This window comes from Dipodomys merriami, unplaced genomic scaffold (assembly GCF_024711535.1).
Source record: "Dipodomys merriami isolate MVZ:Mamm:240054 unplaced genomic scaffold, mDipMer1.0.p SCAF_2, whole genome shotgun sequence".
Lineage (NCBI taxonomy): Eukaryota > Metazoa > Chordata > Mammalia > Rodentia > Heteromyidae > Dipodomys > Dipodomys merriami.
The window spans coordinates 69728145-69965550 of NW_027203381.1; the positions used below are offsets into that span (position 1 = coordinate 69728145).

Consider the following 237406-nt stretch of genomic DNA (forward strand, 5'->3'; position numbering starts at 1 on the left):
GTTATTAGCTGGGCTGGGAAGGTGGCTGAGTGGTAGAGTGCTTGCCTTGCATGCATGAGGCCCTGGGTTTGATTCCTCAGCACCACATAAGTAAAAAGAAAAAAGCAGGAAGTGGCGCTGTGGCTCAAGTGGTAGAGTGCTAGCCTTGAGCTGAAGAGCTGAGGGACAGCGCCCAGGCCCAGAGTTCAGGCACCAAGACTGGACCCCCCCCAAAGGAAAAAAAAAAAGTTACTAGCTTTGGCTAATATGGTAAGACACATTTGTAATCCCAGCAGTTTAGAAGGTGGATATGGGAAGATTATGAGTTCACAGACAGCCCAGACAATAATAAGGTCATGTCTCAAAAAACTAAATAAAGAACCCAAATACAAACAAAAAAAAGCTAGAAATATAGCTCAAGTGATAGAGAACTTGCCTAGCTAGTAGTATAAGATCCTGGGTTCAATCCCTAGTATGGTGAGGGGAAGAGAACTTCATAGGATTTGTTGCTTGTTTGATTATTTGTTAGAATAGATGTATATATCTTACTTTGCTGCCAATAGCTTTGTAATTCCAGCTTAATTTTTTTTTTTTTTTTTTTTTTTTTTTTTTTTGTCATGGGGCCTGAACTCTGAGTCTGGGCACTGTCCCTCAGCTCTTCAGCTCAAGGCTAGAGCTCTACCACTTGAGCCAAAGCACCACTTCTGGCTTTTTCTGCTTATGTGGTGCTGAAGAATTGAACCCACGTCCTCATGCATGCAAGGCAAGGACTCTACTTCCCAGCCTCTCCAGCACAATCTTTTAACCTAATTTATTTTTATTATGAGGAAGTGAGAGCTGGGCATCAGTGGCCAATGACTATAATCCTAGATACTCAGGAGGCTGAGATGTGAGGATTGAAATGTGTGCAGACAAAACTGTGAAACTTATCTCCAATTAGTGAGGAATGATTCAAAGTAATTTAGCACAAGCCGAGAGTGGAAAAAGCAAAGAGAATTTGAGGTCCTAAGTTCAAAACCCCAGTACTGACACACATATACTTGGCATAAGAAGCTGATGTGTGTACACATCAGTTACTAGTGCTTATTAAAGGAGGAAGAAAGAAGGACCGAACATTGGCTCTTCAAGTCAGCTTCTTCAACTCAAAGAAAGGAATCTGCTGAGATTTTTTTATCTTATGAGTGACCACAATCTCTAGTGAATGAAAAGTAAGGAAGGGACTATTTTTGCATAATGAGGTGATCTACAGACTTAGATATTGACATTTGATGAATGAGTTAGCTTTCAGCCTGTAAATAAGCAGGAAGAAGCAGGAACATTCACTGTATCTATTCCTAAGACTAACCTCACCTGCCTGCTTTCTTTTTTTCCCTTTTGCCCTACCACAGAGCTGTGGTAGAATGAGTTAGCTCACTGTGTGTGTGTGTGTGTGTGTGTGTGTGTGTGTGTGTGTGTGTGTGTGTGTGTGTGTGTGTGTGTGTGTGTGTGTGTGTGTGTGTGTGTGTGTGTGTGTGTGTGTGTGTTGTGGTGTGTGTGTTACTGAGGCTTGAATTAAGGGCCTGGGTGCTGTCTCAGCTTTTTGGCTCACAGTTGGTACCCTACCACTTGAGCCAGCGCTCCACACTTTTTGTAGTTAATTGGAGATGAGTATCTCAGACTTCCTGCCCAGGCTGGCTATAAACCACAAACCTCAGCTCTCAGTGTACTGGGAAGCTATGAATACAGCTATGAGCCACTGGTGCCTGGCTACTTGCAGTCTCTTTTCAAAGGTCTCTCATCACTTCTTAGTCACACTGGCAACCTCCCCATAGGCTCCATTTCTGATATCTCATTCTTATAAAATGATGTCACCTACTTTATGAAGATTATGAAGCCAGTCTAGGCAGATACCTATCTCTGCATTTAGGTTGGAGGCAGTAATGTAGTGTTTTCTGGGACAGCCTTGGCTAAAAAGTGAAATTTTGTGTTAAAGACCAAACAAAACATTCATAGAACTCTGGGCAACAGTTACTAATTAACATTGGTACTGAAACATTGTTACAATCTTGCATTTAGGAAATCATGAAAAGGAAGAGCTAGGACTTGTATAATATCTAGACTATCTTCAACCTTGTATTTTCTTTTGCTTTCTGACATGAGCTTTCCTATGTGTGCACTAATGACATATGTGTCCATGACCTTCATGTGTGAACCCAATGGGTTCATGCTGATCTTCCAATTTGAAAAGTTGCTTTTGACTTCCAGACTTTCCCATTTTATAATTCTTAAGGTTTGATTCAAAATTTCATCTTATAGGGCTATGGACATGGCTCAAATGGGGCCCCAAGTTCAATACCATAGTACTACCAACAAAACAAAGCATCCCTACTTCCAATTCCTATTTTATCTGTGATACAGATTCCTTTGCCCTCAAGTTTGATAATCTTCCCTTTATACCTACTGAGCCGTTCTTTTGGGAGTAGTGGTGGTTTTTATTCTCCAATTTTATTCTACTATTTAGGTTCCACAATAAGATTAGATTATAATCTTTTAGAAAAGACTCCGAGAGCTCTTCTGTATTTCCCATGGAAGCATGAGTTGATTGTAGGTGAAATTTGTTATATAAAAAATTAAAATTGAAAAGTATACTAGAGTTATGTATAATTATTAGTGAGGTCTAGTTTTTAAAGGGGGTTGATTTCTGCGTTTTCATTACTTGAATTTTTAATTTTTTGTGGCACTAATATTTGAACCCAGGACCTTGTACTAGCTCAGTAGCCACTTGAGCCACATCCCCAGCACTTGACTTAATTCTGGTTGATTCTGTCTTTAATCCCCACATTTAGATTAAAATGAAAGTATTTTCTTCCATTCTGGTTCAGTTCCAGACCTATACTTTCAACTTCAATACTATTTGTACAGCTTTACTCAATAAAATCTTATTTTTTGTTGGTTGTGGGATTTGAACTTTGGGCCTAGGTGCTGCCCCTCAGCTCTTTGGCTCAAGGCCAGTGCTCTACCACTTGAGCCATAGTGCCACTTCCAGATTTTTGAGTGGTTTATTGGAAATAAGAGTCTCATGTACTTTTCTGTCCAGTCTGACTTTGAACCTCTATCCTCAGATCTCAGCCTCCTGAGTTAGCCAAGATTACAGGCGTGAGCCACCAGTGCCCGGTTTTAAATTCTTTATAAAAGGAAGGAATAGTATTAAATATTTACTCTTTTCAATTGAATTAACCAATATTCTACTGGAGCCCAACCAGTAGAATGTTTCCCCCCATCCCAAGCACAAATAATAAATACATTTGCCAACTGGGCATTGAACCCAGTGCCTTCTGTGTGGTAGGCAAGCATTTTGCTGAGCTGTGCCTCCAGCCCTTCATTTTCTGAAACTCTTCTTGCTATGTAGCTCAGGCTGGCCTAAGCACTCCTATCCTCCTACCTCTGGACCCCTGAGATTACAGGTATACACCACCACAATAGATCACAGATGAGCTGGTGATGCAGTGTCAAACTGAGAAACATTTTAGGTTGCATCCTAGAGGCTCCTTTCTAGCAGCAACCATAATAAGATTTTTTGAGGGGCGGCGGTACTGGGTTTGAATTTAGGGCCTTGCCCTTGCTGGGGACAGGAGCCACGCCCCCAGCCTTGCTTTCAGTTGGTGGTAGCGGTGGCGGTTTGGAGATGAAGTCTGCAAACTTGCCTAGCTAGGCTGGTCTCAAACCTCAGTGCTTCCAATCTGAGTCTCCCGTGTAGCTAGGTTACAAGGAAGAGAGAATCCTTGAGAGAGGAAGGCAGGGAAGTTTTGATGAACATTGTTAAAAATAGTTTTATGGAAGCATTTAGAAATGCTGTTGGAAGCCAGGCGAAGGGGACAGCCACTGACTAGAGAAATCCTTTTCGATTTCCTTGGAAACTCTGAGTGTGGGCGGGGCGGGCGCTTGCTCCGCCGGGGCCCCTGCGGCGCTGCCCATCACCGGAGCCCTCCGGGTCCCACAGCCCCTTTCCCCGCCCACCCCGCGGTACTGGCCGCGCATGCGCCGAGCGCGGCGGCCAGAGAGTTGTCGGCTGGGAAATGGCGGCCGCGGGCTTGGTGGCCGTGGCTGCCGCCGCTGAGTACGCTGGCCCCGCAGCTTCGGGAGGCAACCTTTCCGGTGCTCACTTCGGTTCGAGCTCCGGGACAGGTCCTGGCCCTGGCCCGGCCTCGTGGAGCCGCTCCCTCGAGCGGGCCCTGGAGGAGGCAGTGGTGACCGGGGTGCTGAGCCTGAGCGGCCGGAAACTGAGGGAGTTTCCACGGGGAGCGGCCAACCACGACCTGACGGACACCACCCGGGCGGGTGAGCGGGGACGCGGGCCGGGCCCGCGGGGCCGGGGCCGGGGTAACGGGGACCCGGGGAGGGCTGCCCGCCCTCCGGGCCCTCCGCGCGCGGGGCGGCTCCCGGGAAAGCAGACCCGAGGGCGGAGGACCTCGGACCTCGGATCTCGGATCTTGGTTCTTGGTCTTTCCTGGAAAATCTGCCTCGGCTGAGGTGGAGTCCGCCCGGGACGGGGGAGGCCCGTGGGACCCTGCTGAGACTTGGGGGGGGGGAGCGTGTTGCGCGCTCGTGGATCCTGGTGACGGGGTGTCTGCGTTCGCTGCATTGTCAGGAGGGCTCGACCTCGGCCTTGGCGTTGCTGCGTGCGTGCGTGCGTGTGTGTGTGTGTGTGTGTGTGTGCGTGTGCATGTGCATTGTCAGAAGGGACAGACCTCCATATCAGTGTGTGTGCACGCGCACGCACATTGTCAGGAGAGGGAGACCCCCTGCATCGGCGTTGTTGTGAGTTTGTGTGGGAGTGTGTTTAACGTGAATTCGCACACAGTAACCTTTCTCCGCCTCCATCGAGTTGACTTGCCAAAAAGTACTTGTGAAAGTGAGGGAAGGGATAGTGGGAGAACAACAAGGGAGGGGGTAACAATGCTCGACAGGAAATGTACTCACTGCCTTACTCATGTAACTGTAACCCCTCTGTACGGCATCTTTACAATTAAATAAAAATTAAAAAAAATAATTACCCTGCCTTTAGGTTTCCATCACTTTACTGTCCCACTCATGTCCTCAAAAAAAAAAGTTGAAAGGAAGAAAACCACTTAGGAAAGAAACATTGTCTGCCATATCTGTTGCTTTTCCCTTTAAAAGCATTACTTCGCTTTATGCATATTGTTGAACACAGGAAAAAGAATAAGGAATTAGGTATTATTTGGTTTTCTTTTTTGTAGAGAACAATGTATGCTGACTGAGGTATTCAACATACTGTAATGTGTTTGTCTTGTGTTTAAAATATGGCTTCCTCAGGGAGATTAAAAGTTGATTCTATTCATGTTTTACACAAATTCAAAGGGAAAAAAATCCCTTATGCATGAAGTAGTTAAATATTTTGCTTTTATGTAATATTTTTGCAACCAAAGAATATATAGTACTTGGTGTCTTGTATTCTTTTCATTTTATTTTAAAATCTTATGGTTAATACTTTTACTATGCTTATACATCCACTAAAGATGGATAAATATTACATATGATTCACTCATGATGGAAACCAAAAAAACTTTTGTTATAGTGTAAAATGGAAGAAATGAAATGTCTGCTTATTTATTTATTTAAGTAAATATTTCTAATTGTTATGATAAAGGTGATATGCAGAAGGGTTACAGTTACGTAAGTCAGATGAAGAGAATATTTCTTTTTGGACAATGTTACTCCTTCCCTTGCTCTCTCTTCAAGTTTTTGCCTGCTTATTTCATGAATATGTTCTGAATATAGCTTGTATTTTTTAAAGTAAACAATACTAAAACTTCTGTCCTAAGGTAAATATGAGCAGCCACTTGGCTTTTCTCTGTGTTTTGATAGACAACATCTACAATCACTATTAAATAGTCAAAGCTTCCTGATTCTGTTTCGGAGATAGTAATATGGCAAAGTGATTTCATATTGTGACTCATTTCAAGATTACCACATTAAGCCTGAAGCTAAAGAAAAAGTTGATTACAGGACTCTGTCTACCTCATTATTTTACCTGCTTTTAAGTAGTTCTAGGAGCACTCTTGAGTCTTTAGAAATATTTTATGACAAAGAAAACTGAAGCAGTGGACTGGGATGGTGGCTTAGTGATAGACTGCTTGCCAAGCATTCATGAAGCCCTGGGTTTGATTCCTTAGTACCACTTACACAGAAAAAGCTGGAAGTTGCACTGTGGTTCAAGTGGTAGAGTGCTAGCTTTGAACAAAAGCAGCTCAGGGACAGTATTCAGGCCCTGCGTACAAGCACCAGGAATGGCCAAAAAAAAAAAGCATTGTTTGGGCTGGGAATGTGGCTCAGTGGTAGAATGCTTGCCTAGCATGTATGAAGCCCTGGGTTTGATTCCTCAGTACCACATAAACAGAAAAAGCTGGAAGTGGTGCTGTGGCTCAAGTGGTAGAGTGCTAGCCTTGAGCACAGAAAAGCTCAGGGACAGTGCCCAGACCAAGTTCAAGCTCCAGGACTGGCGGAAAAAAAAAAAAAAAAGAAAACTGAAGAGCACTTATGAAAAATATTCATAATGTCAAGGAAATTTTTACTTCCTGTGCTCTTAATTTTTATTTATTTTTATTCATCCTTCAATGCTGTAGTTTCTGTATAAACCAAATTTTTTGTTGGATCTGGTCAAAAAGTGAAAAAGAAAAGAGATTATAAGGCATTTTATAACTTGCTACACTAAGATTAATTTCTAACATGTAGAAGTATCAGTTATTGAGTATAAGAATATTGTTAGACCATGGTAATTAGAAAACAAAGACTAAGCTGGGAATGTGGGTTAGTGGTAGAGTGCTTGCCTAATATGCATGAAGCCCTGGGTTCAATTCTTCAGTGCCACATAAACAGAAAAAGCCAGAAGTGGCGTTGTGGCTCAAGAGGCAGAGTGCTAGCTTTGAGCAAAAGAAGCTCAGGGAGAGTGCCCAGGCCCTGAGTTCAAGCCCCAAGACTGGCAAAAAAAAAAAGAAAGAAAGAGAAAGAGAGAGAGAAAGAAAGAAAGGAAGGAAGGAAAAAGGAAGGAAGAAAAAGAACAAAGACAATCTTTAAATTGTTTGAATCTGATAATACTGAAAATATAACTTATCCAGTGTTAACTATTTGCTATTCATTGTTAAATATTTCTAAATGCATTGTATTGTTAGATGCACTCTACAGCCCATGGATTAAATACTATTATATACATATTACATGTGAAAAGATAACTCAGAGAAAGTCATTGCTAGCATTAGTGGTAGAATTCCAGCCCAGATCCATCTATCTCTTCTCTCCATTAGACCAACTAGTCTCTGCATGTACCAACAGATATTTCTTTTCTTTTCTTTTTTCTTTTCTTTTTCTCTCTTCCTCCTTCCTTCCCTCCCTCCCTCCCTGTCTCTCTTTCTTCTCTCGTTCTCTTTCTTTCTTTCTTTCTTTGTCTTTCTTTCCTTCTTTCCTTCCTGTTTTTTTTGGTCGGTCGTGGGGCTTGAACTCTGGGCCTGGGCGCTGTCCCTCAGCTCTTCAGCTCAAGGCTAGCGCTCTACCACTTGAGCTACAGCGCTACTTCCGGTTTTCTGGTGGTTTATTGGAGATAGGAGTCTCACGGTCTTTCTTGCCTGGGCTGGCTTTGAACCGAGATCCTCAGATCTCAGCCTCCTGAGTAGCTAGGATTACAGGCGTGAGCCACCAGCGCCCGGCTCCTTCTTTCCTTCTTTCCTTCTTGGTTCTGGGGCTTGAACTCAGGACCTGGGCTTGTTCCTGAGCTTCTTTGTGCTCAAGGCTAGTGCTCTACCACTTGAACCACAACACCATTTCTGCCTTTTTCTGAGTAGTTTATTGGAGATAAGAGTCTCATGGACTTTCCTGTCCTGGCTGGCTTCGAACCACGATCACCAGATCTCAGACTCCTGAGTAGACTGTTCTGGATCTCATATACAGTGAAACCAAAGGTTAGATATGTTAAGTAATTTACTCAAAGAATTGTAGCTAAAGGGCCAAAGGGGAGGAGGGAGTATGAGGATTATAATCTTACTTGCAACACTAAAACTCATAGTCCTTTTATTGCAAGTACTTCAAGTATTTAAATATATATATAATTTTTTTGGGGGGTCCGGTCGTGGGGTCTGAACTCTGGGCCTGGGCACTGCCCCTCAGCTCTTCAGCTCAAGGCTAGAGCTCTACCACTTGAGCCACAGTGCCACTTCCGGCTTTTTTCTTTTTTGCTTATGTGGTGCTGAGGAATTGAACCCAGGGCCTCAGGCATGCAAGGCAAGTGCTCTACCACTGAGCCACCTTCCCAGCCCCGAAGTATTTAAATATTAATAGCAGAAATGTATTTGTGTTGTGTTTAAAATATAGCTTTCTCAGGGATATTTAAAGCCATGTAAAATTGTATCACTGTTACCTCATGGACTTATTTCATAATGTAGAAAATGTATATGGTTGGCAACTGTCCTTTGAGTTTATATCCTAGGGAAGACCACGTATTACCATACCATTTATATTGGGCACAATTAGAATCTAACAACAGTATTTTTTTGATGTTTTCTTTTCCTTTTGTTTAAAAGGTAGCTCTTTATAGTGCAGCAGATTGAACTCAGGATCTAATGAATAGTAGGCCAGCACTCTACCACTGAACCCAACCCAGGCTCTAAAAAGGTAAATCTTAAAGAAAAGAGAAAGGTTTATTTGGGAATCATGATTTGATCCAGTGAACAAGTAAAATCTTAGACAAAATTGTAGAAGACTTCTTGGAGCAGAAAAGACCATAGTATGATTTGAGTAGGGAGAAGTGAGAAAAAAAAAACTTGTGGTGGACAATGTGCAAAAAGTTTTAGTATATCAGTTAATTTTGCCAATCCATTATCCAGTCCTCACTTATCTAATAACAATACTTCAATTTTCTAAGCAATGGTACTTCTCACTTACTTGAATCCAACTTGTTATTCTATACGCACATGACACAAGTCCTAACAACTGGCCAACCAGTATAATTACTCCTGTAGTCACTGTGCTTGTTCAAAGGTGAGCACATTTTTCTGTCAACACACATGAGTGTGCTTTGACTCTATGCTGAAATACTAGAATGTCAGCCTGAAGCTTGCTAATAAATGAAAAGCAGAGCCAAGAGATAAAGAGATCCATTTCTGAGAATAGTGTTTGAACTTTGGGATCAATAGCCTGTCTAAAGTTAGTGCTATTATTGGACTTTCAAATTATGTGAGTGACTTAATCCATTTTTTCTATTAAATTTCAGTACATCTTTTCATACAAAGTAAAGGTCTTGACTAACACAGTAAAACTACTCATAATATTGTGCTGAGGACAATTTGGTCATAATAAGAGCTACCTTACACATATGAGGAAACTAGAATGAGCAAAGATTCATTCACAAGTTGTACATATATATACAAGGGTTGGGAACATTAGGCCCATTGGCTGTACATTTGGTTTGGCCCTGCCAGTGCAACTGCAGGCAGGACTTGAATTCAGTAGATCTAGGAGCTTTTTCCAAAACAGATAAATCTAGGACTACAAATGATGTTATAAGCATCCAAATAGAGCTTGGCTAAAAAATACTCCCCACTGCTATACAAAGAGGATGAAGACACTTCCTGTCCTGAAAAAACTCAAAGGATCTAGTTGGGAAATAGGCAAAGGTAAAGATGATTTGAATTGTCTGATAGTAAAACTTTTATTAGTCATTGTGCAAGGCAAAATATAAGGAGGATAAAAATAAGAAGCCTAGAGTATTTATCAGTCTAGTAGTCTGGTTGGGTAGTTGAACTAATCAAAATCTATGAGTGAATGAAAATCTGAAAGAATCATACTGGAAGATGAAAATCAGATATAGAAATGCTGATTGAATGGTTTTGTGTGTGTGTGTGTGTGTGTGTGTGTGTGTGTGTGTGTGTGTGTGTGTGTGTATGTATGTTTGTCTGGTGTTTTTGTGCAAGTTTTGAAGCTTGAACTTAGGGCCTAGGCACTGTCCCTAAGCTTTTTTGTTGTTGTTGTTGCCTTATTTACTTTATTTTTTTTTATTTTATTGAGATTAGGTGATTACATAAATTTCACATTTCACAGTATTGTGGAGTAGTGATACTTAAAGTCACAAACACATTTTAACCTTCACAAGGCAAATTGTCATTATCATGGTCTATAAAGTTTGTGAATTCTATGAGCTTTGACAGTCCCTAGCTTTTGTGCTAAGGCTAGCACTCTACCACTTGAGCCATGGCTTCATTTCCAGCTTTTTGTTTGTTTGAGTGTTTGGGTTTTTTTTTTTTTTTGTCTTTTCTTTTTTGGTACTGGGGATTGAACCCAGGATGCTGCAATTGCTAGGTAAGTGCTTTGCTACTGAGCTACATCCCACCCCATTTCCAGCGTTTTAGTTAATTGGTTAATTGGAGATGATCTTTCCTGTCTGGTGTGGTTTCAAACTGTGATCCTCAGATCTCAGCTTCCTGCATAGCTAGGATAATAGGCATGAGCTACCAGTGCCGGTCACTCTTAACGTTTTGATACATTATTCTTGGCTTTTATAGATGGACACACACACACACACACACACACACACTCTGTAGTATATTGAAAGTATTGTATGACGCCTGTAGACAAATTTTTGTAATAGAATTTCAATGACTGTAGAATAATCTTTTAACTTACTTAGATCACTTAGGTGTTTTGTTTTTTCCTCTTTCTCTTTTTGGCCTCTTTTCTCTTTCCTTTTGCTAGTCCTGGGGTTTGAACTCAGGGCCTAGGTGCTCTCCCTGAGCTTTTTTGCTCAAGGCTAGCACTGTACCACTTGAGCTGCATCTCTCCTCTGGGTTTTTTTTTTTTTTTTTTTTGCCAGTCATGGGGCCTGAACTCTGGGTCTGGGCGCTGTCCCTCAGCTCTTCAGCTCAAGGCGAGCGCTCTACCACTGGAGCCACAGCGCCACTTCCAGCTTTTTCTGTTTATGTGGTGCTGAGGAATCGAACCCAGGGCCTCATGCTTGCAAGGCATGCACTCTACTGCTGAGCTACCTTCCCAGCTCATCTCCTTCTGGGTTTTTGCTGGTTAATTGGAGATAAGAGTAAGTCAAGTAAGTCTTAGAGACTTTCCTGCTTCGCCTGGTTTCAAACTTCAATCCTTACATCTCAGCCTTCTGAGTAGCTAGGATTACAGATGTGAGCCACTAGCTCCCAGCCTCTTTTTGACTTTTTGAGACTTGTTATTTTACCCAGGCTGGCCTCAAAACTCAATCCTCTTACTTCAGTCTCATAAGTGCTTGGATTATATATGTGTCAGCCACCATACATAGCCATTTAGACTGTTTCTGATTTTGCATTGTCATAAAATAACACTCTAAATATCCATTTGTATAACTCTTTTTTCTTTCTTTTTTTTTTGTCGGTCGTGGGGCTTGAACTCTGGGCTTGGTGCTGTCGCTGTGCTGTTCAGCTCAAGGCGAGCACTCTACCACTTGAGCCACAGTGCCACATCTGGTTTTCTGGTGGTTTATTGTCCATAAGAGTCTCCCGGACTTTTCTGCCCAGACTTGCTTTGAACTGTGATCCTTAGACCTCAGCCTCCTGAGTAGCTAGGATTACCGGCGCCCAGCTTGTATAACTCTTTGCTTATATCTTACATTATTTCCATTGGATAAATTCCTAGAAGTGGAAGTATTCCAACAAATAATAAAGAATTTTAAAAGAAGTAACAAAATTTAAATTACAAGCAGAAGTCAAAGAATTTTCAAGGAAAATGATACATTATAGCCTCTCTGTTATAGAAAAACTTAGGTTTTTTTTATAAGATGAAATTCAGTTTAATACCTCTTTTTTTGAGGTGGAGGGAGCGTGTTTCCCTGAGTCTTGAACTCAAGACCTGGACACTGTTCCTGAGCCTCTTTGTGCTGAAGGCTAGCATTCTACCACTTGAGCCACAGTACCACTTCCAGCTTTTTCTAAGCAGTTTATTGGAGATAAGAGTCTCATGGACATTCCTGCCCTGGCTGGCTTTGAACCACAATCCTCAGAGCTCAGCCTCTTGAGTAGTTAGGATTACAGGTATGAGTTACTGGCAACTGGCTTGTTTGTTTAATCTTTCTTTATAACTAATAACCATTATCTCCTGTAGAACTTTCTCTATATAGAGGAATGTATATGTGAGGGAAAAGGGGAAATAATGATGTAAATTTTAATTGAAGAATCCTGAATATCAGAGAAGATATGAGGTTCAGAGATCAAAGTTGCCATATAAGAAATTTGAAATTGAAAGGCATGGAGAAAAAATTATAGAATTTCATTCTATTCCTCTTTGTTTAATACAAAGCTACTGCTTTAAATAATGCCAATTATTAGGGATGACCAAAACAAGTAGTTTTTCTGTACTCTTATTACCCATTACATATCCTAGTTTGAGGTATGGTTATAATATTATCCTTTGTAACTAAGCTTCAGTATAACTTTGAATTCAAAATTAATAGTAACATGAAAACTTCTCGGTCTAGGAAGTTGGCTCAGTGGTAGAGTGCTTGCTTCACATGCATGAGGCCATGGGTTCGATTCCTCAGCACCATATAAGCAGAAAAAAGCCGGAAGTAGCACTATGGCTCAAGTGGTAGAGCCCTAGTCTTGAGCTGAAGAGCTGAGTTCAGGCCCCACAACCGATTAAAAGAAAAAAAAAAGGAAAGGAAGAAAACTTCTTTTGGCTGAATTTATGCCTTTGAAATAAAGAGTCTGTAGCTCTAATATGTTCTCATCCACATGTCTTCTTTTTTCTTGCCTCTGAAATAAGCACAAGTCTTACATTGTATTTACACAAAGGAAAAGACATGTGCACATGTCCTTTATAAAGACAGAAGCATTATTGGGGGAGGTAAGAGGTGGGGAAAATATGACTTGGGTAAATTTCAGAGGGAAAATCCAGCCTGCAACTGTTCTGGAGTTTTTAAATAGGAAGGGTAAGTGATAGGTATGTGATAGTGCCTTTAGAAGGGTGAAAAGATGAGTCATACTTGACCTTGAGATCAATGCTGGGACTAGAAGACAGTGGTGGTGGGGCAAAGGAGTTCCTAAAGTTCCAGTTTCTTTTATAGTGGCTCTCTTTGGAGTTGGGTGGTTAATGATATCTCATGTTGTAAAATACAGTGTTTAGTATGGTAGATGCTTTTTATTCTTTTCAGTTCACTTATGAATCAGTTTTCCAGTCATGCTTTGAAAAAAATGTATTAAATGTGGTAATTTAGCCAAAGGAATATTATTTTGAATTTCTGAAGAAGCCAGCAGTATCAAATGTAATGCTACTAATTTTAGAATCATGAACTAGTCCTAAAAATTTTAGGTATTTCCTTACTTATTTTTAACTTTTTTGCTTTTCTAAATTTTGAGATTTTATTGTTTGCGATGAGTCTTAAACCAAGGATTTAAACTGGTTTATCTAAACTTATTTATTGCAAACATGAGATTTTTCTGATTAAAACAGGTTTTAGAGAATGATTCAAACATTGTAGACAGTGAAAAGATTAGCTATAATGTAAGAGCAAATTTATTTCCAATGAACACAGCATTGTAGTCAGAACATATAAAGACATCCATAGAATTTGGACACATAATGCTGGGCGCTGGTGGCTCACACCTGTAATCCTAGCTACTAAGGAGGCTGAGATCTGAGGATCATGGTTCAAACCCAGCCCAGGCAGGAAAGACAGTGAGATTCTTATCTCCAATTAACCATCAGAAAACCAGAAGTGGTGCTGTGGCTCAAGTGGTAGGGCGCTTGCCTCGAGTTGAAGAACTCAGGGACAGCGACCAGGGTCCAGAGTTCAAGCCCCATGACGTACTCCCCCCCCCCCCCAAAAAAAAAGAATTTGGACAATAAGGGAACTTATGGAAGGGAGCTATGGCTCAAGTAATAAAGCACCAGTTCTGAGCAAACAAGCTGAGCTAGTGCTTGAGTTCAATCTCTGGTAATGACAAAAATAGACAGCAGACAGAGACAGACAGACAGACAGACCCAGTAGAAAAAGAGACAACTCTTGAACTGGTTGGTACTTTGCTAAAGAAGAATTACAAATGGCTGGTGAATGTGTGCACATGTACTTGACGTTTTTAGAAGTCAACGGAATGGAAAACAACACCTTACTGAAATACTACTTAAAAAGCTGATAACACCAAGTACTGGAAAGAATGTGGAGCTGTGGGGATACTTGTGCAATTGTGCAAATTGTTACATTCACTTTTTTTTTTCCCTTGCTGGTCCTGGGGTTTAGACAAAGGGCCTGGGCCCAGTCCCTGAGTTTTTTTGCTCAAGGCTAGTGCTCTTACCACTTGACCCACAACTCTACTTCCGGCTTTTTTGGTAGTTAATTGGAGATTAGAGTCTCTTAGACTTGGGCTGGATTTGAGCCAGGATCCTCAGCTATCAGCTTCCTGATTATTAAAATTGTGAGCCGCTGGTGCCTAGTTTTTTGTTGTTGCTGTTGTTTTAGGTATGAATCTCACCATGTAGCCCAGGCCTCCCTTAGAACTTGTGATCCTCCTGCCTTTTAAATGCTGGGATTACAGTCATGCATTGTGTTGACTGTTTCAGCACATTGTTTTTGAAAGATAGTTTGGCACTATGCAGTAAAGTTAAAAATGGATATATTCTGTGGCCCACAATTGTACTGAGATATATAGTGTGAAGAAGCTTTTGTTTATGTATATCATGAAATATGTATAAGAATGTTTCTAGGAAGTGGTGTGTGGCTCAAGTGGTAGAGTGCTCGCCTTGAGGTGAAGAGCACAGGGACAGACCCAAGCCCAGAGTTCAAGCCCACGACCAACCAAAACAAACAAACAAACAAAAAAGAATGTTTCTAGTATCATTCACATTTGATAAAAAAAACTCAAGTGATCATTCGTAATGGATAATCAGATATGGTACATCTATAATTTCTTTGAAGTGAATGAGCCATAGAGACAGTGAAGTAAATGAAGTTGAATAATAGTCTCTGTGCATGTGCATACCTCACACTTTTCTTTCTTTCTTTGCTTGGTCATGGGCTTCAACTCAGGGCAGCTCTTTTTGCTCAGCATTCTACTACTTTGAGCTACAGCACCACTTCCAGTTTCCTGGTTGTTAATTTGGAGATACGAGTCATGGACTTTACTGCCCCAGCTGGCTTCAGACCTGGATCCTCAGATCTTAGCTTCCTGAGGAACTAGGATTACATGCATGAGCCACAGGTGCCCAGCTCCCTCACATTTTTCTTTAGAGATTGTTGAGTTATACTTAGGTTGATTTTTTTGTTGTTGGTTTTTGTTTGTTTTGTTTTGTTTTTGGCCGGTCATGGGGCCTAAACTCTGGGACTGGGCACTGTCCCTCACCTCTTCAGCTCAAGGTTAGTGCTCTAATACTTGAGCCATAGCGCCACTTCTGGCTTTTTCTGCTTATGTGGTGTTGAGGAATCGAACCCAGGGCCTCATGCATACAAGGCAAGCACTCTACCACTAAGCCACCTTCCCAGCCCACTTAGGTTGATTTTATGTCTTGATTCTTCTAATACTAAGAGAATATGGAAGTGCTGATGATATCTCTTAGACACATAGATATTGTATCTTTTGGGTATACACCCAGTGGTGTGGATGGCTCGATCATATAGAGTAGTCCTATGAGGTATTACCTCATTACATTTAGTGCGTGTATATATGTGTGTGTGTTTGAAATAAGACGGTACTATGTACCTCGGTCTAGTGTGGAATGTTGCTTTTCTGCCATAGCTTCCCTGGGAATGGATGCTTGGAGTATAGTTGTGAACTTCTATTCCTAGCTCATTGTTTTCTTTTTTTTTGGGTGGGGGGGCATTGTGGGGCTTGAACTCTGGGTGCTGTCCCTGAGCTCTTCAGCTCAAGGCAAGTGCTCTACCACTTCCGGTTTTCTGGTGATAAGAGTATCACTGACTTTTCTGGGTGGGCTGGCTTTGAACGGCAATCCTCAGATTTCAGCCTCCTTAGTAGCTAGGATTACAGGCATGAGCCACTGGCACCTGGCTTCACTGTGGTTTTAATTTGCTTTCCCTAATGATTACTAATGTTGAGTATTTCCCTCACATAACTGTTATCTATTTGTGTATGTTCTTTTAAGAAAAGTCTTTTCACATTTTTTCTGTCTTTTTCCTTCTCACTTATACTGGGATTTGAACTCCCTTCCTAAGTATGCCCTCTACCACTAGTATACGCCTAGTCCTCCACCCCCCCCCCCCAAAAAAAAAGGGTCTGTGAATTTACCTGGGCCCAACCTAAACCCTGATTCTCTTAATTATAGTACATCTCCTGAGTATAGGTAGTATACCACTGTATCCAGTTTATTGGTTGAGATATGGTCTTACTATTTTGCCAAGGCATTATCCTCCTTATCTCCATCTTCCAACTAGATGGGGATTACAAGTAAGTGTGAGCCATCTCATCTGTCTTATGGAAGACATGTTACTGATTCCGTCTCTTTACTCTTTTTAATATTAGTGTGTTTAAAAGTTCTGTTTTCTTTATGATTTAGTCTTGGTATGTTACATGTTTCTAGGAATTTATCCACTTAACAATATGTTAGGCATGTAACTCTAGAGTTTTTTTTTTTTTGAATGAACAGATAGATGGATGAGTGAATGAGAAGGCAAGCAGGAAATGATTAAGAGCTTTTAACTTTGGAAATAGTGCTTACTGATTTCTGTGTAATTGGGCTTAGTGGGGATGCTAGGGACTTTGGTAATATAGTAGAATTCATCAGAATATCCTTAAAGATAATATTAGTGACCATGTATCATATTTTGACCCTCAAACCCTCTTTAGTTGGTGTTGTATAGAATAAGATTCACTTCCCTAGAATACAACCAGTGATAATTGGCAATTTCTAGTTGTTGCAAAGTATTAAATCCCTTATAATGAAGTAATTGTTTTGTTTTTATTCAAGATTTACAACTTTGTTTTTTTTGGGGGGGTCTGGTTGTGGGGCCTGAACTCTGGACTTGGGAGCTGTCCCTCAGCTCTTCAGCTCAAGGCTAGCACTCTACCACTTGAGCTACAGTGCCACTTCCAGCTTTTTTCTTCTTGCTTATGTGGTGCTGAGGAATTGAGCCCAGGGCCTCATGCATGCAAGGCAAGCACTCTACCACTGAGCCACCTTCCCAGCCCCAAGATTTACAACTTTGATAATTGGGCAAGTTGTAGTTATTAGGAAGAATTCTGCTAACATAATGTGTGACACTTTCTTTTGCCTAGTAAATTGGTTGTTTCTGACCATCTTAGTCACTGGCATACTGTAGCCTTTGGCTCTCAGACTTTAATGAACATAATAAAGCAGTTTATGAATACAGTGCATCTTGATCAATATTGCCCCTTTAGATGAAATCTTGCATACTTTTTGTTTTTGCTGTTGTTTTTTTGTCTGAGCTGGCCTTACACCTCCATCCTTCCAAGAAGTTAGGATTACATTCATGTGCCACTGTGCCTAATGATAGTATTATTTTATAAAATCTATTCCAGTGAATTATTGTGATCTTTATAGAATTTAGTAATTTCTTTGCTGTCTTACATTATGCTGTCTTACCCAAAGGCAGTCTCTGAATTCCAAGGGTTCTTGGCATGACCTATAACTTTGCATTTTTCTTAACTTGTGTTAGTATCATTAGAATGTATATATAACATATGAATTATTTATTTTTTTTTTGGTCGGTTGTGGGGATTGAACTCTGGGCTCTGTCCCTCAGCTCTTTAGCTCAAGGCAAATGCTCTACCACTTGAGCCACAGCTTCACTTCTGGATTCCTGGTGGTTAGTTGGAGATAAAAGTCTCACAGGTGGCTGGGTGGCTCAGTGGTAGAGTGCTTGCTTTGCATGAATGAGGTCCTGGGTTCGATTCCTCAGCACACATAAGCAGAAAAGGCCAGGAGTGGGGCTATGGCTCAAGTGGTAGCGCATTAGCCATGAGCTGAGGGACACTGCCCAGGCCCAGAATTCAGGCCCCACTACTGACCAAAAAAAAAAAGTCTCACAGGAAGCCAGGCGCTGGTGGCTCAGGAGGCTGAGATCTGAGGATCACAGTTCAAAGCCAGCCTGGGCAGGAAAATACATGAGACTCTTATCTCCAATAAACCACTAGAAATCCGGAAGTGGTGCTGTGGCTCAAGTGGTAGAGCACTAGCCTTGAGCTGAAGAGCTGAGGGACAGCACCCAGGCCCAGAGTTCAAGCCCCATGACTTTAAAAAAAAAAAAAAAAAGGTCTCACAGGGAATTCCTGCCCAGGCTGGCTTTGAACCACAATTCTCAGATCTCAGTCTCCTGTGTGGCTAGGATTACATACATGAGCCACTGGCACCCAGCAGTGAGTTATTTTCAGGAATAAAAAAATCTTTTTAAACAAAAACTAACAGGTAAAACATTTATTAAAATCATATCTTATTTTACTCAGTACATCAAAATACAGTGATCCTTCACCTATCGTGGGAGTTACATTCCAGAGACCCCATGATAGGTGAAAATCTGTGAAGTAGCAATAACTTTGTGTGGATTTTCACCTATCACGGGAGTCTCTGGAATATAACTCCCATGATAGGTGAGGGAATCACTAATTTACATTAAAAAAAAATCCTGCGATACAGTGAAGCCTCAATAAGTGAACCACAATATAGTGAGGGATAATTATATCATTTTATACCATCAATATAAAAATCATCAGTGAGATGTTTTTTTTTTTTTTTTTTTTTTTTTAATTAATGTATTTTTATTGTGAAAATACCTTACAGAAGGGTACAATTATATGAGCAAGGTAATGAGTACATTTCTTTTTTTTTTTTTTTTTTTTTTTTTTTTATCAGTGAGATGTTTTACATTTTGTTTTTAACACTATGCAAAATCAGTTGCACATTTTCCACTTAGAATACATGTCTATTTAGATTTAGATGTGATGTCTGTTTAGATGCTAGATTTTCAGCAACTGTAGTGAAATGAAGTCCTTCTAAAACCATAAATTTGTACTTAAAGGAATTTTATGCTGCTGTACTTTTGAAATGTGAAGTTAAGGTTAAATAACTGTCCTCTGGGGGTACATATTCGAAGGAATAAAAGAGTATGTTGAAAAGATAATCTGCATTCATATGTTTATTGAAATACTAGTCTCAATAACTGAAATGCAGAATCAACCTGTGTGTCCACCAGCAGACAGGTGAATAAAGAAATATGGTATATATGCACAAGAGAATACTATTTAGCCATAAAAAGAATGAAATCCTGCAACAACTTGAAAGAACCTGGAAGATACTATGTTAAGACAAGCGAGGTATCAGAAGCTAGGTTCCTCAGTCATGTAGAATGTAGAAAGGTTCACCCCTTAGAAGTATTGAGATTAAAGACCAAATAAAATCTGAAGGTCAATCTCAATGGCACATTTTAAGCATTCAGGAAGATGTGGCTGCCAATTAGGAAGGCACCATATAAATTACGTACAATAAGTAAGAGTCTCTGGCTCCTGTGAGAACAAGCATAGGAGGAGATGAGAAAGAGAGTCAACATTTATTGTGACAAAACTATAATGCTGGGCTGGGAATGTGGCTTAGTGGTAGAGTGCTTGTCTAGCATGAATGAAGCCCTGGGTTCCATTCCTCAGTACCACACAAACAGAAAAAGTCAAAAGTGGCAATGTGGCTCAAGTGGTAGAGTGCTAGCCTTGAGCAAAAGAAGCTCAGGAATAATACTCAGACCCTGAGTTCAAGCCCCAGGTCTAGCAAAAAAACAAAAACAGAAACAAAACAAAAAAACCTATAATGCATTTCAATCCATAACTTATTGAACCTACAACAATCCTATGGGATAGGGTGTGGTTTAATGTTGCAGATGAAGAGGCTGAGCGTTTTAAGTTCACAGCAATCACAGCAATCGCATGTGATCAGTGCAAGACCATAGTGCTCCCTGAGCCTCAGGTAAGGATGGAAGAATTTATCAATGGAAGTTAGAAATCTGGCAATGAATTATACCATAGTTACTTCATAAGGATATTATGTTCAGGTTTGTTATATTTTCCAAGTTGGAGCAAATACAGACACACAGAAACAATTACTTAGTTTCTTCCAGAAAGTAAAAAGGCAGCTATTCCTGGTTGGTTACAAACATTCAAATTATTGTGGTACATTAGAAACCCTACATCTGTTATACAAAATACTCTGTTTTGCGCACCAGGGCTTAGTGTAGAACACTGTTCTCAAAGTGTGGTTCCTAGACCAGTACCAACAAATCAAGTGGCTCTTACCTCAGACATGCGGTATAAGAAATTCCAGAGTTGGGCATACAATTTGTTGTTCTTTTGTTTGAAATGTTTGTTTGAAAGGCTGGCCTTGACTATCTGGGCTAAAGTGTTCCTCCTTGCCTTATCTTTGAAACAGCTAGTACTGATTACAGGTTTGTGCCACTATGCCTGGCTACAATCTGTTTTAATAAGCCTTTCCTCAATGTGATGTATACTAAAGTCTAATAAGCACTACCATGGAATATACAACTACTAATAAAAGTTTCCACTTGGGCACTGGTGGCTCAGGCAAGGATTGTAGAATTTATAATCTGTTGCCTGTAATCCTAGCTATTCAGGAGGCTGAGATCTGAGGATCATGGTTCAAATCCAGTCCTGGTAGGAAGCCCATGAGAATCTTATCTTCGATTAAAAGTACCAAGAAGCCAGAAATTGAGCTATGGCTCTACTGGTAGAGCACTAGTCTTGAGAACAAAGCTCAGGGACAACACCCCAGGACCTGAGTTCAAGCCCCAGGATTGCCACCAAAAACAGAAAATCCAAACAGACTGAAAGTGTTAGTTAATGTTCACAATTCACAACTAGGGGACTTACTTAACTTTTAACATAAGAATTTTGGAGAGCCAATATTTTTAAATCTCCATGGCTACCACTTTCCATTTAGTAGTCTTATTTGCTTTGCTTGTTGCTGTATGGAAACAGTGTTGGTTAATCCCCCAGTCCCTGCCAAACCTTTTTTTTTTTTTCTCTTTTTTCTTGTTTCAATATTGAGGATTGAGTTCAGAGCACTATACATACTAGGCAAGCACTTTTGCTGTGTCCCCAGCATTTCATTGTGGTAAACTGAAAAGTTGGGGCTGGGAAGGTGGCTCAGTGGTAGAGTGCTTGCCTTGCATGCACGAGGCCCTGGGTTCGATTCCTCAGCACTACATAAGCAGAAAAGGCTGGCAGTGGTGCTGTGGCTCCCGTGGTAGAGTGCTAGCCTTGAGCTGAAGAGCTGAGGGACAGCACCCAGGTCCAGAGTTCAGGCCCCATGACTGGCAAAAATAAATAAATAAATAAAATAAACTGAAAAGCTGTTACTTTTTAAGGAATCATTTGAGGGTAAGGCTAGGGAAAAAAGTGCTAATCATAATATAAAAACATTTTATGAAATGTTTCATAATAGTTTAAAAAATTATCACTCTTCAGGGGGCTAGGAAGGTGGCTCAGTGGTAGAGTGCTTTCCTTGCATGCATGAGGCCCTGGGTTCGATTCCTCAGCACCACATAAGCAAAAAAAGAAAAAAGCCGGAAGTGGCGCTGTGGCTCAAGTGGTAGAGCGCTAGCCTTGAGCTGAAGAGCTGAGGGACAGCATCCAGGCCCAGAGTTCCGGCCCCACGACTGGACCCCCCCCCAAAAAAAAATTATCACTCTTAAAAAAAAAAAAGGTAATAAAAATTTTAGGACATAGTTCTGGAAGCATGAGTAGGACTCATAAAAATAGGTCCTATTGCCCGGCGCCGGTGGCTCATGCCTATAATCCTAGCTACTCAGGAGGCTGAGATCTGAGGATCGAGGTTCAAAGCCAACCTGGGCAGGAAAGTCCTTGAACTCTTATCTCCAGTAAACCACCTAGTAAACCGGAAGTGGTGCTGTAGCTCAAGTGGTAAGAGTGCTCGCCTTGAGCTGAAGAGCTGAGGGACAGCGCCCAGGCCCAGAGTTCAAGCCTCACAACTGACCCAAAAAAAAAGGTCCTATTGTGTCCTATTACACTCTATCTATCTATCTATCTATCTGTCTGTCTGTCTGTCTGTCTGTCTGTCTGTCTGTCTGTCTATCTATCTATCCATCCATCCATCCAGTCCAGGGGCTTGAGCTCAGTCCTGGGCTCTGTAGCTAAGCTTCTTTTGCTCAAAGCTAGCACTCTACCACTTGGCACAGTACTATGTGGTAGTGAGGAATGGAACCAAGGGCTTCATGCATGCTAGGCAAGCACTCTACCACTAAGTCACATTCCCGGCTCTATTACACTTTTTTTTTTTTTTTTTTTTTTTGGGTCCAGTAGTGGGGCCTGAACTCTGGGCCTGGGCACTGTCCCTCAGCTCTTCAGCTCAAGGCTAGCACTCTACCACTTGAGCCACAGCGCCACTTCTGGCTTTTTTTCTTTTTGCTTATGTGGTGCTGGGAAATCGAACCCAGGGCCTCAGGCATGCAAGGCAAGCGCTTTACCACTGAGCCACCTTCCCAGCCCCTATTACACTTTTTTTAAACCTTGCTGTCTGTATTAGTACAGTTTTCATTACAATAACAAAATATTGAGGTTGGTAATATAAAAAGAAGAGATCAGTTTATTTAGCTCACAGTACCAGATATCTAAAAGTATGAATGTAACTTCTGCTTGGTCCTCATTAGGCCTTATAGTGATGGCATCACAGGGGAACCTGAAGAAGAGATCACAGGACAGGACAGGAAGAAGACAGGACAGAGGGGTACTCGCTCACTGCCAAAGGAACTAGAGTCCCATAAGAACTTCTCCACTCCCTTCTGAATTTAATGCTTCCGTTTGTCTAATGACCTTACAGTAAGCCCCACATCTGAAAGATTCCACCATGTCCCAACACTTTCACATGGGGAACCAAGTGTGGGAACACATATGGGGAACACATTCAAATCATAGTATTGTTTTAAGTCTAAAGGAAAAGCCAGTCCAGTAGCATTGCAGCATACAACATGTATACTATAGTTAACTAACCTGTAATCCTTACCCATCTTAAAGGTAATATTTAGTAGAGTCTGTGTGGGAAAAAGTAGTCTTACAATAGTATCTGTGTCAGGAATAGAACCAATAGGAGGCATATATAATTATCAAAGAGAATTCATTAGATTGGCCTATACCATTAGAGGCTAGGTAGTCCCACAATGGCCCATCTGCAACGTGGGGAGCTGGGAAAACCAGAAACTGCTTCTGAACAAGAGGGCCCATGATGCAGCTCTAGAAGGCCTGAGGAACCCTGGAGACTCACTTGTGTGAGTCCTTTGTCAAGGACTGAAGAAACTGAAATCTGATACTGAAGAGCAATGGCAGCAGCAAAAAATTTTTCCTCCAAAAAAACCACGTTTATAGCCAGGCACTGATGGCTCATGCCTGTAAACCTGTAAACCTGTAAAACTGAGGATCTCAGTTCAAAGTCACCCGCCAGACAAGTCTGTGAGACTTTTGTCTTTAAAAAAAAAAAAAAAAAGTGGGCTGGGAAGGTGGCTCAGTGGTAGAGCGCTTGCTTTGCATACATGAGGCGCTGGATTTGATTCCTCAGCACCACATAAGCAGAAAAAAAAAAGGCCAGAAGTGGCACTGTGGCTCAAGTGGTAGAGCACTCGCGTTGAGCTGAAGAGCTAAGGGACAGTGCCCAGGCCCAGAGTTCAGGCCCCACGATGGACCCAAAAAACAAACAAACAAAAACAAAAAACAAAACAAAAAAAAAAGTAGAGGTGTGGCTCATGGTATAGAGCCCCAGCTTTGCCTTAAAAAGCCAGGTGAGAGTACAAGGACCTGAATCCAGGCTTTGGCTACAAGGATAGTTTTCTTAGCTAAATTCAGTTTAGTTTTGAATTTGGTTTAATTTTCATTTCCCTCAAATATTTCTTCTGACTCAGCTTTGGAAATATACACCAATTGTCAGCCTACATACTTTTTTTTTTTTTTTTTTTGTCAGTCATGGGGCTTGAACTCTGGGCCTGGGCGCTGTCCCTGTGCTCCTCAGCTCAAGGCTAGCACTCTACCACTTGAACCGCCCGGGCTACTTCCAGTTTTCTGGTGGTTTTTTGGAGATAAGAGTCTCAAGGACTTTCCTGCCTGGGCTGGCGTTGAACTGTGATCCTCAGATCTCAGCTTCCTGAGTATCTAGGATTACAGGCGTGAGCCACCAGTGCCTAGCCATCCTCCTGCTAGGATATATGAAAAGTAAAACTGAAAAAATAAAGCTGTTTTGAAGTCATCATTCAGTATATATGCTTGCTTCTCTGATAACCTATAAACAGGCTGTCTTTTTTTTTTTTTTTTTAATACATGAGCTGGGCACTAACATTGCTTGTAGCACAAGTTATTTGAGAGGCTTCACAGAAGAAATCCTGGAGGCATGCTGAGAAGCATGGCAAAAATCCATCTCAAAAAAAAATGTGGATTGTCTTTATAACTTCTAGTAAGGTATTTTTAAGGTTTTTATTATTGCCCTATTTTTAAAAGAATGTGTAAAAAAATCAGCTAAGCTTAGTTGAGAGAGATTTGGGCAAGAACTGGTTCTGGATTTGAGTAAAGGCACAATTAAAGATGTGTCCCCAGAGCTGGGCCCTGGTGGCTCATGCCTGTAATCCTAGCTACTCAGGAGACTGAGATCTGAGGATCATGACTGAAAGCCAGCCTGGGAAGGAAAGTCCATGAGACTCTTATCTCCAAATAAACTACTCAGAAAAAGCCGAAAGTGGTACAGCAGCTCAAGTGGTAGAATGCTAGCCTTGAGCACAGAGAGGCTCAGGGACAGAGCCCAAGCCCTGAGTTCAAGCCCCAGAACTGTACTCCCCCCCCCAGAAAAAGTAATGCACCTCCCAAAAGTCTACAGTTGATACCTTTCAAGTCAGAGAAGAAGATACTGCAAGCATGAAATATATTAAAAGAAACATAAGCCACAGAAATGGAGGGATAAAGGGTGAACAAATGGAGCAATGATACTCATTAGACACTATGTTGAAAGTGAACTATACAACTTGTGGGTAGGGATGGGAGGGTTAAGTGGGAGAGAGGGAAGGAAGGGGTGACATTGTCCAAAAAGAACTGTACTCTTTACCTGACTTATGTAACTGTAATCCCTCTGCATATCACTTCTTATAATAGCAATGAAGATTAACTTAAAAAAAAAAGAAATATAACATTCAGAGAATAAGAAAGAACCCTTGGAAATTGAAAGTATTTTATCAAAATAAAGTTGAAGAAATCCATGAAAGCAGGAAACCATTTTTAAAAGATACCATAGTCTTTTTTTTTTTTAGCTAAAAATTTGGCTCTTTATTGATCTCAATTGATATATTTAGCTTTTAAAAAACACAACGAATAGTTCTAATTAAGTTTAGTTATGCAAACTAAATTGTTCTTCAAGTTCTCGTAATTGCGCGTAAGGGTCAGCTTCCTTGGCACATAGCATATACACACAGCCTTGAGCGTCAGTCCCACGGAAAACATGTATGTAAGCGAAATAAGAAAGATATTTGTTTTTGATTATGTAAAAAAAAATCAACAGAACTTAAGTAATCAATCCACCTACAAAAGAAAAAGCACCATCTTATTTGTTGGTGCCATTCTCATTACCATTATATCCAAAACACTGAGAAGTAATTCAAAACTAAAAAATGGCTCAAATACTATGGCTGCCCATGGTTCTTGCTACGAAATAGTTGCCAGTCTGAATTGAGGGACTAAAAAGAATGAAAAGAATTAAAGGGATCTTCTGCATGAGGTCAAGAGAACTTCCCAGAAGGCGGTGGTGGGCCAAGAAATCCACCTGCTTGCTTGGTGGCAGCTCGTGAAGGGGCAAGGCCGAGAATCTTCTGAATGTTTTGCCGAATTGACATAGTGCACAGAATATACAGGAATATGAAGGAGCAGTCTGTGGTGTCATCTCCCAGAAGGTTTCGGTGAGACAGTCCTTGGATGTAGGACAGCGGGGTAAAAGGGAGCTTTGCCACCACTCTACCATCAAATATGGAATTGAACATTCCCATTAGGGCAGTAAAACAAAAACCAATTGCAAACATAGATTTCATTCGAACCATTGATAGATCTCTATTGTTATTCTTCAGTTTTTCTTCTTGTCTCTCTATTTTCTTTTTTTGTTGTCGACCAGCTGACTCTGTTATTGTTTCCTTCTTCTTCTCCAATTTTTTACTCTGTTTTTCCACTTCCGCCTTCAGTCTCTTGTACTTGTCTGTCCGGTAAACCAGGACCCAGGTTATGCCCTCCGCGAGCAGCGCGGTGCACACGGAAATAAAGACGATGAGCAGGGTGTCCGTGAACATGGTGCTCATCTTGCACCTCCGTCCCCCGCGCCAGCTCCGCAGGAACGGGTGCAGAGCGCTGCAGAGCCGGCGCCAAGATACCATAGTCTTATAAGAGGTTTAACATCTAGCTGTTTGGGTTCTAGAAAGAGAAAAAGGACTACAAAGAAGGACAAGGAAAATATCCAGGAAATATTTTGTTTCAGTTTTTCAAAACTGAAGAATACAATCTCTAGATTGGAAGTACTCATCAAGAGTTCTACATAATGAAAAGAAGAAAAAAGATCCTCCTCTAGAGCACTGTGGATGGAACTTAGTGGTAGAGTGGTTTGCCTAGCCTGCAGGAGGCCCTGGGTTTAATCCCCAGTACCTAAAACAAGCACACATAGGGTACTTTGTTATGAAACTTTGGAACACCAGTATCATAGCAAGTACAAACTTGCTGTAGGGTTAGTGGTATAGTAGCTGTAGATCATGAAATTAAGTGGCTGTTGTACAACAATTAATTCTTTTAAGGATAGGTGCTGGAGGCTTATGCCTATAATACTAGCTACTCAGGAGGCTGAGATCTGTAAGTTGGAGGTTTGAAGCCAGCCCAGATAAAGAAGTCCTGTAGACTCTTATCTTCAAATAATCAGCAAAGAATAGAGCTGGAGGTATGCCAGCCTAGCAAGCAGCAAGGCCCCTGAGTTCAACCCCAGCACTCCCCCCCAAAAAAAATTAAAAAAATAAAAAATTATCCTTTAAAGTGGGAGATGACTTGGCTCTCAGCTTAATGGTATAAAAGACATCAATCCACATTGATTTCTTCTTGGGTAGACCTTTGAAATATTTATCTTCTGGGAGGCACCCAGAAGACAAATCTTCTCCCTTGCATTTTTAATTAATACATCCTTAATTTGCTTATAACAAATAAATGCAATCATTAGTCTACATGGATTTTCCCATTTATTTATTTATTTATTTATTTATTTATTTATTTATTTATTTATTTATTTATTGTATGTGTGTGCCTGCTGGCTTTGAATCTTGATCTTCGAATTTTAGCCACCAATAATAGCTAGGATCACAGTATAAGCCCCTAACATTTAGCTTTCTTGTTACTCTTAAGATCTAGGTCTTGACATGGTGGCTCATCCCTGTAATCCTTGCTACTCAGGAGGCTGTGATAGATATGAGGATCATGGTTAGAAGCCAGTCTAGTAAAGAAAGTCCCTGAGACTCTTAACCTCCAATTAATTACCAGAAATGCCAGAAGTGGAATTGTGGTTCAAGTAGTAGAGCACTTACCTTGAGCATCAAAGCTCAGGGATAGTGCTCAGGCCTTGTGTTCAAGCCCAGGACTGGCACAAATTAAAAAAAAAAAACCCAAAACAAAAAAAACCTACACCAGACTTTGTGATCTGGTTTGTTGAAATCAAGAATAAAGAAAGAATTAAAACTTCCAGGAAAAAAAAGAAATAAGTAAAAGGGCCTTATGGTATCAAATTCCTTAGTCTGAAGATAATAAAGCAAACCTTCAAAAATTCTTTTTTTTTTTTTTTTTTTTTGTCGGTCGTGGGGCTTGAACTCTGGGCCTGGGCGTTGTCCCTCAGCTCTTCAGCTCAAGGCGAGCGCTCTACCACTTGAGCTACAGCACCACTTCCGGTTTTCTGGTGGTTTATTGGAGATAGGAGTCTCACGGTCTTTCTTGCCCGGGCTGGCTTTGAACCGCGATCCTCAGATATTAGCCTCCTGAGTAGCTAGGATTACAGGCGTGAGCCACCAGCGCCCGGCCCTCCTTCAAAAATTCTTAAGGAAAACATTTCAATAAATAATTTTATGTTGAAGCCAGGTGCCAGTGTCTCATGTCTATAATCTGAGAGTAGCTACTCAGGAGGCTGAGATCTAAGAATTGAGGTTCAAAGCAAGATTTTTATCTCCAATTAGCTAGCAAAAAGGTAAAAGTAGGCCAGGTGCTGGTGGCTCAAGCTTTAATCCTTAGATACTTAAGATGATGAGATCTGAGGATCCAAGTTAGAAGCCAGCCTGGGCAGGAAAGCCTGTGAGACTCTTTAACTGCCCAAAAGCTGGAAGTAGAGCTGTGGCCCAAGTAGTAGACTACCCATCTTGATTAAAAGAGCTCAGGGGGCCGGGAGCTGAGGGACAGCGCCCAGGCCCAGAGTTCAAGCCTCACAACTGAAAAAAAAAAAAAAAAAAAAAAGAGCTCAGGGAGAGCACCTAGACCAAATTCAAGTCCACTACTGGCACGCACACATACACGTGTGTATGTATATGTGTACACACAAACACATGCTGAAAGTGGTAAGTGCTAGTTATGAGTGGAAAGAGCCAAGTGAGAATATGAAGTTAGGAATTCAACTCTCACCAAATAAAAACAGAAAAGTTTTGAGTTGAGCCAAACTAACCAAAATTTTTGGTGGATAATGTCATTTTCAAACATGTAAGACTTTCTCTATTTTTTTTTTTAAGGAAGCAACTCAAAGATAAGATCGACTACCAGAATAAAGGATCTAGGTAGAGGTAAAAGGACTCCCTCATGATGATGAACATATTTTTTACAGAACAATGCCTGTGCAATGACCTAGGGAACAAATGGACTGGTTTGTAGCAGGCTCCAATAAACATTTTCTAAAGAAAAACAAATGGAATTAGCTCTAGTTTGGAAATTAAGGCCTATATATTAAGTAATTGCTTCCCAGGATGGTACTCTTAGGAACTGATTGAGCCTTTAAGAGATGAGGCCTAGTTGGAGTTCTTCAAACCACTGAGAGCATGCTCCTGAAAGGAATATGGGACCCTAGCCTTGAAGGGTGTTACTGATATGGAAATAGTGGACAGAGTCTGTTCATGTACAGCCCTTCTGGCTTCCCAGTCAGCAGCAACCATTAGAATGTGTTTGCTCTCCCAGTCTACTGTGTGATCTCTTTCTGGCCGCTCCTCATCTCTGTCTCAGTGCTCTGTCTCAGTGTCTAGGGGGTTTTATATCCTGGCCTGTGCTGTGATTGGTCACCTCTATGCAACTAAAGTGTGGAAAGGGTAGAACAGGACATTCTAGTCTCATAGCTAGGATTTTTCTTTGAACGATCTTACATTTTCCATATTCTAGTCTCATCTTGGTAAGTCAGCAATTTCTTAGAGGCAAGATGTACTTTTTTTTTTTTTTTTTTTTTTGTCGGTCGTGGGGCTTGAACTCTGGGCCTGGGCACTGTCCCTCAGCTCTTCAGCTCAAGGCGAGCACTCTACCACTTGAGCTACAGCGCCACTTCCGGTTTTCTGGTGGTTTATTGGAGATAGGAGTCTCATGGTCTCTCCTGCCCGGGCTGGCTTTGAACCACGATCCTCAGATCTCAGCCTCCTGAGTAGCTAGGATTACAGGCATGAGCCACCAGTGCCCGGCGAGACAAGATGTTCTTTGAGGGCTCTGGACTCATAACAGAACCTTTTAGCTTTTTAACTAATTTTACTCTGTCAATATAGGATCTAGCCTTTTTATCTCCCTTTCTGACCCTGAAGTAAATGGCTTTACCCCTACTGTACACTACTGGCCATGATGTGCTACCACAGGCAATGGGCTTAACCAAGGTAAACCTCTCTTGTTATAGAAATATAAAACTGACTAACACAGAGTACCTGATTCATTTTTACCAAGTTTAGAGAAGATATCGAGTTGTTGAAAGAGTATGATAATTGATTCATTATCCATACATAGAAAACTCAGAAAATTTGGGGGAAACAAAATTGTATAAGATAGGTTGAGAATGTGGCTCAGTGGAACTTAGCCTAGTAAGGTTAGGTTCTGAGTTCAAAACCCAGTACTGCCAAAATATTGCATAAGAAAAGAACATGATTATAGTCTATCGTTTTCTTTTGTGTATTTACTTAATTACATAGCCATTATAATGTAGCGTGAATGATGATACTCAGAAAAGATGACACATGAATGTAGGGAGGGGATGAGGAAAATTCAAAAAGTGGGAGTTATGCAAGATATAAAAAGACTGTGCCCATTGTCCATGGTAAGAATATTAAAATTGAGAAGTTCATGAAAAAAATCTTTAGAAATATGTAACATAACAGTAATTAAAATTAGAGCTAAAAGGATTGGAAGTGATTGCCTTTGGGGAATGGTTATTGGGAATTAGGAGGGATTAAACATCTGCTGTTGTGGTGCTAATTGGTATTTTTACTTTTAGACTATGTCTCTATACTTGGGTTTCTTATAGACATCACATAGTTGCATTGCATTTTTATATCTACTTTACTAAGCTGTCTTTTGGTGCATTTAGATCACAAGTTTAGTGTACCTTAGAGCTTATATTACTGTGTTACTTTTTGTTGTTGCAGTCCTCTTTGTTTTTCCTTTCTGTGTTCTCTGTCTTGTCTTCTTATGAATTTCCAGAACATTTTTTTAGAATTCATTTGTAGTAGTTTTCATGTATCTCTTTTTAAAGTTCTTTTAGTTCTTGCCTTAGTAAATAAATTATATATACCTAATTGATCAGTCTATTAGTGTTTGTTATACTATTTTGAGAAAAAATAAACTTCAGCTTATTTTATATCTCTTTCTCTTCCCTGACAGTTGTCTTAAGAATTTCCTCTACATGCATTTGGAATTACATCAAATAATGTTAAAATTTTGTTTCAACCATCAAATATAATACAGAAAATTCGAGAAAAGCTTTTTATCTTCACTTGTTTCTACTTACTGTGTATTATGGAATAAGTTGTTCACTCTCTTCCAAATTTGTATGTTGAAGTCCTAATCCTAGTATCTTAGAATGTGACTATGTTTAGAAATAAGAAGGGGGTAAAAGAGTAATTAAATTAAAATGGTGGGGCTGGGAAGTTGGCTCCGTGGTAGAGTGCTTTCCTCCCATGCATGAGGCCCTGGATTCAATTTCTCAGCACCACATAAGCAGAAAAAGTCAGAAGTGGCTCTGTGGCTCAAGTGGTAGGATGCCAGCCTTGAGCTGAAGAGCTGAGGGACAGCACCCAGGCCCAGAGTTCAGCCCCCACGACTGACAAAATAAATAAATAAATTAAATTAAAATGGGATCATTTTAGTAGCTCCTAATTTAATACTGTTATTGTAGAAGTATCAGGAGGACATTAGGACAAAGACAAATAAGAGAGATCATATGGAAACAGAATACAACTCTCTGTAATACGTTAGGTAGACCAGATTAAACTAACCTTGCCAACATCTTGATCTTGGACTTCTAGCCTACAGACCCTCAGGGAAAAAAACCCCCAAAAACAAAACAAAACAAAAAATTAACTTGAGGGTTTTAAACCACCTAGTAAAGCTTAGGGATGTGGCTTAAATTGTAAAACTCCAACCTAGCCAGGTACAAAGCCTCAAGTACAAATTCCAGTGCTGGTAGGGATGGGAGAACCACCCAGACCATGGCAGTGTTTTCTCATGGCAGTCCCAGGAAACTAATAGGCTTCATTCTTGTTGTTCTAAGCTTCCTTTCTTCATTGTTTTCTTTCGGTTTAGAGAACTTCCTGTAGCCATTTTAGTTAGATCTGCTGTCATATGTTCTCTTAGTTTTTCTTCATCAGGAAATGTCTTTATTTTGCCTTTTATTCCTATAGGATATTTTGCTGGATAAATGATTCAAGTAGACAGTTATTTTTCTGTCAGCATTTAAAAATGCTGTGGCACTTCAGTGTGAGCTCCATGGTTTCCAACATGAAATATGCTGTTGTCTCTGTTGTTTCGCCAATTTTTAGGTTTTTTTCTTTATCTTTCAAAAATTTAGCTATAATGTGGCTTAATTAAATTGGGGGGGTGTTATATTATTTGGTGTTTGCTCAGCTCCTTGAATCTAGGTGGGTGAATATGATTAAATAATAGTAATAGATGGGTGAATGTGATCAAAGTTCATTATATATACATATGGAAATAGAACAATGAATCCTTTCCTCTGTGTAATTAATATATGGCTAATCAAATTTAGGAGACTTTCAGTCACCTTCAACTCCTTTCTTGGGCTACTCTCCTTGTCTTGTCTCTGCTCATTGGTATTTGAGGGTTGATAGTTTGGAGACATAAGCTCTATCTGGGACACCTGGGACAAAACAAAAATAACAGTACAACAAAACTTGATGATAAAACAGGAATGTTGTTGCTGTTGTTCCTTAAATCCTGAGTGCCTAGTCATCTTCTTTCAGTCTTTTAGAGTCTTATGTAAATATAATATGTATTATCTAGGGTTTTTAGTTTTACTTAGTAGAAAGAATAGGGAACAGTTTGTGTCCCAACTTCCTGGAAGCAAAAATCACTAACATTTAAAATTATATAAATTTATTGTTAATCCACAAATCGTGTAAAATAATGTGATTTTGGAATGAAAAGCATAAGAAAATATTTTCTGATATTCGTAGATTAATATTAATAGCCAAAAGAAAATTGTATTTTATTGTATGCTAGCTTAACAAAATTTACTTAGAAATGGCATAGTGGTTGAAAACAATAAAGAAATACATAAGTTTAGATAGTTTTCCAATGTGGCAAATCAAAAGAGAAAGCTTCAAAAGTATAGTGAACAGTCATCAGTCATCAAAAATACCTTCATTTAGAAATAATCTTTTAATATTCAGATCATAGCAAAACATGACCACATCTCCATTTTTGTTGTGGTTGTTGTGTTCATGGGATTTGAACTTGGGCTGGGTGCTGTCCCTGAGCTTTTTCACTCAAGGCTAGCACTCTACCACTTTGAGCCACAATGCCATTTCTGGTTTTCTGGGGGTTAATTGGAGGTAAGAGTCTCACAGAGTTTCCTGCCTAGACTGGCTTTGAACTGCAATGCTCAGATCTCAGCCTCCTGAATAGAATTACAGGTGTGAGCCACTGATACCCAGTTCACATCCCTATTTTTGAAGAAATGTGAAATTCATTAATTTATATGTGAATCCATCAAAATTTCTATGAATAAATTATATATAACCCTCTCCCAAATAACTTCATTTGATAGGAAACTTTGTTTCTGCTTGATATTCTTTAGCCTATGGCAACATGAAGTGTATTACTGCAGTTTAAGTAGTTATCAAATCTTATATTTTAAATTAATGCTTTTATTTGCATTATACTCTTAAGTGCATGATCTTCCTTTTGCTTTTTCAGATCTTCTAGAGTTTGCATTTACTATTTCTTTTTGTGTTAAAGGATTTGATTTCACCTTGCTTGGTGCTGAAAAAGTCTTTCAGAGTCATAATCTCTGGCCCCTTAACATTCACAATCTCTGGCTCCTTAACATTCACAGCAGCGATTGCTCTGGGAAGGTGATGTGTGGGTATGGAAATTGCATAATGGATCTTACTTGGTGAGGATGATGTCATGTGTCGGATGGCCTGAAGGAATTATTAGAAAAACACAAGATTTTTGAGTGCTAGCATTTCTTAATAAATACCGTACTGTTGGAAGCATTTAGTTGTGTTTGGACTGGAAGGAACCTAGGTTTTCATTGGTTACTTATTGAAATTTAAAGAAACAAATCCTACAGTTGTAATTACATAGTTAATAGAATATAATAGAACTATTAGTCTCTGTCACACAGTTCTAAGACTAATTTTTAAGATTTGAAGTTCAGGGATACTTGGGATTTTTGCTTCTGAAATTTGTGTGTTACTCCATTTATTGATGAAGCATAAGGTGATGGGTGTTAAAGATATTTTAAAGGTATTTATCTCTTTAAAAAAATGACATTAGATTTCAGTTCATGAGTCTTTTTGTTTTGTTGGGAGTTTGTCAGGGACCGGTATGGGTTTGAACTCAGGACCTTACACTTGCCAGGCAGGTACTCTTATTACTTGAGAGCCACACCCCAGCTCAGCAGACCATTTCTAACTTTTATTACTACACATTTGATTTTTTATTGTGGTAAAATTAATAACATAACTTATTTCAACTGTTTTAGATGTACAATTCAGTGCTACTCTGTACATTAAAAAAAAAATTGGGGGGGGGGTCTGGTTGTGGGGCCTGAACTCTGGGCCTGGGTGCTGTCCCTCAGCTCTTCAGCTCAAGGCTAGCACTCTACCACTTGAGCCACAGAGCCACTTGCGGCTTTTTTCTTTTTGCTTATGTGGTGCTGAGGAATCGAACCCAGGGCCTCATGCATGCAAGGCAAGCGCCCTACCACCTTCCCAGCACCTACTCTGTATATTTATATTGTACAACCATCACCACTGTCCATCTCTAGAACTTTTCATTCTCTTAAACTCTCTATTAAACAGCCACTCTCCATTCCCTGCCCTTACCCCCAGTTCCTGGTAACCATGTCTTTATGACTTTTAACTATTTTAGGTACCTCACATAGATGGAATTACATAATATTTGTCTTTTAGAGTCTGACCTATTACAAACAGTGCTTCTAGTGCAATGTAAAGTTTATGTGACTAAGTGGCAATGTAAATATTTTAGATTTATTAAAACGTGTTTTTCTGGAAATGGGCAGCCAGCTTGGGAAAACTAAATTGAGTATATAAAGTAAAGTACTGAATTCAGAGAATGCAGTTTTTCCTTAACAACATCTCTTTGGAACCATATACCCTGAGGTTGCTAAGTGCACATGCACACACATTCTGTGGTTTGAACTGAGGGCTTGGGCACTGTCCCTTAGCTTTTCACTCAAAGCTGGCATGCTACCACTTAAGTATCACCTTCACTTCTGGCTTTTTGGGGTGGTTAACTGGAGATAAGAATCTCACAGGCTGGGAATTTGGCTCAGTGGTAGAGTGCTTGCCTCACATGCATGAGGCCCTGGGTTCGATTCCTCAGCGCCGGAAGTGGTGCTGTGGCTCAAGTGGTAGAGCGCTAGCCTTGAGCTGAAGAGCTGAGGGACAGTGCCCAGACCCAGAGTTCAGATCTCACGACTGGATACCTCCCCCGCCCCCCCCCCCCAAAAAAAAGAATCTCACAGACTTTTCTGCCCAGGCTGGCTTCAAACCATGACCCTGAGATCTCAGCCTCCTGAGGAGCTAGGATTGTCGGTGTGAGCTACTGGCGCCTAGTTTACTGTATTTTTTTTTAAAATGATAGGATTAGGAAGCATGTCCTTTGGTTCATTTTCCCTCTAGTTGGTTCAAGCTTTCTTTACACAACTTGCTCCTACAGAATCTCTTCTTGGACTTTTGTCCTATTAAGTACAGGATAGCTGAACTCAGGAGGGAAAGTAGGAGAAAAATGAGGGAAGGGGTAACAATGTTCAACAAGTAATGTACTCATTACCTTACATATGTAACTGTAACCCCTCTGTACATCACCTTGACAGTAAAATTAAATTTAAAAAGTATAGCTGACATTAGAAATGACAAAATAATGGCATTTTCAGGGAAATGGATGGAGCTAGAAGAAATCATGTTGAGCGAGGTAAGCCAAGAGCAAAGAGACAATCGGTACATGGTCTCCCTGATAAGTGGATGTTAAATCCAAAATGTTAGGTGATACAACAAAATTAACAGGACTTAAGAAACAAAGAACTTCGACTCATCTGGTCGAACCACTACTGAATAACCCCATGCTGCTGATCACATGTATGGTATATATGTGTACACCGTTATATGTTATAGACCGTGATAGACAATTTGCTCCAGAAAAGTTAGAATGAGTTTGTGCCTTTAAATTAGCATTATTATTCTACAATACTGTGAAATTTGGGAAATTATGTAATCACTTAATCACAATTTAAAAAAAAAAAACACCAGAAAACTAGAAGTGGCGCTGTGGCTCAAGTGGTAGAGCATTAGCCTTAAGCTGAAATGCTGAGGGACAGCTCCCAGGCCTAGAGCTCAAGCCCCACGACTGACAAAAAAAAAAAAAAAAAAGAGAGATGTTTCATGTGATTGTTTCTAACATTTATAAGATTATGTCTTTGTTGCCCTGTAAGTCCCTCCCCCATGGTATAACCCCTGCTTTCACTATATATGATGTTGGTATATGTGGAGGGGAAGGGAAAAAACAAATTGTTAAAACAAGGATATAGGAGGACCCATTGCAACAATAAGATGTACAAGTCGTTATGTAGAAAAACGAACTTTACAACTTTGGTGGGGTGGAGAAACAAAGGAGGAGGCTACAATGCTTGATAAGAAATGTACTCACTTTCTTACCCATGTAATTGTAACCCCTCTCTGTACAGTATTTTCACAATAAAATTTTTTTTAAAAAAAGTATAGCTGAACTCCTTTTTGTTGTTGTTGTTGGTCGTGGGGCTTGAACTCTGGGCTTGGGCGCTGTCCCTGCACTCTTCAGCTCAAGGCCAGCGCTCTACTGCCTGAGCCACAGCACCACTTCTGGTTTTCTAGTGCTTTATTGGAGATAAGAGTCTCACGGACTTTCCTGCCTGGACTGGCTTTGAACCGTGATCCTCAGATCTCAGTCTCCTGAGTAGCTAGGATTACAGGTGTGAGCCACTGGTGCCCAGCTTAGCTGAACTCTTTTTTTTTTTTTGGTCTGGTTGTGGGGCCTGAATTCTGGGCCTGGGCGCTGTCCCTCAGCTCTTCTTCAAGGCTAGCACTCTACCACTTGGGCCACAGTGCCACTTCTTGGCATTTTCTGCTTATGTGGTGCTGAGGAATTGAACCCAGGGCCTCATGCATGCAAGGCAAGCACTCTACCACTGAGCCACCTTCCCAGCCCATATCTTGTCTTTTTTACTGCTTCCAATGGAAATTGAAAGTTGAAAAATTAGCTTCCATGTCAGCAATTTCCTCTAGCCTTTTTTTTCAGGTTTTAAAATGGAGGGACAAAGAGTAAACAAATGTAGCAGTGGTGCTCAGTAGATACTTGTCTGCAGGAACGGGAAGGAAAAACTGGTAGAGAGCGAAGGAAGGGGTCAAATTATCCAAAAAGAAATATACTCATTATCTGACTTATGAAATTGTAACTTCTCTGTATATCACTTTTTTTTTGTTTTTGTTTTGGTCATTCATGGGGCTTGAACTCTGGGCATGGGTGCTGTCCCTCAGCTCTTCAACTCAAGGTGAGTGCTCCTACCACCTGAGCCACAATGCCACTTCCAGTTTTCTGAGTGGTTTGTTGGAGATAAGAGTCTCACGGATCTTTATTGCCCAGGCTGGCTTTCAACCATATTCCTCAGATCTCAGCCTCCTGAGTAGCTAAGATTACAGGTGTGAGCCACCAGTGCCCGGCTTTGTACATCACCTTTATAATAACAATTTTAAAGGTTACTGTTAACATCTTTGGGCTTCATGTATATCCTCAGGAAGAACCTACAAAAAAGTACAGTAAGGGCTGGGAAGGTAGCTCAATGGTAGAGCGCTTGCCTTGCATGCATGAGGCCCTGGGTTCAATTCCTCAGTACCACATAAGCAAAAAGCAGAAAGCTGGAAGTGGCGTTGTGGCTCAACTGGTAGAGCGCTAGCCATGAGCTAAAGAGCTGAGGGACAGCGCCCAGGCCCAGAGTTCAGGCCCCACGACTGGACCCCCCCAAAAAAAACAGTACAGTAATTGAAAGCATCTCACTAAAAAGTATTAGGGAGAGATATTCTAAGATGCTCTAGAAATTAGGATGTGTGTGTGAGAGAGAGAAAGAGAGAGAGAGAGCGAGAGAGAGAGGAGAGAGCGCATGTGTACGGGTACACATGTACCAGGACTAAAATTTGATTTGTATCATCCCTCATCTCATTTAAAAAATCTTTTTTTGTAATCCTAGCTACTCAGGAGGCTGAGATCTTAGGATCATTGTTCAAGGCCAGCCCAAGCAGGAAAGTCTGAGACTCTTATCTCCAGTAAACTTCCAAAAACAAAAGCAGAAAGTGGAGCAGTCTTTAGAATGTTAGCTTTGAGCAAATGGGACAGCACCCAGGCCCTGAGTTTCAGCCCCAGGACCAGCCCAAAAAACAATATAAAAGCCTACGGGGAATGTTCAAGCCTCCATATCAACACAAAAAATAAAAGAAAAAATGAAATAGTTTTTCTTTTGTCAAAAGTATTTTTATTAGCTTCAATTAGTAATACAAAGGGTTTCATTTTGTCATGTCCATTTGTGCATGCTAGGGGTCTTGATCAGACTCATCTCTGTTGTCACTGTCCCTCCTTCACCTTCCCATTTCTGAAACCAGTCTCAACAAGTTTAATTGTTCCATTTTCACCCATATGTATCCAAGTATTTTGACCATATTCACCCTCCTTCCCTATTTGCCCTCCCACTGGTAACCCATACTCCATATAGGACATGTTTCACCTCACTAATATTCATTGTTGTTAAAGTGCTGTCAATTGTTCTAAAAATTGTGTGTGCCAGACTTCAATCATATTGATTATATATGTGTGTTTATATATATGCATACATACATATATGATACTGTTCGTGTGTACATACACTTTTATGTGTGTCATCTACATATGAGAGAAAAGCTTGTGATGTTTGTCCTTCTGAACATAACTTCTTTTAATATCGTTTTTCAATTAAATCCTCCAACAACAAATCTTCAAAGAAACAACTGCCCAATAAATAAGTGGGCTAAAGACTTAAAGAGAAACTTCTCTGAAGAGGAAATAAGAATGGCCAATGGACACATGAAGAAATGCTCAACCTCTCTAGCCATAAAAGAAATGCAAATCAAAACAACATTGAGATACCACCTCACCCCAGTTAGAATTGCTATAATCAAGAACTCTAATAACAACAGATGCTGGAAGGGATGTGGACAGATGGGAACCCAACTGCATTGTTGGTGGGAGTGTAAACTTGTTCAACCACTTTGGAAAGCAGTATGGCGGTTCCTCAAAAGACTCCACATAGAGCTCCCCTATGACCCAGCAATCCCACTTTTGAGCATTTACCCAAATGTTCACAAACAAGACCACACTAAAGCTACCACCACAACTATGTTTATTGCAGCCTTATTTACCATAGCTAAGATATGGAACCAACCCGGATGCCCCTCAGTAGATGAGTGGATCAAGAAAATGTGGTATATATATACACAATGGAATTCTATGCCTCCATCAGAAAGAATGACATTGTCCCATTTGTTAGGAAATGGAAAGACTTGGAAAAAATTATATTAAGTGAAGTAAGCCAGGCCCAAAGAAACATAGGTCCATGGTTTCCCTTATATGCAATAACTAGTATATGTCTGAGTCAAGCAGAAAAGGTCAGGTAAGTTGATGTTAGGGAAATGAACCCTAACATACGTATTCAAATGTTTTTTTCTTTCATGCAATTGTTTCTAACACATTTATAAGATTATTTCTTTGTTGTTTTGTATGTCCCTCCCCCACAGTATAGTCCCTGCTTTCACTGTATTTGATGTTATAATTTGTGGAGGGGAAGGGAAAAAACAAATCATTTAAATAGGGATACAGGTGGACCCATTGCAACAATGAGACGTACAAGTCGTTATGTTGAAAATCAACTTTACAACTTTGGTGGGGGGGGAGGATGGGATGGGAAGGGGAAATAAAGGAGGAGGCTACAATGCTTGATAAGAAATGTACTCATTGGGGCTGGGAAGGTGGCTCAGTAATAGAGCGTTTGCCTTGCATGCCTGAGGCCCTGGGTTCGATTCCTCAGCACCACATAAGCAAAAAGAAAAAAGCCGGAAGTGGTGCTGTGGCTCAAGTGGTGGAGCGCTAGCCTTGAGCTGAAGAGCTGAGGGACAGCATCCAGGCCCAGAGTTCAAACCCCACAACTGGGCCAAAAAAAAAAAAAGAAATGTACTCATTATCTTGCCCATGTAATTGTAACCCCTCTGTACAGTGTTTTCACAATTAAAAAAAAAAACAAAAAACCTCACCATTAAAAAAAAATATATATATCGTTTTTCATTTTCCTGCAAATGGCATTATTCTTTAAGCCAAATAATATTCCATTATATATAATGGAATATATAAACAATGAAATATAGCATATAATAAATTATGAGTTGTATATTATACATAATATATAGATATATATTATATATATTCTGTATCTTATATTTAATGTACACACACATATATACCACATTTTTTTTACCCATCCATTAGTTTGTAGAGCTTAGTTTGTAGGCTGATTCCATAGCATAGCTACTGTGAATAATGCTGCATTGAACATGAGTGTGCAAGTACCTCTATTATTTTCTGAACAGCATTCCTTCTGATAAATGCCCAAGAGTGGTTAATGCTGTATTGCATAGTAAGTATATTTTAGGTTTTGAGGATCCTCTATACTAATTTCCATAGTAATTATACTAGTTTATACTTCCACCAGCAGTTCCTTTTTCTCCACATCCATGCCAACATTTATTTGTGTTCTTAATGATAACCATGCTGAAATGAGATGTAATCTCAATGTTTGACCAAGAATGTTGGGCATTTTCAGAATTTCTAATCCATTTTTATTACTACTTTCAAAAAGAGTATATTCATATCTTTTGTCCACTTATTAATTGGGTTGTTGAAAAAACTGTTTTTCTCTGAATTTATTCCTTCAGGAAATGGCTTTGAAACATTTTTAAAACAAAGTGATCAGCCTAAACATTTTAAAGCTCAAAAGAAAATAGTTTGTGTACTCTAGGTTTTTTGTTTGTTTGTTTTTTGTTGCTCATGGGGCCTGAATTCTAGGCCTGGGTTCTGTCCCTCAGCTCTTCAGCTCAAGGCTAGCTCTCTACCAGTTGAACCACAGTGCCACTTCTGGCTTTTTATGTTTATGTGGTGCTGAGGAATCGAATCCAGCCAGGGCCTCATGCATGCAAGGCAAGCACTCTACCATTGAGTCACCTTCCCAGCCCCATTTTTCCAGTTTTAAACTCATGGCCCTTTTGTTGTTGTTGTTAGTGGGAGTGGTGGTCGTGGGGCTTAAACTCAGCCTGGGCATTGTCCCTCAGCTTTTCGGCTCAAGGCTAATGCTTTACCACTTGAGCCACAGAGCCACTTCTGGTTTTCTGGTGGTTTATTGAAGATAAGAATCTCACAGGGCTGGGAAGGTAGCTCTGGTTTTCTGGTGGTTTATTGAAGATAAGAATCTCACAGGGCTGGGAAGGTGGCTCAGCGGTAGAGTGCTTGCCTTGCATGCATGAGGCCCTGGGTTCCATTCCTCAGCACCACATAAGCAGAAAAAGCCAGAAATGGCGCTGTGGCTCCAGTGGTAGAGTGCTAGCCTTGAGCTGAAGAGCTCAGTGACAGTGCCCAGACCCAGAGTTCAGGCCCCATGACCGGCAAAAAAAAAAAAAGAATCTCACAGACTTTCCTGCCTGGGCTGGCTTTTGAACTGCAGTCCTCAGATGTCAGCTTTCTGAGTAGCTAGGATTTACAGGCATGAGCCACCAGCGACCAGATTCATAGCCCATTTGAGGCAGAAACCCATGTTCTTTCTTTCCTAAGTTAACTAAAAGTTTTTTTTTTTTTTTAGTTTGGTTGACATTTTTTGTTTTCTTTACATTATTTGGAAAGAGAAATATGTAATATATTTAAATGATATATGAAAATAACAGGAAAAAATGGATAGAAAATTCCTGATCTATGTATATAAATATGCTTTCTCATCATTAAGATTTAGGCTGGGAATTTAGGTTAGAGTGGATTACATCTTACCATGCTGGATACACTGAGTTAACTGCCCAGCACTAATACAGATAAATAATATAAAATACTTAAAAATAGCCAGGCACCGATGGCTTATGCCTGTAATCCTAGCTACTAAGGACGCTGAGATCTGAGGGTCATGGTTCAAAGCTAGCCTGAGCAGGAAAGTCTGTGAGACTCTTATCTCTAATAAACTGCCAGAAAACCGGAAGTGGTGCTGTGGTTCAAGTGGAAGAGAGCTCGCCTTGAGCTGAAAAGCTGAGGGACAGCGCCCAGGCCTGAGTTTAAGCCCCATGATCAACAACAACAACAACTATATATATATACATATATATATATATATGCACACATACACACATATATATACAAGGTACTAATGGTCTTTATTGTCACACATTTCTTCAGTAAACCTAATAAGCCTCATAACAGAAAGCCATGTGTCTGTAGTAATTTAAATCTATTCTAGAACATTTCTATCCACTGTGTCACTACAGGTTATAGTATTTCTAACTGGCTAGAGCAAATAGAGGTACTTTTTTTCCACCCTTTAATAGCATTTTCCTATATTCCTTCTGGCTCTGTGTGGTGCCCCTTAGGTCCACTGTATACTATGGTTCTAAAACCAATGTCAGATGTTTCAGGTTTTGTTACACTGGCCTTTCACTTCCAGGTATCAATGTCTGCTGTTTTTGTTTTTATTTGCTGCTTAATAAAACACTCCAAAACTTTGGGATTTAAAACAGTCATTTGATTCTTTTTTTTTTTTTTGGTCGGTCATGGGGCCTGAACTTTGGGCCTGGGCGCTGTCCCTCAGCTCTTCAGCTCAAGGCAAGCACTCTACCACATGAGCTACAGCGCCACTTCCGGTTTTCTGGTGGTTTATTGGAGATAGGAGTCTCACAGTCTCTCCTGCCTGGGCTGGCTTTGAACCGCGATCCTCAGATCTCAGCCTCCTGAGTAGCTAGAATTACAGGCGTGAGCCACCAGCGCCCGGCTAATATATTCTTTCTTTCTTTTTTTTTTTTTTTTTTGGGTCCGGTCGTGGGGCCTGAACTCTGGGCCTGGGCGCTGTCCCTCAGCTCTTCAGCTCAAGATGAGCACTCTACCACTTGAGCCACAGCGCCACTTCCGGCTTTTTTTCTTTTTGCTTATGTGGTGCTGAGGAGTCGAACCCAGGGCATCGAGCATGCAAGGCAAGCGCTCTACCACTGAGCCACCTTCCCAGCCCAGTCATTTGATTCTTAAGATTCCTTCAGGACCCGTGGGTTTTTCCCTCTCCCTACCCACTCAAATAAAAAAGAACTTTCTATTACACTAGAAAATGGCTGATTCTGAACTGGAACAAGAAAGTTGCAAGGTAAACCTGCAACATCTTCTAGTTCCAGAATAGTAGACAGTGAATAAATAAATAAATAAATAGTTGCATGTCTTATTATCTATAAAGGAATTAGCTGGGTACCAGTGGCTCATGCCCATAATCCTAGCTCCTCAGGAGGATTGTGGTTCATAGCCAGCCTGAGCAGGAAAGCCCATATGTCTATTATTTCCAATTAACCAGCAAAAAGCTGCAAGAGGAGCCCTGGTTCTAGTCACAGAGTACTAATCTTGAACCCAAAAGTGGGAGGCATATAATTTATTGTCTTCTTATAGAGATAGCCATTGATGCTTAATCTAGATCCATTAATTCATGGCACTTTCTTTTTTCTTTTTCTTTTTTTTGGGGGGGGAGTGGTCCGTTCATGGGGCCTGAACTCTGGGCCTGGGCGCTGTCCCTCAGCTCTTTAGCTCAAGGTTAGCGCTCTACCACTTGAGCCACAGTGCCACTTCCAGCTTTTTTCTTTTTGCTTATGTGGTGCTGAGGAATCGAACCCAGGGCCTCCTGCATGTTAGGCAAGTGCTCTATCACTAAGCTACATTCTCAGCCCTCAGTGATATCTTCATACAGGGAAGGAAAGCTAAATGTTAGGCTCTTCTTATTTATCCGTTAAGATAATATTGAATTCATTCTCTGTTATTTAGTGTCACTTTTTGGCCAGTTGGAGCTAAGTAAGGTCCTGAATTCTTTTTTTTTTTTTTTTGCCTGTCATAGGGCTTGAACTCAGGTCTTGGACACTGTCCCTGAATTCTTTTGCTCAAGGCTAGCTCTCTACTAGTTTGAGCCACAACACTGCTTCTGGTTTTCTGGTGGTTAATTAGAAATAGAGTCTTAGAGGCTTTCCTGCCCAGACTAGCTTTGAACCATGGTTGTCAAATCTCAGCCTCCTAACTAGTTAGGATTGCTAGCATGAGCAACCAGCTCCTGATTCTGAATTCGCTTACAAGGATTTATTATCCTTGTCATGTAAAGATTAAGACAGTGTTTTAGTTTTACTAGTCAAATCTTTTGGGAAGGTGAATTTTTAGATGAATCTATATTTCTTAGGATATTTGGAATGTAATATGATCTTTGATACCACTTATAGGTAGATGTCTTAGAACTTATTAAGTACTTGTCTTAATTACATAGAATAATGGTATTATTAGTGTATGTGCAAACTCAAAAGATATCAACACTTGTAGCAACAGATTTAGAACCATATATTTAAATAGTTTATTCTCTATATATATATGAAGTGTATGGAGAGAGGGAGGGAAGGAGAAAGAAAGAGGGAGGAGGAGGGAAGGAGATAGAGAGGGGGGGGGAGGAAGGGAGGGAGGGAAGGAATACTGGAATTTGAACTCATGTTCTCATATTTTCTAAACAGGCAGTCTTTCACTTAAGCCATGCTCCTAACCCCTAAATATTTGGATGCTTGTCTTGAACCAATCTCTCTATAACAAGAACTCTGAAGAATTCAAATTATCACAAAATCTGCTTATTAAAATAAGTACCAAGTATTGGATCTTTTTGGTGGTACTTGGGTTTGAACTCAGGACTTTTTTTTTTTTTTTTTGCCAGTCCTGAGGTTTGAACTCTGGTCCTAGCTGCCATCACTGAGCTCCTTTTGCTACAAGCTAGCACTCTACCACTTCAGCCAGTCACTACTTCCAGCTTTTTCTGTGATTTAACTGGAGATAAGAGTCTTATCATACTTTACTGCCTGGGCTGGCTTCAAACTGCAATCCTCAGTTCTCAGCTTCCTGAGTAGCTGGGATTACAGGCTGCTGGGCTGAACTTGGGACTCCTTGATCACTAGTATTCTCAAGTACTCTACCACTTGAACCACGCTTCAAACCCTACATTTTGCCGATTATTATTGACATAGAGTTTAGTGAACTTTTCTGCCCAAGCTGGCCTCTAAGATCCTCCAGATCTCAGCCTCCTTTGGAAGTAGGATTACAGACATGAGTTAGTAGTTCCACCCGATCCAAGGATTGATTTTAAGCTGAATTTATTTTCTCTTTTAGACCTATCGCGAAATCGTCTCTCAGAAATTCCTATAGAAGCATGTCATTTTGTTTCTCTTGAAAACCTTAACCTGTACCAAAATTGTATTCGATACATCCCAGAGGCAATTCTAAATCTACAAGCTCTAACATTCTTAAATATTAGGTAAGAATATTATTTTCTTTTTTAAAAAATGTCTTTATGTGATCTTTAATTTTTTCCTCTTTCAGTAAAATGTTTACCTTTATTTACCTTATCTGTTTTATCAGTGTCTCTATACATGTTTTTAAGTTACATTAACAGTATTTTAAAGTCCTCAAGCTTATCCATTATTAAACTGTTAGCCTAGTAGGCTTGCAGTTAGTTGTCCGTAACAAGGTTCTGCAGTTTTGTCTGCAAATTAGCTTTGTCAATTAAGAATATAGTAGATTTGAAATTACTTCATTTGCTTCTTGTGACCATCGATTTTTATGTATTAAGTTGTAAATACATATTCAACTCATCTTATAATGTGCTTTACTGCACTGTAAAAACCATAAAACTTTATTGGAAAAAATACACAAATGGAGAAAGTGTAAAAGTGCTGTATCTGAGTTTTATGATGTAGATGACTTTTTTCCTTCTATTTCTCCAGGCTTTCAGTCAGTTTTTTTTTTCCTTTTGAGACAAAGTATTGCTATGTAGTGCAGGTTGATCTTGAACTTGCAATCCTCCTGCCTCCACCTCCAGAGTACTAGGATTATAGATATTTGTCATTATGGCCACATAGTCAAATTTTTGAATATGCCTTTCCCCTTGTCATAAAATATTCTATGCAAATATTTTTCAAGGTAATCATTTTGTTTCACAGTTTAAATACTTTTAAAATTCATTTTTTTCTCAAGATAATTATTTAGTTTTTTACCATGATAAAAGTAGCATTAATAGAGAAATATTTATGTATATATCTTAGTATATATCCTTATATAAATGGCTTTCTCTCAAGTTAAATGTCTAAGAATAGAATTAATATTGGACTGAGAAAATATTAAAAGCCCAGAATCTATATTATTGCATCAGCAAAAGATCATGAAATAGGGAAGTAATTGGTCCCTAGGATTAGGAGGTTAAATCTACATAAGTAAAACTTGAATTTATTTATCTATTTATTTTTGTCTGTCATGGGGCCTGAACTCTGACCCTGGGCGCTGTCCCTCAGCTCTTCAGTTCAAGGCTTGTGCTCTACCACTTGAGCCACAGCACCACTTCTGGCTTTTTCTGCTTATGTGATGCTGAGGAATTGAACCCAGGCCTCATGCATGCAAGGCAAGCACTCTACCACTGAGCTAGCTACCTTCCCGGCCCAGTAAAATTTGAATTTTTATCCCAATAAATGTTATCATTTTGCTCTTACTTGTGGTTTTCATGTAAGTAAAAATATTTTTACCTGTAGCTTAATTTGTATGGTTTATGAAATCATTACCTGTCACTTGGTTTTTAAAGAGCTGATTCAAAATCCCCCCCCACACACACACTTTTTTTTTGTCAGTCATGGGGCTTGAACTCTGGGCCTGGGCACTATCCCTCTGCTCTTCAGCTCAAGGCGAGCGCTCTACCGCTTAAGCCACAGCGCCACTTCCGGTTTTTGAGTGGTTTATTGGAGATAAGAGTCTCACGGACTTTCCTGGACTTTCCTGCCTGGGCTGGCTTTGAACCAGGATCCTCAGATCTCAGCCTCCTGAGTAGCTAGGATTACAGGCTTGAGCCACTGGCACCCGGCTCCCACCCTCCTTTTTTTTTTTTTTTTTTTTGCCAATTGTGGGGCCTGAACTCTGGGCCTGAGCACTGTCCCTCAGCTCTTTAAGACTAGTGCTCTAGCACCACTTTTTCTGCTTACGTGGTGCTGAGGAATGGAACCCAGGGCCTCATGCATGCAAGGCAAGCACTCTACCACTGAACCACCTTCCCAGCCCTCAAAATCACTTACGTACATCTGGTGGTAATATAGTAATGAGTAATAAAAGTTATTCTATGTTTATAATTCTTCAGGAGGAAGAAGGAAGGATGATATGAAACTTAGCCATGCTTATTAAAATGATTGTTTCCTTTTATAAAATAATAATATGGTCTTTGCATTTATCCTGAACTAAATCTCCAACTGTGGCACTTCAATCTTTCAGGGCGGGGATTGGGGGGGGGGGGAGAAAAGTGTGGTGGCTTGAACTCAGGACCTTAAATGAGAGCTTGATTTGACTTCACTCAGAGCTAAGTATAGTGCTCTGTCACTTGAACCATGCCCCTCTACTGCTGTCTTTTTGCCAGTTGATTGGAGATAAGTATCTCTCAGATTCTTCTGTTAACTTTGAACCACAATCTTAAGATTTCAGCCTTGTAAGTATCTAGGATTATAGATATGAACCACTGCAGCTGGTCAGCTCTTCATTTTTTGTTTGTTGGTTTGTTTTGTTTTAAAGCCAGTCCTGGAGCTTGAACTCAGAATCTGGGTGCTGTCTCTGAGCTTCTTTTGCTCAAGACTAGCACTCTACCACTTAAGCCACAGTGCCACTTCCAGCTTTTTCTGTTTATGTGGTACTGAGTAATTGAACCCAGGGCTTCATGCATGCTAAGCACTCTACCGCTAAGCCACATTCCCTGCCCCAGTCTTCATTCTTTACAAAGAAGTTTCATTATGTAAGTGTTTTATAAGTCCTGTAGAGAAGGAAGTGGTGGTGTAGCTCAAGTAGTAGAGCACTTGCCTTGAGCTGAAGAGCTGAGGGACGGCATTCAGGCCCAGAGTTCAAGCCCCATGGCTGACAAAAAAAAAAAAAAAAATTCAATGGCTTTTCTGGGAAGGTGGCTCAGTGGTAGAGTGCTTGCCTTGCATGCATGAGGCCCTGGGTTCGATTCCTCAGCACCACATAAGCAAAAAGAAAAAAGCCGGAAGTGGCGCTGTGGCTCAAGTGGTAGAGCGCTAGCCTTGAGCTGAAGAGCTGAGGGACAGCACCCAGGCCCAGAGTTCAGGCCCCACGACCGAACCCCAAAAAAAAAGAAAAAAGAAAAAAAAAAGTCCTGTAGAGAGATACTAAAATTCTCAATTAATATATGAGGAGTCTTCATAAATTTAATATTGTCCCCTAAACCACAAAGATGACAACTGATTAAATGAAGGCTAGACCACAAATCTAACATGTATCTTATTTGTTCCTTGTAAGACTTACATTTGAAGGCTAAGGTTGTGGCTTAGTGGTAGAGTGCTTGCAGGGAGCCTTGGGTTTGATTCCTCAGTACCACATAAACAGAAAAACCTGGAAATAGCACTGTGGCTCAAGTGGTAGAGTGCTAGCCTTGAGCAAAAAAAGCTCAGGGACAGTGCCCAGACTCTTGAGTTCAAGCTCCAGCACTAACCAAAAAAAACAAAAAAAAGCCTTACATTTGAATCTAGAATAAGAAAAATGGAAAAATTTTCTTCCTTGTAGGTTCTGATTCCTCTTTTTTTACTTATTTTAGTCGGAACCAACTGTCAACATTGCCAGTACACTTGTGTAATTTACCATTGAAAGTCTTAATTGCTAGTAATAACAAATTGGTCTCACTTCCAGAAGACATTGGACATCTCAAACATTTGACGGAACTTGTAAGTTAATATGTATTTATGTGTTTGTGTATTTAGGTATTTATTTGTATATTTATTTATAATTGTATTATACAAGGATGGTTTCTTGTTCATTATTATATCTCCACATGTTTACACCATATAAAAATCAATTTTACCTTCTATCATACTGTTTACTCTCTACTCCTAAAACATAGCATGCCCAGGGGTTCTTATTGTGTTTTCCTAGTTGGAAGCCATTTATTTCAACCTCCTTTATCCTTACCACCAGTACAATGCTCCCCCCATTAACCTACAGTTAAAATATTAATTTTATTTTTGGCTATTGAGTGTATCTCTATTAGTCAAAACATAAATGTTCTGTGTGGTAAAGATAGTTATTAAAATATTTTTTGTGTGCTTTCATTAACTTCCAGTGTTGACTTGACATAGGATGAAGAAAGAACTGAACACTAGGCACTTGTGACTCATGACTATAATTCTAGCTACTCAGGAGGCTGAGATCTGAGGATCACAATTCAGTCAGTCCAGGCAGGAGAGTCCACAATTCTCTTATCTTCTATTAACCACAAAAATGCCAGAAGCAGAGTTCAAGTGATAGAGTAATAGCCTGAGCACAAAAACTCAGGGACAAGGCCCAAGGTCCAAGTTCAAGCCCTAGGTGTGGCACAAAAAAAAAAAAAAAAAAAGAAGAAGAAGAAGAAGAAGAAAGAACTGAAATACAAGTTAGATAGACCCACACAAAATGGGAAATATCATTTGAGTTTTTTAATAATAGTGAGTAAGCTCCAACGTAATTTTTAAGTTACACTTTAGAGAAGAATGGGCATTACAGAGGTCAATCTTATTTATTACTATTCTTAAGATTGTATTTTGTCTTACTACTTTTTTGTTATTGGTTTGTTTTATAGTACTACTTTCTTTGTTGTTGTTGTTTTTGGTCATGGGGCTTAAACTCTGGGCCTGAGCGCTGTGCCCCTCAGCTCTTCAGCTCAAGGCGAGCGCTCTATCACTTGAGCTACACTGCCACTTCTGGTTTCCTGGTGGTTTATTGGAGATAAGAGTTTCACAGACTTTCTTGCCTGGGCTGGCTTTGAACCGTGATCCTCAGATCTCAGCCTCCTGAGTAGCTAGGGTTATAGGCATGAGCTACCTGCTATGTTTATTTATATTCAGGGCCTCTAGCTTTCTAGGCAGGTAGAACACATCCAACCAGTCTGTGTTTGTTGTATATTTTCTAAGATGTTTAGTTGAACTTTTCCTACTCTTTGTTGTAAATTAGAGGAGACCATCTCCTGCGTATTTATGTTCTCTCTCTTTCTCTTTCTCTTTCTGTCTCCCTATTTCTTCTTCTCTCCCTCCTTTTTTTTTTTTTTTTTTTTTTTGCAATGGTCCTGAGACTTGAACCTAGGTCATGGGAGCTGTCTTTGAGCTTTTTTGCTCAAGGTTAGTGCTCTGCCACTTGAGTTACAGCTCTACTTCTGGCTTTTTGGTTGTTAATTGGATGTAAAAGTCTCATGAACTTCCCTGTCTGGGCTGGCTTGAAACTGTGATGTTCAGATCTCAGCGTCCTGAGTCACTAGGATTACAGGCATGAACCACTGGTGCCCAGCTTAAGACTTTTCTCTCTTAATCACCACAATAATATTATGAGCTGAGTACTAAAATTATTTTTATTTTAAAGTTGAGGAAACCAACACTTGCATTAAATAATTTGCCCAAGGCATATAACTATAGGATTTGAAATCAGCCTACTTTAAAGTCCATGTTTTTTATTTCTGAAATGGTCAAGTATAATTGGATCTGTTGAGGAAGTGGCGCTGTGGCTCAAGTGGTAGAGTGCTTGCCTTGAGCTCAAGAGCACAGGGACAGCACACAAGCCCAGAGTTCAAGCCCCATGACTGACCAAAAACAAACAAACAAACAAAAGAAATATCTTATAAATATGTTAGAAACAATGGCAAGAAAGAAAAAAACATTTGAGTCTAATTGGATGTGTTGAGATTTTGGAGTACAGTTTTTCATTGGCTTATCAACAAAGGTGGTTATTTACATAATGATTTTTAGATGGACATATTAAACTTTTCAGGAATATTTTTACTATATGATGATACATGTAAAAATCTGTAGACATTAAATCTAAAGTATAGAGTCTAAAGTATTATTTAGAGTCAATTAGACCTAGGAAATGAATTCCAAAATATATGATTGTTGGCATATCTTCAGAGTTTGGGTCATAAGGTCATAAATCATGCTCTAATTAAAATGCTTATCTCCAAATTATTTCAGGTATCTTTTTTCTATTTAGTCGAGCCTGAATATTTGAAGGATAGATACATTTCAGTAGCTGCTTTTAGTTTTCTACAAAAAGAGGTTGATACTCTCAGCCACAAAGGGGACTTAGGACAGAGTAAAATTTCTGATTCACTGATGGTCTTTCTGCAATGTTCATATTGTCTCTTTCTCCCCTCCATTTCTAACAAAAAGAAAACTGCTATCTTTGAGCATATATATTTTCCTGTCAGATAAATTATAAATTGTCATGATCCTTAAGCTCAGATATTATCCTTCTGCCTTTCCAAGCTTCTTTCAAGCCTAATTTCTAGTTCTACTTTAACTAGTAGGAAAAGTAATTGTATAATTTCCTCAGAATAGTTTGGCAAAATTAAAAAATAATGCCTGATATTTATTAAAGTTTTGGATAAGTCAGCAAATGTATTGTTTACTCATATTGAAGGAATAGTAAGTGTTTGTATATAACTTGGAGCTTTTATAGTCTAAGCAGCTTCCCTCTGTTGTATGTGATTAGGGGTTTACAAACTATCCTGGCTGGTCTCAGAATTATGGAACCAAGGATTTTATTCATGATACCTGTAGCTAGTCTTTTCAGATCCTTGCAAATTAAGCAGTTAATCAGTTACTAGAAATCTAACCTAAGCATGTAAGAATAAAATTGATAGAATGCTAATAGAGCAGGATTTGGAGGATTTTTGTTGTTGTTTGTTTTATGGTGCCAGTTCTAAAGCTTGAAATCAGGGCTTGGGCATTGTCCTTGAGCATCTTTTGCTCAATTCCACTTCTGGCTTTTTGGTAGTTTATTGAGATAAGAATCTCACAGACTTCCCTGCTGTGGCTGACGTCAAACTAAGATCCTCAGATCTCAGCCTCCTGAGTAGCTAGGAATATAGGCATGTACCACCAATACCCAGTGAGTTTGTTTTTAACAGCTTTTGAGTTGTATACTTTATTATTTCCCCATATTCAATGTGATTAGAATAATAAGTATAATTGTCACCTGTTCATTTTTATTTTATACTTTTTTAAGTGGTATGTAAAAATAAATAGGTATTTGTTGTGGTAGGTTGGTTGGTTGGTTGGATTTTTTTGCCAGGACTGTGGGCTTGAACTCAGAGACTAGACACTGTTGTTTAGTTTCTTCCCTCAAAGATAATGCTCTTCCACTTGAACCACATTCCACTTCTGGCTTTTTGCTGGTTAATTGGAAATCAGTATCTGACAAACTTTGCTGCCTGTGATGGCTTTGAACTATGATCTTCAGATCTCAGCCTCCTGAGTAGCTAAGCCACCAGCACCTGACTTGAAAATGAAATTTTTATTTTTCTTTTCTTTTTTTTTTTTTTTTTGTCAGTCGTGGGGCTTGAACTCTGGGCTTGAGCGCTATCCCTCAGCTCTTTACCTAAAGGCGAGTGCTCTATCGCTTGAGCCACATTACCACTTCTGGTTTTCTAGTGGTTTGTTGGAAATAAGAATCTCACGGAGTTCCCTGCTGGGGCTGGATTTGAACCGTGATCCTCAGATCTCAGCCTCCTGAGTAGCTAGGATTACAGGTGCGAGCCACTGGTGCCTGGCGAAAATGGAAATTTTAATTTCAAGTTACTCTATAATTTTGACCCTTGTTTCTTTGATTAGAATAATATAAACATATACTTTTTATATTTTGCCATTTATCAACATCTTCATTTGATCTGAGATTCTAGGCCTACTATTCACATTTTTTAATTCTGGCACTTGAGCCCAGGCTTTTGAAATGCAAGGAAGCACTTTACCATTGAGCTACATTCCCCCATTTTTTTTTTTTTTGTCAGTCCTGGCATTTGAACAATGTATACTTTTATCCTTTTGAAACAGGATGTGAGTTGCAATGAAATCCAAACTATACCTTCCCAAATCGGTAATCTGGAAGCCTTGAGAGATCTTAATGTAAGAAGAAATCATTTAGTACGTTTGCCTGAAGGTAAGAAACTAAACTAATTCTTTCATTATTATTTGTCTTTCAGGACAAACACACACACACACACACACACACACACACACACACACACACACACACACACATACACACACACACACACACACACACACACACCACACACACACACACACACACACACACACACACACTCATTAATTGTTCATTTCTCTTTTTCCTCCATGCAGAGCTGGCAGAATTGCCTTTGATCCGGTTAGACTTCTCATGCAATAAAATTGTAGCCATTCCTGTTTGTTATAGGAACCTCAGGCACCTACAGGTGATCACCCTAGATAACAACCCACTGCAGTCACCTCCTGCACAGGTAAACCATAGAGTGACATTTAGTTATGTTCATTTATCTTTCTGTTGAAATTAAGTTTTTTAAATATGTATTCTTTTAAAACCTTTGAGTAAATGTTGTAGAAGAAAGATGATAAGGTGATGTGTTCAAAAGTGCTTTCATTTTTCTAATTTACCTTTGTGTGTGCATGCGTGCGTGCGTGCGTGTGTGTGTGTGTGCCAGTCCTGAGGCTTGAACTCAGGACCTGGGTGCTGTCCCTGAGCTTCTTTGTGCTCAAGGCTAGCATTCTACCATTTGAGCCACAGCACCACTTCTGGCTTTTTCTGAGTAGTTTATTGGAGATAATAGTCTCACAGAAAGTATAATCTCACAGAAAGTGATAACATGCAAACCTTGAGCACTAAGAGGCTCAGAGACAGTGCTGAGGCCCTGAGTTCAAGCCCCAGTACCAGCCAAGAAAAAATGAGAATTTGACTGGGAATGAGACTTAGTGGTAGAGTGCTTGTCTAGCATGCATGATGCCCTGGATTCGATTCTTCATTTACCACATAAACAGAAAAATCCAGAAGTGGCACCATGGCCATGGTAGAGTGCTAGCCTTGAGCAAAAGAAGCTCAGGGGCCGTGCTCAGGACTGGCAAAAAAAAAAAAAAAAAAAAAAAAGAATGAAGAGCTGATCAGCTGCTGTGGCTTATGCCTTGTAATCCTAGATACTCAGAAGGCTGAGATCTGAAGATTGGATTCAAAGCCAACAGAAGAATCTGAAAGATACTTATCTCCAATTAACTAACAAAAAGCCAGCAAAAGTGACCAAGCACTAGCTCAGAGTGGAAATTAAATCAAGCATTCTCCTTTAAGGCCCTGATTTCAAGCCCCAGGACTAGAAGAAAAAATTCCAGTTTATTTTCTAATAAAATGAGTTAATTTCCTTCTTAAATTTCTTCTAGAAATTGAATATAGAGCACATAAATGCTAGATACAAATAAAATAAATAGCTTTCCAAACTAAAGATTATCAATGCATTTTTGTTAACACTGTTGATTTTTCGGGGGGAGGGGGTTGCCTTCCTGTTTTCTAATCACTTTGTTAGTTAGCCACTTTGTTCATTTGTTTGTCAGTGACTGAATGAAATCAGTAGCAAAGTAATTATGATGTAACTTCACAAATAGATAATAGCTATCCTATCATTTAAGTGTTTGCCAACCTATAATTTTCTCTATAGGTCATTTTAGCTCTGCAATTCAGTAAAAATGTTATATAAGCTGCTGATAAACTTTATGGCAGCTGTAAAATTTTGTATGTAAATTTCCTAACTGTAGAAGGATTTTGTATTAGTTGATATTTTGCCAGTGACAAATACCTGAAAGAAGTCAACCTAAAAGCTTGCTTCTGAAGGAAGCATGTCCCTTGACTTTTCCTCTCCGTCATTTTACATCCTGGCTACCAGGTGGTATGCATATACTTAATAGTATATGGTCTTTCTCATCATAAGACCACAAGCAAGCTCAAACTATGAGCTTTTTTCTTTTAGCTTTTAGTATTTTAAGTAAATATTTAAGAGTAGAATGAATGGTTTATATGATATTGTGTACATTTATCTAAAGACAAAACAAAACTAAAACAAGAACAACAAAACTGCTGGTCTGTTTTCTTTTTTTTTTTTAATTTTGTGTCCAGTCGTGGGGCCTGAACTCTGGGCCTGGGCGCTGTTCCTCAGCTCTTCACCTCAAGGCTAGCTCTCTACCACTTGAGCCACAGCGCCACTTCCGGCTTTTTTCTTTTTGCTTATGTGGTGCTGAGGAATCAAACCCAGGGCCTCATGCATGCAAGGCAAACACTCTACCACTGAGCCACCTTCCCAGCCCTCTTCTGCCCAGTTTTAAAATGCAAAATCAATGTATCTCTCAGGTGGACCCATTGCAACAATGAGATGTACAAGTCCTTATGTCGAAAATGAACTTTACAACTTTGGTGGGGGGGAGGGGAGCAGGGAGGATTGGATGTGGTGGGCAGAGGGAGGATGGGAAGGGGAAACAAAGGAGGAGGCTACAATGCTTGATAAGAAATGCACTCATTATCTTGCCCATGTAATTGTAACCCCTCTGTACAGTATTTTCATAATAAAAAAAATAAAGAAATCAATGTATCTCAAAATTAGTTTGCTAAGGAAAAGAAACCAGAAACAAAATGCTACATACTGTTAAGGTTCCACTAACATGAAATTCTAGAAAAGACAGAAACTGTTGTTAGAAAGTAGATTTGTAGCTGGGTGTCAGTGGCTTATGCCTGTAATCCTAGCTACTCAGGAGACTGAGATCTGAGGGCCGCAGTTTAAAGTTAGCCTAGGCTGACCTATATCTTCCAATCAGACATAACTCCTAATATTCTCTAGAACAATGAGTTCATCAATAGATTAGCCTATCAGTTGGTAACCAGAGATTTAATATATGACCCTATGAAGGACATTTTTAGTTTCAAATCAGAGCAAATTTTGCTAGCTTAAAGAATTTATTTTTTGGGCTGGGAAGGTGGCTCAGTGGTAGAGCACTCGTCTTGCATGCTCAAGGCCCTGGGTTCAATTCCTCAGCACCACATAAGCAAAAAGAAAAAAGCCGGAAGTGGCGCTGTGGCTCAAGTGGTAGAGCGCTAGCCTTGAGCTGAAGAGCTGAGGGACAGCGCCCAGGCCCAGAGTTCAGGCCCCATGACCAGACCCAAAAAAAAAAAAAAGAATTTATTTTTTTACTTCTAGGATAGATAGTAATAGAAATATATATATATATAATCTATAACAATTCATCATTTTCTGTTCTCTCATAGAAAGCAGGATCAAAAATATAATTGTGTGATGTGGAGTGCGGCTTGAGTGGTAGAGTGTAGAGTGCTAGCCTTGAGCAAAAGAGCTCAGGGACAGTGCCAAGGCCCTGAATTCAAGCCCTAAGACCAACAACTTAAAAAAAAAAAAAACGTAAAGAAAAGCATAATTATGACTAAGTTAGGAGAGTTGTGAGTTCAAGGTCAGCCTGGGCTACGTAGCAAACTATAAATTGCTCAAAAAGAAAGCACAATTATACATGATCATTATATTTTTAAAATTAAAAGTTGTCATGGGCTGGGAAGTGAGCTCAGTGGTAGAATGCTTGCCTCGTATGCATGAAGCCCTGCCTCAGGGTTCAATTCCTCAGCACCACATAAGCAGAAAAAAGCCAGAAGTGGCGCTGTGGCTCAAGTGGTAGGGTGCTAGCCTTGAGCTGAAGAGCTGAGGGGGAGCTCCCAGGCCCAGAGTTCAAGCCCCACAACAAGCAAAAAAAAAAAAAAAAAAAGACTTCTATTTGATAGAAGTCTTTAAATTCCTGATTGAATAATTATAAGTAGATAAATTTCCTGAGTGTTCTAATAGTATTTGTAATCACCAATTATTTCTATGTAACTGAATCTTATCAATGCCTAGAAAACAAAAAAACTGTAGTTATGCTGTACTAGTTAAATACTTAAAATGACATTGAACTAAATAGTGTAATTAGCTTGTGGTTGGTCATTTCTGTTTTTGAAACTGCTAGGATTTGAACTCAGGGCCTTGTTTTTTAACCTTATACTATGTATGGTTAGAAATGCCTCTCCCAATTTATATTACACTAAAATTTGTCATGATAAAAACAGTTCAGATGAATAATAATTTGTTTGCATTATGTGTTATCTTATTTAGATATGTATAAAAGGCAAAATCCACATATTTAAATACTTAAACATACAAGCTTGTAAGATTGCTCCAGACCTCCCAGATTATGATAGGAGACCCTTGGGTTTTGGCTCCTGGTGAGTATGTTCTATATTACTATCCATCATATTCCATCACACAGGAATTTAAATAAACAATCATTAATTATACCTGTATGTTTGGCTGAAGGGAAATTATTTATAAACACTTCTTTCCTCAGTATGCTTGTATTAAATGCAAAATTGATGACATAGATTGACAAGGTATATATACTTCTAAGTTATATCAGGCTTGACACTAATAACATTTTGCACCAGATTATTCTTTGTTGTGAGGTGTTATATACTACATTGTAAAACTACACCCACAAGGTATGTGCTACCTGCTGGTGTGACAAATGTCTCCAGACATTGCCAGTGTACCTGACAAGCCCCCAGTGGAAAACCAGTGGTCAGAGTGACTTGAATTCTAGCTCTCCTATAACAACCCTTGTGACTCATGGCAAGTCATTTAGACTTTAGGACCTTTGGCCTCCCCTTCGGAGAGTGAAGAGGTGGCATTTGTTGACTTGTTAGCATCACTTCAGGATATTTTCTTTTGTTGTCATGGGGCTTGAACTCAGGGACTGGGTACTATCCCTGAGCTTTTTTCTCTCAAGGCTAATGCTGTTCCACTTGGAGCCACAGCACCACTTCCTTTTTTGTTTTCTTGATGGATCATTGGAGAAAAAAGTCTCACAGACTTTCCTGCCTGTGCTGGCTTCGAACTGTGATCCTCAGATCTCAGCCTTCTGAATAGTTAGGATTATAGGTGTGAGCCACCAGTGTCTAGCTTCACTTTAGGATCTTTTTTTTTTAGTTATTATTTTTGTTTTTTTTTTTTTTTGTCAGTTGTGGTACTAATGATTAAGTGTCTGTCATGGAACATTTAGTAGTAAAATTGTATTGTTTATTTCAAGTGTAAATTTTTAAAATATTAAATGCTGAAGTTTATTTTGAACAGCCATGAAGAACTGTATTCCAGTCGTCCCTATGGAGCCCTTGATTCTGGTTTTAATAGTGTGGACAGTGGGGACAAGAGATGGTCAGGGAATGAGGTAAGTCTTTTATTCCATTTGTTAAAACTCCTTAATTTAAGAGAAAATGATGAAAAGGAAAGGTGTCTAAATTAGATTCAATTCATGATCTTCTTTTCAAGTAGTTAATTTCTCTGTGTACAATTCTCCATTTGTAAAAGATTCAGTCTTCTCAGGTGTCCAGAGCATTTGTTTGTCTGTCTGGGTTTTTTTGTTTGTTTGGTGTGTGTGTATGTGTGTGGATATGTGTTCACTTGTGTGCTGGCCATGGCCCTTGAATTCAGGACCTAGGCACTGTTTCTGAGCTTTTTTGCTTAAGGCTAGCACTCTAGTACTTGAGCTATAGCTCCACTTCAGGCTTTTCACTTTGTTTTCTGTATGAAAAATACAGAAAACTGAGGGGAGGAGCAGCTATCTGTAGAGGCTGTTATTTTTCTTTACCATCTTTTTATGGCATGTATTTTATATATTTGTTACCTTGTTGTCTCTCATAAACAGTTTTCTTATTGTGAAAAGATATAAATAAGAGTTGTCAGTAAAAACTGGTGCCTTACTGTGTATAGTGGTACATACCTATAATCTTAGTAGGATTACAGGAGGCTGAGGCAGGATTATGAATTTGAGGCCCTCCTGCACTACATAGGGAAAGCTTGTCTTAAAAAACATAAAAAATTAGGGGCTGGGAATATGGCTCAGTGGTAAGAGTGCATGCCTCACATGCAATAAACCCTGGGTTCAATTCCTCAGTACCATATAAACAGAAAAAGCTGGAAGTGGCACTGGCTCAAGTGGTAGAGTGTTAGCGGTGAACAAAAGAAGCCCAGGAACACTGTCCATGCCCTGAATTCAAGCCTCTTGACTGGCAAAAAATAAATAAAAAGTAGCTAGGTGCAGTGGCTCATACCTATAATCCTGTCTATTCAGGAGGCTGAGATTTTAGGATTGTTGTTCAAAGCCAGCCTGGGCAGGAAAGTCTGTCAGACTCTTTTTTTTTTTTTTGTAAAGGTGATGTACAGAAGGGTTACAGTTAGATAAGTAAGGTAATGACTATGTTATTTTTTAATCTTTCCCTTCCTTCCTTCCTTCCTTCCTTCCTTCCTTCCTTCCTTCCTTCCTTCCTTCCTTCCTTCCTTCCTTCCTTCCTTCCTTCCTTCCTTCCTTCCTTCCTTCCTTCCTTCCTTCCGTCCTTCCTTCCTTTGGTTGTGGGGCCTGAACTCTGCCTCAGCTCTTCAGCTCAAGGCTAGCCCTCTACCATTTGAGCCATAACACCACTCCCACTTATGTAGTATATGGTGCTGAAGAATCGAACTCAGGGCCTCATGCATACAAGGCAAGCACTCTACCACTGAGCCACCTTCCCAGCCCCAAGTACATTTCTTTTTGAACAGTGTTACCCCCCTCCCTCATTTTCTCCCACTTTCCTTCCCTTCTTCCCGATTCTCCTCTGTCCCAAGTTGTAAAGTTCATTTCCAGCATAGTGTCTAGTAAGTATCACTGTTACATTGCTTCACCCTTTGTACCACTGTTTCTGTGATTCCCCTTACCTTCCCCAAATCAGATAAACTTATATACAAGACAAAGGATACCAAAATCAAAAACTGTGACAACAGGGAAACGAAAAGGAAAGGAAAAAGAAATAACTGCAAACAGTCCCTCCCCCCAAAAAAAACTCTGTTGTTTTCATATCTTGGAGTTCATTTTGATTAGCATAATTTTAGATGGTCATATGTACATAGCTGTGATACTCTGCTAGGTCTATTCTAGATATATACTAATTATTACAAATGAAGGAAACCATGGAGCCTATATTTCTTTGGGTCTGGCTTACTTGGCTTGATATGATTTTTTCCAAGTCTTACCATTTTCTTACCAAAGGGGGTGATGTCATTCTTTCTGATGAAAGCATAGAATTCCATTGTGTATATATACCACATTTGCTTGATCCATTCATCTACTGAGGGGCATCTCTTGTCTCCAGTAAAAATACTCACAAAAAGCCTGCAGTGACACTGTGGCCTTGAATAAAGAAAAGCACAGGGATAGTGCCCAGGCCTTAAGTTCAAGCCCTAGGACAGGCAAAAAACATTTTTTTAATTTAAAAAAGCATACTAACCTCCTCCCCCAAATAACAACAACTGTAGCCTAAACTTTGAGGGGCTTGATAATGTGGAATAGAGGTAGTAGAAGGGAAATTAGAAGGTATGAAAATAGCCAGGCAGGGCTGGGAAGGTGACTCAGTGGTAGAGTGCTTGCCTTGCATACATGAGGCCCTGGGTTCGATTCCTCAGCACCACATAAACAGAAAAAGCCATAAGTGGTGCTGTGGCTCAAGCGGTAGAGCACTCTCCTTGAGCTGAAGAGCTGAGGGACAGCGCCTAGGTCCAGAGTTCAGGTCCACGACTGGCAAAAAAAAAATAGTCAGGCACCAGTGGCTCATGCTTGTTATACTAGCTAATCAGGAGGCTAGGATTTGATTGTGCTTTGAAGTCAGCCCTCACAGAAAGTTCGTGAGACTCTTTATCTCCAATTAAACACAGAAAAAGCCAAAAACGGAGCCGCAGCTCAAATGGCAGAATGCTAGCCTTGAACAAAAGGACCTTAGGGATGGCATCCAGACTGAATTCAAGACCTAGGACCAGCCCTCTCCCCCTCCACCCCCCCCCCCAAAAAAAAAAGTAAGAAGAAAAATAGGGCTATAGACTGATGGATAAAAAGATGGAAGCTTGGCAAAGATGTTAGCTTAATGGTAGAATACTTGCTTAGCATGTTTAGGGCTCTGAGTCCAATTTCTAGAACTGAGAAAGACAGAGTAAGAGAGCAGGAACAAAGGAAGACAGGGAGAGGGATAACATTCAGAGAGTTTATGTTCTAAATGATAACACTTTGTGTTGTTTAATTATTAGTGCTGTTTTCTACTTTCTAAAGTTACTAAGGTGTGGTATTTTAGCTAAAATTAAATAAGCATTTGATACCAATACTGGTAATATATATTTACAACATTATTTCACTGAGTACAAATTACTTGTGCATGTATGCCTTGGTGGCTGTGTCCATACAAAGATAGAGAGATAGGTAGAGAGATAGGTAGAGAGATAGATAGATCATTTAAACCCATATGTTTACTTATGGAGTCATCATAAGACCTTTCTTTTTATTAATTTTTTTGCCATTCTAACCTTTTTATGTGTATGTTTTGCATTTTAACTTTTTTATGTATGTGTTTCCATTGCATTAAATATATTCAGTGTTGTACAACCATTTCCAAAACTTTTTTTTTTTTTCTTTGTCAGTCCTGGGGCTTGAACTCAGGGCCTAGGCACTGTCCCTGAGCTTCTTTTGCTCAAGGCAAACACTCTACCACTTGAACCACAGCACTACTTCCAGCTTTTTCTGTTTATGTGGTACTGAGGAATTGAACCCAAGGTTTCATGTATGCTAGGCAAGCACTATACTACTAAGCCACCTTCCTAGCCCCCATTTCCTAAACTTTTTTGCTATTTCTTCAGTGTAAATATTATTATTATAGCTATACTTAAGTAGAAATGATTTCTTTAAATATTTCTTCTTTTAAGCCTACAGACGAATTTTCAGATCTGCCTCTCCGAGTAGCAGAGATTACTAAAGAGCAAAGACTACGAAGAGAAAGCCAGTATCAAGAGAATCGCAACAGTTTAATAGTAACCAACGGTGGAGGTGAGCATAACTGCTAACACCTAGAAGCTCTTAATCACAATATCTTTTTCAAATGATCTATTTACACCCACTCTTTTTTGTGTGTCTGTAGCTTCTTTACTATCTTAAAGATTTATTTAATTATTATTTATATTTTGTGGGATAAAATTTCAATCTCTCTTTCTCTCTTTTGGTTCAGGTATTGAGTCTTGAACTCAAGGCCTTACACTCACTTGACTTTTTCACTCAAGGCCAGTGTTTTACCCTTGAGCCATACAGTTCCACTTTTAGCTTTTTGCTAAAAGATAATGAGACAATGAGTAGGCTGGCTTCAAACCTTGATCCTCAGATCTTAGCCTCCACAGTAGCTAGGATTATAGGCATGAACCACCAGTGCCTCACAGTTAGAGACACTTTAATAATCATTTGGAAAGGAAATTTTATTTGGACAGTTCACCTAGAATAGATCTTTGTTAATTCTGATTTCACTGTGACCTTCTTTTGAAGTAGTTAATCTCCCTGTGTGAAGTCCTGAGCACTTTTCTGTTTAAGGCTAGCACTCTACTACTTGAGCCGTAGCTCCACCATTCAGGCTTTTTGCTGTTTAAATGGAGGTAATAATCTCATAAACTTTCCTGCCTAGGTTGGCTTTGAATTGATATCCTCAGATCTCAGCTTCCTAAGTAGTTAGTATTAGTGAGCCACTAGTGTCTGGCTGTCTTGTTTTTTTTTTTTTTTGGGGGGGGGGGGTGGTGTTCCGGTCGTGGGGCCTGAACTCTGGGCCTGGACGCTGTTCCTCAGCTCTTCAGCTCAAGGCTATCACTCTACCACTTGAGCCACAGCGCCACTTCCGGCTTTTTTCTTTTTTGCTTATGTGGTGCTGAGGAATCGAACCCAGGGCCTCAGGCATGCAAGGCAAGCCCTCTACCACTGAGCCACCTTCCCAGCCTGTGGCTGTCTGTTTTAACATTAGTTTTTACCATGTTACCCATGTGATCTCAACCTCCTAAGTAAGTAGGATTGCAAGTACATATGACCATGCCACAATTCCTGTTTACCATTTCTCTCATATGGAATAATAATCTCTGAAATTTCTGAATCTTTGTTTTCCTTATTTTTGGCATTTAAAGCTTAATAGTTTAATAGAATTAACAGAGATCATACTGCTTCCTTATACTTTTGAAGTATTCTTGCTTTTAACATTTCATACTATATCGCATTAGTTTGAAGTATCAAATTCTAATGTTAAAATTGTAAAGGGCAATTAAAGGAAAGAAGTTACTTGGATTTTTCCAGAAATCCATCCTATTTTCAGAGAAAAGCTTTCATCTCTGAATGAGTTTAGTAAATGACTGTTGTCTTTTCCTCTCCATCCTGTTTTACTTATTCCTTTCACTTCTCCATTCATATTCAAAGTTTCCTTCTAATTTTTCTCTCATAGGAGATATCTTCCCAACCAGTTCATTTAAGATTTAATACAGCTTCTAGGTTCTAGGTTTTCCTTTCAGTATGGTAGGTATTGACCATACGTTGTCAAGCATTTGAAGTGTGACTTTTTCTGAAATCAGATATTTTGTAAATATAAAATACACATCAAGGACTTAACATGAAAAAAATACATAAAATAATATCTTCAATTGATTACATGTTGAAATGATAGTATTTAGATATATTATACAAAATACATTATTAAAATTAATGTTATCCTTTTTTTTTTTTTAATCAGTCGTGGGGCCTGAATTCTGGGCCTGGGCACTGTCCCTCAGCTCTGAATTCAGCTCAAGGCCAGTGCTCTACCACTTGAGCCACAGCGCCACTTCCCACTTTTTCTGCTTATGTGGTGCTGAGGAATCGAACCCAGGGCCTCATGTATGTAAGGCAAGCACTCTACCACTGAGCCACCTAATATAACTAGTATAAAGTGTCAGATTTCATATGGGAATCATTTTGTGGCTTACATTCTTTTTTACTTTATTAATATTGTGTGTGTGTGTGTGTGTGTGTGTGTGTGTGTGTGTGCGCGCGCGCGCACGCATGCGCGTGTGTGCGTGCCAGTACAGGGTCTTAAAATTGGGGCTTGAGAAAAGTCTCTTAGTTTTTTCACTCCAGGCTGATACTCTACTTTCTCCTTTTTTGCTGATTAATTGGAGAAAAAGAGTCTCACAGTCTTTCTTGCTTGGACTGGCTTTGAGCCATGATTCCCCAGATCTCATCTTTTTGAGTAGCTAGGATTACAAATGTGAGCAACTGGTGCCAGTTGTGGCTATTCTGCACTGATCTAGATAGTAGAAGTTGATGTTGCTTTCTTGAGAAATGATCATAATATAAATGATTAAATAAATTGCAGCACATTGTCAAAATATATTTATGAACCTTGTTTCTAACATAGTTGTAGACATAGCCTTTCATCCTTTTAGCTATTAATAATAACTCAAGGGCTGAAAATGTGGATTAGTGGTAGAGTGCTTGCCTAGCATGTATGAAGCCCTAGGTTAGATTCCTCAGTACCACATATACAGAAAAAGCCAGACGTGCCGCTGTGGCTCAAATGGTAGAGTTGAACAAGTGCTAGCCTTGAGCAAAAGAAGCTCAAGGACTGCCCAGGCCTGATGATAATAATAATAATAATAACTCAAAATTTGTTCTTTCTTCTTCTTTTTTTTTGAGGCGGGGATGCTGTCCCTGAACTCTTGTGTTCAAGGCTCTGCCACTTGAGCCATAACTCTGCTCTGGCTTTTTGGTGGTTAATTGGAGATAAGAGTCTCACAGATCTTCCTTCCTGGGCTGGCTTTGAACCCTGATCTTCAGATCTTAGTCTCCTGAGTAGTTAGGATTCTAGGCATGAGCCACCGGCATCTGGCTAAAATTCATGTTTAGTATTAATTGCAATAAAAAAATTTATAAAAATGGAATCGGAAGACTAGATTGAGAAATAAACTCCAAATTTACTGTTCCCAGAAATTGCAGATTTTAAGCAGTTTATGGGATATCATACAATTATGTTTAGAATTTAATGCATCTTTGGAGAAACCACTTTAGCAGAAAGGTTTTTCCTAGCATATGTATATCACTAACTAGTTATTAAAACTTAAGTTTTAAACTTAAAGATAATAGGGCATTTCAAACTTAGTGGGTGAAATGGTACATGGCTATATCTTGTTTCTATGATTCTCTACTCTGAAACATCTAGAGAAGAAAAAATTCCTCAAACAATTTTTTTCCTTTCCCAAATTGCTATAAAATAGTTATAATTTCAGGCTCTAGTAAATAATTTTGTGAATGGGAAAAATCATTGTTCTAAACATGGTTTTTGTTTGGGGGGGAAGAAAACTGGACTACAGTTATAGGAAGGAGAAATAGTAGTCAATAACTGTCTCAAAGTCTAGTTTCTTCCTACCCTCTTTTTTTTTTATTGCCTTTTACTTTCTTTTGAGGTTACCATATAAGGTTTTCTTTCTGCCAGATCCCCAGTATGATTATGAAACCTTTAACTCAAACATGGAAAGAAGATGCAGCCATATGTGGTGATGCATACCTTTATCCCTGCTGGAGACAGGAAGAGGATTGTGAGTTTGATACCATAGTGACTTCTAGGTCAGCCAGAGTTACAAGGAGCAAGACCCAGTTTCAAAAAAATAAAGGGTCCAGGCATAGCTCAGTGGTAGAGCACTTGCCTAACAGAGGTGAGGCCCTGAATTTAATCCCAAGTAATAAATAAATAGTTAGATAGTACACAAAAAGAAAATGCATTATCAAAATGAATTCAGCAAACAAATATGTTGCTTAAAAAAAAGAAAATAGAGTTCAAGCCCCACGACTGACAAAAAAAAAAAAAAAAGAAAATATAGCCTTCATTCTTTAAAAATTAGACTTTTCTGACTCATAAACTCAAATTGTCTTATCTAAAACACTGAAAAGATGTTTAATGTAAAATGAAATATTAAAGATAAATATTTTAGTAATTACAGTTAAATTACATTCTTTACTGAATTAGAACTAAGGTTTTTCAAGAACCTATATTTGTGAGTGACTATAAACTGAATAATGAAGGATTATATAATTTAAACTTGTCATTCTGTCTACTTTCAGAATAGAACATATGGGGAAGTAGAGAAAATAATTTAAATGAATGCCTTTTATTCAGGATCTTTGAATGTTTTTTTCCCCATGTCTGTGTGTGTTGTCTATAGTGGAACACGACCTAGATCAGATTGACTACATTGACAGCTGTACTGCAGAAGAAGAGGATGAGGTTAGACAACGCAAGGTTCTGGACTCAGACAGCCTCAGTTCACAGTTTATGGCCTATATTGAACAACGGCGAATCTCTCATGAGGTAGTATACACCATTTAAACCTAACTATGCTGCTGTTTCCTAGAAAAACAAGATACATCTTAATCATTTTCCTGGTTTGTTACTTTATGCCTGATTGTTTTATCATGTTCACTTCTGACTTTAAGTCTTAGATTTTTTTCAGATTTATTCGGAAAGTCAGACAATAATCTCAAACAAGCTTTAGGTTAACTTTGAAGTAAGAAGACAGATTTCATTATTTTTGAAGAAGAAATTAAAGGATTTTAAAGAGTAAACCAAAGCCTTTCAAGAAAATACAAAGAACGGGCTGGGAAGGTGGCTCAGTGGTAGAGCGCTTGCCTTGCATGCATGAGGCCCTGGGTTCAATTCCTCAGCACCACATAAGCAAAAAAAAAAGTCAGAAGTGGTGCTGTGGCTCAAGTGGTAGAGTGCTAGCCTTGAGCTGAAGAGCTGAGGGACAGCGCCCAGGCCCAGAGTTCAGGCCCCACGACAGGACCCCCCCCCCAAAAAAAAAAAGAAAGAAAATACAAAGAAATATGATGTTTTCCAGTGCTGTTTTCTTTGATTTGATTTGTTTTTCTGGCAATTTTGGTATTTTCTTTTTTTTTTTTTTTTTTTTTTGCATTTTGCTTTCTTATTGTTACTAGCAAGTAAATCATGGTTTAATGATTGGTAATTGATTAAGATATAAACCAAAAAGTTGACTTGTGAACCAATCTACAGCCAACCCAAAGACTATTTCTAATAAGCTTAATTATATTGACTCTTTTATCCTAAGTTAACAGAATATAAATTGTTCACTATTAAAATTCTTGGGTGTCTCTTGCAATGAGTGGAGTGTTGAACTGCTGGAGAAAACAAATGAGCATTCAGCCCACTGCAGGATCTCTGCCAATTCCCTAAGGGGCTGGAGTAGAATAGCATTCTTCAGTGTATCTAGTCAGCGTAATAAAATGGCTCCATTTTAGTGTGTGTGCTGTTGATGTCTGGAGTTCATCCCAGGCTCTAAACGGGTTATTTGAGAGACATTTTGGGGCCTTTTTGGAGAATGATGTATTTAGTCTCAGAAATAAAGAATTCATCACATCAAGTGGGACATGTTATAGAGTGATGTTATCAATTTTTAAAGGGGATTCTGGGGTTTTCCTAACTGAAGGGCTTTTGAACCCAGTATTTTTTGTTGGTGTTCAAAAGATACTCTTGTATTTAAAATTGTATAAATAAAATCCTGCAACCCAGAGATACTAGTAGACAAGATGATTGATGAAAGTGCTTCTGGTTTAGTCTCTTCACCTCTCTGCTGGAGTGAGAAACTACTTTGCAATAAAATTAATAGCATATTTTTATGTGTATAAGCTGTTCCTGGGGCTTGAACTCAGGGCTTGGGTGTTATCTTTGAGCTCCTTTTGCTCAAGGCTAGCACTGTACTACTTTGAGCCACAACTCCACTTCCAGTTTTCTGATGGATAATTGCAAATAAGACACACAAACAGACTATCCTGCCCAGGCTGTCTGAATCATGATCCTCAGATCTCAGTCTCTAAGTAGCTAAGTTATAGGAATGAGCCACTGGTGCCCAGCTATTAATAATGCCTTATCTTTAAAAATGTCCATTTTTCATTTCTTGTGGCCTTTTTCTTTAATAGTTTTTTATTAATTTAGTTGTATAAATGGGGATATCTACTTAACCTGAAAATACTTACTATGCTACTATGAAAAATTCTGCATTTCTTTAACCCATATATTGGCTCTTTTATAATAGTATTTTCAAGTTCTAGCTACCTATTATTTATGGCAGTTTTTTATGATTCTGTGTCATAGATCTGTTTATGATTTTTTGTCATAAATTGAGAAATATGTGAAAATATGATGCAGGATTTTCAGATGACTTAACGGTCAGTGAAAAAATACCATTTTTTAAATTCCTGAATACTGTTTAAAACATTATTTTTAAAAACTAGCCTATTTGAGATATTGCTCCTATTATTTTATTTTAATGCCTCTTACATCTATAGACCACTCCTGCATCAATAGAGTATGATATATACTTACTTTTAAATTGACTCAATGATGTAGATTTTAGAAATTCCATGTACTTCTTGCAGCTGTTTTAGATAAATACCAAATCATAAAACCAACATAGTGAATAATGATAGAATACTAGGATTTGTGCATAAACAAGATGACATGGTCAGAAACTATTCTCTCAGTATTTCAGATTGTAGGCCAGATGCTGGTGCTCAAAAAGCTGAGATGTGAAGATTGCAGTTGGAAGCTAGCCTGGACAGGAAAGCTTATGAGACTCTTTAATTCCAATTAGCTACCCAAAAAAAACTTGGAAGTGGAGCTGTGATTCAAGTGAACACTAACCTTGAACATAAAAGCTCCAGAACAGCACCCAGGCCCTGAGCTCAAGCCCCAGAATGGGAAGGAGGGAGGGAGGGAGGGAGGGAAGGAAGGGAGGGAGGAAGGGAAGAAGGAAAGAGAGAAAGAAAAGAAAGAAAGAAAGAAAGAAAGAAAGAAGAAAAGAAAGGAAGAAAGGAAGGAAGAAAGAAAAAGAAAGAAAGAAAGAGGGGGCTGGGAAGTTGGCTCAGTGGTAGAGCGCTTGCCTTGCATGCCTGGGGCCCTGTGTTCGATTCCTCAGCACCACATAAGCAAAAAGAAAAAACCCAGAAGTGGTACTGTGACTCAAGTAGTAGAGCACTAGCCTTGAGCTGAAGAGCTAAGGGACAGTGCCCAGGCCCAGAGTTCAGGCCCCATGACCGGACTCAAAAAAAAAAAAAGAAAAAAAGAAAGGAAGGAGAAAGAGAGAAAGAAAAGGAAGGAAGGAAGGTTGTATTGCATCTATAGATTCTCATTTGACAAAATATTGTGGTACCTTTTTTTTTTTTTTTTGCTGGTCCTAGAGCTTGAACTCAGGACTGGGGCACTATCCTTGAGCCTCTCTGTGCTCAAGGCTAGTGTTCTACCACTTGAGCCACAGCACCACTTGCAGCTTTTTCTGTTTATGTGGTACTGAGGAATAGAGCCCAAGGCTTCATGCATGCTAGGCAAGCACTCTACTAATAAGCCACATTCCCAGCCCCTGTGGTAGCTTTTAAGTAGTGTTATACATCTACAAAATGGAGAAGACACATTTTGAAAGATCAAATCTTGGAGTCTTTATTAAAAGGCTGGTGACTGTATGTATGGTGGACACCTGTCTCAAAGACCAGTAGCCAGCAAGTATACTTAGGAAACTTAGCCATGAAGGCCAGAGAGCAAAGAAAGAACAAAAAAATATATCAACAAACCAATTTAGCTCCAATGGAGAGCTGAAGTGGAATACTATGGTGACCTGAGAAGAGACAGGAGACAGGACACAGACATAGAGACATGTGGCATGACGTAATGGTATCTGAGCTGATCTGGGCCTAAATAGGGTCAGGTCAGAGGGCAAGGTCACAGGAAACTGGAGTCCTGGTACTGGACTCTCAGGTTTAGTAACCTATCATCCAGGTCCCCACCCCTGCCTCCAGCAATTCAGGCATCCTATCACCTGGGAGATGGGGGCTTCTCCTTCCCCAACCATGAAGACAAGAGGCCAGATCTTACCATCTACCCTGTGGCCAAGATGGCACTGACCCAGACCCAATTTCCCTACTTCAGTAATGCCTTGATTTATCATTCTATTTCTCATCCTATGGGTCTATCACTTAAGCCAGCTTCATTTTCTTCAGTCATGCTTTTGAAAATGACCTCTACCTCTTACTTTATAAATTATGTTGATAATAATTTTTAAATTTAGACATTGTATTTTACCATAGAAATAACCTCTTTATTGATGTTCTGCCAACACCCCAGGACTATCTGTTTAACTGATAAGAGACAGTTGTTTTTATTGTTGTTGCTTATTTTTGCCAGTCCTGGGGCTTGAACTCTGTTCCTGAGCTTCTTTTGCTCAAGGCTAGCACTCTACCACTTGAGCCGCAACACCACTTCCAGCTTTTTCTGTTTATGTGGTACTGAGGAATCGAACCCAGGGTTTCATGCATACTAGGCAAACACTCTACCACTAAGCCACATTCCCAGCTCAAGAGACAGTTTTTGGTAGTGTGAAAGTAATAAATAATCTGCCCTCCAGATGTCAATGACTCATGCCTATAATCCTAGTAACTCAGGAGGCTGAGATTTGAGGATCAAGTTTCAAAGCCAACCTGGGCTAAGTCTTCAAAACTTTTATCTCCAAATAACAAGCAAAAAGCCAGACATGAAGGCATGGCTCAAGTGGTAGAATGCTAGCCATAAGTAAAAAAGCTGAGCAAAAGATATAATCTGCCCAGTAAACTCTCTATTACTCCATGTGATCAAGAAAAACTGAACAAATCTTGGTGTAGGGTATAGAGGAATTCCTGTCCTAGGTAGAAGCTTGAGATAGAGAACTTATAAGTTCCTTTCTTAGCCAGGCACTGATGGCTCATGTCTGTAATCCTCGCTACTCAGGAGTCTGAGATCTGAGGATCATGATTTGAAGCTAGCCCAGCCAGGAAAATCTGTCTATGAGATTCATATCTCCAATTAACCACCAGAAGTGGTGATCTGGCTCAAAGTTTGGCTCAGAGCAAAAGAGCAAAAGAGCTCAGGGACGGCACTTGGGCCCTGAGTTTAAGCCCCAGGACTAGCAAAAAGAAAAGGTCCTTTCTTATTTTTAGTAAATCTTACTATTTTTAGTCATGATCATTTTTATAGTACAATGAGAAATAAACCTTTTTTTGTAACTAATATATCTTTAGGTTATATTTTATCAAAGTGTATGCAAGATAGCCTGAAATGCTATTTCATTTCGTTTTGGTTTGTTTGTTTTGAGACAGGGTATTATTACATTACATAGCCCAGACTGGCATTAAACTCACAATCTTCCTGCCTTAGCTTCTCAAATGCTATGATTATAGGCATCTGCCATCATGCTACAATTCCTTTAAATATAAAGCTCACACTTAAAGATTCTGTTAAAATAATCTTTTAGTAATATACAAATTCCTAAATGCCAAGTTGGGTATAAATAATTTAATAATATAATCACAGTATTCTAGATATATATTTATACCTTTTGTTGTTGTTGTTCTAGGGTTCACCAATAAAGCCAGTAGCCATTAGGGAGTTTCAAAAATCAGAAGACATGAGAAGATACTCACATCAAAACAGGTTTGAGCAAGCAATTTTTTTACTTCTGTCTTAAAACTCAGTAGGAAGAATGAAGTAATTTTGGTTTGTGTACAACCAAATATAATGAAGTTGTTTAGAAACTAAGTTTTAGAGATCATTTACTTAAAACTGGGTCACAGTGTGTTTTTGTGATTGTACCATAAAAACAAACTACAATTGATTTGATTTGATTCCAAAATGCAAATTACCTAAACCATTACTTTTACAGTTAACTGATTTGAAGGTAGTTAATAGCAATGAAATTTTGTGCCAATAATGTGTGGATTCATGCATAAGGAGAGTTTAAAGATTTTCGTAAGTTTTTTTCTCCTTTGGGGCTTAAGCTCAGGGTCTGGGTGCTGTCCCCGAGCTTTTGTTTTCAATACTCGTGCTCACCCACTTGAGCCACAGCTCCACTTCTGTCTTTTTTTATGCTTAATTGGAGATAAAAGTCTCATAAGTTTTCCTGCTTTGGTTGTCTTTGAATGGTAATCCTTAGATCTTAGCCTCCTGAGTAGCTAAGGATTATAGGCATGAGCTACTAGTGCCCAGTCAGTTATCTATTTTTTTTAATTTATTTTTATTATTAAGGTGTTGTATAGAGGAATTGCTATTTCATAAGTCAGGTAATGAACACATTTCTTTCTTTTTTTTCTTTTTGGTTGGTTGTGGGGCTTGAACTCTGGGCCTGGGCACTGTCCTTCAGCTTTTCAGCTCAAGGCAAGCAATCTACCACTGAGCCACAGCGTTACTTCCGGTTTTTTGACTGGTTTATTGGAGATAAGAGTCTCACAGAGTTTCTTACCCGGGCTGGCTTTGAACTGCAATCCTCAGATCTCTGCCTCCTGAGTAGCTAGGATTATAGCATTAGTCACCAGCACCCAGCTACACATCTTTTTTGAGACAGTATCATCCCTTCCTTTGCTTTCTCCCAGTTTCCCCCCTCATCCCTGCCCACAAGTTACATAGGTCATTTTCCACATAGTATATATTGAATAGCATGATTATATTTGTTGACCCTTTCTCCCTCCCTTTCTGCATACTTCTTTGTCCCCCCCCCAAAAGGGGGTGGGGAACCCAAAGCAAAAACAAACCACCACTACCCCAACAACAACAAAAACAGAAAATCCCATGTTTCTGTTTCCTGGAATTCCCAGTGTTCAGAGAGTTTATACCTTTGTGTTCTTCTGTTTGTGTGTGAATGCTTAGAGTCCTATGTAGGTTATCATGTAGGTTATATTTTAGATCTAGCTTCTACATATAAGAGAAAACATGCCATTTGTCTCTCTGAGCTTGGCTTACCTTGCTTAGCATGATTTGTTCTAGGCCCATCAATTGCCCTGCACATGGCATAATTTTATTTTCTGATGGATGTGTAAAATTCCATTGTGTATGTATACCACATTTTATTGAACTACATATCTACTGTAGGGCATCTGGACTGCTTGCATAACTTGGCTATTGCGAGTACAATCTTCCTTTTTTTTTTTTTTTTTAGTATTTTATTAATTATAAAGGTGATACACAGAGAGTTTACAGTTCTATAAACCAGGTAGAATCTTCCATTTTTAACTTGCATTTTTGACTGGATAGCCAGAGAAGATAGAGATAATGTTAGATATTGTCTCTCCTGTTTCAACTGGCATGATTTTTCCAACTTAGTGTCTGTTTCTAAAATTGCTTGATTGTTAAGAATACTGCTTCTCATTCTTGAATTCCAAAAGGTTTCTTGTTATAAACTGTATCACAGTGGTTGAGTATTTTTCAGCCTTTAGTTCTTTGTCTCCTCTTTATTTTTATGAAGTCTTAAATCAGTATACTTGACATCATCTGTTGTTAAATGACAACAAATTTATTACATAGGAACTGTCATACATCATGTTTTATATTTCACAGTGTATTAAAGTTGTCTTAGGAATCACATTTTAAAGTTGTCTCAGGAACCACACCAGTGGCTCATACCTATAATCCTTGCTACTCAGAAGACAGATCTGGAAGATCAGGATTATAAGCCAGTTGAGGCTCTCTGAGGGTCTTTGAGGCTCTGTGACTAAATAACTAGCAAAAAGCCAAACAAGTGGCATGGCTCAAGTGGTAGAACACTAGGCATGAGTGTGAGGCCCTGCATCAAACCTCAGTACCATTACACATGTAAAAAAAGAACTATCTTTTGGACAGTGACGTAGATAGAATGCAGAAAATATGGGAAGAATAATGTAAGAAAAATGAAAGAGAAAATCGCCACTTGGCCTTTTATGTTGTAATTGTTTCTTAATTTTTTTTTAATTTTTCATTTTTTGAAAATTATCTCAGAATGGCTTTTTAGTTGCTATATACTTAAATCAAGCATATGGTATTTGGAGAACCCAATCTCATGCACAGTTCCTGTTACATTTATTTACCAACCTTGGACAAACCTCGGCTTTGTCTCTTATCATTACTTCCTGTTTCCATCATAAGTGAAACTGAAGATCTCTATGATTTAGTAGAAACGCTCAAGTTAAAAAGCCAGCACTCCGGCTGGGATGTAGCTCAGTGGCAAAGTGCTTGCCTAGTAAGTGCAACGTCCTGGGGTTCAATCCCCAGTACCAAAAAAGAAAAGACAAAAAAAAGGCAGCACTCTTAATCAATTATCTTATATACCAGTTTTCTAATGCCTGTTACCAATTTAGTGGTTTAAAATAACATCTCTACATTACATCTTCTATAATATAGAAGTCTAGGCAGGTTCACTTGGATATAAAGTCAATGTGTTGGCTGGCCTGGATTCATATCTGGAGAACCTGGGGGAGAATCCATTTTCAGATTTGAACATGCTCTTGGCAGAGTTCAATTCCATGAAACTATAGAACTGAAATCCCCCTTTATTTGTAGCTCTTGACTGGGAGCCATTCTCACATTCTACCCACATTCCTTGGTTCCTGGCCCCTTCCTGTTCAAAACAGGAATAGTAAACTGAACTCTTCTGGCATTTTAAATCTTTCTCATTTTACCCATCTCACAATCTCTTGGTTTTTCATTTGTTTTTAAGGGCTTGTGTTTAAGGTTAACTGATGAGTAACATTAATTTCATCTGCAAAGACCCTTCACAAATAATGCAGTATATTTCATGGGAATAAGAGCAAGAGTCAGAGATGATAAGACTCAGACTGCCTAACATGCTTTAATCCAAATTCCTGTTTTTACATCTGTTTTAGATTCAAAAACGAATCTGTGGTACTTTAGCAATACATTTAAATGTTAGTTTTATTTTAATCAGCATTTTATATGTTTCCATTGGAAAAGTTATTCAAGTGTTTTATCTGCCACAGTGCTAGAAACCAAATCCATAGTTCTTTTATAATTAGATATTTCAAATTACTAAAGCTTATACAGTCCTTGCATCAGAACCCCATACATTAAAGACAAGTGAAGCTAGAGCTGTTATTATTTTTTTTTGGGTGGGGGGGTCTGGTCGTGGGCCTGAACTCTGGGCCTGGATGCTGTCCCTCAGCTCTTCAGCTCAAGGCTAGTGCTCTACCACTTGAACCACAGCACCACTTCCGGCTTTTTTCTATTTGCTTATGTGGTGCTGAGGAATCGAATCCAGGGCCTCAGGCATGCAAGGCAAGCGCTCTACCACTGAGCCAACTTCCCAGCCCTAGAGCTGTTATTTTAAGGTTGTTTTGTCTTTCTGGTGGTAGGGGGTGTGCACACAACCATGCACACACCTGCACACTAGTACTGGGGCACTATTCCTGAGGATTTTTTGCTCAAGACTAAGTGTCTACCACTTGAGTCAAAATTCTACTTCTGTCTTTTTGCTGGTTAGTTGGAGATGAGAACCCTATGGACTTTCCTGCCCTGACTGGCTTTGAGCCATGATACTCAAATTTCAGCCTCCTGAGTAGCTAGAATTGCATGAACCACCAGTTCCCAGCTTCTGGGTTCTTACTCATTAACCTATTTCAATGTAAAGTTCAGGGGGCTTGAATTTTCACTGAAGATCATACCTAAATCCCCATTCTTGCTAAATCCCCACACCAGAGTGGGGATTTAGTACCTAAAGTAATTGGCACGTAGTAAGTATGTATTTAAAAACTGCGTAATTAAATATGTATATATTGATTTTTCAGCTTCACTAGTTACTGGCTCATCTTTTTCTTAAGAATAAAAATCAGGAAGTGGTGCTGAATGAAAAAGCTCAGTGCCTAGGCCCTGAGTTCTAGCCCACAACCAATAAAAATAAAATTTATTTTTATAGGCATGAGCCGATGGCTGAGATCTGAGGATCAGGTTCAAAGCCAGCCCAGGCAGGAAAAGTCTGTGAGACTCTTATCTCTAATAAACCACCAGAAAACTGGAAGTGTCGCTGTGGCTCAAGTGGCAGAGTGCTAGCCTTTAGCTGAAGAGCTGAGGGACAGCGGCTAGGCCCTGGGAGTTCAAGCCCCATGACTGACAAAATAAAATAATAAAAATGAAAATGAACAGAATCTTTATTTTCATTATTAAAATAGGTTTATCAGTTGAAAATAAGAATAGAAATGCTATCAGATGCTGGTGGTTCATGCCTGTAATTCTGGCTACTTGAGGCTAAGATCTAAGAATCACAGTTCAAAGCCACCTTAGAGAGGAAAGTCCATGAGACTATTGTCTCTAATTAATAACCCAAAAAAAGCAATAAGTGGTGATGTGGCTCAAGTGGTACAGTGATAGCTTTGAGAAAAAAAAAAGCTCAAGGGGCTGGGAAGGTGGCTCAGTGGTAGAACGCTTGCCTTGCATGCCTGAGGCCCTGGGTTCGATTCCTCAGCGCCACATAAGCAAAAAGAAAAAAGCCGAAAGTGGCGCTGTGGCTCAAGTGGTAGAGCGCTAGCCTTGAACTGAAGAGCTGAGGGACAGTGGCTAGGCCCAGAGTTCAGTCCCCACGACCGGACCCAAAAAAGAAAAAAGAAAAAAAGAAAAAAAAAAGCTCAGGGATACCACTTAGGCCCTGAGTTCAAGTCCCAGGACCAGCACCAGCACCAAAACAAACAAAAAAAGAGTAGAAATACTTTACAAGTACAATTAACAGGTTATGTTATTTCAGGTTTCTTTTGATAAAAGTAGATTGTTATATAAAAAGATCTCAACTTACTTGTGCCTTGTTTGAATCATGGTAGGAAAGCAGATAATATGTATGTTATAAAGAAATGATAGCCTTTGTAAAGTGAGCTCAGCTATCCCTGTATTGTTAATGTTGGCTCATGTAGACAGTTGTTAGCTAGCTACAGAATAATCAGTGGTATCATCTCATGAAACATGAGTTGGAAACATCAGGTATTCCTGTGGTTTAATTTAATGAAGTGAGCTCAGGTTTAGAAAATGAAGTTATTCTGTCATTGCTAACTAGACAGCTTGCTAATTGATTGATAGAACGTTACATTAACAATACAAATGTTGCTTGTTTCTAGATGTCTATCTTGTTATCAAATGTTTCTTTTTTAAAAAATCAGGGTTCCAGTTGAGCCATCTTCTCTTTTGTTGCTGTCACCAAGTCACTATCAGGTAATTGTTATTAGATTCACTTATTTATTTTGGTTGTTTTAATTTGCATTTTATTTTAGAGAGAGAGAGAGAGAGAGAGAGAGAGAGAGAGAGAGAGAGAGAGAGAGAGAGAGAGAGAGAGAGAGAGTGTGGTGGGGCTCGAACTCTGGGCCTGGGCTCTCTCCCTCAGCAATTCAGCCCAAGGCTAGCACTCTACCACTTGAGAGCTACAGTGCCACTTCAGCTTTTTCTGCTTATGTGGTGCTGAGGAATAGAACCCAGAGCCTCATGCATGCAAGTCAAGCACTCTACCACTGAACCACCATCCTAGCCCCTATTCATTTTTTTAAAGTAGTTTTATTTTATAGCACTTAAGTTGACATCAGTTGACAGTGCACATGATACTTGCTAACAGTGTATTAAACACCACACAGAAAATAAATAAGTTGTGTGTGATGCATACCTCTAATTCTAGCACTTGGGAGACTGAGGCAGGATTAGAAGTTTGAGGCTATCCTCGACCATGTGTTCAAGGCCAACTTGGGCTACATAATAAGACCCAGACTCAGAAAAACCAGAGAGAGAGAGAAAAAAAAATGTTTACCTACAATGGTGGTTTTATAAAAAGAGTGTAAACATGGGGAGATTAGTAGTAAACACATTTAAAGAAATGCTATGTGACTGTAAAGTGTCAGCAGTGGAGAGATGTTAAGCTGCAAAACGATACTGTTGTTCCAGCCTTCACATACAGACCTGGAACTTCATGGGAGAAGAGAACAACTAGTAGAGCGCACTCGGAGAGAGGCCCAGCTTGCTGCCCTACAGTATGAGGAGGAGAAAATACGGACCAAACAGATTCAGAGGGATGCTGTGCTGGACTTCGTCAAGGCAAGTTGTGCTTCTTTGTATAGTAAACACTTTTTATTGTTTTCATTAAAGTATTCATTTTTTTGCTCATAGGGAATTTTGACTACTTATAAACTAATAGAATTTATTATCTTGGTTTTTTTTTTTTAGGTGGGCCTAGGTATTGACTGAGCTTTTTTTCTCAGGGCTAGCACTCTACCACTTAAGCCACTGCCCCACTTCCAGATTTTTGGTGGTTAGTTGGAGTCTCATGGCTTTGAACTGCAATCCTTAGATCTCAGCCTCCTGAGTAGCTAAGATCACAGGCATGAGCCACCAACACCCAACTTTATCTTACTTTTGGAACTAGCAAGTTGTTATTAGACATAACACTTTCCTATACAGCCACATTTCCTTAGTCTGTAGTCTCATAACAAAGATCATGACAGTGAAAGTTCTGGGTCAACTGTGAAAGAGCCGTTCAAGTACTAAACTAGTATCAGCCAACCCCCCCACTTCCTCACTCCAGGAAGTCCACTAAAACCTGACTACTTCCTTCTCCTCTCTCTCTTCTTCCCTCCTTCCCTCTCTCCATCTCTGCCAGTCATCCTTGATTCTTTTCTGCCATGTTGCTCTCCAAACCCACTCTGTTCATTACCCCAGTTAATGTTTCTTTTCTAACATTTGCCATATCTACAGTAGCGTCTGAACCTTGTTCATTTTATTTTGCTTGTATGGTTTGAATTCTGAAATTACCTGGGCTTTTTCTTCATAAGTAATTGTTTTGGTACCTTTGATGCTTAATACCTACGTTCAAACTCCATGAACAGGAATCAGGATGGCCCTTTCACTACTATGTCCCTAGAACTCCTCAAGCTGAGCCCAAGCTCAACAGAGTCTTATTAAATGAATGATTATATGAATGACTCTACCACCTGAGTCACAGCGCTACTTCCAGTTTTCTGGTAGTTTATTGGTGTTAAGAGTCTCAGGGAAGCCAGGTGCCGGTGGCTCACGCCTGTAATCCTAACAACTCAGGAGGCTGAGATCTGAGGATCACGGTTCGAAGCCAGCCTGGGCAGGAAAGTATGTGAGACTCTGATCTCCAATAAACCACTAGAAAACCAGAAGTGGCACTGTGGCTCAAGCAGTAGAGCGCTCACCTTGAGCTGAAGAGTGCAGGGACAGCGCCCAGGCCCAGAGTTCAAGCCCCAGGACCCACAAAAAAAAAAAAAAAAAGAGTCTCAGGGACTCATACTGTACCACTCAGCCTATGAATGACTCACTCTTGACCTCTAAAAACTTTCTCTCACTTTAGGTAAAAACTATATTTTATGCACGTATCTATTTGTCTTGTGTGATAAATTTGTTTTCAAAGATATCAAGTCTGTGATGAATATCTTACTCTCACTCATTTCCTTGTCATCTCACAAGTTGTACTGTCTATTGTTTTCTGTTAGAATTTAGGCAAATCATTTAGCCAAGGACAAAAACCAAAATTTGTATGCTTAGAAGCTTGGAAAAGTGATCTCAACTATCTTATCCCTCATCCTTCCCTGCTTCCTTCTGTCTACCCTAGGATGTCGTTCTTCTTTCCTATCTTCTTACCTTTTATGAGCAGTAGCCTTATCTAAGACATGCTGTTACACTAGTAGTCATTTTGTTCTGAGCTCCATGACCTTCTAACTATATGTTTGCTCCATACCTACCATTCACATATTCTTTCTCCTAATTTGTCCTTTCCCTTTCCATTTAAATCACTACCTGATTTATTATTGAATAAAAACTTTTGTTAGTCTTGGGGCTTGAACTCTGGGCCTGAGTGCTGTCCCTCAGCTCTTCAGCTCAAGGCTAGCATTCTACCACTTGAGCTACAGCGCCATTTCCAGTTTTTTCATGGTTTATTGGTTTATTGCCCTGGCTGGCTATGAACTGAGATCCTCAGATCTCAGCTTCCTGAGTAGCTAGGATTACAGGCATGAGCCACCGGCGCCAACTGAGCCATACCTCCAATCCCAAGTCCAGAAGACTTATCTTCAATTAACCACTAAAAAGTTATAAGTATAGCAGTGGCTCAAGTAGTAGAGCACCAGCCTTGAGTGAAAAAGCCAAGTGAGAGGGGCTGGGAAGGTGGCTCAGTGGTAGAGCACTTGCCTTGCATGAATGAGGCCCTGGGTTCGATTCCTCAGCACCACATAAGCAAAAAGAAAAAAGCCAGAAGTGGTGCTGTGGTTCAGGTGGTAGAGTGCTAGCCTTGAGCTGAAGAGCTGAGGGACAGCGCCCAGGCCCAGAGTTCAGGCCCCACAACCAGACCCAAACAAACAAACAAACAAACAAAAAGCCAAGTGAGAGCAGAAGGCCCTGAGTTCAAGCACCAGTACTGGATGGATGGATGGATGGATGGATGGATGGATGGATGGATGGATGGATGGATGGATGGATGGATACATACATACATACATACATACATACATACATACATACATACATACAAACATACAGTGAAATAATAGAATAAAATAAAATAATAGCACTTAAGGAAAATACCAGATCAGTTAGTGTTTATATTGAAACATACTTAGGAAAAAATGAACTGGATGAGGTAGTGAGGGAGATACTGATAGTAATATTTCCCAATGTTTACTGAATGTTTATTATGTCCTAAGTACTGTTTGAGCACTTTGCGTATAGATTACCTTTTGTTGGTCATGGGGCTTGAATTCTGGGCCTGTGCGCTGTCCCTGAGCTCTTCAGCTCAAGTCGAGTGTTTCACCACTTGAGCCACAGTGCCACTTCTGGTTTTTGGTTTTCTTGTGGTTAATTAGAGATAAGAGTCTCATAGACTTTCCTGCCTGGGCTGGCTTTGAACCGTGATCCTCAGATCTCAGCCTTCTGAGCAGTTAGGATTACAGGGATGAGCCACTGTCACCCAGCTAGATTAACTCTTCTAATCCTTCCTATTAACTATCAGGAAACTGATGCTTAGGAACGATAGTATTTTGTCTATATGAATGAATATATGATTTGGAGTTAGAAAGCAATATGACTCTCATTACTCAGCTAAGTGGCAAAGTAAGAATTGTTATAAATCAGGTTGACCTTTTTCTGTAAACAAGAACTGAGAATTAGCTGGGTGCCGGTGGCTCACAGCTGTAATTCTAGCTACTCAGGAGGCTGAGATCTGAGGATCACAATTCAAACCCAGCCTGGGCAGGAAAGTCCGTGAGACTCTTTTCTCCAATTAACCACCAGAAAACCGCAAGTTGGTGCTGTGGCTTAAGTGGTAGAGAGTTGCCTTGAGCTGTAGAGCTGAAGGATAGCGTCCAGGCACAGAGTTCAAGCCCCACAACTGACCAAAAAAAAAAAAAAAAAGAAAGAAAGAAAGAAAAGCTGGGACACTGGTGGCTTATGCCTATAATCCTAGGTTTACTAAGGAGGCTGATATCTGAGAATCACAGTTCAAAACCAGCCTGGGCAGAAAAGTCCCCATGAGACTCTTACTCCAATAACCACTCAAAGACTGGAAGTGGAGCTGTGGCTCAAAGTGATAGAGTGCTAGCCTTTAGCAAAAGAGCTCAGGGACAGTGCCTAGGCCCTGAGTTCAAGCCTCATGACTGACAAAACAAGAACAAAAATAAAAAATGAATCAAGAATTAGAATATCTACTGTATCCCATGTACTATTGTATGTCTTTTATATAAGTTAACTCATTTGTCATGCCTTCTGTAGAAGTTCCATCACTAATAAGAGATAAATCACACTAACAGATCAAGACCAAACTCTAATTTCATACAAAAAATTGATCTTAAACAGAAGAGAAGAATTGCGTATCTTAGCAAAACAGAAAACACAAAAAGAGAAATACATCTGAAAAAGTAGTCTGCTCATGTTGAACAAGGTAAAAAAAAAAAGACTACAAGTAGGAAAATGAGATAGAAAGTAACTACACTAATTAAAACAGTGATGCAAAATGAAGCATAAAACTAGATGATTTCTAAGATGCCAAAAGGGTTGATAATGTTTCCCAGTGGCAAAAACATAAATTAGAAATATCTGAATTTGGATCCACTTTTACCACTGTCTATATGCTTGACTTTTTGAAAGTTACTGAACCATTCTTTGCCTTTAGTTTATTTGGGTGTATAATAACTAGAAAAAAGATCAATTTTGTTGTTTTGAGACATGGTCTTTATAGCCTAGTCAAGTGTTTAATTCCTGATTTTCTTGACTCATTCTCCTGAGCACTAAATGAAGAATAAAATCACTAAAAAGGATTGGGGGAAAAAAACAGATCCCAAAGCAAGGTTTTGAAGTTAAAAGAATTATTTTAATGAGAGTCTAGCATTGTGGAAAGAATGTATGATTTGGTGTTAGAAGACAAGTATGAATCTCAGTGATATTTGTTCTTCTCCTATAACCTCTTTTATCAATTTTCTTAATCTCTGAGTGAATATGATTATGATATTTGTTTATAACAGTGATACTGTGTTTGAGAATATAGGTGGGTATGATGGTGTATGTGTGTAATCCCAGCACTCAGGAGTCTGAGGCAGGAGGATCACAAGTTCAAGGCTGTCCTACAAGTTATCATGAATAATTGTAAAACACTGAGTACACAGATGTGATGTCAGCATTTCCCATAATTCAGAAAATAACAAATGGGAAAAATAGCCAGGTAGTATAGGAAACTGTGAATTAATTTTTGGATCTATGGAGTGTGAGGTGACAGTAGGATTTCCAAGTAGAGAGTCTGGGCTTACAGTTGAAAATACTTGAGATCTAGCTCATAGAAAGCTAGAGTTGTTAGCATTGATATGTAAGAATATTAAGAGAGATATAGTGATAGATCTATAGTGTATGATAAGTATGTATATAAATATAGTTTTTTATTTATAAATTTATATATGTAAATATATAAACAAATAATTACAGAAATAAGATGGTATAGTTTGTTGCTTTTTTATTTAAGATATTTAAAATATTTGAGATATTTTATTTGAGATATTCAAGTGAGGGGAAAACATCTTGACTAGTAAGTAGCTCTAGAAAAACAGTATATACAAGAAATTAGTATGACTATTTCAGGAGAGAAATGATCATTTTCTATATTCTAGATTCTAACCAACTTTTTTTTTTTTATAGCAAAAAACATCACAAAGTCCACAAAAAAATCTATCCCCCATAGACAGTGAGGTAAGTCTGTGTAATCACTTTTTCTTTGGGATTGAAATGAAATGTTTTGCATGTAATTTATTGTGTTTTCAGTGATTAAAATACTGCTTTTTTTTTCCCTCTAAAACACCATAAGTTAGTCGCTGGTAGTTCACACCTATAATCCTAGCTACTCAGAAAGCTGAGGTGTCAGGATTGCTGTTCCAAGCCAGCCTGCACAGGAAAGTCCATGACACTCTCCAATCAAGTACCAAAAAAAGTTGAAAGTGGAACTATGGCTCAGGTGGTATAGTGTTAGCCTTGAGCCAAAAAGATGAGAGACAGTACCTGGGCTCTGAGTTCAAACCCTAGGACTGCTGCACCGCGCGCGCGCACACACACACACACACACACTCACACGACTAAACTCTAATTTTCACACAAAAATTTGATCTCAAGTTCAATTTTTTGTGTGAAATTAGAGTTGAAATATTCTGGGAATACATTGAAAAACACTGAGTACACAGATGTGATAATGTTGACATGTCCTATAATTCAGGAGAGTAAGATACAGGCTAGGAGCTTATGCATGTCTATCTAGAGATAATATTTACTTCCCCAAGTTTCCCAGAAGCATCATCCCCTTTGCAGCCATTTCAAAATACACTTTGTAGTGAGAGAGAATCCTGAGAACTATGTCTGATGCACAAAGATGGTACTGGCCTTTAAAAAAAAGGAATCTTCCCAGAATATTTCAACTTCAGTGTTTAATTAAATATTACACATTGTACTTTGTAGCTATAAGCTTTATAATGCCATTATAAATAAATCATTAAAATGAATTGCTTTACCTTTTAAAATGTATCCAATTGGATCAGCAAAAATGAGACATACTAAGTGAACATTTTGATCATAGTTGATTTTGTCCTTTTTTTGCCTTTTCTATTTTTTCAATTTATGATATTTTTCCTAAAAATCTACAAAGATACCATTTTGTTTGAATTTAGACTTTATATATAAAACATTGTTTGCAAAGCTAATGTGAGGCGTTTACAACATCAATTTTCAGCATAAGTTGGCACACAAGTTTTTTTGGTATGAGAAAGTATACTGTTTAAAATGTTTTACGAGGTGGGGGGAAATAAAATAAAATGTTTTACGGGGGGCGGGGGGGAGCCAGGAGGATTGGGGGGGTGGGGGGGGCGGATGGGAAGGGGAAACAAAGGAGAAGGCTACAATGCTTGATAAGAAATGTACTCATTAGCCGGGCACTGGTGGCTCACGCTTATAATCGTAGCTACTCAGGAGGCTGAGATCTGAGGATCGAGGTTCAAAGCCAGCCCGGGCAGGAGAGACCATGAGACTCCTATCTCCAATAAACCACCAGAAAACCGGAAGTGGCGCTGTAGCTCAAGTGGTAGAGCGCTTGCCTTTAGCTGAAGAGCTGAGGGACAGCGCCCAGGCCCAGAGTTCAAGCCCCACGACCGACAAAAAAAAAAGAAATGTACTCATTGTCTTGCCCATGTAATTGTAACCCCTCTGTACAGTATTTTCACAATAAAAAATAAATAAATAAAACACTAAAAAATCAATTAATTAATTAAAATGTTTTAAATTGGTTGAGCACCTGAGGTTCACACCTGTAATCCTAGCTACTCTGGAAGCTGAGATAAGAGGATCTGGTGTCTCACACCTGTAATCCTAGCTACTCAGGAGGCTGAGATCTGAGGATCGCGGTTCAAAGCCAGCCCCAGCAGGAAAGTCCTTGAGACTCTTATCTCCAATAAATCACTAGAAAACCAGAAGTGGCGCTGTAGCTCAAATGGTAGAGCGCTCGCCTTGAGCTGAAGAGCTGAGGGACAGCACCCAGGTCCAGAGTTCAAGCCCCATGACCAACAACAACAACAAAAAAGAAGGATCATGATTCAAAGCCACCATGAGCAGAAAAGTATATGAGATTCTTATCTCTAATTAGCCACCAGAAAAACAGAAGTGGCTCCAAGTGATAGAGCAAAAACGCTCAGAGACAGTGTCCAGGCTCTGAGTTCAAACCCTATGACTGACCAAAAAAAAAAAAAAAGATATATATATATTCCCAGCCATATATATATATGGCTGGGAATGTGGCTTAGTGATAGAGTGCTTGCCTAGCATTATGAAGCCCTGGGTTTATACCTTAGTACCACATAAACAGAAAAAGCCAGAAGTGGCACTGTGGCTCAAGTGGTAGAGTGCTAGTCTTGAACAAAAGAAGCTCAAGGACAGTGCCTAGGCCCTGAGTTCAAGCCCCAGGACTGGCAAAAAATAAATAAAATATATATACACATATGTTTCAAATTATTAATAACAAGGTGTTTTAAAATCTTATTGGACATACAATAACTAATTGTCCTTAAGTACAGACTTCACACATTGTAAAAAACCTAAGTCAGTAAAGTATTTTTACTGTCTTTTCCTTTACATAGTAATACTTCTTCACTAACCCTTAAAAACCAAAGCTTAATGAGTTGAGCACTCTACCACTTGAGCCACAGTGCCACTTGCAGTTTTCTGGTGGCTAATTGGAGATAAGAGTCTCATGGACTTTCCTGCCCAGGCTGGCTTTGAACCATGATCCTCAGATCTCAGCCTCCTGAGTAGCTAGGATTGATTATAGGCAAGAGCCACCAGCACCTGGCAAGGGCTTATTTTTTTTATTTGTGTCTGATTCATAAATTCTTTTTTTTTTTTTTTGGTCAGTTGTAAGATCCGAACTCAGGGCTTGGGTGCTGTCCCTGAGCATCTTTGAGCTTAAGGCTGGCAGTCTACCACACTTCTGCCTTCTTGAGTGGTTAATTGGAGATAAGAGTCTCACAGGGACTTTTTTGCCCAGGCTAGCTTCAAACCACAATCCTCAGATCTCAGCCTCCTAAGTAGTTAGGATTACAAGTATAAGCCACTGGTGCCCAGCTTCATAAATTCTTTATGTAATTGCTGCCACTATACTTGATCTTTCTCTTCTGTGAACAGAGAGTTTCTCTGCTCGTTGTTCTAGAAGTTTTTAGGTAGTCATATTTGAAGTTGTCTAAACTCTTTCAGTACTCAGAATCAGCTTATTCACCAGTATGATGGATGAATGCAGATGACTGTAATTATGGTCCTGTATGTCAGCATCTCCTAAAGTTTGTCTTCATATGTTGCTTTTATTATATGTGTATTTGTGAAATGCATCACCATGTCCCCAGTTTGTTTTTGACATTGCTTCATTTTTCTTCACCTCTCTAGTGTCCCTTCCCATCCAGAAGGTCTCAGCACACTGATGATAGTGCCTTGTTAGTGGTAAGAGTTCATGCAAAAAATTGTTACATTGCTGTGTCTAGATATTGAAAAATGGCTACTGTACAATATTCGTTTGGAAATGATCTAAATACCATAAAACACAATGGGGGGGGAGCATCATTACTGTATGCTTTACAGATGACTGGAAGTGTTTCCTTGCGTTGCCTTATCATGTTCCAGAATCATGCAGCTGTGAACCTTGTATCTTTGTCAGTGTTTCCCAGAGAAAAATATCCACACTGAGAACCCTACTGCCATACTATAATAGGTTTTTTTAATGTTTTTCTAATTCCAGGTGTACTTTATTGATCATTAGTTTGGCATTCTGTGAATTAAAATCCCTCATCCCATGACACTGACTATACAACTGTATATCTGGCATTCTACTTTATTATGTGTTTTAAGCTATTGATAATCCCTGGCATAGGGGTTTTGTTTTGTTTTGTTTTACTTTACAAGATCCCACTTTACCACACTGTGCAGATATAAGAAGTCTCACACATGTCCTCACATCCTGGAAAACAACATCAGTTACAACAGTGGAGACAGTTATTCTAAAGCCCTTATTATACACAGACTTTAAATACTTAAATGTCAAGATTATTCCCCATGCTCTTTTTAACTGGTCATGGGGCCTGAACTCTGGCCCTGGGCACTGTCCCTCAGCTTTTCAGCTCAAGGCTAGTGCTCTACCACTTGGGCCCAGTGCCACTTCTGGCTTTTTCTGCTTATGTAGTACAGAGGAATGGAACCCAGGGCCTCATGCATATGAGGCAAGCACTCTATCCCCAAGTCACCTTCCCAGCCCCTCCATGCTCATTTTTTAAGCTCAGGAAAGCATTAACTGGAATGCTGTTCACTGGTCATTTTTAACACAGACTTACTTATGACCTGTTTCATTAACTGAAAAGTAATATAATATGAGGCCATTAAAATTTTTACTTTTATCAGTCCTGCAGGACAATTCAATTTATAGAATTGCCTTGAACATCATGTTTTGTTTTGTTTTGTTTTGGGGGGGGGGGGTCCGGTCGTGGGGCCTGAACTCTGGGCCTGGGCGCTGTCCCTCAGCTCTTCAGTTCAAGGCTAGCACTCTACCACTTGAGCCACAGCACCACTTCTGGCTTTTTTCTTTTTGCTTATGTGGTACTGAGGAATCAAACCCAGGGCCTCATGCATGCAAGGCAAGCGCTCTACCACTGAGCCACCTTCCCAGCCCGCAACATCATGTTTTATGCTATTATTTTTATAACAGTATTGAAAACTAGACATTCAAAAGTCTAGTGTCTGCATCAAATTCTGTCTCATTTGCTAGAAACTGCTGCTATGGTGTATGCTGTATGAATTACATGATTTAGGGTAATATTCCTACTATGTGAGCTTCTACTGTCTGTTAAAATTTCTGTATATTTCACAATCTGCATTTCTTGTAGTGGATAGAGTGCATTTAAACTGGACTAGGGGGCTGGGAAGGTGGCTCAGTGGTAGAGCGCTTGCCTTGCATGCCAGAGGCCCCGGGTTCAATTCCTTAGCACCATATAAGCAAAAAGAAAAAAGCTAGAAGTGGCGCTGTGGCTCATGTGGTAGAGCGCTACCCTTGAGCTGAAGAGCTGAGGGACAGCACCCAGGCCCAGAGTTCAGGCCCCACAACCGGACCCCCCCTCCCCAAAATAAATAAATAAACTGGATGTTTACCTCCTTCGTTTCCTTCCTCCTTCCCTCCCTTCTCTTTTGCAGTACTCAGGTTTGAACTTAGGGCCTTATGTTTACTAGGCAGGTGATCTACCATTTGAGGCATGCTCCAGCAACCCTTATTTGCTTTAGTTATTTTTCATGTAGGGCGTCAGATTTTTCCTAGGACCAGCTTTGGATTGTGATCCTCCTATGCAAAAGGGATAGGTAGAAGGATTAGAGGTATAAACCCCCACACTTAGCTAACTTTTTGCCCTGGCTGGCCTCAAATGACAGTCTTCCTGATCTCTATCGGAAGTGGATAGGATTAAAGGCATAAGTCATGGCACTCAGCCTTTAATAACAGTCATAAAGATGAACACATGTTCTAGACTAGAATTCTAGTATTAATTGGCATGAGAAATAATAAATTAATGCAAGAAAAATAATAGTGAGGGCCTCTAGTGATCCAGACACCAAGTTATAACATTTATTTTTTACAACCTTAAGGGTCAATGTTAAACTTAGCACCCAATGAATGCTGTGATACAGGATATCTTGTCCAGCTGTGATGTGTCCAGTATCACAGAACTAACAAGTGTAAGGCATAGTTTGAATCTCAGACAGGCTGATTTGGGATGGAATAAGTACTGGGCTATAGTACTTGCTACACTGTAACAAGGAGCAGAAAACAGAGCATGAAATTATAGTAACACATGCAGTACTTGAAACAAAGTGTGAGCTTTGCAATAACACAAGCAGTATGTGAAATGGAGTATGAGAGTTACCATGATACATACTATGTGTAATGCAAGCCTTAGAGCCAGATTTTTTTCAAGAAAAAGTAAAATTTGCAAAAACAACAAAAGCAAAAACTCCTTAGCAGAAAAATTTGTACTGTCTTCAGGCATTTGTTACAAACACTTGTATGCTTGTATTCTAGTTGTTGGTGTTCTTGTCTGACCTAAATTAGATGATTTTTAAAAACAGGACTAAGGTTTGAACCATATCTAAAAGCCCACAATGTTCCTGCTCATTTATCAAAGAATTAAGAAATTTATACTCCTCGTTTAAATTTTTTAAATTATTGAATATGTAAAGTTTCAATATCTTTTAAGCTTTTTTTTTGGGGGGGGGGGTTCGATCGTGGGGCCTGCACTCTGGGCCAGGGCGCTGTCCCTCAGCTCTTCAGCTCAAGGCTAGCACTCTACCACTTGAGCCACAGCACCACTTCCGGCTTTTTTTTTCTGCTTATGTGGTGCTGAGGAATTGAACCCAGGGCCTCATGCATGCAAGGCAAGCGCTCTACCACTGAGCCACCTTTCCAGCCCAGTATCTTTTAAGCTTTTAGGATTAGGTCTGTTTTTTAAATTTGGTAGTACTGAGGCTTTAACCCAGAGCCTCAACTATATATGGGCTCTACTTCTTGAGCCCTGGCCATGCCTCCTATTAAGACAAAGGGTTTGCCTATTAAGTAAAATTTTACCCAGTTTCATTTGTGAAAATCTTGGTCCGCTCATGTTTATTTTTATTTTTATTTTTATTTTTATTTTTTGGTCGGTCGTGGGGCTTGAACTCTGGGCTTGGGTGCTGTCCCTGAGCTCTTCAGCTCAAGGTGAGCATTCTACCGCTTGAGCCACAGCACCACTTCCAATTTTCTAATGGTTTATTGGAGATAAGAGTCTCATGGACTTTCCTGCCTGGGCTGACTTTGAACAGTGATCCTCAAATCTCAGCCTCTGAATAGCTAGGATTACAGGCATGAGCCACCAGCACCTGGCTTGTTTATTATGTTTTGGTGGTGGTGGTGGTGGTGGTGGTTGTGGGGCCTGAACTCTGAGCCTGAGCACTGTCCCTCAGCTCAAGGCTCAAGGCTAGTGCTCTACCACTTGAGCCACAGTGCCACTTCCGGCTTTTTTCTACTTATGTGGTGTTGAGGAATGGAATCCAGGGCCTCATGCATGCAAGGCAAGCACTCTACCACTGAGCCACCTCCCAGCCCTTATATTTATTTCCAATATGACAATTGAGAAAAAAGTTAGGTTTTGAGCTTCTCTTACCTACAAATCTATATAATAGCTTTTAAAATTTTTAAATGTCAAATAATAAGTATTTTTATATTGTTTTTTTTTTTGGGGGGGGGGCGGTCGTGGGGCCTGAACTCTGGGCCTGGGCACTATCCCTCAGCTCTTCAGCTCAAGGCTAGTGCTCTATCACTTGAGCCACAGTACCACTTCCGGCTTTTTTCTTTTTGCTTATGTGGTGCTGAGGAATCGAACCCAGGGCTTCATGCATGCAAGGCAAGCACTCTATCACTGAGCCACCTTCCCAGTCCCAATAAGTATTTTTATATACAGTAGACTCCGTTAGTATCTCTAATATATCTAACTAATGTTAATATTGGTAAAAGAGAAAAGATAGAAAAGGGAAATTGTACTTTTCCCTCTTAAGGATCATTTAAAATTTCACAGAAGCAGAAATTAAATTCTGGTCTTCTTGGAGGTGGCACTGGGGCTCAAGTGGTAGAGTGCTAGCATTGAGCACAAAGAGGCTTAGGGACAGTGTTCAGGCCCTGAGTTCAAGCCTCACAGCTGACAAAAAAAAGAGAAGGTAATAAAAATGGGAGGGGGGGAGCTGGGAATGTGGCTTCGTGGTAGAGTATTTGCCTAGCATATATGTAGCCCTGAATTAGATTCCTCAGTACCACATACACAGAAAAAGTTGGAAGTGGCGCTGTGTAGAGTGCTAGCCTTGAACAAAAGAAACTCAGGAACAGTGCCCAGGCCCTGAATTCAAGCCACTACTGGGAGGGGGGGAAAAAAGTTGGTCTTTTAAGATGTGAAGCAGAATCTTCGTGTCCTGATTTCCCACATTAGAGCCAGAAAATTGCATCATACTAAATCCCATTTGGATTATTACTTAAAAAAAAAAGTACTGTTGACTCATGCCAATCTGCTCCAAATGAGGTCTTTGGCTGTATTTGTTTCTCTTACCATAGGAATAACAGACTCATTAGTTTCAAACCTGTTGCTAAAAATGTTAATGTTCTCTGGCTTCTTTCTGCATAAGGTCATACCTCTTAATTCTTAATATGTTATTATGAATATCCTGAATTATACTGGCAGATAAACTGTTGTATAAATGATGGGAGTTACCCTCCCACCCCCCACCCCCTGCTTGCAGCATATTCTTCTTTGAGCTTATTAGTATGTCAGTAAACCATTGACAATTTATCAAAACCTTTTCTTTTCTAATTGCACTAGTCAGATCTACCTGGCTGACAGTGCTGCCTATATCTTTTCCTCTTTTGAACCTGTAGTCACTGGCAGGGTTGAATCAAGTGGGCTCTGCTGCTGCCTTTCTCATGCTTCTGCCTTCACAACCCTTAAGGTATCTCTTGTTATAGTAACTCATCAGGCGCTTTGGGGAGGGAGTGCACAGGTAGGTCTTTCACTTTCCCATGGACTGGTTTAATAGCAGCCTGAAATCTGGAATATCATGAAATACAATGAAGCTTAAGAAACTAGTTTTAACATACCACAAATCATGCAGCTCTCATAAATCCTATTTGATTCTATTTGAAAGGTCATTGTGATTTTCTCATGGTTATTTTGTAGCATGAGTTACTTAGCGTGATTTGTTTTAGTGTAGTTTATTACCTGTTAAGGTAATACCAAATTAACTCTGTTATCTAATAAACATGCAAAATAATTTAAGTCCTAGTCCGCAAAATTGTCAAGAACCTCTACCTTATGTACCTTTCATAATCCATCAGTAATCCTTAATAAATGTCCCCAAGTTTTCCACCTTCCATATGCAAACTGTATAGCAAGATTCTTTGGCTGCTTTGAGTTTTCAGTTGGCTTTTTTAGCTTTTGGTGTTCATTGTGCTTAATATCTACTGTAATTCTCAGTGTGTTAGTTATATTCATAAATGATCATTGATTTCTACATCTTGTATCTTTGATTTTTCCTGAATATTTTTCCTGAATTTCTGTTTGTACATTTGTACTTCTCTAATTTATTAAAACAGTTTCAAATTCTTGCCTCATGCTCCTTTTATTGGCAGTACTGAGGTTTGAACTCAGACTTCGGACTTCACACTTGCTAAACAGTTCTACTTCTTGAGACATACCTCTAGCCCTCTATTGCTCTGGGTTGTTGTTGTTGTTTTTTTTAATACCAATCCTGGGGCTTGAACTCAGGGCCTAGGCACTGTCCCTGAGCTTTTTGCTAGCACTATACCACTTAAGCAACAGCTCCACTTCCAGCATTTTTTTTTTCTTTGAGTAGTTAGTTGGAGCTACAAGTATCATGGACTTTCTGCCTGGGCTAGCGTGAACCACAATCCTGAGATCTTAGCCTTCTGAGTAGCTAGGATAACATGTGTGAGCCACCTGTGCCCTGCTTACTATGATTATTTTTGTTTGTTTTTTTGTTTTTTGGGTCCAGTCATGGAGCTTGAATTCTGGGCCTGGGCGCTGTCCCTCAGCTCTTCAGCTCAAGGCTAGCGCTCTACCACTTGAGCCACAGCACCACTTCCGGCTTTTTTCTTTTTGCTTATGTGGTGCTGAGGAATCAAATCCAGGGCCTCTGGCATGCAAGGCATGCGCTCTACCACTGAGCCACCTTCCCAGCCCCTACTATGATTATTTTTGAGATAGAGTCTCAATTTTGACCAGGGCCAGCCTGAACTATAATCCTATTTATATTTCCCATATAGCTGGGATGACAGATGCTTCTGTCACAACTTTACTCTATTTGAAGTAATTATTGAATCTAAAAGTGACTACTCTTAATATTTATGTATTATATTAATTTTAATAAATTATGTAATTGTATATACTGTAATATAAAGGCTTGTATTGTATTTTCAGCTTTTTACTTTCAATTCTTAATTTCTATTTTGAGTTTTTGTTTATTCTTTGTCTCCATAGTAAACAATTTAAAGTAAATTAGCTTTTTTTTTGTGGTTCTTTTTCCCATGTGCTCCTAATCCTAGGTCCTATGACAATAGTGGTTGTGTATTTGTTTGTTTGAAGAAAAAACTGTCCATAAGTCAATCCCTAGAATCCCTCTGTGTGATCAAGTTAGGATTCAAGAGATTCTTACACTATTTTGCAACCTTTGGAAATCAGGTCATCCTGTCTGTCCTTTTTGGCTGTTTTGTAATGCAAACCGATAGGTTTCAGGCTGTTAGAGTAAGGAAAATAGAATCTTCAGTGTGTGGTACTTTTGTAGATTTCGGGGCGGGGGAGGGAGGAGTTTGATTTGTGTTTATGTACATTTCCTTCATGGTTGTTTGTACACAAAGATTTTTTCTATTTAGCAGCCTCTTCATATACAATAAAACATTATAAACAGAAACAAAAAGATTTTTCTGCTGAGATAGGTTCTTGAGGGTTCATTGTTTAGGCTGGCCTCATACCATGATCCTCTTCCCCCACCACATCTCAGCCTTCCAAATAATTGAAGATTATAGTTATGAGCCACTATGCCTAGCTTCCCTCTTGCCCTTTTTAATGCTGACCCCTGACTTCATTACATCTTATGATAATTTCATAACCTATGAACCATCTCCCTGGTCATTATTGAAGCTATTCTGTATGCATAGATAACTCCTAATAAAACTATCTGTAATCCTCTTCCATATTAACCTTTTGCTGGCATTTTTTGGATTTCTTATTTGTATAACATAGAACTGTTTCATTAATGTTTTTCAAAACTTTCTTAAGGAAGTTCTGTATGTGTAAGAGAGAACTGGTAGGAGTTTATGAAAGCCTGCAACCTCACTGCTGTGGGTGATCCTGAAACTATTTCAAGTCAACAGTGCAGTGGGAAGGAGGAAATGATGACATGAAACCATGGAGAATAGGGACAAACTGAAATCTACCAAGACAAACTGGGACCCATGACTGCCTCTCACCACCATATATTTCACTGACAGGCATACTGCAAAAGAATCTGGTCCTCTTCATGAGAAGAGAAATTGGGGGAAGCTAGAGGCTGGCATCTCCTCAAATCTGGATGCAAGCTGGCCAGCCACTAATAGAAAGTATGAGCTACAGGGATGCCCAGCACCCTCCGCCTTCAGAATGTACTTAGATTGCTCTTCATTTCTACCTGCAGACTCTCATAAAAATTTCATTTATGAGCCGGGCACTAGTGGCTCATGCCTGTAATCCTAGTTACTCAAGAGACTGAGATCTGAGGCTCATGGTTCAAACCTAGCCCGAGCAGGAAAGGCCATGAGACTCTTATCTCCAATTAACCACCAGAAAACCGTAAGTAGTGCTGTGGCTCAAGTGGTAGAGTGCTAGCCTTGAACTGACAAGCTTAGGGACAGCACCTAGGCCCAGAGTTCAAGCCCCATGGCTGACAAAAACAAACAACAACAAAAAAAAAACATCATTTTGGCTGGGCACCTATGGCTCATGCCTGTAATCCTAGCTGAAGGCTGAAATCTGAGGATCATGGTTCGAAGACAACCTGAGTAGCAGTCTTATCTCCAGTTTATCACAGAAAAAGCCAGAAGTAGTGCTATGGCTCAAGTGGTAGAATGCTAGCCTTAAACAAAAAAGGAGCCCAGGGACAGTACCCAGGCCCAGAGTTCAAGCCCCACGACCAGGCAAGGGAGGGAGATAAATAAGTCTGACTTACCTTCCATCACATCAGCAAAAACATCATGATGAGCTTTTTAAATATTTTTTTTTTCTTTTTTGTGGGAGGGTAGGAGCAGTACTTAAGTTTGAACTTGGAGCTTTTCACTAGCTAAGCTGGTACTCTACTAAATGATCCACACCTCTAACCCTGCTTTTTGCTGGTTGTTTGGGGGTTTTGTGTTTTTTTAATTTATTTTTTAATTTTATTGTCAGGGTAATATACAGAGGGGTTACAGTTACATAAATAAGGTAGTGAGGTAAGTACATTTCTTTTTTTTTCTTTTTTTGGGGGGGTCTGGTCGTGGGGCCTGAACTCTGGGCCTGGGCGCTATCCCTCAGCTCTTCAACTCAAGGCTAGCGCTCTACCACTTGAGCCACAGTGCCACTTCCCGCTTTTTTCTTTTTGCTTATGTGATGCTGAGGAATTGAACTCAGGGCCTCATGCATGCAAGGCAAGCACTCTACCACTGAGCCACCTTCCCAGCCCTTTTTTTTTTCTTCTTTTTATGAAAATACTGTACAGAGGGGTTACAATTACATGGGCAAGATAATGAGTACATTTCTTATCAAGCATTGTAGCCTCCTCCTTTGTTTCCCCTTGCCATCCCTTCCCATCCCTCCCCCTCCTCCCCCACCCAATCTTCCCGCCCCCCCACCAAAGTTGTAAAGTTTGTTTTTCAACATAACAACTTGAACATCTCATTGTTGCAATGGGTCCACCTGTATCCCTATTTAAACAATTTATTTTTTCCCTTCCCCTCCACAAATTATACCAACATCAAATACAGTGAAAGCAGGGATTATACCGTGGGGAAGTGAGTACATTTCTTGTCTAATTTGTTAACTCCTCCCTCATTCTCCCTCTTTCCCTTCCCCTAACCACCCCCACCCCCACCCCAGTTGTACAGATCATTTCCAACATATTTCCTTGTGTTGCTTGTTGTTTTGGAGATGGAGTGTATCAAACTTTTCTGCTCAGACTGGCTTCAAATCTTAGTCCTTCAGCTTCAGCTTCCTGAGTAGCTAAGGTTACATTTGTGAGCTACTGATATGTAGCTAAATGATTATTTTATTTTCACAGCAGTTGCACATTGTGTTTAGGCATGGTTTTATTTCCTTTGCTGTTTAACCACACCTAAAAATAGAGTTTATATCAGTTTCTGAGATGTCATAACATTGTTTTACTGTCCTATTCTCCAAGAGTTCCCAAATATAGTTAATAGTCCCAGAGTGATTTGAATTATTTATTTTAGTGTCTTAGAATGTAAGTCATTTAGATACATAGTTTCAATCAAAATACATTTTTAGCCACGTGCTAGTGGCTCACACCTGTAATTCTAGCTACTCAGGAGGCTGAGGTCTGAGGATAGTAGTTCAAAACCAGCCCAGGCAGGAAAGTCTATGAGAAGCTTATCTGTAAATAGCCACCTAAAAAACGGGAAGTAGAGATGTGGCTCAAAGTATAACAGCATTAGCCTTGAGCAAAAATGCCCAGGACAACACCCAGACTCTGTGTTCAAGTCCCATAACAAAATAAAAGTACATTTTTATTTTCCAGTACTGAGAATTGAACTCAGTCTTATGCTTGTTAGAAAGTGTTTTGCCACTTGAGCCATATACTTGAGCCAACACTAAAAGTACATTTTTTGTTGGGTTTTATTGTTGTTGTTGTTGTTGGGGTTTTTTGGGGGGGTCTGGTCATGGGGCCTGAACCCTGGGCGTGGGCGCTGCCCCTCAGCTCTTCAGCTCAAGGCTAGCACTCTACCACTTGAGCAACAGTGCCACTTCCGGCTTTTTTCTTTTTGCTTATGTGGTGCTGAGGAATTTAACCCAGGGCCCCAGGCATGCAAGGCAAGCGCTCTACCACTGAGCCACTTTCCCAGCCCTAAAAGTACATTTTTTTTTTTTTAGAAAATAATTTATAAGTCCCTTGTTGTTTTTCCTCACATCCAGTTTTTTTTGGTTTTTTTTTGGGGGGGGGGTTCAGTTGTGGGCCTTGAACTCTGGTCCTAAGCGCTGTCCCTCAGCTCTTCAGCTCAAGGCTAGCACTCTACCACTTGAGCTACAGTGCCACTTCCGGTTTTCTGGTGGTTTATTGGAGATAAGAGTTTCACGGACTTTCCTGCCGGGTCTGGCTTTGAACCGAGATCCTAAGATCTCAACCTCCTGAATAGCTAGGATTACAGGCGTGAGCCACCAGCGCCCGGCTTCACATCCAGTTTTGTTGCATAGTCTGCTGCTGTTTCTGAAGACAGAGAGTATTTGTTATCCTTTAATGTCATCTGCTTCAGCCCTTCCTTCTCATCTAATATGATCATGTACTAATTTTCTCCTCTTCATTCCTTAAGATGTTTAAGTTTCTGTTTATATTATGGGCCCTCAAGCATGTCTTTGTTTAGTTAAGTTACTCCTTCCTAGATCATATCATCTGGAATTGCAGTGTTTTATTTCCTTATAATTAACCAACTTTTGCCTCACAAATCTTTGGCTCCTTTCCCTAGTTCCTGTTACTTGTATTAAAATAAATGTGTTTGTGTGTGTGTATGCATTTGCACGCGTGCCCACACTTATACTAGGGCCTTGTACTCTCACTTGGCTTTTTTTGCCCACCGCTGGTGCTCTATCATTTGAGCCACACCTCTACTTCCAGCTTTATATGCCTCTCTAATCTTTAAAAAGCAGAGTACAGCTTACATGTACAGGGCATGAACTCTACTTTTGAGCTGTTTCCTTAGTAAGTACAGTTGATATTTAAAATCTTAATCTTGCTGAGCTCCAGTGGCTCACCTCTGTAATCCTAGCTATTCAGGAGGCTAAGATCTTAGGATCATAGTTTGAAGCCAGCCCAAGGCAGAAAAGTTCATGAGAGCCAGGCGTTGGTGGCTCACGCCTGTAATCCTAGCTACTCAGGAGGCTGAGATCTGAGAATCGCGGTTCAAAGCCAGCCCAGGCAGGAGAGACCGTGAGACTCCTATCTCCAATAAACCACCAGAAAACCAGAAGTGGCACTGTAGCTTAAGTGGTAGAGCGCTCACCTTGAGCTGAAGAGCTGAAGGGACAGCGCCCAGGCCCAGAGTTCAAGCCCCATGACCGACAAAAAAAAAAAGAAAAGAAAAGTTCATGAGACTCTTTTCTCCAAAGCTGGAAGTGGCACTGTGACTCAAGTGGTAGAATACTAGCCTTGAGCACAGAGGAGCAAGGTCAGTGCCCAAGGCCCTGAGTTGAAGCCCCATGACTGGTACACACACAAAAAAAATCTTTAGCTCATGAGTGATCAAACTAAGGATTCATTACCAGAAAACTGTCCAATAGTATTCTCAACAGGGTGCCTTTTTTGGGGGGGAGGGGGGGTTGGTCATGGGGCCTGAACTCTGGGCCTGGGTGCTGTCCCTCAGCTCTTAAGCTCAAGGTTAGCACTCTGTCACTTTAGCCACAGTGCCAATTCCAGTTTTCTGGTTTATTGGAGAAAAGAGTCTCACTGACTTTGCTGCCTGGGCTGGTTTCCAACTGTGATCCTCAGGTCTCAGCTTCCTGGGTAGCTAGTATTATAGACGTGAGCCACCAGTGCCTGGCTTTATCTTTAAGCAGTTGTAATTACCATTAATTTCATCTGACCCAGTTTCAACTAGAGATAGTAAATTTTGGAAAATGTGGAGAAACAAGTTGTATGTTAGCTTCAAAGTCATTTTTTAGTTCAGAAATATCTTAGTTGTCATATAGTTAAATTCAAGTCAAGGCCCCAAAATGTATTACATTTTTATTCTAGCCTCTACTCCCCTCCCAACTTTTTACATCTAATCCAAGCAACCACTATTGCTTCTTCAATGAACTTAACCTTACTTTCCTTTTTGGTGGTAAACTTTATATCAATTTAGCTAGTTTTTTGTTCTTTTGGCTAGTGAATTGAAAACATCCTGTCTTTGAATATTGTTCTAGAAAGCACATCATTTTGTTCTTAAGGCACTGAGATTGAATCCAAACCTTGTACATGCTAGACAAATTTTGTATCTCTGAGCTACATTCCCAGCCCTCATCTAGCATCGTTTTTTGATTTTTGGTCAATCTGGGCCTGGGTGCTATCCCTCAGCTTGTCAGCTTAAGGCTACTGCTCTACCACTTAAGCCACAGCACCACTTCCACTTTCTGGTGGTTAATTGGAGATGAATCTCACAGACTTTCCTGCCCAGGCTGGCTTTGAATCTCAATCCTCAGATCTCAGCCTCCTGAGTAGCTAGGATTACAGGCATGAGCCACCAGCCGGCTCATCTAGCATCTTTTGACCACATTTTTCTCAATCAAATGAAGAAATGTAAATAAATCACTTTCCTTGAAGTTTACATTTTTCTTTAGAAAAATACTTTAGAAAGTATTCCATAAAAATTCTGGTATAGTGTTAAGTTCTTTACTCTTTTCTATATATTCACAGTAAAAGATTTTGCTTGGGCTGGGAAGGTGGCTCAGTGGTAGAGCACTTGCCTTGTATTCATGAGGCCCTGGGTTCCATTCCTTAGCACCACATAAAAAAGAAAAAAGAAAAAGCCAGAAGTGATGCTATGTCTCAAGTGGTAGAGCACTAGCCTTGAGCTGAAGAGCTGAGCAACAGTGCCCGGGCCTAGAGTTCAGACCCCATGCTTGATATTGAACATTTTTCAGTCTTCAGAAAGCCTTTTATGTAATGGGACTCTTAATTAGAGACTGCTTTACATAAACACAACTATGTAAAAGTTTTTTTTTTCAAAAGGACAAAATAAATTCATTTTGCCAAATTTAAGCTACATGAGCTTTTCATTTAATCTTGTATGGTTACTATGAATATGGAAAGTATCTCTTTTTGAATAAGATGAATAGTAATTGTTGCTATCTCTGTTCTCCACAGGGTGATGACAGATCTAATGCCAAATCAAGTTTGCCTACAACTGAAACAGGTAATAGACATAAAAGTGCAACTAACTATTGTCCAAAAAAGAAATGTACTCATAATCTGACTTATGAAATGGCAACCCCTCTGTACAACACTTTAATAATAACAAGTTTTTTTTAAGTACAATTAACTATATGAAGATCATAAACTAATTTTTTTTTCTCTTTGAGACAAGGTCTCACTATGTAGCACAGGCTGGCCTGAGAATTCATGGGCCTCTTGTTTCGACCTCCCAAATGCTGGGATTACAGGCATGAACCACCTTGCACGCTACGGAAGACAGAATTTTTCATCAGAATTTTACTTCCTAGAGAACAGTGGCTCATTCATTTTGTTTTGTTTGGGGGAGTTGGTTTTATTTTGTTTTTGGGTGGTACTAGAGTTTGAACTGAGGGCCTCAAGTTTACTAGGCAGGAACTCTGCCACTTTAACAACATCTCTGCCCAATAGTGATGGGGGTGACTGTAGAAGCTGGTCAGGTGAAACAAGGGACATCTATGTGTGTTCTGAGCAAGAATTTTGTTGACATTGGAATAGTAACAAGTATTGAAATAAATCATAAACAAGTGGATGTTGCAAAAAAAGGACAAGAAGTCTATCCCTGGTGAATCTCCCAAAATGTTTGGGAGACATTTTGAAGCTACAGATATTCTCATCAGCAAGATCAGCCAGCAGTCCATTGATGCACTCAAAGACTGGTTCAGAGATGAAATGCAGAAGAGTGACTGGCAGCTTATTGTGGAGCTGAAGAAAATATTTGAAATCATCTAATTTTTCCACATGGGACAGGAATTGAAGTAAATTCAATATTATGTTGTATTATCACCAACAAGCCAAGAAAACAAAAAGGAGCATAAGTATCTGGACACTGATGAACTTAGGTGTGTAAAATGTTTTCCATGAGAAACCAAGAAACTTACACTGGTTTGATAGTGGTCAGGTAATGCGTCCCCACAGTTCAAGCGTGCCTGTTCACTCATCCCTTGCCCTAAACCTTCCCTACTTGGCTGCTGTTTTGAAGTTTGCCCTTCCTCTAATTGGGATTTTTACTACAAATCTAAAAGCTCTTTCAATTTTATACTGATTAAATCAGTCCTGCAGTATTTGATTAACCAAGCTTCTGCAGATTTTGTGATTCTTAGGACTACTTTGACATAACAAACACGCCTTTATTCATATTCCCAGTGATTTTTTCAGCATTCTTCTGCCATATGCCCTTAGCGATTTTTTAAAAATAGCAAATAAGACATTCTGGTATTTCTTTATGTGCTTTGTGTGAAACCATGGTGTAAAACATAGCTGGCTGCTTTTTATTGCTTGTGTAGTCTTGAGAGTTGGTTGTAATCCAATTCCAAAAACCCAATAAAGAAAACAGTCATTGCAATTTAAAAAAAAAAAATCTCTGACCCCTGTACGTTTTTTTTTGTTTTTTTGTTTTTTTTTTTTGTCGGTTGTAGGGCTTAAACTCTGGGCCTGCGAGCTGTCCCTCAGCTCTTCAGCTCAAGGCAAGCACTCTACCACTTGAGCTGCAGCACCACTTCCAGCTTTCTGGTGGTTTATGGAGATAAGAGTCTCAGGAACTTTCCTGCCTGAGCTTTGAACCGTGATCCTCAGATCTCAGCCTCCTGAATAACTTGGATTACAGGCATGACCCACCAGTGCCCAGCCTGTAGAGTTTTTTTTGTTTGTTTGTTTGTTTGTTTAAGATAGGACGAACACTACATATTAATACAGGGAACAATCCAAGAGGAGGATATTACCATCATCAACTTATATTCCCCAAATATTGGTACACCCAGATATGTTAAACAAATACTCTCAAACTTACAGAATAAAATAGATCCCAATACGATATTACGAGGAGACTTTAACACACCACTCTCACCAAAGGACAGGTCTACCAACCAGAGGATTGGCAAAGAAGCTACTGAATTAAGTGAGGCCATACTTCAAGCGGAATTAACTGACATCTACAGAGTATTTCACCCTAAAACAACACAGTACACATTCTTCTCAGCAGCTCATGGAACTTTCTCCAAAGTAGACCATATCATAATTCATGCAAGGAACTTAAGCAAATACAAAGGTATTGACATAATCCCCTGTATCCTATCCGACCATAGTGGAATCAAGCTAGTTCTCAATAACAAAGCATACCGCAGAAATTTCTCTAATACATGGAAATTGAACAGCACACTTCTTAGCAATGCCTGGGTAACGGAAGAGATCAAAGAAGAAATAAAACATTTCCTACAACTCAATGAAAATGAAAACACCTCGCAAAGAAACTTGTGGGACACAGCAAAAGCAGTCCTGAGGGGCAAATTTATTGCCCTCAGTGCCCACATCAAGAAAATGGAAACAGACCAAGTAAATAATCTCATGTTGCAATTAAAACAGCTAGAAAAACAAGAAAAAATGGAACCTAAAGTTACTAGATGAAGCCAGATAACCAAATTAAGAGCAGAAATTAACCAATTAGAAAATCAGAAAATTATAGCCAAAATTAACCAAACAAAAAGCTGGTTCTTTGACCTTAAAACAATTGTTTTAAGGTCCCCAAGTTGTGAGTGCTCTACACCTTCCCCAAAGGAGAGAAAATCCGCTAAATAGAAATAGACTACATTTTTCTCGCCCAGGCAACTCTGGTCTGCATCCATCAGGGCTTAATGCCCCTCTCACTGTCCACAGAGACCAGTCCAATTTTTTTCTTCCAATTCTGGGAGAGCTGACCAGTGTTAGCGAGCTCAGGATGCAAACGACAAGATAGAGCACTCAGAATTTGGTGACCTTAAAACAATTTTAAGGTCCCAAAGTGAGGAGGCTCTACTCCTTCCCCAGTAGAGAGACAAGCCTCCAAAGAGAAATGGACAGCACCGACCTTTCCCACTAAGCCCTAACCTACATCCTTAGCAAGACTGAAAGTGCCTCATACTGTCAACAATAACAGGTCCAATTATATTCCTTGCAATTCTGGGAGAGCTGAAAAGTGCTTGGGAGCACAGGATGCAAACGACAAGATAGAGCACTCAGCCCTTTGGTGAGATAAACAGTATTTTATGGTGCCCAAGTTCTGAATGCTCTACAATTCCTCAAAGGAGAAACTAGCCACTAAAAAAATAAATAAATAAAATTGATGGACCGTTGGCAAGATTAATTTAAAAAAGAAGAGAGGAAACCCATATTAACAGGATTAGCGATGTCACGGGAAAAATCACAACACGTACCCAAGATATCCAAACAATCCTAATGGACTACTTTCAAAAGTTATACTCTTTAAAGGAAGAAAACCTGGCAGAAATGGATGCATTTTTACAGAAATACAAGTTGCCCAAACTGAGCAAAGAAGAAGTAAACCAATTAAATAAGCCAATATCCTATAACAAGATACAGGAAGCTATCAAAAGTCTTCCAACAAAAAAAAGCCCAGGACCAGATGGATTCACAGCAGAATTCTGTAAGACCTTTAAAGAAGAACTAATACCTATACTCCTCAAGCTCTTCAGAGAAACAGAGAAGGAAGGAGCTATCCTAAACTCATTCTACGAAGCCAATATCACACTCATCCCCAAACCAGGCAAAGACCCAACCAAAAAAGAGAATTACAGGCCAATCTCCTTGATGAACATAGATGCAAAGATCCTTAGCAAGATTCTAGCTAACAGAATCCAGAAACACATAAAAAAAATCATACACTATGACCAGGTAGGCTTCATCCCAGAGATGCAGGGATGGTTTAACATACGTAAGTCAATAAATGTAATCCAACACATCAACAGAGCCAAGGTCAAGAATCACATGATTATCGCCACAGATGCAGAAAAGGCCTTTGATAAAATTCAACATTCATTCATGCTAAAAGCTCTGGAGAAAATAAGAATAGAAGGAACATTTCTTAAAACAATAAAAGCCATTTATGACAGACTAATAGCCAATATTATACTTAATGGGGAAAAGCTACAACCAATTCTCCTAAAATCATGAACAAGGCAAGGATGCCCACTGTCTCTACTCCTCTTCAATGTAGTTCTGGAACCCTTAGCCAGGGCAATAAGGCAAGAAAAAGACATTAAAGGGATCCGCATAGGGAAAGAAGAAGTTAAACTATCCCTTTTTGCAGACAACATGATACTATACCTTCACGATCCCAAAAACTCCATCCCCAATCTTAGAAATCATAAATCACTTCAGCAAAATAGCAGGATACAAAATAAACCCACAAAAATCAGTTGCCTTCCTGCACACTGACAATGTACAAGAAGAGAGGGAAATAAAGGGAGCAACCCCATTCACAATAACGTCCCAAAAAATAAAATATTTAGGAATTAACCTAACCAAAGATGTAAAAGAACTATTTAATGAAAACTATAAAAAGTTAAAGAAATTGCAGAAGACATTAGGAAATGGAAAGACCTCCCATGCTCTTGGATAGGCAGACTTAATATAGTGAAGATGGTAATACTGCCAAAATTAATATACACATTCAATGCAATTCCTATTACAATCCCAATGATGTACATCACTGAAATACAGAAAACAGTCCAAAAATTCATATGGAACAACAAAAGACCTAGAATAGCCAAAACAATTCTAGGGAATAAAGACAATATAGGAGGGCTATCCATGCCGAACTTCAAACTCTACTACAGAGCTATAATAACAAAGACAGCATGGTACTGGCACAAAAACAGACCTAAAGACCAATGGAACAGAATAGAAGATCCAGAAATAAATCCACAGGCCTACAGCCAGCTGATATTCGACAAAGGAGCCAAAGACATACAATGGAAGAAACACAGCCTCTTCAACCGCTGGTGCTGGGAAAACTGGGTGGCCACATGCAGAAAACTAAAAGTGGACCCCAGCCTATCACCATGCACCAACATCAACTCAAAATGGATTAAAGACCTTAACATTAAACCTGAATCTCTGAAACTACTGCAGGACAGAGTAGGAGAGACACTTGCACTAATAGGCACAGGAAGGAACTTCCTGAACAGAGTCCCAGGGTCACAACAAATTGGAGAGAGACTCAACAAATGGGACTACCTTAAAATAAAAAGCTTCTGCACAGCTAAATCTATTGCAACCAAGCTAGAAAGACAACCAACTAATTGGGAAAAAATATTTACCAGCAATATATCAGGCAAGGGGTTAACATCCAGTATATACAGGGAACTCAAGAAACTAATCCCTCCCAAACTAACAAACCAATTACTAAATGGGCAAGGGAACTAAAGAGGGATTTCTCAGATGAAGAAATAAAAATGGCAAAGAAACACATGAGGAAATGTTCACCATCCCTGGTGGTGAAGGAAATGCAAATAAAGACAACCCTGACATACCACCGTACCCCAGTCAGAATGTCCCACATCTACAAATCAGCCAACGACAAATGCTGGAGGGGATGTGGAGAAAGAGGAACCCTATTACACTGCTGGTGGGAATGTACACTTATACAACCACTTTGGAAAGCATGTCCTTAGAAAGCTAAAGATTGACCTCCCTTACGACCCAGTCATACCACTTCTAGGCATCTACCCTGAACAACAGGAACCAATATACAAGGACACATGCACCTCCATGTTTATTGCAGCACTGTTCACAATAGCTAGGATATGGAAACAACCCAGATGCCCCACCACAGATGAATGGATCCAAAAATTGTGGTATCTATACACAATGGAATATTATGCAGCCATTAGAAATGACAAAATAATAGCATTTGCAGGGAAATGGATGGAGCTAGAAGAAATCATGTTGAGCGAGGTGAGCCAAGAGCAAAGAGACAAATGGTACATGGTCTCCCTGATAAGTGGATGCTAAATCCAAAACGTTAGGTGATACGACAAAATTAACAGGAACAAAGAACTTCCATTCATCTGGTCGAACCACTACTAAATATCCTATGCTGCTGATCACATGTATGGTGTATATGTGTATACCGTTATATGTTATAGACCGTGACAGACAATTTGCTCCAGGAAAGTTAGAATGAGCTTGTGACTTTAAATGAGCATCATTATTCCACAACACTGTGAAATTTGGGAAATTATGTAATCACTTAATCACAATTTAAAAAAAAAAAGCAGCAGAAAACTAGAAGTGGCTCGATGGCTTAAGTGGTAGAGCATGAGCCTTGAGCTGAATTGTTCAGGGACAGCTCCCAGGCCTAGAGCTCAAGTCCCACGACTGACAGAGAGAGAGAGAGAGAGAGAGAGAGAGAGAGAGAGAGAGAGAGAGAGAGAGAGAGAGAGAGAGAGAGAGAGAGAGAGAGAGAGAGAGATCTTTCATGTGATTGTTTCTAATATATTTATAAGATTATGTCTTTGTTGCCTTGTATGTCCCTCCCCCATGGTATAACCCCTATTTTCACTATATATGATGTTGGTATATGTGGAGCAGAAGGGAAAAAACAAATTGTTAAAACAGGGTACAGGAGGACCTGTTGCAACAATAAGATGTACAAGTCGTTATGTCGAAAAATGAACTTTACAACTTTGGTGGGGGAGGATGGGGTTGGAGGGGAGGATACGAAGGGATGGGAAGGGGAAACAAAGCAGGAGGCTACAATGCTTGATAAGAAATGTGCTTATTATCTTACCCACGTAATTGTAACCCCTCTGTTCAGTATTTTCACAATAAAAATATATATTAAAAATAAAAAGTAAATTTAAAAAAGAAATTAGACATAAAATTACAAACTAAACATTTACTATTTTTTAATTCAATTAGTTGTACAACTATTTAGCCATTTGATGAGAACATTTGAGCTTGAAATAGCAGATCTGTAGGCTTCCAGGAGACTGTTCAATACATTAATATTTACTCTACATTAATTGTTATACTGGAAGTATTAAATTTTAAAAACAGCTGGGTGCTGGTGGCTCACACTTGTAATTGTAGCTATTCAGAAAGCTGTGATCTAAGGATTACAGTTCAAAGCCAGACCAAGCAAGAAAGGCCATAAGACTCTTAACTCCAATTAACCACCAGAAATCTGAAGTGGTGCTGTGGTTCAAAGTGGTAGAACACTAGCCTTGAGCAAAAGAGTTCGGTAGTGTCTAGGCCTTGGGTTCAAGACTCATGACTGACCCAAAAAATAATTTTACAAATACATATATGCCTCTCTGACTTGATCACTTTTCTGTACCATAATGTTTTGTAAATGAACATGATGGTCTGTCATTACCATGTTTATATGCCTATGTGGTATTGAATGTGCCATGACTCACATTCTCTGTGTTCATTTAGTTCATTCCCCTGCATATCCTCTTCCTGCTGCTACCCAGAGAAACCAGCCCCAGCGTCCTGAAAGCTTCCTTTTCCGAGGAGCTGCTAGGGCTGAAATAAATAAAGGTAGGTGGGAATGACTTTAAACGATAAGTCAGGACTGGGAGGGGTGGGGGTAGGCTTTTACAACCAAGCTTACACTTTAGCAAAAGCTTTAAACTCAGCTGGATGCCAGTGGCTCACCTGTAATCCTAGCTACTCAGGAGACTGAGATCTGAGGATCCCAGTTCAAAGCCACCCTGTACAGGAAAGTCTGTGAGACTTTTTTTTTTTCTTTTTTTGGTCCAGAGGCTTGAACTGAGGTCCTGAGCACTGTCCCTGGGCCTCTTTGTGCTCAAGGCTAGCACTCTACCATTTGAGCCACAGCACTACTTCTGGCTTTTTTTTGAGTACTTTATTGGAGATAAGAGTTACACAGGGCTGGGAAGGTGGCTCAGTGGTAGAGCCCTTGCCTTGCATGCATGAGGCCCTGGGTTCCATTCCTCAGCACCACATAAGCAGAAAATGCCAGAAGTGGTGCTGTGGCTCAAGTGGTAGAGCACTAGCCTTAAGCTGAAGAGCTGAGGGACAGTGCCCAGGCCCAGAGTTCAGGCCCCATGACTGACAAAACAAAAAGAGTCACACAGACTTTCTTGTTGGCTTCAACCTTCAGTCCTCAAATCTCAGCTTCCTGCGTAGCTAGGATTACAGGTGTGAGCCACCAGCACCTGGCTCCTGAGACTCTTAGCTCCAGTTAATCACAGAAGAGTCTGGAAGTGGTGCTGTGGCTCAAGTGGTTCAAATCTCTAGCACCCAGGCCCAGAGTTCAAGCCCAGGACTAGCAAAAAAAAAAAAAAAAAAAAAAAAAAAAAAAAAAAGCCTTAAATGCTTAAATTATCTTATCTATGTGTGATCTCACTGGCATTTAATGAGGAGCATCTTACTTGAATTTATTTTGGTTAGTAAGTTTGCTAAGAGCTTCTGAGAATGGAATATTGGAACAAAACTGGGTATAGTGATACATGTCTGCACTTGGAAGGCTAAAGCACTTGTATGGCTATGGTTCAAGGCTAGCCTGGGTTACACAGTGAGACTTTGTCTCAAAACATGTTTCAGGACCAGGAAGGTGGCTCTGTGGTAGAGTTCTTGCCTTGCATGCATGAGGCCCTAGGTTCAATTCCTCAGTACCACATAAGCAGAAAAAGCCAGAACTGGCACTGTGGCTCAAGTAGTAGAGTGCAAGCCTTGAGCTGAAGAGCTCAGAGACAGTGCTCAGGCCCAGAGTTTAGGCCCCAGGACTGACCCCCCCCCCAAAAAAAAATCTGAAATATGCACAGATATATACCAGAACATACATACAAAAGCATTCATAGGGGCTGGGAAGGTGGCTCAGTGGTAGAGCACTTGCCTTGCATGCATGAGGCCCTGGGTTCAATTCCCCAGCACCACATAAGCCTTGAGCTGAAGAGCTGAGGGACAGCGCTCAGGCCCAGAGTTCAGGCCCCAAGACCAGACCCAAAAAAAAAAAAAAAAAGCATTCATAGCAGCAGCATTCATAATAATTGCAAATTAAGTATCCATCAGCAGAATGGGTAGATGAATTATTATTTCTATACAATGGAATACCATGGTAAGTAAAGAGAATGAACATACTACCATAGTTAGATCTCACAATATAGATCAAAAGAAGCCAGACACAAACAATTCAACATGGACAAACTAGTCCATAGTGTTGGATTCTCGTAGCCTGTGGGTATGGGTTGGGAACATGATCAGAAATTTGGGTATAGCTAAGGTTTGATTTCTAGACATTTGTGTTTTTATGAGTACTGTGCTTATTCCTCTGTGCAATTTCTGCATGGAATATTCTACATGGAATGTTTCAGTAAAAACATTTAAATAGATATATCAAAGAAGCAATTGAGCTAAGTGAGTAATGAAAATTTCCTAGTCGTTTTTTTGTTGTTGTTTGATCGTGGGGCCTGAACTCTGGGCTTAGGTGCTGTCCCTCACCTCTTCAGCTCAAGGCTAGCGCACTACCACTTGAGCCACAGCACCACTTCCAGCTTTTTTTTTCTGCTTATGTGGTGCTGAGGAATGGAACCCAGGGCCTCATGCATGCAAGTCAAGGGCTCTACCACTGAGCCACCTTCCCAGCCCCGAAAATGTCCCAGTCTTTAATACTCTTCTGCCATTGTCGTGTGTATTTAAACTTTACCATTAAAAAGACAAAATGATTCCAGAAAGTAGGAAGTGATATGCTTTCAAGGAGACTGTCAACAGACACATTGGTAACTGCACTGGCAATCACCTTTCTGTCTTTTATTTGGTTATTTTCTAGGTCAGGCCACACCCCTTCTCCCATCTTGTGCACCTACCACCGATTCCACAAACTCTTTAACTAGACAGAGAGAAGAAGAGCTGAAATTAATAGATCAGCTGCGGAAAGTATGTACATTGCCTTTAAGTTACATGTTTTCAGTCTACTGCTGTAGTCCATATCCTGTAATCACTAGTTCATTTAACATAGTTTTTCTAAAACCAGTAAGTGTCTATTTGTTATGGTTTGTTGGTGGTGGTGGTAGTGGTCATAGGACTTGAACTCTGGATCTGAGTGCTGTCCCTGCATTCTTCCGCTCAAGGCAAGTGCTCTGCCACTTGAGCCCCAGCACCACTTCAGTTTTTCTGGTGGTTTATTGGAGATAAGAGTTCCACAGACTTTCCTGTATGGGCTGGCTTTGAACCCTGATCCTCAGATATCAGCCTCCTGAGTAGCTAGTATGAGCCATTGGCGCCCGGCCCATTTACTGTGTTTTGTGAGGCAAGTAAAAGAAATCTTGTCACTAAGAAAACTTTTGACTTTTTCCACAATAATAAATTGGTCTATTCTAAAAGCTCACATCCTAGCCCTGCTCATTTAAAAATCTTTTCCTTCCCTTTCTGCTTTATATTATAAAGAAATCTTGGGCCATGAACTTGTGGCTTATACCTATGCTCCTAACTACTCAGGAGGCTGAGATCTGAGGACTGCAGCTTGAAGCCAGCCTGAGCAGGAAAGTCTGTGAGATTCTTTCCTCCAGTTAATCACCAAAAGTTGGAAGTGGAGCTGTAACTTGGCTCGAGTGGTAGAGTGCTGCCAGTCTTGAGCCGCAGCACCAGAAGAGGGAGAGAAGTAGGAGAGAAAAAGGGAAGGAAGGAAGGAGGGAGGGAGGGAAGAAAGGAAGGAAGGTAGTTTAAGGCCAGACAGGGCTACATAGTGAAACTCTGTTTCAAAGGAAGATTGAGATAATTTATGTGCATGTATATATGTGTATAGACATACCATATATATATGATGAGAAATTGGGTATTTTACTTGGGGATTGAAAGAATTTAATATTTTTAATAAGAAAAATGTATGTGAATTTCTATTATATTTTGTACCAGTGTGGCCTGGCTGCATATATACACACACATACATACATATATGTTGGATCCCCTTAAGTATGGTATGTGTTATTTCTTTTCTCTAGGTTTTGTTTAAGCATCTTCCATTGTATCTCCCTCATGTCCTGTATGTTAATCACATTTTCCTGTTCTGCAGCACATTGAATACCGGTTAAAAGTGTCTCTGCCTTGTGATCTTGGAGCAGCTCTAACTGATGGTGTTGTTCTTTGCCATTTGGCTAACCATGTACGGCCTCGCTCTGTCACAAGCATTCACGTTCCCTCACCAGCTGTGGTAAGTTCACAGTGCCAACAAGCATTGGCTGTTCACTAGACATGTATTTAGCACAGTGGCAGTCACTGTCCTGGCTGTTAGGGACACAAACACAGAAAAGCCAGTCTCTCTGCCTTCTTGGTCTCAACTCCTCTAGAGAAAAGAGCAACACATAAAGATGATTACAGATGGGTGCCAGTGGCTCATGCCTATACTCCTCACTACCCAGGAGGCTAAGATTGAAAATTATTGTTCAGAGCCAGCCAGGGCCAAAAAGTCTGTGAGATTCTTATCACCAATTAACCAGCAGTGGAACTGTGGTGATAAAACACTGGCCATAATTTTTTAAAAAGCCAATAAAAAGGCAACGCATGGATGTCATACCTAGTTCCAGCACCAAGAAAAATAATCAAAACAAGTAATAGACTAAAAGAAAATAAACTAAGTGTAATTGTGATTATATTTGAATAGTGAGCTTATCTTCTGAATTTTTTCTTTAACTTGTATATTTTCTTTAACTTGAATAAAACATGAAACTATACCTCCAAAATTTCTCTGTTTAGCACTGCCTTACTAAACCAAAGTAAAACGTCTGCAGCATGGATGACAAAATCCTGCCCTAGGCAGCACATTTCCATAAATCAGATCTCATGGAACAGGCCCTCACTTGTTTACACATGTGTTGCTGCATTCACAGTCCTGGCAGAAGTGGGCAGTTACAGCAGTTCTTAAAGCTTTCAAAAGGAATGACATTTATTATCCAGTCTCTTAAGAAAACATTCATGGGGGCTGGGAAGGTGGCTCAGTGGTAGAGCACTTGCCTTGCATGCTCAAGGTCCTGGGTTCGATTCCTCCGTACCACATAAGAAAAAAGCTGGAAGTGGCGCTGTGGCTCAAGTGGTAGAGTGCTAGCCTTGAGCTGAAGAGCTGAGGGACAGCGCCCAGGCCCAGAGTTCAGGCCCCACAACCGGACCCAAAAAAAAAAAACATTCATTGGGGCTGGGAAGTGGCTCAGTGGTAGAGTGCTTGCCTTGCATGCCTGAGGCCCTGAGTTCGATTCCTCAGCACCACATAAGCAAAAAGAAAAAAGCCGGAAGTGGCACTGTGGCTCAAGTGGTAGAGTGCTCGCCTTGAGCTGAAGAGCTGAGGGACAGCGCCCAGGCCCAGAGTTCAGGCCCCACAACCGGGCCCCCCCCCCCCCAAAAAAAAAAAAAGTTGTGACTATATGAAGCAACTGGAAAGAATTTTTTTTTTTGTCAGTTGTAGGGCCTAAACTCTGGGCCTGGGCGCTGTCCCTCAGCTCTTCAGTTCAAGGCTAGCGCTCTACCACTTGAGCCACAGCGCCACTTCCGGCTTTTTCTGCTTATGTGGTGCTGAGGAATGGAACCCAGGGCCTCATGTGTGCAAGGCAAGTGCCCTACCACTGAGCCACCTTCCCAAGCCCTGGAAAGAATTTTTTTAAGTTTGTAAAAATTTTAAACTTCTTCCTTCCTTTCTTTGCTTGTTGCAGCCTAAATTAACAATGGCAAAGTGCAGGCGAAATGTGGAGAATTTCCTAGAAGCTTGCAGAAAAATTGGTGTACCTCAGGTAATGATTTTGGTATTATTGCCCTAAACTCAACTAGCCCTGAACTAAGTTGATTATTATTCATATGATGTTGTGTTACAATTTGGTCGGTATCTTTTTTTTTTTTTTAAACTGTTGTGGGGCCTGAACTCTGGGTCTGGACGCTGTCCCTCAGCTCTTCAGCTCAAGGCTAGCATTCTACCACTTGAGCCACAGTGCCACTTCCGGCTTTTTTCTTTTTGCTTATGTGGTGCTAAGGAATCGAACCCAGGGCCTTATGCATGCAAGGCAAGCGCTCTACCACTGAGCCACCTTCCCAGCCCCTGGTCGGTATCTTTTGATCAGTACAGTAGTCTTACTTCCATGTACCTTGCTAAGAAATCATAAATATATATATATATATATATATATATATATATATATAATTATATTGCAATAAGTAATTAATGAAAAATGTTTACCTACCTAAACATCCCCACTAGCTGCTTGATTTAAGTACACTTGTAGACATAGCACAATCTATTCTTTCCAAACATGAGCACCTTAGATTAAGAATGCTTTAGTTGGGGCTGGGGATATGGCTCAGTGGTAGAGTGCTTGCCTAGCATGCATGAAACCCTGGGTTCAATTCTTCAGTACCACATAAACAGAAAAGGCCAGAAGTGGTGCTGTGGCTCAAGTGGTAGAGTGCTAGCCTTGAGCAAAAGAAGCTCATGGATAGTGCCCAAGCCCTATGTTCAAGCTCCAGGACTGGCCAAAAAAAAAGAGAAGAATGTTTTAGTTAGAGCTGGATGCTGGTGGCTCATGCCTATAATTCTAGCTATTCAGAGAGGGAAGACTGGCAGCATCAGGGTTTGAAACCAGTAGAGGCAGAAAAGTCTGAGATTCCTATCTTTAATTACCCAGCAAAAAATGCAAACTGTAGCCAGACTTCTTTATTTTTATCTAGGGCTGGCCTCAGACCAAGATCCTCCTGGCTGTTGTTTCCCCAGTGCTGAGAATACAGTCTTGCACCCACCACACTCAGCCTATTAAAATGGAGGTTTCCACTTACTTTTTCTGAGGCTAGCCTTGAACCACGATCCTCCCAACCTCTGTGTGTGTGTGTGTGTGTGTGTGTGTGTGTGTGTGTGTGTGTGTGTGTGTGTGTGTGTGTGTGTGTGTGTGTGTGTGTGTGTGTGTGTGTGTGTGTGTGTGTGTGTGTGTGTGTGTGTGTGTGTGTGTGTGTGTGTGTGTGTGTGTGTGTGTGTGTGTGACCTAAGTTGGGTTCCAGTGGTTCACAACTGTAATCCTAGCTACTCAGGAGGCTGATATCCCTGCCCAGGCAGGGAAGTCCTTGAGACTCTCTCTGATCGCCAATAAACTACTCAGAAAAAGCCTGAAATGGTACTGTGGCTCAAGTGGTAGAGCCCTAGCCTTGAGCAAAAACAAGCTCAGGGACAGCACCGAGATCCAGAGTTCAAGCACCAGGACTGGCAAAAAGTAAAATTAAAAATTTTCAAGTATGCTGGGCGCTGGTGGCTCACGCCTTTAATCCTAGCTACTCAGGAGGCTGAGATCTGAGGATCATGATTCAAAGCTAGCTGGGGCAGGAAAGTCTGTGAGACTCTTATTTCCAATAAACCACTAGAAAGCCAGAAGTGGCGCTGAGCCTCAAGCGGTAGAGCGCTCATCTTGAGCTGAAAGAGCGCAGGGATATCACCCAGGCCCAGAGTTCAAGCCCCACGACCAACCAAAAAAATTTTTTTAAGTATATATCTATGTATATATGTGTATGTGTGTATACATATATCACCTTTTTGATTAGGTGTCAAAAATTCAGTATTGGGCTGGCACCTGTGACTTACACCTGTAGTTCTAACTACTCAGGTGACAGAGATCTGAGTATTTAGGTTCAATGCCAGTCACTGCAGAAAAGTCCATGAGACTCTTACCTTCAGTTAACCAGTAACAAGCCAGACATGGAAGTGCAGCTCCAGTGGTAGAACACCATACTTGAGCAAAAAAGGCAAATAAGGGCTCAAGGCCTTGAGTTCAAGTCCCAGTACCATCAGAAAACAAACAAAAAACCCTCAATATTGGACCAGGGTATGGTGTTGCATGCTTATAATCCTAGATACTTTGGAAGAGGAGATTAGAGAAAATCACCAGCCTCCGCAGAAAGTTAGTAAGATTCCCCTTCTTTCATCCTAGCTATGCAGGGCTCCAGTTAGCACCTACCTAAAAAAATAACTAAAAGCAAATACATAGGCCTTATCAACTTGTATGGACATCTTATCTACTTCCTGACTTTATAGAATCATCTCATAGTTAAAGTCCATAACCTGAAATTTTGTAGGATATGCCTGCCATCAGGCAATAGTATACCTTAAAACATGATTTAAGTTAGCATTTCCCAAGCAGTGGCTAATAGCATGTATTATCAGCCAGCTCCTTGCTTCTCCCCACCAGAACTATGCTATTTGAAGGCAGGTACAGAGATAGGAAAATGCAATTGTAATACTTAGGTCATTTTTCAGAGTGGTTAGACTGGGATTCTTGACAATTCTTCCTGCTTTCCTCCCCTCTTGAGGAGGAAGTGGGCATTAACACAGACCAAATCTCTCCTCCTGTCCTCTACCGAAGTCCCCCCCACCACCACCACCACTACCTCTTTTCAGTGGCTTCCTGCTGTGTACCACTTCTGTTAAAAATTAATCATTTGTCTAAACAGAGTGAAGGAAAAGGAATAAATCTACAAACCTGAACGTTCAAGCTAGCATTTCCAGGTCTCTTTGTCATGGAAGAAAGAACCTTATACTCCCCCTGTTCTCCCCAGCTTCGGGCTCCCTGGCCTCTTCTAAAGCACCCCACTTGCTCTTTACCTTAAACAAGCAGGATGGTAGTCATGATTGCTTTTGAAAATATAAGCCAGGAACCTTAATAGTGCAAATATTTATAAGATCCTATGCCCAGATAATAGGTATGAAGGCATCAGTTTCCCTTCTGTACAACTTTTTAAAGTTTTATGAAAGTTACAGTGTGAAGGAAACACTAAGAGAACTTGCTATCTGGGCTAAGAAGGTGGCTCAGTGGTAGAGCGCTTGCCTCGCATGCATGAGACCCTGGGTTCGATTCCTCAGCACCACATAAACAAAAAAAAGTCAGAAGTGATGCTGTGGCTCAAGTGGTAAAGGGCTAGCCTTGAGCTGAAGAGCTGAGGGACAGTGTGCAGTCCCAGAGTTCAAGCCCCACGACTGACAAAAAAAAGAGAGAACTTGCTATCTAAAAACACCTCTGATGATGGTGAGTAATACTTTGGTATTCACTTGTATTATTATGTTTTTATTAAAGTGTTATAAAAACTTTGGTGGACAAGAAAAACTTGTAATTGTGCCTAGTATTCTATATCCTACAGTTATTATATATTATGTTAAAAGGTATTTCCTTGTTGTCAAGTACTATAATATTTCTATTCATTTCTTTCTTTCTTTCTTTCTTTCTTTTTTGTTGGCCATGGGCTTGAAATCAGGGCCTTGGCACTATCCCTGAGCTTTTTTTTTATCATGGCTAGTGCTCTTCCACTTTGAGCCCACAGCTCTGCTTCCAGTTTTTGAGTGGTTAGTTAGAGATAAGTGTCTCACAGGGACTTTTCTGTCCAGGCTGGCTTCCAACTGTGATGCTAAGAATTCAGCCTCCTTAGTAGCTAGGATTACAGACATGAGCCCCCAGCACCCAGCTCTATTCATTTTTTTCTTAATGTGTGAAATGGTGGGCTTGAGTGCTCTCTGAACCCCCTCTCAGTTCACGTTCATGCTGGATGTAGTTGTGGACCAGCGTTGGTTAAGATAGACTTGATTCTATTTCAGAGGAGCATCAAATTTTCAGTATAAGCAGTGCTTTGGTGGCTCATGCCTGTAATCCTAGCTACTCAGGAGGCTGAGAGCTAAGGATCACAGTTCAAAGCCGGCCTGGGCAGGAAAATCTGTGAGACTCTTATCTCCAATAACACAAAACTAGAAGTAGTGCTATGGCTCAAAATGGTAGAGCACTAGCCTTGAGCTGAAGAGCTGAGGGACAGCTCCCAGGCCCAGAGTTCAAGCCCTATGACCAAAAAAAAAAAAAAAATTGTTCAGTACATTTGGCTTCTAGGTGGAAACTTTCCCCTGGTGATAAGACTTTCCTCATTCAACCTTCTTGGTTTATCTGGCTTGCCATGAAGACTTTTTTCCATCATCTTCACCAAGAGGAGAATGAGAGTTGAGGGGAAGGTGGCCTCCCACAGACAGAACTCCTGATGCTCAGCCAGAATCCATCTCTGTTCATGCATGCTTAGTGTCCATGCTAGTCACTGGCAATCCAGTTTTATTCTGCACTTCGTAATACAGTTTTGTTTTGTTTTGTTTTTTGGTTTTGTGTATTTTGTTTTGTTTTGTTGGTCATGGGGCTTGAACTCTGGGCCTGGTCACTGTCCCTGTGCTCTTCAGCTCAAGGCGAGTGCTCTACCGCTTGAGCCACAGCACCAATTCCAGTTTTCTGGTGGTTAACTGGAGATAAGAGTCTCCCTGGACTGGCTTTGAACCTCGATCCTCAGATCTCAGACTCCTCTGTAGCTAGGATTACAGGCCTGAGCCACTGTCACCCGGCTACAGTTTGTTTTTTTCAGCATTTTCTTTTTAGTCAGAATTAAATTGTTGCAAGATGTATATCTTTGAATGTGATTGAAATATCATACTGAATTCTGTACCCAAATCTGCATTTCTGATCCACTGACTTTGTTTTTCTGTTTTCCTTTCCTGCTCACACTCTGGACAGGACAATCTTTGTTCCCCTTCCGACATCCTTCAGCTAAACCTCAGCGTTAAAAGAACTGTTGAGACACTTCTTTCTCTGGGGGCACATACAGAAGAATCCAGTTTTGTTTCCCTGTCTATCCAGCTTTTGGGTTTTGTGGCATTTTACTGTACTTTAATGTTAACTCTCTGTATGCTTTATTACTGGATCCTGCCCCTCTAGCTGGAAGATTGCATGCCAGCGATTTGCTACCTCATTCCTGAGCTTGGTAAAGGAGGTTTGTTTCTCATACAGAATTACTTATGTGTGCTCCCCCTGAGCCTGTCCTGCAAAGGACTAACTGTAGTAGAGAAGCCTTTCCTCAGAATCTGTCTACTGTCCAGAGAAACAGCCTATCACATGATGATTAGCAGAGTAAAAGACCAGCATTTTCTCTCCTGGAAATTACACTCATTCTCCTGCCTTATGCTCTTTTGTTCCTCTTATCATAACTGCTACTATATCTTTACTAACACTATCCTGAAGTTGCTCTCAGAATATATATAAGCAACTTCCAAAAGACACAGTAAAACCCCAATCTGATCATTTTCCATGCCACGACATAGCCCAGTTGTTGAACTTGTGAGTGGTTTATAAGGAAAATAGTGATGTTGCTTCCTTGTCGCTTAGATCTCTGCCTTGAAACCCCAAGGCCACCCTTAATTGTCTATCTGCACCTTGGAAAGCACACGCCATTTAATTTTACTTACTTCAGGGGCTGGGAAGGTGGCTCAGTAGTAGAGCGCTTGCCTTGCATGCCTGAGGCCCTGGGTTCAATTCCTCAGCACCACATAAGCAAAAAGAAAAAAGCCGGAAGTGGCGCTGTGGCTCAAGTGGTAGAGCGCTAGCCTTGAGCTGAAGAGCTGAGGGACAGTGCCCAGGCCCTGAGTTCAGGCCCCACGACCGACCAAAAAAAAAAAAAAAAAATTTACTTACTTCAGTTTAATCAGAATAGTTTAAGGATGATGTAGGTTCCCTTCATTGTGATTCTAAGCCCAATGGGAACATTCAAAATTGTACAGAGCTTACCTTTACAGAATGTAGTTTGTTTCCTGTAACTGAGATTTGCTTCTAGAATCCTTAGAATGTAACATTGTAATTATATGTAATTTCTTACATGCGTTATCCCTCCTTGATGTGTTTCAGGCTGCTGTGAACAGTAGCAGCCAGTAGGTAAAGCATTAGACGGCAGCTGCTGTTCTGTCCACAGCACTAAACACCATCACCACCTTCCCAGTGCTTACTATAGAAGCTGCTGGCCCTTGGTGCTTATTCTACCATGTCATTCCACTAACACTTGGTTCTCAGGAATCTTCTGACCTCTGCTAACAAAAGTGGACCGCTGAACCCAAGCATGAAGGGGGAGTTTGAGGAACACAAAGTTCTCTTGTCACATCCAACCTGAGTATCTTATTGCTATTAAAGACTGTTTACCATTAATTCCAAAAAACTGGACACTGTTATTAAAAAAAAAAAAGTCTTCAGATTTACATAGTAGTGCCTTCCAGAGTTCGGAGATTTGCATCTGTATGTATTTATTGTAACAGTCCTGGGACTTGAACTTGGGGCCTGGATGCTGTTCCTGTGTTTTTGTGCAAAAAAATTAATGCACTACTTCTTGACCCAGCTTTTTGATGGTTAATTGGAGATTAGAGTTTTACATGCTTTCCTGCCCAGGTTGGCTTCAGACTGCTCCTAAGATCTCAACCTCCAGAGTAGCCATCAGCAGCTGGCTTGCATTTGTTTTATTTTTAAGATGTGTCATAGTCAATTATTATTGAGAGAGAGTTTTTTTTTTTTTCACATTTAAAAAAAATGCTGTTAAGGGCTGGGAAGGTGGCTCAGTGGTAGAGTGCTTGCCTTGCATGCAGGAGGCCCTGGGTTCAATTCTTCAGCACCACATAAGTAGAAAAAGCCAGAAGTGGTACTGTGGCTCAAGTGGTAGAGGGCTAACCTTGAGCTGAAAAGCTGAGGGACAGTGCCCAGGCCCAGAGTTCAGGCCCACAACCCACCAAAAAAAAAAAAAAAAACTGTTAAAATCCACACCCTCGAGTGATGATAGTCATGCATTGTTCGAAACACACATTTAGAGGGTAGATGTGTACGGGAAGTCTCCATCTCTGAGGGATGGCCATACCACTTGGCTGGCCACCCTCTCCCTGATACCACTGAAGAGAGAGCTGATGAGAGTTGGCCTGGAGAAAACATCTCACAGAGCAAACCCCATGCAGATTCTTTTCTTTTTTTTTGGTCGGTTGTGGGGCTTGAACTCTGGGCTTGTGCGCTGTTCCTGGGCTCTTCAGCTCAAGGCGAGCACTCTACCACTTAAGTCAATGCGCCACTTCCGGTTTTCTAGTGGTTTTTATTGGAGATCAGAGTCTCATGGACTGTCTTGCCCGGGCTGGCTTTGAACCTTGATCCTCAGATCTCAGCCTCCTGAGTAGCTAGGATTACAGGTGTGAGCCACCTGCACCCAGATTCTTTTCATTGTATTTTGGAGGAAGGAAGGTATGGAATAGCCCTGGGTTTTGGGGGGTTTTTTTTTTGGCGGGGGGAATCCAGTTGTGGGCCTGAACTCTGGGCCTGGGCACTGTCCCTCAGCTCTTTACCTCAAGGCTAGCGCTGTACCTCTTGAGCCACAGTGCCACTTCCAGCTTTTTTTTTCTGCTTATATGGTGCTGAGAAATCGAACCCAGGGCCTCAGGCATGCAAGGCAAGTGCTCTACCACTGAGCCACCTTCCCAGCCCTAGCCCTGGGGTTTGAACTCAAGGTCTCATACTTGGTGGCAAGTACCACTTGAAAGTAATTCAAGTACCACTTGAACCATTGTCCCTAGCCTCCACATTAAATATAATTAACCTATAGTTGCATTTGTACTCAAAAGTATGGATTCAATATTGATAGCTTAATTAGGTCAAAAAATTACACTTGTTTTATCAAAATAAGTATTAGTTAATTAAATGCGAGTGTCAATACTGCCTCAAAAAAACAAATGTTTACTATATTTTTATTTCAATTGTTTTTGTAGAACCTCTGATTATGAATGCCAATGAAAAGTAAAGAAATAATAAATACGTATCATCTCTTTTTTTTTTTTTTTTTTTTTTTGCTTATGTGGTGCTGAGTAATCCAACCCAGGGCCTCATGCATGCAAGGCAAGCGCTCTACCACTGAGCCACCTTCCGAGCCCCCCGTATCATCTCTCTTGTTGGTCATGAGGCTTGAATTCAGGGCCTGTGCACAGTCCCTGAGCTTTTTCACTTCAAGCCAGCGCCCTACCACTTTGAGCCATAATACCACTTTCTATTTTCTGGTGCTTAATTGGAGATAAGAGTCTCACAGAGCTGGGTGTTTGGTATTCCTAGCTACTCAGGAGGCTGAGAGCTAAGGATCATGGTTCAAAGCCAGCCCAAGCAGGAAAGGCCCTGAGACTCTTAGCTCCAATAAACCACCAGACAACCAGAAATGACACTGTGGCTCAAATGGTAGAGCCTTGAGCTGAAGAGCTGAGAGCTGAGAGACAGCGCCCAGGCCAAGAGTTCAAGCCCCATGACTGACAAAAAAGAAAGAGTCTCACGGACTTCTCTGCCCAGGCTGGCTTTGAACTTCAGTCCTCAGATCTCAGACTCCTGAGTAGCTAGGATTATAGATGTGAGATACTGGCACCCAACAATCTTTTTTTTTTAATGGAACCAGAATTCTTTCTGAGAGCAATTTCTTTTTCTTTCAGAATTTTTAATATCAACAGAAAATCCAGTGAATCCAGGCATAGTGGTGCATACTTGTAATCCCAGCACTGGGGAAGCTGAGGCGAGGAGGATCATTATTTTAGGCCTACCTGAGCAACATGATGATACTGTCTCTGTCTCAAAGAAAAGGCTGGATGTAGCTCTCTGGCATAGTATTTGCCTAGATGTGCAAGGGCCTGGGTTTGATTCACAGCCCATCCCCATACCCACACCCCACATGCTTGAGATTTGCCCTTTTCTCCTATAAGGATTCACCAAACAGGTTGATGAGGTGTAAACAAGATGTAAGCAAACATGTAGATATTTGTCATATATTGATAAAAATGTTAGTGACTGAACTCACATAATAGTTCTCTAGCATAATTTAATCCATTGAATTTTAGAGGACATGAAATACTTTACAAGTCAGTTTTTTTTGGGGGGGGGGTTGTTTTTGTTTTTGTTTTTGTTTTTGTCAGTCGTGGGTCTTGAACTCTGGGCTTGGGTATTGTCCCTGAGCTCTTTCAGCTCTAGGCTAGAGCTCTACCACTTGAGCCACAGCACTACTTCCAGTTTTCTGGTGGTTAATTGGAGATAAGAGGGCTGGGGAGGTGGCTCAGTGGAAGAGTGCTTGCCTTACAGGCATGAGGCCCTGGTTCGATTCCTCAGCACCACATAAGCAAAAAGAAAAAAGCCGTAAGTGGTGCTGTGGCTCAAGTGGTAGAGCGCTAGCCTTGAGCTGAAGAGCTGAGGGACAGCGCCCAGGCCCAGAGTTCAGGCCCCACAACTGGACCCAAAAAAAAAAAAAGTCTCACAGACATTCCTACCCGGGCTGGCTTTGAACCACAATCCTCAGATCTCAGCTTCCTGAGTAGCTAGGATTACAAGTGTGAGCCACCAGTACCCAGCTAGTTTTTTAATTTTTATAATTCATATTTTTAACCAATTCAGATTAGGCTGTCTTTGAATTACCCCCATTAGGGGACATTTTTCAAATATATCTGAATGTCAGAATCTCTGGATACACTCTTACCTCCTGGGATCCACGCCTGCTGAAAACCATGAATTATAATGCGGTTTGTACGTGTTTCCTTTCATGCCATCTGAGTTGTATCTCAAAGCCAGCTTGTATTCTAAAGTGCTTTCTCCTAAAATGTCCTGTCTTGTAGATTTGAGCCATCAGGTAACTTGAGATTGTTTCCCACTTGCCTGTTTTACAGATGTGCATTGTTTTTTATTTATCAGAGATAAAGGATGTCATTTCACTCTATATGCTCTTCCTCTGTTGTATGTATAAATATATGCCACTTGTCAGTTTCGTCTTCAAAATGATCTGTATGCACTTGCAGTTGTAATAAAGTGACAGTGAGTGTCAGATACCATCTCTATCTAACTTACAGTAACAAGATGTCAGGTTCCAGGAACCAACTCATTTGATTTTTCTGGGCGGGGGGGGGGGGGGTCGCGTGGGGCAGGGGGACGTGTTTGCTTTTTTTTTTTTTCCCCTTTCAGTTCTGTGATGTTCATTCTGTTTTTTTCTTTTGTTTTTCTGTTATGTTGTCCCATTTCAGGAGCAATTATGTTTGCCTCTCCACATTTTAGAAGAGAAAGGTTTGAGCCAGGTTGCAGTGACGGTCCAGGCTCTCCTGGAGCTTGCCCCACCCAAGCAGCAGCAGCAGCAGCTCTCTGCTGTTTAAGGACATCCAGGCCCCCTGAGCTTTGGCCTGGCCAAAACAAGGAGCAGGACAACGCCATTGCTGCTGCCAGCCATCTGCTTAAACAAAGCTCTGTGTGTTCTTAGAAGGAACTGTTGCCACGATTCCTACCAGGAATGTTTTGCTTCATTTCTCCATTTTAGGGGAGGTTAAATCCATTTCCACTGAATTTATTTTCATGAAGACACAGTTGGTTTTCTCAGGTGAAACTTGTCAGTGCTGAGAATCCAACTTTGATGCCTAAACAGGCTGTGTTTTCATGCAGTCAGCTAATATCCAGAGAGAGCACCTCGCAGACGGATAGTTAGCTCTCCTGGGGGAGACAGACGTGCTATTACCTTAACCAGTTCCCAAGATACCTAGAGTTCCCTGGTTTCTAAACACTGTTTAATGACTCTCCTGGAGCATGTGTGAAAACACCACCGACTCACATTAAGTAGGCCTGGAGCTAGGCCTGGAAATCTGCATTTCCAGCAGGCACATTCCAGGTGCTTTTAATGTAGCAAAGACCATTGTTCCAAGCCAGGTACTTGTGTGGTTTTGTGGGGTACTGCCCTCACTGCATTTTTCATTCACATTTAAAACCAAAAGCTATTATACTTGGTTTGAGTCTTCTATCAAAGGCAAGACAAAAGTCATATCGATAGCCTAGATTTTACATTGTACAGCAGAGAAACACACTTGCATTGAAAGCCAGTGTTCTAGGCCTCCCTCCAGCTTCAGCCACCAGAGCAGCATATTTAGCAGAGGAGCTTCTGTGTGTCATCTTGCTGTAGCAAGCACACATAGGAGACCGGGCAGCTCTCGGGACACCCAGACCTGCACACACACTCCAGTCACAACTGGCAGTGGCAGATCATGGAAACAAGCAAAGGGACTGAAGGAAAAGCAAGTTTCTCATCCTTAACTAGCTCCCAGTTTCCTGGCTGAATCAAAGCATGCCCTGCATATTAAGGGTGTTCTCCTGTCTTTCCAGCCCCACCCACCTGCCCGCCACAGTGCCAGCACTGGGCTTTGTGATCTCAGGGCCAGGTGCTTGCACAGCAGTCAGAAGCCTTCTAGTTCAAGACCCATAGGCTTTCCTTCCTCTGACCCTTTTTAGGTGTCAGTAATAACTTTTGGTTTTCACTCTTTGTAAACCAAATAAATAAAGACATTCATTCTATAGGTTTTTCTGTAGTTAACTTGTGGATTTCCTTTACCAGTTCACACATTTGAGCACATTTTTGCCCTTTTTTATCAAGTCAGCACAGAATCTACAAGTAAATTCAAGTAAAAATCATTTTGAGTAGCTGGACAAAATAATGTTTCCTCCTCCTCCTCCTTGCAGAGAACATTACCACTTTGTCCAAGTATAAAATTATGTAACAAGATAGCTCAAAGCCCAGTCCTCTGGGGGCCTCAGTAATAGAACCAGACCCTGTGTGCTTACACTTCCAAACACTCCTACCAGTGTGGAACTGATTTAAAACTTAGTTGTGTGTATTTCTCAACTCTAGCTATTTTTCTTTCTAGTCACAGCAATCTCTGAAGATATTAACATATTTATGAGGAAATAAGTCCAGAGCGTGTTACATAATGCAACACTTGTCATTTTTCCACAGCAGTGAGTGGAAATGTTGACTTCTTTCAAAATTTGCACATAATATTAAACCTCATTTTTACCAAAACTAGTTCAAATTTGAATTGTTGTGAACAGTTAAGGGAAGACACCATGTTGATTCTTTCTGCCAGCATGTAAAAAATGGTTTATTGGAGAATTTATTATCTCATGTTATTTAAACTGGGAAGAGCAGTTTAATGTTTAGCCTTGCTAGACTCCATGTAAAGAGAAGAGGCATTGTCACAGTAGTTCCTGAACTGCCACAGTGCAGTGGCCTTCCCAGCATTGAAGGCCTGAATGGGCTGAGAGCCGGCCCAGCCCTGGCCACCCACAGAGACGGCCTGTCAGCACTTCCCAGCCCAAGGAGCCCACCTGCTTCGCACCTCACACAGTGTTCTCTCTGATAAGCAGATCTGCAGTCAGCTCAGAGGAGGGCCCAGGCCAGTCTTCATAGAGGAGGAATGGGCTTGGTAGCAGCGGACTTTCCTTAATAGCTCTGAAATACACCCTTCCAGCTAACCTACAAGTCTGTAATCCTCTCGATTTCTACTGTCAGCAGTGACTAATGTGTGCCTGCACTGCTGAGTCTGGTGAATTTTTTCAAAGTGCTTCGATGGTTACAGAAATGAAGGAACACATGCATAGTTAGAGGTCTTTTTTGTATGCACATTGCAGTGAGGTGCTTTACAGCAGATTCCGTTTTCTAAAAATGCTATAAACCTGTAATTAGTAAAAGATTTTGTAAAACACTGTCCTATATTTGTATGTCTGTAAATATATTGTGTATGTTCTAAGTATAAATATGTCAATATTACATATGTTATTTTTAATTTGCCTGTATGCCACCTTACATGTTGAAGTTAAAAGCTAATATTCAGTAACGTAGTAATCATTTGAAGTTGTTTTTACCTAAACTATGGTTCCCAAAGAAAGGGCATCTAATTATTTGAAAGACCACTAATGTTATTAAACTCATGTTATTAAAATATGCTTTCAAGATTAAAATTCACTTTCTTAAGGAAGTACAGATAGCAAGACTTACTTTATAAAAACATAGAAGGATCACTGTTCTCTCAGACATTACCAGCTGTACAGTAGAGAAAGCTTTATTTTTATTTTTGTTGGTTGTAGGGCTTGAACTCTGGGCCTGAGTGCTGTACCTCAGTAGAGAAAACTTTTGCAGCCCACACACAGCATTCCATTTTGATTAATCAAGGGAAAAATGATCCAGTGAATGCGTTTTTTAAGAGAAGAGAGGCTGGGCGCCAGTGGCCTGTAATCCTAGCAACTCAGGAGGCTGAGATCTGAGGATGGCAGTTCAAAGCCAGCCCAGGTAGGAAAGTCCATGAGATTTATCTCCAATTAACCACCAGAAAACCGGAAGTGGTGCTGTGGCTCAAGTGGTAGAGCACTCGCCTTGAGCTGAAGAGCCCAGGGACAGCACCCAAGCCCAGAGCGAGCACCACAACTGACCAAAAAAAAAAGCCAGGCGCCAGTGGCTCACACCTGTAATCCTAGCTACTCAGGAGGCTGAGATGTGAGGATCACAGTTCAAAGCCAGCCCAAGCAAGGAAAGTCCATGAGACTCTTATCTCCAATACAACACTAGAAAACTGCACATGGCTCTTGGCTCTGTGGCTCAAGTGGTAGAGTGCTCACCTTGAGCTGAAGAGCTGAGGGACAGCGCCCACGCCCAGAGTTCAAGCCCCATGACAAAAAAAAAAAAAGGATGATAAGCAAACAGTTTTACTGTATTTTCGTACACCTCAAGCCTTCCTACCCTAGAGAGTAAAATTATAACTCTAGCCCCTCTGTACATCATCATTATAATAACAAAAAAAATTTTAATGAAATGGCTCTTATCACTGAGCGAATCAGCTGAAGATATAAAATCTTAAGAGGTTGTGAATGCCAAGATTTCAGGTCAGATATCTAAGGATAACAGTTTGAAGCCAGCCCCCCCCCCCCCCCCCCCCCCCCCCCCCGCAGAAAAGTCCCAAGAGACTCATCTCCAATTAACTACTCAAAAACCAGAAGTGGTATAGTGGCTCAAAGTGATAAGAATTCAAGCCCTGAGCTAAAGGGCCTAGGTCCTGTATTCAACCTCAGAAACAGGGCCTAGGTCCTGAATTCAACCTCCATGGCTGTCAAAAAAAAAAAAAAAGGTGAAATAGTTGTATCACTGGTCAAAAATATGTCTAAACCAGTGCCTTCCTTCAAACTAGCATTCTGATCTCCACCACAGGTGAGCTGTGTGGCCTCAAATCCTACTTTTGACAATAAGTATAATGTATAGTCCTACTGTTCCCAGAACACTTGCCAGGCCAGCTTATAATAATATGCCAAGTGATAGTAGCTTATGCCTATAATTCTAGCCACTCAGGAGGCTGAGAGCTCTGAGGATTGAGGTTCAAAGCCAGCCTAGGCAGATAAAGCCAAGAGATTATATCCCCAATAACCAGCAAACCAGGACTGGAGGTATGGCTCAGTACCAGCTGTGAACAAGAAAACCAAACAAGAGTGTGAAACGCTCATTTCAAGCCCCAGTACTGGCAGAAGAAGGAGGGGTGGGGAATGTGTATTCTATGCAACTTCTCCCCAATTAAAACACTAAAATAATAATAAATGGAAAAGAGGCAAGAAAGCATTTATTAAAACTTTACCATGCGTGTATGCTAGCTAACTTTATAAACAGCACCTTAAAATTCCTACTGAATACTTCATTTTTGTTCTATAAGAGTCTAGTTAGATTAGGTAAGATGCATTACAGGAATTACTGACGTTTTAATACCGTGCTATAACTATACCTAGGAACTTTTTCTGATGAGGTAAAAAAGGAAATTTCACACTTTCTTCCAAGCAAAATGAAAATATGCAGTTGATGGTGAAATCGTAGTTCCGGGTTTATAAACTAGCATAACCGGCAAGGCGATTCCCCCAGCTTCCTCTGGGAATGCCCCAATCATCAAGCTGTAGCTTGGTAGTATTTGTATCTTCCTCCAAATCTTTTTTCTCATCCAAACGGGCAGAGAGAGGGACGAAAGAGAACTTGGTCATTTCTTGCCTTTCCACTTGTCCTTGTCCTTGCCTTTACCTTTGCCTTTCACATCCTTGACATCATCTTTCTCTTTCTTAGGCAGTCTAAAAGTTCCGATTTCCCTCCGTACCACTGTGCCTCGCCACCAGGCCTGGAGCTGGAAGAGAGAGGAGTACAGGCAGTTAAGAGTGCCCCTTCCAGGGCTGGGAAGGTGGCTCAGTGGTAGAGTGCTTGCCTTGCATGCATGAGGCCCTGGGTTCGATTCCTCAGCACCACATAAGCAAAAAGAAAAAAGCCAGAAGTGGTGCTGTGGCTCAAGTGGTAGAGTGCTAGCCTTGAGCTGAAGAGCTGAGGGACAGCGCCCAGGCCCAGAGTTCAGGCCCATGACTGGACCCAAAAAAAACAAAGAGTGAGTCTTCCGTCCACAGAGGGAAAATGGCTGGGCGCAGTAAATTAAAAGAAAGCTGGGCCAGGCAACCGGTGGCTCACGCCTGTAGTCCTAGCTACTCAGAGGAGACAGATCTGAGAATCGCAGTTCAAAGCCAGCCCGGGCAGGAAAGTCTGTGAGACTCTTATCTCCAATAAACCACTCGAAAACCAAAAGTGGCACTGTAGCTCAAGTGGTAGAGCGCTCGCCTTGTGCTGAAGAGCTGAGGGACAGTGCCCAGGCCCAGAGTTCCAAGCCCCACGACCGACCAAAACAAGAAAAAGAAAAGAAAGCTGATTGGACCGACTATTCCCTCACTTCCTTGGACTACTTCCCTTATTTAGTTGTGTGTGTGTGTGTGTGTGTGTGTGTGTGTGTGTGTGTGTGTGTGTGTGTGTGTGTGTGTGTGTGTGTGTGTGAGAAAAGAAAGCTGATTGGACCGACTATTCCCTCACTTCCTTGGACTACTTCCCTTATTTAGTTGTGTGTGTGTGTGTGTGTGTGTGTGTGTGTGTGTGTGTGTGTGTGTGTGTGTGTGTGTGTGTGTGTGTGCATGGAACTCAGGGCCTGGGCACTGCCCCTTTTTCCACTCAAACAAGCACATATACCACTTAAACCACAGCTCTGCTTCAGCTGTTTGGATTAACTAGAGCTAAGAGTCTCATGGACTTTCCAGCCAGGGCTGGTTTCAGCCACCAGCACCCAGAGCTGCTTCCCTTTATAAGTGTCCAAGTTCCCTACACCTAATAACTATTTGATCCAACTGTTTGATTGTTAGCTACCTTGACTCACTCAAAAATATACAAGTCCAGGAGCTGGGAAGGGTAGAGTGCTTGCCTTGCATGCATGAGGCCCTGGGTTCGATTCTACTACCACATAAGCAGAAAAAGGAAGTGGTGCTGTGGCTCAAGAAGGGCTGAGGGGCAGTACCCAGACCCCGAGTTCAGGCCCCATGACCAGCAAATACAAGTCCAGCTGGGTGTTGGTGGCTCACACCTGTAATCTTAGCTACAGGAGGCTGAGATCTGAGGGGAACATGATTTGAAGCCAGCCCGGATAAGACAGTCCATCTCTGAGACCTATCTCCAATTAACTGCCAGAAAACCAGAACTGGAGCTGTGGCTCAACATGATAGAGTGCTAGCCTGGAGCTCAGGGAGTGTTCAGGCCCTGAGTTCAAGCCCTGTGACCAACCAATAAGAAAAAATATATATACAAGTCAAGCCCAGGCACCAGTGGCACACACTTGTAATCCTAGCTACTTAGGAAGCTAAGATCTGAGGACTGCAGTTCAAAGCCAGCCCAAGCAGGAAAGTCCATGAGATTCTTATTTCTAATTAACTACCAAAAAGCCAGAAGTGGAGCTGTGGCTCAAGTGGTATAGCACTAGTCTTGAGCAAAAAAAAAAGAAAAAAGCTCAGGAACAGCACTTGGGACTGGCACCACCCTACACGCGTGTACACACACACACACACACACACACACACACACACACACACACACACACCAATCTAGATTACTTTGACGGGCTGATGCCTATCATGGTGCACTTCATGCCTCTAAGGCAGATTAAACAGTTAACACCCTAAGGCCTTACCATTAGCTACAATTGTTCTGAATACAGTCTAGACTTTTTTATTAAACTAGACTAAGCCACTAATGAAAAAGTAGTCTTCATTCAGTTCTTAACATTTTTGCTCACAGTTAAAGAATCTTGGCTAATTAAAAATACCATAGAAGCTTGATAACTACTTGCTAAGTATACTCTGTCTCCTGGGGGGAAACTTAAAGCTGGGCTTGGGTACTTGGTCCTGAAAGTATTCTCAACTTCCTTTTGGGGCCAGGGCTATGGCTCAGTGGTAGAGCTCTTGATTGTATGTGTGAGGGACAAGGTTCAATCCCCAATACCAACAAACAGAAAAAAAAAGTCAAGATTCTTTTTTTTGCAACCCAAACTATATAGTCTGCCTTAAGATGGTCCTCTTTCAGAGAGAACAGTCACCTTCCAGCCAGCCATCAGGATTTTTGCTTAAAATGTTTCCCAGGATCTGCAAATTGCTAGCATTGTTGTAAATAGTATGTGTAAGTTCATACATAAAGTTAAAATATTTCTTTCTAACCTGCTGCCCACTTTTTTTTTGGGGGGAGGGGGTCCAGTCGTGGGCCTGAACTCTGGGCCTGGGCCCTGTCCCTCAGCTCTTCAGTTCAAGGCTAGTGGTCTACCACTTGAGCCACAGTGCCACTTCTGGCTTTTTTTTTTCTGCGTATGTGGTGCTAAGGAATCGAACCCAGGGCCTCATGCATGCAAGGCAAGCGCTCTACCACTGAGCCACCTTCCCAGCTCTTGCTGCCCACTGTTTTTGTTGTTGTTGGTTGGGGTTTGAACTGGAGGCCCTGGATACTATCCCTGAACTCTTTTGCTCAAGGCTAGTGCTCTACCACTTGAGCCACAGTGCCACTTTGGGTTTTCTGGTAGTTAATTGGAGATCAGAGTCTCATGGAAGCTGGGTGCTGGTGGCTCATGCTTGTAATCCTAGCTACTCAGGAGGCTGAGATCTGAGGATCACGGTTCAAAGCCAGCCCACACAGGAAAATCCATGAGATTCTTATCTCCAATAAACCACTAGAAAACCAGAAGTGACGCTGTGGCTCAACTGGTAGAGCGCTCACCTTGAACTGAAGAGCGCAGGGGCAGCACCAAAGCCCAGAGTTCAAGCCCCACAACTGACCAAAGGGAAAAAAAAAAAGAGTCTCATGGACTTTCCTTCCCAGGCTGGCTTTAAACTACAATCCTCAGATCTCAGCCTCCTGAGTAGCTAGGATCACAGACCTGAGCCACTAGTGCCCAGCCCCTCCCACCTTTTTAGAAAGCAGTCTATATCAGAATGCAGCAGATGAGGGCTAGCGGCATGGCCTAAGTACTAGAGTGCTTTATCTGAAAGCACCAGGCCCTGAATTCAAGGCCTATATTACAAACATTAAAAAATAGCAGATAGTCTAGGCTACTTATAAATAGGATTTTAGGAAGCAGTAGGAAGCAGGTTCTGATTTGAACTCTCCTCAAACTTGACCTGTGGACTTTGGTTTTGTTTCCATCCCCAGAGGAAGAGCTGGCATGCCACCTGTCTCCCTGAAGAATGGGCTGGTAGCAAATTCTAGTAAGAACCTAAGGCCAGACCTTCTCCCAAATCTATTTCATGGCAGACCACTATGCCTCTGACAGTGAGAAGTGCCCTGTGTTCCTGGTTAGGCCAGCTGTGGCCATGGTAGGACCCCAGGACACTGATGGTGGTTTTCTACCTTTATGATGCTCTTCAGTTCCAAGTCATCCTGTTCAATCTTCTTCCGCGTCTTCTCCTTTTCTATACGATCTTCCATAATGACCTGCTCATACTCCCTTATCTGCAAATTAGACACAAGACACATGCTACAGCACTCTCCTGGCTCAGCTGTGGCCCCACCAGCCCTGTGCTTTCATAGAAAGTTTTACAATAAAACATGCAAATCAAAATACAACCCAGAGAAAAGAAGATCTTACTACACTTATAACTATCCAATTTTTTTTTTTGGCTTGAGTAATTCAAATTGAAGCTTTAAAATCTTTCACAAAAATTGGGGCTGGGAAGATGGCTCAGTAGTAGGTCCCATGACCGACCAAAAGAAAAAAATCTTTCACAAAAATGAAATACTATGTGTATAAGCAGTGGCAACGTGATTTTAAAAACCGAAAAAAAGGGGGCTGGGAAGGTGGCTCAGTGGTAGAGTGCTTGCCTTGCATGCATGAGGCCCTGGGTTCGATTCCTCAGCACCACATAAGAAAAAGAAAAAAAGCCAGAGGTGGCGCTGTGGCTCAAGTGGTAGAGTGCTAGCCTTGAGCTGAAGAGCTGAGGGACAGCGCCCAGGCCCAGAGTTCAGGACCTATGACCAGACCCAAAAAACAAAAAACAAACAAACAACAAAAAAAAAAACCTAGTCTATTAGAACTAAGAGTCTCAAGGACTTTCCTGCCCGAGCTGACTTTGAACCATGACCCTCAAATCTCAACCTCCTGAGTAGAGGATTACAGGCATGAGCCACTGGTGCCCAGTAGCAAATAGCCTTTAAAAGAGAAATTTAGGATGTTCTACGCTCATCCTGTGATGACACTTCCAAATTGTTTTCAGCAACCAGAAAGTGGAAGTGATAGCACAGTACCAATCTCAAAGGCTAGTTCTATCTGCACTAGCAATAAGCAAACTAGTAATAAGCAACATGCCTGGGGTACAGTAAGCTCAGGGTTAGTGCTCACTGCTGCTACTTCCCCTGGCATCCTCAGTTATCATCTGAGGAGAACCCCTCATTCCATTCTCCAGCCCCTGCGGCTGAGCCACCGCCTGCTCCTCCAGCCACCTGGCCATGGCTTACCATCTTTGCCAGTTCCTGAAGGTGGGCCAAGTCAGTGGCTTTTGCAGTCTGGAGAGCAGTTAATTCATTCTGTTTCATTTCTGTGTCTTTGTCAAATTTCTCCATCCAGTACTCTAGTTTCTCCTCAAGTTTCTATTTGGAAAGAACGAAAAAACATGGCTTCTATCAGATACTAAACAGCTTAGATTTTTAGCTTTCATTTATTTATAAGGTTCAAAAACAAGCAAAACTTTCTCCAGTGACAGACCACAGGTTACTCATGGATGAGGGCGCTACTGGCTAGGGAGACTGAGATGATGTGATCTGTCTTTATACCCGGGCAATGGTTAGATGGGTATGTTTACATAAACGCTCATCTAACTGCTCACGCAGTCTCATTCTGTACTTTTCTCTGTATGCTACTTAACTTAAACGTAGGTAGAGGGCCTTCTAGATGTCTGGGGGAAGAAAATTGAACTAGAAAGGTGGGTTGAAAATTCTGAAGGAGAGACTAGTATTTGATCCTGTTTATAAGAATGCACACGCAGCCGGGCGCTGGTGGCTCATGCCTGTAATCAGGAGGCTGAGATCTGAGGATCCCGGTTCAAAGCCAGCCCAGGCAAGAGAGACCATGAGACTCCTATCTCCAATAAACCACCAGAAAACTGGAAGTGGCGCTGTAGCTCAAGTGGTAGAGCGCTCACCTTGAGCTGAAGAGCTGAGGGACAGCGCCCAGGCCCAGAGTTCAAGCCCCACGACCGACCAAAAAAAAAAGAATGCACACGCAGGGGCTGGGAAGGTGGCTCAGTGGTAGAGCGCTTGCCTTGCATGCATGAGGCTCTGTATTCCATTCCTCAGACCATATAAGCAGAAAAAGCCGGAAGTGGTGCTGTGACTCAAGTGATAAAGCACTAACCTTGAGCTGAAGAGCTGAGGTACAGAGCCCAGACCCAGAGTTCAGGCCCCATGACTGAGAAAAAAAAAATGCACATGAGGCACATGCATGTGCCCACAAACGCATGCTAAGACTAGGATGCTTGAACAGGAGGTCTTACTCTGCTTTTTCTGCTCACATTCTACCAGCATTTGAGCCAGACCTCCACTTCCACATTTTTGCTAATTAATTGGAGATAACAGTCCTTTATTTGTCTGCCTGGGCTGGCTTCAAATTGAGAACCTCAGATCTCAGCCTCCTGAGTAGCTAGGATTGCAGGTGTGAGTCATGGATGCCCAATTGAGATGCCTTTTTGGTTGACAGCACTGACTAGTAGACAAGAAGAGTCCAAAGTTTTCAGAATCTCTCTCTGTCTTTCTCTCTCAAAAGATATTAAGTCCATAGGAATCTAACATTCAAATTTGAGCCACATGCCCATGTCCCTTACCTACTAAAGAGGCTGAAAATCTGAGGATCACAGTTCAAAGGCAGCCCAGGCAGAAAAGTTTGTGAGACTCTTATCTCCAATTAACTACTAAAAACCTGGAAATGGAATTGTGGCTCAAAGTGGTAGAGCACTAACCTTGAGCACAAAAGCTCAAGCACAGTGCCCAAGCCCTGAGTTCAAGTCCCAAGACCAGCATACACACAAAAAAGAAGGGAACCGGTTCCAGATAGGAGTGTCCAGCTACAGTGTAATGATACCATGTTGTATTTATCCTATTTGCATTATTTTCTACTTAAGGCAAGTGACATTGGTTTTCTTTTTTTTTTTTAAATTGTGCCTATAATACTGGGGATTGAACTCAGGGCTGGAGTGCTCTCCTTTGGCTTTTTCACTCGAGACTGGTGCTTGACTACTTAAACCACATCTCTACTTCCAGCTTTTTGGTGCATAATTGGAATAAATAATCTTTTATTTTGTTTTGTTTTTTGGTGCAGTCGTGGGGCCTGAACTCTGGGCCTGGACACTGTCCCTCAGCTCTTCAGCTCAAGGCTAGCACTCTACCACTTGAGCCACAGCACCACTTCCGGCTTTTTTCTTTTTGCTTATATGGTGCTGCAGAATCGAACCCAGGGCCTCAGGCATGCAACGCAAGTGCTCTACCACTGAGCCACCTTCCCAGCCCTGGAATAAAGAGTCTTATAGACTTTTCTGCCCAGGTTGGCTTCAAGCTACCATCCTCACATCTCAGCTTCCTAAGTAGCTAGGATTATAGGCATGAACCACCCATGCCCAGTTGGTTTTCTTCTTTCTCTTTTTTTCTTTTTTTCTTTCTTTCTTTCTTTCTTTCTTTCTTTCTTTCTTTCTTTCTTTCTTTCTTTCTTTCTTTCTTTTCTTTCTTTCTTTCTTTCTTTTTTTTTTGCCTGTCCTGGGGCTTGCACTCAGGGTCTGGGCACTGTCCCTTCATTTTGCTCAAGGTTAGCGCTCTACCACTTAGCCCTCTACCACTTGAGCCACAGTGCTACTTTATGCTCTTTCCGTTTATGTGGTAATGAGGAATCAAACCCAGGACTTCATGCATGCTAGGCAAGCACTCTACCACTAAGCCACATTCACAGACCCATGGTTTTCTTTTTATGTAATGAACAGAAAATTTTAATTTAAAATAAATTTGTTGTGTTAGGTGAGTCATGATGAGGGGAAAAAAAAAATAACTCAGATGTGTGAAGAGGTTAGAAAGCCAAGAAAGTGGTATGTAGATAATTGACTGGGCCAGAGAGCAAAATAAAAACTCCATCAATCCAAGGAAGTGAAAAAACACTAGAAATCCTGAAAAATAATTCTGGTTGTGGTGACTCACACAGATACTACGGATTTAAGGCAAGGAGGATTGTGGTTTAAGGCCAAAGTGCAGGTGAATATTTTTTGAGGGGCTGGGAAGGTGGCTCAGTGGTAGAGTGCTTGCCTTGCATGCATGAGGCCCTGGGTTCGATTCCTCAGCACCACATAAGAAAAAAGAAAAAAGCCGGAAGTGGTGCTGTGGCTCAAATGGTAGAGCGCTAGCCTTGAGCTGAAGAGCTGAGGGACAGCACCCAGGCCCAGAGTTCAGGCCCCACAACCGGACACCCCCCCAAAAAAAAATAGTACATTTTGATTTATTGGCATGTTATATTTTTGGCAGTAGTGGGATTTGAATTAAGGGCCTTGCATTTGCTAGTCATGCATGCTACTGCTGGCTCACGCCTACAGCTCTTTTTTTTTTTTTTTTTTGCAGCAGTTATTTTAAAATGAGATCTTGTTTCCTGTCTGGCCTGTCTGTGCCTGAACCATGATCCTCCTGCTTTTTGCTTTCTACCATAGCCAGGATATCAAGCATGTACCAAGATTCCCAACTTCAATTGAGAAGCCCTCCTGGGCTGACCCGAATCGTCAATCCTCCTGCCCTCTCCCCTGCGTGCACCATGATTAGTGGAGAAGCCGTGTCATCTGTATGCCCAGGCAGGCCGAGAACCAATCTTTCCTCTGATCTCAGCCTCCCAAATAGCTAGGATTGGAGGCTTTGAGCCACAGTACTCATTTTTATTGGCATAGTAATGGAGAAAAATATGTCGCCTTAATGGATAAATTTAAAAATAAAAGCCTTGGGCAAGTTACGAAACTCCTGAAGAATAGACCTCATGAATAAAACAAAACAAAACAGAAACAAAAACCTTCCTATTTGTGCCAGTTAGCAATTTATCACTTCTCAGCTCCTAATTCATCCTTCACTGAAACCTTGCTTGGTAAAACCTTGGATTTTGCCAGTAGAGGGCAGTAGAGAACATGCCAGGAGGGCTTCTCTTCCCGGTTCCTGCCTGTTCCGGGAGGGGCAGGCGGGGATGGGTAGGGGAACACCCATCACCCATTCATTAACACGTCTGACCACACCACAGCCAAACACATCAATTTAAATATGACTCAACTTTAGCAAACCTCTTATCATCTGAATGAATGGAAACAATCTTCCTTTTAAATATATTACTAACCTCATTTTGGTGGGGGAGAAGAAATGAGCAAACTTCACTTTCCTGCTTGCTAGCTTTATCTTGGCTCCGGGAAATACAGCAAGGTCTCTACTGCCCTGGAGGCCCTGCCACACACTCTCCTGTGAATATTAGCCTGGGAAGGATCCTCCCCTTCCAGGATCTCCAACTTTTTTCTTTTTCTTTTTGTCAGTTGTGGGCCCCTGGGCACTGTCCCTCAGCTCTTCAGCTGTAAACTAATGCTCTACCACTTGAGCCTCAGCCCCACTTCTGGCTTTTTTCTGCTTATGTGGTGCTGAGGAATCAAACCCAGGGCCTCATGCTTGCAAGGCAAGCGCTCTGCCACTGAGCCACCTTCCCAGCACCTAGGGCCTCCAACTTTACACTTTTCTTCTATCAGTCCAGGCCCTGGGCTATTCTTTAGAGTGTGTGTGTGTGTGTGTGTGTGTGTGTGTGTGTGTGTGTGTGTGTGAGAGAGAGAGAGAGAGAGAGAGAGAGAGAGAGAGAGAGAGAGAGAGAGAGAGAGAGAGAGAGAGAATACTCAGGGCCTCTAGCTCTTGCTTGGATTCCTTCCTCCCCTTCCCCAAGATTGGTGCTCTACAACTTGAACCACACCTCCACTTCTGGCTTTTTTGCTGGTTAACTGGAGATAAAGAGTCTCACAGACTTTTTCTGACCAGGCTGGCTTCAAACCATGATTCGCAGATCTCAGCCTCTTTTTTTTTTTTCCCCTGTCTATTGTGGGTTTTGAAATCTGGGCCTGGACGCTGTCCCTCAGCTCTTCAGCTCAAGGCTAGCACTCTACCACTTGAGCCACAGTGCCACTTCCGGTTTTCTGGTGGTTTATTGGAAATGAGAGTCTCACAGACTTTCCTGCCTGGGCTGGCTTTGAACCATAGTTCTCAGATCTCAGCTTCCCGAGTAGCTAGGATTATAGGCATGAACCACCTGCACCTGGTTCTTTTTTTTTTGGTCAGTTGTAAGACTTTAACTCAGGGCCTAAGTACTGTGCCTGAGTTCTTTTTTTTTTGGGGGGGGGGGCGGGGGTCCAGTTATGGGGCCTGAACTCTGGGCCTGGGCACTGTCCCTCAGCTCTTCAGCTCAAGGCTAGCGCTCTACCACTTGAGCCACAGCGCCACTTCCGGCTTTTTTCTTTTTGCTTATGTGGTGCTGAGGAATCAAACCCAGAGCCTCATGCATGCAAGGCAAGTGCTCTACCACTGAGCCACCTTCCCAGCCCCTGAGCTCTTTTGCTGAAGGATAGCACTCTGCTACTTTGAGCCACAGAGCCACTTCTTGTTTTAGAGTAGTTAATTGAAGGTGAGAGTCTCACAGGGACTTTTCTGCTGGGCTGGTTTTGAACCACGATCCTCAGATCTTAGCTTCTTCAGTAGCTAAGATTACAGGTGTTGAGCCACCAGTGTGTGGCAAAAGTTATCTTCCATCCCTATGGTAGCCAGTCCCTTTTTAGTGGCTCATGATTCTTCTGTTAAATTTTCTCTTCTCAAATTATTGATATGGTTTGTCACCTAAACGGATCATTAATAATACAGAATTGATGCCAGGAATGGAATTTTTCTCCTACCCTCTAGTTCACATCTGCCTCACTAGATGTCATCTGAAGTCCATGTTACTTTCTGATCATCAGATGCCATCAGCACAGTGTCATCAGTGCAGTGGGCAACTATACTGTCCTGTGCAAAGTCAAAGCAAGCAAAGTATCTGGAGACCACATGATGGGAGCAAAAAAGAGAATGGAGGTGGTATGGATGTAAGACTGGAGGTACTCGACCCTGCCAGGTGAAAGTAAACTGCTCCTGGTGGGTTAGTTTGTTTTTTCTATTGATTTGGAAACAAGAGCTTTGACCAGCTTGACAACTAAATACCAATTTCCAGAGGCTGGTGACAATTTGCTATAGTAATATATTAGATATGAATAGTAGCTGCAATTGAAGTCACTAGCTAATGACACAGAAAATAGTTGAGTCACTTCCAAGAGCCATTATCCTCTGCCAGGCAAAACAGTAAAGTTAAAGGGTATGGTAAGAATCACCATTCTGGGTGGTAGTGGTAGACTGGCTGCCTAGCATACTTGAAGCCCTGGGTTCAATTCCTCAGCACCACATAAACAGAAAAGGCTAGAAGTGGTGCTGTGGCCCAAGAATGGTAGAGTACTAGCCTTGAGCAAAAAAAGCTCAAAGAAGCTCAGGGACAGTGCCCACCAGGCTCTGAGTTCAAGCACAGGATAGGGATACACACACACACACACACACACACACACACACACACACACACACACAAAATCAGTGGATAATTTTGGTAACTCACCTGTTGCTCTTTTTTAAGGAACATTTCAATCTCCATATGAGTTCGGTTCTCTTCTTCTGTTTTCATCCTTAGTTTCTATAAGAACAAGAATCAAATACCAAATACAAAAACTTCTGGGATCAGGGGTTGGGAAGGTGGCTCAGTGGTAGAGCACTTGCCTTGCATGCCTGAGGCCCTGGGTTCGATTCCTCAGTACCACATAAGCAAAAAGAAAAAAGCCAGAAGTGGTGCTATGGCTCAAGTGGTAGAGCGCTAGTCTTGAGCTGAAGAGCTGAGGGACAGCGCCCAGGCCCAGAGTTCAGGCCCCACGACCGGACCAAAAACAAACAAACAAACAAAAAAAACTTCTGGGATGAGAAATTTTCAGGCAACAGGTACAGCTGAGAACAGCAAGTTTCCTCTGCAGCTGGGATCCAGAAATGCCAAGGCTTCGCTCCAGTTTGGCTCCGTTCAACTCCACTGGCATTTCGCAAGCACAACTGAAGGTTGGCACCACCTTAACTATATGCAAAGTTCCCACACACAACCACAATCCTGTCACCCAGAAAGTAGTATCTGTTTTTTTTTTTTTTTTTTTTGTCGGTCGTGGGGCTTGAACTCTGGGCCTGGGCATTGTCCCTCAGCTCTTCAGCTCAAGGCGAGCGCTCTACCACTTGAGCTACAGCGCCACTTCCGGTTTTCTGGTGGTTTATTGGAGATAGGAGTCTCACGGTCTTTCTTGCCCGGGCTGGCTTTGAACCGCGATTCTCAGATCTCAGCCTCCTGAGTAGCTAGGATTACAGGCGTGAGCCACCAGCGCCCGGCAAGTAGTATCTGTTTAAGGAGAAAAATAATGCTTCAAAGGCACAAGATTCTTAGGCCCAGGAAAGGGAATCCAGAGCACAAGATGAAGTGTTTTGTCAGGTCGTGGGCACCATCTAGGGGTGAGCTTTCACATAACAGAGTCTTCTACACGTTCATGCCTCCCCCATCCCCCTTTTTTCTTCTAGTTTTCTCAGTCTGGCCTCAGATTCCCAATCCTCTTTTATTAGACTTCTACTTTATAGACATGTGTTGACACATCGAGCTTGCTAAAACCCTTCCCATGAAGGATGTTTTTCTGGCCAGTCTTAAGCCATTTAGCTCCTCTCCTCTAATGAAGGTCTACCCTTCCTTCATCTGAGAGTTTTCGAGAGTGACTTCTCAGCTTCATAAATGAGCGCTGACTGAAGTTCAACTGTCCAGATTTTGTATTTCTTATGGGAAGGTAAAAGGTGCTGGTTAACTGAGGTACTGTAGCAAAACCCTGCAGTGATTAAGTATCTTGTTTTTCATCTCCCAATAATCACCAAGGAAATGGCTAGGGGACTTAAAAAAGAGTAACAGAGTAGCTGGAGGCGCGGCTCAGGTGGTAGAATGCCAAGTGAGAAAGGAGGGGCGTGAGGCCCTGAGTGCCTAGTACTAGCAAAAAGAAGGAGGGGGGAGAAGAGAAAGAGGAGGAACAGAAAAAGGGGAAGGAAGAGAAAGGAGTGACTGGCCAGGCTAGGTACAGCTACTGGAGAGGTTGAAGCAAGAGGATCACTTGAGCCTAGGAGTTCAAGCACAGGCTGGGAAGCATATTGAGACCCTGTCACCACCAGTCCCCTCTCCAATAAGAGACTGAGGAGAGGAAGTACAACTAATTTTCAAAGTTGTTATAGGAGAAGTAGATGTATGTAATAGCCCATCAAAATCTCTGCTTGTGGGCTGGGAAGGTTGCTCAGTGGTAGAGTGCTTGCCTTGCATGCATGAGGCCCTGGGTTTGATTCCTCAGTACCACATAAGCAGAAAAAATTTTTTAAAAAGCCGGAAGTGGCGCTGTGGCTCAAGTGGTAGAGTGCTAGCCTTGAGCTGAAGAGCTGAGGGACAGTGCTCAGGCCCAGAGTTCAGACCCCACGACCAGACCCAAAATCTCTGCTTGTGCCTGGCACTGGTGGCTCATGCCTGTAATCCTAGCTACCTCAGGAGGCTGAGATCTGAGGATTGCAGTTCAAAGCCAGCTGGGGCAGGAAAGTCCATGAGACACTTATCTCCAATTAACCACCAGAAAACTGGAAGTGGAACTGTGTGGCTCAAGTGATAGAGTGCTAGCCTTGAGCAAAGGAATCTCAGGGACAGTGCCCAGACCCTGAGTTCAAGCCCCAGTAGCACCACCACCACCACCAACAACAACAAAAAGGAAAAAAATCTGCTTGTAAAGACTTAAAACTTCAGTTAGGCCTTCCTAACTACTCAAGAGACGGAGATCTGAGGCTTATGGTTGAAAGCCAATTGTCTGCAAGACAATTATCTCCATTTTACCAGCAAAGAGATGAAAGTGGAGGTGTGCCTCAAAAGATAGACTGCCAGTCTTGGGAGTAGGGAGACCTAAACAAGAGTGAGAGGCCCTGAATTCAAGCTCCAGTACCAGCACACACACACACACACACACACACACACACACACACACACACACACACACATACACACACACACACACACACACACACACACACACACACACACACACACACACACACTTTAACTTAGTCATATTTTTAGTCCCAAGGGCTGATGAATGGTAGATGCAGATGAGAGAAAATCTTCCTCTGCCTCCTCTTTGGTTAGCTGAGGCAGTATCAGAAGTGACAGGTCAAATGGCACTTAACCCAAGACCTGGCATATGCTGGGATGCCTGGGCACATGATCTACCCCTGAGCTACAGCTCTGCCTGCCTGGTGCTTTCTAGTGTAGCCGCGACTACCTCAATCTCCTCCATCAAGAGTTCCTCTGTCTTGTTACATTTTCTCTGGGTCTGAGAAATCTGCAGCTCAGTATTTTTTTTCATATATTGATTCTCCATGTTGGTTTTTGCCTTCATCTCTTGAAGCTGGTCCTTGAGGTGAGAAATATATTCATTCCGACTCTGCAGAGAGAAGACCAGGCTTTAATTCATTCATGCATTCTTTCAGGTGAGGGCCTCTGGTGCCAAACTGTGAGACCTGAAAGGGTTAATGAACTTGGAATGCCAGCTGGAAATGCCCTCTGAATGTTGAGGGTCCAGCCCAAGTAAGGTCAAAAATGGTCAAGGGCAACAGAGGTGAACATTACTACCCCAAATATGTTTAAATAGAGCTGCTTGGACACTAAAAGCTTGAGAACTTGGAGATCAGATGGATGTCTGTTTTACGGATGGAATGTTTTATTGCCCCCTTCTGCTTCCCAACAATAAGGAAGTCAATTATTTCTATGTATACAAATTATACCTCATATTAATGGTTGTAACCACAAGGTAGATTGATAACCTAGTCTCTGCATAGATTGATTCTCGAGTTTCTACACTTATCTGTAATCGTTCCTCCCCCTGTACTGAAATCAATAAAAACACTTGTTTACAGGGCCAAGGTAATCAGAAGTCCAATGAGCTTTTCACTCCCCCTGGTCCCCCAAAATATCAATTCTTTCACCTGGTTTCCTGTTCTTTTTCCTGGTTGCAGCGGTCAGCAACAAATTTATATAAATGTGTGTATATATGTATGTGTGTACATATATATATATATATATATATATATGCATACATATATTCATCAGCAGAAAAACTGGCTAAATATATAAATGAAAAGTCAAGAAGATTTTTTTTGAGAGGTTGAATCAGGAGTCTTTATTACAAAGCTTGTGACTGCAAGTAGACTCATGTCTCAATGAACTTGCAGCAGCCAAGAATTATTATTATTTTTTTTTTGCCAGTCCTGGGGCTTGAACGCAGGGCTGGGCATTATCCTTAAGCCTCTCTGTGCTCAAGGCTAGCACTCTACCACTTGAGCCACAGAGCCATTTCCAGCCTTTTCTGCTTATGTGGTACTGAGGAATCGAACCCCAGGGCTTCATGCATGCTAGGCAAGCACTCTACCACTAAGCCACTTCCCCAGCACAAGAAAGACATCTATGTAGACTGTAAGTTCAGTAACTTTTAATGTTATGCAGGTAATTCTTACCTGTACTTCAGCTTGTCGTTCTTTTTTTACATTCATTACTTGCTTCTGAAGAGATTTGATCTGCTTTTTTCCTTTTTCCTCCCTAGAAGAAACAAGAATAAATATAGTAGAGTATGGTGGCACATACCTGGAACCCCAGTACTCTGGAGGCTATGATATGAGGAACATGAACTGCTTAGCAAGAACCTGAGCAAAAATTACAAAATAAACAAGGGAGTTGGGTACCAGTGGTCCACGAGAGCCTTATCTTCAATTAACCAGCACAAAGCTGGGAGTGGAACTGTGGCTTAAAGTGGTGAAATACTGGCCTTGAGCAAAAAAGCTCAGGGACAGTGCCCAGGCCCTGATTTCATGTTGGTACAAAAACCAAAAGAGTCTTTACAACTCTGAGATCCCATCTCCTCTCAGTCAAATCGTCCAACATTGTGAATTCATACAACAAATGTTGGTGGGGATGTGGGGAAAAAGGAACCCTATTGCACCGTTACATTCCCACTATTGGTAGGAATGTAAACTGGCACAACCATTTTGGACAGCATCTGGAGGTTACTCAAAAAACTTAACATAGATCTTCACTACAACCCAGCCATACACTTCTGGGAATCTACCTAGATCATTACAAGTCAGATACACTAAAGACACTTGCACATCTATGTTCATTGCTACACTATTCACAACAGCCAAGTTATGGAAACAGCCCAGATACCCTACAATAGATGAGTTAATTAATAAAAGGTGGTTCCTATACACAAAGGTATTATTTTATTGTTTATTTATTTGGTAAGTCGTGAGGCTTGAACTCTGGGCCTGGGCGCTGTCCCTCAGCTCTTCAGCTCAAGGCTAGCACTCTACCACTTGAGCCAGAGCACCACTTCCAGTTTTCTGGTGGTTTATTGGAGATGAGAGTCTCATGGACTTTCCTGCCCGGGCTGGTTTTGAACCAAGATCCTCAAATCTCAGCCTCCTGAGTAGCTAGGATTACAGGCGTGAGCCACCCCATGCCTGGCTTACACAATGGAATTTTGCTCATCCATTAGAAAGAATAAGATTACATTATATGCAGGGAAATGGATAGACCTAAAACAAATCATGCTAAGTAAGGTAAGCCAAGCCAAGCTCAGAGAGACAAATAATGCATATTTTCTCTCATATGTAGAAGCTAGATCTAAAATATAACTGGATATGATAACCTATACAGACCTCTAAGCATTCATACACAAATAGCCTAATGGAAGATACCCTTAGGGGAGGATCACAAAGGTGTAACTTTCCTGAAAACTTAAAATACTATTTATCAAAATGAAGTCCAGGAAATGGAAACATGGGTTTTTTTCTGCTGTTGTTATTGTTGTTGGTAGTGATGGTGGTGTTTGTTTTTGCTTTGTGTTTTTTCTTCTGGAGAGGTAGGGGGGGCACAGAAAGGGAGAGTGAACAAATGCAATCATGATATTCAGTATACATTATGTGAAAAATGAGCTATGTAATTTGTGGGCAGGAATGGGAGGGGAAAACTGGGGGAAAGAAAAGAAATGTACTCATTACCTGACTTATGAAATGGTAGCCCTTCTGGACAACATTAATAATAACAATAAAATTACTTTGTTTAAAAAGGAAGATTACTATGGGAAAAACAATATCCTTTCCTGTGGGGGCTGGGGGGCGGGGTTAAGGGGGTACTGGGTGTTGAATCCAGGGACTTTCACATGTTAAGCAAGTACTATACTGCTGAGCTATATCCACAATCCCTTTTTTTGAGTCACATTTCCCTGTGATACCCAGGCTGACCTCAACTTTGTGATCCTACTACCTCAATTTCCTCAACAGAGTCAGGATTATAGATGTATACCACCATACTAGGCTATAATATCCTTAATATATCATAAACTCAGATAACTAGGGTCCCAATAATGTGAGTTATTGTCTTAGCTAGGCTGGAACGGAATCCAAATTGCTGACTTCTAGCTATCTTTGCTGGAAAATTCATGCTTAGTACGTTTTAGAAGTGTCAAGGGCTGGGTCTGGGAATGTGGCTTAGTGGCAGAGTGCTTACCTAGCATGCATAAAACCCTGGGTTTGATTTGTCAGTAGCACATAAAGAGAAAAAAGTTGGAAGTGATGCTGTGGCTCAAGTGGTAGAGTGCTAGCCTTGAGCAAAAATAAGCTCAGGGACAGGGACAGTACCCAGACCCTGAGTTTAAGTCCCAGGACTGGCAAAAAAAAAAAAAAAAAGTAGTCAAGGGCTTTTTATAACAGTTTATAGCATTCAAGAATATTGCAACTCAGAGTTAAATGTGGTAGTGTGTGGCTATACTCCCACCAACTTGAGAAGCTATTGAATCAAGAGTATCACTGGAGCCTAGAAAGCCTGGATAATATTGAAAGAATCTATAAAAAAAAAAAAAAAAACAAAAAACTGGCACCAGCGATTCACACCTGTAATCCTAGCTACTCAGAAGGCTGAGATCTGAGGATCAATGGTTTGAAGCCAGCCAGGGCAGGAAAGTCCATGAGAGTCTTATCTTCCATTAACCAGAAAACCAGAAGTGATACTGTGGCTCCAAGTGGTAGAGTGCTAGCCTTGAGCAAAAAAAGCTCAGGGACAGTACCCAGACCTTGAGTTTAAGTACTACACCGACAAAAAAAAAAAAGTCAGTAAACCTAACATTACTCTGACCTGGCAATGGCTTCATAGAAATGCAGTTTCTCATTCCTCTCTTTGTTCAAGGCTTCCTGGAGATGTGTGAAAGTGCTTGAATTTTCCAACTCCTGCCGGGTATTTGCAATCACGTCACTAAGATATTGCCTGTAAAGAGAAATGGAAAGGTATCCTATCTTCATAAAGGACTGAAAAGTTGAACAATTTAAAACCCAGAAGTCAGGGCTGGGAAGGTGGCTCAGTGGTAGAGCGCTTGCCTTGCATGCATGAGGCCCTGGGTTCGATTCCTCAGCACCACATAAGCAAAAAGAAAAAAGCCGAAAGTGGCGCTGTGGCTCAAGTGGTAGAACGCTAGCCTTGAGCTGAAGAGCTGAGGGACAGCGCCCAGACCCAGAGTTCAGGCCCCATGACCCGACCCAAAAAAATAATAAATAAAATAAAATAAAGAAATAAAACCCAGAAGTAAGCTCAAGGTGACAGTTTAGTCCCCTCATGCCAGTACTCAAAATAAACAAACAAACAAATATAAAAGCCCCATAGAATACCCAGGCATTGATGGCTCACACTTATATATAAGAGGTTGAATTTGAAGATCACTGTTCAAAGCTAGCCCAGGAAGAAAAGTCTATCAGACTTTTATCTCCAATTAATCAGCAAAAGGCCAGAAATGGAAGTTTAGTTCAAGCAAAAATAAATAAATAAATAAATAGAATCTCTCAAGAGATTGTGAAGTCCTGAGTTCCAACTCTTCTACCAGAAAAATATAAATAAATAAGTAAATAGATAAGAAACATGTTAATTACATTGGAATTTTTCCAGGAGTACAAGAATAGTTTAAATCAGGTGTGAAGGTGCTCACTATCAGCACTCAGGAAGCTGAAACGGGATCACAAGTTCAAGGTCAACTTGTGTTACTCAATGATTAGAAGGCCATCCTGGGCTCAGTAGCAAGATTTTGTTTCAAAACATCTATTTGTTTATTGTGCTGGTCCTGGGGCTTGAACTCAGGGACTGGGCACTTTTTCTGAGCTTTTTTGTTTTGTTTTGTTTTGTTTCGTGTTTGTTTTTCCCTTTTTTTTTTTTTATTTTGTCGGTCGTGGGGCTTGAACTCTGAGCCTGGGCACTGTGTCTAAGCTCCTTTTTGCTCAAGGCTAGCACTCTACCACTTGAGCCACAATGCCACTTTCTTTTTTTTTTTTTTGTCAGTTGTGGGGCCTGAACTCTGGGCCTAGGCACTGTCCCTCAGCTCTTCAGCTCAAGGCTAGCGCTCCCCACTTGAGCCACAGCTCCACTACTGGCTTTTTCTGCTTATGTGGTGCTGAGGAATCGAACCCAGGGCCTCATGCATGCAAGGCAAGCACTCTACCACTGAGCCATCTTCCCAGCCCCCCTTTTTTTATTTTTTGTTTTTTTGTTTTGTCACTGATGGGGCTTGAACTGAGGGACCAAGCTCTGTTCTTGAAGTTTTTGTTGTTGTTTTATTGTTGTTTTGTACTCAAGGCTAGAGCTTTACCATTTAAGACACAGCTCCACTTCTGGTTTTCTGATGGTTAACTGGAGCTAAGAGTCTCACAGACTTTCCTGCCTGGATTGGCTTTGAACTGCTATCCTCAGATCTCAGCCTCTTGAGTAGCCAGGATTATAAGCATGAGCCATCAGCACCTGCTACCCTGAGCTCTTTTGCTCAAGGTTAGTGCTCTACTGCTTGAGCCACAGCTCTATTTCTGACTTTTTTTTTGGTAGTTTATTGGAGATAAGAGTCTCACTGGGGTTGGGAAGGTGGCTCAGTGGTAGAGCACTTGCCTTGCATGCATGAGGCCCTGGGTTCAATTCCTTAGCACCAAATAAGCAGAAAAAGTCAGAAGTGGTACTGTGGCTCAAGTGGCAGAATGCTAGCCTTGAGCTGAAGAGCTGAGGGACAGCGCACAGGCCCAGAGTTCAGGCCCCACTTCTCTTTGTGTCCAGGTGGTCACTAGCTGATTCACTTTGAACATATTGACTAAGAGAAGGTTGTAGCAGCCACCTTTGGTGCCCCTTGTCTCATCCATGCAAACACACATTGTTCCACATCACATATGCTCTGCTCCTTACCTATCCATTTGAATTTTTCTCATTGCCTCCACAGTCATGATGGTCTGCCTTGTAGGTGTTTTAAAGAAAGGGTCCTGCGCTTTGTGAAGCTCCAAGGGAGGTTGGCTTCCTCCTCTGAGTTCTGGAAATGTGGGTCTTCCTTTAGATGACAAAGGAGTTGATATTTTCCCTAGACTTTGAATCATCGAAGCTTTTGTTCGGGCGCTGTATTGCTAATAATTAGAAAGATTTTTTTTTTAAGTAGAGAAACATTATTTTTTTGTTGTCAGTCAAGAGGCTTGAACTCAGAGCCTAGCTACTCAGGATGCTAAGATCTGGGGATTGTGGTTCAAAGCCAGCCTGGTCAAATAAATCCAAAAGTTATTATTTTTTTTTGGGGGGGGGGTCCAGTCGTGGGGCCTGAACTCACAGCCCAACTTCCGGCTTTTTTCTTTTTGCTTATGTGGTGCTGAGGAATCGAACCCAGGGCCTCAGGCATGCAAGGCAAGTGCTCTACCACTGAGCCACCTTCCCAGCCCCCAAAAGATTCTTATGTCCAACCAAACATTCAGCAAAAATTTAGAAGTGATACCGGGCACCGGTGGCTCATACCTGTAATCCTAGCTACTCAGGAGGCTGAGATCTGAGGATCACGGTTCAAAGCCAGCCAGGACAGGAAAATCCTCGAAACTTATCTCTAATGAAATCACCAGAAACCGGAAGTGGCACTGTAGCTCAAGTGGTAGAATGCTAACCTTGAGCTGAAGAGCTGAGGGACAACGCTCAGGCTCAGAGTTTAAGCCCCATGACCGACAAAAAAAAAAAAAAAAAATGGAAGTGGACATGTGGGATGAGTGGCAGAGCACCAGTCTAGAAAAGCTAAGCAAGGGGCTGGGAAGGTGGCTCAGTGGTAGAGCCTTGCCTTGCATACCTGAGGCCCTGGGTTCGATTCCTCAGCACCACATAAGAAAAAAGCCATAAGGGGTGCTGTGGCTCAAGTGGTAGAGCACTAGCCTTGAGCTGAAGAGCTGAGAGACAGCGCCCTGGCTCAGAGTTCAGGTCCCATGACTGGACCCCCCCCAAAAAAAGCTAAGCAAGAGCCGGGCGCTGGTGGCTCATGCCTGTAATCCTAGCTACTCAGGAGGCTGAGATCTGAGGATTGTAGTTCAAAGCCAGCCGAGAGACCATGAGACTCCTATCTCCAATAAACCACCAGAAAACCGGAAGTGGCACTGTAGCTCAAGTGGTAGAGCACTCACCTTGAGCTGAAGAGCTGAAGGACAGCACCCAGGCCCAGAGTTCAAGCCCCACGACCGACCAAAAAAGAAAAAAGCTAAGCAAGAACATGAGGCCATGAGGCCCTGAGTTCAAGCCCCAATACTAGTGTGCATGCATGTTTGCGCACGTGCATGCTCTCTCTCTCTCTCTCTCTCTCTCTCTCACACACACACACACACACACACACACACACACACACACACACACACACACACACACACACACACACACACACACACACACACACACACACACACACCCCATTATCAGATTGTGGGTTCTGGGAGGAAAGGAACACTATCTTTGAGATACCATTTGAACCCAGGGCATCTCACTTGCTGAGAAAGTGCTATGTCAGCCAGATGCTGGTGGCTCATGCCTGTAATCCTAGCTACTAACAAGGCTGAGATCTGAGGATCACCGTTCAAAGCCAGCCAAGGCAGGAAAGTCTGTGATACTCATCTCTAGTAAACCACCAGAAAACCAGAAGTGGTGCTATGGCTCAGATGATAGAGTGCTTGCCTTGAGCTGAAGAGCTGAGGGACAGCACCCAGGCCCAGGAAGGAAGGAAGGAAGGAAGGAAGGAAGGAAGGAAGGAAGGAAGGAAGGAAGGAAAAAAAAAGAGCTGCGCCATTGAGTCACACTTCCAAGCTTTTTGGTGCACTTTTGTTGTTGTTGTTGTTTTGTCGGTCATGATCCTCAGATCTCAACCTCCTTAGTAGCTAGGATTACAGGCATGAGCCACCAACACCCAGCTGCACTCTTTTGTTTGTTGTTTTTTCTTGTTTTGGTTGGTCATGGGGCTTGAACTCTGGGCCTAGGCACTGGCCCTGAGCTCTTCAGCTCAAGGCTAGCATTTTACCACTTGAGCCACAGAACCACTTCAGGTTTTCTTGTGGTTTATTGGAGATAGGAGTGTGACGGACTTTCCTGCTGGGGCTGGCTTTGAACCGTGATCCTCAGATCTCAGCCTCCTGACTTGCTAGCATTATAGGCTTGAGCCACTGGCACCGGCTTTGCACTGGTTATTTTTGAGATGGGGTCTTCTTGGTGCCCAAGTATGAATCTGGACCACACTCCACCCATTTTAGGCTTTTTGTAGTTGATGAGGTGACAGGTGTGAACACCTTGTCTAGCTCCACCTATTCATACAGAATCTCATGGAGACTGCTATGCTGGCCTGGGACTTTAATTCTCCTAATCTCAGCCTCCCACACAGTTTAAGATGGTAGGCATGCCATCACTGCATTCAACTATGAGTTGAGGGGGGGGGGGGCGGGGATGTCTCATGAACTTTTCTGCTCTGAGGCTATGATCTTCTCATTCTCTACCTCCAAGAGTGAATATTATGAGTCACCAGTGCCTGACATTCAGCTATGAGTTGAGGAGTCTTGTGAATTTTCTGCTCGAGCTAGCCTCAGACCATGAGCCTTCCATTCTCAGAGTACCAGAGAGTTAGGATTACAGGTGTAAGTTGCCAGCACCCAATTTTAATTTTTTTAATTTTATTTAGTTTTTTTTTTGTGTGTGGTACTGGGGCTTGAACTCAGGTTCTCATCCTCTCACTTGGCTTTATCACTCAAGGCTGGCTCTCTACCGCTTGAGCCATACTTTCACTTCCAGTTGTGTGTGTGGTGTGTGTGTGTGTGTGTGTGTGTGTGTGTGTGTGTGTGTGTGTGTGTGTTTTAATTTTTTGTGTGCCAGTTCCAGGGCTTGAACTCAGGGCCTGGGGGCTCTCCCTCGGCTTTTTTGTCCATAGTTGATGCTCTACCATTTAAGCCACAGTCCCAATTCTAGCTTTTTGCTGGTTACTGGAGATAAGAGTCTCATGTACTTTCCTGCCTGGGCTGGCTTCAAACCAGGATCCTCAGATTTTAACCTCCTAGCCTGAGTAGCTAGGATTATAGGTGTGAGCCACTGGCGCCCAGCTACTTCCAGCTTGTTGTTTAATTGGAGACAGGAATCTTTCCAATTTGTCTTTCTGAATTCGGTTCAAACTGAACTCCCCAGTTTGAGGATTTCAAACTGAATAGTAACTAGGTATGAGTCTCTGGTACATAGACTAAACATTTTTGAATCTATAGATAAAGAACCTGTGTTTTCAGAGGCATGACTGTACTATATTTGCACTAATTTTACCTTGGGCTTTTTTGACTAAGCTAATATACTAGAAAAGGACATGCTGCTTCCTAATGTATTTTGAGCTATATCCATTCCACTTCATCCATTGAGAGGACATACCTCAAATAATTACTGTAGCCTTTTTTTTTTTTTTTTTTTTTTTGGGTCTGGTCATGGGACTGAACTCTGGGCCTGGGTGTTATCCCTCAGCTCTTCAGCTCAAGGCTAGCATTCCACCACTTGAGCCACAGCACCACTTCTGGCTTTTTTTTTCTGCTTATGTGGTGCTGAGGAATCGAACCCAGGGCCTCATGCATGCAAGGCAAGCGCTCAACCACTGAGCCACCTTCCCAGTCCCATACTGTAACCTTTTACTTGAGATGAAAAGTCCTTTTTTCCTAAGTTAAAGTTAATGACAATAGTGCTATAAAATGACAGAGATTAAAAAAAAAAAAAAGAAGGAAAGGAGCCAAGGCACTTGTGGTTCACGCCTGTAATCCTAGTTACTCAGGAGGTTGAGATCTGAGGACCTTGGTTGGAAGCCAGCCCAGACAGGAAAGTCCATGAGGCTCTTATTGCCAATTTACCATCAGAAAACCAGAAGTGTACTGCGGCTCACGTGGTAGAGTGCTAATTTTAAGCACAAAAGCTCAGAGACAATGCCCAGGCCAGGAGTTCAAGCCCCATGCCAAAACAAAGAGGAAGCAGAATGGAAGAGTAGTGAGTTGAGTTGTCTACCTCGCCGGTGCTTTGTCTTCTTTCATACTGAATGGGCATGATATAACTTAGAATTGAGAGTTGGTCGATGGTGTCTTCCAGGATGGCAGAGATCCTCAGCATGTCTAGAAGGCAGAGTGGTTCTATGACTTCTGAGATGATTCCTTCTTCTACTTCTTCATTATCTACTTCTTCCACTTCCGCAGTTGGTGGTTCGCCTGTCACCATCACCAACTCTGAAGGCCAGGCTCTGGGAAGAAACTCTGAGGACATGGTTTGTAGTTTGTGTCTAAGGAAAGAAAACAAACAAACAAAAAGAAGTTGGCTCCCACGAGGTTTATATTGTCAATAATATAACCTAGATAAAAAACAAAAGTAGAAGATTGCCAAAGGTTCTGCTGTAGATAGGTGCTGATGGCTCATGCCTGTAATTCTAGGTACTCAGGAGGCTGAGATCTGAGGATCAAGGAAAGTCTGTGAGACTCTTATTTCTAATTAACCATCAGAAAACCGGAAGTGGTGCTGTGGCTCAAGTGGTAGAGTACTAGCCTTGAGCTGAAGAGCTCAGGCACAGCCCAGGTCCAGAGTTCAAGCAAAACCAAAAAAAAGAAAAAAGAAAAAAAAAGTTCTGCTGAATACCTTCCTACTCAACAATTTATTAACAAACTTATACAGCCTGTGCTATTTGGCTATGTTAACCAATTTTAATTTAAACCAAAATTAACTTTGTGTTTGTGTGTGTGTGCTGGTCCTGCGGCTTGAAATTAGGGTCTGGGCACTGTCTCTCAGTTTTTGTGTTCAAGGCTAGCACTCTAATACTTGAGCCATAGTTCCATTTCTGATGTGTGTGTGTGTGTGTGTGTGTGTGTGTCTGTGTGTGTCTGTGTATGCATGTGTGTTTATTACTTAATTAGATATGAGTCTCATGAACTTTCCTGCCTGAGCTGGCTTCACACCATGATCCTCAGCCTCCTGAGCAGCTAGGATTACAGGTATGAGCACCAACCTTGCTTCTTTTAGGTATTTATGCATGTGTCTAGTTCCTCCAACCCCACCTCCCTCCACACACACATTAAGTAGGACTAATCTATGCAACCACAAGGGATACCAGGGGATAACAGAGTGTGACTCCCAAAGCTAGGTGATAAGAGATAGTGCTTTCTGTCCTAGTATCTCACAATCTTCACTCTGGGGGAACAAGCTGCTTTGTCAGGAGGACAACAAAGCAGCCTTGGGGAGACATCCTTGAGAGTGCAGAACTAAAGGCCTCTGGACAGCACAGCCAGCACCAGCAATGGCTAGCTCTGTAACCATCTTGGAAGTAGATCCTTGAGTTCCTATCAAGTCTTCATATGATTCCGGCCACCAACTAACTTCAACTTAGAAGACTCCCAGACTCTTCATAAACTCCTGACCTTCAGATATTGTATGAAACAATTGTGTTTTAAATGATTCAGGTTTGGGGCAATTTGTCACACAGTCATAGATAAATAATTCATGGAAAGTTAACCGGTCATGATCACACACACACACACACACACACACACAAGCAGAGTTGAGCTGAGATATGAGGATTGAGGTTTGAAGCCAGCATAGGCAAACAAATCCATGAGAGTCTTATTTCCAATTAACCAGCAAAAAGCCAGAAGTGGAGCTGTGGCTCAAGTTTAAAGCAGTATCCTTGAGCAAAAAACATTAAGAGACAGTGCTTAGGCCTTAGTTCAAGCCCTAGTACTTTTCTCCCTCTCCTCCTTCTCTCTCTCTGTCTCTCTCTCTGTCTCTCTCTCTGTCTCTCTCTCACACACACAGGGACTTTGAACATACTCTCCCATTTTTCTTGAGTTAGTATTGCTTCTCTCTGAGGTATGCTTAAATCTCACAAAAATGCAGCCACCTAAAATGAGAAAGAAACATTAATATTAGATTAAAGGAGTGCTAACTGATGGTTTCATGTTTTCTATGCTCTTTCATTGAGAAAATTTCAGAATGGTAAGATTTGTGGTTTATCTCCTCAGTATGTTTAGTACAGCAGCCCCAGAGATGAAAGACCCTAAAAGCCTGGGGCTCAAGCCTATTAGCAATCTGCATAATTACTGGCCTACAACACTAAAGCTACATGCTTTAGTGCCTCCTCTTAAGATAAATTAATGTCCATTATGGTTTTAGCATTCCCTTGTATTCTGACTTTAAATTGGTTAACTCTATAAAGACTTATTTTTCTGTTATTCTGATTATTGTATTTAACTAGTATCTCTGGACCTAGAAGAACAATTGAGATAACATTTAGAAACACTATACTAAGCAGCGGCCGCCTGTGGCTCACGCCTGTAATCCTAACTACCAAGGAGGCTCATATCTGAGGATCATGGTTCAAAGCCAGCCAGGGCAGAAAAGCCCGTGAGACTCTTATCTCCAATTAACCACTAGGAAACCAGAAGTGGCGCTGTGGCTCACACGGTAGAGCACTCCCCTTGAGCTGAAGAGTGTAGGGATAGCTCCCAAGCCCAGAGTTCAAGCCCCACGATCGGCAAAAAAAAAGAGGGCTGGGAAGGTGGCTTAGTGGTAGAGTGCTTGCCTTGCATGCATGAGGCCCTGGGTTCGATTCCTCAGCACCACATAAGCAGAAAAAGCTGGAAGTGGCACTGTGGCTCAAGTGGTAGAGTGCTAGCCTTGAGCTGAAGAGCTGATGGACAGCGCCCAGACCCAGAGTTGAGGCCTCACGACCGGGGAAAAAAAAAAAAGGAAAAGAAAAGAAACACTGTACTAATCCTGGAAATCATCTTAGTTTTGCTATCAAGTCGTTACCTCTTGGAACTAAGTGTGGTGGTTCATGCCTGTAATCCCAGCACCTGTGAGACAGAGGCAGGAAGATCATGAAAATGAGGTTGGCCTAGGTTATATACAGTGAGATCCTGTCTCCAAACAAGCAAAAAGATGTTACCTCTACTCAGTAAACCTAAATTCTTCAAGCTTAAGAAGCTTGCTGAAAGAACCTCTAGGAAAATCTGCTTTTTATTGAATGATATAGTAAATGGTTGTTTCTGTGTGATTTTGTCTACAATAAAGTGACCCTGACAAGGGTGGTACAAGAACAACAACAAAAATCTTACATATGAGCCTGGTGTTGGTGGCTCATGCCTATAATCCTAGTTACTCAGGAGGCTGAGATCTGAGGATCAAGGTTCAAAGCCAACTCAGGCAGTAAAGTCCATGAAACTCTGAGCTCCAATTAACCACCTGAAAACTGAAAGTGGAGCTGTGGCTCAAAGTGGTAGAGCATTAGCCTTGAGGAAAAGAAAAGAAAAGAAAAGAAAGGAAGAAAGGAAGGAAGGAAGGAAGGAAGGAAGGAAGGAAGGAAGGAAGGAAGGAAGGAAGGAAGGAAGGAGGAAAGCAAGCAAGCAAGCAAGCAAGCAAGCAAGCAAGCAAAGCTCAGGGACAGCTCAGTTCCCAGGCCCTGAGTTCAAGCCTCACAACTGACAAAAAACAAACAAAAAAAACTTGCTGTGAAAATTTAAACACACAAAACAGAATCTTTTATGTAAACTAAAACAAAAAACAAAAAAAAAACTGAGGCTCTAAACAAGTTGCTTTTTTTTTGGTGCAGTACTAAAAGGAAGAAACATTAAGAATTTTGTTCTTGGGCTGGGAAGTTGGGTCAGTGGTAGAGCACTTGCCTTGCATGCTTGAGGCCCTGGGTTTGATTCCTCAGTACCACATAAGCAGGAGAAAAAAAAAAGCCGGAAGTGGCGCTGTGGCTCAAGCGGTAGAACGCTAGCCTTGAGCTGAAGAGCTGAGGGACATCGCCCAGGCCCAGAGTTCAGGCCCCACGACCCAACCCAAAACAAACAAAAATAATAATTTTGTTCTGTTAGGTTGTTTTTCTGCTTGGACATAGATAACTGAGATTCACATAGAAAAAGTGAAGGCAATTGCTATGTAAAATCCAATGTTTTCAATTCTGCTCTGGATTCTAGTTCCCTGTGCTACAAACTAGGAAGTCATTACTGCTTTCTCCTCCTTCGTGGCACCAGCATGTCCCCACCTCCAAATCCAAACCACCACGAAATCCTGTGGATTTTACCTTCTACTTCAGAACTACCAGTGCCATGCTAGATCTCCTCGTTTCCTGCTTGAACCACTTTACAATCTCCAATTCAGGAGGGATCATTTTTTTGGGGGGTGGGAGGAGTCTGGTCGTGGGGCCTGAACTATGGGCCTGGGCGCTGTCCCTCAGCTCTTCAGCTCAAGGCTAGCACTCTACCACTTGAGCCACAGCGACACTTCCGGCTTTTTCTTTTTGCTTATGTGGTGCTGAGGAATCGAACCCAGGGCCTCATGCATGCAAGGCAAGCGCTCTACCACTGAGCTACTTTTCCAGCCCCATGGGGAGGGGGAAATCTTTTTTTTGAACATGAGAGAGGTCTTTTAAAATATAGTCATGTCTCGCTTTAGAATCTTCAATGTTTTCTTATTGTTTTAGATCAAGGACCAAGGACCAAAACCTGTGCGTGTGTGCCCGTTTCTGGGGCTGGAAATCAGGGCCTGGGCACGGTCCATGGGCAATATATATATATTTTTCCCCTCAAGGATAGCACTCTATCATTTTAGCTGAGTTTCACTTTCAACCTTTGGGTGGTGAACTGGAGGATCCATATCTCATGGACTTTCCTGTTGGGCTGACTTTCAACCAGGAACCTCGGATCTGCGCCTCTTGAGTGGCTAGAATTACAGGCAGGGACGGCGGGTGCCTGGCGAGGCCCAGCTTTTAAGTCAGAGGGGAGGAAAGGAAGTAAGCAGAGCTGGAGGGGGAGAGGAAGCGCTCCTTCCTCCTGCTGCACAGTCGGCTTTACTCTTCAGGTCAAGGGAAGGATCCGAGAATCTCTGTGTTCCACTCAGGTACGGGAGGGGGGGGGGGGGGGGAATCCAGTTAGGTACCCTGGAGGAGTGTCTTCCAGCATCGCCTTACCTTCACCTGCAGCCCAGAACCCAACCAAGCTATGGTGTTGCCATAGCAACTCACAGCTCCGGGGGACCTTGCTCCTCTCCTCCCGTAGCTGGCCACCACTTCGCCTCCCTTTTCCCACCTCCCAAATGCTACTTGTTCCGGGTTGAAATTAAATGACGTAGGGAAGGAAATTGCGAGCGTTCTCTTCGAAAGGGCGGTTTCAGTCCGGAGATGATTTCGGAGTCTTGTTTTTCTGGCGATTGTGGAAGATGCCTAAATGGAGGGGAGGGAGGGGAAGGGGCGGAGAAGTGTATTTCCCACAAAGCCATGCGGCGGGGCCTCGCCTTCCTCTCTCCGCCATCTTGGAGCCTGTGGAGGTGAGTAGGGATCTTGCCGCTAAAGTTTAGAGGCAAATAAATCGGGCTGGTGTGTTCCTATCCCTTGGAGAGGTAAGGGTGCCTCTTGGAGACTTTGCCAGACAGTGATTCCCGTGGGTTTCAGCAAGAGAGGTGACAGGATGGAAGGGATGGGAAGCGGATAGTGTACGGGCGCCGCGGTGCCGCCGGGCGATACCTGTCCGGCGTCCGGGGGAAGTGAAGGCGATCTCGGGGCCCGCGCATGCGGACGTGCCCGTGACCACCGGCCCCTGCGGTCTGGTAGCGGCCTTCCTTCCGCTGCCAGCGTGTGAGGCTCCCTCGTGTTGCTGCTTCATGTAGAATTGAGTCTACTCTTACTTAGCAACAGTGAGTTGTTCTTTGCTTCCATTGGAGTTTCTTAAGCGGCTGCTTTATGCCGCCTGCTTCTTGTCTTCACTTTGCAGTTTGTGTAGGTTAGCAGTTACTCTGAAGTCTGAATGCCCTGCCAGCCTCCGCGCTCCACCCATGTGGAGGCATAATTACGAAGTCCAGTGAAATGCTGGTCCGAAAGCCATTTGTCTCACAGCCTTAAGAAATAAGGTGACACTGAGAAACTTGTGTTACGTGATTCTGACTTTTTTTTTCTTCTTCTAAGGCCTGCTGGGAACAGGACTTCTAAAAGGCAAAATGTCTGGAAGGTATGCCTTTTTGGGAATGTAGTTGCTTTTAAAAAATATTCCGAACAAATGTGGACTTGAGTGAGAACTCTGAATTGGGCTGGGAGAGGATTTATATCTTTAGATAACTTTCATAGACGAGTCATTACAAGTCAAATTATTGATGGCTTAAGGTATGCAAAACTTACAACTTCAATGTCTGTCCTCTTGTGTGTCTTAGGCTGTGGTGCAAGGCCATTTTTGCTGGCTATAAGCGGGGTCTCCGGAACCAAAGGGAGCACACGGCTCTCCTTAAAATTGAAGGCGTGTATGCCCGAGGTGATACCGATTTCTACTTGGGCAAGAGATGTGCTTATGTATACAAAGCAAAAAAGTAAGTGCAATAATTTGATGCTTTGGAATTTTTTCCCTCCCCCCCTTTTTTTTGGGGGGGTCTGCCGTGGGGCTTGAACTCAACCTGGGCGCTGTCCCTCAGCTTTTCAGCTCAAGCTTTATCACTTGAGCCACAGAGCCTCTTCTGGTTTTCTGGTGGTTAATTGGAGATAAGTCTCAGACTTTCCTGCCTGTCCTGGCTTTGAATCTCAATCCTCAGATCTCAACCTCTTTCGTAGCTAGGATTACTGAGTGAGCCAAGGGAGACTGGCCTCCTTTTTTTTTTTTTTTTTTTTTTGGTATTGACAGGGGCTTCCCTCACCCCAGTCCTGGGGCTTAACTCAGGGTGGGGTGCTGTCCCTGAGCTTTTTTTGCTCAAGGCTAGCACTCTACCACTTGGACCACACAGGCCCACTTCTAGCTATTTTGGAGTATGGTTTTTTTTTTTTTTTTTTTTTTGGGTCCGGTCGTGGGGCCTGAACTCTGGGCCTGGGCGCTGTCCCTCAGCTCTTCAGCTCAAGTCTAGAGCTCTACCACTTAAACCACAGCGCCATTTCTGGCTTTTTTCTTTTTGCTTATGTGGTGCTGAGGAATCGAACCCAGGGCCTCATGCATGCAAGGCAAGTGTTCTACCACTGAGCCACCTTCCCAGCCCCTTGGAATGTTTCATTCTAGCTTTTTTGGAGAGTTTTATTGGAGGTAAGAGTCTGAGGGACTTTACTCTCCAGGCTGGTTTCTAACTGTGATTCTTAGATCTCAGCCTCCAAAAGTAAGATTACAGATGTGATTAGCCAGTGTCCACCTTTTGATGGGAACTTTTCTTTTTTTTGGGGGGGGGGTAGTCCAGTTATGGGGCCTGAACTCTGGGCCTGGGCGCTGTCCCTCAGCTCTTCAGCTCAAGGCTAGTGCTCTACCACTTGAGCCACAGCGCCACTTCCGGCTTTTTTCTTTTTGCTTATGTGGTGCTGAGGAATCAAACCCAGGGCCTCATGCATGCAAGGCAAGCGCTGTACCACCGAGCCACCTTCCCAGCCCCTGATGGGAACTTTTAAGGAACTTAATGGGAAGTTACAGTTGTTACTTGGTATTGGACTTAGGTAACTTCAGCACTTATTGTTCTAAGAAACAATATAATTCCTTTTATTATGTGCCCTGATTTATTCTACATGTTCTGTTTTGAGACACATTTTCTGTACTTAAGTTTGGCTTGCAACCCTTGGTGCTCTTGCTTTGACTTCCTGAGTGTTGGGATTACAAACGTGTACTCCCACACTTGGTTGTTTTAATTTCTTTTTTTGGTTTTGGGGCTTGAACTCTGGGCCTGGGCGCTGTCCTTCAGCAATTCAGCTCAAGGCTAACGCTCTACCACTTGAGCAACAGCACCATTTCCGGTTTTTTCTGCTTATGTGGTGCTGGGGAATCCAACCCAGGGCCTCATGCATGCAAGGCAAGCACTCTACCAATGAGCCACCTTCCCAGCCCTTGTTTTAATTTCTTAAAATACAGTATTTTGCTGGGCACAGGTAGCTCGTGCCTGTAGTTCTAGCCTCTCAGGAAGATCTGAAGATTGTGGTTTAAAACCAGCATGGGCAGAAAGGTCCCAGTGAAACTCTTCTTGCCCATTACAGGCATGAGCCAATGGCGCCTGGCCCTTTTGGTATTTTTGTTTTTACCCACCCCAGGGACAATACCATTTGTAATGTTTAGGATATGCCCTTTTCTCTTTTGAAGTAATTCCCTGATAAAAGTGTCTGACATGTTTACTGCATCTTTTGAATTAATGGTCTTTCAGACGTTTTATAGTTTCTCAAATGATATGAGGATTTCCAGAATTGAGACTCACCTTAGTATCTACAGGATACACTTTATGACAAATTAGTTACTTGAGTTCTCATACCACATCCTTTTTAAAAATCAGCAACACAGTGACTCCTGGCGGCAAACCTAACAAAACCAGAGTAATCTGGGGAAAGGTAACGCGTGCCCATGGAAACAGTGGCATGGTTCGTGCCAAATTCCGAAGCAACCTTCCTGCTAAGGCCATTGGACACAGAATCCGTGTGGTAAGTAAAATTACCAAAATGGCTGTGTTTAAGGTATTGCAATTAGGAAATGAAACAAGCAAATAATGCTGCAAAATTAGTGACTTGTATAAATGATGAGCAATGTAAACATTTAATTGGTATGCTTGCCAAAGGATGATAGTGAAAAGATGTTCAAGTGAATTGTGTCAAAAGTTCCAGATTTTGCTTAAGCTGCCCTGAGAGACTCATGTTTTTGTATAGCTTAATTGTTAGGATATGTTTTGACACAGCTACCTGCCACAACTCCCTGCTTTTGACTGGAACATGGGTTTGAACTCAGGCATCACACCCTTTCAATTCACTTATTAAGGAGCCATACCTCCAGCCAGGTTTTTTTTTATTTTTATTTTTTATTGTAAAGATACTATACTGAGGGTTACAGTTACATGAGTAAGGTAATGAGTACACTTCCTATTGGGCATTGTTACCCCCTCCATTGTTCCCCCTACTATCCCTTCCCTCCCTACCTTCCCTGAGGTTCTTTTTTTAAATTGTGATTAAGTGATTACATAATTTCCCAAATTTCACAGTATTGTGGAATAATGATGCTCATTTAAAGTCACAAGCTCCGGCTGGGAAGGTGGCTCAGTGGTAGAGCGCTTGCCTTGCATGCTCGAGGCCCTTCGTTCGATTCCTCAGCACCACATAAGCAAAAAAAGAAAAAAGCTGGAAGTGGCGCTCTGGATTAAGTGGTAGAGCACTAGCCTTGAGCTGAAGAGCTGAGGGACAGCGCCCAGGCCCAGAGTTCAGGCCCCACAACCGGACCCAAAAAAAAAAGTCACAAGCTCATTCTAACTTTCCTGGAGCAAATTGTCTATCTTAGTCTAACATATAACGGTGTACACATATATACCATACATGTGATCAGCAGCATGAGGATATTTAGTAGTGGTTCGACCAGATGAGTGGAAGTTCTTTGTTTCTTAAGTCCTGTTAACTCTGTGGTATCACCTAACATTTTGAATTTAGCATCAACTTATCAGGGAGACCATGTACCGTTTGTCTCTTTGCTCTTGGCCTACCTTGCTCAACATGATTTCTTCTAGCTCCATCCATTTCCCTGCAAATGCCATTATTTTGTCATTTCTAATGGCTGCATAATATTCCATTGTGTATAGATACCACAATTTTTGGATCCATTCATCTGTGGTGGGGCATCTGGGTTGTTTCCATATCCTAGCTATTGTGAACAGTGCTGCAATAAACATGGAGGTGCATGTGTCCTTGTATATTGGTTCCTGTTGTTCAGGGTAGATGCCTAGAAGTGGTATGACTGGGTCACAAGGGAGGTCAGTCTTTAGCTTTCTAAGAACCCTCCAGACTGCTTTCCAAAGTCAGCCAAGTTTTTTTTGCTGGCTATTTTGGAGACTATCTTGAGTCTCAGGCTTTCATGCATAGGCTGAGATCCTGTGCATCTCATCTTACTGAGTTGCTAGGATTATAGGCATGAGTCACTGGTGTAGCTAAAATCTATAGCATCTTATTTTTTTGTTGGTTGCGGGGCTTGAACTCGTCTTCGGGGCTGTCCCTTCGCTCTTCAGCTCAAGGTGAGACACTGCACCACTTCTGGTTTTCTAGTGGTTTTTATTGGAGATACGAGTCTCATGGACTTTTCCTGCCAGGGCTGGCGTGATCCTCAGATCTCAGCCTCCTCAGTAGCTAGGATTACAGGCATGAGCCACTGGCACCTGGCTCGGAGAAATAAAAAAAAAAATATTTTGTCCCTTGCTCTCCCAGTTTTCCACTCCTATCTCCACTCACAAGTTGTATAGTTCATTTTCAACATAGTGTCTAGTGAGTACTACTACTGTAGGTATTTGTTCACCCTGTGTCCCTCCATTTCTTTGCCCCTCCTTATCCTTGCAAGACAAAACAGAAAACAAACTTGTTTCCATTTCCTGTAGTTCATTTCAATAAATATTATTTTCCTGTTGTGGGGCTTGAACTCAGCACCTGGACACTATCCCTGAGCTCTGTAGCTCAAGGCTAGCACTCTTATTACTCTAGAGTCTGATGTACTTTCCTGCCTGGGCTGGTTTAGAACTATGATCCTCAGATCTCAGTCTCTTGAGTAGCTAGGATTACAGGCATGGGCCATCAGTACTTGGCTGATAAATATTATTTCATATGACTAGAGGTACATAGGCTTTGTGCTTCTCCCCTGAGTGACCCTGAGATTTTTTTTTTTTTGCCGGTCCTGTGGCTTGCTTGAACTCAGCCTGGGTTCTTTCACTGAGCTTCTTTTGCTCTAGCACTCTACCATTTGAGCCACAGTGCTGCTTGACTTTTCTGTTTATGGAACTTAGGAACTGAACCCAGGGCTTCATGCATGCTAGGCAAGCACTAAGCCACATTCCTAGCCTGAGATTTTTTTTTTTCCTTTGTATTTTGGTGCTGATTCTGGGGCCTGTCCCTGAGCTGTGCTTAAGGCTAGTGTTCTACCACTTGAGCAAGCCACAGCTCCACATGATTTTCCTGTCCAGTATAGCTTTGAACCACGATCCTCAAATTTCAGCCTTCTGGGTAGCTAGGATTACAGGCATGAGCTATGGGTTGCCTAGCCTATAGCCTATATTATGACATAAGCTCAGGACCTTGGATATTGTTGGTTATTAGAAGCAGCAATATTAAATACCAGTACTTGGGACTGGGAATGTGGCTTAGTGGTAGAGTGCTTGCCTAGCATGCATGAAACGCTGCGTTCAATTCCTCAGTACCACATAAATAGAAAAGGCCGGAAGTGGCACTGTGACTCCAGTGCTATCCTTGAGCTGAAGAGCTGAGGGGGAGCGCCCAGGCCCTGAGCTCAGGCCGCAACCAGCAAAAAAATGAAACTCAGGGACAGTGCCGAGGCCTGAGTTCAAGACCCAGGACTGGCAATAAATAAATAAATGTATAAATGTCAGTACTTGTTTTTCAAGAGTTTGGGCTGGGGATAATAGAACACCTGCCTAGAGTATACAGAGTGCTGCTTAAGTGTCTTCACCTAGAAACTGAATGCTATAAAGACTTGTCCTTACAGTCAAGAATATGTTATCAGACAACTTTCAGAAATGAGTAGTGGTATACTGACAGATACATACTGTGATTCCCAATACTTGTATATAACATACACCTAATGATTTTGTGTTCTTTTTTTTTTTTCCAGATGCTGTATCCCTCCAGAATTTAAACTAATGAAAATTAAATAAAGTAAATCTGTGCTCTTGTATTTTTTAAGTGGCTTAAAAACGTGTTCCTAAGTTAAATTGGAATGTGCTTTAAAATGGTGGAAGTTGCCAAGCAGAGTACAAAAAATACTAAGATGCAGCTGGGTGCCCGTAGCACTCACCCCTATAATCCTAGCTACTCAGGGGGCTGAGATCTGATGATCACGGTTCAAAGCCAACCCAAGCAGGAAAGTTCCTGAGACTATAATAAACTACCAGAAAACCGTAGTGATGCTGTGACTCAAGTGGTAGAGCGCTAGCCTTGACCTGAAGAGCTGAAGGACAGTACCCAGGCCCAGAGTTCAAGCCCCATGACAAACAAAAAAAATATTAAGAGGCAATGTTAGGGATTTAAGCAATAAGTTGGGCACCTGGGCCTTCATCCCTGTAATTCTAGCTTCTCAGGAGGCTGAGAGCTGAGGATCACAGTTTGAAGCTGGCCCAGGCAGGAAAGTTCCTGAGACTTTTGTTTCTTCATATGTTAAAAAAAAAGGGTGTGTGTGTTGGTATATGGAATGTTCTAGGCCCTCATTTATTTTGTGAGCCCCCTCATGGAGTACCAACTTTAGAGACTCTTATCTTCAATTAACCACCAGAAAACTGCAAGTGGCATTGTGTCTCAAGCAGTAGAGCGCTTACCTTGAGCTGAAAAGCACAAGGACAGTGCTCAAGCCCAGAGTTCAAGCCCCACGACCGACAAAAATCACTGAGGGTATAGCTTAGTCGCAGAGAGTGTGGCTTATTAGCATACTGATATTTATTGCTTCAAAAATACATCAGCCTGGCATCAATGGCTTATAACTAGCTACTCAGCCTAGAACTCCCACCTGTAATCCTGGTTACTAAGGCAAGTGCCCCCCAGGTGAATATGAGGTAGGAAGACTGGGAGATGAGTAGAACAAGCAGCTGCTGAAAATGGAGATGTAGCACTTGTTAGAAGGTGCATCATGTTCCCAGTCAAATCTCTTGCAGTGACGACTGCCATTGGGAGGAGAGGCTCATGGCTCACAGAAAATATGACAAATGCAGCTTGTCCACTGCCATTGAAAATTCTCAGGCATAACAGAAAATGAGCTATCAGATCTGTGTGGGGAAGAACATGTTTTCAAAGTTGAGAATTTGATCTGAATTACTCAGTTGTATGTGGTATTAAGTTTAAAAACAATGTAGTAAAGTGCTTGTGGCTCATGGCCTTTCCAGTAATACTAACCACTAAAGAGGGCAAGGTCTGAGTATCCTAGTTTAAAACCATTTGCATCAGGAAAGTCAATGAGGCTTATCTCCAATTAACCATCAAAAAAAAAAATCAAAAGTGCGGGGCTGGGAAGATGGCTCAGTGGTAGAGTGCTTGCCTTGCATGCCTGAGGCCCTGGGTTGGATTCCTCAGCACCACATAAGCAAAAAGAAAACCGGAAGTGGTGCTGTGGCTTAAGTGGTAGAGTGCTAGCCTTGAGCTGAAGAGCTGAGGGACAGCGCCCAGGCCGAGTTCAGACCCCACGACTGGAACCCCCCCCCCAAAACAAAAGTGGAACTGTTACTCAAATGGAGTACTAGCTGCGAGCAAAAAAAAAAAAAAAATAGCTCAAGTTCAGTAATCAGGCCTTAGAACTGGTGTGCACAAAATTTGACTAGCACGGCGCAGCGAGGGTGGTCAGGCTGCTTCAAGTGGCCAGTGTTTGCTCACCAATGGAAAAACCCTGGGCTTCAAATGGCAGCCTTTGTAGCTATAATTATAGATGTGAGCTACTATTAAGGTTTTCTTGGGGGGCGTGGGGGTGGGACTCGTGGGTCTGGACACTCACACTCAGCTCTTCAGCTCAAGGCTAGCACTCTACCACTTGAGCCACAGCACCACTTCCGGTTTTCTTTTTGCTTATGTGGTGCTGAGGAATCGAACCCAGGGCCTCAGGCATGTAAGGCAAGCGTTCTACCACTGAGCCACCTTCCCAGCCCCAGGAGTCTTATCTCCAATAAACTACTCAGAAAACCAGGAGTGGCGCTGTGGCTCAAGTGGTAGAGTTCTCTCTAGCCTTGAGCTGAAGAGCTGAGGGACAGCGCCCAGGCCCAGAGTTCAAGACCCCATAACCGGCCGCAAAAAAAAACAAACTAAAATTGGTGATAGTAAAACGGTATTTATTGGGCTCACCACTCCACAGAAGACTAAAAGACTGCAAGTGTTGATGTCTCACTAAGTACTTAACCCCAGTGGCTTAAACCTGGTCAGTGACAAAGGACTTAACTCAGTAAAGACAGCACCATCCGCCAGCTGCTTACGCTCGCGTTCCGTGTTCCCACAGCCGAGATCACGTGGGCCAGCGTGGATTGGCCAGTCTGGAAGTGAGAGGCGGTGAGTTCTAGGAGGGCGCTAGCCAATGTAAAAGCACCATTTCTGCAGCGGGTCCCTCCACCTGCTGGGGGCTGGGGGGAGAGGGGCGGGGCTGGCCGGGCACGGAGGCGTCACGCGCTCCATGGTAACGACGCTCGGCCGAAGATGGCGGCCGGGTGGGGTGGCTGGGCGCATTACCCCGGTGCAGGCCCGGTCCCGAGCCGGTGGCGCTGGTACGGGTCCTTGTGGGTCCGGGGCGTCTTACTCCTGTTGGGCGGGTTCCCAGCCAGCGCCGCGTCCGTTCCGGTCGCCCTGAGCACTTCGCCTCCCTGCCGGCACCACGTTCCGACCGAGTCTGAGGTAGGACGGGAGTCCCGGGCGGGCGCAGGCCCGGGGAGGGGGAAGTGATTCGGGAGGGTCCGGCCGAGGGACGGAGGGCCCCGAGAAGCTGTTGTGGAAGCAGAAAGCGCCGTCAGGACCGAGTCCGAACCCCCCCGGAGCTTCGGCTCGCCGCTGCTCGCGTCTCCGCGTTCCCCGGCACCCTGCCCGTAGCATCCTCTCAGCCATCCCGGTGTTGAGACGCCGGCCCCGCCGCGCCGCGTTCCACGCCCGCGCCAGCTGCTCCTGAAGCACTTGTCCGAGGGCTTTCTCGCGCGCCGGTCTGGCATTGTTGAGGGTTCTCTGGAGACCACATTCACATCTAAGTGTTGGCCGCTGTGCTCGCTGAACCCTTCCCCTGCCCTGACGGTCCCCTCTGCCCCGCCTGATTTTCTCGAAACTTTTTCAGTTTGAGTTCTAGTCTGCAACCTGGAGCCAGCTTGTCGGAACCACCCAGCACCGTGCTCTGTTTTACCGTTACTTCTCCCACTTGGCCAAGTACTGGCGTATAGTAATGACTTAGTTTTCAGGTGGTTCTTTTCTTTTTGTGGTTGTTGGTCGTGGGACCTGAACTCTGGGCCTGGGCGCTGTCCCTCAGCTCTTCAGCTCAAGGCTAGCGCTCTACCACTTGAGCCACAGTGCTACTGCCGGCCTTTTCTGTTTATATGGTGCTGAGGAACCCAGGGCCTCATGCATGCAAGGCAAGCCCTCTACCACTGAGACACCTTCCCAGCCCCGGTGGTTCTTGCCTTTCTATTTAAGTTGTAAAGATAAGATATTTAAGTTTTGTCATCCCTTAGCTCAAAAGAAGGAAGGCCTGTGATCATCAGTATTCTGTAAGGGAAGGAGGGACAGACAGTACCTGAGGGAGGGCTTTAGAGTTTGTCCTACTACTTTATCTAGAAAGATTCACCTAGAAAATTTCAGGTTAGCTCAGATAACTACGCTTACTCATTTTTGTGAGTTATATGCATAAACTAAAATCATTGCATGAGGTCTGAAGCTTTTATCATGACATTGCATTTTGACTGAATTCTTGGTGGGAAAAAAGATTCCAGGAAGCCCTGTTCTTAACAGGAATCTGTTCTTAAATTTGAATTAAAATGAGAGAAAATAGGTCACACAACTACAAAATCGTTGTGCTAGAAGGAATTTTTTTGGCAAGTGTTATCAAGGATTTATTTTAGTACAACAAGATAAAGAAGGAAGAATGAAGAAACGTTTCCTGCTCTCTAAGCAGGAAATGGGAGTTAAAGACTCCTGGAAGGAACTTTAGTAGCTGTTTCTTTCTAGTGGTTCTTGCCAGCATATATAAATAAACAGATAAATAAATAGATTCATTATAGTGCTGGGATTAAACCCAGGGGCCTCATCTATGGTAACCATTCACTGTATCACTGCAATATACCACCAGTCCTACAACTTGTAGGGGGGGAAATGTGCATGGCCAGAGGCAGGCCCTTTGCTCTTTGGAGATGACCACTGTTAAAGTTTTTTGTTTTTGTTTCTTTGGGGTGTGTATGTGTGTGTGTGTGTGTGTGCCCCCGTGCTTGCTTGCGTGCGTGCGCGCATGCACGGTGCCTGAGACTTAACAGATGAAGCATTGTCCCTGAACTTTTTCATTCAAGGCTAGTGCTCTGCCACTTGAGCCAGAGCACCAATTCAATTCATTTTTTTAAAGTGTTTAATTAGAAATAAGAGCTGCACACAGTTTCCTACCTGGGTTAGCTTTGAACCATGATCCTCAGATGTCAACCTCTTGAGAAGCTAGGTTACAGTTACGAGAGACTGATGCCTGGCTAAAGTTGTTTTTATGGACCTGAAAGCTCCTTGCTACTTCTGCCTACTATTTCTGTGAATCCTGGCTGAACACTTAATAGTGACCATACTCACATTTAAAACAAACTATAGGGGCTGAGAAGGTGGCTCAGTGGTAGATCGCTTGCCTTGCATGCGTGGGGCCCTGTGTTTGATTCCTCAGCACCACATAAGCAAAAAGCAAAAAAAAAAAAAAAAAAAAAAAAAAGCCGGAAGTGGCACTGTGGCTCAAGTGGTAGAGTGCTAACTTTGAGCTGAAGAGTTGAGGGACAGTACAAGGCCCAGAGTTCAGGCCCCACGACCAGACCAAAAAATAAATAAATAAAATTAAAACAAGCTATAACGTCCTTAACTCTAATAAACTTTCCTCGCTCTTCATAGAGTATTCTATCATCATGTACTCCATTTTCCTTGCTTTAACCAAGACCATATAGGGGAGAAGTGTTTATGGTACTCATGCTGGGAAATTATGGTAATGTTTTTGTTCTGTTAAGTAGGAGGATGAACTACAAAATACTTGACTGATTTAGCGTGTTCTCAACTAAAACTTAGATGTTTTGTTTTGCTTTTTATGTGAATTAAAACCAAAACAAAATAATATGGTAACTCTTGTGTATCTGTTACTTGCCTGGCTTTAATACTCATGAGCATTTGTCCATTGTTCTAGCATATATTTTAGCCAGGCCTCTGGTGGCTAACATCTATAAAACTAGCTATTCAGGAGACTGAGATCTGAGGATCATGGTTCAGAGACCATCTATGCAGATAAATGGGTGAGATTGTTTTTTTCTTTGATTAACTTACCAAAATGTATGTGGAGGCATGGCTTAAATGGCAGAGCACCAGCTTTGAGCAGAAAAGCCAAGCAAGAATGCTAAGCTCCAGGACCAGCATAAAAAAGAAAAATATATCAATACACTTCAGTTATTTCCTCATTATGTTTGCCCTCCTTTTTTTTATTTTGCTAAAAATTATAAATAATGGAATACCACAAATGTGTCTTTGCAGATCCAAGTAAAATGTATTACCTTATCACAATACAGAACTTTTTGTCTCCTGAAAAGCCTAGTCTAGACCTCTCCTCTCTGCTTTCAAATGTTTCTATTTTTGCATTTGTTTTATTTAAGGTTAAGTAAACTTCTCAAGGTCATAATTTACTCTTTCACCAAATCTAAACTCTTTTTTTCAGCAATATTTTCTGTCCCATTTCTTCTTCTTTCTTCTTCTTCTTCTTCTTCTTCTTCTTCTTCTTCTTCTTCTTCTTCTTCTTCTTCTTCTTCTTCTTCTTCTTCTTCTTCTTCCTTCTTTCTTCTTCTTCTTCTTCTTCTTCTTTCTTCTTTCTTCTTTCTTCTTCTTCTTTCTTCTTTCTTCTTTCTTCTTTCTTCTTTCTTCTTTCTTCTTTCTTCTTCTTCGACATGGGGCCTGAACTCTGGGCCTGGGCGCTGTCCCTCAGCTCTTCAGCTCAAGACTAGCACTCTACCACTTGAGCCACAGCGCCATTTCCAGCTTTTTCTGCTTATGTGGTGTTGAGGAATCGAACCCAGGGCCTCATGCATTCAAGGCAAGCACTCTGCCACTGAGCCACCTTCCCAGCCCTGTCCCATTTCTTTAGTCATTCCATAACTCTAATCAATATATGAATCTACTTTATTCTGTCTCCTGATTTTCTGATGTTTTCATTTTTTTAGTCTTTTTTGGTCTGGGTAGCATTTTTTATTTATCTTCAAGTTAAATGATGCCTCTCCTAACAGTTCCCCGCCCCACCTCCAAAACCTTATTCCCCCTTATTTTCCAGGCTGGCCTCAAACTCAGATCCTCCTTCTTCAGTGTGCACTATAATGCTTAGTTCCAGGGTATGGACACTATCCTTGAGTTTTTTTTTTGTTCAAGCCTAGTACTCTACCACTTGAGCCACAGTTCCACTCTCTGCTTTTTGTTGATTGATTAGAGAAAAGAGTCTCATGCCCCATTTGGCTTCAAATCATGATCCTCAGATCTTAGCCTTCTGAATAACTAGGATTTCAGGTATGAGCCACCAGCATTCATGTCCAATCTTTTGCTAATCCTTTCCATTGTTGGTTTTAATAGTTGTTCTTTGGAGCCATAGACTTTCCATTTGGGTTGGCTGGGGTTCCCCATCTACTTATTAGATGTTTATTTCCCTTTATTCCCTGAGAACATGTACTCTACATTAAAGTAATTCTTTAAATTCAGGTCATTTGTGGGTTACTTTCTATTCATTCACTTTTTTTTTTTTTTTGCCAGACCTGGGATTTTGAACTCCGGGCCTGGGCGCTGTCCCTCAGCTCTTCAGCTCAAGGCTAGCACTCTACTACTTGAGCCACAGTGCCAGTTCCGGCTTTTTCTGCTTGTGTGGTGCTGAGGAATCGAACCCAGGGCCTCATGCATGCAAGGCAAGCACTCTACTACTGAGCCACCTTTTCAGCCCCTCTTTTTTTTTTCTCAGTACAGTTTACACTTTCTATTTTGTTCTCATGACTGTTGGTTTTGTACTAAATAATGAACACTATGGATAATAAATTATAAAGTGGATTCTATTGCATTCCTTTGAAGAATGAGTATTTTTCTTTTTGTGTTCATTATTTTACTATTATTAGTAGCATTATTTTGGTTGTATTGGAGTTTAAACTATGGCTATGGCCCTGTACTTGTTAGGTTCTCTACAACTTGCAGGCTCTCTACCACTTGAGCCATGCCTCCAGGACAGGAATTTTTTTTCTAGCTGGCTGTTAATTTAGATATACTTGGGGTTGGGAATGTGGCTTATTGGTAGAGTGTTTTTGCCTAGCATGCATGAAGTCCTGGGTTTGATTCCTCAGTACCACATGAACAGAAAAAGCTGGAAGTGGTGCTGTGGTTCAAGTGGTAGAGTGCTAACCTTGAGCAAAAGAAGCCCAGGGACTGTGCCCAGGTCAAAAATCAAGCCCCAGGGCTAGCAAGAAAAAGAAAAAATATCTTAGATATATTCAAAATTACAATCTCTTGTCTCTTGTATATTGTAGCAGATGATGCCTTTCTTGGTTCCCTCAGCTTTCTGCTGCTGTTCTTTAGTAGGTTTATCCTGTACATACATAATTTACCAATCAGCCAAAAAATTTAGTGATCACTAAGGAATTGGAGGTTTCATATGTAGATTTTTAGTATCCTCCAAGGCTTCCTCTCCCAGTATTTATTGTCTAACTTTCTGATGTAAAAGCTCTGAACCTTCTGCTCTATTTCAAATCAGTATGGCCCTGACTTCTGTCACTCCAAGTGACACAGATTAGAAAGTGCTCTCAAGCAAAAAACTAGATGTACAAATCTCAGGGGTACAATTCCTGTTTTTCAAGGGTAGGTCCTTTTAGATTTTGTTGTTTATTTTTTGCTCCCAATATCTTCAAATAATATATATATATATATATATATATATATATATATATATATTTTTTTTTTTTTTTTGTCAGTATGGGGCTTGAACTCTGTGCCTGGGTGCTGTCCCTCAGCTCTTCAGCTCGAGGCTAGTGCTCTACCACTTGAGCCATAGCTCCACTTCAAGTTTTCTGGTGGTCTCATGGACTTTTCCTGCCCGAGCTGGCTTTGAACCTCGATCCTCAGATCTCAGCCTCCTGAGTAGCTAGGATTATAGGCGTGAGCCACCAGCGCCCAGCTTCAAATAATATTTTTGAAAATACAAATAGTTTTCTTTTCAAATATTTTGTCCGGATTTTATTATGCATTATTTACAAGGAAATTACATACATTTAGCAACTGTTTAGATATTCTCTTTCTTTTTGCCAGTCTTGGGGCTTGAACTCGGGGCCTGGGAGCTGTCCCTGAGCCCCTCTGTGCTCAAGGCTAGTGCTCTACCACTTGAGCCATAGCATCACTTCTGGTTTTTTCTGTTTATGTGGTACTGAGGAATTGAACCCAGGGCTTCATGCATGTAAGTCAAGCACTCTACCACTAAGCCACCTTCCCAGCCCTTTAGCAACTCCTTTAATTTCTGGGAGGCAGCAGTTCCCAAAGTCTACCTTTACAGGTTAAGCTTTTTATTTTGTGCTTCTGCATGTAGTTATTTGTATCTAAGGTCAGAGATAAAGTAATGGCTATTTCAGTCTTTCAAGTTTTAAAAAAAATCACCTTTTCTTTGAAGCATTCTCTCCTTATTATGTTCCTGTAACTTTGACTTAATTTCTTCCTTCTGTAATCTGTGTTTATTTTTCCATGGTATAATAATTATGGGATTTGTTTTCTTTACCTTAAGATCAAGGACTGTAAATTTTCAATTTGTGCTTCTCTTCCATACTGCTGCTTTTCATCTGAAAGCATTTAGTGTATATTAAATTAATGAATGTAGGATGGTAGGCCTTGGGTTCAGTCTCTAGCAGGGAGTGGGGTAGTGGCAAAAATTAAAAAATAAAAAATAGGGCTGGGAAGGTGGCTCAGTGGTAGAGCGCTTACCTTGCATGCCTGAGGCCCTGGGTTCGATTCCTCAGCACCACATAAGCAAAAAGAAAAAAAAATAAATAAATCACCCTAACCCCAAACCTTACTAGCAAATGTGGGTTGGAATGGAAAAGGAAAAAACTGGAGGCAAGGAGTAATAGAGTATGCAATGTATGGGCTGAGAAGGTGGTTTGTCTTGCATACATGAGGCCCTGGGTTCGATTCCTCAGCACCACATAAGCAAAAAAGAAAAAAAGCTGGAAGTGGCGCTGTGGCTCAAGTGGTAGAGCGCTAGCCTTGAGCTGAAGCGCTGAGGGACAGCACCCAGGCCCAGAGTTCAGGCCCCACGACTGGACCCCCCCCCCCAAAAAAAAAAAAAAAAACACAAGCAATGTAATTAGGCCAGTGTAATAGAGTGGGTGATAGGTATTAGGGAAATCTATAAGCTACCATATAGTATTAGATCAAAGGTATAAATCTTACAGCGTTTTTCCATTAAGCATAAAATTCCATTTTCCTTATATAAATACTCAGAAATACTATAAGAAGAAAAATGTGATTGTTGTTAAGAGTTATAAGAATGACGGTGTGCCCTCTGTACAGTATGTTCACAAATAAAATAAAATTAAATTAAAAAAAAAAAAAAAGAATGACGGTGTGGGGCTGGGAAGTTGGCTCAGTGGTAGAGCGCTTGCCTTGCATGCCTGAGGCCCTGGGTTCGATTCCTCAGCACCACATAAGCAAAAAGAAAAAAGCCGGAAGTGGCGCTGTGGCTCAAGTGGTAGAGCACTAGCCTTGAGCTGAAGAGCTGAGGGACAGTGCTCAGGTGTAGAGTTCAGGCCCCACAACCGGACCAAAAAAAAAAAAAAAAAGAATGACGGTGTGTAGCTTACTTGGAGTTTAACTTTTTTTCTGTACTTTAAGAGTGGCTTAATGTGTTACTACTGCGGAGGCACTCTTTTTCCCTCTTTTTTGGCCAGGCCTTGAACTTCATGCTTGCTTGGCCTGCTCAGTTGACTTGGCATTCTGCCACATGAGTCACACCTCCAGCATTTTACTGGTTAACTGGAGCTACAGTCTCAGACTTTTCTGTCTCAGAACAGGCTTTGAAACAACTTCCTCAAGGTCCAAGCCTCCTGAGTAGCTAGGATTATAGGCGGGAGTTTATAATCCTTACATGACTTCTTTTAGGACAAAAATTTCAAGGTGAAGAGATCTTAGGTTAAAAATTTCTGTCCTTTTAAAAGGGAATTTAAGGACTGGGAAGGTGGTTCAGTGGTAGAGTGCTTGCCTTGCATGCATGAGGTGCCCTGGGTTTGATTCCTCAGCACCACATAAGCAGAAAAAGCCAGAAGTGACACTGTGGCTCAAGTGGTAGTACAGCACTAGCCTTGAGCTGAAGAGCTGAGGGACAGTGCCCAGGCCCAGAGTTCAGGCCCCAGGACCGACTAAAAATAAAATAAAAAGGAATTTAAGAGTCTATTCCTGTCATTTTCTAAAAATCAGTCATTTTCTGAAAATCAGACTCAAAATCAGCAAAAGTTGTACTGGGAACATGTCAAGTGGTAGAGTGACTGCACATACTTAGTCAACTCCTGTACCCTATTACACACACACACACACACACACACACACACACACACACACACACACACACACACACACACACACACACACACACACACACACACACACACACACACACACACACACACACACACACACACACACACACACACACACACACACACACACACACACACACACACACACCCCAGCACACACACACACACACACACACACCAGCAAAACTAAAAATTGATAAAAAGCAATAACTGACAGAGATACTAAAAATCTTTTTGGCGCCTATTTCTGTGATTTCCTTAGTTTCATAGTACTTGTGGCTCTGATAGCATTTACTCATAAATACAACTTGAGGTTCAGAAATGCTGAACTAGTGGAATATGAGTCAAGGGATTTTTTTTTTTTCCAGTTGTGGGACTTGAACTCTGGGCCAAGTCGCTGCCCTGAGTTCTTCAGCTCAAGACTAGCATCTACTACTTCTGATTTTCTAGTGGTTAATTGGAGATTAGAGTCTCACAGGCATTCCTGCATGGCCTGGCTTTGAACTGTGATCCTTACATCTCAGCCTCCTGAGTAGCTAGGATTACAGGCATGAGCCACTGGTGGTGCCTGACTCAAGGGACTTATTTTTTTTTCCAGGGCTGAGGACCGAATCCAGGGCCTTGTTCACGCCGGGCGGGCGCCCTTCCACTGGGCTAAACCCCCAGCCCCGGAACTTTTTTTTTGGGTCCGGTCGTGGGGCCTGAACTCTGGGCCTGGGCACTGTCCCTCAGTTCTTCAGCTCGAGGCTAGCGCTCTACCACTTGAACCACAGCGCCACTTCTGGCTTTTTTCTTTTTGCTTATGTGGTGCTGAGGAATCGAACCCAGGGCCTCAGGCATGCAAGTCAAGCGCTCTACCACTGAGCTACCTTTCCAGCCCCGACTGTTGTTGTTGTTTTTTTTTTTTTTTTTTTACCTGACATTGAACTTGAGATTCAGGTTATTAACTTTTAAGTTTGGATTTTATTGGTACATTTTATTATGTGTAAATTCGGTAGAACTTTAAAAAATTCAAATCTGTTCCTTTTTCCAGGTTATAAATAAAGTTCATCTTAAGGCAAATCATGTTGTAAAAAGAGATGCTGATGAGCATTTAAGAATCAAGACTGTGTATGATAAAAGTATTGATGAGTAAGTATGCTATCGTTTTGTCTTGTTATATATCCCAAGCTGGCCTGGAAACCACTATTCTCCTGCCTCAGTGTCATCTTTTAATTGTTAATCTAAACATTACATCTATTTTTACCTATTACCTAGTTATTAATTTCATTAGTGTAAGTTTAGATGAAATTAATATGAAAATGAAAAGTTAAAAGCCATGGGATGTGATTAAAGCCATAGGAGGTGATCACCAACAATTTACACAAATCAAATATGAATCTATTTGGATATGGTCTTAGAATGCACTTGTCAATAATTGCTTGCAGGAAAAATAGGTGCTAATTAAGCTATTAAGAAGAAAGTTTCATTGATGGCCCATTGGCTAGATTAATTAAAAAAAGAAGAGAGGAAACCCATATTAATAGGATTAGGGATGCCACGGGAAACATCACCACACGTACCCAAGATATCCAAACAATTCTAACAGACTACTTTCAAAAGCTATACTCTCTAAAGGAAGAAAATCGGGCAGAAATGGATGCATTTTTAGAGAAATACAAGTTGCCCAAACTGAGCAAAGAAGAAGTTAACCAATTAAATAAGCCAATATCCTATAATGAGATACAGGAAGCTATCAAAAGTCTTCCAACAAAAAAAAGCCCAGGACCAGATGGATTCACAGCAGAATTCTATAAGACCTTTAAACAAGAACTAATACCCATACTCCTCAAGCTCTTCAGAGAAACAGAGAAGGAAGGAGCTATCCCAAACTCATTCTACGAAGCCAATATCACACTCATCCCCAAACCAGGCAAAGACCCAACCAAAAAGGAGAATTACAGGCCAATCTCCTTGATGAACACAGATGCAAAGATCCTTAACAAGATTCTAGCTAACAGAATCCAGAAACACATAAAAAAAATAATTCACTATGACCAGGTAGGCTTCATCCCAGAGACACAGGGATGGTTTAACATACGTAAGTCAATAAATGTAATCCAACATATCAACAGAGCCAAGGTCAAGAATCACATGATTATCGCTACAGATGCAGAAAAGGCCTTTGACAAAATTCAACATTCATTCATGCTAAAAGCTCTGGAGAAAATAGGAATAGAAGGAACATTTCTAAAAACAATAAAAGCCATTTATGACAGACCAATAGCCAATATTATACTTAATGGGGAAAAGCTACAACCAATTCTCCTAAAATCAGGAACAAGGCAAGGATGCCCACTGTCTCCACTCCTCTTCAATATAGTCCTAGAACCCTTAGCCAGGGCAATAAGGCAAGAAAAAGACATTAAAGGGATCCGCATAGGGAAAGAAGAAGTTAAACTATCCCTTTTTGCAGACGACATGATACTATACCTCCACGATCCCAAAAACTCCATCCCCAAACTCTTAGAAATCATAAATCACTTCGGCAAAATAGCAGGATACAAAATAAACCCACAAAAATCAGTTGCCTTCCTATACACTGATAATGTACAGGAAGAGAGGGAAATAAAGGGAGCAACCCCATTCACAATAACCTCCCGAAAAATAAAATATTTAGGAATTAACCTAACCAAAGATGTAAAAGAACTATTTAATGAGAACTATAAAAGTTAAAGAAATTGCAGAAGACACTAGGAAATGGAAAGACCTTGCATGCTCCTGGATAGGCCGACTTAATATAGTAAAGATGGTAATACTTCCAAAACTAATATACAAATTCAACGCAATTCCTATTAAAATCCCAATGACGTACATCACTGAAATACAGAAAACAGTCCAAAAATTCATATGGAACAACAAAAGACCTAGAATAGCCAAAACAATTCTAGGGGATAAAGACAATATGGGAGGGCTATCCATGCCGAACTTCAAACTCTACTACAGAGCTATAATAACAAAGACAGCATGGTACTGGCACAAAAACAGACCCGAAGACCAATGGAACAGAATAGAAGATCCAGAAATAAATCCACAGGCCTACAGCCAGCTGATATTCGACAAAGGAGCCAAAGACATACAATGGAAGAAACACAGCCTCTTCAACCGCTGGTGCTGGGAAAACTGGGCGGCCACATGCAGAAAACTAAAAGTGGACCCCAGCCTATCACCATGCACCAACATCAACTCAAAATGGATTAAAGACCTTAACATTAAACCTGAATCTCTGAAACTACTGCAGGACAGAGTAGGAGAGACACTTGAACTAATAGGCACAGGAAGGAACTTCCTGAACAGAGTCCCAGGGTCACAACAAATTGGAGAGAGACTCGACAAATGGGACTACCTTAAAATAAAAAGCTTCTGCACAGATAAAGCTATCGCAACCAAGCTAGAAAGACAACCAACTAATTGGGAAAAAATATTTACCAGCAATATATCAGACAAGGGGTTAACATCCTGTATATACAGGGAACTCAAGAAACTAATCCCTCCCAAACCCAACAAACCAATTACTAAATGGGCAAGGGAACTAAAGAGGGACTTCTCAAATGAAGAAATAAAAATGGCAAAGAAACACTGAGGAAATGTTCATCATCCCTGGTGGTGAAGGAAATGCAAATAAAGACAACCCTGAGATACCACCTTACCCCAGTCAGAATGTCCCACATCCACAAATCAGCCAACGACAAATGCTGGAGGGGATGTGGAGAACGAGGAACGCTATTACACTGCTGGTGGGAATGTACACTCATACAACCACTTTGGAAAGCAGTCTGGAGGGTCCTTAGAAAGCTAAAGATTGACCTCCCTTATGACCCAGTCATACCACTTCTAAGCATCTACCTTGAACAACAGGAACCAATATACAAGGACACGTGCACCTCCATGTTTATTGCAGCACTGTTCGCAATAGCTAGGATATGGAAACAACCCAGATGCCCCACCACAGATGAATGGATCCAAAAATTATGGTATCTATACACAATGGAATATTATGCAGCCATTAGAAATGACAAAATAATGGCATTTGCAGGGAAATGGATGGAGCTAGAAGGAATCATGTTGAGCGAGGTAAGCCAAGAACGAAGAGACAAACAGTACATGGTCTCCCTGATAAGTGGATGATGAATCCAAAATGTTAGGTGATATGACAAAACTAACAGGACTTAAGAAACAAAGAACTCCCACTCATCTGGTTGAACCACTACTAAATATCCCCATGCTGCTGATCACATATATGGTATATAACATATGAGCACCGTTATATATTACAGACTGTGATAGACAATTTGCTCCAGGAAAGTTAGAATGAACTTGTGACTTTAAATGAGCATCATTATTCCACAATACTGTGAATTTCCGGAAATTAAGTAATCACTTAATCACAATCAAAAAAAAAAAAAAAGAAGAACCTTGGGGAAGGGAGGGAGGGAGGGGATGGTAGGGGGAAAACAATGGAGGGGGTAACAATGTTCAAGAGGAAGTGGAAGTGTACTCATTACCTCACTCATGTAACTGTAACCCTCTGTATAGTATCTTTACAATAAAAAAAATTTAAAAAAAAATTAAAAAAAAAAAAAAAAGAAGAAAGTTTCAGCCAGGTACCGGTGGCTCATGCCTGTAATTCTAACTACTTAGGAGGCTGAGATCTAAGGATCACGATTGGAAGCCAGTCCAGGCAGGCAAGTCTATGAGACTCTCTAATTAATCACACAACAAGCCAGAAGTGGTGCTGTGGCTCAAAGTGGTAGAGTGCTAGTCTTGAGCAAAAGGAGCCCAGGGACAGCTTCCAGGCCCTGAGTTCAAGCCCCAGATTGGCAAAAGAAGAAGAAGGAGGAAGAGGAGGGTGGGAGAAAAAGGAGGAGAAAGAGGAGGAGGGATGGGGGAGGAGGAGGAAGAAGAGAAAGAAGAATAGGAGGAGGAAAAGGAGGAAAAAGAAGAAGAGGAGGAGGAGGAGGAAGAAGAGGAGGAGGAGAAAAAGGAGGAGGAGGATGAAGAGGAGGAGGAAGAAGAGGAAGAAATGGAGGAGGAAGAGGAGAAGGAGAAAAAGAAAAAGGTGGTTTCCAGGATAAGGTGGCTCACATCTGTAATCCCAGTTATTCAGGAGGCAGAGATTGGGAGGATCTCAGTTTGAGTCTAGTCTGGGCAAAAAGTTATCAAGATTCCCATCTCAATCAAACAGCCAAGTGCTGGGGTATGTGTCTGGGATCACAGATAAGTGGGAGTCCACAGTAGGAGGATTTTGGTCTGTGCCAGCTCCAGGCAAAAAAGTAAGACCTACCAGAAAAAAAAAAAAAAGAACAAAAAGAGCTGACAATAGGTTAAGGGGTCTTTCAAGGCATTTGTCTTATAAACACAGGTTCTGAGGTCAAATCCCTATAGCACTAAAATAAAAGTAAAAATAATTATAAAATTATTTGCCAGAGAATTACAAGTGTGTGTGCGTGCCCGCGCACGCACGCACGCACTTTTTTTTTTTTTGCCAGTCCTGAGGCTTGAACTCAGGGCCTGGTGCTGTCCCTAAGCCTTTCATTGCTCAAGCTAGCACTTTACCACTTTTTCCATATTACCACTTTCAGCTTTTTATGAGTAGTTTATTTGAGATAAACATCTCACAGTCTTTTCTGCCTGGGCTGGCTTTAAACCATGATCCTCAGATCTCAGCTTCATGAGTAGCTAGGATTAAAGATGTGAGCCACCAGTGCCCAGTCTAGATATTATAAATTTTGTGTATAAGAGGATCCGGAAGACAGATAAATTATGAGCCTATAGTGTTTTGTGGAGAGCTATTCGGAATCATTGGTATTTTCTATGTTATTTCCCCACATGAACAAAATAATATTATTAGCACCAAGCTTTGGTACAGAACAATCTCTCAATAACTTACTGAGATAGATTGAGATTTTAGAGGACATACTCAACAACATATAGATGTATGCGTCTACATAGTATTTCTTGCAGCAGTGTGAACATATGGCATAGGCTCTGCCATTGACTGGCAATTTCTTATGTGTCATGTCATTATTTTCAGGTTGCTCCCTGAGAAAAGAAATCTTGTAAAGGTATGTAATAAACACTTATGAATTGGATACTTAAAGTGGCTAGATTTTATTATATGTTAATTATTGATAAAAATGTACACATGACTGGTTTGTGAATGACTGGACAAAACTTATTGACAGTGATATATTTATTACGTTATTTAAGATATTGCTGTGGCACACTTATCAGTTTTTGAAATTAAGTTGTCCTATGTTATAATTTGATATTAAATCAGATTTTCCTTTTTTTACTTAAGGTTTTGGGGAATAGGCATGTTTAAGATAGAGCTAAAGAACAATTATTTAAATACTGACTGAGAAGACCTTTTTTTTTTTTTTTTTTTTTGGATCCAGTTGTGGGGCCTGAACTCTGGGCTTGGGCGCTGTCCCTCAGTTCTTCAGCTCTAGGCTAGCGCTCTACCACTTGAACCACAGCACCACTTCTGGCTTTTTCTGCTTATGTGGTGCTGGAGAATCGAACCCAGGGCCTAATGCATGCAAGGCAATCAAACCCTAATTCATGCAAGGCAAGTGCTCTACCACTGAGCCACCTTCCCAGCCCGAGAAGACCATTCTCTTAGTGGGAATGTTCATTCTCCTGCAGATTAACTGACAGGAGTTGTCTATGTCAGTGCTGATTTTTTTTTTTTTGGGGTCCGGTCATGGGGCCTGAACTCTGGGCCTGGGTGCTGTCCCTCAGCTCTTCAGCTCAAGACTAGCCCTCTACCACTTGAGCCACAGCGCCACCTCTGGCTTTTTTTCTTTTTGCTTATGTGGTGCTGAGGAATTAAACCCAGGGCCTCATGCATGCAAGGCAAGCACTCTACCACTGAGCCACCTTCCCAGCCCTGTCAGTGCTGATTTTAAGTGCAGATTTAAGTGTGGATTCTCACATAGAAACACACACATGCACTGGGTTTAATCTGAGTTTAATTTCCAGAGGCCTACCCCCCCCCACACACACACACACAAACCAATTAAATTTTAGAACCTAAATCAGTCTTGCATTTAAGTAATTTTTTGTCAGTCATGGGGTGCTATCCCTGAGTTTTTTCACTCAAGGCTAGTGCTCTATCACTTTGAGTCATAACTCTACTTCTGGTTTTCTGGTGGTTTATTGGAGATAAGAGTCTCATGGAGGCTGGAAGGTAGCTCAGTGGTAGAGTGCTTGCCTTGCATGCATGAGGCTCTGGGTTCAATTTCTCAGCACCACATAAACAGAAAAAGCCAGAGGTGGTGCTGTGGCTAAAGTGGTAGAGTGCTAGTCTTGAGCTGAAGAGCTGAGGGACAGTGCCCAGGCCCAGCGTTCAGGTCCCACGACCAACAAAAATAAATAAATAAATAAATAAAGAGTCTCATGGACTTTCCTTCCTTAACTGGCTTCGAACTGCAGTCCTTAGATCTCAACCTCCTGAGTAAATAGCATTACAGACATGAGCCCACAGTACCGAGTAAGATTTATGTTTTGAATTTTTTTGTTTGTTCATTTGTCATAGGGCTTGAACTCTGGGCCTGGGCACTGTCCCTCAGCTCTTCAGCTCAAGGTTAATGCTCTACCACTTGAGCCACAGCGCCACTTCCAATTTTCTGGTGGTTTATTGGAGAGAAGAGTCTCACGGACTTTCCTGCCCGAGCTGGCTTTGAACTGTGTTTTTCAGATCTCAGCCTCCCTAGTATCTAGGATTGCAGGTGTGGGCCACCAGGGCCCAGCTCTGTTTTGAAATTATTTACTTAAGTAGGAGTAGGGAAAAAAATTCCTGGTGTTCAGTTCTCAGACTGAACTAGAAAATAAGAGAATTTCTTTCCTCTGTTCCCACCCATTGCCACACTGTCTTTCACTAGTGTCTGTATTCAAATATTGTAAAGCTTTTCTAAGTCTCATGTCATTCATATCTTGTACTACTTGTTTAAGTATAATTTATGCCACCACTATGTTTCTGACTGGATTTTCCCCCCCATTTACTTAGAACAAACTTTTCCCACAAGCTATTTCTTATTTAGAGAAGACATTTCAAGTTCGTAGACCTGCTGGCACTATCTTACTTAGCAGGTATGTTACATTGAACACTGATCATTTTCCTTATTTAGGTACTTAAAGTTTATTAGGGAAAAAACACTTTCAAAAACTGAAAGACAGTCATCTCCAGTGGGGAATGACCTCCTCATTCATTCAGTTACTACCACCCCCATTCTACCAATATGGCAATGTATGAAGTTTATATTGGGATATTTTATTTTACTTGTACTTATGGACCAAATTGCAAGGTATTTGAAAAGAATGTATATGCACCTGTTGAAAATCCCTGTCTTCAATTTTCCATGATGAGGTGGTTTACAGGATATTTCTAAGGGTATCCTCTTCCCATCCCCTTTCCTCCTCCTCATGCCTACAAGATTGATTCTGAAATATTGTGATGTTTGAAGATTCTTCATAGAACTGAAATACTTTCTTAGACTGTTTTGCTAGCTAAATAGTAACCATTATTAATGAAGTTATATTTGCTATCACTTTATTACTACGATTTAACTACTGTGAACTTTTCTTTTTTTTCTTTATTGTAATTTAAACTTTGTTGTACAAATGAATCAAAGACAATGTGCAACAAACCAGTATCTTAGGAAAGAAAATGATCCTCATAGATACTGTACTGGAGAATGTGCAGTCCATACAAAATGTGGCCCAGTTATCGTGCCTGAGGAGCATCTCCAGGTAACTTACCCTGCTGTTAGCACTGCTTTCTGCCCTACAGTGTAAACATGGGGAGAGTTTGGATTCATCTCACCAAGAAGTTATTATGGACTTAAGTACAAAGGCATAGTTGTTTCATTTTTCTTCTCTGGGTACAGTGCTAGGGATTAAACTGGTACCTCATGCATGCTAGATATGTGCTCTACCATTGAGCTCCATTCCCAGCTCTGTAACTTCCATTTTCTTACAAAAAGTAATCACAGGTAGGCTGATTTTGTTCTTCTCCCTCATGTGTTTCTGAACTTGTAACTTGTAACTTTATCTTTATTCACCAGAAAAACTTATACTAGGTATATATTTTAATTTGGGGTAGTTTGTGGGTTTTTGGTAATTATGGGGATTTGAACTCAGGGCTTCATATTCTCAGCTTTCTTGCTTACAGAGGCACTCTACCACTTCAGTCACAGTAGACTGACTTTTGGTTCATTAATTGGAGATGGAGTTTCTCAGACTTTTCTCTTCAGGTTGGCTTTGAACCTCATTTCTCTAGACCTCAGCCTCTTGAGTAACTAGGATTGTCGTTCTGAGCCACTGGCTCCTAGCTTCAGTTACTTTTTTTTTTAAGGGGCAATTTTACATCTTTTTGTTGTATGTTCTATCCTAACCTAGAAATTTATTGCCTAAATATACTATTTAAGGAGCCAGAGGCAGTGGTTACATGCCTCTAATTGCCTACTCAGAAGACTGAGGCAGGAAGATCACTTGAGCCTGTGAGTTCAAATTCTAGCTGGGGCACCATAATAAGACCCTGTGTCCACAAAGAAAAAAGCAAACCACTCCAAACTGTAATAATTGTGAAATGTATATAAATAATGTTCACTTAAAGAATAATTGTGGAAGCCAGGTATTGGTGTCTCACTCCTGTATTCCTAGCTACTCAGGAGACTGAGATCTGAGGATTGCAGTTCAAAGCCAGCCCGGGCAGGAACGTCTGTGAGACTCTTACCTCCAAGAAGCCACTAGAAAACCAGAAGTGGTGCTGTGGCTCAAGTGGTAGAGTGCTAGCCTTGAGCTGAGGGACAGGGCCCAGGCTCAGAGTTCAAGCCCCAAGATTGACAAAAAAAATAAATAAAAATAAAAAATTGTGGAATATGTATTCAAAGGTGTTTTTCATAAAATTGTAAGTATGTTTGTTAAGCTTATTAAATTATGGTATAGCTATATAATGAAATATATGCAGTTATTAAAGAATGAAATAGTTGGGGCTGGGAAGGTGACTCAGTGGTAGAGTGCTTGCCTTGCATGCATGAGGGCCTGGGTTCGATTCCTCAGTACCACATAAGCAGAAAAGGCCGAAAGTGGCACTGTGGTCAAATAGTAGAATGCTAGGGCTGGGAAGGTGGCTCAGTGGCAGAGCGCTTGCCTTGCATGCATGAGGCCCTGGGTTCGATTCCTCAGCACCACATAAGCAAAAAGAAAAAAGCCAGAAGTGGCGCTGTGGCTCAAGTGGTAGAGTGCTAGCCTTGAGCTGAAGAGCTGAGGGACAGTGGCCACACCCAGAGTTCAGGCCCCACAACTGGACCACAAAAAAAAAAAAACTAAAAAAATAGTAGAATGCTAGCCTTGAGCTGAAGAGCTGAGGGACAGCAAGCAAGCCCAGAGTTCAGCCCCCACGACCAACAACAACAACAAAAAGAATGAAATAGTTATTTATGCCCTGTCTTAAGAAGGTATTTAAACTCCTTTAAAAAACCTTTGAGGGCTGGGAATGTGGCTTAGTGGTAGAGTGCTTGCCTAGAGCTCAAGGATAGAACTGAGGCCTGACTTTCAAGCACCAGGACTGGTAAAAAAAAATAAAAATAGGGCTGGGAAGTTGGCTCAGTGGTAGAGCGCTTGCCTTGCATGCATGAGACCCTGGGTTTGATTCCTCAGCACCACATAAGCAAAAAGAAAAAAGCCGGAAGTGGTGCTGTGGCTCAAGTGGTAGAGCACTAGTCTTGAGCTGAAGAGCTGAGGGACAGCGCCCAGGCCCAGAGTTCAGGCTCCCCCCAAAAATAAATAAATAAATAAATAAATAGATAGATAGATAGATAAATAAAACCTTTGAAAATCAGTGTAGTTACCATATTTTATTTGAAAATACATATATATGTGTGTATATATATATATGTGTGTGTGTGTGTATGTGTGTATGTATATATGACATCAAATTTTTTGAGAACAGCTAGAGAAAAGAGTACACACTTGTATTCCTAATAGTTGGAGGTTGATGCAGAAGGATCTCAAGTTCAAGGCCACCCTGGGCTACAAAGCAAGACCTGGTTTTCAAAAGAGGAGTGTAAGCCAGATGCTGGTGGCTCACACCTGTAATCCTAGCTACTCATTGTGGTTTGCAGCTCAGGCAGGAAAGTTTGTGAGACCCTTATCTCCATTTAACCAACAAAAAGTCAAAAGTAGAGTTGTGGCTCAAGTGGTAGAGCCCAAACCTTGAGTGCAAAAGTGGAAGGAAAGTGCCCAGGCCCTGAGTTCAATCCCCAGGACTGGCACCAAAAAAAAAAAAAAAGCGAGAGAAATAATAAACAATATTTTTATTAGCACGGCTCTTAACGGTGCTCTCTCTCTCTCTCTCTCTCTCTCTCTCTCTCTCTCTCTCTCTCTCTCTCTCTCTCTCTCTCTCTCTCTCCCCCCTCTCTCCCTCCCTCCCTCTCTCTCTTTCTCTTTTTCCTGACATTTGAGCTTAGACTCTTGTGCTAGTCAAAAATTCTACCACTTGAGCCACACCTACAGCCCTATCATTTTTCTAATGTTCTGGGTTTTCATATTGAGCATCTGTTATTTGTACCAGAAAAAATTAAATAAACATATATTACATTTTAATGTATAGTATATAATATATATATATATAAAATATGTAATACACACATGTGTGATGTAATATATATGTTACAAGTGGCAGAGCATTAGTTAATCCTGAACAAAATTACTCAAGGACAGTGCCTAGGCCCTGAATTCAAGCCTTAGAAACGTCACACACACAAAGAAGAAAGAAGAATCGAGTAGAGAGAGATATATGGATTTTAGAGGTTTGGGTATTTTTGTTTTTGTTTTTGTTTTTTGCTAGTCCTGGAGCTCAAACTGGGCTTGGGTGCTGTCTCTGAGCTCCTTTTTGCTCAAGGCTAGCACTCTACTACTTGAGCTATAGGACCCCTTTGGTTTTTTTCTGTGAGTAAGTGGAGATAAGATTCTCACTTTCCTGCCTGGGCTGGCTTAGAACTGTGATCTTGAGATCTCAGCCTTCTGAGTAGTTGGGATTATAGGTGTGAGCTACTTGTGCCCACCTTAGTGAAGTTTTGTTTGTGCCACTTGAGCCACACCTCTACGCTAGGCTTTTTACTGGTTACAGATGAAATCTCTTGGACCTTTCAGCTGGCTTTCAAGCCAAGGTCCTCTAGGTTTCAGCCTCTTACTAAGTAGTTAGGATTACAGGTATGAGCAACTGGATCTCAGTTTGTTTGTTTGTTTTTCCTGAGACAGTAGTCTTACCACATTGTCTAGGCCTGCCCGGATAATGGTCAAGTGATCCTCGTTCCTCATCCTTCCAGAAGCACTAGAACTACAAGCTTCTATCCCCATGCTTGGATTTGGATAAAAATTTAGGGATAGTAAATAAAGGTTAATACTAAATTTATTATCTGGATTCACTGTGATATTGTTGCTCTAGCTAATCATATTTTTGATCTGATTCTTCTGGTTCTTTCCTCCTTGCCCTCCCATTCCACCTGCCATTAATGCAGCAATGCAGGGTTTGCCGAGGAGGGAAGTGGCCCTGTGGGGCGGTGGGTGTGCTGGACCAAGAAGGCGTCCGGGATGCAGACTTTGTTCTCTATGTTGGTGCTTTGGCCACTGAGAGATGCAGCCATGAAAACATTATCTCTTATGCAGCCTATTGTCAGCAAGAAGCAAAAATGGACAGGTAAACTTCCCTCTAAGACTTAATTCCCAAGACCTAATGTGGAACCTCTTAAACCAAATTTAAGTGTTAACATTATAGGAACCTTGCATTTGCTAAAGTGCTTCTTGTATTAAGAAATTGCATGCTACCTTGAGTATGACTCATTCTTGTTTATGGCGATACTGTAGTCAGAAAGAAAGAAAGCTGAACAACTTCCTTTGACTTTTTTTCTCTGCCAGTTCTCTTACATTCTTTCCCTATCCTTTTGCCTGTAAACTCTAAAGAAAAGGTCTGCTGTCAAGGTCTTTCAAGGTAAATACTTCCCTAAGAAAATAACTTGTTAACATTAACCTCTTACTTAGGTTGCAAAGTGCTAGAAAACAATAGCTGTTCACCTAAGTGTCCTATCATTTGTGGTAGGTTATGCACTGAACTAAATTAGCACTTTTTTGTTTTCAAAAGATTTTCCTGGTGAAGCATTCCATCCATGAAGTAAAAAATGATTATTTTGTCACTATATATATGTAATTTCTACATTGTTTGAACATACACCTTTTTAAAAAAAAATTTTTTTGGGGGGGGGGTTTCTGGTCGTGGGGCCTGAACTCTAGGCCTGGGCGCTGTCCCTCAGCTCTTCAGCTCAAGGCTAGTGCTCTACCACTTGAGCCACAGCGCCACTTCCAGCTTTTTTCTTTTTGCTTATGTGGTGCTGAGGAATTGAACCCAGAGTCTCAGGCATGCAAGGCAAGCGCTCTACCACTGAGCCACCTTCCCAGCCCTGAACATACACCTTTTTATATTGACCTTTTACTATGCTTATAAAAGCTGAAACTTGGGTTGGGAATTTGGCTGAGTGGTAGAGTGCTTGCCTAGCATGAATGAAGCCTGGGTTCAATTCCTTAGTACCACATAGACAGAAAAAGCTGGAAGTGGTGCTGTTGCTCAAGTTGTAGAGTGTTACCCTTGAACAAAAAGAAGCTTAAGGTCAGTGCCTAAGCCCTGAGTTCAGGCCCCAGGACTGGCAAAAGGAAAAAAAAAAGCTGAAACTTTCCGTATTAGCATGAGATTAGCTTCCCTGAGGGGTGAGGAGAAGGATATAAACTCCCATATTGCTAATTAATCCCATTTCAGCTTTTTATAATACTGATGGTACCTAATAATGCTCAAAGTACCCAATGTATCTAATTGTCTGCTGATAAGAGAACCTATGCAGATAGCACACAGATGGAACTCCACAAGGAAGATATGTTGCAGCTTCACTGCCCGCTTTGTTTATTTTCGCACTTTTGTGGTTAGTTCAACCTTGATTTGAGTGAGTACCTAAAAGACTAAATTTTCTGGGCTGGTAATGTGGTAGAGTGCTTACCTTGCATGCATGAAGCCCTGAGTTCAATTCTTCATCAGAAAAAGCCAGCAGTGGTGCTGTGGCTCAAGTAGTAGAGTGCTAGCCCTGAACAAAAGAAGCTCAGGGACAGTGCTCAGGTCCTGAGTTCAAGCGCCAGACTGGCAAAAAAAAAAAAAAAGAATAAATTTTCTTTGTGGCAGTGAATATGAAGTTACTCACATCTATTCATATCTAGGGATTTTGGTTTCTTCTGAGAGGAATGTTAAAGCTTTTAGAGAAAATATTTTTTCAGAACTGGTGTACTTCATGAATTTACTTCATGGTTGTTTGATTATGCAATAGATTGCCATCAGAGTAGATGAACAAAATAGACATTGTGTACTAGCCTCATACTTGGAAATAAAATATATGATTTTACAATGTGATACATACTTTGTAGAAAAATACTTCATATAGGATCCTGTAAAACACATACACATGTGCACATACCCAACACACACACACACACACATACACACACACACACACACACACACACACACACACACGTGCACGCTGAATAGGATGGTTTGGAATCTTAGCTATTTGAAGCAGAGATGGGGAATAAAAATTTAGGATGGTTTGGAATCTTAGCTATTTGAAGCAGAGATGGGGAATAAAAATTAAGGCCAGCCCAGGCAAAAAGAAGTTGGTAAGACTATTTCAACCAAGGTGGGAAATTCCTGTTATCCATAGTAACATGGGGAAGCACAAGTAGGCGGATCACAGCTCAGGCTGGAATAGGCTTATTAACTGAGACTACTTCAAAAATAAACACTATAAAAACCAAATAGTGCTGGGTTCGTGCCTGTATTAGCTACTTAGGAGGCTGAGATCTTAGGATTGCAGTTTGAAGCCAGTTGGAGATGAAAAGTCCATGAGACTCTTTTATCTCCAATTAATCAACAAAAGCCAGAAATGGGACTTCTAGCCTTTAGCAAGAGAACTCAGGGACAGTGCCTAGGCCCTGTTGGTAATAGACTATGTTAGAGTTCAAGTTCTAGGACCAGCAGAAGTGCACATGTGCGTGCGTGCGTCCACATACACACACAGACAGATAGTAAAAGCTACAGAGTGACATTTGATACTAAGCAAAGCATCTTCTGTCCTTGAACAGTTTTGATAGAGAAGTGTCAGCTAGTAAATATAATAAATATTGTTCTGGAACATAATTTAAAAAATTCAACGTCTGTTTTAACAGGCCAATAGCAGGATATGCTAACCTGTGTCCAAATATGATCTCTACCCAGCCTCAGGAGTTTGTTGGGATGCTGTCTACTGTGAAACACGAGATTATTCATGCTCTGGTAAATGTCCTTCTTCATGCCTCTCTCACTGTGCTCTGGTTTTCATACATGATTCTAGAGTTAAAATTACATGAATTCTTAGATTCAGTAAACAACTCTCAATGAGAATTTTTAATGACTACAGTAGTGAGTAGGTAGGTTGAATTCTACTATCTAATATAATTTATAATTAGATAAGTAGGATTTTTTAGAGAATGAGTAAGCCTCTTAAGATAAAAGCTTAGTAATTTCACTCACATTAGAATGGTAATTTTGGGGCCATCTAGGCTCTTACTTATCTCTTACACACAGTATTTATGAAAATCTTCTTGTCCTATTTGGGCTTTCTACAACTTATATATGCTAATTGATTCAGAAACTCTCATTCCTTTTCCCTCATGTCCAAAATGTTGAACTTTCATTAGATGCATGTGGAAGTTAAATTTTTTTTGAAATTTTAAAATATTACTAGTCTAGTACCTGTGGCTCACGCCTATAATCCTAGCTACTCAGAGGCTGAGATCTCAGGATTATAGTTCAAAGCCAGCCCTGGCAGGAAAATCTGTAAATTAACTACCAAAAAGCTGGAAGTGGTAGAGTGCTAGCATTGAGCAAAAAAGCACAGAAACAGCATTCAGTCCTGAATTCAAGCCCTAGGATTGGCACACAAACACACATAATTGTGCGTGCACACGTGCATGCAAGCACATAAGCAGCAAGTTGAACTTGTTAATTTTAACTTAGTTTTTGTTTTTGTTGGTTGTTGGGCTTGAACTCTGGACCTGGGCACTGTCCCTCAGCTCTTCAGCTCAAGGCTAGCACTCTACCACTTGAGCCACAGCGCCTCTTCTAGCTTTTTCTGCTTATGTGGTGCTGAGAAATCGAACCCAGGGCCTCATGCATGCAAGGCAAGCACTTTACCACTGAGCCACCTTCCCAGCCCTGGGGCATGTGGTTTTATAGCCAGTTTATTTCACTTAATGTTGTTTTCAAGTTCATCAAAAGTTTGCTTTTTTTTTTTTTTTTTTTGCCAGTTGTGGGGCTTGAACTCTGGGCCTGGGCGCTGTCCCTCAGCTTTTCAAATCAAGGTGAGCACTCTACCACTTGAGCCATACTGCTACTTCCGGTTTTCTGAGTAGTTTATTGGAGATAAGAGTCTCATGGACTTTTCCTTCCTGGGCTGGCTTTGAAACTCTATCCTCAGATCTCAGCCTCCTGAGTAGCTAGGATTACTCCTGCCCATGCACAGCTTCTTTTTTTCTTTTTTTAAACCTCCATAGTCGCTGGGATTACAGGCTTGAGCCACCATCCCTGGCCTATTTTATTTTAATAATGTTCTGGGGGGCTGGGAATGTGGCTCAGTGGTAGAGCGCTTGCCTTGCATGCCTGAGGCCCTGGGTTCGATTCCTCAGCACCACATAAGCAAAAAGAAAAAAGCCGGAAATGGCCCTATGGCTCAAGTGGTAGAGTGCTAGCTAGCCTTGAGCTGAAGAGCTCAGGGACAGCGCCCAGGTCCAGAGTTCAGGCCCCATGACCTGACCACCTCCCCTCCCCCCCAAAAAATTAATAATGTTCTGGACTTGGTTGTGAAATTTAATGTACTGCTTCACCAACTCTTTGATACAGCATTCAGAAATGATACCTGAGGGAAGAATGCTAAAATAACCTAAAAGTAGACATAAGAAGTACTTCATTGTACATGATTTTAAAACTCAAGATTGCCTGCAAGTATCATTATAGTACAATATTGGTTCTAAATTTTCAGAATATATAAGGCATTTTGGACAAACCCATTAAAATATCTACACTGAGTAGTTAGAATTCAAGACTTTAACAACTCAATTGTTCATCTATATGCCATCTATGAGAAGCCCTGGGAAAGTATTGGCATGGCGCCTTCCTGTGGTAGCACCGTATAGTCTATGTAGTCAGATTTCATGTGTTCACAGGTGTTTTGAACTTTTTACAGGGTTTCTCTGCTGGGCTGTTTGCATTCTACCATGATCAAAATGGAAACCCTCTAACATCAAGATTTGCAGATGGGCTCCCACCTTTTAATTACAGGTATTTTCTATTTCATTCTTATTCTTGTACTTTTTTGTTGTTGTTGGTTGTGGATCTTGAACTCTGTGCACTGTCCCTGAGTTCTTCAGCTCAAGGCCAGTGCTCTACCACTTGCACCACTTCTGGTTTTCTGGTGATTAATTAGAGATAAGAGTTTTACGCACTATCTGTCCTGGGCTGGCTTCAAACTGTGATCCTCAGATCTCAGCCTCCTGATTAGCTAGGATTATAGGCGTGAGCCACTGGCACCCGGCCTATTTTCTTTGGCTAATCTTTTTTTTGGGGTCTGGTCGTGGGGCCTGAACTCTGGGCCTGGGCGCTGTCCCTCAGCTCTTCAGCTCAAGGCTAGCGCTCTACCACTTGAGCCACAGCGCCACTTCCGGCTTTTTTCTTTTTGCTTATGTGGTGCTGAAGAATCAAACCCAGGGCCTCATGCATGCAAGGCAAGCACTCTACCACTGAGCCACCTTCCCAGCCCCTCTTTGGCTAATCTTTTATCTTTTTTTTTTTTTTTTTTTTTTTTTTTTTTTTGGTGTGTGCTTGAACTCTAGGCCTGGGAACTGTCCCTCAGCTCTTCAGCTCAAGGTGAGGGTTCTACCACTTGAGCCACAGTGCTACTTCCAGTTTTCCGAGTAGAGATAAGATTGTCACAGAATTTCTTCTGGGGCTGGCTTTGAACCTCAGTCCTCAGATTTCAGCCTCCTGAGTAGCTAGGATTACAGGCGTGAGCCACTGACACCGGGCTAGTTTAGTTTACTTTTTTATTCACTTGGTATGTGTTCTTTACAAATTAGAGATACTCTTTTTTTTTTTTTTTTTTTGTCGGTCGTGGGGCTTGAACTCTGGGCCTTGGCGTTGTCCCTTGCTCTTCAGCTCAAGGCGAGCGCTCTACCACTTGAGCTACAGCGCCACTTCCGGTTTTCTGGTGGTTTTATTGGAGATAGGAGTCTCACGGTCTCTCCTGCCCGGGCTGGCTTTGAACCGCGATCCTCACTCAGATCTCAGCCTCCTGAGTAGCTAGGATTACAGGCGTGAGCCACCAGCGCCCGGCCATTAGAGATACTCTTGTTATTTTATTTTATTTTATTTTACATTTTTAATTTTTATTTATTTTTTATTGTGAAAATACTGTACAGAGGGGTTACAATTACATGGGCAAGATAATGATAGAGATACTCTGGTTTCATGTTTGTTGCATATATTTCTTCCAACAAGTGATCTTTTTACTTCATTGATCATTTTTTGCTATATAGAAACATAAATTTCTTTTGGGGGGGGTCTGGTCATGGGGCCTGAACTCTGGGCCTGGGTGCTGTCCCTCAGCTCTTCAACTCAAGGCTAGCACTCTACCACTTGAGCCACAGCGCCACTTCTGGCTTTTTTTTTTCTGCGTATGTGGTGCTGAGGAATTGAACCCAGGGCCTCATGCATGCAAGGCAAGCACTGTACCACTGAGCCACCTTCCCAGCCCCAGAAACATAATATTTTTATTTCATTAAATTCATCTATTTTCCTTTATTAAGATTATATATATCCTGGGTTGGGAAGGTGGCTCAGTGGTAGAGTGCTTACCTCGCATGCATGGCCCTGGGTTCAATTCCTGAGTACCACATAAGCAGAAAAAAGCTGTAAGTGGTGCTGTGGCTTAAGTGGTAGGGCGCTAGCCTTGAGCTGAAGAGCTGAGGGACAGTGCCCAGGCCCAGAGTTCAGCCCCCACGACTGACCCCCCCCAAAAAAAGATTATATATATTCCTGAACTTATAAAAGTATTTGCCATTTTTTTTGTAAATTACTATTTGACTTTTTGTTCTATTCAGAGCTTTAATCCATTCAGAATTTATTTTTAACCCTTTTTTATTGAGATTAGGTAATTACATTCCTATTTCACATATTTCACGATATTGTGGAGTAGAGTGATACTTAAAGTCACAAACACATTTTAACCTTCACAAGGCAAATTGTTATTATCATGGTCTATAAATTTTGTGAATTCTATGAGCTTTTTAGATTTTATTGTTATTGTAAGGGTGATGTACAAAAAAGTTATAAATTAGGTAACAAGTACACTTCTTTTTGGACAGTGTCACCTTTATTTATTTTTTTACATTTTTTTTTTTTTGGTCAGCCGTGGGGCTTGAACTCTGGGCCTGGGCGCTGTCCCTCAGCTCTTCAGCTCAAGGCTAGCGCTCTACCACTTGAGCTACACGCCACTTCCGGTTTTCTGGTGGTTTTATTGGATATAGGAGTCTCGCGGTCTCTCCTGCCCGGGCTGGCTTTGAACCAAGATCCTCAGATCTCAGCCTCCTGAGTAGCTAGGATTACAGGTGTGAGCCACCAGCGCCCAGCCCTGAATTTATTTTTTTTAATTTTATTTATTTGTTTATTTATTTTGCCAGTCCTGGGGCTTGAACTCAGGGCCTGGACAATGTCCTTGGGCTTCTTTTGCTCAAGGCTAGCAGTCTCTACTACTTGAGTTACTGCGCCACTTCTGGCTTTTTCTGTTTATGTGATACTGAGGAATTGAATCCAGGGCCTCATGCATGCTAGGCAAGCACTCTACCACTAAGCCACATTCCCAGCCCCTATTTATTATTTAAATTTAATTTTATTGTCAAGGTGATATACAGAAGAATTACAGTTACGTATGTAAGGTAGTGAGTACATTGTTACCTCCTCCCACTTTCCCTCTCCTCTAATCCCCTGATTTTTTTTTTTTTTTTTTGGTTGGTGTCAGGCTTGAATTCTGGGCCTGGGCATTGTCCCTTAGCTCTTCAGCTTAAGGCGAGCACTCTACAACTTGAGCCACAGCACCACTTCCAGTTTTCTGCTGGTTTATTGGAGATAAGAGTCTCATGGACTTTTCCTGCCTGAGCTGGTTTTGAACCATGATCCTCAAATCACAGCCTTCTGAATTAGCTAGGATTATAAGCATGAGTCACCAGCACCTGGCTCCAAATTTATTTTTTATTTCTGTATTTTGGGATTCTTTTTGTAGGATACATTAATTCTTACAGCTATTTGTATTTTATTATTATGAACTCTTTTTCTTTGTAATAACAGTTGTGTTAGAAGTCTATTTTATCTTGTTAGTATAGCCACTTATGTTCCTACTTTGAGTACTAGTTACAGAATAGTTCTAGTTACAGAATATAACACATGCATGTGTGTGTGTGTGTGTGTGTGTGTGTGTGTGTGTATGTTTGTATATATGTATTTTTTTTTTTGTTTTTTTGGGGGGGTCCAGAAGTGGGGCCTGAACTCTGGGCCTGGGCACTGTCCCTCACCTCTTCAGCTCAAGGCTAGCGCTCTACCACTTGAGCCACAGCGCCACTTCCGGAGCTTTTTTTTTTGCTTAGGTGGTGCTGAGGAATCGAACCCAGGGCCTCATGCATGCAAGGCAAGCGCTCTGCCACTGAGCCACCTTCCCAGCCTTTATGTATGTATATACTGCCCCCAAGAGCTTAAATTCAGGGCCTCAGAACCTCACTTGACTTGTTGATCAGCTGGTACTCTCCTACTTGAGCCATGTCTTCAGTCCATTATTTTGCTGGCTATTGGGGTTGGAATTTCAAAGACTTCTACCTGGGCTAACTTTAAAACTCAATCCTTCAGGTTTCAGCTTGTTAAATTACAGATGTGAGCCACAGACTGCATCTTTGGTTGTTTGTGAGATAAGGTCTGGCTTTGTAGCCTAGGTTGGCCTTGAATTTTTGATTCTTTGCCTTCTAAATGCTGGAATTGCAGGTATAAACTACTACACTTGGCTTTAAATAGTATATCTTTTTATTGCTTTGCTTTTACCTTTTTGTGTCCTTCAATCTAAATAGTGCTTCTTGTGCAGGACCAGTTGGATGTATTAGATTGTTTCTTAATCTCCAGTGGTTGCTGGGTTAAGTTGTGGAGTGTGTTAGTTTTAATTTGTTAAGTTGTCAGTTTTCCAAATTGCCATGAAATTGGAGAGATGGCATGGGGACACAATTTGCTGATCTTTTTTTTTTTTTGTCGGTTGTGGGGCCTGAACTCTGGACCTGGGCACTGTCCCTCAGCTCTTCAGCTCAAGGCTAGCACTCTACCACTTGAGCTACAGCGCCACTTCCGGCTTTTTCTGCTTATGTGGTGCTGAGGAATTGAACCCAGGGCCTCCTGCATGCAAGGCTAGCACTCTACCACTGAGCCACCTTTCCAGCCCAATTTGCTGGTTTTGATGAGATTCATGTGCTCTACTTTTCATAAATAAATGCTTCCTAAATGGTTGAAAACTTTATTTTCAAATTCCTGAAAAAATGATTTGGCCAATTGGGCAGTTTTCTCATTGTTCTCATGGAGGAAGTTTCAGAGATCTTTCCCTGTCATTTTTCCTGACATCTTTTGGGAATTTATTTTTGTAAATGGCATTAAATAGGGATTTTAATCTTGTTTCTTAGTCTTTTTCATAGCACAGTTATTAAATAAATTCTTTGTCACTAAATCAGGATGAAAAATACTGTTGTTCAGTGTCCTTGTATTGGAAATATCTCTGGATTTGCTTAGTTTTGCTTTTTTTTTTTTGGGGGGTCTGGTCGTGGGGCCTGAACTCTGGGCCTGGGCACTGTCCCTCAGCTCTTCAGCTCAAGGCTAGCGCTCTACCACTTGAGTCACAGCACCACTTCCGGCTTTTTTCTTTTTGCTTATGTGGTGCTGAAGAATCGAACCCAGGGCCTCAGGCATGCAAGGCAAGCGCTCTACCACTGAGCCACCTTCCTAACCCCTGCTTTTTTTTTTTTTTTTTGACAGTCATGGGGCTTGAACTCTGGGCCTGGGCACTGTCCCTAAGGTCTTCAGCTCAAGTCTAGCACCCTACCACTTGAGCTACAGTGCCACTTCTGGCTTTTTCTGTTTATGTGGCACTGAGGAATTGAACCCAGGGCTTCATGCATGGTAGGTAAGCACTCTACCATTAAGCCACATAAGCCATGCTATTTTTTTCCCCCCCTGCCAGTCCTGGGGCTTAAACTAAGGGCCTGGGTGCTGTCCCTGAGCTTCTTTTGCTCAGGGCTTGAGCCATGGCTCTACTTCTGGCTTTTCTTTGTAAGTGGTACTAAGGAATCAAACCCAGGGCTTCATGCATGCTTGTATTCTGGTTGGGGAAGATAGACAGCAAAGGCATTGTATTCTCAATCTCATGAACAGTATTCAGTGTAGTCCACACCATATTAGACTTTTCTGTCCTCTAGGAATATTTACTACACTTGATTTCATACTACTGTCTTTTACCTTCCAGTGTATAAAAATTGTTCAAAATAAAGGGTTTCATTGTGATATGTCAAAAGGAAGCAGTTGAGGGCTAGGGATGTAATTCAATGGTAGAGTGCATATGTAGCATGTGCAAGGTCCTAGTTCAACCTCAGCACCACAAAAAAAAAAAAAAAAAGAGCAAGCAATTGCTTCATTGTCATCTTAGCCCAGAATTAGCTATGTGAACTTGAGCAAATTACTTTATGTCCCTAAGCTTCTGCCTATCTCCAAATAGTGCTTATAATCCCATAAGGCTATTAACAGAGATGAAGTTTGAAAATTCTTATCAAGTACTTTATATGAATGGAGCACACAATAAACTCTCCCATAATTCAGTCTCATTGATATTTATGTTCACTTTTACATTTAAAGTAGTAGTGACTTTACAAAAATAACTTTTGTTTTTGTTTTTGTGCCTGGGCCTGGGCACTGTCCCTGATCTTTCATGATCAAGTCTAGCATTCTACATACAACTTGAGTCATAGCTCCACTTCTGGGTTTTTTGTTGTTGTTTTTTTTTGGGGGGGGTGGTTGGTATTAAATTGAAGGTAAGAACTTTGGAAAGCAATATGGAGGTTCCTCAAAAGACTCCACATAGAGCTCCCCTATGACCCAGCAATCCCACTTCGGGGCATTATACAAATGTTTACAAACAAGACCATACTAAAGCTACCAGCACAACTATGTTTATTGCAGCATTATTTACCAACCCAGATGCCCCTCAGTAGATGAATGGATCAAGAAAATGTGGTATATATACACAATGGAATTCTATGCCTCCATCAGAAAGAATGACATTGCCCCATTTGTTAGGAAATGGAAAGGCTTGGAAAAAATTATATTAAGTGAAGTAAGCTAGGCCCAAAGAAACATAGGTCCCATGGTTTCCCTTATTTGCAATATCTAGTATATGTCTGAGTCAAGCAGAAAAGGTTAGATAAGGTGATGTTAGGAAAATGAACCCGAAGATATATATTCAAATGTTTTTTTTCTTTCATGAGATTTTTTTCCAACACATTTATAAAATTATTTCTTTGTTGCTTTGTATGTCCCTCCCCCACAGTATAACCCCTGCTTTCACTGTATTTGATGTCGGTATAATTTGTGGAGGGGAAGGGGAAAAACAAATCGTTTAAATAGGGATACAGGTGGACCCATTGCAACAATGAGATGTACAAGTTGTTATGTCAAAAACGAACTTTACAACTTTGATTTGGGGGGGAGCAGGGAGGATGGGAAGGGATGGGAAGGGGAAACAAAGGAGGAGGCTACAATGCTTGATAAGAAATGTACTCATTATCTTGCCCATGTAATTGTAACCCCTCTGTACAGTATTTTCACAATAAAAAATAAAATAAAATAAATTGGAGGTAAGAGTCTCATGGACTTTCTTGCCCAGGCTGGCTTTAAACCACATTCCTCAGATCTCAACCTCCTGAGTAGCTAGGATTACAGGCGTGAGCCACTGGCATCCAGCTAGAAATAACTGTCTTTTTATTCTGCAATTTCAGTCTTGGATTGTATCAGTGGAGTGATAAAGTAGTTCGAAAAGTGGAGAGATTATGGAATGTTCGAGATAATAAAGTAGTTCGCCACACTGTGTATCTTCTAGTAACACCCCGTGTTGTTGTAAGTATTACTAACTGCTTCATGTCTCATAAAGCATCTTCCTTCGCTATTTTTCTTGTGTTATTAATCATTATTGTTTAAGAATGGACTGTTGGATCACTCTTGTAATCCTAGCTACTCAGAAGGCTGAGATCCAAAAGATTACAGTTGTTCAAAGCCCGATGGGCAGAAAAATAAGCATCAAAATGCTAGTCTGGATGTGTGACTCAACTGATAGATTACCACTTCAGAAAGCAGGAGGTCCTGGTATCAAGCCCCAGTACTGCTCACTCCTCTTTTTTAAAAAAAGGCAGCATGGATGAGAATGATTACTTAAGTCTTGTTAAGTTGGAGGTGGCTTTCTGAAAAAGCACCTCAATATGAAAGATTTATTAGGCCAATGGTATTCATGTCAAGAAGACTTGTATAATGCATCCTGAACCAAAACCACCTTTGCCTGCTAGTACCTGGTATAAAAAGAACCCCTCATCTCTAAAGTATATAATTTTTGTGCTATCCCAACAGGTACTGAAATTGAGGTGAATCTGAGCAAGTTGGGCCTTGTGACATAAGGAGGCATAGTTATTTGGGAAAATTATGGCCAGATTTCAGCAGTCCTGAAGACAATGGATACATAAATTCAGTCTTGTTGCAATTACTGAAAACCACCATTACTACAAGGTTTCTAAATACTACCAAACAGCCTTACACACCTGAAATGCTTAAGTGAACTTTTGGGTTTTGTTGTTGTCTGTTTTTGTTTTTGCAGGTCCTGGGCTTTGAACTCAGGTTCTGGGCACTATCTCTGAGCTTTTTTTTTTTTTTTTCCTTCAGCGCTAGTGCTCTACCACTGGGGCCACAGCTCAACTGACTGCTTTTTAGAAGCTAATTGGAAATGAGTCACAGACTTTCCTTCCTAGACTGGCTTCAAACCATGATCCTAGATCTTAGCCTTCTGAATTACTAGGATTACAGTTCTCAGCTTGATAACTATTTTTAAATTGTAAATAACATTAAAATGGAAAAGTTAAAGTTTCTTTATACCAAAGGAAAGTCAGCAGTGTGTCAAGACAACCTATGGACTAGAGTAAAATTTTTGCAGCCCAATGTCTGATGAGGGAGTTAATATCCAAAATGTATAAGGATCTGAACTTAATAACAAGAAAACTAAAACCTGAATTTTAAAAATTGGACAAGAATTTGGATATGGTGGTATATGTTTTTAATCCTAGCAGAAGCAGGAAGAGCTCAAGTTCAAGGCCAGCCTGGAGTGCTTAACAAGATTGGGCTAGGAGCCTAAGAAAGGAAGACATACAAATGGCCAACATATATATTAAAAAAAGTTCAATATTACTAGTCATTAAGGAACTATAAACTATAATGAGATCATTTCACACCTGTCAGAATGGCTGTTACCAAAATGTCAGAAGAGCTGAAGCAAAGCTTAGTGGTAAAGCACCTGCCTAGCAGGCTCAAGGCTCTGAGTTCAAAACTCATTACCAACACACACACACAAAAGAGGAAAACAGACAAAACAGAGGAGTCACAGAGGAGCTAGAGAAAAGAAAAAAAAGGCCTTTGTACACTATTAGTGGAAATGTAAATTAGTACAGACATTATGGAATTCCCTCAAAAAATTTTTTAGTTTTTAGAATTGTCATATTACCCAGCAAACCTACTTCTGGGCCTTTAGACCAAATGTTTGAAATTGGTTTGTCAAAGAGATGTCTGCACTGCATGTTCCTGGCAGCACAACTCAAACATTAGGGAATCAAATGGATGGATAAAGAAAATGTGGCATATATATTCAACAAAATACTATTCAGCCTTAAAAAGCAGGGGAATTGTATCATTCCTGACATCATGAGTAGAATCAGAGAACATTATGCTAAGTGAAGTAAGTCATGTGTGGAAAGACAAATATTTGGTGTTCTTATTAACATGTGAAATGCATAGAAATAGTACAGAATGATGATCAGGAAAGGAATGATGAAATAATGCTAGAAGAGTACAAAGTTTGTCAGGGGGAATAACTGTGGTATTTTTTCTTTCTTTCTTTCTTTCTTTCTTTCTTTCTTTCTTTCTTTCTTTCTTTCTTTCTTTCTTTCTTTCTTTTCTTTTCTTTTCTTTTTTGTAGGTCATGGGGCTTGAACTCTGGGCCTGAGTGCTGTCCCTCAGCTCTTCATTCAGCTCAAGGCTAGCACGCTATCACTTGAGCTACAGCGCCACTTCCTGTTTTCTGGTGGTTTATTAGAGATAAGAGTTTCATGGATTTTCTTGCCTGGGCTGGCTTTCAATCGCGATCCTCAGATCTCAACCTCCTGAATAACTAGGATTACAGGCGTGAACCCCCAAGCGCCCGCTGCTTTCTTTTTCTTTTTTGGTTGGTTGTGGGGCTTGAACTCTGGGCCTGGGCACTGTCCCTCAGCTCTTCAGCTCAAGTCTTCTGTTTTTCTATTGGTTTATTCGAGATAAGAGTTTCAGGGCTAGAAAGGTGGCTCAGTGGTAGAGCGCTTGCCTTGCATGCTCGAGGACCTGGGTTCAATTCCTCAGCACCACATAAGCAAAAGATAAAAAGCCGGAAGTGGCGCTGTGGCTCAAGTGGTAGAGCGCTAGCCTTGAGCTGAAAAGCTGAGGGACAGTGTCCAGGCCCAGAGTTCAGGCCCCACGACCGGACCCAACAAAAAAAAAAAAAAAAGAATTTCATGAACTTTCTTGCCCAGGCTGGCTTTGAACTCTGATCATTGGAGCTCAACCTCCTGAGTAGCTATCTGCTTGGTATTTTCTTTTTAAGGCAATCTATTGCATAGCCTAGTGAATATAGATACTTTTATATTTTACATTTCAAAATTGCTAAAGTACATTTTAAATTTTCTCAGTGGAAAAAAGTCTGAAGTATAGGGCTGGGAAGGTGGTTCAGTGGTAAGAGTGCTTGCCTTGCATGCATGAAGCCCTGGGTTCAATTCCTCAGCACCACATAAGCAGAAAAAGCCAGAAGTGGCACTGTGTCTCAAGTGGTAGAACGCTAACTTTTAGCTGAAGAGCTCAGGGATGGCGCCCAGGCCCAGAGTTCAGGTCCCACGACCGACAAAAAAAAAAATCAACCTGAAGTAATAGATATATTAGTTTGGTTTTATTATTCTTCATTGTATACATTGATCAAATGGTTCCCCAAAGGTGTACAATACAGACCATTACTTATAATAAAGTAAAAAATTATAAATGTATTACTATAAAAATTGCTAGAGGCAGTCATAATAGTCTACCTTTTTAAATATGTATGTGATTTATGCCTGGTGCCGGTGGCTCACTCCTGTAACTAGCTACTCAGGAGACTGAGCTCTAATGATTGTAGTTTGAAGCCAGCCTGGACAGAAGAGCCCATGAAACTCTTATCTCCAGTTAACCATCAAAAACAGAAATGGAGCTATGGCTCAAGTGGTAGAATGTTAGCCTTGATCGAAAAAGCTCAGGGACAGCATCCATGCCCTGAGTTTAAGCCCCAGAACAAGCATACTCTCCCGCCTCCAAAAAAGTGACTTAGTCAAAATCTTCAGAGGGAAATAAAAATTTCCTAGCAAAGATATATCTTGCAGCATCTAAATATTTAATTATACTAATTTCTTACCAAAGTAATTCTTTAATATCTGCTTCATTATAGCCATATTAAAGTTTACTATTATCTTACAGTACTTTTGTGAGGTTGATTTTTTTTTTTTTTCTGATTCTTAGGATGAAGCCCGAAAACATTTTAATTGTCCAGTTCTGGAAGGAATGGAACTTGAAAATCAAGGTGGTATGGGTACAGAACTCAACCATTGGGAGAAGCGGTTATTAGAGGTTAGCCATTTTAAATTTTTACTAGACTTCTCTCTTGCTCACTCTCTCTTTCAGGAAGTCATTTGTGTTCATAATAAAAGTTATTTAAATGGGTTGCAAAGTAAATTTTAAAAGTCCCTTTCAGCTCTACAAATCCATTCTCTAAATGTAGTTGCTAAGGTTTTTGTGGATTCTTCCCTAAATATATGTACATACACACATGAAAAAAGGTTATCTTAATGAGTTTATTAATTTATGGGAATTTTTTCCACTTAATGATATATTGTAGACATCTTTCCAAAGCAGTACAGCTGCTTCTGTTATAGTACAATATATGCTTTCCTAAAAGACCTCTCTTTAAAATTATTCACAAAAATGGGGCTGGGAAGGTGGCTCAGTGGTAGAGTGCTTGCCTTGCATGCATGAGGCCCTGGGTTCGATTCCTCACCACCACATAAGCAAAAAGAAAAAAGCCGGAAGTGGCACTGTGGCTCAAGTGGTAGAGTGCTAGTCTTGAGCTGAAGAGTTGAGGGATAGTGCCCAGGCCCAGAATTCAGGCCCCATGACCGGACCCCCCCACCAAAAAGAAAAATTATTCACAAAAATAACAAAATGTTGGGAAACCCAGTAACCAGAATAGTATATTTAAAAAAAAAAAGTCTTAAAAAACTACTTAGAGGGGCCGAAAATGTGGCTTAGTGGTAGAGTGCTTGAATTCCTCAGTACCACATAAACAGAAAAAACTGGAAGTGCCACTATGGCCCAAGTGGTAGAGTGCTAGCCGTGAGCAAAAGAAGCTCAGGGACAGTGCTCAGGCCTTGAGTTCAAGCCCCAAGACTGGCAAAACAAAAAACAACAGCAACAAAAAAAACCTGCTTAGACTAATAAAGACATTTCTAATAAATTTCTAATAACTAATAAAGACATTTCTAATAAATAAATTTCTAATAACTACATTCCTATGTCTGTTCTAAGATTTCTTTTTTTGTTGTTTTTTTTTGGGGGGTCCGGTCATGGGGCCTGAACTCTGGGCCTGGGCGCTGTCCCTCAGCTCTTCAGCTCAAGCTAGTGCTCTACTACCTGAGCCACAGCACCACTTCCGGCTTTTTTTCTTTTTGCTTATGTGGTGCTGAGGAATCAAACCCAGGGCCTCAGGCATGCAAGGCAAGCACTCTACCACTGAGCCACCTTCCCAGCCCTGTTCTAAGATTTCTTTACCTGTATCAAGCAGCATTGGTAGCTGGATGGGGAATTGTAAATGTAAATAAGGGACACAGATGGGAGAAAACCTGTATATACTCTTATAGGCCAAGTCTCTATCCATATGCAGCACAGCTTCCTCTGCTCCTGTGTTCACTGATCCATTAAAACATGCAGTGAGCAATTGTCATGCCTCCAGAGTGGTGTCTCAGCACCACCCTTAGGTTTTTATGAGGCCTCTTTGCAAAAAAAGATTCCCTTAGAATGATAAAGGATAGCAGGAAGCATGCCCAGCCTGCTAGCATAGTGAAGTCAGCCTACACACAGCAGAGTAGGAGCTGTCATTTGTGTCTCTTCCTCTCTCCAACTCAGTAGAGGCGTGAAAGACCATAGCAGTTGGAAGAAAGAACCAGTATGGCTTAAGAATGCCAGATAGAAGCCATTATCTTTTTAGCAGATCTATCTGTACACAGGGGATTCCCTAAGTGTGGCTTAATAATAGATGATGGAGCTCATTTACAGGAATCCCAAACCCAGAGAGGTGAACCACAGGCCTTTTTCAAATCACAAAGTTGACATTCTACCTTTATTAAGTTCTGTTCCTAAGAACAGAACTAGAAATAGTTAATCTAAGATGCATTTACTTACCTGGAAAGGAAGGAAGAATAAAGCCCTAAAACCAGAATTCCTGCCGGGCACCTGTGGCTCATGCCTCTAATCCTAGCTACTCAGGAGGCTGAGATCTGAGGATTGCCGTTCAAATCCAGCCTGGGCAGGAAAGTCCATGAGACTCTAGACTCTTATCTCCAATTAACCACCAGAAAACCGAAGTGGCACTGTGGCTAAAGTGGTAGAGTACTTGCTTTAAGTTGAAGAGCTCAAGGACAGTGCCTAGGCCCAGAGTTCAAGATCTGTGACTGACCGAAAAACAACAACAGAGGCTGGGGGTTTAGCCCAGCGGAAGGGCGCCCGCCTGGCGTGCCCAAGGCCCTGGGTTCGGTTCTCAGCCCTAGTTTAAAAAAAAAAAAAAAAGAAAAACAACAACAACAAAACCATTTCTGATTGAGGTCTCTTTCTTGAGGTTTGTTTGTATAGATAGTTACAGCCAATTTATGTCCTGACTAAGGGTATTAAAATTATGAAATGAGTGAACTTAATGCTTGTGTTCTGATCTAGATAACCACAGAATAACACTGATGAAAACATATTGAAAGCTCATGTACTGATTGTCCTTGAGGATTCACTTTTATATTTTCCTTAAAGAATTTTCTACAGTGATTCCCTTAGCAAGATGTAGATGGGCCAGAATGAAAATGTATGTAGTTTTCAATAGAAGACCTGAAAACAGAAATTTCATTAACTTCTTCTCTTCCCCCAAACCAACTTTATGTTCTCAAAAAGTACTTTTTTAAAGGATGATATTACAGTATTTGAGATGATCATTCAATATTCAACATAAAGATTCAAAGAATAATTAGAGCTGACCAAAGATATAATATGAATATGCTCCCTTAAGAGGCAGCAAAGCCCTCACTTTCAATGTAAATTTTAGGATACAAAATAAGATATTTGGTAGCTAGTACACTTGGGCAGTATTTTAGGTTCCCTAATGGATATTGTTTGATCACATGATTCTGTCACACTTGTTTTGCATGTTAGTGTATATTACTGTGATTACAAAGTTGGGGGTTAGAAAAGGTTTTCTATGCAACTGAGGTAACAACTGTTCTTGATCCCAAATTACCTTAGTATCCATCTCAATTATACATTTAACGTTGACTAGCAAATGTGATTATTTTATAGTGGTATTTCTGATTCCATGTGTATTTGTCTTCATTTTCATCATAAAGTCTTGATGCTGGTTCCAGTACACACATGATAGAGACAATTGAGGCAGAAAATGGAGTTCACTTTATGTTTCAGGCTTTTGTAATTCACCATTTTGAAGTGATTATTTTTCCAGCCTCTCACTTAAAACACTTAAAATATACAGCAGAGGGTCTGGGAAGGTGGCTCAGTGGTAGAGTGCTCATCTCGCATGCATAAGGCCCTGGCTTTGATTCCTCAGCACCACATAAGCAGAAAAAGCCAACGTGGCGCTGTGGCTCAAGTGGTAGAGTGCTAGCCTTGAGCTGAAGAGCTGAGGGACAGCACCTAGGCCCAAAGTTAAGGCCTCACAACTGACAAAAAAAAAAATCTATAGGCCCAGAGTTAAGGCCCCACAATTGACGAAAAAAAAAATCTATATCTATAGAAATAGATATATACATACATACATCAGAGGAATCAGAAATAATTGGGAGCTGTAGAGTCAACCTCTAATTGAAATCTTCTGGTGATTTTCAGAATGAAGCCATGACTGGTTCTCATACTCAGAACCGAGTCCTCTCTCGAATCACGCTGGCGCTAATGGAAGACACTGGGTAAAACAGCTGTGAGAATGTGATATGAAGACGAAGTGCATATTAAGATTATACCTCAAGAAAATGCAGATATTTCGTATCAAAGCAAAATGTACTTACTTTTAGGAGGTAGCTGACAGCACCTTGAAAAGTAATTAGCACATAGTACTTTGAGATTAAGGATTACTTTTTGCAAAGTGATAATTTTTTTTAAAGCAGTATTGAGGTTTGAACTCAGGCAGTTCCCTGTCAGTAGCCAGTGGGAATCTTTGCCTTTGTTAGCCCTCAGTAATTCTGCAAGCACTTACTAGGTTCAATATATTCCTTCCCCCTGTTGAATAGCATATACCAGGCTGATGAACACATCCATGTGCGGAATCTAGGCACCAGTCACGCTTCCAAGGAATGCTTGGTACCTTTTTTGGCCTTTGTTTTGTTCATATCTATTTACTTATTTATTTAGACAATACTCTAGTTTGAACTCAGCATCTTGCACTTGTGGGTTGCTTGCCCAGCTGGCACTCTACTACCTGAGCCATGCCTCTAGCCTGCTTTTTGATGGTTAATTGGAGATGGAGTCTTTTCAGTTTTTCAGCCTGACCCTGAAGATCTCACCCTCCTGAGTAAAGATTACAGGTGTGAGCCATAAGAACTAGCTTTGTGTGTTTTTGTTTTGTTCTTTGTTTTTTGTTTTTGTACCAATATTGAGGCTTGAACTCGGCTAGCCTGGGTGCTATCCCTGAGCTCTTTTTGCTCAAGGCCAGTGTTCAAGACTACTTGAGCCATAGCTTTACTTCCAACTTTTTGTGGCTAATTTGAGATAAGAGTCTGATAGACTCTGGGCTGTCTTCAAACCATGGTCCTCAGATCTCAGCCTTCTTAGTAGCTAGAATTAGTAGACACTGGTGCCCTTCTGGGTTTTATTATTGTTGTTGTTTGTTTGTTTTTGAGATGAGGTCTCCCTGTTTTATCCAGGCTGAGCTCAAAACTCATGTGTTCACCCAGTCCTCCTTCCTCAGCCTTCTGAGTATCTGAGACTGTAAACATACTACTATGGAAAGCAATCTAGTGTTTAAGAATGTATTACTGAGTGTGCTGACTCTCTAAGGGGTTTGATGACTTCACATTTTAGCAGTAGGCAGAACTTCCTCTAACAGCCACATTGCTGATGTTATCACTAGTGTGCTAGGGCAGGAGCACTCTGGACAACCTAACCTTGCCACCATCACCAGGTTAACTAAATAATGAGATGCTCACTTCAGCCGCAGAGTTTATAAATATTTTGGTATTGGAGCACTAGGATTCATTTCTTCACTTTCTCTCTGAGAGAAGAGAGAGTTCTGTTAGAAGTTAGGATGTTTCTACTTTTGTTTGATTTTGTGGATTATTATTCCTTTGAGACTATGTTTTTGTTTATTAAAGAGACAAGATACACAATACAGACAGGTAAGAAAACTTTTGTTTTGCCGGTACTGGGGTTTGAACTCAGAGCCTCATGCTCACTTCATTTTCTTGCTTGGCTGGAACTCTTCCACTTGAGCTATGCCTTCAGCCAGCCCATAATTTCAGAGCTTTTGCAAACTAATGTTTTTTCTTAAGAATAAAGAAGCTGGGCACTGGTGGCTCACACCTGTAATCCTACCTACTCATGAGTCCGAGATCTGAGGATTGCTGTTCAAAGCCAGCCCAGGAAGGAAAGTCCATGAGACTCTTATCTCTAGTTAATCACTAGAAAACTGGAAGTGGTGCTATGGCTCCAGTGGTAGAACACTAGCCTTGAAGTGAATTGCTGAGGGACAGCCTCCAGGCCCAGAGTCTCACAGCCGACCAAAAAAATGAAGGAAAGGAGGAAGAGAAGAAGGGAGGGGCTGGGAATGTGGCTTAGTGGTAGAGTACTTGCCTACCATGCATAAAGCCTGGGTTCAATTCCTCAGTACCACATAAACAGAAAAAACCGAAAGTGACACTGTGGTTCAAGTGGTAGAGCAAAAGAAGCCTTGAGCAAAAGAAGCTCAGGGACAGTACCCAGGCCCTGAGTTCAAGCCCTAGGACTGGCAAAAAAAAAAAAAAAAAGAATAAAGAAGGAAAAACTAACAGGAGGCTCGTTGCTGTTGATTAATTTTGTCAGGAAACTAAGCCAATATTTTGTTTTTGTACTGAAATTAGAATATATCAAAAGTATTAGACATTGTGTTTGTCTTACTGTAATGATGTAATCATCTGTCACAAAAGAGCTTCTGTGGATGACATGTCACAAATCCAAGGCCAAAAGAACAAGAAACCAGAGCTGTGTGAATCAGGCTGTTGTACTGCTCCTTCCTTGATGTTTTCTCTCCTCTTTCCCCTTATTCTTTCCTCATCTTAGTCCTCAGTTCTCATGTCTCCTATCATAACCTCTTGCTATTCTGTGACTTCTGTCAGTTTTGAAAATTACAGTGGGAACAGGTTTTGTTTTCCAAATACAAAAGTAATTTCACACAGACTGGTCCCAGGCAGCAGTCCTCTGCAGCCCCAGCTCTGGAAATGCTTCTGGTGGCCATGGCCCCTAAATGCCTCCTTCAAACCTTCATGTGCTCCTTGTTGAGTAACAGTTCCTACATTGCTTTTTACTTGATGGTCTATTTGAATTATTCCACAGCTGGTACAAAGCAAATTACAGCATGGCTGAGAAGTTAGACTGGGGCCGAGGAATGGGTTGTGACTTTGTCAAGAAGAGCTGTAAGTTCTGGATTGATCAGCAGAGACAAAAGTAAGAATGCTTTTCCTCACAGTGTCTTTGATTACACAGTTTATTTCTGATTTTATTTATTATCCTAAAACTAAAATGCTAACTATTTTCAAAATATGGTCTGAGCAATTAAATTTCAAAATGTATAGAAAATTTCTACTAGTACTTTGTAATGGTATCATAGTAATTCCCCTCAAGTTTACATATACTGAAAGACCCACACTGTGGTGCCAGAACCACAAACATTTTGTTTATGCAAAATTTTTGCATACTCTTACCATTCTTAATGTTTTCTTCAGGGAACACACATATAACTATACATGAAAATGTGGATTTCCTATCAAAAAATCACACTGGAAGTAGGGGCCAGTGCCTCAGACCTATAAATCTAGCTATTTGGGAGACTTAAGATCTGAGGATGGAGATCCACAGCCAGCCCAAGCAGACAAATCTGAGAGATTCTTATCTCCACTTAACTAGCAAAATCCCAGAAGTAGAGGCATGAGTCAACTGGAAGAACACCAGCCTTGAGCAAAAGAGACAAATTAGAGTATGAAGCTCTGAGTTCAAACCCCAGTAATGGCTGAATAAAAGTAGCTCAGGGGTAAAGTGCTTGCCTAGCATGTGTAAGGTCCTTTTTTCACCCCAGAACTGAAAACAAACATATTTTTGTATAGGGGTTCTCAAAACTGGATGCATACCATAATCATTAAAAAAAAATACATTGGGCTCTAGGCATAGTTCAAGTAATTATCCCTGAGTTCAAACCCCAGTCCCCCCAAAACAAAATACAGAGGGTTCATGTTTGGAATGTATAAATGCACATACATTACCCACACTTTTTGTTTGTTTGTTTTTTGCCAGTCCTGGGGCTTGAACTCAGGGCCTAGACATTATCCCCAGGCTTCTTTTGCTCAAAGCTAGCACTCTGCCACAGAGCCATGTCTGGCTGTTTCTGTGTATGTGGTACTGAGGAATTGAACCCAGGGCGTCATGCATGCTAGACAAGCTCTCTACCACTAAAGCCACATTCCAAGCCCCCCCCCTTTTTTTTTTCTTAGTCAGTCATGGGGCTTGAACTCAGGGCCTGGGTACTGTCCGAGAGTTTTTGCTCAAGACCTAGTACTGTACCACTTTGAGTCACAGCTCCACTTCTGGTTTCTGGGTAGTTAATTGGAGATAAGAGTCTCATGGACTTTCCTGCCCAGGCTGCCTTTGAACTGTGGTCCTCAGATCCTCAGATGCTAGAATTATAGGCATGAACCCCCAGTACCTGGTTTCCACACAGTTTAAAAGAGTCTGTGATATCTGTTTTTCATAATCTCAAAAATATGCAAAAATATAAAAACATAAAAATTGCATTTACTCTTAATTTCATTTTCCTGATAACACCTTGCTATATTATCATACATTATCAAATCAGGATATAAACAGTGGCACAGTCAATTTAGAATATGTATATGCGCATATGCACACACCAGTCTTGGGTGGGGCTTGAACTTGGCCTTATGTATTTGCTTGCCTTTTTGGCTCAAGGCTGGTACTCTACCACTTGAGCTATACTTTCCCACTTTTTGCAAGTTAGTTGAGGATAAGACTGTTTGATTTGTCTGTTCCAGTTGGCTTTGAACTTTGAACTTTGAGTAGTTAGGATTACAGGTGTGAGCCACTAGCACCTGGCTCAAAACATTTCTATAACAAAGATTTCTCACATTGCCCTTTCAATAGACATACCTATTTCCTTTCTAATTGACCCTTGACCCTTTTAATCTATAATCTTGTTCTCCACTTAAGACAGAATTCTCTTGTGAATATTTTCAGATGAACAAATTGTTAAAATTCTTTTTTAAACTAGCACACATTAGTTACAAAAGGATGGTTTCTTGGTGACATTTCTACACATGCATGCAATATATCCCAACATACTTCTATAAATCTCTCATCTCCTTCCCCCTGCTTAAAACAATTTCAGCAGGTTCCTTCATTCTTTTTTTTTTTTTTTTTTGCCAGTCCTGGGGCTTGAACTCAGGGCTTGGGCATTTGTCCCTGAGCTGCTTTTGCTCAAAGATAGCACTCTACCACTTGAGCCACAGCACCACAGCTGGCTCTTTCTGTTTATGTGGTACTGAGGAATGGAACCTAGGGCTTCAGGCATGCAAATCAAGCACTCTACCACTAAGCCATATTCCTAGCCCTCATTCTATTTTCATACATACCTTCTTCCTTCGCCTTCCCACTCCCACTGGTATTCCCTCTCCCCATTCAAACATGCTTTATGTTCCTGTTGTTCTTTCTTTTCTCCTTCTAAGTGTGTATTAATTGCACTAAAAGGTTTCAATATAGCATTTCAGACCTCTGTGTATATCTTATGTTTTCCTCAGAATAACCCTCTCTATTACTTTCCCTTCCCCTTCTCTCCCCATCCCTTGTAGATCAACAGCTCTCATTGAGGTTCCTTATTCCATCTTAAAATTGTTTAAAATACTTTAGTGTACAGAAAAAAAATTCACTCTTTATAGCTGCCAGGAAGAGGAGACATTACACCATCTCTTTCTGATATTCTATTTTTTTATTTTTTATTTTATTTTATTTTATTTTTTTTGCGGGGTGGGGTCCAGTTGTGGGCCTGAACTCGGGCCTGGACACTGTCCCTCAGCTCTTCAGCTCAAGGCTAGCACTCTACCACTTGAGCCACAGCGCCACTTCCGGCTTTTTTTTCCCCTGCTTATGTGGTGCTGAGGAATCGAACCCAGGGCCTCATGCATGCAAGGCAAGCGCTCTACCACTGAGCCACCTTCCCAGCTCCATCTTTCTGATATTCTATCTATAAATAAAGATAATTTGAGTTTTAGGCCACAATATGGAAATTCATTCACTGGCATTTAAAAAATAAAACAAAGCCAGGCACTGGTAACTCATATTGTAATCCAAGCTACTCAAGAGACTGAGATCTGAGGATCACTGTTCAAAGCCAGCCCAGGCAAGAAAGTCCATGAGACTCTTATTTTCAATTAACCACCCCAAAACCAGAAGTGGACCTATGGCTGAAAGTGGTAGAGTGCTAGCCTGAAGCAAGGTAGTAGTACCCAGGCCCTGAATTCAAGCCCCATGACTGAGAGAAAAAACACATAACAAGCTGGGCAGCAGTGGCTCATGCCTATAATCCTAGCTACTCAGGAGGCTAAGATCTAAAAGTTATACTTTGAAGCCAGCCTGGGCAGGAAAGTTCATGAAACTTTTTTTGTTTTTTGGTTTTTTGGTTTTTTTTGTCGGTTGTGGAGCTTGAACTCTGGGCTTGGGTGCTATCCCTCAGTTCTTCAGCTCAAAGCTAGTGTTCTACCACTTGAGCCACAGCACCCACTTGCGGCTTTTTCTGTTTATGTGATGCTAAGGAATCAAATCTAGGGCCTCATGTGTGTGAGGCAAGCACTCTACCACTGAGCCACCTTCTCAGCCCTTCCATGAAACTCTTACCTCCAATTAACTGGCCCAAAAATTCAGAAGTAGAACTGTGGCTCAAGTGATAGAGTACTAGCTTTGTGCAAAAAAGCTCAGGAACAGCACCCAGGCCTTGAATTCAAGCCCCAGAAAACAGAAAAAAAAAACTCAATCATAAAGCAGATTTGCAGATCTCAATTTTACTGGCAAAAACAGAGAAGAAGATGAGCAGGATTTTATTTGATAACAGTACAATATTGTTAGAATTCATCTAGCATTAACCTTCCATATCCATATTACGCATTTCCTTTTGCCCTATAAAAACTGTCTTTATTCAAAAATTTACAGTAGACTAATGAAATTATAGTTTGAAAGATAAGCTGTATAGTGGACTTACAGTATTTTCTCCAAAATTTGTTACTAAGATATACAGAATTTACTCAATAAACTTTGTTATAAAAAATAATTGATATCAGGTACTTCTCTCCATGTGTAGGAGACAGATGCTCAGTCCTTACTGTGACACTCTCAGAAGTAACCCACTGCAGTTAACCTGCAGACAGGACCAGAGAGCAGTGGCTGTGTGTAATCTACAGAAGTTTCCAAAACCATTACCACCAGACTACCAGGTAACATTTGTTTGAAGCGCAATTTTTAAAAGCTGTCTCCATTTTGAACTGGGAGTACATTGTGTTCATTTTATAAATGTATAAGGAACTAGTTTATAGCAGTTATACCTGTGATAGTGGCAGAAGCTATTTAGAATATTTGTTTTTGTTTTTTTGTTTTTTCCATTCCTGGGGCTTGAACTAAGGGCCTGGACTCTGTCCCTGAGCTCATGGCTACCACTTTACCACTTTGAGCTACAGTGCCACTCTAGTTTTTTTGTTTTGTTTTGTTTTTTTGTCAGTTGTGGGGCTTCAACTCTGGGCTTGGGCGCTGTCCCTGCACTTTTCAGCTCAAGGTGAGTGCTCTACCGCGTGAGCCATAGCACCACTTCCCATTTTCTAGTGGTTTTTATTGGAGATAAGTGTCTCTCAGCCTTTCCTGCTCGGGCTGCCTCTGAACTGTGATCCTTAGATCTCAGCCTCCTGAGTAGCTAGGATTACAGGCTTGAGCCACCAGAGCCCAGATCCACTTTAGGCTTTTTTTGAAAGAAGATAAGAGTCTCACAGACTTTCCTGCCTGGGCTGGCTTTGAACAGTGATCCTCAGATCTCAGCCTCCTGCGTAGCTAGGATTACAGGCATGCACCACTGTCACCCAACCCATGAGACTCTTAACTCCATTAAACCACCAAAAGAGCTGAAAGTGGAGCTCTGACTCAAGTGGTAGAGTGCTAGCCTTGAGCAAAAAAAAAAAGCCCTGAGATGATTGCTATAAGTTGCCTATAAACTTGATTCTTATTATACAAAATAATTCTTACTTTCCTATCTTGCTTTTTTTTTTCCTTTTATTTTTGCAGTATTTTGATGAACTCAGTGGAATACCTACAGAAGATTTGCCTTATTATGGTGGGTCAGTAGAAATTGCTGACTATTGCCCTTTCAGTCAGGAATTCAGTTGGCATTTTAGTGGTGAATATCAGCGCAGCTCCGATTGTAGAATACTAGAAAATCAACCAGGTTAGTGGTCTAGTGAAATGAAGTGCATGTGTGTAATAAGCATGTGTGTGTCAATGGCTCATGCCTGTAATCCTAGCTACCCAGAAGACTGAGATTTGAAGACTGAGGTTTGAAGCAAAGCCAGTCCCAGCAGAAAAATCTGTGGAACTCTTATCTCCAATTAGCCACCAAAATGCTGGAAGTAGAGCTGTGGCTCAAATGATAGAGTGTTTGCCTTGAGCAAAAATGCTCAAGAACAATGCCCAGGCCCTGAGTTCAAGCCCCAGGCATAGCCAAAAATAAAAAAATAAAAAAAATATATATATATGTATCAATGAAAAATAGAGATTAAGGGCATAGTCCTTGGAGTCATATATGCTGGTGTTGGTACCAGGTTCTCTTGTGTAGAGTTTTTTGTTTTTGTTTTTAAATGAAAAACACCAGTAACCTACTTTTCCTCTCTTGGGAAGTGTCATAATTTATAAATATTTCTTTTCTTCTTTTTTTCTTTTTTTTTTGTTAGTCATGGGGCTTGAACTCAGGGCCTAGGTACTGTCCATGAGCTTTTTTGCTCAAAAACAATCTCAAATAGTACTGAGATGTGTGTTTCCAGTACCCATCTATCAGAAGTTACTTTTTTTTCTGAGCTAAGCACTGATGGCTCACATCTGTAATCCTAACTACTAAGGAAGCTAAGATCTGGAAAATCAAGGTTCTAGGCTAGCCTGAGAAAAAATGTTTGTGAGACTCCATTTCCAGGTATCCAGTAACATGCTGGATGGGAGGCAGAGTTCAAGTGGTAGAGCACCTTCCAAGCAAAGAAGCTGAGTGAAGGTAAAGCCCTGTGCTCAAACCCCAGTATACAATAAAAGACAAACAAACAAAAAAAACTTCACTGCATGTACAGTAACAGTTTCTTAGAGTTATTCTGAAGATTAAATAAGTTAATATAGGAAGTACTTAGAACTTGTCTGACACTTGCAAAGAATTTTGGCCATTACGTAACAGGCATATATGCACATAGGCTACATTGAGCAATACCTTACATTTCACGGTTCTTTTTACTTGTAAAGCATTTTCATTATTTATCATTTCATTTTTCTAAAACTTTAAGGAGAAACATAGGGAACATGCTACAGTATTTCACTGGCTCATTAACAAATAATAATACTATTAACTGGCATTGGTACAAGATTCTCCTGTGCAGAGTTTTTTTAAGTGAAAAACACCAGTAACCTACTTTTTCCTCTCTTGGGAAGTATCATATTTATAAATAACATTTTTTGTCAGTCATGGGGCTTGAACTTGGTCTGGACACTGTGAGCTTTTTTGCTCAAGGTTAACACTCTACTATTTTTGAGCCACAATGCCACCTCTGGTTTTCTGATAGTTAATTGGAGATAAAGTGTCTCACGAACTTTTCTGCCCAGGCTGGCTTTGAACCATGATCCTCTGATCTCAGGCTCTTGAGTAGCTAGAATTATGGGTGTGAGCCACCAGTACCTAACAGCTAACATGTCACTTTTTAGCTAGCAAGATAATGTTGTTGTCATGGGGCCAGTAAGATATTTGCATATTACTTGTTTCATTTTAGTACATATAAGAACAAAACATCAAAAAAAATTAGAAAAGAAAGAAACATGAATGGAATAAACCATGTAATTGGAGTATTCCATAATAATAGGTATAGCTGACACAAACTTTATAAACAGAAAGGTTCTTACCTCTGATAAAAATAAATAATAAGGGGCTGGGAAGGTGGCTCAGTGGTAGAGCGCTTGCCTTGCATGCATGAGGCTCTGGGTTCGATTCCTCAGCACCACATAAGCAAAAAGAAAAAAGCCAGAAGTGGCGCTCTAGCTCAAGTGGTAGAGCGCTAGCCTTGAGCTGAAGAGCTGAGGGACAGCACCCAGGCCCAGAGTTCAGGCCCCATGACCAGACCCCCCCCCCCAAAAGAAAATAAATAAATAATGAATGAATGAATGATAAAAATAAATAATCCTCACACCTGATATATAGAAATAATTGGCTTTTCTCTCTTTAAAAAATTTGACCTGAGGGGCTGGGAAGGTGGCTCAGTGGTAGAGCGCTTGGCTTGCATGCCTGAAGCCTGGGTTTGATTCCCCAGCACCACATAAGCAAAAAGAAAAAAGCCGGAAGTGGCGCTGTGGCTCAAGTGGTAGAGCGTTAGCCTTGAGCTGAAGAGCTGAGGGACAGTGCCCAGGCCCAGAGTTCAGGCTCCATGACCGTACCCCCCCCCAAAAAAAAAAAAAAATTGACCTGATCTTCCCCTTGTCTCACTTTACTACTCCCTATAGACTAGGTCATTTTATTTTTAAATTTCCATGCTGCTTTTACCACTTATCTTGAAGCCTGGCAGACCTAGCTAGATTTCTGTAATCCTTTTTTCCCATCACTCATCTATTTAATAAATGTCCTAAAGATTAATGATATACTGTTCAGCAGTCCACATGTGAGGGAAATGCACAGATGTGTTCATGGCGGATTAGCCCACAATGCCATCTTACTTTTCTAGAGCTAGAATCAGCAAACAATCTTGTCTTAAGGACAAGATGAGCCATTTCAGCCTTGCACATCCTGCAGTCTGTGCAGTGACCACTCCACTCTGCTTGGACACCATGAGGGCAGTTGTAAAGAACATGGAAAAGCTGGGCGCTGGTGGCTCATGGCTGTAATCTTAGCTACTCAGGAGGCTGAAATCTAAGAATCATGGTTCAAAGCCAGCCCAGGCAGGAAAATCCGTGAGACTCTTATCTCCAATAAACCACTAGAAAACCGGAAGTGGTGCTGTGGCTCAAGTGGTAGAGTGCTAGCCTTGAACTGAAGAGCACAAGGACAGTGCCCAGGCCCAGAGTTCAAGCCCCATGACCGACCAAAAAAAAACCCAAAAAGAACATGGAAGCCTGGAGCCCCATAACATGCCTGCCAATCCTAGCTACCCAGGAAGCTAAGATCTGAGGATTGTGGTTCAAAGTCAGCTTGGGTAGGAAAGTCCATGATTTTTTTCTTTTCTTTCTTTTTCTTTTGTCGGTCATGGGGCTTGAGCTCAGGGCCTGTACACTGTCCCTGAGCTTCTTTTGCTCAAGGCTGGAGATCTACCACTTGAACCACAACGCCACTTCCGGCTTTTTCTGTTTTTGTGGTGCTGAGAAATCAAACCCAGGGCCTCATGCGTGCAAGGCAAGCACACTATCACTGAGCTACCTTCTTAGCCCTTCTTGCTTACTTATAATACCAAGTTTTTTTTTCAAAACTGATGTGTGTGTGTGTGTGTGTGTGTGTGTAATTTTTGATTGTGGTTCAAAGGCAACCCTGGCAGGAAAGTCCATGAAACTCTCAGCTCTGATTAACCACCAGAAAACCAGAAGTGGAATGGTGGCTCAAAGTGGTAGAGTGCTATCCTTGAGCAAAAGAGCTCAGGAACGGAGCTCAAGTCCCTGAGTTCAAGCCCCACAACCAGCAAAAAGAAAAAAAAGAATTTCAGACTTTCCTGCCTGGGCTGGCTTTGAATCTCCATCCTTAGAATTCAGTGCTCTGAGTAACTAGGATTACAGATGTGAGCCACCAGCACCCAGCTCAAGTTCGATATTGAAGTAACTCAGCATCCCTGCCTCTGCCTTGTCCCCTAAAGCCAATCTTAACAGCAAAAACAGAACGATTCAATTTCTTGTTCTTATTCTTTGCATTCAAAATCAGTTTGTGTGCATGCCTGCGTGTGTGCCTGCGTGTGTGCCTGCGTGTGTGCGTGTGCGTGTGCGTGTGCATGTGTGTGTGTGTGTGTGTGTGTGTGTGTCCATCCTGGGACTTAACCTCAGGGCCTGGGTGTTGTTTCTGAGCTTTTTTGCTCAAAGCTAGTGCTCTATCACTTGAGCCACAGCTCTACTTCTGGCTTTTTTTTTTTTTTTTTCTTGCTAGTTAATTGGAGATATGAGCTTGGCATTAAAAAAAAAAAAAAAAAAACCATGGCTTTTCTTACCAGGCTGGCTTCGAGCTGCCATCTTTAGTTCTAAGCCTTTTGAGTAGCTAGGATTACAGGTGTGAGCCACCTGATACCCTAGTTTTAAAGTCAGTATTTGAGAAGACTTTTCTGGTTTTCTTCAGAAATTTTAAAAAACTATGGTGCTGAGAAGTACGGACCTCATTCAGTTTGTCTAATTCAAAAATCAGCATTTGTCATGGAAAGGTGTGAGAGAAAGCTGAGCTACCCAGACTGGGGGAGTGGATGCTACCAGGTAAGGTACATGCTTATTATACCAAATGTATGCTTTTCTCTTGTGGTCCTTATTTATTAAGTTATGTTTTCTGTATTTTATATATTTTACTGATCATTAACTTATTTTGGTTATTTGTGTAATTGCTAGTTTAAGTGCAGTGAAAATATTGTCATTTCTTTGAGACAAATTACCTTGTAACATAGGTTTAAAAGTAAACATAATTGGGGCTGGTAAGGTGACTCAGTGGTAGAGTGGTTGCCTTGCATGCATGAGGTCCTGGGTTGGATTCCTCAGCACTACATAAGCAGAAAAAGCTGTAAGTAGTGCTTTGGCTTAAGTGGTAGAGTGCTAGCCTTGAGCTGAAGAGCTGAGGGACAGTGCCCAGGCCCAGAGTTTAGGCCCCATGAGGGACAAAAAAAAAGTTAATAAACGAATAAAAAAGAAAACTAACTATAATACATTAGTTAAGTTCTATTGTAATTTTACTTCTGGGCATATGTCCTAAGGAAATAATGGTAAATGTGTAATTTTGTTCTTGAACAGATATTACTTTGTAGTGAGGAAAATGTACATTTTTATTTTAAAAGATCTGAAGAAAGCATCACTTATAAGAATTAGTAAAGCCGGGCGCTGGTGGCTCACGCCTGTAATCCTAGCTACTCAGGAGGCTGAGATCTGAGGATCGCGGTTCAAAGCCAGCCCGGGCAGGAGAGACTGTGAGACTCCTATCTCCAATGAACCACCAGAAAACCGGAAGTGGCGCTTTAGCTCAAGTGGTAGAGCACTCGCCTTGAGCTGAAGAGCTGAGGGACAGTGCCCAGGCCCAGAGTTCAAGCCCCAGGACAGACAAAAAAAAAAAAAAAGTAAATCAACTGCTGACTAATAATAATTTCTCCCTGAAGACATAGTACAGTGGTAAAGCACATGCAGCTTACACGCACAAGGCCTCACATTAATCCAAAATAACACACACACACACAGCCCTGAAATTAGAACTTTGAAGAGGAAAAACTACTTTTTTCTTAGTTATCTTATATGTACGTCTGATACTTAGTGTCTGTGTGCCTTAAGAACTGATCAAGATGCAGGAAATCTTTAACTTAGGGCCATGCAAGTCAGTGAACTTTCCCTACCTGCTAACAGATATCTGGGAAGAGATTGATTGTGAGATTGAAGAATAGCTGCAAGATCTAAGTGGACGTCTTATTTAGTTAATTAAAATGTTTATTATTGTAAAGGTGATATACAAAGAGGTTACAGCTACATAAGTTAGGTAATGAGTACATTTCTTTCTGGACAATGTCACCCTTTCCCTTGCTCTCCCAATTTTTCCCTCCCATCCCCACCCACAAGTTACATAGTTCATTTTCAACATGGTGTCTATTTTTTCTTTTTTTTTTTTGGGTGGTCGTGGGGCTTGAACTCTGGGCCTGGGTGCTGTCCCTCAGCTCTTCAGCTCAAGGCTAGTGCTCTACCACTTGAGCCACAACGCCACTTCTGGTTTTCTGGTGGTTTTTATTGGAGATAAAGTTTCATGGACTTTCCTGCCCAGGCTGGCTTTGAACCAAGATCCTCAGATCTCAGCCTCCTGAGTAGCTAGGATTACAGGCGTGAGCCACCAGTGCCCGGCTCTAGTATTATTTAGTTAATGAATTAGCCAGTTTTTTGAGGCGGAGTCTCCAGGCTGACCTGGAACTAGCTGTATAGCCTAGGCTGGTTCACATCTTAGTGCTGTGATTACAGGCTTTAACCACCACCCCTGGCTACTTAAATGGACTTTTGTAGCTGGAAATTTCACTATTATTTTATAAGTTGTTTATAAAATCATCTGATTTTAGTTGGATGCCAGTAGCTCCCTCCTTTAATCCTATTGCTATTTTATCCAGCATTTGGTTGAGATGGAGTCTCTCAAACTTTTTGCCTAGACCAGTCTCAGACTACAGTTCTATATGTCAGTAGTGACTGGTGGATTCTATTTTATTCAGTGACTTTTTTTTAAATTGCTATTTGTCAGTCCAGTTGCTTCAGACTTGTCCTATTGCTTTTCGCATATTCTCATCAATTTTTGAACATTCTCTTACTGGCTGACATAAAATACTCTAGGCTTATCTTGTACTTTTTTGTCCTACCCCTGCAATCTGCCATTTCTCCAAGGGGCTCCAATCTTCTTTAGGGACTGTGATCTGGGTACTACATGTGCTACCTATCACCATTGAGGAACAACTGTTCCTCACCTTCTTGGAGAACAGAACCAAGAATATACGTCTGCATGTGTACATGTATAATCATGAGTTTTCATTGATATCACTGATTCTAGTCAAAGAGCAAAGGGTTCATTTCTATTTTCTCTATATATTTTATACGTCTTTTTTCCAAAAGTGAGAAATACAGTAGTTGATATGCTCAGTAGGTTTTCTTTTTTTTTTGATGTGTCCTTGTCCCTTCAATCCTTTCCACCTCTTCTACGCCTATATGATCACTCTCCTCATGCTAACACCTCTCCTTACCCAGCGTACAGACACCACATTGCCACACTTAATGGGTAGCTTTTGAGGAAAGGGAAAGGAGAAAGGAATGGGTGTTTGTTTGTTTGTTTGTTTGTTTGGGTCTAGTCGTGGGGCCTGAACTCTGGGCCTGGGCGCTGTCCCTCAGCTGTTCAGCTCAAGGCTAGCGCTCTACCACTTGAGCCACAGCGCCACTTCTGGCTTTTTTCTTTTTGTTTATGTGGTGCTGAGGAATCGAACCCAGGGCCTCAGGCATGCAAGGCAAGCGCTCTACCACTGAGCCACTTTCCCAGCCTGGGTGTTTGTTTTTTTTAATGGCAAAGTATATGTAATATTATATGGATGCTTAAGACCATTTTAAGTGCATATTTAGTGGCCCTCCTTTATAAACTTCTGACCTATCCTACTTTGGGTAAGTTCATCTCTAGCTTGGCAGCATAGCTCTCACCTTAAACTTTTAGTCATGGTCATCCTATGTTTCGTTTTTGTGTTGAATCATTTGCTTCATGGGCTTTCTGTTCATTTCTCTTTTCGCTTTGTTGGATCTTATCTCTTGGTGGGTTTTTGAGGACTATATAAGCAAGAACAATTTGGAAACCTCATGTATCTGCAAACCTCACTGTACCACCATCATTCCCAATTATAGCAAAACTTTGTCTCTAGGGGCTGGGAAGGTGGCTCAGTGGTAGAGCGCTTGCCTTGCATGCCTGAGGCCCTGGGTTCGATTCCTCAGCACACATAAGCAGAAAAAGGTGGCTCAAGTGCTAGAGTACTATCCTTGAGCTGAAAACGCAGAGAGACAGCACCTAGGCCAGAGTTCAGACCTCATGACTGGCAAAAAAAAAAAAAAAGAAACAAAATTGCCTCTGCTCAAGGAGGATCTCTTGCTGAGCCCATGAATTTAGTTGGCAGAAGACAGATAAACAGGAGGAAAACTCTAGTTTATTTAGTAAAGTTCTATGGGACATACAAGCCTTCACAAGGAAATGAAAAACCAAACAAATGGTCCAATGTGTATGATTTTATATCAAATATAAAAAAGGAGACAATTATGGGAAAGGAACTAATGGATATGAGATGGCTAAAGGAAAACAAGAGCTACTTTTACAAGGTTGGTTGTTCAGAATTCTCTCAACTCTTGACTCCTTATCTCTGGTGATATTGATGTTTCTTTCTTTCTAGAACGGGAAGAACATCTTTCATGTGGGAGTTACATCTTCTGTTTTCCCAAAGAAAGAGCCTTTAGCTCTAAAATAATGTCAAAATGGCATGTTTGGTCTGATAGTATTCCTCAGTCGTTTGGCTCGATATAGCTTTCTTTTAAAAAATCATTTTCCATATACTTCTGAAGGTGTCTTCCTTTGTGTTCTAGTTTTCAGTGTCTTTCTGATTTTTTTTTATTATATGTAATCTTTTTTTCTTTTCTCTCCAGAAGCTGTTAAATCCTCTCTTTTTCCCACTTTCCACTATGTGTTCAGAGCTTCCCAGTTGATTTCCAATTAGTTCTTGAATGTAAATAAACTGCTAAAGATCACCAAAAGCAGACTCAGCCCTTCATAAACTAGAGTTTATAATCTTTGTTTTTTTTTTTTTTTTGGGGGGGTCCGGTCGTGGGGCCTGAACTCTGGGACTGAGCGCTATCCCTCAGCTCTTCAGCTCAAGGCTAGCGCTCTACCACTTGAGCCACAGCGCCACTTCCGGCTTTTTTCTTTTTGCTTATGTGGTGCTGAGGAATTGAACCCAGGGCCTCAGGCATGCAAGGCAAGTGTTCTACCACTGAGTCACCTTCCCAGCCCGAGTTTATAATCTTTCTAACTGTAGTCCTTATATCTAAATTCTACTTATACAAGAAGCTGACTTAGCCGGGCGCTGGTGGCTCACACCTGTAATCCTAGCTACTCAGGAGGCTGAGATCTGAGGATCTTGGTTCAAAGCCAGCCCGGGCAGGAAAGACCGTGAGACTCCTATCTCCAATAAACCACCAGAAAACCGGAAGTGGTGCTGTAGCTCAAGTGGTAGAGCGCTAGCCTTGAGCTGAAGAGCTGAGGGACAGCACTCAGGCCCAGAGTTCAAGCCCCACGACCGACAAAACAAACAAACAAAAAAAACAAGTATCTGACTTAAAAGACTCAAGTAAGCTGAATCAAAACCAGCAACAGGAAAATCTAGTTTATACCGCAGAATACATGGAGGCCCAAGAATTGCTAGCACCAGGAAGTCAGAGGATACTAGCCTGGTAAAAAAGCAAGACCCTGGGCTGGGAAGGTGGCTCAGTGGTAGAGCACTTGCCTTGCATGCTGGCTTTGGACCACGGTCCTCAAATCTCAGCCTCCTGAATAGTTAGGATTACAGGTGTGAGCTACCAGCATCCAACATGAGAAATTTCATATCCTAGAACCTTACTGACCCGAATTTTTTCCCATTTGAAGGTTTCTTGTTCTCCCCAAGGTCTGAAGGTTTGGGTCCAAGACACTTCGTATTTATGTAGCCGGGCTGGGCAGGTCCTCCCAGTCCGTATTCAGATGAATGGCTGGATTCACGATGGGAACCTGCTCTGCCCATCATGCTGGGACTTCTGTGAGCAGTGTCCGCCAGAAACAGACCCTCCAGCTGCCAACCTCACCAGAGCTCTTCCACTGGGTGAGTGCCCTCTGTGCTTGAAGGAAAGAGAGACATTCCCTTTAAGGGAAGGTCCCCATCTGTTGAAAAGTCTTCCTGGTGTAAGGTAGATAAGTGACCCTGCTACTTTGTATAGCCAGGGTAAGAAATGTGCTGTATAAGAAGCCTGACCCTCATCAAAGAACTCATTGAGAGTTAAAAAAAATAAAGTGGATGGGTCATCCATTCATTTTGAAATTAAGAGTAAACAAAATTCTTATCATAGGATAAGCAACCAAATATATGTTAGTTGTATCATAGCTCTATGACTCTGAGAAGACATTGAGAGAAACACTTTTTTTACTGTAACCTGGTGGATGCATCTTTTCTTTTTCCCTGTGTATTCTGTTCCTCTGTATTATAAAAAAGGGGGTGCTTGGCTCAAGTGGTAGAGCACCTGCCCAGTAAGCAGAAGGCCCTGAGTTCAAATCCCAGTAACATAATACAAAATATAATACGTGTTTCAAGAAGTCACTTGATGCTTTTAAGGTAGTCCTGTCCATCTCCTAATAATCACCTCTACTCTTCTGACAGCATTTAAATGTTACAATTTAATCAAAAAAATATCTGTTGAAAGTCAATTTTTTTGTTTTCAACCCTAGATCTTTGTTCCCGTTCTTCTAGCCTGGTGGTCACCCTCTGGCTTCTTCTAGGCAATCTGTTTCCCCTGCTGGCCGGATTTCTCCTATGTGTGTGGCATTAGGAATGGAAAAGTGAACTCTCAAGATGTTCACTATGTCATGCTCCTGTGAACAGAACACAAAATCTTAGTGAATGCTTCTCTATGCAGATGGCACAAGTGGCATTCCTGCCTTTGGCTTGGAACTGTTGACCACAGTCAGACCCTGAACCAAAGCTTCAGTCCTCATCAGCCTCACAGCCACCAGAGTCTGAAGAGGATAAGGATTGCAAGTCACCAAGTCTTGGTGCTTAGCATACATAATCTCCTGAAGTTTTCCTCTGAAAATGGGATCATTGGAATTCTCAGAGTGATTGCATACCTCAGCATTTTCATTAACCTAAGAAATGGGAAAGTTCATCTTCCCACACTGAAGTAACTTCACAACAACTAAATTTTGCAAGCTGTGGATCCAACTCTCAAAGTATAAGATGTCCTTTCATTTACAGAAAATAATTGAATTGAGATTTCTGCATCACTATTACATCTACTTAATTTAATGGGTGTATGTGGTACACTGAAATCATTGATCTGAGTTGCTTGTTCTGAAGAATTTTAAATTAGATCTTTTAAATCTTATGATTTAACCATGCTTGCCTTTTTTCCAGCTATGTGGCAGATTACCACAGTGTTGTTAGTGTTGCCTGCAGCACAGACTGGTTTCCATTAGATATCTACTTCTATTAGCAGTCCCATTATTTTAACAGTGGATAGAAAAATGTGGAAACAGAGTAAAACACACTGCTCTGTAAAAACACTGACATCATTCAAACAGAAAAGAAGACAATTGTATGTTTTTTTCAGAAAATAATTATGACAACTGTAATTTAACAAAAGCAGAACTATCAGTGTGGATCAAAAGAAATTTTGATAATGATAGGTAGGCAACTATTTCCGGGTAGGCTAAGGAGATGTTACAGAAGAATTCCTAATATCTAAAAATTATCTTCTGGAAAAGAAGAAAAATGTAAATCAAAGCAAGTTGGCCCAAGCTGGGCACTGGTGTTGTATGCCTATAATCCTAGATGCTCAGTAGGCTGAGATCTGAGGATCAAAGTTCAAAGCCAAGCATAAAATCTATGAGACTTTTATATCCAATTAACCAGCGAAAGCCAAAAGTGAAGGTATGGCCCAAGTAGTATATTGTGCCAGCCTTGAACAAAAAAGCCAAGTAAGAGCACAAGGACACAAATTGAAGCCCCATTACTGGTACAAAACAAAACAAGATAGTTCTAATTATTTAGTAGTCAGAAATTGCATGTTCAGTGTACAGTCTGCTAGGCTCTATTGTGGCTCAGTCCACAGAAGTTGGAAGATTGCCTTTGATTTAAATGTCTGTTCCCTCATGCATTTGACATTCCTGTCACCACACAGATTCTGTGAATCAATTCTGTTCTAATACCAGAGCTTGTCTGGTATTATTACCTGTTAGGAATTCAGTGGTGGAATTCTTTAATGATAGATGATGTTCAGTTTTTTTCTCTGAAGATAGTCATTTTTAGCCCGGTGCCAGTAGCTCACACCTGTAATCCTAGCTATTCAGGAGGCTGAGATCTGAGGATCATGGTTCAAAGCCAGCCCCTATGATACTCTTACATCTAACAACTCAAAAACAGAAAGTGGTGCTGTGGTTCAAAGTGGCAGAGCTCTAACCTTGAGCCAAAGAGCTCAGAGACACACCCAGGCCCTGAGTTCAAGTCCCACAACTGACAAAAAATAAATAAAAGTCATTTTCTGTGACACAACACAACACTTGGACAAGCTTCCCTTTTTCTCTCCTTCCTTCCATTTCAGTTATGCATTTAAGAGTAATGCATTTAAGAAATTGTACTACATGAGCAAAGCAGCAAAATACTGAGAATGAATTCCAGTTATTTGACACTATAGCCAAATGTAAAGGCCCAGCAAAAAGAAAAGCTACTTGTTTATTTTTTATTTTATTTTATTTTTTTGCCAGTCCTGGGGCTTGGATCAGGGCCTAGGCGCTGCTGTCCTTGAGCTTCTTTTGCTCAAGGCTAGAGCTGTACCACTTGAGCCACGGCACCACTTCTGGCATTTTCTGTATGTGGTACTGAGGAGTCAAACTCAGGGCTTCATGCATGCTAGGCAAGCACTGTACCACTAAGCCACATTCCCAGCCCCACCACTTGTTTTTTGTTTTGTTTTTTGTCGGTCGTGGGGTTTGAACTCTGGGCTTCGGTGCTGTCCCTGCGCTCTTCATCTCAAAGGCGAGCACTCTACCACTTGAGCCACAGCGCCACTTCCGGTTTTTTCTAATGGTTTATTGGAGATAAGAGTCTCACAGACTTTCCTGCCCAGGCTGGTTTTGAACCACAATCCTCAGATCTCAGCCTCCTGAGTAGCTAGGATTATAAGCATGAGCCACTGACGCCTGGCTCCACCACTTGTTTTTAAATGTAGAACTTTGAAATGTATGTTTGCATATAGTTGGAGGTATTTGTCATTGTGGAAAGCCGAAGCCTCCAGACCTAGTCAACTTTGGCTGAAGAGATCTTAGTGATGTTTTGCAGACCAATGCCCAGTGTTCTGCCCCATGCCATGCAGTCTTTAAATTGTGCAAGGTCAGAGAAGAATACAGAGAATATTTTTAAAGAAATGTACAATAAATTTATATGCCTATTATGATTATGAACCATCCTATAAAGTTGTGTAAAGCATTTCACCAAAAATACAATTAATTGGTAATATATTTGAGATTCACAGTGAGAGAGACTTGAGTGTATTTTGACTGTTGTGCAGTTACACCATTTAGGTAGTATGGTTTCCAAGCATGGTGCTTTTTATACTTGAAATATATTTTTGATTTATTTTTTATTGACATATTTGCACTAATGAATTTATGGAGAAATTATTATAGATGACTTTTTTGTATATGTATTTATTAAGCTTGGAATCTGGTGTCCCTGTGTTTTCTCTGTACAAATATGAAATTTAGTGAAGCATGCTGTCAAGAAATCATGAATTCCTGAGGACAGCTAACTGCACTAGTAGTCCTGGCCTCTTCAGCAAGGCTCAAATGTGGTTGCTTATCACTGATTCTGATTTAGAAGGACACAGAACTTGCTTTAAAATATATATATATATATATATTTATATATATACACACACACACACATATATGGCAAATTTTAGTCACTTAGAATATGACAGTGAAACAAAGACTTAAAATGTGAGCTTTCAGTGCAGAATTATTGGTATAGAATTCAGTTGTGAACCGAAGAATGTGAACTGACCTCAGTGCTGGTGTACTATGGCTGGTTAGTCCCTTCAGTTGCGCAAAGACAAAACCAGACACCTGTGTATAAGACTAAACTAGTAGCAGCCAAGGCAGAAATGGCATGGAGCCAGGTAGAATGAAGGACAGTAGGTTTGGGGACAGTATACAGGAATCTCTTCCAACTCATAAAATGGTCAGTGTTTAAATGGACTGCCTCAGTTTTCAGTTCAGACTTAGATTCATTTTGATTGTTTCAAGGTCCAAGTTGTCAAAGTAGCATGTAATTTGTCTCAGGTTTTTGAGAACAATTTGCAGGAAGAAAGCAAAAGCCATGTCAGTCGTCCTTGAGCTGACAGCTTTATAAATCCTGGCAAGCAGTTTGGTAGTCTTCATGTAGATCCTCTAATATTCTCTGGGAAGATACATCCTTTTTCCTTGCCTAGTTCTTAGAATCAGTAACCCTTACATGATGTTAAGACCAAATGGACATTCTAAAAACATTATGAATTATGCTTGACATTAGTTTTCGGCCTCTGTTGGCTTAAAGTATATCAATATTTGAAGATGAAATATAATTTCATAAGATTAGTTTTAGGAGGGTACATAAGTATATTCTGTGAAATTTCATCAATGTTGTCTTTGATATTAGAAGACTTACCAATTGATGCCATCTGTAAAACAGGTGATTTCTCTAATAACTAATGCTTATCCAGAATTGCAAGGTCACTGCTGGCTCTGATAACCTTCCTGGAGTGTGGCAGCCTGTGTGTTGTGTTCATCATGGCATCTTGTGCTTGATTCCTTACCCACACACATCTTCGGAAACTGATGGACAGAGAAGTGTTGTCATTGAGGGCAGTTGAGTGATCTGGATAGAAGGAGATGGACTTCAGGACCAGCCCCACAGCCCACCTCACAGTGGGCACTGGCCATTCCTGCCATGACTTTGCAGCCCAGGAAGACTGTGACATAGTTTGATAAAGAATGTGCTTCTCATTCTGAAGAAAAACTTACCTGAAAGGAAGATTTTTTTAAAAAATTAATATATATATATATGTACCTATTGGGTCAGCATTGGGGAGGGAGTGGTGAATTCTTTTATGTTTACATTTTTAATAAGTAAAATGGAAGATTTAAGAATTATTCTTTATGGTATGGAATATTAAGTGTGATATATTCCTTAGAATAATACAACTTTAATAAAAAGTAATTTACATGTTTACTGTGTAACACCATCAGTGTTTTTTTTTCAAGTATCACAATGGTTATTGATAGATATAAGTATATAAAATCAAGGCATGAACATGACTTGATAAATTAAGTAGACTTAATTTCAATACTATAATAAGAGAGACCAATTCAAATTCTCACCATCTGTTTCACACCCACAAAAACCACCAAGGGCATTAACGATCTCTCAAAACTGATCAGCTTTGTGCAAGTAAACCCTGTTTCTTTTAAAAAGACTTGTGCACTTGCCCAGGCTCAAGGATATTAAAATCTAGCACATAAAGCCCATTACTAGAGGTAGAAATACAGGCAATATACTATTACATCAACAACCATCAATTATAGCTAAGAATTTTTCTGTAACAACCAAATGGATAATCAAATATCGCAACAACTCAAGTATTACTGAGCAAAGTGCATTTCTACAGTGTTCAGTGTTGCTATTCAGTTTTCTAACTTAAAACAGCCTATGATAACTGGCAGCAAAGAAGGTCCTTGCAATAGACTGCCTCTGCCTGAGAACTTATGATGTAATTATTGCATGCTGCTAATATAGTACCTAAACATTAAAGATACTCCTAAAATATTTGATGGTAGACTATGATTAAGACATTACACTACAAAAAAAAACCTTATGCAGAAGGAAACCCTTACTGACGTGCTTCTGCTTTAAATATTGTGAAAACATTACAGCGGAATGAATTTTCGCAGTGGTTATGTCAAATGCAGTTACATCATAGCAACAATATGTTTTGCACAATTTAAGGCTCTGGCTGGTTCTTTAGTCAGCTTCTTCCTCTGATTCTTCTTCAGCAGTTTCTAGCCAGGTTAGTCACTGATTCACCTGGAACAAAGCCTTGCCTTTCCCTGGAAACTCTTGGATTATATTTTCTTTCCAAGCCAAGAAAACTTCCTCTTCAATAATTTCTATATCATAGAAATGAACAAAAAAGACGGAGTAACATGTCTTTTGGGAAGTTGCTGTTGTAACAGTGCACCTGCAGAGCATACAGGACACTGACCTGTAGATAACGTGATCGTGAAGGAATTTCTGCATCACTAGCTTGAAAGAAAGAAGCAGTTATTTTTCCTGCTCTAACTGTTCTTTGGAAGGAGCAGAGGAAGAATCTGTTTCACCACTGGGTGGGCTTACTTCACTAGAAATATACTGTAAGAAGCTAGTCATTAAGATGTTCACAAATCCTTTATCTATATGAAGTTTGGGAGAGATGTTATCTTTAATTCATTTATATATGGTTTGAGGGGATGGATCCAATTTTATTTGCTTTAAAAGTTCCTTCTCTAATTTGAGGAGTGGGAATAAGAAACTTAGTCCCTTTCCTTCCAAAATTTCCAACATACGGTCCTTATTCTGATGAATTTCTGGGAGCATTTTCTGCATATTGACCTTGCTTTGTTTAATAAAAAGTAATTTACATGTTTATTGTGTAACACCATCAGTGTTTTTAAAACTGGAATGAGAAACACAAATGTAGTTGTGAACTCTGTGTGGAGAAGATGAAGTCATTTGTAGAAATACAGTTTTTACTTACATGTAAGTAGGGCTGGTGTGTGTGTGGCTCAAGTGATAAAGTACTGCCTAACAAGCCCAAGGCCCTAAGTTGGAAGCTCAGTATCACCAAAGAGAGATGAAGTAAAAAATGACATATGTAAAACTACAGGTAATCGCCCTTACAAAATTAAGCGGGGAAGTAAGCAGGCTAAGGCAGTTCACAAAACTATTTGTTCTAAGCAGCAGGCAAGGTATCGTTGCCTCCCAACACACACAGTGCATTCAAGTACCACATTCTAAATGGTGGCAACAAGTGGTTGTAGTCAGTATGGTTCTTCCTCTAACCTGGCTATGGTATGAGAGCACCTGCAGAGCTGTACTTTTCCCATGTGCACTTAGTTATTCTGCCTGTGACGCGGAGGAGCCAATCATTTTGTGAAACTAATTGTTGAACTGACATGGGAATTATCTAAGAATTAGATGCTTTAAAGGTTTAACTATTTTACATAATTAGCTAAAGATTGTATGCAACAAATTACTTCAAGCCAGATGCTGGTACTTCACACCTATAATTCTAGCTACTCAGGAAACAGATCTGAGATTGAAGTTCAAAACCAGCCCAGGCAGGAAAGTCCGTGTGACTTTATCTCCAATTAACCATCAAAAAGCTGGAAATAGAGGCATAGCTCAAGAGGCAGAGTACCACCCTGGAGTACAAAAGCCAGAGAAGAGTCCAAATCCCTTCAGTTATAAGCCCCAGTATCAACACACATGGAGGGGAAGATAATATTTTTTTCTTTTCATACTTTTTTATTGTAAAAATACTGTACAGAGGGGTTACAGTTACATGAGCAAGGCAATGAGTACATTTCCTATTGAGCATTGTTGCATCCTTTTGTTTTTCCTCTACCATCCCTTCCCTCCCACCTCCTCAACTACCACCCCCCCCCGTACCCCCTCTCCCCACCCAAGTTGTTTTTTTTGTCAGTCCTGGGACTTGAACTCTGAGCCTGGGCACTGTCCCTCAGCTCTTCAGCTCAAGGCGAGTGCTCTACCACTTGAGCCACAGCACCACCGGTTTTCTGGTGATTTATTGGAGATAAGAGTCTCACGGACTTTCCTACCTATGCTGGCTTTGAACCGCAATCCTCAGATCTCAGCCTCCTGAGTAGCTAGGATTACAGGCATGAGCCACAGGTGCCCAGCCTATTTTTTGTTTTTTAAAAAAATTTTTGGGAAGGTGGCTTAGTGGTAGAGTGCTTGCCTCGCATGCATGAGGCCCTAGGTTTGTTTGATTCCTGAGCACCACATAAAGTGTCAGCAGTGGTGCTGTGGCTCAAGCGGTAGAGCACTAGCCTTGAGCTGAAGAGCTCAGGGATAATGCCCAGACCCAGAGTTCAAGCCCCATAACCAACAACAACAAGAAAAAATTTTTTGTTGTTATAAAGATGATGTACAACCGTTATATGTTGTAGACTGTGATAGACAATTTGCTCCAGGAAAGTTAGAATGAACTTGTGACTTTAAATGAGCATCATTATTCCACAATACTGTGAAATTTTGGAAATTATGTAAGCACTTAATCACAATTAAAAAAAGAACCTTGGGGAAGGTAGGGAGGGAAGGGATGGTAGGGGGAAAACAATGGAGGGGGTAACAATGCTCAATAGGAAGTGTACTCATTACCTTGCTCATGTAACTGTAACCCTCTGTATAGTATCTTTACAATAAAAAAATTAAATAAATAAATAAAGGTGATGTACAGAGGTGTACTGATAAAGAGTATATTTATTTTTAGACAATGTCATCCTTCCCTCCCATTTTTTTCCCTCCCATCCCCACCACAAGTTGTATAGCTCATTTTCAACATAATGTCTAGTAAGTAGCATTGCTGCATTTGTTCACCCTTTGTCCCTCCATTTCTGTGTCTCCCTTTATACTTCCAAAGATGTATAAATGAACAAAAAGAATAAGAAAAAAAAGAAAACAAAAATGACCAAAAAGAAAGCCTCTTGTGGGGCTGGGAAGGGGGCTCAGTGGTAGAGTGCTTGCCTTGCATGCATGAGGCCCTGGGTTCGATTCCTCAGCACCACATAAGCAGAAAAGGCCAGAAATGGCACTCAAGTGGTAGAGTGCTAGCTTGAGCTGAAGAACTGAGGGACAGAGCCTAGGCCGAGAATTCAGGCCCCACAACTGACAAAAAAAAAAAAAAAAAAAAAAAAGGCTCTTGTTTTCCTGGTGTTAATTTCAATAAATATTATTTGTTTTTTGTTTTTGTTTTTGTTTTGCCAGGACTGAGGCTTGAACTCAGGGCCTGTGCACTGTCCCTGAGGTTCTTTTGCTCAAGGCTAGCACTCTATCACTTGAGCCACAGCCCTACTTCCAGCTTTTTCTGCTTCTGTGGTGCTGAGGAATTGAACCCAGGGCTTCAAGCATGTTAGGCAAGCGCTCTACCACTGAGCCACATTCCCTGCCTGATAAATATTTTGTATAATAAGGTGTACATAGACATTGTGCCTCTCTGTTCCTTCCCTAAGAGTATCCTCCTTTGGTCTCACTGTGTGTGAGGCATTCACACACAGTGTATAATTTATTATGTCCTAACTTCCACATCTCTCTCTGACCTTGGCCTACCTCACTTAACATGATTTGCTCTAGGTCCACCCATTTCCCTGAAAATGGCATAGTATTCTTTCTAATGGCTCTGTAACATTCCATTGTGTATAGGTACCACATATTTTGGATCCACTCATCTATTATAGGACATCTGAGCTCTTTCCACAACTTGGCTATTATGAATAGTGCAGCAAAGAGCATGGATGTGCAAGTATCTTTATGGTATCCTGGCTGGATATTACTTTCTTATGTGAGAAGTTTCCCTCAGACAGATTCTGTAGTATTTTTCTTGATCTTACGGTTTTTTGTTTTTTCATTTTCCCTTGCTCTGCAGGTCTGACTTTTCCTGCCATTCCTCCTGTTCCAAGATTCCCTCCTCTATGCTTGTTGAAGCAAGACAAGAAAAGCATGTCCCCTGCCCGCCCCCCCCCCACCATGTTCTCAACCCCTGCCATGTCTACTGCCCTTCCCTTTGCCAGCGCTTTGAGGCTCTTTCAACTTCTGTACCATGTGGTTTTGCCAACAGGGAAGAAAATGTCCAGGGCCCCAAACAAGATGAGACCAGTTGTCTCATCCCAGCTTCTTAATACCACTTGGATGCTCAGCATGACTCATCACTGGTAAGCTGGCACAGCTGCAAAATCCGTCCTGGGTTTGCTTCTGACCTCCCCGCTCCCTCTCCCAGTAGCTCCTTCCTCCTTCCCCCAGCAAGCAAGGGTCTCCAGTCTAGGTTGAACCAGGGTCCACTGACAAAATCCTAAAGGCCCAGACTCTTAAACAGTCCTCCCAAACTGGGAGCTTCTCCCCAAATTGTGCCTCATTCTAAAACTCCCTGACTAGTCATGATGGAACATCCAGTCTCCCTCTCCCTGATTTCTAGAAATTCCCTTTTGTTACATTCAGTCACAGGATTTGCACAGCAAATCCTGACCCTGGAGTATGGGTATGTCATGGGGCCTCACAGGGCAAGTGCCAGCTGATCTAAGCCCACACCTGGAAAGTTAAGCCTCCTGCTCTCCTGCATCCACAATGCACAAATCAGCAAGTGCCCTTTTCCCATCTGTTTAGCTTCCATCCTCTCTGGCTTGAATCGGCTTTTAAGTACTTGTTGCCAGTCTTTGCTCTTATTATGTAGCAAAGTTGAGATTTGATTTGATTTGGTTTGTATCATGAGGCACTTCTGAGATGAGCAAGGCCAGTTGCTTTTGTCACTGCCTGTAATGTATGAGTTTCTACTTTTCTGGCCACATGCACCACAGCTATAGGCTGAACTAACCTGTCTTCTGAAAAATTATGTCATTCCCTTCTAATTTAACCTAAAAGATGTTCAGTTTTGGTGCTGAGAAAGGGAAACAAGGCAATTTCTGAACTGTCCTAACTTAATTGTATGAGGATAGAAAGGAAGAGAGATGGGGAGGTGAAGCAGTTGACAAATGAATCACTTTTTTTTTTTTAAGAGCTAGGGATTGAAGTCAGGCCTTGTGCATGCTATCTCAGGCCTGTTTTCATAATGTTGGATGCATGTTACAACCCTAATACAAGCTACTCAAATCACTGCAGTTATTCATGCCAAGTAAAAATTTTCTGGGCTGTTAGCCCAATGAACCCAGAGGCAACAAGTCTCCTCCCTGTACAATGCCCTCCTGCCCCAGAGCTATACAGAATCCTGCCCCTCTTATTTGTAGCCAATGCTTTTGGAGGAATTTAAAGGCTTGAAAAAGTTAAAGAGCTGGACTCTAATGGTTCACACCTGTAATCCCCGCTATTCAGGAGGCTGAGGTTCAAAGCCATCCTGAGTAAACAAATCTGAGAGCTCTTATCACCAATTAACTAGCAAAAAGCCAGAAATGGTGTAATAGTTCAAGTGACAGAGCACCAGACTTGAGAGAGAGAGAAGAGAGAGAGAGAGAGAAACAAGAGCAGGAGTTCTTAAGTTCTAAGCCCCAGTCCTGGCACAAAAAGGAGAATAAGAAGGAAGAAAGGGAGGGAGGGAGGGAGGAAAAGTGGAGGGAAGGAGAGAAAGAGAGAAAGGGAGAGAAAAGAAAGGAGGGAATGGGGGCTGGGAAGGTGGCTCAGTGGTAGAGCACTTGCCTTGCATGCATGAGGCCCTGGGTTTGATTCCTCAGCACCACATAAGCAAAAAGAAAAAAGCCAGAAGTGGGGCTAGGAAGATGGCTCAGTGGTAGAGCACTTGCCTTGCATGCCTGAGGCCCTGGGTTCGATTCCTCAGCACCACAAGAAAAAAGAAAAAAGCCGGAAGTGGCGCTGTGGCTCAAGTGGTAGAGCGCTAGCCTTGAGCTGAAGAGCTGAGGGACAGCGCCCAGGCCCAGAGTTCAGGCCCCAGGACCGGACCCAAAAAAAAAAAAACAAAGCCAGAAGTGGCGCTGTGGCTCAAGTGGTAGAGCACTAGCCTTGAGCTGAAGAGCTGAGGGACAGCGCCCAGGTCCAGAGTTCAGGCCCATGCTTGAATCCCCCCCCAAAAAAAAAAAGAAAAGAGGGAAGGAAGGAAGGAAGAAAAAAGGAAGGAAAGAAAGAAAGAGAATGAAAGAAAGAAATCTAAAGAAATTAGACAAATAATTACATTTGGACATGCTTAAATGGCAGTCTAAACATTCACACCGTATGAACAAAAGAGGGTATTCTTAAGAGAGGACCACAAGGGCATATGTGCATATAAAATGATGTTTATCGAAATGAACTCCAAGAAAGAGGTTTTTGTTTCATTTTTTGTTTGCTTGTTTTTTTGTTGGTTGTGGGGCTTGGACTCTGGGCCTGGGTGCTGTCCCTGAGCTCTTTAGCTCAAGGCAAAGGCTCTACCACTTGAGCCACAGCACTACTTCTGGTGGTTAATTGGCAATTAATGAGAGCTGCCTTAGAGCCGAGATCCTCAGATCTCAGCCTCCTGAGTAGTTAGGATTATAGGAGTGAGCCACCAACGCCTGGCAGCAAGAGGTTTTTTATTGTACTGTTTGTGATTCTTTCATTTTTCTGTCACTGTTTTTTATTTCTGTACCCTTTGTCTTGTATGTAAGTTTATCTGATTTGGAGAGGGGAGGGGGATGCACCGAAATGGCAGAACAAAGGGTGAACCAATTCAGCAGTGAAACCCACTAGACACTATTGGAAATGAACTATACAACTTGGGGAGAGGGGAAGTAGGGAGGGAAAAACCTGGGAGAGAATGAGGGAGGGGGTAACTGTTCAAAAGGAAATTTACTCATTACCTGACTTAAGTAACCATAACCCCTGTGTACATCACCTTAAAAAAAAAAGACTTAGAATTGCTTACAATGAAAAAAGCCCTCAAAAATGTTGACAGTTGGGCTGGAAGTATAGTTTGGTGGCAGAGTTCTTGTCAAGCAAGTAAGGGCCTAATTTCATCTCCAACTCTAAGAGAAAAATGGTACGTTTTTGATGTCATCTGTCCTTAGATTATTTCACCGATTCATGCTAGATGGACTGGAAGTCTGTATGCCATAAAGTTCCTAATTTTCAGGAAGATGGCATGACAACTGTCTTATTTGTGGTGGGAAAATAATATGATTACTTATTTACATCAATAGCATAAATAAAGGCCATTTTTTCATATGCTGGAAACTCTTATAAGGACCCTCCTATAATTCCAAATTATTTCCCACTAGTTTAAAATAAAATGAAGTGGTGGGGCTGGTTTATCCAACTCTACCCTTTTTTTTTTGGTCAGTTATGGGGCTTGAACTCTAGGCTTGGGCGCTGTCCCTGCATTCTTCAGCTCAAAGCGAGCACTCTACTGCTTGAACCATAGCACCACTTCCAGTTTTCTAGTGGTTTATTGGAGATAAGAGTCTCAACAGACTTTCTTGCCCTGGCTGGCTTTGAACCATGATCCTCAGATTCCAGCCTCCTATGTAAGTAGGATTACAGGTGTGAGCCACCGGCACCCGGCTCCAACTCTACCCTTTCTATGAGTCTAGCATGGGATGTCTCCTTTAAAGATTGCAGTCTTCTATCAAAAGTATAGTAAAAGGATAGCTAGTGAATTTATTTATTTATTTATTTTTTTAGTCCGGTCATGAGGCCTGAACTCTGGGCCTGAGCGCTGTCCCTCAGCTCTTCAGCTCAAGGCTAGCGCTCTACCACTTGAGCCACAGCGCCACTTCCGGCTTTTTTTTTCTTTTTGCTTATGTGGTGCTGAGGAATCGAACCCAGGGCCTCATACATGCAAGGCAAGCGCTCTACCACTGAGCCACCTTCCCAACCCATAGTGAATTTATTTTTGGTCCTGTTTCTAAGAACCCGAAGACTTATACTTAGTTGTTTTCTTCTGGTTCTGGGAAGCAGTATGTAGCTTTGAGCAACAACTGAGCTGTTTCTACAAACATAATATAGAAATAAATGGTCACCATGACATCTTGCTCAATGCTTTGGTATCTGTCCTGACTGCTTCCTTGTTCACAGATATTTTAGAATTGAAAATATCTCTTTGCCAAATCTGCTAGGCAGGTGCTCTACCACTGTGCCACACCCTTAGCTTTTTTTTTTTTTTTTTTGCACTGGTTATTTCTTTTTCACTTCCTGCCCAGGTGCACACCTGAACCATGATGTTTTGTTTTGTTTTGTCAGTCATGGGGCTTGAACTCTGGGCCTAGGTGCTGTCCTTCAGCTGTTCAGCTCAAGGTGAGTGCTCTACCACGTGAGCCATAGTGCCATTTCCGGTTTTCTGGTAGTTAATTGGAGATAACGAGTCTCACAGACTTTCCTGCCCTGGCTGGCTTTGAACCTCGGTCATCAGATCTCAGCCTCCTGATTAGGAGTTCAGGCGTGAGCCACCAATGCCGGCTCATGATTTGCCTTTTGAAGCTTCCTTTCATAGCTAGGATAACAGATGTGTGCCACTGCACTCAGTTATTGGTCGATAAGGGGTTTTATGAACTTTCCTGCTTAGACTGATCTCAAACTACAATCCTCTTGATCTCAGCCTCCCAAATAGGATTAGAGATGTAAACTACCAGCACCTGGATTATGAGTATCTTTGTATTTAATGTAGCCCATAGATTCAGAGTCAAAGTGATAGCTAGAGCTGTCATTCAGTGGTAGAGCATGTGCTTAGCACATATGAGGACCCGGGTTTGATACTCAGAATCCCACCCCCTAAATAAAGGATCAAAATGGCACCGCATCCATTATAGATGACCCTTGAATGTGTTGTTGAACATAATCCAGACACAAAAGGCCAAATGTTGTATGATTCCACTTGAGGAAGCTACCTATAGTCAAACTCAGACAGATAGAAGGATAGTTGCTACCAGAGTCACCAGAATGAAAATCAGTATGGGAGAATGAAAATACTCTAGAGAAGATGGTGGCATTGGGAACACAACAATGTGAATGACTTCAGGGAACATCACTGAACTGTATACCTCAAAATAGAAGTTGTGGCCAGGTGCCAGCGCCTCATGCCTATAATTCTAGCTACTCAGGAAGCTTAGATCTGAGGACCAGCTCCAGCAGGAAAGGTCATGAAACTCTTATCTCTAAAAACCTACTAAAAGCCAGAAGTGGACCTGTGCCTCAAGTGGTAAACCACTAGCATTGAGAAGAAAAAAAGGAGTTCAAGGCCCTGAGTTCAAGGCCCAGGACCAGCAAAAAAAAAAAAAAAAAGGGATGCCGATCCAATTTCCCTGAGCTCAAAGCCTAGGGTCCAGGATCTTGCTGGGACCTCCATCTATTATATCCCAGATCCAAAAGAGACTCCAAGACACCCAGTTAAAGGAGCTAGGAACTTTATTATCACCACACAGGGACCACTTCCTACCACTGGGAAGTAGGAGAATGGCCTTGAGCTCAGGGTAGGATGGATGGGTTTTTTGTTTTGTTCTGTTTTTTGTTGGTCAGGGGCTTGAACTCTGGGCGTGGGCGCTGTCCCTGCACTTTTCAGCTCAAGGCGAGTACTCTACCGCTTGAGCCACAGCACCACTTCTGGTTTTCTAGTGATTTATTTGAGATAAGAGTCTCATGGACTTTCCTGCCTGGGCTGGCTATGAACGATCCTCAGATCTCAGCCTCCTGAGTAGCTAAGATTACAGGTGTGAGCCACTGGCACCCGGCTTAGAATGGGTTTTTATAGGGGTAGGTTACATAGAATTATATAGATGAGCCAGGCAAGGCAGGTTTGGCACAATTTCATTGGTTGTGGTTATATGATCTTAAAATTCATTTGTTCTTTATGGTAAATATCATACCTAATAATTTGCAATAGGCAGCCCATAGTAGGACCACTTGGTGTTGGGCTTCAATTGATGAGCTT

At 41.3% G+C, this 237406-nt stretch overlaps 5 protein-coding genes across 13 annotated transcripts; 3 read left to right on the forward strand and 2 right to left on the reverse strand.

Annotated features, from left to right (window-relative positions):
- The first annotated feature begins 2876 nt into the window (after positions 1 to 2876).
- Positions 2877 to 124762, forward strand: Lrch3 (leucine rich repeats and calponin homology domain containing 3). 4 transcript variants are annotated; one of them, XM_070029989.1, is made up of 20 exons: positions 2877 to 4296; positions 45198 to 45342; positions 48664 to 48790; positions 52919 to 53024; positions 53228 to 53364; positions 57046 to 57155; positions 58060 to 58153; positions 61705 to 61825; positions 65995 to 66140; positions 71227 to 71303; positions 76775 to 76826; positions 77544 to 77693; positions 82794 to 82844; positions 86067 to 86120; positions 99330 to 99378; positions 106629 to 106733; positions 108988 to 109094; positions 110230 to 110367; positions 111857 to 111934; positions 116708 to 119271. In XM_070029989.1, exons 1-20 carry the CDS (start codon positions 4035 to 4037, stop codon positions 116906 to 116908), a joined length of 2310 nt encoding a protein of 769 aa, XP_069886090.1. In that variant the 5' UTR covers positions 2877 to 4034; the 3' UTR covers positions 116909 to 119271. The 4 variants fall into 4 exon arrangements, with proteins under 4 accessions (XP_069886090.1, XP_069886091.1, XP_069886093.1 ...); XM_070029992.1 differs by lacking the exon at positions 116708 to 119271 and adding an exon at positions 120457 to 121888 and having other exon boundaries at positions 2879 to 4296; XM_070029991.1 differs by lacking the exon at positions 116708 to 119271 and adding an exon at positions 122026 to 124762 and having other exon boundaries at positions 2880 to 4296.
- On the reverse strand, positions 25251 to 26357 carry LOC138832272 (calcium load-activated calcium channel-like). The gene has a single exon (XM_070029988.1). The coding sequence runs from the start codon at positions 26294 to 26296 to the stop codon at positions 25730 to 25732; it is 567 nt and encodes a 188-aa protein (XP_069886089.1). The 5' UTR covers positions 26297 to 26357; the 3' UTR covers positions 25251 to 25729.
- Positions 124763 to 126398: 1636 nt separating the features above from the next.
- Iqcg (IQ motif containing G) lies at positions 126399 to 156229 on the reverse strand. 4 transcript variants are annotated; one of them, XM_070029994.1, is made up of 12 exons: positions 156200 to 156207; positions 153487 to 153530; positions 152506 to 152575; positions 150703 to 150970; positions 146587 to 146798; positions 144514 to 144642; positions 141840 to 141921; positions 140609 to 140770; positions 137848 to 137922; positions 131640 to 131771; positions 130536 to 130637; positions 126399 to 126966 (listed from the first exon to the last, which is right to left on the reverse strand). In XM_070029994.1, the coding sequence occupies exons 3-12, from the start codon at positions 152511 to 152513 to the stop codon at positions 126826 to 126828; spliced, it is 1311 nt and encodes a 436-aa protein (XP_069886095.1). In that variant the 5' UTR covers positions 152514 to 152575; positions 153487 to 153530; positions 156200 to 156207; the 3' UTR covers positions 126399 to 126825. The 4 variants fall into 4 exon arrangements, with proteins under 4 accessions (XP_069886095.1, XP_069886094.1, XP_069886098.1 ...); XM_070029993.1 differs by lacking the exon at positions 156200 to 156207 and adding an exon at positions 155648 to 155881; XM_070029997.1 differs by lacking the exon at positions 153487 to 153530 and having other exon boundaries at positions 156200 to 156229.
- On the forward strand, positions 155942 to 162326 carry Rpl35a (ribosomal protein L35a). 3 transcript variants are annotated; one of them, XM_070029998.1, is made up of 5 exons: positions 155942 to 156003; positions 156638 to 156680; positions 156880 to 157032; positions 158950 to 159094; positions 162264 to 162326. In XM_070029998.1, exons 2-5 carry the CDS (start codon positions 156670 to 156672, stop codon positions 162285 to 162287), a joined length of 333 nt encoding a protein of 110 aa, XP_069886099.1. In that variant the 5' UTR covers positions 155942 to 156003; positions 156638 to 156669; the 3' UTR covers positions 162288 to 162326. The 3 variants fall into 3 exon arrangements, with proteins under 3 accessions (XP_069886099.1, XP_069886100.1, XP_069886101.1); XM_070029999.1 differs by lacking the exon at positions 155942 to 156003 and adding an exon at positions 156036 to 156075; XM_070030000.1 differs by lacking the exon at positions 155942 to 156003 and adding an exon at positions 156347 to 156369.
- A 2465-nt stretch (positions 162327 to 164791) lies between these two features.
- On the forward strand, positions 164792 to 226980 carry Lmln (leishmanolysin like peptidase). The gene is made up of 17 exons (XM_070030001.1): positions 164792 to 165010; positions 173951 to 174048; positions 178991 to 179021; positions 180968 to 181050; positions 181593 to 181710; positions 185484 to 185662; positions 188227 to 188332; positions 190281 to 190375; positions 197161 to 197278; positions 200990 to 201097; positions 204623 to 204699; positions 207317 to 207427; positions 211341 to 211473; positions 212309 to 212468; positions 216570 to 216700; positions 221616 to 221826; positions 222447 to 226980. Exons 1-17 carry the CDS (start codon positions 164816 to 164818, stop codon positions 222545 to 222547), a joined length of 2055 nt encoding a protein of 684 aa, XP_069886102.1. The 5' UTR covers positions 164792 to 164815; the 3' UTR covers positions 222548 to 226980.
- The last annotated feature ends 10426 nt before the right edge of the window (positions 226981 to 237406 follow it).

Coding starts and splice junctions, on each gene's coding strand:
- Lrch3 (XM_070029989.1), top strand. CDS start 4,035: ATGGCGGCCGCGGGCTTGGTGGCCGTGGCTGCCGCCGCTGAGTACGCT. Junction 58,154..61,704: donor AGAGATGGTCAGGGAATGAG/GTAAGTCTTTTA, acceptor TCTTCTTTTAAG/CCTACAGACGAATTTTCAGA. Junction 106,734..108,987: donor TAGGGCTGAAATAAATAAAG/GTAGGTGGGAAT, acceptor GTTATTTTCTAG/GTCAGGCCACACCCCTTCTC.
- LOC138832272 (XM_070029988.1), bottom strand. CDS start 26,296: ATGAGCACCATGTTCACGGACACCCTGCTCATCGTCTTTATTTCCGTG.
- Iqcg (XM_070029997.1), bottom strand. Junction 144,643..146,586: donor AGAAAAATTCAAATGGATAG/GTAAGGAGCAGA, acceptor TTCTCTTTACAG/GCAATATCTTAGTGACGTGA. Junction 141,922..144,513: donor TTCTATGAAGCCATTGCCAG/GTCAGAGTAATG, acceptor TGTTTCTTCTAG/GGAGGAAAAAGGAAAAAAGC.
- Rpl35a (XM_070029998.1), top strand. Junction 157,033..158,949: donor TATGTATACAAAGCAAAAAA/GTAAGTGCAATA, acceptor TTTAAAAATCAG/CAACACAGTGACTCCTGGCG. Junction 159,095..162,263: donor TTGGACACAGAATCCGTGTG/GTAAGTAAAATT, acceptor TTTTTTTTCCAG/ATGCTGTATCCCTCCAGAAT.
- Lmln (XM_070030001.1), top strand. CDS start 164,816: ATGGCGGCCGGGTGGGGTGGCTGGGCGCATTACCCCGGTGCAGGCCCG. Junction 197,279..200,989: donor TAGTAACACCCCGTGTTGTT/GTAAGTATTACT, acceptor TCTGATTCTTAG/GATGAAGCCCGAAAACATTT. Junction 212,469..216,569: donor AATACTAGAAAATCAACCAG/GTTAGTGGTCTA, acceptor GGTTTTCTTCAG/AAATTTTAAAAAACTATGGT.